Source organism: Camelus dromedarius, chromosome 5 (assembly GCF_036321535.1).
Source record: "Camelus dromedarius isolate mCamDro1 chromosome 5, mCamDro1.pat, whole genome shotgun sequence".
In the NCBI taxonomy this organism is placed as follows: Eukaryota; Metazoa; Chordata; class Mammalia; order Artiodactyla; family Camelidae; genus Camelus; species Camelus dromedarius.
Window position 1 is genome coordinate 14,594,948 of NC_087440.1, and position 277,556 is coordinate 14,872,503.

Below are 277,556 nucleotides of genomic sequence, written 5' to 3' on the forward strand. Positions count from 1 at the left end.
CATGAAAAAAATTGAGAATGGAAAAAAAAAGAGTTATTTACTATAAACAGACAGAGGGCAATACAGACCTCATGATGGCCATAAAATCCTCTCCATTTTGGCCAAATTGACAAATGCTAAGAAGCCCATTATGGTGGACAGCTGTTATGCAATTTCTTCTTTTGGCATGGATATCAGATATGAAGGAAACTGTCAGTCTCTTGTCTCATTCTTTCCAAATAGCCAGGTGTTTGGCATGGAGGAGACTCAGCCAGGGATAAGCACATAGGCTTCCTCTTCTAGCCTAGTTAAGCTTGGATGGATGAGGAGCTGAGAATGCCTCCCTCTTCTGCCTCTTTCCCATTCCAGTTTATTGTGAAATGTGTTCACCCTTCAAGCCAAGAAAACAATAGTAACTTCCTCATTGTATTAATCCCTTTAGGTAATCATTTCATTTAATTCTCAATACTATGAGGCTGGCATTATTTCCATTTTGCAGATAAATTCTGCCCTTCTATCCATTTGTCTTCCTTTGATACCTGCTTGGTAAAGTTTCTCAAACCTCCTCACACAAACCCCAACACATACGGTCAGTGTCTCAGGTTCTCTTATCAAAACTTGCTCCCCCAAATTTTCTCTTAAACTGCTAAGCTTATCTATTTAGGTTATAAAGCATAGGTAATACTCAAAATATGTTCCTTCCTGTCAACATAAATTTTTCGTATTCTAAGGATTTGCCTAAAAGAACTATATCTGCAACCAGGGCTTGTGGAAGGAGAGAAAGGAGAGGAGGTGCTGCCTACCAGATACCCCTAAAATGACAGCACCTACTTCACCCACACATGAAGCTGGTCCCACCTATACAGTGGTGTCTAGGTTGTAAGGGTTCTCCAATCAGAAAGTCTAGAGGAATGAGGCAGGTCAAAAAGGCCAGCTCTAAGCAGAGCTTGTGGGAGAAAAGGAGCATTGCTCACCTACAAGGCCTTCAAGTTCAAGGTTCATAAAACACAGTGCCAGCAAAACCAAAGTCATCCATGAGCTGGGCTGGGCTCACTAGCATCTCCCTTCCCAGTGGAAATGAACACCTTCCCTGGCCACCAACAATTCCCCTCTGGCAAGCTTACCACCTTCCCCAAACGCAGCCCGCTACTTTACTACTCTTAGTGCTCTAGAAACAACCAAAAACAGGCAAAGAGAAATCAACTGTCACTTTAGAGAAATCCCTGCCCATAATTATGCAGGTGAGGGTGATTTTTCCTTCTGTGTTCTCAAAGAGTAACCTGTCCACGCTCTCTTATCCAGAAAATTAAACTCCTGAGTTATCCCAAAGTCCATAATCTTCCCTGAATGCTATACTAACTAAAAGTGGGATTTGGTCCTTTGAGAAAACAAACATAAATACAGGTGTCTATAATTTTTCATTGGTGTATGTGTTAAAATTGGGGAATGGGGTGGCAGAAATTCAGGTGGCAGAACAGTGACAAATTTGTTCTCCTGTCTTTACTCTGATCAGCCACTCCACCATGAGAATGAGCCCAAAAACAATGACTTGGGACCAACCACCAGCCAAGGGTGGGTCAAACCAGTTATACCGATTTGTCTATATTATGGAGTCAAAAGGAATTGTTCAATATGTTTTCTCTAGTCCTTTATGTTTTACTCACCTCATGTCTGACAAACAGCCTGAACTCAATACATTTTTGGTGGATGAATGAGGGAAGAACCTTTGAGCCAATAAGGAACGCAAGTTCTATCAGAGTCAAAAGAATAATCGGTGTCATATGTACATACCCTAAAATGCGGCCTTTGCAGTCCACTAAATGCCACTGAACCAGCCTGAAACAGTGAACAATCTCTGGCTACACATTTAGAACAAGAGAATCATAGCCAAGCAGGAGGAGCTGGATACTTCTCTGTAATGGCCACTAGAAAAGGGGTTCCTGCTCATAAGGGATTTGCACTAGATGAACCTTAGGACCCCCTTCAGCCACTGAGATTCCACAAATCTATGAGTTGGTACCAGCTCCACAGCCAAGTGCTGAGCACTTGAACATTTTCTAAAGGAAGCCAAAAAGCTGATCTTGTGTAACACACAGTATTAAGGGGCTGTCTTACACAAGACCTTCTTAGCTTAATAATCAGTCCATATCACAAGGATCCCAAATATATGGTATTTTGTGCCTAAAGATCACATCTGAGGCCCCCTGGTTACCAGCAGAGGTAACTCTATGCATGCATGTAAGTCTAACTCGATTCCAAGTCAATCAAAAGAGCATATGGTGTCATATTTCAAAGCAATTATTATTGGTTATCCTTCTTAGATCTCATTCTATTCCCCTTGGTAGCCTGCCCTCCTACCTGTAGATCTTTTGTGGCTCCTTCCACAGGAATACTCTTTTTAGCCCTTTCCTTCTGCAGTGTCCCTCAGCCTGGCTCAGATCAGGGAAACCCTGCCCTGGCTGCTGGTCCCAGGCATGCTGTCCTCTCCCAGAAATTCTGTTGTGTGTTTGTTTGCTTTCGTCCTTCTCTTTCTTCATGCTCTGCAAACCCACCTCCCAGATTTCCCTCCTTCTTCCTGAACCTCTGTTCTCTCCTTCCTCTTTCTCTTACATCCCCAGTCACCTTCCTGAATTGCTCTCAGCAGAAATCACTGATTCATTGGTTTAATGGGCCTTTTATTTTCAGCTGGTAAACCTGAGGCACCCACCTATCTTTTACCACAACAATCTCTTGTGTAGCTGAGGTGTGGCTTTTCCTTCCTGAATCAGCTTCCCAAGAAGACCCTAACAAACTACCAAAAACTAGGAGGCTTAAAATATCAGAAATGTATTCCTTCATGGTTCTGAAGGCCAGAGTCTGACATCAGGGAATGGGCAGCGCTGCTCTCTCAGGAGTCTCCATAGGAAAATCTTTCCCACATCTCCAGTGTCTTCTTGGCCTCTTTAGCTTGTGGCCACATCACTCTAATCTCAGCCTCTGTAGTCATGCTGCCTCCTCCTCTGTGTCTGTCTCAAATTTCTCCCTCTGGCTTTCTCTCCTGAACACACTCATCATTGGATTGGGGCCAACCCAGGTAATCCAGAATGATCTCATATCAAGATCTTTAATCACATTACATCTTATTTTCCAAATAAAGTCCATTCACACGTTTCAGAGATTTGGATGTGGACATATTTGGGGCCCATCATTCAACCCACTGCACCCCCTGGGGCACAACTGCCAGTTCTCACTTTCTAGAGCACTGCTTCCTAAACTTGAATCTGAGTCAAAATGAACATCTGGGGATTTTCTTACTAAGTATGTGTGGGATCCTAACTCAATAGATGTGGGTGGAGCCTGAGATTCTGCATCTTTAACAGGCCCCCAGGTCCTCCTGATGAAGACCTAGGTGATCTAAGGAGAGCAAAGTATGTGGTGGTGAAGCCCACCGAGCAGCAGCAGTAGCACCTGGGAGCATAATAGATCGGGCACTTTCAGGACCAACTCGAATCTGTACTGTAACACACTCCCCAAGGACTTTGGTTGCATGTTAAATTCCAGAAGCACTGTTCAGATGAGGTTTTTACACTCCTACTTCACACCCAAGACCCCTATCGCCATACTCCGCACCTGCACTTGTAGTCTTCATCCCTGTTTGGTCAGGTATTCAGTTCCCTGTGTGGCTGTAATTTCCGTGGAACCCTGAGGATAAGGCTCTGGAAAGAAATGCACCCTGTTCTTCCTTGTACTCAGTTCTATTCCATAAAGAGACCACCTGAAACCCAAAGCCAGCAGCCACTTGCCCCAAGGTTGTGAATACCACGCTGTATAATTCCAAAGAGGCACAGCACTTCTGATGCTCACAGAAGCTACCATAGGGGATCTCACCCTGCTCAGTGAATGCACTACATAACCCTCCTGGGAATCCTGGACTTTCTTCCTGATACAGGGATCAGTTACATGCGCCTTCTCCACCCTTCTGATGCTCACAGCAAACTCTTAAAAGAAGTCAAACTGTGTATGTCCCTTTGTGCCTCTCAATGAATTAAGAAAAAGGATCCCGTACACAGACACACAAATCCTCTGTTTGGCATCTGCCATCATCACTTCCGTGATTCTTTTGTTTTTGATGCAATGGAAATGTTTACGCCAGTTATAAAATTCTGGTTTTTGAAGTGAAAAAAAAAGTGAATGAAGGGCTGCAAATGGCAAAATATCCTTTTTTATGGGTTAGTTGTATTCCATTACATATGTATGCTGCATCTTCTTTATCCATTCATCTATTGATGTGCTCTTAGGATGCTACCATATCTTGGCAGTTATAAATAATGTTGCTGCTAATAGTGGGGTGTATGTATCCTTTTGAATTAATTCGATTTTGTGGTTGGCTTTATTCCTTTGATAACTATGTAAGTTTAAAAAGCTAAAGCTCTAAATATTCTTAGAAACAATGAACAGTACATACATGTAAATTTTAAAAATATGTGCAATAAACTGTATATATGTATTTACACGCAATATATTGTATATGTACAGTCAAATTGTAACAATTCTACCTGATAAAACTGAAAACTGAAAAAAAAAAGAAATGCATAGGTGAGACAGGAGACAGGAAGGGGCTGGCCAGTAAGTTCCTCTACCTCCTCCCTACCAAGTTCTAACACTTGGCGGGGCATTGTCAAATGATTTTCCCACACACCTTGTTTTTATTCTTCCCTATGCCTGCATGGTGGGTATTACCATCTCCATCTTATAGATGAGGAAACTGAGGTTCAGGGAAGATGAGTACAGGCCAGTCAGAATAGCAGGACAAGCCTGATCCAGCTGAGTCTAGGATATGCAATTAATCCAGGGGACACCTACGCTTATGTAACAAACCCAGGTGCACGATCATTCCAGAGGAGAGGGGGTGCTCTCATCAGGAAGAAGGGGTGAGTGGGCCTATCCTCACTGAGATCACCTTCCTCTGGGATTAATTACCAGTGTGTGGGACTCTTTAAGCCTTGCAGATGTCTGATGAGGCGAGCTCTGAGCCAAGTGTGGGTGACCCGGCCCTGGGTCTTCACCCAGCCATTCGGTTTTAAAATGCTTATTTCTAAGTATATTCAAAGTATTGTTGTTGTGGGCTGTGTGACTGGAGACTGCAGATCTCTGGACCTCAATTCCCTCATACAGACATGGGTGAGAAAACGCCTTCCCTGCAAGGTTCTTCCATGACACACAGAATGCTTGGTAAACTACCACAGTGTGCAAAGATTTGTTATTACATCAGACTCCATCTCCAGTACCCAACAAATCCCCAAATAAACTGTTGGTTTCTGCTGCTTCTCTTTTTCTACATCCTGATTTTGGTCTCCCAGGGGCTGGGAGGCAAGCTGGCCTGAATGCCAACCAGTGCAGCCCAGTTTACTTTCTGAAGATTCCCATTCTCAGTTCCTGTGAGCCTGGAGACCTCATGCAAAGGTTCTGAGGCTGTTCTCAGGATCAGGAGGAACAGGTGACACCTGGTGCAGAACAAGTTGTCCAGCCCCAGGGGGATGCAGGTCAGCAGCTCAGAGACAGTGAATGGGGGTTGGGGAGGAGATTTGAGATGAGAACCTGAGGCCTGAGAAGGAAAGCTGATGAGGGGAAGTATTAAAGGACTTACAGGTGAAGTTTTGGACTGAAGGGCCATTGGAGTCATATGGTCTAATGCCTCATTTTGCAAATGGGGAAACAGATCCAGAGTGGGTACCTGATGCTTTGGTAGGTGGCCCTCCTGGGACTAAAACCCAAGTCTCCTGAATTTCACTCCAATGCTTTTCAAACAGGTCTTTCGTTCCTCCATGCTGCCTCCTCCCTATGTCATGTGATCACACAGACTAGATATGCCAGGACAGCAACCAATCTAGGCATTTCTTTTTGTCAGACACAGCTCCCAGTCTGAGGTTTGGGTAATACACCACCCTCTGGATCAGCAGAAGAGCCAAGCAGTGGGCCTAAGCCTCACTCACTCTCATTGGAGATGCTCTTGCTACAAGCTGGGAGGAAGCCCTGTTGTCCTCACATCTGCCAGTAGGGGACACATATGGAAGAGGTTTATCAGCTGTGCAGTCTGGCAGCTGCTAGCAGAGGGGAGGGCAGTCTGCCTTGGTTTCCAGCCAGGGATCAGCAGTAAAAAGCCAGTATGATTGGTTTTACAGTCTAGTAAAATGAAAATAGTTACAGATGCTCATTTGCTGTATCATTTCAGATTCCTTAGCGCTGAATGAAGCTGGCTGGCTCCAGACAGAGCACTTGAGTTTAAGTCATCACCAGACAGTAGATGAGCTGTGACCTTGGGGAAGTTATTCTGATACTTGGTTTCCACATCTGAAAATGAAGGGAATCATACAGCTGATCTGTGGGGTTGATGAGGGGCACAGATTAGAATTTGCTTGTCACATAGTATGTACTCAGTGTATTAGCCAGCAGTTGATAGTGATTTTACTTTATTAACGGATCCCGAAAGTATGTATTTATTGAGCACTTACTATGCATAAGGCACTGAGCCAGATGTTTAGGAGACAGAATAACGAATATGATAGTTCTTCATAAATGTCACCATTATTGTCTTTCATGTTTTATCTGTTTTTGTCTTTTATTATCTTAACAGCGGTTACTCTGTAGTCTCTGGTTTCTTTTGTCATCCTTGTAATGAGGAAGCTCAGCACCAAATCTCTTGGCTGCTCTTTTCTCCCTTATAGCCAGCAGATTTGTGTTCTTTTTGCTTGGTTCTCAGATTCTACTGATAGTCAGGGTTTACTAAGCCACTGGATGCGTCTTTGACCTGCCCTGCTCCTTTAGAGCTGTGGGCTGCTGCCTTACTGACAGGAAGCACTGGTCAGAGACTGGAGCACTTTGGGGAAAGGAGAGCTGCAGCACCCCCTCCAAAAAAAAAAAAACATATTCACAGGTAAAGAAGTGACTAGTGAGGCCTGAGGGGAAGGGGGAGGAAGCAGAGACAGCAACTCTCAAAATAGCTCTGAGAAGACAGGCTCTGTGCTCTGTGGGAGCAAGAGAAACAGGTTGAAATAAAAGCTCTGCCCAGGGCATCTCCCAGTGCAGGCAGAGAAGGAAAGAAGGGAGGAAGTGATGGACACAAGGAGCTGGTCACCACATGTGTTAAAATACAGCAGGGCTCAGCACACATGGAAGGGGCTGAGGGTGGGCTGGCGCACTTGACCTAAAGGAAGAAAAGGAACAGAAGAAGAATTGCTGACTGTGGCAACAGAGAAGCAGGCTGACCCAGCTGTTAAGAATGTCTTGGCCAAACAACTCACTACCTTTCTTGGAAAAACTAAGCAGACCCCACAAAAATCTGAGCCAAAAGGTATATGATGGAACCATAAACTGGAAACTACCAAAATGTCTAGCATTCATAGAATGGAAAATAAATGGTGTTTTCATACAGACAGCAGTGAGAATGAACAAAGTACAACTATATCCAATATGGATAATAAATCTCATGAATAGAATGTTCAAAGAAGCCAGACACCAAAGAATGAAGACTATATGGTTGCCTCTACATAAGGATCAGAGGCAGGTGCACTATGGTGTTAGCCATCAGGATGGTGGTACCCTTTGGGTAGTGACTAGCACAGGGCACAGACTGGTTTCTGGGGTGTCAGTCATGTTCTGTTTCTTGATCTGCTGCCATTATGCATAAATGTTCACTTTGTGAAAATTCATTGAGCTGTGCATTTTTCTACAAGTTTTACATTAGATTTCAATACAAGCAAAAACAACAACACAAGCAGACCTGGGGGGGGGGGCTTGGTGCAGTGGGTCCCAGGGAAAGCAGTGGTCCATGGGGCACCCACCTGAGGGCCAAACAGAAGTAGAAAGTGGCCAGGGAGTACAGGTGTGACCACCAACTCCATAGATGGCTTCTTAGGGTAGTCAGTCAACTCAATCACGTGAGACTTGGTCAGATTAGAGAAACTAAGCAGTGCCATGGCACCTTCATCTCCTGAGTGCTGTTGAGTGTGGGAGCAGAGCCAGATTGTCTGGGTTTGAATCCCAGCTCTACCACATGACCTGGCAGCATGACCCAGGGTCAGTGCCTTCAACTCCAGTTCCTCAGTTTCCACATCTGCAAAATAGGGTTGTGATAAGATTGACTACATTGAATTTGGATCCATGTCTGGCACAGAGTATAGCCAGTAAGGGTTTGGTTCTATCTGCGTCCTGGACATTTGAATCCTCACACCCATTGTAAGAGGTGGACTCACGAGTTAAGTGATTTCAATGAGGCCACATGCCTAGTAAATGCAGACTAGAGATCTGAACCCCAGACCTCCCAGTCCCTAAACCCACAATCGAAGGCTTCCCAACAGAGAGAAAAACTCTCTCCCAGAAACCAGGAAATAAAGATGACCCAAGGAAAAATCATTCAAATGGAAGGAAAAATGTAAGACTTTGGAATAAGCAAAGGAGATTATTGGATAGTCTTTCAAAGGGATGCTGGAGTCTTCTCAAATTATCCATTCTATGAAGGCTCCGTACCTTTCATTGCCTTTTTGAGTTATTTTACAACTCTGGAAATTGTAAATAAAGGATAGTGCTGCAGAGAATTCTTGTCTAAAGACAGGCAAATAAATTCTGGAAACCCCTCAAAAAATAATAAAGCAAGTTTCAAGTCCATATACAAAGTTACTTCAACATTGCCCTATAGAAACTTGTGGTTGTTTTGACTTCTCCTTTGACCAGTTACAACATCTTATTATTGCACTCAATCAGTGAGTTAGATAAAATTTTCCTTAAAAATTTTTGTTTTGTTTGTTTTTTCAGGGGGTGGTAATTAGGTTTATTTATACATTCATTTATGCATTCATTCAATCACTTATTCACTCATTTACTTATTTAAGTGGAAGTACTGAGGACTGAATCCAGAACCTCAGGCAAGCTAAGCACGCACTCTACCACTGAGCTATGCCCTCCCATTCTAGATAAATTCTTTGATATGTTTTCATCTTATGTTTGCATGCGAATCATGATTCACTTTTTTTTTTTTTAATCCTCTAACACACAGGAAGAGAACAGGTTCAGATTTGTGGCCCTGGGGTTTCCTAAAGAGGGTCTAGTCTTTGCTCTACTGAAAATCTGCCGGCAAGGGGCCAGGTGTTCCTCAGGCTGCAGGCGTGAGGCCAGAGCTCCAGGTTTGGCCTATGCTTTGCTTCCTGCCCAGGGTTGGCAAGAGAGCGAAGGCTGGCTGGACCTTGGAAGGAACTCTGGCCAGCCTGAAAGCAATTAACAGTGGGGGAGGGCAGGACTCTGCAAAGCCAGAGCTATGGGCACCCTCTCAGTCTGCCGTAGTGACTCAGAGGCCTGCAAAAGAGAAAGAAAAAATCTAAGCTGGAGACATAACACTAGATCTTGAAGGACTGGGGTTTAATTCCTTTCTCTGCCCATTTATCTGGATGAGTTTTAATTTCCCAAGTTTCACTTCTGCTTCTTTAAAATGTGGATAAGACCACGGTACCTACCTTTCTGGTTGGGACAGGGATGTGAAAATTAAGTAAGGTGATGTATGTTGAACTCTTAGCACCATCTCTGCCCTCAGGATGTGATAAATAGTAGCTATTTCACTGTTACCGTCAGTGGAAGACCCTGCAGATCCTCATGCAGGATGCAGTGAGGAAATGCTATGACTCTGAGTTTTTTGATCAATGGAGCATTATTTATTACTATTGTTCTCCCTGGACATAAAGGAGGCATTGTAATCTGCACTAGGTGAGATATAACCTAGTCTAAACAAGTCAGGTTCTCATTAATTTATAAAAGCAAAAGTAAATATTTCACAATTCTTAACCACATACACAAAGGTGAATTAAGGTATTCCTGTAAGAGGAAAAAGTAGCTCAGGGTGGTCACAATAATGGCTGGCATTTACTGAGCATTTGATCTCTGCCAGATATAATCCCGAGGGCTTAGCATTTCCACCTTTCTGACAACTTCATGAGTTGGGACGGGTTACCTCCTCTTTCTGCTGGGAAGTGACGTGAAGCTGGGATTTAAATCTGAGCTAAGATAACCAATCCCACAGTACACAGGGCACCCAGGGAGGGCCTGATCCTAGACCTAGGCTGTGAGGGTGTGTATATAGAATGGTGGGTCTGAAGTGTGAACAGGACCTCTAGGTGGTGCTGTTCAGCCAGAAGTTGAAAATATAGGACTGATGCTGAGAGGTCAGATAATTTAAGCATTCAACAAATATTTCTTGTGGATCTATTAAAAGGCTGAATGAAAGAGACAAAACTCCCTGTTCTCACAGACCTGAAATTCCAGTGGGGGCAGTCAGATGCTAAACATAGGTGAAATACACAGTAATGTTAGATAGAGATAAAATATTTTATAGAGTAAATCAAAGAAGGGAAAAACGATTTGGAGAACTAGGGAAGGAAGGTAATGCACATATACTTAGTGTGGTCAGAGAAGGTCTCATTCAGAGGGCATTTGTATAAAACCTGAAGTTAGGTGAGATAGTAAGCCATGCAACTATCTGGGGTGAAGAAAATTCTGGATGAAGGAAAGAGCAGTGCAAAGGCCCTGTGGTAAAAGGGTACTTGGCATATTTGAGAAACTACAGGAGGCCATCTGGCTGGACCAGAGTGCACAGAGGATAAGCATGTCAAAGTTCAAGTTGAAGAGTAGCAGGAGGTACAGATTAAGTAAAGCCTTTTATGCTCAGGGAAATGGGGGAGGTTGTGAGCAGACTAATTACAACCTGACATGTTTGAAAAAAACACTCTGGCTACTTCATGGATGATGAAATGTAGTGGGGCAGGGGAGAAGCAGGGAGATCACTCAGGAGCCAACTGCAGTAGTTCAGACAAAAAATGATTGGAACAGAGTGCTCACTGGAGATGGTGAGAGGTGGTCAGATTCTGACGCATTCTGAGGGTAAAGCCAGTGGGATCTGGGAGTCTTCAGAAACCTCTGAGACCATCTTTTAAGGACCTTCCAATGAGCCCCAATCTTAAAAACCTTTCTTGGAAAACCCTCTCTTGGTGTCTCCAGGATAATAGAACCCATCATCCTTGGAAAGAAACCTTCCTGGCCTTAGCCAAGTGTCAGGGCATGGTGTCAGCTTTTCCTTTCCCCTGTGGATTCTGGGCCCTTCTCTGAGATGTGGACAGCAGCAGATAACAAACAGTGCAAACCCCTCTAATTTCCCTCAGATTTCTCTCATGACTGACGCAAATGCCACCAGGAACGATGTTTCAGTTCCTACTGCTACACAGAAAACCACTCCAAAACTTAGTGACATAAAACAATATTATGCTCTTGGTTTCTGTGGATCAATAACAGGCAGCATAACATGGGGATGGCTTGTCTCTGTCCAACTGCGTCCAGAGCCTCAGATGGGAAAACTCAATGACTAGGGAGGCTGAATCATCTGGAGGTATCCTCACTCACATTCTGGCTGTTAGTGCTGGTTGATAGCTGGGACATCAGCTCGCTGTTGGCCAGAACATCTAAACAGGGCCTCTTCCAGCTGTGTGTCTGTGTGGTATGGTTTGGGCTTCCACATCCTGGTGGCAGGTTATAAGGGGCATGTACATTTGTACATTTGTACGTAAGACCTAGACCTGCAGCAGCCTACTTACAAGGAAGGGAGATACCCAAAAACAAGATCAGCACACTGAAGATGACAAAGCTGGGAGACAAAAAGAACCAAAACCACTGAACTTAACCTGGAGCTCTCTACCTCAAACTTTCTGTTCATGAAATAGAATAAAGTTTTTGTTTGTTTAAACCAGTTTGAACTAAGGTTTTCTGTTACTGCTGCTAAAGGCAGTGTCACTGATACAGGTCCCATAGTCTGCCACATCTCTGGCGGGCTGCGTACTCCTGGGGAGGAAGCAAGGCCTGGAGTCACCACCAATGACAACCGAGGTCCTGCTGTCAGCAACAGCTGCTTCTCACAGAGCAGCTGAGGCCCAGGGCCCTGTGGCCATTTCTACCATAGCCTTCAAGCCATAATGCTTGACACCTTCATCTGGAAAGGCAAGGAATCAATTATTTGCAATTATCAAGAAGGTACACTGGTGGGGAAAAGGAGCGTAGCTCTGATGTGGGGTAGCTTGATGGTGGTAAACAAAAAATACCATGAATGGGAAGAAACCCTTCAGATGTGGCTCTATCACTCCGACTCAGAGGGAGTTGCTTACCTTGAGCCATATGTGGGTTGAGAACACTGTCAGTGCCCCAGACACATTCCTCAGATCAGTTCTTTCCAGCCAACCTCAAATTGCCCGTCTCTGTATGCATGTGCCTGGGCCTTTTGTCCAGAATTATGGAAAAATCCTCAACTCACATGCAAGGAAGTTTCAGAAGTGTGGAAAATTAACAAGTCCAGGGAGTAGCCCTCAACCCAAGCTCCTTGAATTTGGTGTATCAATGCCCCAGCTCTCTCACCCTCAGTGGAAGCATTCTGAGGGATGTGCCTGACACGGTTTTCCAGAGCTCCCCTCAGGACTGAGCTCTGTTTGCCTGCTCTAATAGCCGAGCTATGAATGTACCCTTTGTTGACTGCTTTCCTTCCCTGTATCATTTTCCTACTGGGGTTTTTGGCCCCTCCCAAATCAGTTACTTGTGCTCAAATCTTGTCTCAGCACATGCTTCTGGGGGAGCCCAAACTAAGGCAGTGATCATAGTGGAGTGGTTGGGGAATGTAGGAAAGGAGGTGAACAGGGAAGTCCCCGAGGGATGAAATGACAATCTAGCTACACTCTTCTTTCTATTGGGAGTTTCTGTAGGCAACCAGGGCTTTTGAGAATTGTCAACTGGGAGGTGAGCCTCCTAATTTTTCAAGGCCCATGGTTGATCATGAGCGCCCAGGTGGTGAGACCTTCACTACAAAGAGGTGTCAGGACACTGTTCATGTGCTCTGACTGGATTCCACTCCCAGCAGCACCTTTGGGTGGTATTTCACTCTGACAATCCACTCATCCACTCGGCCCCCATCTTCCTGCAGCTGAGGGAACCTCTCAACAGTGATCAGCATTGAGAATGGATCTTCTTTTGTTCTTATCCATTCAGTGTGTTTATTTTCAAGACTGCATTTGCAGAAAGCATTTAAACAGCACCATTTAGAAGAAAACAAAAGTCACCAGATGGAAAAATAGAATAAAAAACATGCACATACACAAAATCCCATAAGCAATATAGGCAGGGCAGCAGGAGGAGTTGTTGTCCTGCTGCTGTGAATAATGCAGCTGTGTTGGAAAAGCTGCCTGCTCTTGACAGCCTAGAATTTTCAAAAGAGAACTGAACACAGGTCAACAGAATTCCATGCTGTAATTTACTTCTTGAGAAAGTCTGACAAACCTTCCTTCTTCTTCCCTCCAGTAAAGACAGAAGAACTGTTGCCAGGATGATCATACATATTAAACTATAAAGAACAGGCAAGTTTTTCTTGGAACAATGCCTTCCAGTTGACCCATATCTTATTTGGACAGACTTTCTTCTCAAAAGCCTAAGCACCATCCTTAGTCCCAGGGTGGCTGCAAAGCCAGACAGGAAAGCAAGAGAGATGGTAGCTGCTTCTGAGGCTGAGACAGACATGACCTCCTGTGCCTTCAAGAAATCAAAGGACCAAACTGCTGTCCCCCTCTCTCCCACCCCAACACAAAACAAAACACGATTTTGCCTCCAGAAGGGGTTGAAAAACTTCAGCAATATGCCAAAGGAGGCAGAATGGCCAACCTGCATTCACAAGTAGGCCCTGGTCATTGCTTCTTCCCTGTCTTTCTTTCTCCCAATGGCCAACAGGAGGAGAAGGATGGCAGTGGGAAAAGGTGCTCCAGTCTCGATGGTGTTCAGGGTCCCATAAGGAGGAGTCTTAACATTAATTTTCCCTAGACTGATCTTAACTGGACTCCCAGCCACCACTGACAACCATGCCAGATGTAAAGAGTCTAGGGCATTCTCCCATCTTCCCAGAAGAGAGAAACTAGTCACAGACAACATCACCAGACATTATGTAGTGTGGCAGCCCTGGCAGTGGGAGATTATTGGTCATGTAATCAGGCAGTCCCTGCCCCTGCCACTTATCAACTGTGTGACACTCAGTAATTTGTTTAACCTCCCTGACCCTCCATCTCTCCATCTGTAAATAGTGTCTCCTACCTCAGAGAGTTAACTCGACAAAAGAATATAAAATGTTAGTGCCTAACATCATAAGCACTCTATAAATGGTAACCCCTATTACTACTGTGGGAATATGGCTGTGGTTTATAACACTGTGAGCAAGTATGAACTAGTAACTGCTGTTTCCACAATTGTAATTTTTAGGTTTGCTAACATGATTATAACTGTGGATCTTAGAGAAATAATGACTATTAGAGAACCCAATTGGGATTTCACATTAAGAAATCAATCACATTAAGGCAAGAATGGCATTTTGGGCACCGGGTGGTTGGTAAGGACAGACGGAGAGTGTGTGGAAAGTTACCAGAGGGTCCAGCTGCCATCAGGAGGGCTTCCCAGGGGAAGAGCTCGTTCAGCCTGACAAGGATGCACAAGCCAGAGGAAAAGGCAGGCTCTGACAGACAGAACTCTATAAGCCCTAGAGCAGAACCCAAACACACAGGCTTCATTAACCACAAAGTCATGAGAAAGAGATTTCACAGAGATGGAGGCTCTCTAAGGAGAAGAGAGGTTAAAGACCACAGGCGAAGCTATCTGTTTCATAGGCGTGTCCTTGCCAGGCCTCCCTGAGCTCAGCCATGATGCAGGGTGCAGTGCCACCTGGGGACTGGAACCAAGCCCTCCTCCGCAACCCATGTTTCTAAAGCATTAATCTGAATCTTACTCAGTAATACCAAGCACTTTCCTTTCCACCATTTCAGACATATTGGATGGCAATGCATGGCTGGAAAATGCCAATAGTCCCTTAATGAGAAAACTCCAGAAACAAAGAGGGTGGATTCTTTGAATAAAGAAGTCAAATAGATTTTGGTGGGGCTATAGATGATGCATGAAGAGGTTCATAGTGGAATACCCTGGGGTGATACCCTGGTGTGATTTATACTAAACTGGCACAGAGTTCCTAAAGTTCTTAGAATTTCCTAAGTGATAAGAACAATAAAGGTGTAGATATTTATAATAAAACCTTTTCAACCACACCTGAGTTTATGTTAATAAGGTGCCTTTTGGATGGCACTTAAGGATGATGGCTGGTTGCCAGGAGAATCAGCCATATGATAAGGGGATTAGAACTTTCAGTCCCACTCCTGACTTTCAGGGAGGGGAGAGGTGGTTGAACATTGAGCTCAATCACCAGTGGCCAATGATTTAATCAATTATGCCTATGCAATGAAGCTTTCAAAAAACCCCAAAAGGATGGGGTTCAGAAAGCCTCCCTATTGGTGAACACATGGAGATTTGAGGAGAGTGGCAAACTCAGCATGGAAGCTCTGGGCCCTTCCTCATACCTTGCCCTATGCATCTCTTCCATCTGGCTATTCCTGAATTATATCCTTTTATAATAAACTGGTAATCTGATAAGTAAAGTGTTACTCTGATTTCTGTAAGACTCTCTAGCAAATAAATCAAACAGGATGTGGGATCATGAGAACCTCAGATCTATGGCTGGTTAGTCCAAATCACAGGTGACAACTTGGACTCACATTTGGCATCTGGAGGGCAAGGGACAGTCTTGTGGAACTGAGCCTTTAAGCTGTGGGATCCGATGTTATCTCCAGGTAGACAGTGTCAGAATTGAGTTAGAGTATAGGACACCCAGCTGGGGTCAAAGAATTGCTTGGTTTGAGGGGGAAAAAAACCCCACACATTGGAATTGGTGTCAGAATCCTACCTGAGGAAATTTTGCATAACACAGACATTGGAATTGGTGTCAGAATCCTACCTGAGGAAATTTTGCATAACACAGTGGCAATAACCTCCAAGTGACCTCCATAGAGTATCATATTGGGAGGAGGGGTGGAAAAAATTGACAAAGCTCCCCCATCTAAAGATATTCTGATGTACACCCCCAGGACCTGGAAAGCAATGAGAGAGAGACCTAGTCTACCAGAGAGAACTCCAAGAGAGGGGAAGGTGCCCCCATGAATGCCTTGAGGCCTGGAATCACATAATTCATTTATTTTAGTTAAATAAAAAATTTAAAAACATTAATTCTGTATTCATTTCTTCTAGAAATACAACTTTGTTTCTCTCCCACCCTAACACCCTTTCCTCCACTTCCCATGTACACAACACACAGAGCAAATTCCACATCTTAATAAAAAAAGCAGTGTTGGCCCCTGCCCAGAAGCCACTGCCCAACAAGAGCAAGGCTGCCTCACCAATCCATTAACCACATCATCATGACTGTATCATCATGGCCAGTTTTCAATCCATTTCACGAGTCTCTCCCTTTTTCTATGAGGCTATGGCACAATCAGGTCTGACCAGCAGATTTCCCTTACTGAAAGCACAAGAGAAAATCTTTAACAACAGCTCAGTATAAATCTATTATACTCTGGGGAAAAAAGACTATTGTAAAATCTACTTAACACATTTACTCCACTCCAGCCAAGCAAACCACATCCTTTAACAAACTGCTTGTTTTACCTCCTTGTTACTGCCACGGACTCCACCTGAAATGACCTTCCCAGTCCATGGACTTGCTCTCAAGCTGTAGGTCCCTTTCTTTTTTGGAGAATGAGGATAATGGTACCATCTCATGGATATGTCATGAGAATTAAGTGGGGTAACTTCTGGTCCCCAGGTTCTACAGTTTAGCAGCCAAGCCATGGAAGATTCTAGAAGGCAACCTCCTTGCCAACTCAGAACCAAACCATAGTCAGCCTAATAAACTTAGAGAGCTATATAAGTATACTAGATGCCAAGTCTGTAGCAGGGAACCTAAGGATGGGGCGGAAAGGCAGCAGGAGGGGACCCATGATGTCATAAACCCTAGACAAGGGGCGGGAGTGGTATGACAATAGAAAAGAAGCCTTCCTCACTTCCGGTCTACCTTCCTTCTTCAGTATTATACTGATTGGGGGGGGGGGGGGGGTTGGGGAGAGGTGGTGGCAATGTGCCAAGATAAAAAACTATGTTTCCAAGCCTATCCTTCAGTTAAGAATGGCTACATAACTAAATTCTGGCCAATGATATATAGGCATAAGTTATTGAATGAGACATTTGGGAAGGCTCCTTAAAAGAGCAAATGACTCAACTGGGAGGCCCTTTGGCATTTCCTCCTTCCTTCTTGCTAACTGGAACTCAGACATGATGATAGGAGCTGTAGAAGCCCTCTTGGGACCATGAGGCAACCCTGAGAATGAGAGTGCAGAGAGATATAAGATGTCTGGGATGATGATGTCCACCTACAGATTTATTTTATGTGAAGAAAAATAAAACCCCACATAAAATATAAAAATATCACTTGTTATTTCAGGCCTCTGTTACTATGATAGTGTGACAGCCAGCTTCCGAACTGGCTTCCAATGACCCTCACCTCTTGGTATCTGTGTTCTTGTCTAGTCCTTTCCCACAATGGATAGAGCTGATCTGTGTAACCAACAGGATATTGAGGAAATGATGGTGTGTAACCTCTGAGGCTAGGTTCTAAAAGACATGGTGGATTCTGCCTTGCTTTCTCTTGGATCACTCACTCTGGGGGAAGTCAACAGCTGTGTGTTGAGGACATTCAAACAGCCCTGTGGAGAAGGACATGTGGCAAAGAACTGAGCCCTCCCCCCAACAGCCAGCATCAACTTGCTAGCCATGTGAATGAACTCTTAGAAGCAGATTCGCTACCTCATCAAGCCTTCAGATGACTGAAGTCCCTATTGAACTCCTGACTGCAATCTCAACAGAGACCTCCAGCCAGAACCATCACGTAAGCTGTGCCTGAACTTCTGACCCACATAAACTGGGAGATAATAAATGTTTGCTCTTGTTTTAAGATATTAAATTTGTTACACAGTAATGGATAACTAATACATAAACACACTCAGTTCCTAACTGATAAAAAACCTAAGGGGTCAACTTGACATGACCACATCTGACACCTGAATAATCCAGGTTCTCCAGCCTGTCAAACTGCCATCCTCAGAGGCACCGCTTCCGTCCTCCTCCTGCCACCACTGCCTGAACATAAGTGAAACACTCAGCACCCTCTTATGGATTAGACACTGATTAATTGATAGCAGTCATCAAAGAAGCAAGTCTACTTTGTTCCACTTGAGGAGTGACGTCTGCTAGCTCTTCCTCCTCTCATCTTGCCCAGGTACAGGAGTTCTCACTTCCACAACACCTCACCCCTGGGTATCTACAGCCCCATTATCTATTATATAGTGGGTCCACCAGTATTCTGGGCCATGGAGAGTGGGCTACCAGTGTGAATAAGGAGCTGAGACAAGTTTGGGGGGACAGAGAGGAGTCCCACAGGCAACGATCTCTGGTGGGTCCTCCTCACTGGCCACCCTCAACTGACAACTAGACTTGCTCAGTAAAACTGGCTCCCTAAGGACTCCCAGAACAGAGAAACAGAGCTGGAAAAGACAAACTCCTCAGGCCTCTTCCTGGTGTTTCTACTCCACCTGTTCTCCCCAAAGCCACAGAAGTGATAGCCAATCTGAGGGGCTGGAAATGTGCTCACACAATGCTTGAGAAGTATTCTTACACTGAAAACCTTGAATGTGAGACCAGGATGTGCTGCTGCTTCTATTCTGATTCTATAAGGGACCCTGTCCCTTCAAAGGAGCTAACTTTTCTAATTGCCATTTGAACAGAGAAAGAAAGTTCTTAGGATGGAAGTGAAAAAAAATTACGAGTTCAGGATAGGGCGAGGGAGAACATCAATTAACATTCTGAACATAAACTGTGTATCAGGGTTCTCCAGAAAAATAGAACTAATGGGATGAAATTTATTGTAAGGAATTGGTTCACACAACTATGGAGGCTGAGAAGTCCCATGATCTGCCATCATCAAGCTGGAGACCCAGGAAATTCTAGTCTGAGTTTAAAGCCCTAAGAACCAGGAGCACAGAGGTCTAAGTCCCAGTTCAAGGGCAAGGCTGACATCTTAACTCATCAGTCAGACATAAGAGAATTTAACATTCCTTCACCTTTTTGTCCCTGAAGGGCCTCAAACAGATTAGATGATACCCATCCACTTTGGGGAGGGCACAATGCTTTACCCAGTCCACCAAAATCAAATGTTAATCTCTTCCTCAAACACCCTCATGGACAAACCCAGAAATAATGTTTAACCAGGTATCTGGGCATCCCATGACATATTCAAGTGGATGCATGAAATGAACTGTCACATAAATAAAAGCTTGCTAGGAAGCACATGCCACTTCCTGCCTCACACCCAATGATCTTGGGACAAGGACCTCTATACATACTTGCCATGCTCCTCTGCCCAAAATGGTCTTTTCTCAACTTCATCTCTTAACTCCTACTCACACTTTAAGACTCAATCTAAGCAACCTCTTGAGGTGTGTGGGGAGTAATTCTGGACACCTCCATAATACCCATGCTTCTACCCACTATATGCTGCTCCCATGACACTCTGTGCATCCACCTTCAGTCTCACATCACTGATTCTATATGTCTCTTTCTCCCCCATTACTCTGGGTGCTTCTTAGGACAGGAGCTTTGTCTAAGTCATTTCAGTATTCCCAGCACTTATCTAGATTCTAGAACAATGTCAAGTAAATATTGATGCTCAATAAATGTGTACTGGGTAAGAAAAATGACTGAATAAGTGAGTGAATGTTGTAATTTGTACTGCACAGTAGTACACTATCCTATCCACTTTTAGATCAATGTCTATTTTATTCTCTTAAGCTAAAAACACTGTCCTCAAGCAATATTGAGGGGCTGCTCCCTAGCCCTGTGATTTCCTACCCTTAAAGCTGGTCTTTAAACCACCACACTTAGGAGAAAGAATTTCACTTCATTTTTCTAACTCAAATAAATCTAGGTTCGATGACTCTTCAGAGTGATGAGAAATTCAATCTCAGTCATATTTGGGGGTACCAATTAATTTTTTAAATGCAAAAAATGTAATTTTCATATAAATATGTAAGGAACATGTGTAAAAAGATTTCCGTAATTCATCAACGAGGAAAGGCAAGATGAAAAAGCTGGTTCAAGGGAGAATACAATAAAATGAGACAGAGTCGGGGATAAAGGAAACAGGGAAATGAGACTGCTAAATTAGATACAGATTAGCCTTAACGCCCTACACAGCAACAAAACCATGACTCTTGAGGATACCTTTTCTACGAAACAGAAACATTTCTCAACCAGAAAAAAAGTTATCTAAGTTCTGTCAGATTTCTACAAAGCAAACATCTAATTTTATGGGCATTAGCAAAGCAACCATAATGAGTAAGCTCAACAAAGTTACCTTCCCATAGAGAAAGCAAGTGAACTCTATTCTGGACATAATTCTAATACAGAAGTTAAAATGAGAAGGAGTTAATAAGGTGAAGCTTGGGGAATCTATATACTTAAAACAAATGTGGAAGTGAGACTAAATTGGATTTAGACACAACGTATACATGCAGCAGGGGAGTGGTCCAGGCAACGGAATCAGGCAATGTGAATAAAGACAATAAAGAGACTGTAACAGGGATGCCAGTGCCAACATGTATGCAGAAAAATAGAAGAAACAAGAGACCTGGCTTTTTCAGATAGTGATCTGATGGAAAAACTAACCAATTATATTGAGCAAATACCCAGAATGTGCCTTGATACAATGTTAACTACGGGGTTTGCTGGGAGTCTAGGATGGGTGCCCACACTCTTTGCAAGAAGAACTATCTATATAAGAGAAAACTCTAAGCATGAAACAAAAGTAAGCTTTCCACACCTACCCCCTCACACTGCTCCTCCAAACCTAAACATCAGGGCCTGCAGCACAGACTCAGAGCCCCCTTATTTCCTGGGCCACAAGCAGTGGGGAGTCCAGAGGCCCTGCCTCTGGGGGGAAGCCTTCCCTGCATGTGCTTTCCTCACAGAAATGGCAAATGCAAGAGCTCTGAAAACCAAAAATGTGGTGAGAAAACTTGACCTGAACTGATGGGAACTGAATGGAACTGAACTGAGAGGCTTAAACAGCAGACATTTTCCACAGTTCTGGAGGCTGGGGAGCCGCAGATTCTGTTCCTGACCAGAGTCCTCTTCCTGGTTTGCAGACAGCTGCTTTCTCACTGTGCTGTCGTATGGTGGAGAGAGGAAGCTCCAGTATCTCTTCCTCTTCTTATAAGGGCACCAACCCCCATGGGGATTCCACACTCCTGACCTCACAGAAACCTAATTACCTCCCAAAGGCCCCAACTCCAAATACCATATAGGCTTCAACATATGAACTGTGGGGGGACACAAACATTCCGTCCATGAGAGCATCTGACACTAAAGGCTCTAATTAGGGGTTGTGATCCTATACCACACCCAGAGATGACCAACGTTAACATTTTGGTATCTAATCTGATTTTGATTTTTTAGAATTTCCCTGTCATTAGATATATAAGAAGATGTGTTCAATTTTCCCTATTAAAAATTCTGCAATTATTATTTCCTATGATACACTCCTAAAAATGAAAACAGAGTAAAGGGGCATGCATGTTTCAAGGCTCTTGAAGCATGTTGCCAAATGACTTTCCAGCATTGTCCACCAGTATTTAATAAAACCATCTCAGAAAAACTCACTCTGAGTCTTACCGCTGCAGCATTATTTTTTATTTAGAGAAAACCAGCACCCATGTGTGATAAAGTACTCAAGTAGTACAGGAATGTATACATTCTACTGCCAACTTTGAATCCTTTTTCCCTAAGGAAAGAAGGGAAGGAAGGGAAATTTAGGGAAGTCAACCATGTTCCACACATTTTCCTTAAATCCCTCCTCTGCTCTGCTGCTGCCTCCACTAACATTCTCCAATCCTGTGCCTTCTGAGGCCAGGTGAAGATAACGACTCTCATTATATTCCAAACTTGGCCTTCCCTTGCTGTTTAACTCCCAGACTTTGCTAAAATTTGCTATTCTAAGGCAGTTAAAAATTCCCTTTCTACCATCTATTTTCTTATTTTAACAAGATTTGACATCCCTGAGGCATCAGTCCTGGCTGAGAAACTAGAGAAAAGGAAAATTAAAATTTGTAAACCCCATTAGATCTCTGACTATCGACATGATGTGCTAAATATTCTTCAAACCACTTGGCCAGGGCCATGTTGAGAAGACACTTGCAGCAAGGCAATCTCCTCTGGCTTTAACAAGACTTTGCCCTTTAAAGTTTGACCCCAGGGAAGATATTCCATCTCTACTCTAGACAAGATCTCTTGGAGCTGGGGTACAGAGGAGACACAGATCTTGTACTGGTGCTCCAAGAGTACTGCATGATTGGAGGGAGGACCATGGCTGGGGGTACAGGTGTTCTGAATTGATCAGGACAAAAGCTGTCCACCATCACAACCACTGGTTATGCCTGCCAGGGTTCTCACCCTCTGGTAAACCTACCCTGCTGAACCCTCAGTTATGGTGGAGAGAAGGGGAAAATAAATAATCCCAAATGAATTCATTATAATCCTGCTAAGTAGATCACATCCATTCATTCTGGATGACACATTCCCCAATACCCACTCTGGGGTCACAGAAATGAATCTAACCCAAACACTTTCCAGGAAAGGACAAACACTGAGATAGGGTTCCTTTTAAAGCTCTGTCTTGTGAATCATAGTAGGCAATGTACAAAGCTATGTTCTGTGGCAAGAAAGCAGCTGCATGTGATGGAGCAGTTTCTGTAAGTCGCAGCCCTTGCAGGGAGAACACATCAGGCTCTGCAAATCTCCCTGGCTCCAGGGGAGGAAGCAAAAGAGGAGTGGACAGGAAGGGGCCTCAGGCACCCTGCCTCTGCTCCCTGTCCCAGCTCTTGATTCCTGGCTTCATTGTCTGGCAGCTAAGCTCCAGTGTCCCCATACTGTGCTGTCTCCAGGCCTGTCAGTCTTATCCACAATATCTCTATTTTTTCTCTCTCCACATCAAAACCCCAGGCCAGAGACTCTGCTCTACTCTGCCCAGACTTGTAGGTATGAGGCCTAAGTGTAACTGTGTTAAGATGCGTAAGAAATTGTTGTCAAATGAGAATTTGGCTACAAATTGATAGAAATGAAAAAACTTTTTAAAAATCAGTATGTTAGCAATGCAGTCTTACTTTGCACAGTCAAATCCCAACTGTAAGACAGATACATCCCTGAAAAATGTAGTACTTGAAAACATACTGCCAGACACATTGGTCTATGGAAAATTGAGAAATGGCACTGAAATTGTGGACCCAGGTGAAAGGCCTTGAAATATGGATAGAGGCTGCCTTGAAATGACTGAAATTCTCTGACTAGAGAAGCAGACAGGAGAAGGTGAAGATATTTTGTCACTGCATCCAGGAGTGAGGGTGGGCTCAGCGCACCTGAACATTCCAACCCAGATCCCGGCCATCCTGACGGAGATTCCTGAGTCCCAGGAATGCAACAGGGCCTCCTTCAGCCCCCTATCATGCAACTGTTTCTGCAACAAGTGTCGGTCGGAGACCCCTGTTCACAATGCCTTTCCCCACAGATGCTCAGCTGAAGCTGCGTCTCTCTCTAGGGAAAGCCAGTGGAGACATTCTGCCCCTTCCTGAAAGTTCTGGGGTCTACCACTCCCACCCTCAACTGAATTTAGACATTCCCTCTCCCTGGCTGGATCTGGCCCCAAGCCATTTCATGGTGCTGTTTGAAACAAAGAAACAAGATGCTTTTAGGGCCAAGGAACACATGGGGCTCACAAGGAGGCCTGGCAGTTCCTAATGGAATCAGCATGGGCCATGACACAGACTCCTTGGTTTTAATTCCTGATCTGCTACCAACTGTGAGACCTTAAGCAAGTTGCTTCACCTCTCTAAGGCCCCCATTTCTCCAACTATAAAGTGCAGATAATACCGTATGGAGATGTGGTGGCCATACTTAAAGTATGCACAAAGGAAAGTATTTTGAAAACACCCAGTACAATTATCAGTCTGGCAATATGTTGATGCTAGCCTTGAATAGTTTTCATCACTTCCTAAAAATAAAAAGACTGCTAAAAAATCTTCATGAGAATTCATTTTTCCACTTGTGTAATTTTCATAAAAACTCTGAAAGTGTTAGCATGTAAACAATGCCAGATACTCATTTTCTTTATAAATATCTATAATTGAAATCAGCTTTACAAAACAGAACAAACCCAAGTAAATTATATGCACATGTAATTACAAAATTTTTGTCTCATTAACAAAAGCTTATGTAAATCTGAATTAGGAATGTAAAGAGCATCCTTGAACTTTTTGATCCATTTCTTCAAGCTTAATTGCAAAAATCTTAAGAACTATACAACTACTCCCACTCCCTGAACTAAATCCAAAGTAGAGGGAGAGCAGAGAGTGAGCCAAAACCCAAGCCTTGGGGATGCCCATGATTTAAAAGTAGGAGAAGAATGCACAAAGTCATTGCCAATCAAAAAAAAATAAAAGTTAAAAATACTAGAATGACTAAAATTAAAAGGATTGAAAATACTAAAAGTAGACAAAGATGTGAAGCAACTAAAACTCTCATAAACTGCTGGTGGGAGTGTAAAATGGTCCAACTTTGGAAAGGTTATTTTCTTACACAGTCAAGCATGTACCTACTGCACTTTTGCACCTAAGTGTTTGCTCAAGAGAAATGAAAATGTACACCCACAAGAAGGATTGTATAAGAATATTTTCAGCAGTTTTATTCATAAGGATCAAAAACACGGCACAATCCAAATTTCTACCCCCAGGAAATGCGATACATGAACTGTGGTATAAGATGGATACTACTCAGCAATGAACAGGAATGAACTACTGATAGAAGATGGACGAATTTCATAGACATTATGCTGAGTGGAGAAGCCAGCCATAAAAGAGTAAACAATGTATGAATCTATTTATATGAAGTTCTACAAAAGGCAAAGCTATCTACAGTGAAAAAAAATCAGAAGAGTGGTTACTCCTGGGAGGATAGACTAAAGAAGGGCATGAGGGGACTTTCTGCAGTGATGGAAATGTTCTATGCCTCAATAGGAGTGTGTATATGTTCATTTGTCAAAAATATATCAAACTGTACACTTATGTGCATTTCACCCTATATAAATTTTGACTAAAAACTGACTGAAAACAAATGCTGAACTACAGATAGTAGACTGCTTTTCTCAGTGGCACAAGAGCAATTCTGAAAATAGTTTCTCTGTACCCTAGGTTTGAGCAAATGAGTAAATATATAAAGGAGACTAGGAGCTAGTTTTCTTACTATCAGGGAAAATAGTTACAAACATAGAAAGAGGGAAGATTAGAGAGCTCTCTGGCTATGGATTAGAATTGGAAGTAGGGTTTTTAATATATAGACATGCTTTTTAATATAAATAAATGTTTTTTAATAGATAAATATATTTTCTAGATCTGTCCACTAAGAGCACTCAGAGGCAATGAAACCCAACAGCAATGAGCAAACCTAGCACTTATGTCTTGATTTCTTTGGGGGGGGGGCAGTAACTAGGTTTGTTTGTTTATTTTTTAGTGGAGGTTTTGGGGATTGAACCCAGGACCTTGCACATGCTAAGCATGCTTTCTACCACTGAGCTATACCCTCTCCCTGTGTCTTGGTTTCTTAATACCATTCTTCACAAAAACAAATCAGGGCTCCTTGGAGAAAAGTCTTATATTCCAAGACTGAAGCTTTTCAAGCACAAGATGAGACTGGAACATCTTCTGTATAGAAACTAAGGAGGTGCTCAATGAGTAGTTGAGAAAATGACAAAGAATCAGCTCAAATGAACTTCCACTGGCCAAATATGGGACAATTTGAGCATTAATGATAATAATGCATTATATTCCACTGAATAAGAATCCATGAGATCACATTGTTAAGAACAGATACATGCATACATACATAAGTGGGGGTAAAGATGAAGCTCTTACTTTAAGAAAAATGCTAATTAATAAATATAGAAGGAATAATGGAATTAGAAAATCATCAATTAAAAAAAGAAAAAAAAAGAATATCATCAGTGGACATGAAGACTAGTTTGATGAGGGTGAAAGTCTGACGAGGAATCGAATATTTACATGGTCTCAAGTATTTCCCTATAAATTATTTACTACTTACCAAGAGGGAAGTGGTAACTTTATGGTAGAGAAATCTGGCAGACACCACCTGTTCCAGGTACTAGGGCTACATAAGAAATTATCCCAAACACAACCTCATTAAACAGCCATTAATTATGCTTGTGGATTCTGGGGTTTAGAAGTTTGGACAAGGAGCATCAGGGATGGCTTGTCTCTGCCCTATGATGTTGGGGATCTCAGCTGGAAAACTTAAAAGTCTAAAGGCTGGAATCATCTGAATCAGGCTTCTTTACTCACATACATCACATACTGTCACGAGGAGCCTCAGATCTTCCACATGTGGCTAGTTGGGCTCCCTTAAAGGATGGCGAATATCTGGGTTCACTACTGTAAAGTTATTACTTTACACTTTGTAATTAATATGTAGCTTATAGGGAGATACTTTGAAACTATATAAATGCTCTAGATCTCAATCATGCTTTTGTGCAATAATTTTAGCATCTACTGATGATTTTTGCTTACAGCAATTATTATTGTGATATTGTTGCACACTCTAACATGTCAACTTACTTTACGGACATCTACATTTCTTCAGGAAGTCCAAAATCCAAACAGAGTAATTCTTAAAAGCATAGACTCCATTTTCTTAGCTCACAAGCCTTCATCTTTGAAAGTCCCTTGTTTTTCTAGTTTAACAATCTTTGCTAACCCAATAGGTTAAAAAAATAAAATATCATAACTTTAACCACATTTCTGTTATTAAGGACTAAAATTGAATATATTTTCATGTTTGAATCATTTGTATTTCCTTTTTAAAAGTGTTCAATTTTATGATTTGTCCATTTCACATCTACTAACAGGAGTTTTTTTTATACTAAGAAATAATTACAGAATAAGGAAATATGTTTTGCTAGATAGCAGCATGTAAACCAATGAAGTCAGAACACTCCCTCACTCCATACACGAAAATAAATTCAAAATGGCTTAAAGACTTAAATATAAGACAAGTGATAAACCTCCTAGAAGAAAACATAAGCAAAACATTCTCTGACATAAATCTCAGCAATGTTCTCCTAGGGCAGTCTACCCAGGCAATAAAAATAAGAGCAAAAATAAACAAATGGGACCTAATTAAATTTATAAGCTTTTGCACAGAAAAGGAAACCATAAGCAAAACAAAATGACAACCTACAGAATGGAAGAAAATATTTGCAAATGATGCGACTGACAAAGGCTTAATTTCCAGAATATATAAACAGCTCATACAACATAATAACAAAAAAACCCAAACAACCCAATCCAAAAATGGGCAGAAGACCTAAACAAGCAATTCTCCAATTAAGACATACAAATGGCCATACATGGAAAAATGCTCAATATCAATAATTATCAGAGAAATGCATATCAAAACTATAATGAAGTATCACTTCACACCAGTCAGAATGGCCATCATTCAAAAGTCCATGAATGATAAATGCTGGAGAGTGTGTGGAGAAAAGGGAACCCTCCTACACTGCTGGTGAGAATGTACTTTGGTGCAGCCATTATGGAAAACACTATGGCGATTCCTCAAAAAACTAAAAATAGACCTACTATATGATCCAGCAATCCCACTTCTGGGTATATATCCAGAGGGAACTCTAATTTGAAAAGATACACACACCCAATGTTCATAGCAGCACTACATACAATAGCCAAAACATGGAAGCAACATAAATGTCCATCAACAGATAGCTAGATAAGAAGTTATGGTATATTTATACAATGGAATACTACTCAGCCATAAAAAAATAAAATAATGCCATTTACAACAGCATGGATGGACCTAGAGATCATCATTCTAAGTGAAGTAAGAGAAAGAAAAATACCATATGATATCACTCATATGTGGAATCTGAAAAAAAAAAAAAAAAGGACACTTTGAACTCATCTATAAAACAGAAACAGACTCTTAGACATAGTAAACAATCTATGGTTACTGGGGAAATGGGGTTGGAAGGGATAAATTTGGGGGTTTGAGATTTACAAATGTTAGCCACTATATATAAAAATAGATTTTTTAAAAAGTTTCTTCTGTATAGCACAGGGAACTATATTCAATATCTTATAATAACCTTTAATGAAAAAATATGAAAATATACATATGTATATGCATGACTGGACATTCTGCTATACACTAGAAATTGACACATTATAACTGACAGTACTTCAATTTTAAAAAAAGAAAGAAATATGTTTTGGAAGATAGCCCTTTATCAGTTACACAAGTTGCAATCATTTTCCCAATTTTGTGTTTGCCCCTTTGTCTTTTACTTTTGTTTGAGCATCCTTTTTTATGCACAATATTTTTTGTTGTTTCTATGTAGTAGAATTTACCAATTTGTGTGTGTATGTGTGTGTGAGAGATTTATTACAGGACCCTTTGATATTCTGGTGTTATTAGTCAAATTTCTCACATTTTCACATACTACTTATATTATTTCATTTTTTACATTTATATATTTGATCTGTCTGGAATTTTACTTGTTGTAGGAAGCGAGTTAGAGATCCAATTTCTTTCGATCTAACTGACTGAACACTATTATATGAATAATTTACCTTTTCCCTAATTGGATGCATCTTTTTATCATATACTAAATTCCCATATGTATTTGGCCTGACTTTCTAGTCTGTAATAATAATCTAGTTATGCATTTTTACTGTATTGTTTTTAATTATTACAGATTTATAATGTTTTAGTGTCTGGTATGACCAGTATCTCTCCTACTCTTTTTCTTTTCCAAAATTTTTCTCTCCAAAAATATGCTTATTTGTTTCTCATGTGACATTAGGTTCCATTTATATGCTTAAAAATATGATTTTTATCAGGTAAATAATACATTTCTGAATTAATTTAGGGAGATGACATCTTTTGATACTGAGTCTTCTCAAATAAATGGAAGCTCAAACATAGCAGAACTTTCCAATGTTTAAGACTTCTTTTGTATTCTCTTTTTAAAAAAAATCATTTATTGACTAATTCGTGTCAAGTACTGTGGCAGACAACTTCATACATTATTTATGTATCTATTTATTCAGAGGTACTTGGAATTGAACCTAGGACCAGGTGCATGTGAAGCACAGGCTCTACCACTGAGTCTATCTTCCCACTGCCTCATGTATCCTCCTTTTTTGTTGTGGCTTAATAAAGCATTTTAAATGTGTTTTTGATATAAATCTATTTATATGATTAAATTTATTTGGAGTATATTTTATCTGTTTTTCACTATTGCAAATGACTTCTTCTTTCTGATCATATATATATTCTGCTTGCTGCTTATATACAGTTAAATGTTTATACTCAAATAGTTAATAAGTTCTCTAAGCTTTTATTACTTAGTGGGAGGAAGAGGATTTTCTTTCTATTATCAATCACCAACTTTCAATGGTAGGAAATGAATCTAGGGTCTAGGGCCACACACCAAAAGCAGCTTCAAGCAGTTCTCTTTTTTTTCCCCCTCTTGATGGAATGAAATAAAACACTCAGTACACTGACTTTTGGAACAAATATATATAAATATATAAATACAAATATATAAATAAAATACTTTCTTTAAAAAAAAAAAAGCTGCTTCAGCTTGTCTTAACTATATTAGCTCCAGTTAATACAAGTGAAGAGACAGTGAGAATGAAAGTGAGACTGAAGGGTAAAATACAGAAGATTTTGCAGTGCTTGTCAAAAGTCATAACCACACATCCACTTAGGGTCTGGGCTCTGCAGTCACCACATTGCCCTTAAAAGGAAAAAAAATTGTATTTAATGCAGCTATGCGTAATCCCCAGACCTTTTCATAGTCTATATTCGAGGTTGCGAACTCACATGCCAAAGGGGGCCAGGAAGGTGACAGAAATGAGTGAAGCACAGTCCTGGGGATAATAAAATAGGGAAAAGTGGGGACTGGGGCAAACCGCCTACCTTGTGCCTCACTAAAGGAACAGCTGCCCCTCAGCACCAATCAGTGGCCTCTGTGTGATAAGATCCATTTTGCTAAGAAATAAAAGCAAAAAATAAACAAATAGGACTTAATCACACTTATAAGCTTCTGCACAGCAAAGAAAACCATCAATAAAACAAAAAGGGAACCTACAGATTCGAAGAAAATATTGGCCAACAATGCGACTGACAAGGGCTTAATTTCCAAAATATACAAACGGCTAATACAGCTCAGTATCAGAAAAACAAACAACCCAATCATAAGTTGGGCAGAAGACCTGAATAGACATTTCTCCATAGAAGACATACAGATGGCCAACAGGCACATGAAATATGCTCAACATTGCTAACTATTAGAGAAATGCAAATTAAAACTACAATGAGGATAATAAATGCTGGAGAGGGCTTGGAGAAAAGAGAATCCTCTTTCACTGTTGGTGGAAATATAAATTGGAACAACCACTATGGAGAACAGTATGGAGATACCTTAAAAAACTAAAAATAGAGTTAGCATATGATCCAGCAATCCCACGTCTGGGCATAATCCAGAAAAGACAAAAACTCTAATTCAAAAAGATACATGGTCCCCAATGTTCACAGCAGCGCTATTTACAATAGCCAAGGTATGGAAGTAACCTAAAGGTCCATATGTATATGTATGTATGTATGTATGTATGTATGTATGTATGTATGTATGTATGTATGTGTGTGTGTATACACACAGTGGAACATTTCTCAGTCATTAAAAAAAAGAATGAAATACTGCCATTTGCAGCAGCATGGATGGATCTAGAGATTATCACACTAAATGAAGTAAATCAGTCAGAGAAAGACAAATATTATATGATACCACTTATAGGGAAAATCTTTAAAATGATACAAATGAACATATTTACAAAACAATAACAGACTCAGACATAGAAAAGTGAATTTACAGTTATCAAAAGGGAAAGGGAGGGGATAAATTAGTTTAGGATTAACAGATACACATCACTATATATAAAACAGATAAACAAGGACTGACTGTATAGCGCAAGGAATTATATTCAATTATCTCCTAGTAACCTATAATGGAGAAGAATCTGAAAAAAGAATATATGTATGTGTGTGTGTATAAATGAATCACTTTGCTGTACACTTGAAAATAACACAGTATTATAAATCAACTATACTTTAGTAATAAAAAAGATCCATGTTGCTTCATCATCCAATTTTTAAGAGAGGCCAGAAATCCAGATTTAACGTATGAAGGTTCTTAGTTGTTAAATGCTAGCTCAAATTTTTAAATGAAAAAAGCCCTGTGCAGTCCAGAGACATAACCCAGGCCATCAGGCCAACCCTGTGAGCTCTTCCCTGATCTCACCCTGACTTCTGCACTTCCAGCTGAGTGGCGACCTCAGCAGTGAAGAGTACCCTGTGTGCTGCCATAGCACTCAGTACAGGCTACATGGAATCCAGCCCAGGCCATCTCTGCACTCCAGACCAAGTGTTACCGCCCGTTTGACAGGATGTCTCCTGTTTTGCACCAGAGATAGAAGTGGAAAAATAACTTCTGATATTTAACGTTCTCTAATTATGGCAATGACCAGCTCCAGGAAACTTCCAACTTCATAACCGCCTCTTCCCAATGAAACAGCTGTTCAGCCCATTTTCCTGGCAGACAGCACATGGGACTTCGTGTTGGCTTCTAAAAGAATGGCAGCTGAGGTCCATGTTCTAGACTCCAGAGGAGGGGTGGAGCAGGCCCTCCACACTGAAAATGTGTGGATTGTGCCACAATTGTCACACTTGTGAAAGAAACCCTCAAAACTAGCATGCTCTTTAAAATTAACTGAACAGTTTCTCTTTGAGAGCAGCATCTTTTTTAAAGAGATCTATTGATCTACAACATTGGTACACCGATTTGCAATTTTCAGAGTGTCTCCTGTCCTCTTCTTATCCAATCTTCAAACAACCTTATATTGGAAATGTTATGATAGTCCTCATTTTATGGGGGAGAAAGATGAAATCAGCAAACTTGCTGGCTCACCTGAGCTCCACAAAATCAGTACTTCTGTTCAAGAAGCTTAAACAGCCTACGCTGTCCACCTTCAAGTGCTTAATCAAGTAACCCCTACAACAAGGCTCTGTCTGTGTTTTGTGTGAAAATCTGTGTAGGAAGAAAGAGAAAAACAGTGCGGTTTCTTTCAAACCTCAGAAAAGGCAGAAATAAGTTTCACAAAATCCTAGAGCAGAAGCTGAGGCAGACAGACAGAACTCTGAAGGAGAGCCTGCTAGAATTCCTTGAGTGACATGTTTCTCAGGAAAAGTCAGGCAAGATAGTGCCTGATTAGAGAAAAACGGTCATTAAGTTTGTTTGTGTATCTATTTTGAATGGTTTTTCCACTCTTTATATATATCTTTGATAAAATTTCCACTGTTTTATATAATGAAGCTCTGTGTGGCTTTATACAAACAGGAATTTATTTTTATAGAGCTGGAATATACGAGGCTAATTTTGTAGTTTATCAGAAAGCATCCACTTTGCAGGGAGGCAAGTGAGTCTCTGTTGCCACCTAGTGAACATTTCTTAACAGAAAACAATAAGAGAAGGCGCCATGTGACAGCCACTGAGAGGCCAGAGCACTCGGGGCAGGCCAGCACCAAATTATGTGCCATTTCTGATCAGAAGCACATCATATTTGAAAGATCTTTAAAAATCCTGCAGTATCTGAAGTGAAGCACCACAAACAACAGGAGCTCTGACCTGATCTATGTGCTGTGCCCTCTTCTGCTCTCCAACGTGATTTCCACATTTTCTGTTAACCAGAGTGCTGCTTTGTTGACTTGAGTTGACTGTATGGACCATGTGAGCTGACCATACTCTTACGTCAAAACCTGACTTGATTCTTCTGGCTTCAAACCTGTCTTCACCTGGGACACGTGCCCTCCTTCTTCTCCAGCTACAACAGCCTGTCATCCAAGCCTATCATTTCAGCTTTCAAGACATTTTTAAATCAATCTTGCCTCTTACTGCCAAATCGCAATCCTGGCCTTTAGCCCTGAATTCTGGATTTGCTCATTTACTCAACACATTTTGACTGGGCACCGACTGCTGCTATATTCAGCCACCTCACTGGGCACGGGGTAGACAGATGAGGGCAGTACCCCCTGTGGACCAGGGAGAGGGTGTTATTTATAGAATGTTTCAGGTGAAACGGTGCAGATCAGGTCAAGAAGGGTGAGGAGTTTTCCTGCTGGACTTCCTGACATGAACTCCTTCTATTTTGATCCACCACGCCTTCTCTTTCAGCCTGCCTGCTCTCCTTCATTCCTGACTCACAAACTTTCAAAGCTCTGTCCTTCATCCATTCAGCTCATCTCCCAAGTCTGTACAGCTCTCTGCTCAGAGATACAGATGGGGTGACATCCAGTCCCCGGCCTTAGCTCAGCAGGAGGAAGACAGACCAGCAGACCCACAATTATGCAGACAGCTGCCTAAGGCAGGGATAACGGGTGTTCTGAGGGCCCAGAGAGGACAAGAGAAATTCTGTTCGGCAGTGGGAAGATCTGTCCTGGGGAGGTTTCCAAGAAAAGATGACATTCACTCTGGATGCTCAAAGGTGAATAGATACTTATCAGCTAGACATCAGGGAAGACTAGACAGAGAGCTCCCCAGACAGAGGGAGCTGCAGGAGGAAAGGCACAGAAGAATGAATGGAAGGTTCAGGACTCAGGGACAGCAGTCCCTCTGCACGGCTGGAGAGGAGGCACCCGCCTAGGGTGGCAATGATCCAGATTCTGACCGCATCATCGGATATGATGGCCATATGTTCCCTTTACCATGTGGACCTATCATCCCTGAGGATGTCTGAGGCAATAAGAACTAATAATAAGGTTTTAAATGAGTGAAATCCCATGCAGCCATGTCTGGCTCTCTTTCACATGCTGCTGCTCTGATATGGCTAGGTTTGGATGGGGATCAACAGTCCCTGTGAATCAGGCCCTGGGAATAAGGCTCCTATTCACAAGTGACAGTGTGGACTGAAGTTGTAGGACTGAGGCATCGATTACCCTAGCTGCAGGAGTGTTGGCATCTGATGGCTCAGATGAGTTTTCCTCTAGGACTTGTGCTCAGCTGAAGACAGCTGCCTCATCCAAAGTCATGACCCACTTCCATAGATGACCCACATCCAGTGATGGATGCAGGGAACAAAGCCTGGGCCCCTTACTTTGATACAGAACCACTCTAAGGGACCACTCCAGGCCTCCCATGGGATTGGCTGACCTTTGTCAACTCCCTCTTCCCAATCCTGCCTCCTTCACTCCACCATCCCTGTTCTTCCCCAAAACACTCCCCAATGCACATAAGTCTCTGTCTCAGAGTCTGCTTTCCAGAGAACCTGACCTACAGCAGATACCCTAGGCAGCCTGGTTCCCACCCAAACAAGACCTGATGGTATCAAGATAGTTTAAGAAAGACTGTCTCAAGCTGAAGGAAGTTGTTCAGCCTGGAAATCCCTAGAGGTAGTTACTGGCAGTGCTCACCCAAGCTCTGTGCTGGGAGAAGGAGACTTTTCAGGGTCTCACAAGCTCTGTTCCACCTGGAAGGACATTTCCTTCCTGGAGAGATGGATGTGTAGGGCTGCTGGAAACTGGTGCCCTTAAAGGAAACCCACATCCTGTAACTAAATCCTCTCTTCCCTTTCTCATCCTCATCAAGAGACACTGTGATTCTCATTTGCCTTTCTGTGCACCTCGTCTGTAGACAGAGAGTGCCTAAACAGGTGTTCATCTGGCAGTTACAATTTCTTATTTTCAATCAGCACATTGACATTCAGACTTGGAGTCTGTGTCTTGAAAACTCTGTCAGCCTGAGTGGACTGATCAGTGTTGAGACAGTGGGGAGGACCATTGTGCAAGCCCACAAGGCAGAGTCTAAACCTGGGTGATGGACAGTCCACTATGGCAATGCCCTTCTGGGGGGGTCTTTGGGTGGACAGACAGTCTGCTGCTTCTTATGATATCTCAGCCTAGACTTTGAAATGTCTATAAACTTAACTTGGAAGAAGCCTAAAAACAAGTTCTGCTTTCCCCAGTGTAGTCCCTTCTCAGATCCAAACTCACTAGAATGCAGACCTCTTTTCCCTCAGATGTCAGGGAAGATGACAGTCTGGGAAGTTGGAAGAGATTTTTCTTAAGCAAAGGAAACTAAAAGAATTGAGACTTTTAACCCTCAATATCTTTTCTCCTTAGAAGAAAGTAGCCTTCTAACAATCTCAATTATCACTCTGCCAAGGACAGCTCTCAAACCCACATCTCCAGTCCTTTCTGTCTCCCACCAGCCTATCAAGCAATTTCAACTTGGTACGCTCAATTTCACCTTAAATCTCAATATATCTATAATGGCATGAATCCTGTCCCGCTTCCACAATATGACACCTATTATGACACTTATTACTGCCTTTTCAATTCCCCTAGGCCTCCAGCCTCTAGAGCAAAAATCTCCTTCTCTCTCTCTGCCCTCACAATTGATTCTATTTACAACATCTATATAGTAGCCTATTATGTACCAGGCACTGGGGTTAGAAAGATGAAAATATGTGGGCTCTACTCTCAGGAGTCAGTGCTTATGCTAGTATCCCTATCTGGAGTTCCCATTTATCATTTTCCACTCAGTGAACTCCTATTCATCCTTCAATGCCCAGACAAATGTTACTTGTTTTGTGACACCTTTTCTAACTTCTTCCTCTGAGGCCTCAGCTTGGCACCTGTTGCCTTGAATCATGATTACTTGTTGTGGAAGAGGCCGATAATTGTCTCCAAGGGTCTCATAAGAGTAGATTCCCTAAATTTTAGCCCAAGAAGTGAACTTCCAGAACAAAGACATTTCACAGCCTCCCTTGCAGTTAGTTGTGGCCAAGTGACAAAATTCTATGCAATGTGATGTGAAAGAACATGAGGTAGACAACTTCCAGAGAGAAACTGTGAAAAGAAGGGTTATGGTCGTCTTTCCCACTACCTCCATCCTTCTGACTGGAGTCGAGTTATACTGTAAGCCCTCTTGGTGCTGGCAGATAAGGGTAACACCTGATGAAGCACAGCTACCACACCAAACCTGGAATGCCTACCTCCAGCATATCAGCTAACAGAGAAATAAACCATTTTATTTAAGCAACTCTTATTCCATGTCTCTGCAACAGGCAGCTAAATCTATTTCTTAAATAATATATTTGCCTACCTCTGACCCCTCCACCAAGGCTGTATAATTCTTGAAGGTATTACACACATATAATTGAAGTCTCCGAACAAGCGGTGAAAAGCATGAAGCAGAAGGAATATTTGAAGACATAATGGCTGAGAATTTTCCAAAACTGATGAAAAACCCCAATCCACAGATTTAAGATGATGTATGAATTATGTACATCTATACACAGAGTAAATACAAAGAAAGCCCCATCTGCCATGCCATAAAACTGCTGAAAACAAAGACAAAGAGAAAATCTTAAAAGCAGTTAGGAAAAAAGAGACATTTATTTTTCCCAGTGCTTGGCACACATCAGGCCCCTGAAGAATATTTGATGAATGAATGAATTATGGCTTGGGTGAGTGATTGATAGACTCAGGTCACCTTGCTGCCCAGCGTACTGTGGTAGAAACACTGGAATGGGCATCAGGAGACCAGAGCTCTAATTCCAGCTCTGCCTTAATCAGCACTATGAAACTAGACAACCACTTACTTCCTCCAGACCTGTTTCCTTGCTACACAATGAGAGAGCCAGATTGCTGCCCCTGATAAAAGCAGAGTAGCTTGTTGCAGACCGACCCTACCACTGAGAACATCTCAAAAAGCTAGACAAAATACAAAAGGCAAAACATGTTTAAAAGTGTTGGAGAGAAACCATGGCAACCAATCCTTGAGGAGACAGGATCTCCAAGAGAAGGGAATCAAGTGAAGTGAGTTCAACAATCTGCCAACACTTCTCCCCACAATATTCTTGCTGATTCATAAGTAGTTCAGGGTGAGTGAATAAAAACCCCAGCAGAAAGAATAACCTAAGAGTTTGGGAAGGTAACTTCTGCTCTCAGCAGCTGCACAGGGTTGAAGAAACAAAAACTGCAGTGTATCTAAACATTTCCCTTGCCCTGGAAGCTATAAAAGTTCTAACTTAAAGTAAAATCTAGTAAGTCATGGATGTGTGCTATCATCACTGAGGTAACCTCTAAACAAAGAGTAAAAGGATGTATAATTATAAGCTAGTAGAGGAGGAAATTCAACAATAAATACACTTCATTTATCTATAATCCATGGAGACAAAATATACATTTGTGGTTACCAGGGACAAGGGGAGTGGGAAATGGGGAGGAACTGCTTAGTGGACATGGGGTTTCCTCTTGGGGTGATGAGAATATTTTGGAACTAGATAGATGTGGTGGTTGCACAACACTGTGAATGTACTACATGCCACTGCATTGCTCATTTTTAAATTGTTAATTTTATGTTATATGAATTTCACTTCAATAAAAATTTTTAAATTTCAGTAAAAATTACAAAAATGTATAAAGTAGTTGATTTTCCAAAGGAAGGCAAAGGGGAAAAAGAGGGAAAGGAATATAGAACAGGTGAGACAAAAGAAAATTTAAAAAGTAAAATGATAAAATTTAACCCCAATGTATCAATAATCATATTAAATGTAAATAGTCCTAATATATCGATCAAAAGAGAGAAATTATCATAAAACTCAACTATACTGCTTATAAAAGATACTTCAAATATCAAGATAGAGGAAGGTGAAGTAAAGGAAGGAAAAAGATATATCACATAAGCAAAAACCTAAGGAAAACAGTGAAGCTGAACTAATACCAGATAACGCAGACTTTGAGGCAAAAATCATTACTAAAGATGAAGAGGAGCAACTCATAATGCTAAAAATTCAGTCCCCCAAGAGGCCATAGCAATTCTAAATTCAACTGTACCTTACAGCACAACTTGAAAAATACAAAGCAAAACTTGACAGAATTAAAGAGAAATATGTACTCCAGAAGTCATAATGGAAGATTTAACATGCCTCTCGGTAACTGATAGAACAAGCAGGGGGAAAAAAATGACAAAAATATCCAAGATTTGAACACCAAAATATACAAACTTGATCTAATTGACTCATAAAGACTGTTGTACCCAACAACTGCAGGATACACAAGTGTGCCAAAATTTTACATGTACAAAATTGATCATTCTTGGGAACATAAAGCAAGTCTCAACACAATTCAAAGGACTGAAACCCTACAGGGTACAATCTCTGATGATAGCAGAGTTAAGCTAGAATCAATAACAAAAAAGGTAACAAGAAAATCCCCAACTGTTTGGAAATTAAGCAACACACTTCTAAAATGAGGGGGTCAACAGAAATGCTCTCCAGGGTCCCTTCAAGGTCTGATGATTTCTGAGTCTGAGTGCCTCATTTGCTGAGTTTCCAGTTCACGCTGAGCAGTACAGCCCATGCAGATTTTCCTCATGTCTTCAGAGGCAAATGGGACTGTCAGCCTTTGCTTCCTTCTTTTGAAGAGACAGAGAAATTCCCTGGGCAGAGTGAGACAAGCTCCTATTTGCTCTCCTTCTCTCCCTCTGACTCTTGGGGTTCTGCAGGTGACACTTATGTTTCCTAATAACAATATTCTCAGCTTGAGGACATTCCAGATTCCCATGAGGCTCCAACAGTCCAATGACAGCAGCCACTCCATTTCCAAGGCTGCTCACAGGAGGGACAGCCACTCAGAAAGTGATGCCTGGTCTATGTACAGACTCCTCCGACAGAACCCAGGGAGACTAAGACACCAACAGTTTGAGGACATAATTCTGCTCTGAACTCTTAGGGCTGGACCACCTTGTTTGGGTTTCTGATGGTGGCTGAAAGTAAGTCATATAAAACTGCCATCCCTTAATTGGAGGAGCAAGTAAAGCCTAGTACAGACCAACTTCCAAACTGACACGAGCTCTCTTCAGTTACCCTGTCCAGCCTTGCCACGTGCTTATTCATTAGGAAAGACTGAACACTCCTGTACATTAAGATAAACATGACATAACATTTACCAGGTATCCAAACCCCATTCACTCAACATTCTTTTACGACGCTCCTACTACTACTGGTACTCTGCTAGACACTAGCGTTACAAATTCATAAGTAAGAGAATTAAGCTCTAAAGTGTTGGGGAAAGTATTTTCAGGAATATCCACAAGGACTATCCCCTGGATACGTCTGAAGTCCAGCATCTTCCTGAAGTCAGAGCATGGGCCATGGCCAATCCTGGAGCCGAGAGTGGTTCAGGTCTTACAGTTCCACAGTGAAAGCCAAGGAGTGGCCTTCCCCCCAACACCAATCGCAGCACCAGAGCTCCTGCAACCTAAATTACAGGATTCAGACATTTCTGGAGACTTCGTCAAAGTAGACATATGAATATGGGGCACATGAACTTAGTTACAATAGGCAAAGCCACTATTACCCAGTTTCGTGTCACAGCAGAGCTTCCTGGTCCCAGGGGTTGCACTGAGGCCTGGAGGGGACTCACATGTCATTCTCAGGCAGCACTGTACTTGCATTTTCACAAATGGACAAAAAGAACAGAAGACATACATGTTCCTGTGGGAGACTGAGGAGGAGGGCTGATGCTTAGAGTGATGGCTATAGGGACGAGTGTAAAGAGAGGGTGTAGCTGAGTCCAGATGGCCTGCCTAAGATAGGCAGTGAGCAACCACCAGCCCTCCCTGGAGGTCTGCTGGGCCTGCTCTGGGTTTCCCTGCAGGCAGTTGTGAGGTCTGGCGCACCTCACCCAGCTGCCCCTAATAGCTCTCTACCCTAACCTCTGCCCCTCTGGTGCACTTGTGGCTTTGTGCTCAGAGACAGCTGCCTGTGCAGATCACTGTCAGGCTGACATCCTCGGCTCTGGAGCTAGGCCACCAAGCAGACCCACAGCCCTGTGCCCAGATGAAGTGACTGGAAGCTAGCTGAGAGCAGGTCTCATGAGCATCACAGAATCAAAGTAGAAGAGGTCATTCAGCTAATCCCTTGTGGTTGAATGAGGAGGCGGGACAGAGGTATCCTGGCTCCCCAGACCTAGACTAAATCCTTCCTCCACTTCTTCCCTGTCCTCCACCTGACAGGTTCTTGTGGAGCTGTGAGAAAACACATACATGCACCCACACATGCACATATACACACACATGCACATAGGCACACCCATCAAGTGCAGAGCTGAGCCCTGTCCCCTGGCTGGCGATTCAGGGCGTTGCCCATGTGATAGTGTTCACTTCCTGTTTGGCTTCCCTGAGGCCTGGGATGGACAGCACATGCAATGGGGGCCAGAGAGGGGTCACAAACAGCCCCTCCTTCAGGGTAGGGCAAAGGCTCCCCAAGGGACTTGCAGCTGGTCCACACAGGTGGGGAAGGTGACCAGCTCCTTTCTAGTGCCATCCAATCCCAGTAGAATCCCTCAACACTATTTCACACCCTAACAAATGTGAGCCAAACTTGGCTTCTCGGTGACAAACACCACTCCCAGCATAAAGGGTGAGTAACAACATTCTAAAACAGAAAAAAAAGAAGATGGATATCCCCCTCTATGAGAAGAAATCCTTTGAGGAAGAGGGTATACCTCAGTGGTAGAATACATGCTTAGCATGCACAAGGTCCTGGTCAATTCCCAGTACCTCCATTTAAAAAAAAAAATAGAAATCCTTTGGGGACAGCCAAAGGAGAAAGAAATTAATATTTACTATGTACTTGCTATGCATTTTCACATACGATCTCAGCAACTAGGGAGGTGAGTAATGGTTTCCAGTTTTACAGAAAGGGAAACTGAGGCCCACAAATGCTAGTTATGCAATTTGCCCAAAGTCATAGCACTACTGAGGGGTGGGACTGGAATTCAAACTCGGGTCTCCTTAACGGGCAGGAAAAAAGGGCTTGAGGGCCAAGGTGGTGATTTGGGAAAGAAACAGTATGTGAAAAGGGCAGAGCTGCGTGGAAAAGTAAAATATGAGGCATTTGGGTTTATTTTTTAAAGCTTGAATTTCTAAAATAAAGGAATTTATATATGGGATATGTTACATTTCTGGTAAGCTTTCAAAAAAATAATAGATCCTTCCCCCTGTGAGTGAATTCACATCCAGTCTGAGCCCAAAGACTTGAGCCATGTGACCTTGGATGAGCCACTTAATTCTTTGGAAAGAGGCAGATTGGAGACAGCCCAAAAACGAGTTGGCAGAAGGAAGAAACTGAAGGCTGTCGATATGAATGACAAATGCTAGAAATGTGGATGTGCAAGGGTAGAGAGAAACAAGCAGACATCTGGTAGGGGGTTTGGGGGGGTGAGGGCTGATGGCAGTGGGCAAGCAGAGAGAGCATGGCTGAGCCCAGCCATCTGGGGGCCTACAGACAGGGGAGGGTGCTCGACCATAATCTCCAAGTTGTTAAGAGCTCATCTGATTCTGCCACTGCCTCAGTAGGGCCTAAGGCCTAGTGGGTATTCAATGATGAACTAGGAAAAGAAGCAAAGAAGAAATGGAATCTTATGCTCAAATGGAGAAGGTAGGATTCTAAGAGGCTCCTGAAAGGACAGTGCCTAGGGGCCCAGAACAGTGCTGACACAGAACAAAAGCACAATATCTATTTATCAAATGAATTAATAAATCAGGATATCTAGTTTATAAACCAACTCTGCTTCTTTGACAAACTAAAGAAATCAATTTACCCTCCCGGGATCTAAATTCCATCAAACTTAAACTGAAGAGCGTATACTGCTCAACCTCCAGCTCAGGTGCTCTATGACCCAAAGGTTAAGGGTCCCTCTCGCCAAAGCACAGTCTCTCACAGAGAGTGGGATCAGGGTTAACAGATCATGGAATCTATGGACACCAGCTCAGAGATCAAGAATTCTCTTTCAGGAAGAGGCGGTGAGTAACCTCTGGGCTGAAACATAGGAAATAGTACAGAAAATTTACCCAATCTCTCTCTTAGACACGCACGCATGAATGCATGCACACGCACATATACACACACCCACACTCCCTCTCATCTTCCCCATCACCCTTACTAGCCTAGCAAATGTTTTCAGCCTGATGTGTCAGCTCAGGAAAGTCTAATCCGTGACCCCCAACAACTCCTCAAAGACTCCTATATGTGTGGCCCTGTATTATTTCGAATATGAGATCCATCCCCATCTCTTCTCCTGCGTCCCATTCTTCATCCACGCTCTCATCAAGCCTCCCACAGTGCCTGGGGGCATGGTCACATGCTCCAGCCTCAAAGCTACTCTCCAGCACTGACTCCCCAGGCTGATTTGGGGCAGTCATTTAACCACTCTGATTCCAGTTCCTCATCTGTGAAATTAGGAAGTATTGCCTAACCACAGGCTTTTTGCAAAAATTAAATGAGAGTGAACATAAAGAACCCCGTGCACTGCAATAGGGGTATTGCAATAGGACAGAGATGGAGCTCAACTCCAAAATACAACAAGGACAAGTGGGAATTCACAGCCAATGAGCAGAGTGAGGGGACAGTGGATGGAAAATTACTAAGAGGAGACATCAATGGTAAGGGGACTCTTGCTAAACCAACTTAACAGGATTCTTACTAAAGGCAGGCCAGGGTGACCAGATACCAAAGATGGGAAATGAGAAATCTGATCATTTATCAAGGGTAACTGGGTATCAGGGATGGGGGATTTTCTCTAAACTGACTTAGCAGGATTCTTCCTAAAACCAGGCTTGGCAAGAACAGACATGGAAGCCCAGGGTCAAAGCCTAATTAAAAAGAGAGTTCAGAGGAGCCTAACAAGTCTTTGGTCAAGGAGAGAATCTTGGTAACCTGCCAGAATGGTCCAACTAACAATTATCTAGCCAGACACTGGGGTTTAGTGTTCTGAGTTCTCAAAATAACCCTGGAAGGAGGGTATAGAATCATCATCCCTGTTTACCAGTAAGAAAATAAGGACACCAAATGGTTAAGTATCAGCCCAAAGTCAGGCTGCTGGTCAGTGACAGAGCTGGAATTTGAACCCAGGAAGTCTGGCTCCAAAACCCATAGCCTTAACAACCAGATGATACAGCTTCTCATCTTGGTCATTCTTTGATGGATTTCATTTTCAATTACTCTCTCCACAAATTTGAGGCACAGAGACCCAAAGAGATAGGGCTGTCATGCCATCCTGCTTTACAATGGGCCATCCCTTTACATCCTTAATAGTTACCTTGGGGCCTAGAAAGATAAGCCATTGTAATGGACGCTCCATAATGTGATTTCACCAACAAAAACATTGGTACACAAAAGAAGAAACCAGAGCAGATTTCTGCATTAGTTTCTATTTTTGTTGCGTTCTGCTTTTGTTTGATAATAAGGGGGAGGAGACAGAGCTTGAGCACTCATCTGCAGCAAGAATTTTTTATTACCAGGGCCTGGAAAACAAAATGAGTTTTAATTTCTTCCAATTTTATTTTAACTTTGCCAGTGGACATCTGTGCTCATGGGCTTGGAAGCCATAATACACAGCTAACACTTTCCAATAATTTTCTTTTGTTAATTCCTCTGACAGTGCGAAGAAAAGGGCCTGAACATGGATTAAACATCACATGACAATACTTTCCCAAGTCCGTGTGGCAAACTGATACTTCTCTTTTTCTAACAAGATAATAGTAGGGGAGAAAATGATTTATCAGAATGCAAAAGCATCTGACTAGGCATCAGGGAAGTCAAGCTCTCATCCTGGCTGCTATCTGCTCTCTAGCTGTGTGACCTGGGGTGGGTGACTTCACTTCTCTGGATATCTGCTTCCACATAGGGAAGTGAGATGCTTATACTACCTGATCCGCAAGTCCCTCCCAACTCTGAAATTTCCTGCATCAGTGATTCAGTCTGGTGCTAGGAGAACTTCATTGTGTCAGCATTTTGGCTTTGGACCTCATTTGAGTTAACCTGGCTCGCTGGCTAACACAGAGGGAAAATCCACAATTAATTGTGTACATTTATGAGCATAAAAAAGGCACCATTTACCTCAGGGATCCCACATGACAGGTGACAGAAGGGAGGGCATCAGAATGAGCAAGTAAATAATAGGGAGCAATGGAAGAGTGGTGAACAGTATCTCTGAAGGTGGTAGCTGTGGAAATGCAGGCCCAGTGTGACCAGAGTCTGAATTTTCAAGAGAAGATAGAAGTCTAGATTTTTATGTAAGATTTCCCAATTTTTAAAATACTACTAAGGCCAAAGAAAACATATCCAGGGATCCCATTAGCAAATACTGGGCCATGTGCACTGAGTCTCCATACCCTTCTCTTTGCTCCCAGAGCACCCAGTGTAAACAGCGTTCATTCTGTTTACTCATCTGTCTCCTTGCTGGGCCCAGAACATCTTGAGGGTCCTGGACTGGTCCTGGACTCTATGTCAATCTTGAGTAGCACATTGGAACAGTCAACGGAATAAAGGAATCTTATTATTTACAACTAGAAATCTCACAAAAGACCACAGACTAGGTGGCTTAAACAAGAGAAATGTATTTCCTAACAGTTTTGGAGGCTGGAAAGTCTGAGATCAAGGTTCCAGCAGAATTCAGTTCCTAGTGAAGCCTCTCTTCCTGGTCTGAAGACGGCCACCTTCTTGCTGTGTCCTCACATGGCCTTTCCTTGGTGTATTAGCAAAGAGAGAAAGAGCTCTCTGGGGTCTCTTTTTTAAAAGGACACAAATTCTATCAGGTCAAGCCTCCTTGCCCTATGACCTCATTTAAATTTAGTTACTCCCTTGGAGACCTCATTTCCAAATACAGCCACATTGGCGGTTGGGGTTTCAACATATCAGTTTGGTGGGGACACATTCAGTCCATCACACTCACCTAATTACAGTCCACAAGAATTTACTGAAGGAAAGGAGGAGGGAAAGTACAGGAAACTGAGTCCAGAGGGTATGATGGGCAAGAAGAGATAGACACCCTCAGCCAGGCTTGCCTGGGCCTCTCACCTTTCCCAGTGGCCTGAACGTCCTCAAGCCAGGGCTACTACAGGAGAGAGCCCCCATACCTCGCCTTGCTGATGCCCCTCACCTCTCCACTACCCACTGAGCTGAGCAATGGGCCCCCCAGGACCATGGACATGAGCTTTCTCACAAGCTGATACACATATAAAACTGTCTGGTCCACCTCCAGCACCCACACATACTGTCTCCCTTCCTGACAACAAACCTACCATGGAGACATCATTATCCTCACTTTCATAATGAGAAAATTCAGGCCCAGGGAGCTGGAGGAACAGGTCCAAGGTCATGTGTCTAGAGTATGGCAAGGCCCAGATTCAAACCCCAGTCTGTGCTGCAACCAGGTCTTTGCCCCACCCCTGAGCACCACCACTTTCCTGCCACCCACCTCTCCACCAGCTGCCCTATCCCCAACCTACAACTTTCAGATATCAGAAGCCAGCACCTGAACCATAATCTGATGCTTACCAGGCAGGAGTCAATCCTCACACTCCTCAAACACCTCATGCCCCAGCTGATCATCATTTCCCCTCAGAGCTAGTCTCAGCATGCTGCAAGTAGGAAGTGACCCATGGTGGGTGGTTTCTGGAGTCCCAGCAGGGGCCCCTCATTCAGAATTGCTTTCTTAACACTCTGATTTCTGAGGCTTGAAATTCCATTTTTTGAGCTTCCCAAGTCAAACCCTGATGATGAGGCCTGGTTAATCATCAGAATCACTCAGGAAGCTTTTTATGTTTTATATCATGAAAAAGCTCATTGGTCTCCCCCTGTTTATATAATAAATGTTTATTGTAACATTTTGAACAATATATAAAGATACAAAGAAAACAAAAACTCACCTGAAACTCTACCCTGAGATAACCATTACTAACACATCAAAGACCAAAACTTCATGCATTTCCTTATTAATATATATAATATATACATATAAGTTTAATTAGGTCTTATCACACAAGCTATTTTTTATTGTTACTTCTTTAAATGTAGTTTTGCAGAGGGGAGGTTACCTTCTTACTCCACCTCTGTTCCCTGATACCCACAGTCCGTGGCCCGGGTCACCAATGTTAGCAACCTTTCTCTATGCTCATCAATCATATGTACATAAATACACAGGCATAGGTTGCTGATGATGATAATAATCATAACTTTAAAAGGGAGATATGGATTATCCTTTGATTTATCCTTTTTTAAAAATGAAATCATATACATTTCTCTGACTCTTGATTTTCTCATTTAATAATACCTCATGGGAGTACCTTAATCATCTTTTTTAAAACTTCAAAACATTCCAGAATATTGATAATCATAATGCATTGGAATATTCCCTTATTGTGGAAACTTTATGTCCTATTTTTGTCACTAAGCAATAAATATTCTAGGATATATCTACCCATACACCCTGCTTCTATTCTATGAAAGAATAATTCTATTCTCTGTAATGGAATTGTGAGGCTGAAATGATGTGTGCCTTTTAGTTTAATTGCTAATGCTAGATTTCTTTCCAAAATGTTGTAGCAATCTCTCTCTCTACCAACAATGCATAAGTGTATTCTCATCTGCTTCCTACCAGCAGTAGGTGTTATCACTCTAATTTGTGTCAACCTGATGGGTGGAAAGTGATAACCCATTGTTACTTTATTATTTTTTTGCATTTCCCTGTCTAGCAGAATGCTTGAGCATCTTTTTAATGTTCATTAGTCATTTGGGTTTGTGCTTTTATGAACAGTCTGTCCTTATCCTCTGCCCATTCTTAATTAGATTGTTTGCCTTTTTATTATCAATTTGTAAGATATTAACCCTTTGGAAGACAGGCTAACAGTTCACCTAACCTGTTTCTTCATCCTCGTAGGAGCAGCCAGACTATATGTCCCAGCCTTTCTAGTGCTTAGACATAACCACAGACTGAGTTCTAGTTGCTGAAGTGTGTTCTACTCCCAGGCCCAGCCTATAAAACCGCAACTTGTGAGTGTCCCTCCTAATTGTCCTTCCCCAGCAACCTTGGAAGCCACACGTTAACGATGGAGGTGCACAAAATGGAAAGAGCCTGGGTTCCTGAATCCCTGCTGGGAAGAGAGATCCCAAAGGGCCACCTGTCATGGACTTTGTATAAGCGAGAAACTCATTTCTATTGTGTTAAGCCATAGGGAGTGATGGGTTTACATGTATAGCAGTTACTGGTCCCTCAACTCATACACCTACCACCTGCCATATGTGTTACGACTATGTTCCCCAAACTATCATGTGTATCAACTTTGCTTGTAGTAAAATTTAAATTATAAAATGCCTGTATTTTCTTGTACTCCTTTATTTTATAGTTTCTAAATTTTCTGTCTAAAATGGTATCTTGGAAGCTTTCCAAAAATACAGATTCTAAAATCCATCCTAAAAAATTCCACTATAAGCAGACTGTAGTGGAGCCAGGAAATCTAAATATTTTTACAGCTCCCTGGGTAATTCTGTTACTATTCCAGGATTGAGAGGATTGCTTAGGCCGTTAAGGTGGCAGCCCCTACCAAAATGGAAGTAACTGGGAGTAATGACCTGCCTTATTATCCATTGATGCTTCTGAGAATAATTTACCTGTCTTCTAAAAGTAGATTCCTGGAGGCATTTGGAGAGAGCCTAAACTGAAGCTATGTGTTAACCCATCATTGCAGGAGGTCCTGAATTCAAATCCTGACACCTCTACTTGCTGTACACCCATGCGCAAGTGACACACCTTCTCTTGGCCTCCTTTCTCCTGCCCTACAAAAATGGGGGTGATTATAATTTCTACTTTGTGATATGAATACTGACTTAACTTTCAGAGGTAAGCCAAAGATAAAGAGATGCACATAAAAATATTCAACTCTAAACCTGGCACATGGGAGCAGGCCAAGAAATTGTTATTATTGATTCTAAGTTAGAGAGACACTAAATACAACCTTGCCTAATTTATAATTTTGCCCGTGGATAGTTCTACTGTATATCTTCTGAAAGAGCAATAAGCCCTTTCAGTTAAAGAAATACAAATTAGAAACTTCAGATATAGATAGATTGATAGATTAAATATTTAAAGAGCAATTAGCTTTACAAGCATAGAAATATTGCAGAAATTCTCTGTATCTCTCAAAGCTTGCTTAGTTCATGTGTATTGTATTAGTGTATCTGTGTACATGTGCATGTGAGGTATGGTGTATTGCAGGCATTGGGAGAGATGTTTAAAACATTAGGTTAAGCATAAGGACTGTGAGCTCTTAAGAAAAAAAATTGTTGTCAGAATGGCTGTGATCAAAAAGGCTACAAATAAATGTTGGAGAGGGTGTGGAGAAAAGGGAACCCTCACATGCTATTGGTGGGAATGTAAATTGGTACAGTCACTATGGAGAACAGTACAGAGGTTCATTAAAACTAACAAACAAGCAAACAAACAAAAACCAGAACTATCATATGATCTAGCAATTCTACTCCTGGGTATATATCCAGAAAAAAATGAAAACACTAATTTGAAAAGACGTGCATCTCAGTGTTCATAGTAGCACTATTTACAATAATAGCCCAGATGTGGAAATAACCCAAGTGCCCATCAACAGATAACTGGCTTAAGAAGATGTGGTGTATATATAATGGACTATAACTCAACCATAAAAAGGAATAAGATATTCCCATTTGCAGCAACATAGATGGACCTAGAGAAAATTATGCTTAGTGAAGTAAGTCAGACAGACAAAGACAAATACTATATGATATCACTCATATGTGGAATCTAAAAAATAATACAAATGAAAGCATATACAAAAGAGAAACAGACTCATAAACATGGAAATCAAATTTACAGTTACCAAAGAAAAGAGGGAGTGCAAGAGGAACAAATTTGGGGTATTGGATTAAGAGATACGATCTATTCTATACATAGAATAGATAAGCAACAAGGATTTACTGTATACCACAAAGAATTACCCAACATCTTGTAATAACCTATAATGGAATATAATCGGCAAAAAACCAAAAAAACACAGAATCACTATGTCATAACCTAAAACTAACACAATATTGTAAATCAACTATACTTCAATTTTTGTTAAAAAATGGATGCTGGGACAATGATTGATTCATAAATAACTGCTCAGGGGGGATTCCTAAGGCCCAGAAAAACAACTGCCAAAATTAATTTAGGGAACTCAAATTTATTGAGGGCCTACCCTGTGCTACGCTGTGTGCTAAGGGTGCTATGTACCATTTCATTCATCCCTTGAATAGGCCCATGAAATTGTACCTTACTATTCCCACCTACAAGAGAAGAAAACAGGTGCTCAGAGAGGTTAAATAAGTTGCCCACAGCTGTACAGCTCTTAAAGGGTGGAGTCAGGATGTGCTCAGGTACAAGGTTTCTCTTGGGGATGATGAAAATGTTCTAAAATTAGATCATGGTCTTCAGATAATACTACAAAGCTACAGTAATCAAAACAGCATGGTACTAGCATAAAAACAGACATATGGATCAATGGAACAGAAAAGACAGTCCAGAAATAAACCCACACATCTATGGTCAATTAATCTTTGACAAAAGAGGGAATAACATACAGTGGAGAAAAGACAGTCTCTTTGACAATGGTGTTGGGAAAGCTGGACAGCCGCATGTAACTCAATGAAGTTATAACACACCCTTATACCATACACAAAAATAAACTCAAAATGGCTTAAAGTCTTAAGCATAAAACAAGACATCATAAACCTCCTAAAAGAAAACATAGGCAAAACATTCTCTGATATAAATCTCAGCAATGTTCTTTTAGGGCAGTCTACCCGGGCAATAGGAATAAAAGCAAAAATAAACAAATGGGACCTAATTAAACTTACAAGCTTTTACACACCAAAGGAAACTATTCACAAAGCAAAAAAGAAAACCTACAGACTGGAAGAAAATATTTGCAAATGATATAACTGATGAGGGCTTAATATCCAGAATATACAAACAGATTATACAACTCAATAACAAAAAAATAAATAACCCAATCAAAAATGGGCAGAAGACCTAAACATTTATCCACTGAAGTCATAGCCAATAAGCACATGAAATAGGACAATGGTGAATAGGCACATGAAAAAATGCTCAGTATTGCTAATTATCAGAGAAATGCAATAATGGCCATCATTAAAAAATCCACAAACAATAAATGCTGGAGAGGGTGTGGAGAAAAGGGAACCCTCATACTCTGTTTGTGGGAATGAAGTTTGGTGCAGCCATTATGGAAAACTGTGCAGAGATTCCTTAAAAAACTAAAAATAGACTTACCATATGATTCAACAATCCTACTTCTGGCCATATATCCAGAGGGAACTCTAATTCAAAAAGATACATGTACCCCAATGTTCAGAGCAGCACTATTTATAACAGCCAAGATATGAAAGCAACCTAAAGGCTCATTAATAGATGAGTGGATAAAGAAGTTGTGGTATATATATATTCAATGGAATACTCGATGGAACCATTAAAAAAGAATAAAGTAACACCATTGGCAGCAACATGGATGGACCTGGAGATTGTCATACTAAATGAAGTAAGCCAGAAAGAAAAAGAAAAATACCATATAATATCGCTTATATGTGGTATCTAAAAAAAAAAAAAAGACACAAATGAACTTATTTACAAGATAGAAAAAGACTCACAGACATAGAAAACAAACTTATGGCTACCAGCGGGGGAAAGGGGTGGGGAGGGATAAACTGGGAGTTCAGTATTTGCAGATACTAAATAATATATAAAAAATACGTAAACAAGTTTATACTGTATAACACATGGAGCTATATTCAATACTTTGTAATAGCCTATAATGAAAAAGATTATGAAAAGGAATATATACGTACAACTGAATCACTGTGCTGTATACCAGAAATAAATACAATAGAGCTGTTTTTAAAAAAAAAAAGTGCACCAGGTCTATCACACTCCCAAGCCAAACTTGTGTAAAATATTTTCCAGTTTAATAAGTGCTTTCACCTGCATCATCTTGTTAATGTTCAACCTACCCCCCTTCCCACTCCCAACACCACAATGTAGATGTGGAAATCCCACAGGCTTACAGGGAGGGGAGGGGTGGATAAACAAAGCCAAAACTCTTGTATGGGCTCTCAAGCCAGATGGTCAGCAAAACCATAGGAGCCAGAGTGGGTATCAAGGTCAGGTATCAGAGTAAGAATGTGAGGGAGAATGGAGCAGCCAGGGCAGCTGGTGCCTTCCGAGGCTCACCAGAACTTCCACAAAAATATCTTCAGTCCACTTACAATGCTGGCTGGCTAGCCTTTATTTAAAACTCAAATCTTATCTCATGGATCCCACTAAAAGCCCTCAGCTGTTCACCTCTGCCTTAGGATTACACGCCAAGACTTGAATGCAAATCCAAATCCTTTAAGACCCAAAGTCACACAACACCCTCCTCTCTAGCCACACCAAAGACAGCATGGTCAGTCCCTGGGTGCCAGTGAGAGCTCAAGTCTTCATGCTTCTGCCCATATTACTCCGTGTCTGCCTGAAGGATCTCACTCAGCATCAGAGTCAATTTTAACTCTTCTCTGTGGGCCCCTCTGCCCTTCCTCCCCCACAGCCCACACCTTCCAGTTCTCTGCTTATATTTCCTTCATATCTTTGACAATTGAGCACACTCAGTTGTCACTATTTGTTTCTTGCCATCTTCCCCTCACTCCATAGTTTTATCACTACAGATCCATAAAGCCAGTTGCCCACTTACTCCACTTGGAAGGAGCACAAGGCATTGTTTTGGACTGAACTGTGTCCCCACAAAGAGGGGAAGTCCTAACCCCAGGTCCCTGTGAGTATGATCTTATTTGGAAATAGGGTCTTTGTAGATGTAATTAGTTAAGATGAGGTCATACTAATTAGAGTGGGCCAATCAATATGACTGATGTCCTTATAAAAAGAGAAGACACAGAGAGCCAGACACTCAGGGAGAATGCCATGTGATGATGAAGACAGAGATTGAAGTGAGGTTACATGCCAAGGAATACCAAATGTTACCAGAAACCACCAGAATCTAGGAAGAGGCAAAGAAGGACTTTCCCCTAGAGGCTTCAGAGGGAGCATGGCCCTGCCAACACCTTGATTTCAAACTTCTTGCCTCCAAAACCGTGAGAGAATATATTTCTATGGTTTTAAGCCACCCAGTTTGCAGTACTTTGTTACAACAGCTAACAAACTCATACCAAAATTTTAAATCCATCAAAGTGAAGGACAGCAGAATACGCCATCCAAAATATGCCACTCTGACATAAGGATTCATGAGCTGAAGGCAATTGAGGAGCAAATAAAAGTTTCTGCCCTCCATCTGTTTGCCTAAAAGCAGGACATAAATGGGTAAAGGTGTCCCCACACCCCTCTCTAACAGGAAGGACAGAAGTTAGTCACATGGGAAGGGATAAATTTCAGAGTTTGAGATTTGAAAATGTTAGCCACTATACATAAAAATAGATTAAAAAACAAATTTCTTCTGTATAGCACAGGGAACTATATTTGATATCTTATAATAATCCTTAATGAAAAAGAATATGAAAATGAATACATGTATACATATATGCATGACTGGGACATTGTGCTGTACACCAGAAATTGACACATGAAGTTAATCACCAGAGACAGCTCTAGACCATTATCAGCCCAGAGGAACACCAGAGGAGTCTACAAAGTTTACTAACTAGCCCTCATCTTGCATTAGTCCCCCATATATTTGCCTCCATAGGAAGGAAGATAGGCCAAAACAATATCCTTCTCTCACTTCAAAGAGACTTTCTAGGAGCTGCACAGGACACTTCCATTTATAGCTCATTGCCCAGAACTTAGTCATATGGTCACACCTAGATACAAGGGATAATGGAGAATGTATTTTTCACCCTGGTGAAAATGCAGCCAATTAAAAAGTAGAAGAGGAGAAGTGGCCTCTTCTTATACAATTATTCCAATAAATTAACGAAAATGAAATGATAGAATGTCACCATCTTACAACCTCCAACAAATTAATGGATCAAAGCATTGAACATCAATGACTGCTAACGTTAGAGAAAAAGAGTGAGAAGCAGACATTATGCGCCTCCTGATGAAAGAATACATAACACTTATAATCCAGTTAAACGATCAGTTATGAGTTTGATCAAACCTCTGATAATCGGCAAAATCAAGACTGAGAAACTCTACAGGTCAAATAAATCAGGTTCTTCAAAAGACAAACTGTAAAAAGAAAAAAAGGGATGGATAGAAATGTGCAGTTTAAAAGAGATTTAAGAGACAGATTAATTTTTTTAAGAGCAAAATTAAACCCTGGTATCTAAAGATGCACAATCGGGGTAATTAAACTGTAAAGCTATGCAAGTAAGTGATTACCATAAAAGCCATGACTGTACTTACTTTTGGAGAGATGGAGTTTGTCATTGGGACAGGGTACATGGAAGGGCTCCTGGGGTAGCTGACAGAATTCTGACTTTACCTGGGTGGTGGTTGGAAGGATGTTTGCCTTTTAACAATCCACTAACCCATAATTTGTTTTGTGTGGTCTTTATATTTGTGTTTTGCTTTACAATGAAAGGGTTAAAATGAGCAAAGGAAATGTTTTTCATCAAAAGGCACCGCAGCCTTCAATTAAGGATACTGGAAGAAAATTTAGAAAGGCAGGGAGATACCCACTATTATCAAAGAAATAACTGAATAAATCTTTCCTAAACTGAAGGTGCTCTCAACAAGGCAATGGAAAGGATCTATAGGCTGCTACACAAGAGTACTCCTTACAGAAAACAATTTCTATAAGACCTTTCCGCTAAGAAGTCTGAGCCCTTAATTCATTGCCAGGGAGTTGCTCAGGGCAACCTCAACTGGAGCCAGGAAAGACTCTGTTTCCTAATAGAGAGGAGGTGGCCGCCTGGCGCAGCCAGTCGCCCTGTGAGTCAGGGAACATGAGTTCCCAGTTTAGCTCAGCCACTGCCTCCCCGTGTGACCTTGGGTGAGTCACCCGAACTCAGTGTCTCTGCCAAGCAAATGGGGAGTGAGTGTGGCATGAGGTAATCTAGAAGCCCTTCAGTCTCTACCTTCATGTACTTTCATGATTCTAAAGCAGAACCTCAGCCCCTCTTGCTCCCTCGTCTTCAGAGAGGGCCTGCACTCTACGGCGTGTGCATCTACTTCTACTTTAACCTGAGCACTCAACCCCGACACCTCGTGGCCTTTCTCTCGCCTTATGAAACAGCCTACACTCTATGTAGTATGTCTCTCTAAATAAATCTACCTTTACTAAAAAAAAAAACAAAAACAAAAACTAATAAAAGGCAGGATCTCTCAGAGGGCGGTTTATCAACCACCTGCATTAGAATCACGGGTTATTGAAAAGGCGCCTTCCAGACCTAGTGAGTCAGACTCACTGGGGATGGGGCACTGGAATCCATTTTTTCCCCAGGACCACACATGTTTCTTATACATACTAGTTTGAGGGCCGCTGTTCTAAGATATTGCTTACATAGAAAGAGAGTGGAAAGGATTTCACATCTCTTAAATTCCTCCTATATGCCAAGCACCCCGCCGAGGGCATTTTGATTACAGGAATACATGAAGAGGGTGGTATCCGCGTCCTACAGCTGAGGAAAGGGGACCGGGTGACTTCCGGTCACACAGCTAGTAAGTGATGGGTCTGTCTGACTTGCACGGCTTCTTCACAAAACTTTGGGAAGGGAGGGAGGGAAATAAATTCAAACTGAGGTGTCCCAGGACTGGAAAGATCCTAGTTAAGTGGCCCTGTTAAGCTTTTGTCACCGGCAAAGCCCATTAACAATTCCCCGAAAATTAAAAACACAATCTGGGTAATACCATGAAGTCTAACCTTTTGTCGTCCTTTGTGCTTCCTCTAGCTTCGCTTGTGCATGGGGTACCGCGTGCAAGAGGTACTGTACCAGGCACTTCAAATGAGACTTCCTCACGGGAAATGACAGCAATAGCACCTCAGCTTGGCGTTCTGTGTGTAGAGACGCTGCTGACGCAGGAGACAGGGCAGCTGCAGCTCAAGATGGCGGCGGTGGCGGGCGTGTGAGGAGACGCTGCACGTGGCACCTCGCTGGGCTCCGCTCGGCGGGCCGTGTGCAGAAGCGCTGCACACGACACTGAAGCTCAAGACGGCGGCGACCACCCAGGGAGAACCCCGCGCTGCTGACAAGAACCGTTTAAAGCCGCCCTCTGGTAGAGAGCCTTTCTGGTGAATGTGTATCCCAGAGCGATAGCTCACATGTCTCTATTATTTGATCAAAGAATAAACTTATTTGCTTCCAAATCAAATTCAGTCTTGTTCTGTTGGTGTGAGGGACACATAGGGCAGGAAGACCCTTGTTGGGGACTGACTCGAAGGGGCCCTAACACTTTCAGCACAGGCACACACTATACAAAACTTTCTACCTTCAGTTTAATATTATAAAGGCGGCGGCGGGGGGGGGGGGGTGAGTAACAGGAAGGATGAGTAAAGAAAGGCGCAGTAAAGTCTCTCCTTTGAACGAAATGGAAGCTGACAGAAGATACGTAAACACTTGATGTTTGTGGTGCAGAAAAATAAGTAGCCAGAAAGATCTTAAAGTGACCTAACCATAGGGAACAAAACAGCCAGGAATAGCTTTTGGTTACTGCATATAAAGGAGGGATTTGTAATAAAATAATATTCTGGCATATTGATTTCTTTAAAAGTTGCTATAAAATATGATCTTTAAGTATAAGGATTATTTAATATATTTAAATGTCTTAATAAAGAAAAATTATTATACAAAAAAGGCTGAAGATGCTATGATGGAAAGATCTCAAGCAGACTTTGCCTTATAGGACAGATCATGTGTTTGAGTTCCCAATGCCTGGGGTCAGCATACCCAAGATTTAGAGAGAGAAGATGGTAACTTTTTTTTAAATTTTATTTTCCTTTTTTTCTTTCTTTTATTGTATCAACATGAGAAGATGGATGTTAGCTGAAACTACAGTGGTAGTCATTTCACAATATACACATGTAAATCAAACCATCATGCTGTACTCTTAAATTTATCAGAGATGTATGTCAATTATTTCTCAATAATTGGAAAATTAGTTTATTAAAACTTGGAAAATTGTTTTATTAAAAATGCAAAATTCCAAAAATAAGCAGAGATGATTTGGTCTTGCCATTTTTACTACTCCATTTTGATCCTGCTAATTTTTAAATTTTTTATTGAAGTATAGTTGATTTACAATGTTGTGTTAGTTTCTGGTGTACAGCAAAGTGATTCAGCTTATATATATATATATATATACACACACACATACATACACACACACACACACACACACACACACACACACATACTCTTTCATATTCTTTTCGATTATGGTTTATTACAGGATATAGTTCCCTGTGCTATACAGTAGGATCTTGTTTTTTATTAATTTTATATATAGTAGTTTGTATCTGCTAATCCCAAACTCAATTTATTCCTCATCCCCCATCCCCTTTGGTAACCATAAGTTTGTTTCCTATGTTTGTGAGTCTGTTTCTGTTTTGTATCATATTTTAGATTACATATATCGTATGATACTTGTCTTTTTCTGTTTGATTCATTTCACTTAGTATGAGAATCTCTAGATCCATCCATGTTGCTGCAAATGGCATTATTTCATTCTTTTTGTGGCTGAATAGTATTCCATTGTATGTAAACACCACATCTTCTTTATCCATTGATCTGTCGATGGATATTTAGGTTGCTTCCATGTCTTGGCTATTGTAAATGGTGCTGCCAGGAGCATTGGGGTGCATGTTAGATGATAACCTTCTTAAAGGTGAAATCTGCAAATATAACATGATCAAAGTCCTAGTCAATGACACAACCATGGGGAAAGGGAGTAGAAAGTGCTTTCAAATATTGGTTAAAATGTTCTAAAGTAAATCAAAGGGTGGAAGGGGATGCAGTGTAAGTAGCACCCAACTCTCTGGACAGGGAGAATTAGAGCTCAGAGAGCCTCTGGCTGCCAAAGTCAGGCAGTGGGAAGTGGTTTAGTCAAATGGGGCAGTCACTAAGATCATGGATCATGTGACGCCCATTAGTGTCAGCCACTGAGGTAGCACTGTGGGGGAGGCACTTCTGCTGTGAGAGGTCAGTCACACACAGGACAAGGTAGCTAACAAGAAGAGATGGTAAAGTAAGAACTACAGAGCAAGATGAGCCAAGGAGTGCTGTAGGTACACAGAGAAGTGAGATACCCTCTCAAGCCTAGGGCTTCCAGGGGAGCCAGTTTTCAAAAAGAGAGACTTGTAAGCCAGACTCCAAGTGAGGGAGAGGTGAGAAAAGGCACAGTGTGCACAGCACACAGCTTAGTTGGGGGACAGTGAGTCTGTCAACTTAGTTAGAGAGTAGCATTCCTACAAGGGATGTAAGGTCACAAAGGGCCAGATTAGGGATGGAGTAAGGGGCTTGAATGATAAGATTAAAGAGTTTATAAGTTATTTTGTAGGCAAAAGGGAGCTGCTGAAAGGTTAGGAATAACATAACCCTTACCAATCCCAGATCCATGTGTCCAACCTCTATATGGAGTTACTATAAAAAAAAAAAAATCACAGTCCAAACAGTAAAGGTTAACAACAAAAAGAATTCCAGTCTTTTACTCCCCTCTCTCCCATTCATAACTCCCAGAAACATTTCTTGAATACTGTTTCTGTTCCTTCTCTTCCTCCAAACACACTACTTTAGAGTTCCATTTTCTGGTCAAGGTTCTTCCCCTTTTCCTCCAACCTCTCTGCCCCAATCTTTCTATATCGTAAAAGTCTCGGAACACTTCTGACAGATGGAAATTCTCCTAAGCTTTGAGCTGGAGGCAGGGAGGCTGAGAATGAAACATAGGGAGCAAAAGTTGAGGCATAAAGACAGCATTCTCCTAATCAAGATGAAAGAAGGGAGTATTCAAGTCTACATATTATTATACCATCACTGTACGACGGGGTGAGGATGAAATATGGAGTTTTAGGAAAATGTCCACAATTACTGATCCGACCCTGAAATGTTATAGATACACATCATGGTCAGGTAGATAGAATATACACAGGTTTTTTTTTTTGTTTTTTGGGGGGTTTTTTTGATGTTTGGGAAGTCAGTGGATGGAAGGACTAATTCAATGAGAGGAGACTAAGCGTGGGAGAGAGTGGTGAGCTGATTGATTGTGTCACCGGAGCCGATCACGGAAGATGATGAGTGATCTGCAACACTGACAAAGAAAGCTAAATTTCTGCGATTTTTCTGAAGATTAATGAATCATGAGTCAACCATTTCCAAGTAAACATTTCAGACTGCATATCTAGGTCTTTTGGCAGTAATAAAAATGAAAGAGTTATTTATAGTTTCATTCAAAAAAAATTTTTTTTAGACATTGTTTCAGACTTACAGAAAAGTTGCAAGAGTAACTAGTTACTTTGTTAGAATATCCTCAGTTGGGTTTGTCTGGTATTTTGTCATCATTAGATTCAGAGTAATGCCTGTTTGGTAGGAATGCCGCAAAAGTGCTGCTGAGTTCTTCCAAATGTCTCGTATGAGGAGGCAGTGTGTCTTCATTTAAAAATAAAATATAACATATTATAAGGAGCGATTGTTCTGAGAATGATTCTGCAGAAACTATGTTTAACTATAAAAGTGAGAACAAACAGCTCCTAAAGGAACCATAGTAAGGAACAGCTGTGAACAACAGAGTTGTTTCCCAAGAAGACACCAGAGCCTGTGGCTGATTTCTTTCTGTCTTCAGAAATGTTTATGTGTGCCTAGTCCTGAGTGGGTGTAACCCCAGTTGGCCCTTAAAACATTTAAAACCATGTAATTTAAGGTTACATGGAAATGTTTATGATGTATCCATAAAATGGAATTCTGTGCAGTCATTAAAATGATGAAAAGGTAGGAATCATGTGAATAGACATAAAAAGATGTCCAGAATTGGTTTTTAAAAGTAGGGGGCAAAGCAGTAGGCACAATCCCATTTTTGTAACAAAACCACAAGAGAGAGAAATGGAGATGGGGAGAGAGAGAGAGACAAACCTGAAAAGATACATACCTAATGGTGGTTATTTCTGGAATGTGAGCTCATAAGCAAATTTCAATTTTCACTATCATCTGTCTATTATTTTTGAATAATTAGGAATTTTATAAATATTATTCATGGTCAACACAAGCAATAAAGATGCTTCCACTTTGGGAAAAAAAAAATCTGCTTGTAAAACAAGTGTTGGGAGCTTAGCGGTGTCTCTTCAGAAGCACCTCTCACACATCCCTTCTTCCTCTTGTGTCCTAACATATGCCCTCGCTGTCTACACCCCTGAAAAGAAAGAGAACTCCCTCCATTTTCCTGCCTTTCATCTTACAATTTCTCTGCATTACTCCCAACATTGCCCGCTGCTCTCGTCTCAGAGAACATGGCTTCCTTTTCCCTCTCCCAGGCCCCTTTCTCTGGTGTCTTCTGTCTCCTTCTTACTCCTGGCCTCCTTCCCAACAGAGAGGTTCAGAACTCTATCCCCTAAAATCCCCCCACCCCCTCCCATCCAGCCAAACCTCCCAGAGAGGTGTCCACCCTTTGCCAGCTATATTGCCTCTTTAAGCCTTGAAGTCAGTTCCCACTTCCCCACCCTATAACATTGTGCTCTTAAATGTAGATCAAATCCAATGGTGGCTTTTCTTTTCCTTTCCTAGAAGACTCCTCTGCAGCATTTAATACCTGCATTGGCCTTCTTGAAATGCATGTTTCCATGGCTTCTGGGACAGGCTGCAGCCCCAGCCCTTCTCCCTCCCCTCTGACTGCTCATTTCCAAGCCACACCAGATGCCACCCGGAGCCTTCTGCTCTGCTCTTTGACACATTTCCCCTAGATGATCTCACCTATGTCAGAGTGTCATCATCTTCCCTCCAAACCCCCAAGTTCTGTGTTTTATCTTTTCTGTCACATGAGATAGACAGTAGTGACATTTTCATTTCCACAGTCACCTACCTGCAAAGTCCAAGTAGTTCTACTAATGAAATGTCTTGTTATGAACTGAATGTTTGTGTCCCCCCAAAATTCGTACACTGAAGCCCTAACCTCCCACTGTGATGACATCGGAAGGTGAACCTTGGGGAGGTGATCAGATTTAGATGAGATCACTAGGGTGGAGCCCCCCTGATGAGATCAGTGTCCTTCTAGGAAGAGGAAGAGACACCAGAGCTCTCTCTCCGCTGTGTGAGGACACAGCAAGAAGGCGGCCATCTGCAAGCCAGAAAGAGAGTTCCCCAGAACACAGACCTGCCAGAATCTTGATCTTGGACTTCCCAGCCTCCCCAGCTGTGAAAAATAAATGCCTGTCATTTAAACTACCCAGCCTGCGGTATTTTGTTATGGCAGCTCGATCAGACTAAGACACGTGAAATCTCCAGTCCCTCTTCTCCCAGCCCCCTGCCACTGCCCTGGTTCAGGACCCTGTCCTTGTGACAAAACCCTCCTTCGTGAGTCACTCACCTTTACAAACCATCCCTCAAGCTGAGACCGGAATTCCCTTCCTGAAACACCAGTCAGACCACGTCATTTCTCTGCTCAAAACCAAGGTTCGGATTTCCCACTGGCCATTCCACAGGCACTTGTTCCATGGGATGCTAATAGCTGATAGGGCAAATAAAAAAGGGGGAGTGAGATGCCCAAATAGATCTGACTTATTGAGAAACACTAGGTTAAACAAAGTTCAGCAGGTTTCTTCACTTTAGAGCTCATCAGAGTCCTTCGTTTGTTAATGAAAACTTTGAATCTCCAAGAAAGAAGGTGTAAGTGCATTATTTCTCAAATTTACTTGATCCCAGAAGTCTTTTTTTTTTAACAGAACATTCATACTCAGGAAGGATCTTTGTAGAGGTGCCACAAGATAGAAGGAACCCCTAGTCACTGCTTGGCACTACCCAGGAGAGCAACCCTACCAGAAACACCAGTGATGGACTATTGGGCGGGTGAGAAATAAGTTTTTATTGTGTTCAGCCACTTAAACTTCAGAGTTGTTTGTTACAGTACTTAGCCTATGCTGTCTAGTGCAGAATGCATGCAGGTTTTTAAGTTATCTGCTAAACAATCATCTTTTTCAGCCTGAGAAATTTTTGTCACAAACAGTAATAGGCCACATGGATTGCAGCCTTATTAAGTGTCAGGTACTATAATAAGCACTTTACAAACATTACCTCATTTAATCCCTTGACCATCCAGTAGGGTAAATGCTCCTATTGCTCCATTTCACAGATGAGGAAACTAAAGCTTACAGAAGCTAATAGCTCAGAGGTAAGAGGGTCAAGATTTGAATCCAGGTCATTTGGCTTCTTGACCCTTGCTTTTAATCCTGCATCCTAAGCCCATGTTATAAGGTCAGAAAAACTGGATTTCAGGTTCAGTGTGTTAGTTACCCAGACCAACAGAGCATCTAGATGACTGACTGACTGCCAGTCTTTTTATTTAAACCAGTGGTTCTCAACCATGTGTCATTTTGCTTCCCCAGGGGACATTTGACAACATCTGGAGACATTTTGGGTTGTCACAACTGGGGAGGTGCTACTGGAATCTAACTGGTAGAGGCCAAGGATGCTACTAAAACAGCATATAATGCACAGGTCAGCCTCTCACAACAAAAGAACTATCTGGACTAAAATGTCATAGTGCCAAGGTTGAGAAAGGATGACCTAGACATCTCATATGCTTTACTGATTAAGCCCAAAATGTCCAGAATAAATCCACACTCGTGCTTGTAATAAGAAGTATGCTGGAAAACTTTCTGCCTTAATACCTAAAAGAGCAGGAAAGGCAGTAGCCAACAAATGCCTTTTGGTGCTCAATGGCCAAGACTCATTGTGGGAGGGAGTCCGGCCCAGAGAAGGCTGCCACAGATAAAGAATTTGGTTTTGCAAGACCCCAGGAAAAATATATATGGTGGCAGAATAGAAATTCTCTTGAAAGAATGCTGAACCTTTTTGGTTTCCTAGTAACGTGATTTTCCTGAGATCTCTCTTATACTTGAATTTGCAGCATCTCTACATCTATTTTAAATCAAGGCAACAAAAGAATTTTCTTTAATGACATAATAGAATTCAGAGCTTCGTGGAGAGGCAGGGAAACCTAAAAGACATCTGGCCCACCCCCTACCCACATCTCTGGGATGTGGGGCCTCTGTTTCAACATCATATGAGTTCAGGGAAGGGATGTCACCAGAATCCCATTCCATTTCCAGAATATTTTGTTAGAAGTTTCTCCCTCCCAGGCGCAGAAACCCGCTTCTCTGAACTCTCTGCTTCTTGTCTCTAATTCAATTCGTTGTCAGAGGTTGAGGGTTTGGGGGGAAGTTGGGTATAAAGAGGACAAGAGGGGATGGAAAGTGTCCTTCAGTGAAAGCTTACTGAGTCCCAGGTGCTGTGCTCTGGGCTTTACACACAGTATTTCTAATCCTCCAGCAATGTCTCAGAGCAACCTCAGGTTAATGACCATGCACACACACCCCTCCCCCCGCCTGTTGTCTCTGTTCCAGAAGAAACACCACGAGATCTATTTTCATATGGAAATACCGTTTTGGCACTCTGCTCATTTATTCATTCACTCATTTATTCAGCACATATTTACTGAGCACCTACTACGTGGCAAACCTGTGCCAGACATTAGGGATACAACTTTGGACAGGTTGGCCTTTCAGGACAGTGGGACTGCCACATACTGTCAGCAAGGGAAGCCCTCAATCTAAGTGTCAGCAAAAAATCCCTAAGCCAGCACCCTGTAGGTAGCCTATGACATGAGGGACCCATCCCAGAGAAAGTGATGTCTAACCAGGAGATTAAGCTGAGACAAAGAGGGCTTCCCCAGGTGATGGGGATGGAGAACATTACAGACAGATGGAGTAGCCTGTGTGAATACCATGAGTGCATGCAGGGCACTAAACATAGGTCCCTGTGGCTCCAATGAAGAACAAGGACTTGGGAGCAGTGAGAGTGATGCTGGAGAGGTAGGCCCAGACTGGGGTCCCTGTGGGTCATGAAAAGGATTTGGGTCTTTAGCTGAAGGGCAGCGAGGACTAGTAAGCTGAGGAACAACTGGATTGAATTCAGCTTCCAGAAACCCAGTCCTAAAGGCTGTGTGGAGAATGGACCAGAAGGAGCAGAGGGACCGGGAATCTGGATGGGAGGCCATGCAGTTGTCCTGCGCCTTACAGTGGGGACAGTGGGGTGGAGATTAAGAAAAGTACCTGTGAAGACAAATGAACTTATTTACAAAACAGAAACAGACAGACATAGAAAACAAATGGTTACCAGTTGGGGGAAGAGGGTGGGAAGGGATAAATTGGGAGTTTGAGATTTGCAGATACTAACTAACACATATAAAATAGATAAACAACCAGTTTATACTGTATAGCATAGGGAACTATATTCAATATCTTGTAACTTATGGTGAAAAAGAACATGAAAGTGAATATATGTATGTTCCTATATGACTGAAGCATTGTGCTATACACCAGAAATTGACACAACATTGTAAACTGACTATACTTCAATAAAAATATATTTTAATAAATAAATAAATATATAAAAAGAAAAGTAATTGTGGTGGTGAAGGGGTGGGGGTACTTTAGCCATTGCCCATAATCTCCATCAACTGACCTCCAAAAGTCACCCCAAGTAAACAGATACTCAAATTTAACCCAGGATGTTGGCCATGCACCTATAGCTGGAAACAAGCCCCCAGTCCCACCAGTAGATTATTCCTACTTACCCCTACATAATGAATTCCATCCAGCCTGGAGAAATGGGGATATTCAGGGTAGACTAGACTTGGTATTTGGACATGAGACACAGAGAGGGAGGAGCAGCAAGGGTGACTCTGATCTTCTGCTTGTGCAGCAGGAAGATGATGGAGTCTTTCTGGAAGCAGGAGAAGCATGTTCAGTGGGGGAGTGGACGATTCAGGGGGGCCAGCTGAACTGGGGCCATCAGTGGGTAATCTAAATGCAAGGAGAAGATTTTGGAGCCCCAGGAGAATCGGGGTGTGAGAGAAGACAGAGGACAAAGGGGTGAGCCTGACAGCAGAGTGAACTCCCCTTTGATCTCCACAAAATCTTAAGGGATGGCTGCAAAACTCATGAAACCCTTGCCATGATGGGCACCTGGTGGAAACTGGAGTGTGGCTGAGCTCTGCATCAGGATGGATGTGAGAGAAAATGGGGCACAGGAGCCAAAAGCTGAGGAGACCACAAGACTGTCACACCCAGGGCTTCATCAGGCTGCAGAAATAGGTAGCATGGCAAAGGGGGAATGTCTAGGGATGTCTAGAATGCAAAGTGAGGGAGCTCCCTAATGCACATCTGAGTTCTGGTCATCCAGGCCTTTGATACCAGAGTTAATTTGCAGAAAGAACTCCATTGCATTGCTCCATCACCCCCTCAAAAAAAGTTTGAAAACATCACCAAGGGGAATAAACACTTAGTGATGGAATTTTAGGTACAGGTTGTTGAGGCCACACTTGATGACAGAGGGGGATTCTGGGCACCTTCCAAATCACACTCCCCTCCAGAAGCTCACTCCTCCTTGTGCCCAAAGATGCCACCTGAAGAAATTATCTCCTCGAAGCACCCCTGGGGACGGCTGGACCCTCTCAGACTGGTCAGGAGCCTCACCAGCAATCCCTGAGGAAGTGGGGAGATCCGAACCACACAGCAACAGAAAACAAATTATACTGCGCCATCTCTAAAGGAACCGAGGGAACCTGTACAATTCTGTTTTTGCCATTACTCCTAGAAACAGGGTGTCTACTTTCCCTACGAGTTTTACATCTGGAGACAAACAAAAACAGACTTACAGAAAATCTCTCAAAGACCCATGTTAGATATATGTGGAAGTTTTCCAAAAAACAAAAACAAAAAAACAGTTTACTAAAGAATAATTTGCAGTTTGAATATTATATGAAAAAAATTTATATCATTTCAGACTCATCTTATTAACACTGTCTTTAACTTTTGCTTTATTTTTAAGCATATAGCTAAGCAAGAAGAAGCTCTTTTTTGTCAGCTAGTAGCTTTTTGGGGCACTTATCTTCCATGTACGCTGCTTCTCCCTCCAGTCCCCAGTCTATCTAATTGATGCTTTAAGACTAAGGTCTCATTTCTCTCTATATTCTAAGTAGACCCAAGACCAAACCTCACAGGTAATAGGTGCGTAATAAGTATCTGCCGATCTGAAGGGAATCACGGGGCAAGACAGCAATGTGGGCTTTTCCTCAGGAAAACAGGGGTCAGGGCAGCCATCTCAAGAGGTCCTCTCTTTGAGGTGCCTGTGACGGCAGAGACCAAGCCATAATTAGCTTTGTGTTCCCAAGTCTTGGTACCCCGAAGGCCAAAGTTTGATGTAAGAGGTCAGGTAGCAGGGCCAGGAAAAAGAACATTTACACATCAGAAGTACTACAAATGCAGGCTTTTTTCTCTTTGTGATCAGGGAACTCTGGGCCAGAGGAGCAGCAGCATTTTGGGCGCTGGCATAGCAGAGCTGTCACTGGTGAGGGACAGCAGGAGAGTTTCCAGGATCTCCATTCCTGGTGGGTGAACAATGTGGGCAAGATGCACAGATCAGCTCCTCCAGGCCTGGGTGGAGAGCATCCAGGACAGCAGAGCCAGCCCTGTTACAACTATCAATTCAAAACCTCTTTCTGAATACACTCAACTCTGATTGTTTTTCTGGGACGGGCCTTGGGGAAAGACAGATTTGGTTTCAACCAAAACTTTACCACTTACCAGCCGTGTGACCTTGGGCAAATGTTTTAGCCTTTCTGGGCCTCCATTTCCTCATCTGTAAAATGGGGATTAGATTTAGTAAAACCTGTCTCATTGGGAAATCTTGTCACATGTAAAGCACAATGCCTAGCACATACCAAGCACTTAATGAATTTCCCAAGGGCAGGAGATGCTTACTCAGGGTAGGACCTGGACAAAACTGTGAGGTGGAAGGTGTTTGTTCACAAGCCCTTTCATAGCTCTTTTCCCCTGCAGTGATTCCATGCAAACAGGCCAACCCCAGGAATAGGGTCGGAGGATTGGCTGGGAACATGGGGAGTGCCACAGAAGTTGGGACTCAGCAGGGCTGGGGCTGAGGAGAACTAACCTGCAAGGTGACCTCCTCCCACCCTGGTGTCAGGGGTGGGGATGAGGGGTGGCCAAGTGAGAGTGTTAGGGGCCATGGGGGGTGGGGGTGCTACTTGCAGAGGATGGTACTTGCTGATGCAGAGGGGAGGGGCAGTGTTAACAGCCCCAGGGGACCTGGCAGGCAGCTTCCAGGGCCTGGTTCAGGCAAGCTGGGGCTCTGGATAGAGCTCCCTGGCCCTCTGAGAGAGAGGCTGCAGCCTGGCAAGTGCTGTCTGCCAGGGTTTACTCCAAGCCTTCCAGGCACTCGGACAGGGAAGGAGGAGTGACTGCCTCCTGCCCACCACCTTCTCTGTTCTCCTCACCTACTGTTTCTACATGCCTCCCGGGGCCTCTAGGCCCCGGCACACCCTGTGCCCCAGCTGCTCCCTCTGCCTGGGATGCCTTTCCCCGTGTTCCTGGCTCACTGGCACACTCACTGCATACAGCTTGTCACCTCATTCAAGAGAACTTCGCTGTCTCCCCATGTGAAATATCACATACCTTCCCCCATCCCTTTCACTCTCTGGCTCCTTATTTTCTTCATAGCACTCATCACCATTGACCCAGGACACATTTACTGATGAACTTGTCTACCTCCTACACCACTATGTACACTGCACGAGGGCAGGGACCATGTTCACTCCAGCATCCCTGGGGTCAGCCAAATGTCTAGCATGTAGTTGCTCAATAAAAACTGGATGAATGAATGAGTGAATGAATAAATGAGGGAGTGAGTGAGTGAACTGCCAAACCCCATCTGCTGGTAGTGAAGGACACTAACATCTGAGCTGGCTCCAGAACTGACCAGGGCTGAGGACGCATGGCAAATGCAGGTCACACGTGCTAGTTGCTAGTGCACTGGGAGCGGGGAGGAGGGGCTGAGCACAGAGGAGGCAGCAGCTGAGCCTGGGGCTCCCGTGCACCTGCTGCAGGTATCCTTCCAGGGATGTTTTTATTAGGAGGCTCTCGTACACTGAACCCTTTTGGTTCAGTGGCCTGAATCTCTGACGGTGGGACTTTAGGCACCTTGGCCAGCAGGGCAGAAGGTGTCAAGCTGTTCGGCTTACCCAAATCACATCCCTTGAACCACATCATGCTTTCTCAGAAGGTCATTTATGCAGACAAGTCATTAGAGAAGTTTGAGGATTTAAGTCATAGTTTCAGTGGCATTACCCAGATAAACCACAGCAGGTGGCTAGGGCTTGGATGGAGTTCTTGCCCACAGGTCAGGGTTTCTTCTCTCTGGTGCTTGAAATCACCTCCTGGGAAAAGATGCAGCAGCAGGGTATCATTACCATGAATGATTCCTGATGTGAAACGCAAGGGTGTGCAGGCCCCACCCAGAAGCCCATGGGCATGACCCTTACCCCATCTCCTGGCTGAATCCATTGAGAGGAATCATTCCAATACCAAGAAGGCATTTCTCTAGTTTCCATCCATATGTGGGGAGAAATGGCAAATACCTCTCCGTGTAACAGTGCCCAGAAACAAGAGGGCTGCCACACTGGTGTGTGTGACAGAAACCTCACCCACGGCTGTGGCCAACATCGGAGAGGTCTTCCGGGGAGCCTCCTTGAAGAAGCAACAATATTTTCCTGAAGAGGGTGGAGCATGATGGTGATAATATGGAAGGGGAAAAAGAAAATAAAACACCCGTTCTGAAAGTGTGGGCTCAGAAAGCAGGGATTGTATAAGAGGCTGTCCCTTGCAGGCATGTCACTGCTTCCTCTCCTCCAGCAGCTGGGCCTCTCCTGCCTGCTGTACCCCAGGACACTGGAGCCCTCCTCTGCCACGACCACTTGCAACAAAACCCCATACCCATGAAAGAGATGCGTCTGCACTGGAACAGGATTTGATTTATGCCTGGAGAAGTATCCTAACTCATGTGGGCCTCCAAGTTGTCCTCAACCCCCACTGTAACTGGAAAGGGAATGGAGTTTGAACCCTAGCTCTCTCACATGGCTGTGTGTCTGGGACAAGCTTACTAACCTCTCTGAGCCTCATTTTTTTTTTCATTTTCAACATGAGATAACCTTACGTCCATGGGGCTATCATGATTAAATGTGATTAAATTACATTCGTAAAGGATCTAGAAAATGCCTGGGAGCTAGTGGGGGCTCAATAAATACACTTGCCTGTCTAAATGCCTCATTGTTTTGCTTAATAAATGATGCTATATTACTCTGTAGTGGATTAATATTTCTTTTAACTTCTGGTCTAGATGGCCCCTTTTGGCTCTTGTATTTTTGTTTTAGATAATGTAAGATGTTTGATTTTTTAGTTATAATGAAGCTATATGTTGGAACTAGCTCAGTCTAATAACGTAACACTTTCAAATACCAGAGTGATTTGAGGCACATTCATTCCCCCATTAATTCATTAATACCCCACCTTGTTCCAAAAGCATTGTTAGGGGGCTTACAAAAACAGATACAGCAGGATACAAAGAAATTAGATTAGGTATTACAGATTAGTCATGAAGTCAGTCCTGTACTTCCAAAGAAGCCAAAGCAAAAAGGGAAAACTGAGCAATAATAGTATTTGCAAGTGTTTGCAAGACACCACTTGTTTCCAGGAAACACCCTGCACTAAGCTCTAAGTGAACTCTGTCCCATCCTCAACAGTATCTCTGCAGAAGAGCTGCCTCTGATCCTGCCTGTTGGTACAAACGAGGACACCACACCTGAGGGCTGCTCAAGAAAGATCCAAACAAGGTGGGTTTTTATTGGTCTGGCTTGATCCGGGGGTGAGATTTTACTCACAAGAAACAATGAAATGTACATTTGTTCCAGTTACTATAGACGCATAACAAATTCCCCTAAAACTTAGTAACTTACAACTACAATTTTATTTTGCTTATAATTTTATGGGCCAGAAATTTGGACAGGGTACAACAGGGGTAGCTTGTTTCCATTCCACAATGTTGGGGACTCACCTAGGGGCAACTCAAAACCTGGAAAATGAAGGCATCTTCACTTACAAGTCTGGTGGTTGATCTGGTTATTGGCTGGGACAGGAGAGCTCACACACTGCCTCTTCACATGGCCAAGGCTTCCTCACTGCATGGAGTCCTCAAGGTAGTTGGAATTCTTACACAGCAACTCAGGGCTCTGAAGGGGAGAGTGCCAGAGAGCCAGACAGAAGCTGTATCTTTGCATACTTCTTGCTTAGCTTCAGAAGTATACAAAGTCCCTTTCACTGCATTCAGTTGGTTACCAGAAAGCCATAAGCCCACTCAAGCTGTGGGGAGAGGACAAAGACCCCACTTCTTCATAGGCGACCTGTTAAGGTCACATTGCTGATAAGCATGTGGATGGGAGATATTGTTGCTGCCATCTTAGGAAAATACAATCTGCTATAATATCCTTTATGGAATCACCCATAAATACTGTATCTGCAACCAAGCCTTTGATAAGGCTTTAGATCTACTAAAGTAGATCTAAAGGCCTTAAAGGGGTCTTTCTGATGCCAAACACCAAGTGAGGAAGTCTTGGCTTGGTCTAAATAGTATAGAGCAGGTTTGAGAGTCACAGTGACCATACACTAAATGGATTAACAGTTTTGGGTCCCCATGTGCTCAAGCCACATAACAAAATACCAGAAAATGGGTGTTTAAACAACAGAAATTTTATTTACTCACAGTTCAGGAGGCTGGAAGTCTGAGATCAAGGTGCCAGGATGGTCAGGTTCCAGTGAGAGTTCTCTAGGGTCGCAGATGGCCACCTTTTCACTGAGTGTTCACATGACCCCTTCTTTATGTGAGCACAGGGAGAAAAAGAGAGAAAGTTCTTTGGTGTTTCTTCCTACAAGGGCACTAATCCCATTATAAGGGCCCCACACCCATGACCTCACTAACCCTAATCACCTCCAGAAGAACTCGTCTCTAAATACCATCACATCAGAGGTTAGGGCTTCGGCACATGAATGGGGGCACAAACATTGAGTTTATAACACCATAGCTGCAGACATGCTAGCATTTAGTGGAAAATTATGTCAATTCCTGAATATTTTCAAATAACCAGAGTCTTTAATCAAGTAGACAAATCACCCACACATGTGAATTTTTCACTTTCTTTCCAATTTAGTCTTATAGTTAAAACTCAAACCAGAGACTATGACACAGATATAAATAGAGCATCATTATATATAATTTGGAAAGGATTTCACTGGTATACATCTGTAAGCAGTTCAGGAACACTTTCAAGCTGTGTTTACATGATATCAAACATCTGGATGAAAACTGAAAAAAATAATCAATTTGGATTGGAAACAAAACAGAAGTACAAATCTCAGTGCACTGGCCCTTGGAATACTGAACGCAGAGTGAATCCCCAAACCCCATGAATGAGACAATGGTGCACAAGAAAGGCCATTGAAATGGCCCAGGGGGGAATGGGGCTTCTGTGGGAAGGCAGATTTTTAAAAGAGAACTCCATTATGCAAACAGGGGATGGGAAGGGATGAAATCAAAGACTACGAAAAACATGAAGAATACAAATCTCAAAGAACCAAACTGCGGGAACCAGGAGCTCTGAAGCTTGAAAGCTATGATTTTAGTTCAACTGAAAACCCAATAAACCCTGGCTATCAGGGAAAGGGGCATCCGGGAAACTCAGGCATCTAGCGAGCCAATGAACTATTCCTTTCAGCATCACAACCTACTTTTACTATTTCAGGCAGAAACCTTTCTAAAGTGTTGTACTTACTTCCCCAGCCTCCAAGAGAGAATACACTATCCTCAGATCACCACTAGAGCCCTCAGTGTGGCATGCTCTTGTCCCAGCGGTCCCTGCTAAATGAACCCTGGACCCCAATACTTTAGTTTTTGCCTCTGCTTTTTCAAAGGTCTTCTATTTTCTCTTTCCATCATCTCTCGGCCATTTATATTTGCCACGTGATTTAGGGTAGCTTCCTGAGACATGGACCCTGAGAGGAGGATTTGAGAGCAAGTTGTTTATTTGGGAGGTGACTCCAGGAAGCTTCAGCAGGGGGCTGGGAGAGCAACAGGAAAGGGAAGGCAGCCCAGACAGGGGCGTTACTTACAGGTGAAAGTTACCCCAGTGGGCACCTGGGCCCTCTACAGGACTGTGCAGATCTGTGCCATACAAAGGGCGGAAGCCTAGGTTTTTGTTTCCAAATTCTGTCTACCATTCTTTGACGGTTGCTCCCATTAGGTCCCCTACCCTCCTAGAAGCCTGCAGGTGCTTGCAGTGGGGAGCCAGTAGGACAGAGGGGAAGTGAGTGCCCAGGGGATGTGGGTGAGGACAGAAGCTCCTCCACTCTGGCTCTGATGCTGCCTGGAGTGGCCACTCCCCACCACTTTTGTTCTCACACCTAACAGAATTTGGGGGTAAGGAAAGAAAACTAGACAATGAGTGAGAGCCTAAGGGACTCCCCTCTAAGTAAAAGACACCTTTTCTGATAGCTCAAGGGTCTTTACTTTCTGACTTCTCCTGGTCCTTGGTTATATTCTGGAAAGGTGCTGTAAGACAACTGATGGTTTTTAAAAAAAAAATTGGCCACTCAAAAATATCCAATCAAATTCACCTTGAAGCAAAGAGCCTACAAACGGCAGGTGGTACTAGGCAAATGTTCTAGAGATAAAAACTGCCTTGTTTGTGTCACCTCAAGTAATAGGAAATGGTCAGACCTCAGAGTCAGTGTCGAAGGTGGCGCGACCATCCCAAGAAGAACACGGGAGAGCAAGCTGGGAACCGAAGGCCAGACCCAAGTACACTGATTTACACAGTCTGTGAGGCAGAGCCAAAGGAGAAACCGTGGGTCAGTGAATCCACAGGGACCCAGGGCATGCTGGATGCCAGGTCACAAACAAGACTTGTGCCCTCCTTCACCTTATGAGGGGAAAGGGACTTGGTCAGGACAGGCTCAGGCATTAGCAAGGAAGTGGGGGGTATGTTCAAGGCATGCAGGATGGCAAGCTGAAGGTCCTCAGAATTGGCAACTGAAGAGGGCTGGGACAGACAGTCCTGACTTATTTAAAGTCACACATCAAGTTCACGAACAGCCAGGACAAAACTCCAGGTGTTTTCACTCCAACACGGCAGAAATTACCCAACATTTAGTGGTCCAGAGGCAAAGCCAAGAAAATGTCGGTTCCAGAAATACCAGGGCATGCTGGTCCAAAGTTCCCATGAGGGCAATTCTGGGGAGAAGTGCCTAAGGCCAAGCCAGAGAGTCAAAACATCCCCAGCCATCACAGCAAAGCATCCCAGCTGGCAGGAAGGAGACAGGCCTTATCCTGGGGATGGGGAGGAGGGAGCGGGATGCGAAGTGCCCAAACACCAAAGACAGAGCTGCAGCAAACAGAGAGCCAGAGAAATTAAGGCAGGAGGCATGGAAAGACTGAAATGGGGTGAACGTGGAACAAACACATCATTGCTTAGACTCTGGCTAGTTCTTTGTTTTGATACATACTCAAGGCTCTCCTGTGCGTAGGGAGCAGAGCGGGATGGTAAAGACGTAAGCTCTCAGATGAAAAAGAGTGATGGCTGAGGGACCTCAAGCTCTGGCTTGGGTAGAGGGGGATTTAGGCAAGGCTAGCAAAAGTGTTGTTCAGCAATCAAGACACAGGTGGAGAGCTGGGAGGAGGGAGACTGTGGATTTGTAAAGGAAAGGGTGAAATGAAGAGACTTGTGGACGAAATAGCATTAGAACTCAATAGGACTGTGGATGCCAAAGTAAAAGTAAGACAAAAATCACAGAACTAATTTAAAGACTACAAGTCTGGGGAACTGTTGACACCTTGGGTAACAATGGAGATTTTGGGAAAATGCAATTGTTTGGAACTGAGAGTCAGTGTTGTTCTGACCCCATCTCTACTCTGTATCCGGGAAAGGAGAGCAGGGTGGGGTTAGGATCCTGGTGTCCAAGGCTGCCCTCTTTCCTCTGGGCCACCTCCTATTCCTGTTAACTCCTGCAGCAGAACCTGCACTTGTTTTCTGAGACAGAAGCCCAATATTTGATCCTTGGCCTTATCAACTTCACCAAGAGAAAAAGTGTGAGTTACAGGAATGTGAAGGGTGAACTGAGTTCCTGGATTCTTGACAAGTATGTGACTTGACAAAATCCACACTGGAAGAAAGTAACACAAAATTTGGCAGGATAAAAGAGTATAATTAAGCCAACTGGAAATACGGTGTCAATGTGTCTGTTTGGGGATAGGATTAGTTCATTTGAACAAGGTCACTGTGACTCAAATATTGTACTGTAATGATGTTATCCTGAAAGACCCTCAATAAATCTAACCATTCATGCATGTCTAGATAACACAAATTTGGAAAGATCTAAAAACCAGCTAACATTGATACTGACAGCCAAAGGAAAAAGTTGACACTTTGGAAATCCCCATGGGATGAAACGTGTTAATGGTCTGAACTAAAATAAATGTTATGTTCTTGGCTATGGGAGGATTTCTCATCTATGCTATACTGTTTGAGGTGTTCAGATGATCATACCCACAATCAAAAGGCCAGGGAAGTAACCAGGACAGGCCCAGGAGTCCTGCCAAAAGATGACATGAATTTATATTTTTCCTCAGAGAATGATCAAAGGTTTTTGGCAACCAGAAATCAGATCCAGCGCTTGAAAGATTCCTCCCTTAGAAGTGCTGATGGCTTCAACTGGGCAGATTGGCTTTGAACACAAAAGGGAGGGACCAATTAAAGGACAATGCCAAGAGAAGACTTGGTGGGAAAGAAAATGTTGGCTAGAGAGGGGAGAAGAATAGAAAGTTTGAGAATCCAGAAAAGAAGGGGAAGGGGTAAGAGGGGAGGGAACCAAAGGAAGTTGTTCATGAGATAAAGAAATTTAAAAGAGGGGTTGGTAGAGTCCTGCTTTTGAGAATTCCATGCCAAGTAGAGATGGGCTACTAAAACACGGGTAACTAGGAGCTGCAAAGAGGGGAAAGATCAGCACTGGGGAAGAGATCTGGGAACTGAAGGCAGAAGCAGATTGAAAACTGGATGTAGTGAAGGAGAGTAATTGGCCCATAAAGGAGCACGGTGGTATGATGAGTGTCCTGAACTCAGTCCAGAGACCTGGGTTCCAGTCCCACTCCTGCCTCTAACATTGGGCAAACCACTCCATCTTTCTGAACCTGTTTCTTCATATCTAAAGTGATGGGGTTAGACTAGGTGACCTCAAACATTCCCTCCCTCTTCTACAGCCCTCGATTCAACACACATTATGAAATCAGAGACTTACATAAATGGAATCTTCCAGATTGGAACATGTATTTAGCTTTCTAAGTAGAAAATGCTTTGAAAGGAGGCAGAAAAGGTTCCACTCAACACTTGGCGAGCATTATTTGTTCTGTGAAATAATTAGCAAGTAAGCATTATTGAAATAGGCTGTCACATAATTATAAGATTTTTTTTTAAAAAGGATTTAGGAGACTCAATTTTCCCTCCCATAAATCAGAAGAATGACTAATATAAACCCTGGGTGGATGTTTAATAAAGATATATGCAGGAGGAGAGAGCTAACATCAAATGAAGAGTGCTGATCTAGGAGTCAGGAGACTTGAATTCTAGTCTCAACTCTGAAAATGTATAATTTTCAAAGGAGTAACACAGAGAACTGGCTATAGAGGTGATGGAAGAGCTGAGAAGCCAGAGGACAGTAAGAGAACCTAGATATTAGTAACAGCAGGAAGCCACTGCCACCTTGGGCTGGAGGAACAAAAGGGGGGCAGTGCTGTTACTGGAACCCAGAGGCTGTGGTCATCTGATGGAAGCTGAAACTACAGTGGGTCCACCTGGTGGGAGCTGGAGCCATGGAGGAGAGACACCCACTGTCAGAGGTGCTGAGAACTGAGGGGTAGAGGATTGGAGAGAATATCCCGGCTCTCCCTTGCCCTGCCCTCCAATCTTCTGCCAGTGCCTCACATTGTCTGGATCCAGCTGGAAAACAGATTACAGGATGGCAAACACAGCCTGCAAGGGTCAGCCCCTCCTCTATTCAGAGTAGAGAACGGGAAAGGGTGGATCTGATGACAAGCAGGCCAGGACCGGCCCTAGATCCAAGTTCTATTTTCTTATAACATCTACCTATTAGTACTGCATCAGCCTAGGGTCTAGGTCTTCACACATTTGAATACACCCATCCAGTCATGTCTTGTTTTCTTTCTTTCTCAGCCTGAAACTCAAATGTCATACAGAATGTTTTTCAAGCCTTCATTGTTCTGGTTCCCTTCCTCTGGAAGCATTCTGATTTGTCTCCTTAAAATGTGGCATCAGATGTTCACAAGACCCCTGGTGTCCATAGTACCAGCTCAAATACAGAGGACTATTCCTGCCCTTCTTGTAGCAAGGCAGCTGTTATCCCACTGTTGACTCGTGGAGTTTACAGACAATCAAGACCCATGTCCCTTTTCTATGTGATTCCAAGTCTTCCCTGACCACTCCTAGAAGGGCAACTATATATCTGATAAGCACAACCAAATTCATCCTCTAAAACACTGACTTAAAGGGCAAAAAAAAAAAAAAGAGTAGACTAGACCACAGCCCAGGACAGAGCTCTGTGCCACTCAACGGGAGGCCTCCCTCCAAGTTGATTCAGAACCATGAATCAAAGCTCACCAGGTAGTGCTGTTCAACCAGTTCTAGATTAATCTACCAGCAAGGGAATTACGCAAGACTTCATCAGATTCTTTACTTAAACCATAACATACAGTATCCACGGCAGTCAGTTCCCTTCACTTTGTACCTGAAGCACAGAGGGTGTTTAACTAATACTTGCTGCCTTAAAGTTGAATAAAATTATCCTGATTTATATACCTAATGACCCTTTAAAAAGTTAACATGGTCATTTTAATGGGACATGATAATGAACCTATGTTGGTTGCTGGTGATCATCGCTTTCTTCTTTGAATGTTTATAAACATGTCTGCTCCAGATTTTTGCTAGAGAACGGCAATCTGTTATTCCTGAATTCCACTCCTTTCTTACTTTTGAAAACTGGGGCAGTATTATCCCTATCCAATCTTTGGGCACTCTCTTATCTTCCTAAAACCTGTAGGGACTCTAGTTGCTGCTTAAGACTCGTGGGTCTTGACTTTCTCTTCTCCCCAGTGGGAATAAATTGCCCCTTTCCACATCACAGAGCTAAGGATCCAGGAAGATGGGAAGACAGAGAACACAACTAACACAGTCAACCAGGGTGCCCACAGAGGAGCCGTGGGTTGTTTAACAGCAGCTCCAATACAGCCCCGAAAGTGAATGCCACAGGTGGAACAAGACACCATATGCAATCGGGAAGACTCCCAGCGAGGCTGAACCTATGATCCTGGTCCAGCTGTGTAAAAGACTTACAGACAACCCCACAGGAAGCTGGGACAAACAAATATTGGGCCAGTAGAGTTTACTTCTCTCTCCCTCTTTGTCTTCTTCCTTCCTCTTTCTCAATTTCCCTCTCCCTCCAAATCAGTGCTTTAGAGACACTATTACTGCACTTGCTGCTCAGAAAGCTGTCCTGCAGACAGCTCATGAGCACAGAAGCTAAAAACCTGGGAGAACAGCCTGATATCCAAGTTTCCAGCCTCATCGACCTTTGCCTCCCACAGGGTGCCTGCACATGGATGGGCCTGTGCAGAAGACACAATGCCCACAAAGAAAATGTAGAAGGATGTCCATTCCTCTCCTCAACCTATAGGAACTCCCTCTGGGCTCAATCAATGCTTGATAAAGGCAAAAATGAACCCAACTAACCCACCCTCTGCCAAGAAGGATCATGCTCATTAAAATTCTTGATAAACTTCAAGTTTCAGGATATATAACAATTATTTTGTTAGCTATAATTTTCTGTCCTGTTTCTTTCTCCCAAGGACAAAGGAGGCTGCTGAAGGTTCACAGACACTGATTAAAGATGTATGCAAAGATGTGGACATGAGGATGTTCACTGATGCTGTCTATTTGAGCGGAAAATTGGAAACACCCTGTATGCCCAACAACAGGATTGTTTAAATACCTTATGGAACATCCATACAGTAGAATATTGTGCAGCTATTAAAAATCATATTGTCAGAGAGTAGATGGAATGATCACTATTGTTAAAAGAAAAAAGCAAGTTACAAAAGCAGAATGCTCTACACACAAAGAGGGAAATTTTTCAAAAGACATGTTAACAGTTATTGCAACTGGTGGAATTATGAATGGATTTTCAAATTTTCTTCTTTTTTGCTTTTAAGTGTTTTCCAATTTTTCTACAGTGATGCACATTGCTTTCAAAATAAGGTGGTAGAAGGGAATAAAACTTATTTTTGCTAGCCAGAAAAAAAAAATTTTAAAAAGCTCCCTCTCCCAAGGCTGTCTTCCAACATCTTGTTCTGCCAGATGGATATAAAGCCAGCTCAGACCCGACTGTCCAGCTTCCCTAGAGTCCCATGGAGGGCACCTTGGCTCTGGGCAGAAGCTTCCCTGGTGCCAGCATTTACCTTGAGACAAATTACTAAAAATTGGGCTGTCCTGGCCAAGATCTCATTCCAAAGTACTAAGGGCCACTTCAGCCCAGAGAAGCGAGGGTTCCAGAACCCTGTGGGTTTCTGAAGCAGAACAGCAACCCTGGCTTGTGAGAGGAACCTCCCTCCCTTCTCGAGGCTGCTTGCTGAAGGTTTGCAGACAGCTCCCTTTCCATCCCACAAAAGGAGACAGGCAGATGAGTCATAGCACTGGCTTGGCTTAAAGGAGTATTACTGTGTTAGCAGAAATGGATCTATTTTATTATCTGTTTCTTGACACCTTACAAATAGGTAAGGTATGCTTTTCCCACCAGACAGGCAAGTACCCTAAAAAGAGCCACCGATTTTGTTAGCTGAAGCTAAGAAATGACCCATAAGAGTTAGAAATTTTTGTGTCTAAAGAGTAGCCAGGCTGAAAAGATGTAGTGGAAACATTGAGGAAAGTGGTTTATAACTCTCAGACTCTAGATTCAAATCTGCAAAGTGATGCCATTTTTCTAAAAATACCCAGAGGGACTACAGAAGTCCTTTCCTCTTTTCTAAGAGCTTTCTCTTTCTTTTTTTCTTTTAAAGAAATATACTAGGGTTGGTCTATAAAGGAGATTCACCACCTCAGATTTCACTGTTTTTCTGGGGGTAATGGTTGAGGGATACTATTTTAAGGACTTCCTTCTCTTATACAGATTTTTTCCACCCTGGGAGGACAGATAAGGTATGTTCCACTAATGTTCCTCATTAAATACACATGCGTGCCAGCAGTCATTTCCCTTTGTCTTGCTATCCCATGACAACAGATTGCATATCATAGGAAATTGGAATGGAGATCTTATTTAGTTTGGATCTCTCTTTTCCATTGTTTAATTCCACATTCAATATTTCATTCTGTCTGCCTCCTTTTGCAGAAATATACTCTGACTGAATATAGGGACAGATAAATGAATAGATGTAGTTTATTAAAGACTCACCTCATAGACCTTTCAGCCTCCATAGACCAGCCCACTGCCCTCCAGAATTTCATCTTAGGGCTGAAATGTACTAGGTACTCAGCAAAGATCGAATGACTGATGGATATATCTCTGTTGTAGATGTGCACTCCCAGTACGTTGTCTACTTTTGTTACGTTCCAGTAGTGTTTGTACTGAGATGCATAGATGTCTCAGTGGTATTTCTGTCTTCAACCCAGACCACCTGTCCATCAAAACAAACAAAAACAAAAAAAGCTTCCACCAAGTGCCAGGAAAGGAGGTCTAAGGGAACAGAGAAAGTTTCACATTTCCTGTTGTTGAATCTAGGCAAAGCCCTTAGAGGAAGCTGGATGCCTTTTCAATCCAACATGCTCCGTTCTCTGACGCTATCATCATTGTTTTTCCTTCAGACTGCAAAGCTATGAAGCCAAACTTTATAAATGATCCCAGCTATTTGTTTTTTGAGTTTTATCCAAATGTTGCTGTTACTTTTTTCTCTTTGCTTAAAAATGTGATTTTAAAATATTTTGTGTTTCTAAACAGGATCCATTAGATCTCACTAGTGTTCTTTCCATTTATCAAACATCAGCTGGGTGCCAGGCATTGGGTGGTAGCTTCCACACTCACTGTTTTATTCACTCCCTTACAACCACCCCAAGGAGATGCCCGCACCTGAAGAAACTGAGGGAGGTTAAGCCATTTGCCTAAGATCACATTCCTAGTGTGGGATTCTTTTGACCCCCTCCATCGAAATCCATCCAGCTTTTACCAGCCAAAGTCTATCAGTTTGGCCATCCAGAAAACATTTTCTGAGAACACAAAGGAGAGCTGCATTTGCACTCTGTGAAGCCCATACCTTCACCAAAGGAGGTAGCCTCCAGGTAGCCAAGAGGCCAAACTCACATGTAACCTTAGTGGTCAGGAGTAGGTTCTGACTCAGAGAGCCCTGATTTCAGGTCCCAGTTCACCTATTTACTGGACCTGAGACCACAGGAAAGTTTCTACTCTGAGACTCAGTTTCCACATTTCGAAATGCAGATAACAATTTAGGTTAAATTCTATGAAACTGCCAACTTTCAACCGTTTTAGACCAAAAAAAAAATTTTTTTTTTCAAATGGTTGGACTTAAATTCTTCAATGGGTCGTTGTAGAGATTAAACGAGTGCAGACAGGAAACAATAAATGGCGCTTTTTAGTAGACTTTTCTCTTCCTGATTTCATTTTGCTCAAGTCAGTAAAGTGAGTTTGTGGTCTCTCCTCACATTTTATGTGTAGAGAAGTCGGCCTGAGGTTATGTGAATGCTGGAGCTGATTATTCAGGGAGAAAATAAGACTGCGTGGATAATCAAGAATTAAACAACAAAGGATCCCTCAGGCCTTACAGTTCCGTGTGTTTTCACCCTCGTTTAGTCTCTCAATTACTAAGTAAATTCACAAAAGCTTCCCTCTTTTTTTTCTTTTAGAAAGTGGAAGGAGGGGGATATTGAGGAAGTTTAGCACTGTGTTAAAGACAAAGAAAGTTTTAAAATCTGTTCTCGCACCTCGAGTCAGGCCTCTAAGTGGCCTGGCTCCCTGACTGGCAAGTAGGGCGGTCCCGCCTTGGACGCGAGCAGAGCTCCCAGTCCCGGGAACCGGCTCCAGGGCGGCTCGCCCAGCCGGCCGCGCCCACGGCCAGGCCGGGAGCAGCAGCACCGCGGTTAGCACTACCTGCCGTGCGCTGTTTACTTCCTCGCTTGCTAGGTGCCAGGCCCTGCTCTTGGCCCCGCACACGCATTATTTTATTTACTCCTCTCACAGCATCCCGGACAAAATGGAACTCTCATTTTCTCCATTCTCCAAGTGAGGAAACAGACACAGAGAAGTTGAGTCACTTGCCCAAGGTCTCCAAACTGTGGAGTCGGACTCGAGCCTCGGCAGCCCGAAGACTCCCACTCAGAACCTCTCCTTTCCTACTTGTGTAGAGGAGCTTTTTCACCTAAGAAGCCTGCAAATTTAGCCACCCCCAAGGGTAGGGGCTCGGCCTCTCCGACTCGCACGACCTCGCCGTTCTCCCCAAGTCCAGGGTTCCGGGCGTCCGACGCGGGGCGCGGGTGGACGAGCGGCGCCGCCCGGGGGTATTTAACCCCTGTGTTGGAGCCCACAGGGCGCCGGACGTTCCCGCTCCTCCCCGCTCGCGCCTCCCCGCCCTCCTCCCCGCGCTCTCCCGGCGCGCCCCACCCTCCGCCCCGCGCTCGCCTCGCGCGCAGGCACCGGCCAGCGGGCGCGGGGAGCCAAGAGCGGAGCGCAGGCGGCGCTCGCTTCTGCGGAGCGGACCCCTGGCCCCGGCCGCGGCGCCCTGCCCGGACCGAGTGCGACGCGGCAGCCAGAGCCAGCACGCCAGCCCCGAGCGCCCCGCGGACTGGCGGGCAGCTGTGGACGCCCGGCCGGCAGCCCACAGCATGGATTCGGATTCCGGCGAGCAGAGCGAGGGCGAACCCGGGACAGCCGCAGGTACTAGGGGCCACGGCAGCCCAGCCGGGAGGGCTGGGGCGGAGAGGAGGGGAGGCCAGAGCGGGAAATCGCGAGTATTTACCGGAGCTGCCAGGCGGGAGGCCGATCCCCAGCAGCCCCATCCCTTCCAGGCCGGGACTGGGATGGCTCCGTGCCGTGAGTTGCTTTAGGGCTTTCTCCCTATGCACTTGGGCGCAGGAGGGAGAGTAGGTGCATTTGCGGGTGGCTCTCCGCGCTGCCGGGCTCCGGCGGTGAGCTCCGGTCGCTGGGCTGGGGGGGGGGGCAGGGTTCGGGAAATCCGCGTCCTGTAGTTTGTTCCAGAGAATGTTGCAACACATCTGCCTTTTGAAATAACTTTCCAAGCGCCGGCCGGGTGCTCGAACCCCGGGCTCCAGGGACGCTGCGGAACAGGTGATCCGCTCCGAGGGCGTGACAGGAGACTCTGGGAAGGAAAGGCCCCGCGAGTGGGCGGGCAGAGTCAAACCACAGCTTGTGGCTGCGGTTCCCGAGGCTACTAGACGAGCCAGTGCAGAAGCGTTGGCCCATGGCTGCGCCGCACGCGCGGAGCAGGTCCCCGCCGAGGGTCTGGGAACACAGACGCGGGGGCACGCGGGGGACGGGCTTGGCCTTTAAGAGGCCCAGCCAGCTTTTGACAATCGATACTTATCGAAGAGATGGGTGGATGCTTACTTAGATTAAAACGAACGTCCTCCCCCGCCTCTCCCTGATACTGAGCAACAGGAGGAAGCCACCCACAGCCTTGGGTCGACTTACCGCTGGGCTCTGCCCACCTCCACCGGCCGGCTCCGCCCGCCGCCCACCTACACGGGCCCGAGACTCAGTCGCCCTCCCCCGTGCGCGTGGTTCCCTGCGGCCGCGTGGCCCTGCAAGCTAGCACTGGCCAACAGACCTGTGACCTGAGAGCAGGGACCCTCCTGGAACAGACTCAAAGTCCCCGAGTAGTCTCCACTCTACCCAGTGTCAGATCAGTGTCCTGAGGATGGGGACCAAATGACAGGAGGCACCATCAGCCCAGGAGTGGATGTTGGAAAGGTAGGCTCAGGAATCAGGCAGGACAGAGCCAGAAGCTGTGCCAAGAACCCTTCATCCTCACAGCACCTAGCCAGGTGGTTATTATCTCCATTTTATAGAGGTTCAGAAAGGCTCAATGGCTTAACCACGAATCACAGCCAGGGAGTAGTAGCCAAGGGCAGAGTGACTCCCTTTCTACTGCATCATACCCCTCAGCCTTTCACAGGGCGGCTGGCTATGTTCAATACCTTCAGCCAAGTGGGAAGGGATAAGGATGGTGGTAAAGAAAGGTGGCAACGCCAGGATGCCTGTGCGTAAGGATTTCTGTGTGTGTGCAAGGGCCACCTGCTTTGTGTAGGTATGTATGGTCATAATCAATAAACATGAGCCCTTTGCAAAGTTCTATGTTTCTGTGACTATAAAGCGCCAAGATTTTGTTTTACAGGTGGCTTGTGGATCTCTTCACATCATTTAAAAGTTCCAGTGGGTATTTTGTGTATATCTAAGTATATCTCCAGAGCTCAAAAGGAGGCAGGGGGAGCAGTACATTGACACTTACTCTCTCAAAATCCCGGGAACTAACATGCTCTCCCTGCACCCATCCTCAGATCTCTTACGCGGGTTGATGGAGAGGGGGAGGAGGATAAGGAGGCTTAGATGAAGAGGAGGGGAGGAGAAGAATGGAGGAGGGAGGAAACACTCTGAAAAGTTGATACTTGGATGAAAGGGAAGAGAAAGAGTTCTTAAGGGTCCCACAGCCTGCCCAGCAAGGAGTATTCCAGTGTGTGTTCATGTCAGTTTGTGGCAGAAGACCTTGCACAACTAACCACAAACGTGACCACTGAGGTCAGATGGGTGGGTCCAATGAAGAATCGGGCAGCCAGCTCTGTGAGCTGTCACCATTTGTTTGTGCCTTTCTGTTTTCTACAGCCATTTCTTCTTCTCTGTGCTTGAATCTCACAAACTGAATATTTATTTGAATGTCGCCAGCCATTCTGCTAAATGGCATTCAGACTCACTCATTATTTTCAGTGTTAAAGTATTCTTCGTAATAGAGCTTCAAAACTAGATGCTAATTCATCACCTTGCTGTGGCTGCATCCTATCAAATGAAAACTCTTGTTGCAGCCTCAGATACAGGTTAAATTATCCATAGGGCTTGACTGTTGTCCCTGTAAGGAACATGAGATTCATCTGTGGACCTGTATCTGTGCATGCTGGATGGGTTTGTAACTGAGAAGGACAGCAGGAAGCAGGAACTCTTGGAATATTCGTGTGTGTGTGTGCGTGTGTGTGTGTGTATGTGTGTATGTATGTGTGTGTACCTACCTCATGGGGAGCTGAGATGAAGAGCTGCTTCATCTCCTCCACGCCCTCCCCTTCCTGAACCTGTGGAAAATCCCTGCCATAAGACAGACCTTATTAAGATCCAGAACCTGGACTGTTGAATCAGAAAGACCTGGGTCTCAGTCTCTACATGATGGGCAAGTTACTTAACCTCTCTAAACCTCAGTGTCCCCCTCTGTAAAATGGTACCACAAGGGAGTGTGAGGATTAGATAAAATAAAGCATGAAAGGTGTTCTTCCTGGTAATCATTCAATAAATGGTAGCCGCTATTTTTATTATCACCTGATTGGATTACTTGTTGTAAGAATATTAGTAAATAATGTACCCCCGGTGCTTTGTAAAATGTGAATCACTAGTCACGTGTAAAACAGTTAGTGTTGTTGTCATTATTATCACATTAATGTAATTGCCTAAAGAGATTTGTTTTGAATTTTCTCCTTTTCACTCTCATTCTCTCTGGCATGTGAGTGTGTGTTTGCAGATGTGTTTGTTTGCTTGTTCATTTGGGGGAGGTTATTTTTAGGTTATTTCTTCTCATCCTTATCATCTTCTAGCTCAAGACATAAAGATGGGGACATTCAATACTCCTGCTTTCACTATCCTTTTTTTCCAGCTCTAGGGAAAGCTGCACAAACTAGAGAACCCCTTAGCCAGTCCCCCTGCTAACCTGGAGACTGGCCACTTTGTGCTACTTCTAATAGAAGAGCAGGTAGTCCCTCCACACACACTGGTGCACCTTTTCCCTTCAAGGTAACAAGGCACAGGAGGTACTCACCATTCTTCTCCATTTTTGCTCATCTCCTAGCCTTCCTGGTGAAAAATTAGCAGAGGAGCGAGGAAATCTCTGAGCACCACCTACTCTTCACCGTAGCCCTTTTAAGAGACTTTGCCAAAGATCTCCCCAGTAGCTGCTTCCCACCTCTCTCATCGAGCAACAGCCTGCATAGGAGGTGAAGGGAGGGGAGGTGGATGAGATTCGTCTTTGTCAGCATTTTCTGTTTTTCAGGAAGTTCAGGATGGTGCTTCTGTGTCATCCTGCTGCCCCTAGCTCTCCTCTGCTTTTCTGTCATTTTATGGTTCTTTCTATGATTAGGAAAGAGACAGGGTTTATGGAGCACTGGATTCTTTCCAGAGACCCAACTTGGCAGTCTCTCCTTTGACAAACCCACCATCCATCCCTCGGAAACCCCAGAGCTGGGTGTATTAACTCGGCGGTGATTGAGAGTCTTTTCTAAGAAGAAACAAGCGAGTAAACATTAGCAGCGTCAGCTTTTTCCCTTGCTGGCTTGTAAGACCGAGATGGTCTACCCAGCAGAAGGTAGACAAGCCCCTTCCACCCTCAGCTAGATAGTCCAGGGCAGTCAAGCTGATGGGACATCCTCGGGCTGGGTAGCTGCTGCAGAAAAGCACTTCCACACAATGGAGTCAAGATGTGGCGGGGAAACTTCAAGATAATAAAAGAAGTGAGAAAAGAGCAGGCCCCTGACTTTGCCCTTCCTGTCCTTCCCATCCCCTAGGTCCTAAGCTTGGTCCATGTGAACAGAGTGGCACGGAGTGAGTAGGATTCAATAGGTGGCCAAGAGGTGTTCCGGAAATCAGAAACCACTTGACGCCACAGATAAACAGGGAGGCCTCTGCAGAGGAGGGCTAGGGCGTACGAGGGAAATAAAGTTACATGAGTGTAGAGAGGGCCACTTACTAGGAAGTCTTAGTAACTCGGTCCTAATGGTGCTGAAGGAGCCCCCACTGAACTGACAGTACAGCAGTGACGTGACCGGCCGAGAGCTGGGTTTCCAGAAGCCCCATCTGACAGACACGATGTGCGGGCATGGCCTAGGCTTGGAGCCTCGGCTGCCAGGGTCTGGCCACAGAATCAGAAGGGGTGGTAGCACTCTGTGAGGCAGAAGAGGAAGGATGCAAATATCATTTCAGAGATACAAACAACGGACATTGGTGACAGATTGGACACAAGCAGTGAAAGGGGAGGGTGAGTGGAAGGAGGCTGGCTTGTGAGTTGGGCTGCGGGCAGGGGAAGGCAGGAGTCGGGCTTCCCCACCGCCCAGTGCTCCTCTCTTTCCGTCAGACACTTAGCAGTGATTGCTTGCTTTTGCTTAAAGGCGCTTCCCCCCCGTACACAATAAATCATGCTGGGGCATCGGTTCCAGGGGATCATGAGGTTCTAGTTTGTTGATTCTAATTATTAGGTTAATTGTGGAGGCCGCTCAGTACCTTTGTTGACTGACAGATTGACAATTGACGGACTGGCCTATGGAGGGCAGGGACTACCTGGGGATGACGTACTACTTGGTTATTCGTCATAGTTCCAGGTCTTTTTCTTGTTTCTGGACATTTTCAGGGGCCTCTGCCTCTTCCACACAGTGGGCTATAACTACTGTGAGGGTCAGGACCTTGTCTTGTGCTTTCATGTTCCCAAGATTTTATGGACATAATAAATGAATGGGCACCTTCAGAAGCCTCCTGAGAACTCTGCACTAAAAGACCAGACAGGCAGCCAGAAACCTGTCCTATAAAGTAGAACTGCCAAAGCTTTCCTTCAGTTTTTTGTTTTGCTTTGGTGTTTTAGGATTTCTTGCACTGTCTGGGACGCTATGTTGGGAAGTATGGGGAGTGCAAGGAGAGATGAGGACCCAGTCCATTCTGTCTTCAGGGCTTGGGATCGGATGGGGAGATAGGATGCATGTGCTGATGGCCACAGCTTAAGGCGATGCAGGAAGACTCTGACCCCCCGTCCTGGGATTATACCCTGGCCATGTTTCTGTACTTATGTTCTCTCTTGACGCCAGCGACTGTGCATTGTGTGCTTTACGGTTATTCTGCACGTGTCTCGTCTCTTGTATTGGCCTTAGGTCCCTAGGGCAAGGACAGGGTCTTTTTTCACCTGTGTCACCTCTCGCCAATACCATCCGTGTCCCCTAAACACAGTGGTAGGTTGATGGCTGGCTGGCTGGCTTGCTGGATGGATGTACAGATGATGTTGTAGGTTGGTTCCCCAGAAACGAGACTCTGAGATGGAGGTTAACATGCAGGGGGTTTATTTGGGGATACTCTTGGGATAAATACCTGGGGAAGAGAAGAGAAGGGGAGGGGAGGGACACTGAACTGGGCAGAGCAAGAAGCTGAGACCAACAACAGTCTCGAGCTCTGGAGCTGGAAAGCCCTTCAGAATTGAGTTGGGATGAGGGGCCAGGCCTTTATATCCCTTGACATAACAATCAGTCATTAGATGCAGGCCATCCCTGGATCTTGGGCGCAGCTGCTCCCTTCAGCTAAGGGGCAGCTTGCAAGTGCTTGGTCCTTCATTCCTGAAGGGGAACTTGGACAGCACATCACAGCATCCACCACGGGTGGCCTCCAAAGATCGTCAGGGATGTTTTGTGAGGGATGGCAGCCCTGTCTACTGGCAGAGTTCAGGGGATAGTTGTTGAGCTATAAACTTTATCTAGACCTCATTCGGGCAATTTAGATTGCCAGATGAAATGAGCCATTCTAGACCTCATAGCTCTACACGCAACTGTTCAGTCCATGCAGCCCAATAGATACTGGCTGATCATCTGTTTTGTGTTCAGTGCGTGCAGGGTGCTATGGTAGCAAACAGGAATGGAATTAGATGTGCCCCTGCCCTCCAGAGGCTTGCAGCCATGTTAGGGAGAGAAAACACCCACCTAAAGCAATCTGCCGGACTGGGTGTTATCAGCAATAAACAGTGTAGGATTTGGAGCAGGGGACATCGTGGTTTGGGGTTCTGGTGGGAGGGCTTCATGGAGGAGGTGGGCCTTGAAGAGAGCCTTGAAGGCATGAAGGATTTAGAGGGAGGAGAGAAAGAGCCAGGGAAACAGAGACGGTGGCAAGGACTGGAGCCTATGAGAAGCCTAGCTGGGCCCAGTGGGGCCCCCTGACTCAGACGACTAAAAGGAGAAGACATACTCAACACGTAAAATTGGGTGTTGTCGTGGCTGTGGCCAAAAATCATGTAAGTTTCTGGAGATGAAGAGAGAATGCGTATGAGTATGTAAATATAAAGCTCTGTTTCCTATGTTATTTTTCTCCTGAAAAATATGGCACCTGCTTTTTTATTTGTCAGCAAAACCAAATTATAGTCACACTTTCCATTAGCGCTTATCACTAACTGGTTCATTTTCCTCCAGAGTTACCACTGGCTCCCATTTGAATTCACATGTAAATCTCTGTAAAGACACTATATACACAAATTTTGTTTTGTTTTTCAGTCACTTGGCTTCCAACTCTTTCTGTAAAATGCCTGTGTAGGTGGGTGTTTGGCCTGTATTTTGTACAAGTGTAGAAATAAAGGAGAGGGAAGAAGAATTAAAAAAAAATAGTAAGTTTCCTGTGACAACCCAATCTAAAAAAAATACAAGGAGAATAAATACCCTTTCCCCCTTACATATATTAAGACATGCCCCCCAAGTGTATATGTTTTTATAGATCAGAGAGGTTCTTTTTAGGCAACTAACTTCATGGCACAAATTCTGAAATTGCTTTAGAACAATCTTCATGTTCATATTGGGTTTCCTAAAACATCATTGCTTGGGAATAAATTTGAGCCTGTTCATGGAAAATCTAGTGTGCAGACTATAGAAGTGGAAGGCTTGGCGGCACAGAAAGTGCTAGACACACCCTAATAGAAACCAGTATTTTGTAATTCAGTTCTCCAGGAAAAAAAAAAGGAGACACTTTGGTGGTGTCCAAATACTGGTTTAAACAGTTGAAAAACCACAGAAGCAGCCACAACTTCTAGATTGTCTTCTCAAAAGTAAAATATGCTTTCTGAGAAACCATTCTAGCCCTGAAAGGAGGCATTTTGGTCGCTTTATGGAGACTCCCAGCTGATATTTTTATAGCAGAGGCATCCAGTTTCATGTGCGGGAGGAAATTCTGTAAAGGGGTGTTCTGGTGAGCACATACATCCCACATTCCTGATTTGGGGCCTGGAGGTTATGCTGGGAAGGTAAACAGATTTTCAGTGAAGAATATGGGAGGGAAATGGTGGGGGCCATCTGCAGGCAAGGCCTCTGCAGCTGCATTTTCCTACCATGTTTGAGTCTGGTTCCTTAGCTTCCTTGGAATAACATTAAGAAAGTCAGGGAGAGAAGACTGGGGTTTGGGTTACAGGGTAGAAAAAGTAGGTTTAAGAAGTTGTGGCAAATATCAAAGAAGATGAGAAACTGTGAGGATGGTCTTTGCCAACCGGAGTCCAGCCCCAAAGGGCTAGTACTGAAGGTAAAATAATAGTGATGTTTTGAATATTCACGTATTTATTTTATATTAAGCACATACAATGTATTTGAGAGTGGGTTAACTGGTTATAGTATTTAAGCCTTATACAGGCCTTCTGAGCTAGGTACTATAAATAGCCCCATTTTATAGACCAGGAAACTGAGGCACAGAGAGATTAAGTAACTTGCTCAAGGATGTGCAGCTTGTCAGTGGATATGAAGTCGGTCTAACTCCAAATATGGTGTTCTTGTACCAGGTAAACTATGTTGTTAGATTGCAGATGCCACATAACTTCACAATCCCTCCCACAGGGCCCTGTGACCACTGGGTTCCTTCATTAGGCAACTTCTGTTCGATTAGGACATCACATCTCCAGAAGGCCCTGTTTTAAGCTGCAGGCATTGCCGGCATCAGCCCAGTGGGCAATCATGGGCTCCAGAACAGGGGCTGGTGAGCGGTGGTGGTTCAGGAGGGAAGATGAGGAGAGCAGCACAAAGCAGCTGCCAGGGAGAGAAGGTTCTGGAAGGACCCTACAGCCACGTGCATGTCCAGGGTCCTGGGAACCTGGTGAGTGATGAACGTGGCAAACACTGAGAGGAGAGAAAGGTTGAAAAGCAGACTTAAGAGATGTGCCAAAGACACATCTAACAGAGTACACTAACCTGGGTCCTAAGCTATTTTTTTCCACACCAGCATTTAGAATCATTTCAGATATAGAGTCCCCAGGTCATGGTGACCAGTAGGATTCGAAGATGAGAGAAAACTCAAAGACAAGACTGTAGCCCGGTGACGAGGACTTGAGATTCTGAGTTAGAAGACCTGGGTTTGAGTTTCTGTCTCTTACTTATCGCTTTCTCGTAACATTATTTTCCAACCAAAGGAATGCAAGTTCATGGAAGTATATGTGAAAACAATACAAAGAAGAAAGTTAGATTGAGCCCTAAGAGTAGATGTGCTTTTCCAAAGGAACGAGTGTAGTGCAAAAACAATCCAGAAAAGATGCAAGAGAACTTAATTGGGGAGGGAGGGGGCCTTATAGAGAAAAAGAGTCCCCCTTCTGAAATGTTTTCTTGGGGACACTAAAAACATTGGCTACACTGCCAGGCAGCGTCAGAACTAGAATCGAAGGCCAGATTCTCTGGCTCCTCTATCATTCCCCCCAAACATATGTAATTTTTAAAGAGGATCAGAGTTATTCTGGGTGTTGGGATATCGAAGGGACGCCTGCTCTGTTCCTTCCTACGCCTTCCACGGTGTTCTTCCCGCCCCATCCCCCCTTTTCCTCTCCTGAGCTTTCTCCCTCCTGGCACAGCTGCCCACAGGTAGACACCACAGGCCCACCCTGAGCCCTTCCCTTGTGCCTGGCCCTACATGGAGCCCTCAGAAGGTCTGTACGTTTTTTAATACCCAGAGGAATTTGGTAGGTTTTACAGATGCACAGTGACAACTGCAAAGGCTAATTTGAGTTAATAAATTCCAGCTTCAGGAATAGATTTGTTCGCGTCTAGTTCTCCAATTATGTTTTTAGTGTTTGTTTAGATAGATTTTTCATTTTTGTAAGGAAAAGGGGAAACTTGTTTATCTGTGTTAGCCTCTCTTACTCTTAGGATTTAATCCAGTGATTCAATCTCAGTCAAACGAAGCAAGCAGAGCAAAGTTAATACAGAGTCAACTTTGAGAGAGCCCAGAGCAGTACCTGACGGGAATTAAACCTGAATTTTCCTGATTGTTTTTTTCCTCTTAACTTCTCTGACTGTACATAATCCTGGCTTTCCCGCATCCCTCCTCAATTTCTCCCATGCATCCCTCATTAATATCTTTTTCCTACCTGTGTCTCCTAAGGCTGAGCTCTTGGCCTTTTCTTTTCTGACAATACACCTTCCTCTGGAAAAGACCACCTATTTTTACAGCATGAAGCTGAAGATTCCCAAAGCTGTGGTCTAACCCAGTCCCCTCTCCGAAGCAAGAATCCTGCCTTTCAAAGGACCTCATCTCCTCACTGTCCAGGAGACACCCCAACTCAGCACAGCCACACCTGTTACCTTTCCATCACTTTCTCTCAGCTCTTCTGGTGGCCTCAACAGCCACCAAGTACTGAAAGTTAAACAACTGTGAAGTCATAAGAACAATGAAATATCCTACACACACGATCGCATAGCAAAACCAGGACATGGATAAAGCAGGCGTTAGTCACAGCTTACAGATAAAGAAACAGATTCACAGAGATTAGATTACCCCACATTACAAAGTAAGTGGTAATTTTCACTATTTAACGATGCCCCCACCAAAAGGGGGGCAGAAACAAAAATAAATATCCATCCGAAACAAATATTTAATTAAATGTTCAATTGAATAGTTATTGAATGATTAAATACGTAATGACATTTCCACACAAAGGAATATTTACTCAGCTGTTAAGAAAAATTAATTTGAAAAACATAATGATATAGGTGTTTACATTATAATGTATGAAGAAAACTTGATAATCTATGGTCCCAATTTTGCTATATACATGTATATTTATTTATTATAAATACATACAGACACACACCCTATATACACGTACACCCTTTTTTAATATAAAGAAGGTGAGGAAACTCCCTTCTTCACATTCACACGCATAAACTTTTGTTAAAATGCTGGAACAGAATTAATCACTCTATATGATGAGTTTATAGGTAATAATTTACTTCCTTGTACTTTCCTTCCAAATTTTTCCTCAATGAGTATGTATCACTTTCCCGGGCTGTTATTTTAAAAACCACCACCAAATGAGATCCAGTGGCCCTGTCCTCTGCTCATCCTTCTACTTTCTTGCAGTTTTGTCCCAGGTTCCTCCACTTTCTTCCCTGAAGCTCGTTCTTCCCTCAAGCTCGTTCTTCCCTCTGTTCCCCGCGATCCTCTTCCCCACCGGACCAGACATGGGCTCCTGCTGACTCAATGGGGAGTCGGAGGAGCATGTTCCATGCTTCTCTCCTCAGTCCTCTTCCTGCTCACCCATTGCCCTGCCTTTGGCTTTGCCCTCCCTCTCGTGTCCACCCCATCACACCCTCCCCTCTGAGCCCACCCAGCCTGGGCCTCATGGGCTCTCATGCCAGGAAGAGGAAGTGTAAACAGTCGGGGCAGGTAATGAGCTGATCTATTTGAAGCCTACAGACAGGCCAAGGGCACCAGAGCCTCGTGGGCCAAACGGAGCTGCGGGGTGAGCTGGCTGACTCAGCTGCTGGGGCTCTGGACTGTGGCCTTGCTGTTGCTCGCTGACCAGCAGCGTGCGCAGCTGGCATCCCTGACCCTCACTCCCTCCTTGACCCCCATCCCAAACATGACTGACTTTCACTTTGCACTTGTTCACCTACACATTTTTGTGTCTTTATTACTTTTACAATTTTGAAAAAGAAGGGGGCATTTAAAATTATGTTATAAACAGGCTTGTTAGCTTTTAGGAGGTACTGGTCTGCCACCCCTATAATGGGTCTGCCTTTCCCAAAAAATCGTTATTGAAAAGTTGTATGACATTAAGTATTATATGTATCTGTTTCTAAAGGAATCAGACAGAAATGTATTGGAGATTTCTTGTGCATCTTGGAGCTGAAAAAGAGGTATCATGGCCCCAGTATTCTTTACTACCACCCTAGCTCTACCTTATTTTATTCCTGCCAGTCCGGATGCTGGCAGGAAATAGAAGTGCTCACCCTTCAGACTCACATTTATCAGAGTTTTTAATCCAGTTTTAAATTAGTCCCAACCACTCTTAATGACTGGTACTCCCCATCTGCCACGATTTTGTCTTTCTTGATCTACATTATGAAAACTGATTATTTTATCCCTTTTCAGGTATAAAAATATATGTATTATATTAACTACAAGTTTTCAACTTTCCAGAAAAGCTCCTCCTCCCACTGAAAAAAAGAAAAACACTCCAACTTTCTTAATTTTCAAGTGGAAAGCAGTATCAGTTTCCTTATTAAGCAGCCGTACCGCCTTAATAATGGCAACTGAGTGAATATAACTGCTATGATTTTTAAAGGAGAGATCAGAGAATATGAGAGGCAGAATGACTGAGATAGAAGTGAATTCTTAGAGAAAGCAGGTGTTTATGCCAAGAATGATGAACGGTACATCCCAAGACCAGTAGGTGTTAGTACACACCCAGGCATCAAGTCCCAAGAGCTGTCACCCTGGCTTTCTCTTCCCCCCAGGAGGTAAGTCAGTGATGGGCTGAGGCTCATGGGTTGAGTGAAGGAGTCTGGTTTTCTTTGTTTCATTTTTGTTAAAAAAAATAAATAAATAAACCTCTTCACATAAAAAGAGCTCTGCCAAATTGTTATACCCCAGTGACAGTGGCTGAGGTCTGAGCCAAGTCTGAAGAGGGATGACAGTAGGTGGTCATAAGGGCCTGAGACTGTCATACAGACCAGATGGAGGCTGGGCAAGGACTAAGAGCAGCTGGTCAGGTGGTCAGGGAGTCAGGTCATGTGGCAGGAAAGCCAGAGGGGCGAGGGGCTGAAGGCCAGGCCTGTTCTCTCCAGAGTCACTTGACCTACAGCGGGTCTGCAGGGACAGCTGGCCTAGTCTTCTTGGTCTCCCACCTGGAGAGTAACCCCTTTTAAAATGAGTCCAAAACTTTGAGAATAGCCAGCTTCCAGCAGGGGACCACTGACCTCTCACCTCTACCCGAGAAGCAAGTCCTGCTTCTGACCTCCCCTCCACCCTGTCTCCCTGGTCCCAGATCTCGGCCTCATCCTCGATGCTCCCCTTCCCTGCAGCCCCTCCCACCTGGTGCTCTCTCAGTTTCCTCTGCCTTGGGGCCCCCCACCCACCCACCTCAAGCCCTCCTGGGTGCTAGAGAGATGAAGGCAGTGGAAACTCCGAGACTTGTGGCTATGCCTGGAGACAAGTCATGAAGTGAAAGTTTCCAGAGAGAAAAACCAGACCCTTAACAATGAACTAGTTTTCTAAATAGCAACACCGAGGGCTCAACAACAGTGGTGCGATGTGTTTGAATTCTCAAGGTGGGTGATTTCTGATGTAGAGTTCTGAACCCAGTCACACCATCAGTCAAAGTGTGGGAGTGGACTAAAGTTATTGTAAGAGATTTCAAAAAAAATTGCCTCACCGTGTTCCCTGCTTTTGGAGCTGCTAGATTAGGAGGCCCCCAGGCCAAGTCTGGCAGCCACTTGTTTTTGTATGTCCCACAAGCTAAAAGCATTTTTGATGGTTACGTTGTGAATAGTTATATAGGTACCCTTTGCTACTTTGGCTCTTTATTCTCTGGATCTTTAAGGTCGTTTGCTGACACTGTGCTAGATTAGATGTTCCCTGAAATGGGGAGTATGTTAAAATAGAGGAAGCTGTGAGATCCAAGAAGCAGGAGATGGGCACAGAAGAGAAGGGATGAAGGAGGAAGGGAGACCTGGGATGACAGCCTGGAGCAAGCTTAGAAGGAAATGCACCTGGATTTGAGCCAGGGCACAGAGCGCTCCCAGAAAAATCTCCAAGAAAGACAACTGAAGTGGTAGATTAGTTGATATGTTTGAACCTATTGAGGAGAATTTTATACTCTGCTAAGAACTTTGTGAAAACAGTGTGGGAGATTCCTTAAAAAACTGGACTTCATTGTCAAGGTTATGGAAACCCAGTCAGTGTTCTTACTGGCAGAGCAGCATCATCAAAGCCAGCTCTGAGCCCAGGGCAGGAAATAGAATGAAAGCTAGGGTAGAGAGATGAATGAGGAAACAGACAATACTGCCGATGAGAAATGGTGGGAGTCGGTACTAAGATGGTGTCAATGAGACAGAGAGAGGTGGATACGTTGGAAGATATTAAGGAAGCTGAATTGACAGTCTGATGCCCCATTAGGTAAAGAGGTGAAGGAGAAAAAGAAGGCAAGGATGGCCCCCAGGTTCTTGTCTGGACACAGGGCAGTAGCAGGGCCACACAGTACAAGAGGAGAGGGGAGGTAGGAAATGAGGGAAGTTTTGAACACGTGGAGGTGAGAGGTCTGGCCAGCAGTCATATGTGGGGGTGGGCCTCAGGAGAGGCTCCTGGGCTGGGGGGCATATCAAGAAGGGATCAGCACCTGGGCAAGGGGTGACATCTCACACACAGGGAGAGTGTGTGGCAAGAGAGAAGGGGGCCCTGAGTAAGCTCAGGAGAACACCCAGACTTCGGGCTTGGACAGAGGGAAAGCAGCCCTGGAAGAGGCTGGGAAGGACCAAGAGGAGGGGATCAGGAAAGCAGAGATGGAGAGAGGCTCCCATGCTCCTAGAGGTCAGGTAAGCTGAGGATGAGGCGTGTCTCAGGGATGCCACTGGCATCCCCTGTCCCAGAAATCACAGGATAGTTGGCATATCTGGCCGCACCCACTAATGCCTGTAGAACCCTCTACTCCCATGCTGTGACCACAAAAACACCCTCCCATGTTTCCAAACACTCCTCAGTAACAATCAGAAGGTCACTTGGTGACTTGGTGAGAGCTATTGCCACTGAGTTTGGGGTGAAAGCAAGCAGAGACAGGACCACAGCTCCTCTGCCCTCCTGCAGCCATCCCTCCTCAAGCCTCTTCCTGGGCCCCCGAGCTCTCCTCTCCTCAGTCCCCATCCTCTCCCCCATGACCTCACTTCCTGGGCTGACCAGTCACTGTTGGGTTTTGAGGTTTAAATCTATTATTGAGTTCCTGTGTGCCAGTAGACACGGCAATCCAGGCCCTCCCTTTCCTGAAACTTGTGGTGAACAAACAGGTGACACCAGGGGGGACATCCTTGAACAGACTCCGTGTAGAGAGTCTGTTCTGGATAGAGGGAGGGCTCTGCGGAGGGAGGGCAGCAGGGGTGCTTAGATCTGGGGAGAAGATGCACCAAGCAAAACCTGGTGAGACTTGGGGAAAGGATGAGCCACTTTCTCTTGGAGGCAGAGAGGTGGGACGACAGGGATGCAAGGCCTGATGGGAAGAACTGGTCCTAGCTTTTGGATAGGACTCCCGTTTGCAGCTGCGTCAGCACAGGGCAGCCGGCTGGGGCTAGCTGTCTGCGGCTTGGTCTGTGGGAGCTGAGGTCAGCACAGGGAGAGGCCTTGGGGAGAGCCTGCTGACCGCTGCTCTGTGGCCAGCACAGGCTGACGTCTGACAGGAGTCGAGGGCCCCAGGAAATCGGGGGAGGGGGAGGAGGGGAAGGGGAAGGGACGCCACAGAAAAGGAAAGCTGGAAGCTCCAAGGTCCATGCCCCAGGTTTTCCGAAGGAGGGAAAGCAGGAGGTATTCCACTGCTAAAGCACTGACAGCTGCAGAGCTGGGAGAGAGCCTGGTGGATGGAGGGTTAGAGCTGGAAAGCTGAGTCCCTCTCACCAGCATCAGCTCACATCTCGTGTATTCCCGGTGCTCTTTTTTTTTAAGGATTTAAGAACTCCAGTTTCTAGTTCTGAAGATGTTATTATTAAATTGAGAATATAAAAGAAATTAGCAGAATCATTAGCCCAGCTCCCTCATATAATAGACGGAGAAACCAGGAAGGTGGAGACTTGGGCCCATGGCACACAGTGAGTGCCCTTGGGGGAGACTGGGCTCTCTCCTCTGCGCCCGCTGCAGGCTCAGTGTCTAGAGACAGGACCAGGGGTTGGCTCAGTGGTTTCCCCTGTATTGGGGTTTTCCCTGTATTTGGGGAGTAACTCCATTGCCACAGTCCTGACATCCTGACCCCTCCCAGACAGCCATCATCAGCATCTTAGAGTGACTGCACCCAGGGACTTGATTTGAAACCATGAAACTTTTCGGTGATACTGTCTTATATTACCATGAAGTGTAAATAACTTTATTTGGAGGCTTATACTGCCTTTGAGACAAGAATGGAGAATGTTTAATTTAGAAAGGAAGCCTCCAAGAAAGACACATTTATGAGTAAATTCCAGAAAGGCAAGTCTCCACAGCCACTCCCCCACTCACAGTGGTTCCATCGGAGTTAGGGGTCCCAGCAGAACTACAAGCCCAAGCTCAGTGGGCCTTGCCGGCCGGCAAGCTATCTGCCATCCCACCTCCCATCTGCAAACTACACCCCTCAACACCACCATTCCACTGGGCCAGATACCACCAGTGGATATCCAGAATGTGTCTTGACTCCCATCTCAGACCTCAAATCCATGGACAAAAAACCAGCTACTACAGAATACATGTAAGGGGTATTATAAATGATGTATCACAGAGGAAATGCCCCTTTCCTACTGTTTCACTCTCAGATTGACTGAAATCCAAAAATGTCATTGTACAAAATTCATAATTCACTAAAAAAAAATTAAGTAGAACATTGAGCAAGGCATAGTGCTGTCTGCCAAATCGTCTACAATCCAGAAATACCTTCTGGTTTCTTCTCCCTCATGTGTTCCGACCTCTCTAGTACAGCTAACCGTTTATCTTTTCTTTTAAGTTCACTAAACTGAAGGTTAACACATCAGTGTATTAATCTAATTACAGCACCTTCCCAGAGCCTCAGTTCTTTAGGCTTAAATACCCACTGTCTCAGGCCATATTTGGTTTATTTTTTTCCAAGACAGACTGGAGTTTGTTCCACTTTATTGCCTGCTTTTTTAACGTTGTAGCCTTTATATCTATCCAAAAATTGGAGAATTCCAAAGACATTTTTATTGCATCGGTCGATTTACTAATTTCACATATTACCAAGCTGGCATCCTCCCACAGCTCTGAATGCGGCCTCCTACTGGTGTCCTTGTTAGCAGTCTGGTGGCCTGGGCCTGGGTTTTTTGAGCGCCTGCCACAGTGAACGGTTTGGGAGCTGCCAGCAGAGAGGATCACCCAGAGAGACAGACGTGGCCTGTGCTATTCTGATCCCCAGTAGCTCCTGAGTATTAAAATAGCTTGTGAGCATGAAGGGACGTGAATGGGGAGGCTCTGGGGGTGGCAGGAGGGACGGGTGCTGCTGCCATGGAGAGAGGGTTCCTGCTGGAACTGAACACTGAGCATGGTGGGGTGGTGCATCTGACCCCCCCAGGTGTTGCTGCTACCTGTGGGGCACAGTCAGAGCCTGACTGGGCCAAGCAGGCAGGAGATGGACCTCATGCTGAATTCAGTACTTTTTTTTTAGTACATTTGGTTCAGGCTGCATGCACTTGTTGAAAGAGCACCTCATTCCAGTATGCATCCCAAACAGACAGAATGCAGGCCTCCGAGAATGAGCAGGGACAAGCTAGCCCATTCATTCAGTCATTCATTTAACAAGACATTTACTGGACTACTCCCACATGGGGACACCACCCTAGTTGTGAGGGTTCACGAGTCCCGGGAGCACCGGTCCTGTAAGAACTCAGCACAGCATGGGGAAAGGACTGTGCTGGAGTCGGGTGCGAGGGCCATCTTCCCTGGGAAGAAGGATGTGAGGGTTGGCCAGGGGCTCACAGTGGGAGGGGGCCGTCAGCTGGGACAGACAAGCTGTCACCGTGCCTCTTCCACCTGGGCAAGGGTCTGTTGGATTCACCTGTGGGCATGAGAGGCCCAGGGCTCCACCCTTAGGGACAGCCATCTGCATTGCTGGTACTGTCTGGCTCTCATCTGCCTGACTATCTTCAGCCAGTTGGGCTAGGGCACAGCCATCCTTGTGAAGGGGTGAGCCGTCCTTTGGCTTCTGATTTCAGCATGACCTCTGACTGATGCAGACAAGCAGGCAGGCCTCTGATGGGATGGTTGGGGTGGGGGTAGATGGAGTTAAGGGGTCTGTTTGTGGGGCTCCCCCTCGTTGTCACCTGCCACCTCCTGGCTCAGAAAGGAGCAGTAAGAGGGAATACTGCCGTGTGCCAAGAAACACCTTTGGACATGCTTTCCCCCTACATGTAGCCTGGTGCTGGGCAATTTGTTACTTTCCACAGACTCTTCATAGCAAAAACTGGGAACAGATTGAAGTCTATCAAGAGAGGACTGGGAGAGGAAATGGTAGCACATTCTGTCATCAAAAAATGATGATGTAATCCATTTACTGACATGGAAAGATATCCTCAGAGTGTTGAGTGAAAATGCAGATTAGAAAATACTGTTCAAAAAAAAAAAAAGAAAAGACTGTTCATTGGTCCCATGTTTGTGAATATTAAAGTGCATATGCCTGGGAGAATGTCTGGAAGAATATATACATTCTAACCAGGACGCAGAGTGGGATTCTGGGGGACTCATTTTCTGACTTCAACTTATCTGTACTTTCTGACTATTCTCAGTGCTCATGTATCAGTTTTTATAATAGAATTATCAAAGAAAGCAAATATGTTGAGAAATAGCTCCTCAGTGTCCCCTTTTGAAATAAAACAAGGAGAATAGTATTGAAAATTATACCAGTGGATAGTGTTTGTCTCTTTATTCCTGACAGTGATCTGCCATTCAGAGCGACTACCTACTTTGTGGATGCTCTAGGGAAAGAAAGAAAAATCTAAAGTGCTTAAAATAAGTTGTTAAATTAAAAATTGTTAGGTATGTGTTGTTTTAGGGGATGACTGCTCTTCTGCACCTGAATAAACATTAAAGACATTGATTCTCCACTCATCCCCACTCTCAAAATACACACTGGTCACAAGTGGCTTTATGGGTGTGTTTTACTAAACCTTCAAAAAACTGTTAATCCTTGTCTGACACATACAGTCTCAGAGGATAGAAAAAGAGAAAGCAACCCGATTCATTTTATGAGACTAGTTTACTGTCACATCAAAATCAGACAAGGACTATCCCAGGAAAAAGTTATAGACCAATCTCACCTTTGAGCATAGTTGCAAAATGTTGGATATGATGTTTACTAGCAGAATTCCTCAGTATATTAAATACATATGCATCATGACTAAGCAGGACTTATCCTGGGAATGCAATGAAGCCTTAAATCAAAAAATCTTTTAATATTTGGTTAAATTCACATATTAAGAGAGGTAAACCATATGATCATCTCAATAGGTACAAAGAAAGTGTTTGATAAAATTAGACACACATTTTTACCTTAAAGCAAACAAAGCCTTAGCAAAATAGGAACAGAAGAAAGATTCCTTAACTTGGTAAGTGGTATCCATCAAAAATCCACAACAGACATTATATGTGGTAGGGGGATTTTAGAAGCAACCCTATTAAAGTCAGGGACGAGACAGGGATAGCATCCGTTACTATTTCAAATACTGTACTGGAGTTTCCCACCAGTGCAATAAGGCAAGAAGAAGAAATGGGACGCAGAAGGAAACAATCATTTTGTGCAGGCAAGGCAGTTGTCCACATAAAAAAAAATCCAAGAGATGCTAAATAAAATAATTAGAACTAATAACAGAACTCAGGAAAATTTCTTAATTGGAGCTAAATCATACAGGAATCAGTGGGGTTCCTATACATCATTAATAACCATCTAGAAACGATAATAGAAAAAAAAATAACACTTACAGCAGCAACCAAAACCATACGGTAACTCAAAGTAAATCTAATGAAAGATATGCAGGAGCTTTACGGAGATGACGATAAAACATTATTGAGGGGGAGGTTATAGCTCAGTGGTAGAGTGCCTGCATAGCATGCACAAAGTCCGGGGCTCAATCCCCAGTACCTCCATAAATAAATAAATAAATAACCTGATATTTTAACTGAACTGAAGGACATAACTGAAGGACACAGAGGAATATCTCACTAAATGGAGAGATATATCATATTAAAGGATGGGAACTCACTATCATAAAGATACCAGTTTACCCTAGACTAATAGAGGGTGTTTGTGGCATTTAGGCAAATGATCTTAACATTCATTCAGAAGAGTAAAGGCAAGAATAGTCAAGACAATTTCTAAGAAGGATAAAAAAGGGGGAATGTCCCTATGGCTAATCAAGACTTATGAGTTATAGTAATTAAGACTGTGGTGTTGGTACTGAAGTAGACAAACTGATCAATAGAACAGGGTAAAAAAAACTCAGACACATGCAGTATGGAAACTTGATCAGATAAAGGTGGCCTAACAGATCAGTAGCATAAGGGTGAACTAGTAAATAAATTTAATTATGGGGAGAAAAATGTATTTCATACAATATCCACAAATAAATTCTGATGGGTTAAAGACCTAAATGTGAAAAGCAAAACCTTAAAACTTTTGGCAAATATATGAGATTCACTTATCACCTCATGGCAAGGAAGGATTTTTTTTTAACACAAAATACAAAAAACCACTAACCATAAAGGAAAAGATTGATAAATTTAACTACAGTAAAAATTTTAATTTCTATACAGCTAAAGACACCATAAATAAAGTTAAAAGGTAATGCCTCATACTGGGAAAAGATTGTTGCAGCTCATGTGATCAGCAGAGGATTAGAATATATAAAAACCCCTACAAATTAACAAGAAAAAGACATACAATCCAATTGGGGGGGAAAATGAGTATATGAATAAGTAATTCACAAGTGAGAAAAACCTGAATGCTCAATATACACAAAAATATATTGAATCTCAATAGCACTCAGGGAAATGCATATTAAATAAAACAAGATACCATTTTGTACTTAGCAAGTTGGCAAAAATTTATAGACTGGATTATCTGAAGTGTTGATGAGGAAGTGGATCCACAGGAACTAATATACCACTGCTGGGAGTGAAAATTAGTGCAATCTCAAAGTAATTGGCAGCCTGTGGTACAAGCTGGCAGTGGTGTTCTACATATAGAACCCGGGAGACACTTGTGTGTGTGCGAGACACGTCTGCGGACTTGTTTGCAGAAAGTGGGAAGAATGTAAATGTCTGTCAACAGGAAACACGGATATATAATATATTCATATAAGCAACCACGCTGCTAATTCAATAAATCTTGTAAGGACGATGTTAAATGAAGAGATGCAGAAGTGCAATATGACACCTTTTTCTGAAGTTAAAAACAGTCTGAACAATATAATGCTGATGCAAGCACACTCCTGAGGCAAATGTGTGAGAACAAGGATGAGACGAAGGCACATCAACTTCTGAAGTGCAGTTAGGTCTGAGGAAATGGAAGGGAAAGAGCGGGAGTTGAAAACAAAGAGGGCTTCACCCCACTCTGTCTCTGAGGACAGCATATTTAGATTTGTTCCATGTGGACAGTGACCACACAAGTAGTTTGTTATATTAGCTTCTGTTTTGTCTCTATATTTGAAATGCTTCGTGGTTTTTTAAAAAAAATTAACTCCTCTGAGGAAAAAAAAACTTGCTCTATCTCCATCTGAAAGTGGGCAGTAATTCAAAAAAGCATTTAAACTAATGGATGTTTATCATGTCGTGAATGGCAGTTTGGCATGGCAGGTTGAAGCACCCGGACTCCTGGGTCTGAGTCCTGCCTGGGTCTGAGTCCAGCTCTGCCACTCCCTAAACGGCAGCTTGAAGCAGGCTACTTTATCTCCCTTTGCCGTGGTTTCCTTGGATGTAAAATGCTGCTGCTGTTAATGATGGTGATGGTGGTGATATTAGTGCCTGCATATAGAGTTGTTGCAAAGAAAAAATGAGTTACTGTGCATAATTCACTACACACGTGGACTCTATTACTACTTTTTTGTTTGTTCGGTTTTTGGGGGGGGTAATTATTTATTTGTTTAATGGAGGTACTGGGAATTGAACCCAGGACCTCATGCATGCTAACCACATGCTGTACCACTGAGCTATACCCCTCCCCTTACTCTGTTATTATTACGCCTGAGGATGAGCTACCATTCAGAGACCCGAGTTGTTTGTTAGATGCAAGGGAGAGTGGGGGAAGGGGTGAATAAGCTTTGTTTAAAGAAATCATGTGAGTAGATGTTGTTTTTAGTGATAGTTGCTCCTCTACTGCAGTGAGACAAAAATCTCTCTCAGAACTCCAAAATTAACCTGTTGAGTTGGAGATGATTCACCCCCCACCAGTGACTTCACAAGTATCTGCTTCAGTTCGCTCTGGTAAGTAAAATGATCACTCATTCACTTTTCAGAGCTGGCTGTAAAATCAATAAGAAAAACAAAACCAACATGTAACTCTGTTGAAATATATAGAATTCCCTCTAAAAAAATGAAAGCTACATCTACCTTCAAGTTTTGATGAATATGTGGTATTGTTCTATCCATCATGAGACTGGCTTTTTTTTGTATTAAAAAATGATGAGATGTAAATCTCGTTGCTAGCTGGGGATTTTAATTGAGGCCAGTTTAATGTCTCAAGTAAGTGAGAAATCACAGTCATTGGGGAGCCAGAGACAATTTTCTGAAACAGATGCAGGAAGGCAAAGATTGCAGGCTTTGTCTAGAGTTGATTAGAATTTGGGCCCAAGTGCTGCTCTTACTAGACTCGTAGCTTTGAATGAATTCCTTAAATCTGCTGTGCCTCAATTTCCTCATCTATAAAATAGGACTCAGTCTTTCTCTTACGGAACTTTTGTGAGGATCAAATACATGGTATACACTACCTTGAGTATATAATCTGTGCTCAGGAGTTGACATTATCTCTGACATGATTGTTGAGTTATGAATTCCTCAGTGCTAATGGATGAGTGGATTGGAGGAGTCTAAGACAAGATGAGATAATGAGCTGGAAGGTCTCGCAGCTGACCCTGCCAACGTTTCTTTTAATTTTTAAAAATTTTATTTTTATTTATTTTTGGGGAGGAGAGGCAATTAGGTTTATTTACTTATTTATCTTTAATGGAGGTACTGGGAATTGAACCCAGGGCCTTGTGCATGCTAGGCACACACTCTACAATTGAGCTACACTCTCCCCCCCAGATGTTTCTTTACTTCACCTGAAACAATAAGTTATTTCAAGCTTAGTAATTTTTTTTGATCTGGTCTTCATCTTGAAGATCATCAAACGCTGCTTTTAAAGTGTAATTATTCACTGTGCGCTATTGCAACAATCTGAATCTGCTTTCCTGTAGGAGGCACCCTGTTTTGACTACCATTGCTTTTGATGCCCTTGCTTGGCACCCTAAAAAGTCCAACATAGCTAGGAAATTTCATCATGACTGGTCCCCCCAAAACACCCAAATCCTCATTCCTCGCTGTCGGATGAATGAATCTCTAGGGTTGAGCAGCTACCCAGGGCAAAACAAAACTCTGTCCCTGTTCCCAGGCCTGAGCCAAAAGCAGGACTTCGGGGGAAACAAGCCCGAGCTGGAGGCAGTATGACTGCCCACAAGAAGTGGGTGGCAGAGGCAGTGAAGACTGGCCAATGCCACACCCCATCCTCTGCATTTGGTTGTCTCAGACAATTCAGCCCTTGCTCCTTCCACCCTCCAACCCAATCCTACTGTACTCAGCTCGCCTCTCACTTCCTCCTCTCATTTAAAATAATTCATTCTCTTGGTGGGGAAGGAGGGGCAGTTTGGTGGTGGGCCTCAAGAGGGAGAGAGAATCACTTGGAGTGATACAGTGAGTAGAGACTATGCTTTAACCAGCTAAACAGGAATTTGTATTTTAAAGGAAGAACCTGTTTATCCCTCAGGACCTTTAACTGGCTAATTATTTAGGCAAAGATGGGTCTTTTCACTGTCTCTTGCTTGATGGATATGGACAGGGTTTGAATGGGGAAATGGGAAGCTCAGGGTAGGACACGTTGAGTTGGAGGTGTCTACTGTATAGGCTCACGTGACCATCTCCACCCAGATACCCCCCTGGGCCCGTTGAGCTCAGCGTGCTCAGGACTGAAGTCATCTTCCCCCCACACATGTTCCCAGATACCTATTTCAGTTGGTGGCACCTTACTGTCCTCCACCCCACCCATCCCCCAAGCTAGAGGAAGTACTCAGCGTCACCCCTGACTCATCCCTCTCCTGCAAAGTCACCAGGCTGTTCCTTATTGCCTCTATCACTCATAGGACAAGCTAAGATCAAAATCACAGTGCGTCTGTCTTGCTAATTGACATGGCTTCCGACTGCCTTGGCGACAATCCCAAGGCAAGTAAAAGTGTGTGAAATCTGTATTGCACATCATCTTATTAGAATTTTTGAAATGTCTACGGCCCATTTCTTGTCAGACATGATTAGATCATTACTTTTACCTTATAATTTGGCTGCAGAAAAGCTCTTACAACAAGGGGGCTAATCATCAGCTCTGCCATTTTCTTGCTATTCACTCGTGCTGGATGATTAGCGTATTGTCTTCAGGCCTCAGTTTGGTGTCTTGCAGGAATCTTTTGAAACCATTGGTCTATTTCATGAGGGTTAGTTTAGTTAGAACTAAGTAATATAATCAGTGAGTCTATTTAAGCAAGCACATATAAACATATGCCAAAATAAATCCGAACTGCTGAAAAGGAACAAATAAATGAGAGATACTCCCCCACCACCAGGGTGAGGGGGACCTTTCCCTCTTCCCTTGGAATGCCACAGGCCAGTGGGTCCCAAGGTCAGCCTGTATGTTAAAAATTAATAAAGCTTAGTCTATCTCATTAGAAAACAAGGAAACTGAAACAAAGGTTCTAATGTTTTCACTTTGCATATCCCCTCACGGTGCCGGGTAGAGGTTGCTGCCCTTAGTCTTGGTGACCCCCCCAGCTATGGGACCCACAAGCTGCTTGCTTCTTATTGCAGGTGGTGGAAATTTGGGGACCTCAGGTCTTCTCAGCAGCCAGGGTGAGCCCAGGGGGTATGTCCTCAAGGCAGGTGGCTCTCTTGGAGGGTCGGGAAGGGGCCAGACCTAAGAAGGCCTCAAGGATGTGCCGGATTAACCTGCAGTCAGAAAAGTATTTCCTAGCCCTCCCAGGTCATCTAAATTTTACGGTGATGCCTTTAAAAGTATCTCAAAATACCTTTCTTAAGCCTCACAAATGCCATTTCATTCAAGTATGAAAGGGATTAGACCTAACGCATTTTTCATGAGCTGGTAAGCTTTGATCATTTTCTTTGGCAGGAGGAGAGGATCAAGATTTTTGTTAGTCTCTAACTCAAAAGGCCCCACCAACCCTTAACAATTTCATTTCAATGTACCAGTGACATTTTTTCCTTACTATTCCGGCAGTATACAAACCATACTTTTATACAAGGGAAGGAAAATTTTTTCCTGTTTGACTCCACTGGAGATGCAACAACTCAATTAGTCTTTCTGAAAACTGTAAGAGTGTTAGGTTTGCATTTCAAAAACTACTTAAGGTTCCTCAATAGTTTTGTCCCCATAGCTGCACAGAGACCTAGAACTTCAGCAGAGGCAATGTCTTCTCTAGAAGGTGTTTTATCATTGCATGATTATCCCATCCTGCAGACCACCTCACCCCCCACAGCCAACCCCTTCCTTATCATTCACCCAGAGAACAGAAAAGGAAGCAGGAAGGGAGAGGGGAGGGTGTGAAGGATGGAGCATGAGGGTCATGACTGGTCCAATCAGCTTTTCTGAGTGCAAGTGCAGGTGAGCAGAAGGATGGGTGCTCATCATGAAAGTTCACATTCAAAACAGTTTTGTGAGGCTGCTCCATCTCCAGGAGGCTTGCTTGAACTTTTATTTCCAACAGTTAAGTGTAAGTGGTTGAGTGCCAGAAACTTGGACTACTGCAAATCACTCTCTGCTCAGATCTTACCCCTCCCCGTGCCCTGGGGACCCTCCTCCCACCTTCCTTGTGCTCTGGGCCTCCTACTTTGACAGATGATGGTGCTTATTAAGCACCACAGATTGTTTCTCTCAGGTTACCATCTCCACCCCTAACGTCTACTTAACATTTTTAGCTAACAGCCTTCCTTGCCATTTATCCTAAGCTGTTTACAGAAGGGAAGTGATACTGTGATAATTTTATAACTTTGACCCAGCTATCCATACTCGTATACAAGTTTTCCACACACTCTTTAACTGGAGGTAGAGAAGTTACCAAGTCCTGAGAATAAGGAGAGAAGAGCTGAGTCTGGCCCCAGTCCCTCTCCACCACAACACATCCTGGGTTGATGCTCCTAGCTCTTCTCTGGGCAGAAGCTGACAGCTGACAGCTGACAGCTCGTCATCTTTCATAGCCATCCTTTGTTTCTCCCAGAATGTATTACCTTGCTTTTCCCATGCAGAAGCTCATCTGCCTCTTTTCTGCCCACTCACCCTTGGCTTGGTAAGATCTTCCTGCTGGTTTTCACAACCAACTTGGCATTTCACCAACTGGGAGAGCTTAGTGTTTTCTAGAAACGTGGAAACATCACCTGTGCTATGGCTGAACATCATTATCGGAGGATCAGCTCGGACAGGCCCCAGTACTTTTCCACGCAGTGAAGGGCCCACTTAAATTAGCTCTCGCTTTCTTTTTCCAAACAAATTCTCTCCCACTATCACGCCATTTTCCCAACATAGTCCTGGTACTTCTTTTGTTGTAAATGTTCCAAGGGTGATTATTCTCAGAGCACTGACTTCATAATCCTTTCACTTGAGCTCCTATATCAATCTTGGTTTAAGGAAGCCCCTGCTTTTTTCTACAACGATGAACTTGCAGCTTCCTCGGTGCTAGTCAGGTGAGCTGAGTAATAACAGCTGCATAGTCACATTTTTTTTCCATTCTCGGAGAGTCTCAGGTACTGTAAACAATCCATTACTTTTCATGACGGGGGAATGGGAACTTTTGTTCAAACATGGTTAAGAGAATCCTTGCTTACTAAAGAGCCTTCTTAAGGCTTGTACATGGGGAAAAGAGAACAGTTTTTGCCACAACCTCTCCGAGATCTCTTGGTGTTTCTCCCAAACATGTGCACACTAGCTAGGCTTGTTTCCCCAGATATCCCCAGTGCACTCCTGACCTTGCCTTCCAAAGCTCACACTTTCCCTCTCAGCCTGCAGTGTTCCTCCCTGGTGAGTCATCAACATGGTCCCTCTGCAGAAGGAGGAGACAGAAGGATGGATGGAAGGAAACAGGCCCAAGATTTCCATGTGCAAAAAGTCTGCTTCACCCAGGTCTCTCTCAGGGCACACACTCTCCCTTAAATCCTGCATGCATGTTGGAAAGAGCAGTGTCTCCCCAACCCTCCGCCACAGATCCCTGGGCCTTGTCAGAGCTGACCAGATGTGTCTTGATATTACTTCTCTTCATCCTGTCCCAGCACTTCCCATAATGTATACCATAGGATGTTGCAGGGAACATATATTTGTATGTATATATAAACATGTGAGAACATATTTTCTAAGGTCCAGTAAGTTGGAGAAGTGGTAGGCTGAACAAAACCACACAGGTATCTTTATAGCAGGACTACTCAAAGCCTTTTATAAGCTACCTGGTATGGCACATCATCAAAGGCCAGCCACAGTATATAGTCATCTACAAACTCATTTAACTGACCACAAAACCTTCTCGCCTGGAGCGCCTGATAAGACTACTGTTCTATAAAATACACGCTGGGGCATGCCTTGATCAGTGGGTCCTACATTCAGCGTGTCAGCGTGGAGCTTGTGATTACTGCCCCGACTTCTAAAGATTTTAATACTGACAGACAGGGGGTAGAGTGAGGGCATTTACTTGTTGGTTGTTTTTCCTTAAAGCTTCCCTTATAATTTCAGTGATCCGTAATTCCCCTGCTCTAGCCTCTTAAACGTTAAGGCTTCAGAGATCCAATACCTGTGACCCTCCTGAGCCCTCCCCATGGGAAGCTTGTACCACAAGTCCCTTTGTAGGTAAATAACACGTTCTTTTACAAGAGAGATGGATGGAAATCTATGAGGGAAACCACCCAAGGCCTTTGTGATTTGGGGAAAATTACTGGCCTGTTTCCATGCCTTTAGAAACCGCTTCCTAGCATTGTAGCCAGCCCCACCTAGCCACATACAAGTCCACCTTCGGAGCCCACAGAGCTTCCCCTAGCTGTTTGCACTCATGCCAATTTGGGCTGTTTCACTTGTTTAAGTATTTTGTTTCATTTGTCTGTATCTTGCCTCCCTGCAGGATCATATTCAGAGTAGGACCCATTTAAATATTCAGGGGAGGGAGCAGGATTTCCCCCAAAGCACTGCCTGCAGAGTTGAACAAATAGTAAATGCTCAATAATTACAGAGAAAACCAAGAGAAAAAAAGAAACCTTGGCCCAAAAGGGACAAAAAAAAGTGGGGGGAGGGGTTAAGATTGACTCTAGAATTAAAAAACAAGCAGAGAGGAGTGGTAAGCATAGCAACAAGAGTGTACAGCTCACCCTTCTGAGAGGGTACAACCTTCAATATTAGGGATGTAGCATCTTCCTCCTTCTGAAGTTTTCCTTTGGTACTCCCTCCTCCCTCCCTTTTTTTAGGTCAATGATATATGCATCACTTGTGGCTCGGGAATAGGATGACCAACTGTCCCAACTTGCTTGGACTTTTCCAATTTTAGCCCTGAAAGTCAGCCATACAGGAAACCCCTCAATCCTGGCAAATCAGGGCAGCTGGTCACTCTACTCAGAAGACAGAGTTCCCTGATGGGATAAAATTGGGAAATGCTTTACCACACTCTACTCACCTGGACTGGTTTCCTATAGCTGCTGTAACGAATTACCACCAACTCAGTGATTTGATTTAAGATAACTCAAATTTATCATCTCACGGCTCTAGAGACCAGAAATCCTAAATGGGTTTTACAGGGCTAAAAATCAGTGTGTCGGCAGGGCTGCACTTTTTCTGGAGGCTCTAGGGGAGAATGTTTGTTCCCTTGCCTTTTCCAGCTGCTAGGAGCCACCCACATTCCTTGGCTGATGGTTCCCTCCTTCATCTCTGAAGCCAGAGATTACAACCCTCCAACCCTCTGCTTCCATCATCACATCCCCTTTTCTGACTCTCACTCTCTCCCTGTCTCACTTATGAAGACCCTTGTGATTACATCGGACTCACTGGCTAATCCAGGGTAATTTCTCCATCCCCCAATCCTTAACTTAATCTTATCTGCAAAGTTTCTTTTACCAGGTAAGGTAACCCATGCACAGGTTCCAGGACTAGGATGTGGTCATCATGGCGGGGGTGGAAGGGGTCATTATTCTGCCTACCACACCCACTGCTCTCTGAGAGCTGATAAAACACTGAGTACTGAAGAAATATTTTTAAAGTCTCACAGGCAATGAATCTTTCTAATGTTTAACCCAGTGTTTTCCAAACTTATTTGATCAGGAAACTCTTAATTCCCACCCCCTGCAAAGAATACCACTTAACATTTCATAGAATGCTGCTGCTCTCACCAAAGAGCAGAACTCAAACTGGTGTGTGCACCATGGAGAGTCCAGAGACTTTCCACACGATAAGCAGAGGAGGAGAGTTTTGAGGGAATCGATTTATAGATCCAGTTCCTCTTACTCGCTCCAATATGCTTTTCTAAGCTCATCTTCCTGAGAAACAACCTGATGCCAAAGCGTGGTGGACCTCCCTTCTTTGCACTGTTTCAGTCATGGGCTTCCCACTCATAAAGAATCTTACTGGAACAAACACATTACCCTGGGATGCAAAACCTCCTGCTCAAACAAAGGGATGACGTGAAGCTCTGGGTGTTGGTGATGCCTCTTTTAATCAAAGCACCAATACCCACCCCTACCCATCTCATTTAGAGTTGCATTGCCAATAAAACTTTACCTTTTGTGCTTAGTAAGTTTCATCAAAAGTTTAATACTTTGTATTGTACTCAAAATAATTAGAATGATAACTCTCTCCAGAAGAAGTTTTTAGGGATTGGAGCTTTTGGTCACTGGAATCTTCTTTTAATTTAAATTTCAACTTGTATGGATCCTTTGGTTATAGAGAATTATGATGGATTGATCAAATAAAACATTTTCAAGCATAAAAACATATTTGAAGTTGAAGTTCTCTGGATGTCATAGAATAGAGATACAATTTCGAAGAGAAAAAAGAATAGTGTAACAGTTTTAATTTAGAAGAGCTTGCACCTGTCATTTTAAAATGGACAATAATGGATGTTATATCACTGTGGAATGTAGGGTACACAGAACACTTTTGAAAGAATAATTTATCAGGTTAATTTAAAAATATTAATATTTACAATATCTAGAAATTTTATCTACTTAGAAATTATAACTATTTAACCATAAAGTGAAAAATAATTGCTGTGAAGTTTAAAATTGTGCAAAGAGAAGATAATAACTACTATATATTAAATAGATAAACAAGTTTCTTCTGTAAAACACAGGGAACTATATTCAATATCTTATAGTAACCTATAATGAAAAGGAATATATGTATGTGTACGTATGACTGAAACATTATGTTCTACACCAGAAATTGTCACAACGTCGTAAACTGACCATACTTCAATAAATTAAAAGAAAATTTTTTTAAATAAAATTGTGCAAGGAGATAGCTTTCCAGAATTCTTATGGGGAGATAAGAGCAGCGTGTGATGACCACTGCTCTGGAGAAGACTGGTGGTGAAAAGAGCGGGGTTTGGAACCAGGCTAGCAGGGAAGCCTCGGTAAAAACACCAGCTTCACCCAGCTCGCAGGGTTAAAGCCATGAAGTGCCTCACACAGAGCTAGGGCTCCCTCATTCCACGACAGCTGCTGTGGGCCCCCCAGTGCACCGGGCTCGGGACGTCCGGTGAGGCTTGGACACAAGTAGGTCCATTGCTTCTGTGTAAATGCATTTCTAGAGAGTCTCTCAGAATACCTTCTCCTCAGGCAATTTTTGGGAACTGTATCTACAAAGAAATGACTCATTTTTTGATATTCCAGAACAAATCATCTAGATTCTATTGTTCCTGTCAGAACAGTCACCTGACAAGGCATACACTTACTGTGCTGATAGGACCATTACTCAAAAGTCACTAAGTTTCTACTGTGGAAGAAGCACAGTCCTTTGAACATCCTTAATGCTGGTAAATATTTGTTTTGGAGGACACATTTGATGTTTTTAGAACAAAGGTTATTCACACAAAGGTCTGGTGACCATGGTAGATGATCAGACTGGGCAGGAATATCATTTGTCTGGAACTCGGGAAGGGCATAAATCAGGGTAAAGAAGAATCACTAGTTACCGTTTATTCCCATCACACTGAGGCTGAAGGGAGAACCACGGTTCTCCATGTTGCCGAGGGCACTGGTGAGGCAGCATTTCTTACAAGAGTACGTGTGACTTTTCTCCCAAGTCTCTGGCTCTTACTGTGTAAATTGATGTGCACACAGGTAAAGCAACCACAGCACAACTGTCTTCTGGCAATAGTGACTATAAGACACATCCCAATTTCCAAGATCTCAAATATGAAAATAAAATACACCTTAGACTCAATGGAATATAGATTCTGAGACTCAGTCAAAAACACGACTGTGATCAACCACCCAGGTCTGTCCTGGAAACAGGGTTGGCGTTGGTGCTGCATCCTTCTCATTAAGCAATCAATTCTTCCCATAAATTTGCAAAACTGTATGATTTCCAGTGCAATAATCATTGTAAGGCATTCTCTGAGTGTGAATAGAGTCAAGAAGGCTTTTTGCGTGAAGTAGGTCTAAAAAAGTGGGATTTAGTTTGGACATGAGGCGACCACATCCAGAGAGGAGAGAGCACAATTTAAAAGGTTTAAGAGGAAAAAATGTTTAAAAAAATAAAAGGTTCAAGAGGGTAAACAGGTATGTCATGTGGAGAGGACAGTTGGGTAACCAGGCTGGGGTGAGATTCATTAAGGAGTTGAAGGGGTATGAGGCATGAATTTTTGCTGTAAGAACATGAGGTAGTGTGTTTCACTTATAGAAACATTAAAGAGGTTCTCATATTTCTATAACTTTTATTTTTCTTATTATAGGTCCTGATGTTTTTAGTTCAAAGAACTTTGCCCTTCAAGCCCAGAAGAAGATTCTGAGCAAAATAGCCAGCAAAACTGTGGCCAACATGCTGATTGATGACACCAGCAGTGAGATCTTTGATGAGCTCTACAAAGTCACCAGAGAGCACACCCACAGCAAGAAGGAAGCCCACAAGATCATGAAAGACTTAATCAAGGTGGCGATCAAAATTGGGATCCTCTACCGGAACAACCAGTTCAGTCAAGAGGAGGTTGTTATTGTGGAGAAGTTCAGGAAGAAGCTCAACCAGACCGCCATGACCATTGTCAGCTTCTATGAGGTGGAGTACACCTTCGATAGGAACGTGCTCTCCACACTCCTACATGAGTGCAAGGAGCTGGTGCATGAACTGGTACAGCGACACCTGACGCCAAGGACCCACGGGCGCATCAACCACGTCTTCAACCACTTTGCCGATGTGGAGTTCCTCTCCACCCTTTATAGTCTGGATGGAGACTGTAGGCCCAACCTCAAGAGGATTTGTGAAGGAATCAATAAACTGCTAGATGAGAAAGTCCTCTGAACAGCCTTCTTTCCTTCGGGGCTTGGCTGTACTCAAGTTACAGCACCCAGCGTGTTCCCGGTGAGAATCAGGAAAAGAAGAAACCCTTATTGAAGATACCCATGTTCTATCCTGTTCACCCCTCTGAGGTTGATGCTGGATTGAGCGCAGGTGTGTTTATCTCCTGAACTCTCAATGAGGTCTGTACTTAAAATCCCCCTTGTTTGCAAGTCTAAAGGATACGCCATCTATTTTAAGCAGAAAAGCTGCCCTGCTCATCAAGGTGAGCCCAGTTCCTCTTGTGGAGAGGAAGGAGCCCTGGACCAGGAGTCAGGGGACATGGATTTGGTTCCCAGCTCCACCAGTTACAACTCCATCCTCTGGATCCTGGAACCATCTTGCCCGCCTGCCTACCTCCTCACAGGAGGACTGACTGAGATTATGTATGTTCACACTTTTAAAACTCCAGTGTAAATATGACAGGCATCAACCTGGATCTAGACTATTAAGCAGCAGAGAAAAGAACAATAGTTTCTAATGGGCTGGGTTTGCAATCTGTCTCTAGATGTGCTCTTTCAAACAAAATAAAAATGAATCCAAAGGTGTGAAAAAGTATACCTGCAAATTGGAAAAATGTTTTTCAAGACTTGTGTTTTTTAAAAGGTCTCAGGTTTATAGTCCTGCAGAGGGAAATTTTCCAGGGGGTGGGAGAGTGGAGAGAGGGTTTCCCACCTGTCATGCAGAAGCAGAGAACTGTGCTCCCTCTGTCCCTGCAGGACCGGCCTTCCCCCATCTGAGGGGCACCATCCTTGAGACGTGGCGACGGTTTATTCCAGGGCGCACAGGAGAGTCGGGCAGAATGAACCCCTATCCATCTTTCTTGGTCTTTCAGTCATTTTGTGCTGTTTTCTCTGGTTTGTTAATAAATTGAAAGTACCCTTCAAACAAGATGTTTTGAAGTTGTCTCAAAAATCAAATTCCTGGGAGTGAGATACAGTGATAAGAATAATGGGATTGAAAGGAAGAAGAGAACAAAGAGCGAGTGTTGCACTTAGACCCTAAGGGGGAATAGCCCCACAGGGAGTGTGAACGGGGAGGGGCCTGTGCCCCTGGCCAGAGGGGAGCTAGTTCATGGACACGTGACCCCCTCCTCGGAATGTCTCAAAGCCTTGCTTTCACACAATGTATTCAATATGCCTTCTAATGTTGTCTGGGGGCCACCACCTTAAGAGACTTGCCTTTCCTGCATTACCTCCTGTCCCGCTATGCTTGTCCTACATCTGATGGTAAAGTGAAAATACCACGTTAGCTCAGCTCCATCATTCATCCCACCCCATGGTCTCCCTCTAGCAGGAGCACTGAGAGATGGTTTGTGGGATGGTGTGAAATGACGCTCACTAAACCTACTGTGGCCTTTCAACCCCAGCTGGCTCCCATGTCAACATCAGTGCAAACCAACCAGTTAAGTTCTTTAGCCACCAGCACTCAAAATTAGTTCATTGGAAGGATGTCCAGTGGGAAATAGGGAAGAGTTAAGTCAGCCCCTGTCTCCATGTTTGACAAACATGGCCTCGCCCCTCCTCGCAGACCCCAGGACTGAACAGTGATGCCCTGTGTACATCTGGGCTGGGGAAGTTGCTGGTCATTTGGGCAGTGCCGGTGGGAGGTGCAGGCGGCACCTTCCTTCCCACCTGCCCGCTATGCAGCAAGCAGCCCAGCAGTAGCTGCATTTTTACATACAGAGTCCTCAGTGCCTGCCTTGGTGTACTCATCTGATTGAGGACTGCTTTCTAGTATGAAGAATGGTTCTAGAAACAGGTCCCTTTTTTTTTTTTTTTTTACTAAGTAGGTGGACCTATCCAGAGAACTCAGCCCCAAAAGGAAGCAGGGAAGAAGGTGGGATCCCCAGCCAAAGAGGACCGTGGGTTCTCCCCTCTCTGCAGGCACATAGCACAAACCACAGTGACAGCAGAGGGGGGCTGAGCAGGTTCCTCTGAAGGATCGGGGTCCTCGTTGTTCTCATCAGACAAGGATCAGCACTTCCACCAGCAGTTCTCAGCAAGTGCAGCACTGTGCCGACCGCAAGTTCTACAGCCTCAGGCGTCCCCAGTGAATCTCATTATTGGTTTGTCCTGAGGATTCTAACTACGTCACATAGTGCCCCTGAAAAGTGGTTTTGGTTGGAAAAAATGTGACAGAGGCCAACAGATGCTTTTAAAAACATGACTCTGTAGATGTACATTTGTGCTCAGAACTCTGTGCTAAATTTTCAGTAGCAAGAACCCACAAAAGCAAAATTAGGATATCTACACTTAGGGGGCACCCTAAAGAAAACTGATTTCAAAAGAAGCAACAGTACAGAAACTCTCACTTGATCAGGCCCCCCACACACTTTAGAGAGCAATGCCTGGCTCAGCAAGTCAAGGGCAGAGACAGGACTCAGCCTTTATTTAAGGGTGGGAGGTGGCAGGAGAAGTTTCATCTGGAAAAACCATCCCTGTTCAACCATCCCTGAGCACTCAGCTCTGTCCCCGGGAGAGGACACCAGGCACTTGTGCCAAAGTCCCTACTCCGCCCTGGTCGTGTCCGTTCTTCGTGTATCTGAACCCTGCAGAAACACATTCCCGGCCGCTGTGCCTGCCATGTGTCTGCATCACTCTTCCTCCCTGTGTTTGCATCTGTGAGTCTTGACACCCTCAGCATCTCCAGGTCTCTGCTCAGTGATAAACCAAAATGGAAAGACTTCTCCATCTGTGCTTCTCCTCCAAACTCCCATCTCCCCCATCTGCACATTTTTCAGAAGCAAATCAGTACATTCACTGGCTGCTCCAGTGAACTTCTTGTATACATTATATTAAAAACAGAAAGGAGCTCAAATCAAGCCTACATGCCCTCTGCCCCAGTATCTTTGAGGGCTTTTTTTGTTTGTTTTAAATTCAGCATGGTCCCAGGTGTCAAGAGTAAAACCAAAAACCAAAACAATTTCCACTGGAAAATTCTGGATCAGCTAACTCTGGCTGCAAAGACACTGCATTAGCAGGAACTGTCCAGTAATGGACTGGGATGTTGACAGAGTCATGAATCAGATGGCCTTGAAAGAGAGGATTGTGAAGGAACTCCCAACTCAGAACTATATGGTCAGTGTGTTTCCTTTGTTTTGCCTGACCCTGCTATGGGGGCCACAGCCCAAACCAGGCCACCTGCTGCTGTTTCCTTAGAGGGAGGTCTTCCTTGATAGGGGAAAGACTCTTCCTCTGTGCCTCAAAATGGCATCTAGAAATCCCTGAAAGTTCTGGGGGGCAGGGGTGAGCTGGAGGGGGTCAAAGTCCATGAATTCTAAAAGGAATTTTTAGATTTTTGTTTCATTCTAACAAGTTAAAAAAAAAATCAAAATCAACATCAGCACCTTCTGAGTCATGTAGGGATGACTACCTTATAGCCAGGTGATGCAATCTGGCTTCAGGGTCTGGTATCTTTGTGTTTACAGTGTTGTTCATGCTAATTGATCAACTCAAGTGAAAGAAAAGAATTTAATTCTTTTCTGGGTCTGCAGGCATAGCTTGGGCATCCACGAGTTCTCAATTTTGAGAAATGCTACCACAACATACGAAAGTACAGGCTTGCAGAGAATGAATGTCACCCTAACCTTGAAGGGGCTCATTCATTTGTGGGGGCTCAAAGGCTGAGGGGTGAACCTGTGTCTGGGGGACATATAGGCCTTCTGCAGAAAAAGGCAAGATCCTACATGCCCTGCCTGCCCTTTGAAAATTGGCCAGGAAGAGCTACCATCTATAATCAAAGAACTGACCAACTTGTCCTGGCAATTCTAATAAAAAATCTCAAAGGCACAAGAAAGGCCATCACTGGACACACCAGGCACTGTTCCTCCTGAGAAAGGAAGTGTGGAGAAACCTTTCAAAGCCTCCTTGTGAAGAAGAGATGTCACCTGTACCTGCTGACACTCTCCTAGATCCAGCTGCACCTGCTGGTGTGCAGAGGCCCAGGTGTCAGGCACGGGGTCCCAGGATCCCAAGAGCTTATTCCTTGGCTCAACTTAAGGCTTGTGACACTGAGAACTCCTCCCAGTCCCAGAAGAAGGAGGGATCAGCAAGAGCAAGCTCTCTCTCACACTCCATACCCCACCCCCAGCAGTGGTATATTCTCATCACATTGGTATAGTGATACAGTCATATATATATATACCTCAGTGCCACTACTAACCTATGCTTTCCCTACCTTGTCCTTTCTTTGCTGAACTGGGGCAGGTCTCCACAGAGGAGGGGGTCCTGGCTGCACACCCAGGCAGCCAGAGCTTGGGCAGCCAGGGCCCCCTAGGCTGCGGTACAGAGCTCCTTCTTGCTGACTCTAAGGCCCTTCTGGATCAGCTCCTGGGACAAAGGAGTCTGGGGTTTGGCTTGATCTCAAGGAGGGGCTGGGTGGGAGCCAGAGCTTGGCACAGAGCAGGCACTGAGGCTAGCAGGGAAGCCGCAATTAGCCTATGTTATAGAGGAGACAGCACTCTTCCAGCCTCTGTCACTTGTAAAGGAAGAGCTTGTGGGCTGGTCCCTGGGGAGTAACTGGGCCCCCTTCCACCTCTCAGAGCAGCAGCTTCCCTGCCGAGAGGGTCATACTTCTCCATGATGGGATGGGGCTGCCCTTGCTGTGTGTTTCAGAAACATTTACAACTTGATTTTAGAAACACATTGTTGAGTTTGGATTTGGGGAGAAAGGGGAGATGGGTATTTTGGGTTTGTTTTCTTTTCAGCTTTCACAGGCAGCACAAAGTATGGAACATGGAACAACCCATGAGTCAGGAGGTTTAGTCTCAGCTTGTCCATTACCTGGCGATTTCCTTACACTTCACCTCTCTGGGCCTCAGTTTCCTCAACTGCAAAAGCAGACAGTTTTACAAGGTATCTAAGAATCCTTTCAGTTCCATAGTTCCATGTCCTGAGCATCACAGGAGGGCAGAAGCTCTGGGCATTTCTGCATCATAAGTTTCTTAGAAGGGAAGCTATCCATTATTAAAACAAAGCAATACTTATAAATAGACTGAGAAATGACACCTCAATGATCTCCTTCAAGATTTTTTTTAACATTTAATAAAAGCTAGCATTTATTGTAGTCCTGCTAACAAGGTAAGAGTGCCAACACAATATGAATAAATGCTTCAGAATAACATCCCAGAGAAACACCATCTGCCAACATGAACTGTAATGCCCTCTCAACATCTCACGCCAAGTGATCGCTTCTAGTCGGAGACACTCTGGAGCAGAGTGTGTTTGTATTGCTCTTTCTCATTTTAGTTATCGTTTCTAGTTGGAGACACTTTGGAGCAGAGTAATATTATCTCCTTTTAGCATGATCCAACCCAGCTGTTTTCTTCACTTTGTTTTAGAATGAATCTCATCTGCATCATCTAATACGAGGTTCATATACTAATCAAAACCAATGATACAGCCTTCTATCCGCATATTTACTTGCTCATAAAGCCACACCAGAATCCGAGATCTATTTTGCAAGTATCTGAAGATGAGGTTGATAGGCTGCACCATCACCTTCTGCACTTTCTGGCCCTGGCCACGGTACGCCATGGTGGAAGCTCACAAAGACCGCTCTCCTTCAAGATTTTTGAATGTAGAAAGTTAAAAAAAAAAATCCTTTTTAAAATCACATAAAAAAAAAACCCTAAATATAAATTTAACTAAAAAGGTGAAAGACCCATACACTGAAAACTATAAAACACTGATAAAGGAAAGTGAAGATGATTCAAAGAAATGGAAAGACATCCCATGCTCTTGTACTGGAAGAATTAATATTGTTTCAAACGGCTATACTACCCAAAGCAATCTACAGATTTAATGCAATCCCTATCAAATCACCCATGACATTTTTCACAGAACTAGAATAAATAATCCTAAAATTTATATAGAACCACCAAAGGCCAAGAAATGCCAAAGCAATCCTGAGGAAAAAGAACAAAGCTGAAGGCATAACCCTTCCAGACTTAAGACAATACTACAAAGCTACAGAAATCAAAACAGCATGGTACTGGCACAAAAACAGACATATAGATTAATGGAACACAACAGAAACCCACAGACTTATGGTCAATTAATCTATGACAAAAGAGGCAAGAATATACAATGGAGAAAAAACAGTCTCTTTGGCAAGTGGTATTGGGAAAGCTGGACAGCCATATGTAAATCAATGAAGTCAGGACACTCCCTCACACCATACACAAAAATAAACTCCAAATGTTTTGAAGACTTAAATATAAAACATGACACCATAAAACTCCTAGAAAAGAACATAGGCAAAACATTCTCTGATATAAATAGTAGCAATATTTTCTTAGGTCAGTCCCTTAAGGCAAAAGAAATAAAAGCAAAAATAAACAAATAGGACATAATCAAGCTTAGAGGTTTTTGCAAAGCAAAGAAAGCCATCAATAAAACAAAAAGACAACCTATGCAATAGGAGAAAATATTTGCAAATGATGCAACTGACAAAGGATTAATATTCAAAATATACAAATGACTCATACAACTCAATATCAAAAAAACAAACAACCCAACCAAAAAGTAGGAAGAAGACCTAAACAGACATTTTTCCAAAGAATACATAGAGATGGCCAACAGGCACATGAAGAGATGCTCAGCATTGTTAATTATTAGAGAACTGCAAGTCAAATGATGTATCACCTCATCACCTCACACCTATCAGAATGGCCATCATTAAAAAGCCTACAAATAATAAATACTGGAGAGGGTGTGGAGAAAAGGGAACCTTCCTACACTGCTGGTAGGGATATATTATACACACACACACATACACATGTATACGCATACACACAATGGAATATTATTCAGTCATAAAAAAAGAATGAAATATTTGCAAATACTCCAATTGCAGCAACATGGATGGACCTAGAGAATATTATAATTAGTGAAGTAAGCCAAAGACAAATGCTATATGATATCACTTATATGTGGAATCTTAAAAAAAATACAAATGAATCGATATACAAAACAGAAACAGACTCACAGACATAGAAAACAAACTTAGGGTTACCAAGAGGGAGAGGGAAGGAGGGGAAAATTAGGAGTATGGGATTAACAGAGACAAGTTCCTATACATAAAATAGATAAGCAATAAGGATTTGCTGTATAATACAGAACAGGGAATTATTCATTCAATATCTTGTAATAACCTATAATGGAATATAATCTGAAAAAAAACAGAATCACTTTGCTGTAACACCTGAAACTAACACAATGTTGTAAATCAACTATACATATATTTAAAAAAAAAGATTTTTGAGTATAGATCTAAGTTCATGATTTCAGAAGGGAAAAGCCAGAAAATGCAAGGTAAAACCCATAAAGACCAGTGAACTGTGCAATGTATGCCCTGATAGTCTGCCAGTCACCAGCTTAGCAGGGGCCCACTGGGATCCAACGTTAGGACTGACTTTCTACTGAGACATACATTACAAATTGAAATGTGTCCACCTCCAGTAATGTATCTTTGTAGAGATTACAAGGTAACAAGCAAAGTCACTTTTATAATTGCCCATGTATTTACTGTCATTGAGATCTTTATGTCTTCGTACAGCTTCAACTTACTGCCTGGTGTCTTTTCATTTCACTGTGCATTGAGCACTCACTCCCTTGAGCATTTCTTGAAGGACAGGTCTAGTAAGGAGCTCCCTCGGCTTTTGTTTTTCTGGGAATGTCTTAATTTCTCCCTCAATTTTGAAGGACAGTTTTGTTGGATATAGGATTCTTGGCTGATGACTTCTTTCTTGAAAATTGGACATTTGAATCTAATAATGTGGTAATTCTGGAAATCAGATTCTCCCCCTTCTCAAGGTTTGCTGGGTTTTGTTATTGTTTTTTGTTGTTGTTTTATTGTCATAGGCTGTCTCTGTGCCAAGGATCAACCTGAGGTGTAAACCCAAGGTCTTCTCAGATCTTTTCTGAGCCTGCACTTTTCCCTGGGCACGCACAGTCACTTTCTAATTTTCCCTATATAGGCAGTTGCTTTTGAGTGCCCTCCTCTTTGAAATCTGGCTCCCAAAAAGGAAAATGGAGAAATATGAAGAGGGGAGGGTGCTGGCTCTTAAAATCCCATAGAAGTCACATCGGCTGGAAGGTGAGGCACTTGCAGCAATGGTGGGAGGTGTGACAATAATGATCACCTGCACCTCTGTGATCAGAAGCAGCAATCAGTGATCAGGACAGAGATTCCTGATATTTGGAAGAAACGGTCCTTTTGGCCCAGCTTGGTTCCTGCAAGCTGTGTGTAAGATGCTCCAGGAACATGTGCACCACTGCACATGGGGATAGGGAATGGGTAGCTGATACTGTGCTAAGAGCTGAAATTGACCAAAATTAACCATCCAGGTCTTCCCCTGGAAGTTTTAAGCCTTATTCAACAAACTCCAGAGTTCCAAAATAGCTACATAAGACAAATTATGCCAGTGCAATTGTAGTTCTAGGTGGGGAGACTGACTTCCTGTTGCTTCTTACTCCATCATCTTCCCAGAATCCTTCTTGGTACATCTACGCTTGGGTTCCTGCCTACTCACTCCATGCCCTCTCACATCTATATATGTATGCTCCAGTTTTCCTGCTCCACCCCCTACTTGGGTGTTCAGCCCATTGAAGAGGTCACAAATTCTGTTCAACAAGGGTCATCAGCCACATGTTAGGACTCAAATCAGTCCAGGAGAACCAGGGACCCACCTCTTTAAATCTTTCAACCCCTCCCCTCACCTTCTTGCAATCATGTATCCTTCCACATTTTTGCCTAATTTTCTACCAATGTGATCAAAATCCCAAGAAAAAGAGAGGGATCTTCATGCTCTGTGTATGTGTACACACGTGTGGATGCACAAGAATCTCCTTTTCTAATTCCCAAAACTACAGCCAGTTTTTTTTTCCCTTTTTTTTTTTAAGTTAAATTCTGTTGACAAATTTCCCCTAAGCTCTCTGGGTTAACTGCAAACAATAGGATTGCCTGAAAGATTCTTGGCAAAACTTATCATCTCCAAGAACTTGAACAAGGAAAACCAGCCCAGGAGCACATATGCTCGATGCCTCTGGGCCTGGAGCAGGTCCTCCCAACAGCACCAGTGGAGATAAGAAGTGGTGACATTCCCCTCTCGCCTCTCCTCTTGCTGCCTCTCACCCTGTTGGTTTATTTGTGGACTCATAAACACCAGGCTGATGGGAGGGGAGACTGTAGGCCTCTTACTCTGCAGAGAAGTGCAGCCTGACTGGGCTGCTGAACTGGGCCTTTGTAAGGAACGGGTTCCCCCCGGCTCTCCTCCCCCACCTTGTGAAAGCCCAGGGAGTAGAGGCCCACAGGGCAGCGGGTAACCCTCACAGTCGCAGCCGGCCAGCTCCTTGCTTGCCTGTGAGTTCCCAGAGGAAATGCAAACAAATCAGACCACATTGGCTGCTGGCCAATGAATCTTTGAACTTCTTCAATAAAAAGTCTTTAAAACTTTGATTCTGACCCAAATCTTTTGCTCCAACATAAAAACTGCTGGGCCGCAAGTCTCTATGTTGAGGGAAACAGTGTGTCTGTGGCATTTGAATAAGGATGTTTATCCCAGAAATGATTCCTTGAGTTCCACCAGGTTCTGTAATAAGCTCACTGTGCCTCACCTTCAGCTTTCAAAACTTTCTGAGTATCTGGTGTGTTTACCTGCAGCCCTCAGAACAGCTGCTGGGTGAATTTACTTGCAGATGTTCCTACCTTTGTCTTATTTCTTTGTAAGCCCCCAATTGTGCTTTGTAAGAGGACCCAGAGGTTGCTGAGTTTCCACTGAAACCAGGACAAGGGAGAACAAACTCTCAAGTGGGAGGCATTTAAAAGGTGTTGATCACTGGCATTCACTATGCAGTGTGATCCTGCAGCTACCACATTACAAAAAGTAAAAAATAAAAATAAATCTAAGAAATTGGTGAAATATAAGGTGTAGGCTTTTTTTTTTCTTTTAGACTAAATGGTACATTAGGGTTTTTGTCTTTTTTTTCATTCCCTCTTTGTTGCTGCTACTTCCAAAGTAATGATTATACAGAAGATAACCTGCTCTCCAAAGCCACATCTCCCATCCTAATAAACAGAAGTCTCAGAAAAAGGAAGAACCAAGTTTTCTAGACCTAGGCATTCCTGCTGGTCCCAAATCAGTATCCTCATCACCTTCACTTCCACATCTTCCTGGAAATAATATCAGAGTTCACTGTAAACCTTTGAGAGGAAGTCAGTTGCCAGCAAATCACTAAGCAGTGGGTTTTAGTCCACCCTATCACCAATTTACCTATATACCATGGACATTCAAACAGCAGCTGAACCCTCCCATGTGTCTTCTGGGCACTGGTCTTGAACCTCCTCAACCTGAAACCTGCCAGCTTCAAACCTGCAGCACATCTGGGAATCAAAGCCATCAGGAAAGTTCCCCCAGAGAGTCTCAAACAGCTGGAAAAGTAACTGTGAGCAGGAGAGGATTCTAAACTCAAGGAAAGAAGAGAAAACCACAGATCAGACCCTAGGCATATTTTTTCTCAGAAAACTGGAGTGAGCAATGATTGTTAACTCATTTGTATATTTGTTCCCTTAATTAACACTTCACGAGTCAGCCACAAACCGTTTTTTCACCAGAATGACTTTCAGTGACAATAAATGGGAACCAACTCCATTTCAGAATTAATTTCCTTTAATGGCACAGTTCCAGACATGTCACAGGGCACTGAGTGTTGTAAAGTAACATTTTTTGGTTACTTTCAAAGTGCTGGTTTAAATTTACATGTACATAAATGTCCTGAGTCTAGTATATTAGGTCACCGTCAAATCATTTATAAAGATGAACACCATTAACTAGAGGGAAAAAAGAAGTTCTAAAGATGCCTGCTCCTTGCATTCCCTATTTAGGCATCCTTTCTCTCCTTGTAGCCTGGTGGCTGTACACATCACCCCAGCCCCCACAACACACACACACACAAAGATTTACTTTAGCCACTCATGAAACAATTTCATTCTATCATAATATTTGTGGATTAAATGTGATACTTGACCTCATTTGTTCTGTTTTATCTTGTTACCATTATATTCATATATTTACATGGAAACTTCTAAAATTGGCCAGAACTCTGTAGGAGCAGACAAATTTGGACAGAAAATGAAATAACACATTCATAGATATTTATGATGCCACTCTCTAAAGCACTATGAAGTCAACTCCTCATATGAAGATAATATTGCTAATGCTGGTTATTTACGGCAAGTCACAAATGAAGGTGTTAGATGACTGTTTTGGGTAATGGCTGCTTTGGGGGCTTTGGAAGACTCCCTCACTGCGGGTCACTTTGTTGGACCTTCCTCTGGGGAATTTCTGGATGACTATTTAAGAGGAGGTTGATCCTGGAGGGAGGCAGCCAAGGCTGCATATAAAGGGGTGTGTGTGGAGGTGTGTGCCCAGGTGGAGTGGTGTATGTTGTTCTCAGGTTGTAGCAGGCTGTATCACGGGCTGCCTTGAGGCAGTTGAGGATTCACTAAGCTGCATGTCTGCTTATGCTTCTTTCCTCACCCTTTGCTTCCTCTGCTTCTCTCCTTGTTCTAGTTCTTCCTACAAGGACAAAAACCTGACTGCTTTGGAGTTCAAACACAATTACCTGCCCAGTCATTTCTCCATCTGTTCATCACTGCCCTCTTCCTGGCTATTAACCCAAATTCCTCCGCCATGCCACAATTTCACCCCTAGAGAATAGGACTTAGCTATTCTGTTATCGGCAGGCCTTGCCTGGAAGCCCACTTCAGAAAAACTAGTAACAAAAAACTTTCTGCTGTTTTCAATCCATGGTCTCTCTGAGCCCACCTTGTTTCATTTTTGGCCTCTCAAATTCTGGTCAGTTTGAGAAAATGATAATCTCTCAGCAGAAAGGATCAACTTAATGTAAGTATTACATACTTGGTGAGATTTTAGGAGTTCCTCGGAAAAGCCTAAAATTCTAACATTTGGATTCTTTCTTTTGAGTAAAGCATCATATTACCACACATTTCTTTGCAAAGTTCAAATATTCCTGGGAAGTATACACAACTGAATGTCAAATAGCTAGCTGTTTTCTTGAAAAACAATATAATGGGATACTGACATGGTAAGTTTTGATAGCAGATAGAAGATAGGGTGTACAAAATACAGAAAACCCAGTAAGAGATGGCTCAATATTCCAAAGTAGATCACTGTAATGGAAATGAAGTGGGCAACATTAAGCACCTATTGATTATGACAAAAAGAAAATAGGGGAGAGCTCTCAATCAATCAAGGTTTGACCAAGAAAACAGAAAGCACACCAGACATTTTGAACAGAGAGAATCTGGGAAGGGAGTTGATTACAAAGTTGATAAATGCTGAGAAGTCTAACAGGGTACATTAATGCATCCCAGTGATCAGCAATAACCATGCACACAAGCTGCTATCAATCCCTAGGGCTGGAGGAGCCACAAAAGGAGGCAACGTTACTAACTCTCAGGATCCAGGGTGTCCAGTTTGAATGAAAATTTGAAGTAGGTTTTAGGCATGTTCCCACCTCCATTTCTATGTAACCCCCTTTTTTAGGACTGGAGGGTGAATATCTATTCATAGATTACTTAAAGGTACTTCTGTACCCCCGTGGAACTCAGTCTAGATCCCATTAGGCATCAAAGAAATCTTGAGTTTTTCTAGATCTTGAATAAACATAAAGGAGAGAAATGAATTGAATCAATCCTCGCCCCTGCCCTTCCCTACCCCAGCCGGCTCCGTACCCCAGTCTGTCAGAGGTAGGGAGACCATATATCCTTGGCTTGCTAAGGACAATGTCAATATATACTTATCCTGGCATCCCATCTTTTTAGCATACATCCTGGGATGGTCATCTTTTAACAAAGTATCAGTAAGAGTACAAACTATAAAACTCTTAGAAGGAAATAGAGGTGAAAATCTGCATGACTTTAGATTAGGCAATGATTTCTTAGATATGACACCAAATGTACAAGCCAGTGAACAAAAATAGATAATCTGGATTCATCAAAATTAAAAACTTCTGAGCTGTCAAAGGAGACTGTTAAGAAAGTGAAAAGACAACCCACAGAATGGGGAAAATATCTGAAAATCATCTGAGAAGGGTCTTATGTCCATAATATATAAAGAACTCATAACCAAACAATAAGACAAGAAATAACCTAATTTTAAAACAGGCGAAAGGTTAATAGTCATTTCTCCAGAAAAGCTGTGATGTTAAGCACATGAAGATGCTCAAGATCATTAGAATTAGGGAAATGCAAATCAAAATCACAAGGAGATGTCAATTCACCCACTAGGAGAGATATAATAAAAATAATAGACAATAACAAGTGTTGATGAGGTTGTGGAGAAATGTGAGCTGCCATACATTGCTGTTGGGAATGTAAAATGCTGCAGCCACCATGGGAAACCATGTGGCAGTTCCTGAGAAAGTTCAACATAGAGTTACCATATAACTCAGCAATTATACTCCTGGATGTATACCCAGTAGACCTGAAAACATGCATTCATGCAAAAACTTATACACAAATGTTCATAATAGCCAAAAAGTGGAAACAATCCAAATGTCCACCAACTGGAGAGGATAAACAAAACGTACTATATCCATACAATGGAATACTATCTGGCCATAAAAAATAATGAATTATCGTTAAATGCTACAACATGGATGAACGTTTTGCTAAGTGAAAGTAGCCAGACGCAAAAGGCCACATGTGGTGTGATTCCATTTTTATAATATGTACAGGATAGGCAAATTCACAGAGATAAAATAACATTAGTAGTTGCTACAGGCTGGGGAGAAGGGGACATTGGTACTAACTGTTAATAGGCACAGGTTTTCCTTCTGGGTTGACAAAAATTAGATAGTGGTAATGATTATACAACATAGTTAATACACTAAAAAACACTGAACTGTACATTTTTAAATGATGGATTTTACACTATGTAAATTATGTATCAATAAAAATGCTAAAATTTAACAAATATATATGGCCTTCAGAGAGTGATATCAAGAATTTCAAATGTATTAACTACAAAATGCAACTTTGAAGAAAATTATGAGCAATTTTGAGAAAAAAATTAATAAGATATATATTTCAATGCATTCTTCAGAAAAACATCTGTGACATGTTCTGGAACAGAAATGGCTATGAAATGGAAATATGTTCCAAGAAAAATAATTCTGCTTACATTATTTTTTAAATGATTGGTTAATCAATTTAAGACATTAACTTTTGCTTTGATGTACACAGATTTGTGTTATTTTTTTCCCCAAAATTTGTTGGAAATAGCTTTTTATTAATCTATGAATATAATAAAACCAATTTCTTCATCAATGAATATTTCAAAAATTATATAATTTAAATTATATTTAAAGCTCTTATTCACTTTCAAAAGTGTCTTAGTTTCCACCATAAATTATACAGTCCTGCTTAGAAAGAAATAATCCGGAGTAATAGGTAATGGTTCCTCTGTACCTGAGGAACCAGGAGACTGCACACTCTTAGTGAGGAGAAGGTCTCCTCCGAACACCTTGTGCAGTTCATGAAGTTACCCATTTCCCTACCCGCACTACACTCTGTCATGTGGATAGTTCCCCCAAACTGAGAACTCCCTAAGGGCAAGGACCCGTTCTCATTCCCCAAGATCTAGCACATGACTGACCTATAAAAGGTGCTTAAACGATGAAAGGAAAGAAATAAGGGAAGAAGGAAGGGAAGGAGGGAAGACTACACCCACTTTCTCTATTCCTGCAGCCCCAATCCTCTGGGGGTCGTGAACTCCTCTAGTCTCTTGTGTGGGGTCTAGGAAGAACCATGAGACACCTGGCGTGACAACTGGCTCTTGCCCCCTCTCCTCTCTAGGCTCCTGGGACTGGCAGCAGCACCCCTCTCCTCAGCCTGACAGTAAAGCCTCACGTCCAGTCTCAGACAGACCCCCTTGCCCCAGATAGAGACGTGCATCCCTGACCTCCAATGCAGCCCTAGGCTTGCTCCCAGCACTCTAGACATGAGCTGTGGTCTGATGATTCTATATTATGCCCTGTTAAGAGCAGTCAGGGCACACTGGCTGAGAAATTTAATATTCAGAGCATCTCAAGTTGATGTGGCTGAAATAATTATTTCATTAAATAATTATATATGTACCTGTGTGTGTATGTATCTGTGGATGTATGCTGGAGTAATCTGCTTCTCTCTCAATTTTGGTGATAACTGTTCTAATACAAAACAAGACCAAAAAAATACCAGTGAATAATCAATCGTCAACAATTAGTTTGTTAAAAATAGTCTTCCTCTGGCTTCACAATTACCTGCTTCAATTAAATAAAATAATCACAGCATTATATAATCTCCTGACCCAACTGCCAAACTGAGCTAAAATAAAAAGAAATCATTGTAATTTCTCAATTTCCTTTAGACTAGCTGGACTTCCGTCATTCAGAATGGCTTCAAATCTGGAAGTAACCAAGAAAAGAAAAAGCAAAATATGTCTCTCCCCAGTAGAAAAAGAAGAACCCTCCTGGTGACAGGCTTGTCAATCTACACACAGAAGTTATGGCACCCTCTCATTGGCAGAACTCCCAAAGGGCCAGCTGTTCCTCACCAAAGGCAAGAGGTGTGGAAGAGAAAAAGGAAAAAGGAAATAAGAAAACAGACAGAGGATATTCAAGGACGATCATGAAGTCCCAGTCTAAGTTCTAACTCTGCTTCTAGATTTCCGTGTGACCTTAGGCAAGTCACTTAAGCTCTCTGAGCCTCAGTTTCCTCATCAATAAAATACGAAAATAGTATCTGTCTTCAGGGGTTTGGGGAAATAAAGCCCATAATCGTATTTGGAACAAGCTTCTGATGTAGTGGCACTTAATAAATGTTTCCCTGCTGTTGTGATGACAAATCACTTCTCCTTGGAGGCCTTTTGGATTTAATTAGGGGTAGAGAGTCATTATAGATAGTAGATAAATTATATAGAGAGGTAAGGCTGAGAGGTGTTTGCAGAATACAAATTGGGAACCGCCTAATGTGAGGGAGGTTGATATCTTAAACCAGCTATGTACTCTTTAAGACAGAGGACAAATGAGTTTCATTTTTAGTGTCAATTCAGGCTAACTAGTAGTGGGTGCCTGACGTGCTATGGTAGAAGGAATTCTGAAGCTGAGTCCTGAATCCAGCGGCAGGAGGGATGTAATAGACTGAGACGTCTGCCCTGGCATCAGAAGAGGAAGTGGTAGCATGTACCATTCCTGATCTTCTGTGCACAAAGGACAAATCTGCAATGACTCTGGTAGCCATCTTGACAAGAGAAACTCAGACAAGTAATAGCATTTCTTAAACCAAGAGATATTTTTGTTGAGAATCACTCAATTGAAAAAAAAAAAAAAACCTAACAAAAATGCCAGCACCGGTAAGATCTATGGTATTACAGGGACAACTCTTCAGGGATATCCTACTTTACTGACTTATGCCTTTGAAACTGGAAAAGAGGCTGGGAAGGGATACTCTGTTGGACAGCCCAGGAGCTAGCAAACATTTTCAACATTTTTAAGTTTCATGTCCTTGGAAGGAAACTTTAAGAAACAATCACTCTCTCCCTCACCCCCCCCAAAAAACTTACCATTCATGTTGAAAAACCACAGCATTCTCCCACAAAGAATATTCCCAAATACCACTGCCAATACTGGGGAGAGTTCAGCTCAGACTGGCCTACCAAGGAGTTTTTAGCCTGGAGCTGCTCCAGCAAAGGCCTCTGCTTGTGCCCTCCTGGCCTGTCTGGCTTGCTGACCCAAGTCTTCAGAGGCTTCATTCTGATGGGAAGATTTAAGAAGTTCTCTTCTACTTCACTCTGCCTTCTTAATCAACACTTAGCTGCCACAATATGGGGCTCTTCCTTTTGATGCTAAGTGCACTGCCTAATTGTAGGTTTATGATCTTGAATAACCCAGCCAAACCTAAAACATACAGAGGAGGGTTCTTTGTCTGCAGAGTGACACATGCCTCTTCCTTCCAAATGCTATGCTGAAATTGATCAAGTGCCTTAGGAATTCCAAATAGGGCAGGAATGTGTCCTTCATAAAATCAAAAACTGGTTAGGGCACTACCTTTTGGCCAAGAGTAACAAGGGTTTGATTTTACCCTTCTGCCTTAAACAACCAGGAAACTAGAGAAATTACATGAAATCATGATTTTTTTCAGACATCGAAAAACAACCAGCACAAGACTCTAATTTCCCTGAGAGAAGGGAAACAAAAGCAAGGCAAGCCCTGTGACTGTCCCACCCTACTACCTAGAAGCAGTTTCCAAAGCACAGGATAGGGAGGAAAAATTCTAAGAGCTCCAGGGAGGCCAGGATAGCTAGATTTGGGGATGAAAAAGTTCACGTTTCCACCAGCCAGAGTGCCCTCATGATACAGAGGTAGAATCCTCAGAAGACTGTTGCCTCAGGGGGGATAAATTAACCCTTAAGACTGCTCTGGACCTTAAAGGCAGGTCTTGAAAAGATCAGTCTGGTTCCAAGTAACTTAACCATGCACCAGAACAAACTCCAACACTACGTAAAAGAATCCAGTAAAATTCAGCACCAGCAAGCTTTAATTCACAATGTCTGGCACCTAGTAAAACAATTACCAGGCATGCAAAAATGCAGAAAAGTATGACCAATTACAGGACAAAATACAATCAGTAGAAACAGACACAGGCCCCATGTGTAACTGTTTGCACTCTGGACTCTGAAACAAACACAGAAATGAGAGAGATGCCGGAATTATCCAAAAAAAGACATTACAACAGCTATTAAAAATATATACTTCACCTTAGCTCTTAATTCTCTTCCTTTGGTTTGTTTTAAATCTCTTCACCTATGCCTATCTTTCTAACTGATCCTTTACTTCTATTCATCTAGAATGAGTACAGCTACTGTTTTATTGCATTTTACCTCTTCCAACTGCAGAGAAAAGCCACTGAAGTCACACTTAATTTGAATTCAAAAATACAAGTGAACAAGGTCATAAACCTTGATAAAATTTAGTTTCCACTTTGGAAAAAGGGAGAAATAAATATCTATCTCAAACATTGCTGGAAGGCTGAAAAGAAAAAGAAGTATTTCTTACTAGAGTGTTTCTTATGTAGTTTTCACTTTGGCATGGATTTATGTGACACTTATTATTTACAATGAGGGAATGCAGGTTCAAGTAGACTGATTATAGTTGTGGAGTTGGGATAAAGCCTAGATCTTTGATCTAATTTCTTTGCTATTATATCACCATGATGATATATCTCAAGTGATAACATTTTTTGGCAAAATTGACTTACAGAAATATTTGAATGTACAGAAAACCCCACAAAAATCCTATTTGCCCTAAATCCATGTGTTCAGAGACTATATATAAAACACTTTGATACATATATTCTTGGAAAATCCTTTGTATACTTTAAAAAAATACAACTCTATGAAATAAAATTAAAATATTCCATATTTTAAGAAAGCAGAAGAAAACGTGAACAGAAAGAATATGAAGATACAAAAAAGGCCCAAATGAAACCGCTAGAGATGAATACTACATATGAAATTGAAAACCACATTAATTCCAGTTTAGAAAAGGTAAGTTAGAAATGGGAAGGAGACAAAGGCAAGGATGAATAGATAACAAACTCTTCCAGAAGTTGAGGAAAATTCTTTCTTTTAAGAAGACATAATTTCAGAATTGCCATTAAAGTTTAAGGATAATGGATTTAATATTAGGATTAGCAGCAAGGAAGGAACAGAATAACCGCTGATTGTTTTTTCTAGATTTGATCGTTGTAGGTCTGTAAATTGAGATCTTGGCTGAACATTAGTTCCAAGGCAGCACTGTCCAATAGAAATATAATGCAGTTATATCTGTAAGTTTAAATTTTCTAGTAACCAAATTAAAAATAAAAAGAAATTGCTGAAATCAATTTTAATAATGTATTTTCATCTAACATATTCAAAATATTTTAATTTCAATATTGTTAATATAAAATTTTAATATTTTACATCTTTGGTACTAAATCTTTAAAATCCAATGTTTATTTTATACTCAGAATACATCTCAGCTCTGACTAGTCACGTTGCAAGGGCTCAGTTACCACGTGTGGGTAGTGGCTAACATACTGGACAACACTAGTCTAAGCAGCTGCATCAGTCAGAGTAATGCTTGCTAGGTGTCATAACCCCCAAATCCCCGTGGCTTAACCACAACCCAAGACTTATTTTCAATTCAGCTTACAGTCAAAGGAGGTTGATAGGGAAAAGAACTCTGCCTCGTTCAGGGACTCAAGGTGTCTTTTAGCCAGTGGGTCTGCTGTCTCTTTTCTGGAGACTTTCGCTGGATTCTCTTTATCCACCCACCTAATGAGCAGGGAGTCAGGCCATGCCACAGAAGGAGCAGCAGCTATCGGCACACTCCCCTCATGGCAAGTCACTGTCATCCAAGAGCCCAACCAAACACATGCGCATTTAAGACCTCTGCTCATACTAGGTTTGCTAACATCCCACTGGCCATACCAACAAGAATGGAAGGAGAAAAGGAATGAGATGTGCTGGACAAAGAACTATCGTAACCTGTGGATGGTTCAACTTGAAAAGTCTTTGGAAAAGCGAGAAGTCAAAGCTGAGCAACTGATGGGTTTCCTGCTCCACAGATAGTGGTAGTGATGCTGCTTCCATATTCTCCAAGGAAGACATAGCATAGATGAATAATAAACAAAAATACAGCATGAAAACATCGATCATTATAGAAAACGGCTCAAACTTCATTACTGGAGGTCTCTTAATGACCTGCAACTTTTAGAAAACATTTTTTAAACTGTAAAATAAAACACAGATACAAGAAAACATGCTATACAAATGGATAACTTAATAAATTATTAATAAGGCGGAATCTGTTGTAATACAACACATGTTAAGAAATAGTACTTTGCCAACCACACAAGAAGCCCCTCAGTGTACCCAATTCCAATCACAATTTCCCCTGCCCCATAGTAACACTGCCCTGCACTTGTTACAATCACTTCCTTGCATTTCTTTCAGTTTTAATACTCAACTGTGCATCCCTAGACACTATAATGTTGTCTTGCCCATTTTTAAGAAACTTGGTATGTCTCTTTTAATCTGAAGACTTCATTCCATCTTTCTTTTCCTTATTTGTTGAAAGGCCTCTAGGGTTTTCCACAGTCTGGATTTTGCTGACTGCAAACTTGTGATGCAGTTTAACTTACTGCTCTCTCCTCTATATTTTGAGTTGCAAGCTGACAAGCAGATCCAGGGACTTAAATAAACTCAGATTATTCTATCACTTTGGTTAAGACCATAGGTGATCTGTATTCTTTCAGCAGGAGACACAAAACATCTGGTTGCCTTTCTTTGTGGTATTAGCAATCACTGGTGTTCAATACCCAGATCCATTAATTCACTGAAGATTGCAAAGGGTAGATATTCTAATTCTGTCATTTGTTTTTTCACTTATTAGCAGGAATAGTTTATTAAGAGATGCTTCTCTTCATCTACTATTTGGTTACTCAATGGTTTAATCTCTTTATTTGCTAGTTTTCAAGACAATGAATTCATTCCCTGCAATCCTCCAATGGTAAGCATTACGGACTCAAGGACTTAAGCATATTTGGATTTCAATGCATACCTGTATTGAAGCTCAGATTATCTCATTTTTGGCCAGTGGGAGCCTTTTCACGTTAGCTACTGTGCCCTTTGTTATGACTTTAGTGGTTTTTGATAGATTCTTTGCTACCTGGTATAAAAGATATTTCAGGTTCATCTTGTAGAATTTCTGCCCCAGACTGGAATCAATCATTTCTCCAAGGAGCCTTAGTTTCTATCTTTTTTTAAAAATTATTTATTTTTTAAATTGAAGTATAGTCAGTTTACAACGTTGTGTCAATTTCTGGTGTACAGCATGTTTCAGTCATACATATACATACGTATACTCCTTTTCATATTCTTTTCCATTATAGGTTACTGCAAGATATGTAGTATAGCTCCCTATGCTATACCGCAGAAACTTGTTGTTTATATATAGTAATTAGAATCTGCAACTCTCGAACTCCCAATTTATCCCTTCCTACCTCCTTTCCCCACTGGTAACCGTAAGTTTGTTTTCTATGTCTGTGAGTCTGTTTCTGTTTTGTAAATAAATTCATGTCTTTTTTTTTTTTTTTTTTTAGATTCCACTTATGAGTGATATCATATGGTATTTTTCTTTCTCTTTCTGGCTTACTTCACCTAGAATGATGATCAGGTCCATCCATGTTGCTGCAAATGGCATTATTTTATTCTTTTTTATGGATGGGTAATATTTCATTGTATAAATATACCACAACTTCTTTATCCAGTCATCTCTCAATGGACATTTAAGTTGTTCCCATGTCTTGGCTATTGTAAATAGTGCTGCTATGAACATCGGGGTGCGTGTATCTTTTCAAGTTAGAGTTCCCTCCGGATATATGCCCATGAGTGGGATTGCTGGATCATAGGTTAAGTCTACTTTTAGTTTTTTGAGGAATCTCCATACTGTTTTCTATAATGGCTGCACCAGACTACATTCCCAACAACAGTGTAGGAGGGTTCCTTTTTCTCCATACCCTCTGCAGCATTTACTGTTTGTGAACCTTTTAAATGATGGCCATTCTGACTGGCGTGAGGTGATACCTCACTGTAGTTTTGATTTGTGTCTCTCTAATAATTAATGATACTGAGCAAATCTTTTCATGTGTTTTTTGGCCATTTGTATGTCTTTTTTGGAGAGATGTTTATTCAGGTCTTCTGCTAATTTTTGGATTGGGTTTCTTTGGTTATTAAGTTGTATGAGCTGTTTATATATTCTGGAAATTAAGCCCTTTTAGTGGGAAAGTGTTACATTTCAGGACCATAATCTGGGCAGTAGGGGTGCCGTATGTGTGTGTGTGTGTATCCTCAACACAAAATGAGAACTACAGAATTTGCTCACCCTCTTCTGTATTATGTATGTATTTATCTTCCTCTACTCTGAGGATTCTGGTCTCAAGGATACAGATTATGATAAAATTAAAGTATCCCATAATTACACATTTGTTTTACCCTACATTGCTCAAAGAGTCTCAGCTAATACTACAACTACTGATATAATTACAAAAGTATTAAATTTTGCATGTTTTTTCTGTCCCCTCCTTTTTCAGTTGTACTATATCTGCAATGTCAGTGCACATAGCCATTACATACTGTACCTTCTCCCTTTTAATCCTCACTTACCTCTAGTTCTACAAACAACCAAATACTTAATGCTTACAACCAGTCCTTGTGAGTCTTATTCTCTGGTAAACTTCTCAGGAAGAGTTCATAGGAACACTATTCCTTGACTATTTACATGGTGATAGCAGTTTGTGCTCTTTATACTTGAGGATCAGTTTTACTGAGCGTAAAATCCTTGGTTCATATCTTCTTCTTGAATATCTAAAATACATTATCCTATTTTCTTCTGGTATAAAGTATGTGTCAGAAAGTCCGATAATAATCTAACTTCTCTTCCTTATGAGTCACTTGCTACTTTTTCTTAGATGGCCAAAGAATTTTTTCTGTTTTAAAAACAGTTTAGTAATCTTACTAGAATGTCTTGTCTTGGTGTTTGTTGGTTGAGTCTCAGGTACACAGTGTACTCCCTCCAGTTTCAAATCATTTTTTTAATTGTACTTTCCAGAATGTTCCCTTGAATTATGACATTTGGTATTTGTTTTGGCCCTGTGCTTTGGATTTCTTCTTCAGGAACTCCTATAATCCATATGTTGGACCTTTTTTTTGGCCTATCTTCAATATTTGGCACTTTGTCTTGAATATTTACTACTATTTCATTTACTTTTAAAATATCTCCATTTTCACCCTCTACTTCTTCAAAGGCATTATTTTTTGTGTTTATTCATGTTTGTTTCTTCTAGTTTAGTTTTCAGTTCTGAAATTTTTTGAAAATTTCTATTTCTTCCCTAAGTTCTGTCACTTCATTTCTGAGTTTATATAGCTCTAATTTATGTTGTTATTTCACATCTTAAATCATTTTCCTAATTTCATTTAGCTTGTTTTGAAACAGTAGATTAACGGTTTTGATCTATTTTGAGAGCATGTTATACTAGTGTGCTTTTCTGTAGGAATATTATTCCACTTCTTAATCTCAATAGCTCTCCCTGTCTCTTTCTCTCATAAGTTTATATGGAATTTGACTATGGTATTCTTCTGATGTTTATATTTCTATAAAATTATTTTCCTAAATACTTAGGAGGCATGGTTGAGAAGAGCTTTTTTAATTTCACAAAGCTCTCTTTTTTCCATTTTTTCTACAATGTTAAAAAATATAGCAACTCGCTTTGTGATGTTTTCTGGCTGTTCTAAATTTCCTCAATTTTAACTGGACTCTCTCCTTCCTTCAACCTTACTGCCTCCTCCTATTTTTTCACTTTTTTTCCTTAATGACATTAATCAACTGATACAAGAAACCGATAGATCATGACTACATGAACCACTATGTGTATTCTCTCATTTCATGGTAATCCTATAAGGTAGGTATTATCATCATCATTATACAGATGAAAAACTGGAGCACAGAGTATTTAAGTAATCTGTCTAAAGGCACAAATTAGCAATTAGTGGAGCAAGGAATTAAAACTTGACAATCTGATTTCAATCTGCAAGTTACCTAATGATTTCTACAGTACTTTACCACTCAGACTTGATGAGTCCTCATCTCTCAAATTCTACCATGCTATCATTTTAAGAGCAAGACTGTTGCTTTTAGTGTGTATTGCTTTGAGGTTGGGTTATGAAATGCAGAATAAGCAGTCCGGGCAATACTAAAAGAGGGGAAGTTGGAGAGACAGCCAGGCTTAGAATCAATCATTGTTCAACTTAACTATCAGTAACTTAAAAAAACAAAGCTCTTCAAGAACCACCAGCTAGTGTCTCTCATTGGCACCATGAAGGGATTCCAGAGAAAATCTGGTGACCACAGGAAAGCAACTGGGTCCCAAATGGTCTTGTTTGACTCTTGGTGCTTTTCTTTATTTTTTTTTTTAAAGCTGAGTTACCACTTCCATGAGGTACTAGAGTAGACAAATTCACAGAAATAGAAAGCAGCAGAAAGGGGGTTGCCAGGGGCTAGGAGGAGAGATGGGGAATTAGTGTTTAATAGGCACAGAATTGCAGTTTTGCAAGATGAAGAGTTCTGGAGATCTGTATGAAAACATAAACATGCTTAATGCTACTGAATTGTACACTTAAAAGTGGTTAAGATGGTAAAGTTTTATTATGTATATTTTCCCACAATTAAAAAAAAGAGAGGAAAAAAAATGAGTCTGACAACAGAGCCTATGTATCCTGCTCAATTTTCATAACTCACCAGTTTCTCCTCTGTATGTTGCCCTATTCTGCAAGGGAGCCATGACCAGTTGCTTTCAAGAATTCATACCCACTAGATTGCTTCAGATCTTACTGTGCCCTACACTTACTCCCTGTGAATTGTGCAAAATCCCTTCCAGTTTCAGATGCTAATCTCAAACTGATCTACTGTGCTTTCCAGACCCCTATTGGCTAGTCTGGAGTTGTCCTGTTCTCAGGTCTAGTATACAATTGCTTCCTTTTGCTTTCTCCTGCAGAGTTCCAAGTAATATGTATATATTTTGGCTGTGGTGACTTGTCCCGACCTGCTTGTATGTTGGGACTCATAGGGATAACTTGTCACTTAAGTTTTGTTGTAAAATTTTTATGTGGATTTTGGTTTTGCTATCTAGTTTCTCTGCCCATTTTTATGTGGAGATTTAGGAAAATTCAAACACGAAGTTGCTACTGCCATAGGACCTACAACTTTTTATATACTCACACAGGATTCCTCCCCTGTACCTACCAAATCTTCCCAAATAATGCCATTACCTACCACCCAAACACTCAATAACTAATTACTTTTAATCAATCTCCACTGCAGGAGGGAATGTGGAGAAAACACAACCAAAAACAATCCCACTGAGAGTGGGGTGAGGTAGCATCTAAAACAGTGGTTCTCAAACTTGGTTCCATGCTGTTAATTACCTGTGGAGTTTAAAAATTACTAAGGCCTGGATTCAACCCCTCAGAAATTCTGACTATGGCCTAGGCTAAGGGATTTTAAAAATGTTCCCTGGTCTAACAGACACCATGGTGACTACAGTTAATAATAGCATTTTCTGTATTTGTGTTCCACACACACACACACAAAAGTAATTGTGAAGTGATGGAAGTATTAATTAACTTGATTGTGGTAATCATTTCACAATGGATATTATATCATGCCACACAACTTGAAAAAAACCACATTGTATAACCTAAATATATACAATCTTTATCTGTCAATTGATGCGGGGTTTTTCCATACCACCAAGCAATTTTCCAGTTCTGGGCAGACAAATGCTGGCTGTCCTACAAATTAATTCTGACACCATCAACCTGGAGATAGCATCAAATCTTACAAGTTAAAGGTTCAGTCCCACTTCAGATGCCAGTGGCAAGTCCAGATTGTCACCTGTGCTTCTGACCCACTGATTATAATTGGAGGGTCCCATGACCCACTTCTCAGGTTTAATTAATTTGCCAGATTGGCTCACAGAATTCAGAAAAACCTTTACTTATGCTTACCAACTTATTATAAAGAACATTATAAAGGATACAGATGAAAAATCAGATGAAGAGGTGCATTGCTGAGGAACAGAAGGGTGCCAAGCACAGGAACATCTGTCTCTGTCAACTAGGGTCTGTCACCCTCTCAGAATGTGGATGCATTCACCAACACAAAAGTTCAGTAAATCCCTTTGTTGAAGAGTTTTTACAGTTTAATCTCTAGCCCTCAAACCCTCCCCTTCCCTGAGGTCAGTGGGTAGGGCTGAAAGTTCTAACTCTCTAACTACTTGGTCTCTCAGGGGATCAGCCCCTTTCTGAGGCTCTGTCGGGGCCTTACTCTAAAGTTACCTCATTAGCATTAACTCAAGTGTGCTCAAAAAGGCTCCTTATGAATAACAAAAGATACTCCTATCACTTCGGTAGGTGAAGATTGGTACAATATTTGGGTTCAAGTAATTTCACCTTTCCTTTAGCTCACAAAAACTCTTCTATTTAATCCCATCAACCATTAATCAGTCAACTAAGATGAAAACATTAAATTCCTATCCCTTGATACATATCATCGAGGACCAGCTTGTTCCAGTCACTGGTTTTGCCCTTACTGTCATTAAATTATGTGGTAGCAAATCAGACCAAATGCCTCTCCCTGAGAATATTTATGCCTTGTCTCTGTTCCTACTTGTCACGTAATTTAAGGGGTGGAGAATATGTGCAATTAAACAGTTTTCTAATTATTTTTCTCTCAATGAAATACAAATAATCTATAGGCCCTAGACTCTATCCACTTGGCACACGTCCTGCCAGACCCCATCAGGGAAAATCATTCTGAGATCAGCCATTTACTCACACTGGCAATTTAATGTTTTAAGGAAGGAAAAGTACTCATCCACTTAGGAAAATAGTTTAAAACAACTCAAAGAAATTGATCCCATCCCTTGGAAGGAAGCCCACAATCTAGCTGCAACCACTGACAAGGATCCACTATTTTTTCAGCATTACAGGTGTTCCAGTAAACTCACGTGTTTGACATCATCTGTACTTGCCCCACACCCAGGCCCATCTTCTCTATATTCAGTTCATAAGCATTAATTCCTCATGGTACTCTGGGACTCATTTTGGGGGGTCTCCTCTTATCTTAGACCCATATACCTACCATAGTTTCCCATGTGATGCAAATGAAACATATTTCCTTTTACTCCTTTTCCTGTGTTTTATCCCAGAGGGCCTGTTTTTCACCACTTTCCTGAAGCTATTGGCTTTATTAATGTCAATATAGTTGTCTCTCTTATTATCATTATTTTCTACCTCCAGTGCCCCAAAGATACTAATTTAGCTGGTAAGTCTGCCTTATCATATTCATTAGCTCCCTGTCTTTAATTACACTGATCAATTGTCTACTGCTTTCTGTCCTAGAACAAGTCCTTCTAGACCAATAAGACTTTATGGACATCTGTCATATTACAGAAAAGTCCCCCTTCTCCAAGTCATAATTTCTATCTGTAATGACATTGCACTGGCAGAGAGACCTCTAAAATGGCATGGCAAGTTCTCATGGGACTTAGCCTTAGGTTGGTAAGGGTCTCATCAAGCAGTCATATTTCCTCTCCCCCACGTGGTACAAACTGGCACAACCATAAAAACCTAGCCATAAAAAGCTCATAGTCTTTCGTTATGTATGCACATGAACAAGTAACTTTCATACAATCACTAACCCCGATCTATTTGGCCGAAGGCCACCCCTCCCTTCAAGAGCCTCCTTTTTAATTACTGCAGTGAGTGTGGTACATTAAACTTATTTTACCTTCAATGCCCCAAAGATGAGGCTTCAAATCTCAGAACTTCTTTCCTGCTATACATTATAGGCAACAAGAGGAATAAATCAAGTGAGATTTAAACACCATTTCTGGCCTAGCTTTATGTTTTAGGATACATGATGCAGAGATGGCCAGGAGACTCAGAGTCTTTGGACACTAAATCTCCATCTGACTTACCATGTTTCTTGCATCTTGAGGAAAGGCAATATAGAAACAAAACACTGCTCTGAATGCTCTGGTCAGGCTAGGACGAAAGCAGGGGATATGACAGGCACCTGAGGATCGATCCATGCTCTAACCTGTCGGAAGCCCACAAAGTTTTCTCTGAACATCATACAGAAACAGCAGTATCTTGACTTTTAACTAATTAAACTAGATTCTTTGGGGTAAAAAATTAGTAAATTACTCTTTTCATCCCATTCCAATTGCTTTTGCTCTTTTAAGCTAATGCTTATCAAATTACTGAATAGTATTACTTATTATTCAGCTATTTGGCTAATAAAGAATGTATAGACCAAAAAGCAGCATACATCACTTTGTATTTATTTTATGTTTAAGTGAATTTTTTCAAATTACAGAATTCAGCTCCAAAATAAGTTAATTAATGCCTATTAAGTTGTTATTCACTTGTATTTTTCCATCCTAAAATTTTAACACAGCAAAACACCTTAAGACATGAAGATAGGTTCAATGCACTTTCAGTGGCTCACAATCATAAGACAAAGACCACGTTTACCCATTAAAAAAAGACAAATAGCTCAATTATCTTTAAATATTAGTGACAGGAAGAAAAATAAAGGAAAAAATAAAATACTGCATTTTCACCATAACTGTTTTGGTAGATGACAGAATATTTTTTAAAATAATGCTTCTCTGCAGAGCATATACTGTGCTTGGCATGCTTGGCACATTAGCACTTGGTAACTGCTCAGCTTCCATTTGCAGTTTTGTCAGAAGGACCCTTACTCAGGGCCCACAGTCCCCTGAGACTAATCTGCCTGATCCTACAGGGACTATGCCAGTGGAAGTCTGATTGTTCTTCCTCCATCTGCTCTTAAGACTTTCGTGTCTTCCCTTTATTGTCCCTCTGATTCAAACTTGTTGCGACCTGCATTCTCAGCAAAGATGTCTGGCACAGAATTCACACAGCTGAGTATCCTCCTCCCACAGCTCTTACCCGAGATACTGTCCCTTTACTTGACTAAATGATGACTATAAAATAAAGAGATGATCTACCCACAAAAATCTTTCTTCTCATTTCATAGTCGTATCTTCCACAATGCAAAAAAGGTTGGTGATGCCTGATCTAGAACTCAGAACATTGAATTAGTTCAGGCAGAACATATACTGCTTTCAAGTTCTTTAAAATCTGCTCTTTCCTATTATTATTTGTTTTTAAAACTATTAAAAATATATAAATGTAAACATTCTACTAAACATTTCAATAGAAATTCTGTTACTCTACTTTTTAATTAGTGGGTTCAGAAAGAACAAAAGTGACACCATGTTTCCTTTGGCAGAAGCAAAATCATGCTCCCAGCCCTAACCTACCACGTTTCTACCATTACACAGCACTGTAGGCCACCCATGAACACCTGTGTTTCAAAGCACAGTAGCTCATTGTAATCTCTCTCAGTCAGCTGTCCATCTGCCTGCTGGACCCCTTACTTCCACTGTGCCACACCTGAACCAGCCTCAATGACCATGCAAATCACAGAAATAAGGACACAAAAAACTGAAGCATCTCTTTTACCACATGGCACATTCCTCTGCCAAGTGAGAGGGCACTTCCCATCTCTTTGTCAGAATAAAGAATCAGGTGGGGTGGGGGGTGGGGGTGCTACTGACAGAGGTAGGAATAAAGAGAAAGCTGATGAGTCTAGCCACCAGTGTCCACCACACCCCAGAGAAAGCACATTCCCTTCAGCATGACACTGCTGGGAGCTTCAGATCAATCTGAACTTCTATTCAAAAGGAGAAACCTATGCAGGAAATTTCTAGTCACTTTTCATTGCTCTTGTAGCAAGGTTTTACTGCATGTTTTTAAAAAGCATGAAATTAATAAGGTGTTATTTTTTTAAATGAATAACTTAAAAATAATTTTAAAAACATTGCTTTTATTTTTAGGGAAAAACATGCTAAACACAAATGACTGATGAAATCTATCAGCTTTGGGGAATCACCTTAGCATCTTTATCAGCTATGATTAAAGAGATAACCTAAAACGAGAATTCCACACCTGGATGATGAATAGTACCAATTAACCAGCGTATTAACTGCAATGACTTAAAATTATATTACCTGAATAGTCTCCATGGTGAAGTGTCAAAAAAAGTGAAATAATAAATATTTTCCACAGCACCATAAAGTTTTATAAAACACTATTTTAGTTTTTAACATTAATGTACAATCTCAAGAATCTGGTCTATCAATCATACTAAGCTTAACTTTTTACCGATAATAGTTCTAACAGAGGCCATGAAATGATATATTTTATTGAAGAACCTGTATGGTATACTTAGACAGTTACTCTTTTTTTGTATCAATTGAGTACTAGTGGATTCAAAGGCCAGGAAAGATGGTTTTGCCATTTATACTCCAATTACAAATTTTAATTTGCCAAAAAATACCTAAGTGGTGACTAAGATACTTACCATAACTAAAAAGTCCTTTTATATCTGTTTACTTTAGTACTGTGTGCTCTTACAGGTTTTGTTTCTATATGATAATATTTTGTAAATGGCTCTGAGTTTTTAAAACAAGAATACAGTGGTTCACTTAGAATTCTAAAAATAAACACAAATGGAGAACAAATTTTGTAACCAAATTATCTGCAATTATTTGTAACAAGTTACAACAAAAACTATATCACAGATTGGATCCTCCCAATAACCAACATGCTCATAGCTCTCCTGAACTGTCAGTGTGTGCTGTGCCAATTTAGTTCAACACTGATCTAAACAAAACATAATTCAAAGTAATCACTTGCCTACCAGAGAATACACACTGCATTCCAAAGCCAAATATGAATTAGGTTTGGGATTATCAGTTCCATGTCTCCCCTCCATTAATGCAGAGAACTGAGACTTGGCTTTACTAAAAATCAGCTAGCACTACAGTAAATTTGCTATAAAATTATTTGTAACAAAATAAATATTTTCAGTCCCTCTATACTAAGTGATATAGAAATCATTAGCAGTTTGTAACATTAGCTTAGGTCACTTTTTGGGGACCCAAACATACTGTACAATCCTGAGTAGAAGGTTAGGGAGATAGCTTCTTGGGGATCTTTCTTGATCAGGAACCATAAAGAAAATACATAAAACCACAACTTGTAATAATCCCCATTTTCATTAGAAGTACCGTGAGTTCTTTTTACTTTGGTAAATAAGTTTATCTATGTAAACCATTTATTTTGATGGAGTAAAACATAAGCAGAGCTTCTGCTAGGATCCCTCCATCACCTTTTGACACTGATAAAGTAAATAGTCAGGAAGAGTAGAGCAGGAGGATCTGAACCACAGGGCTAGTATGTCACCGTGAACTCGGAAATGCAGCAAGCAGGGGATGGTTGGGAGAAGCTGACAAGCCAATAGCCCTTCATTGCCTACAACAAAACAGAGTTAAAAGTTCTTTAATACAAAAGGACTTCAATAGACATTTCTCCAAAGATCTACAACTGGCCAATAAGCACATGAAAAAGATATTCAACATCACTGATCATTAATACAAGTCAAATACAAGAAATACAAGTCAAAACCACAAAGAGATACTCCTTCACACCCATTAGGATGGCAATTATTAAAATAAATAAATAAGTGTTGGTGAAGATGTGAAGGAACGGGAACCCTGTGCATTACTAGTAGAAATATGAATAATGTGGTTGCTGTGGAAAACAGTATCACAGTTTTTCAAAAATTGAATACAGAATTACCATATGATTCAGCAATTCTACTGGGAATATAATCAAAAGAAAGAAAGCAGGGACTCATATATTTGTACACCCATGTTCGAAGCAGCATTTCCATAATAGCCAAAAGCTGGGAGCAACCCAAGTATACAACAGCAGATAAATGGGTAAACAAAATGTTCATACAATGGAACAGTATTCGGGCTTAAAAAGGAAGGACATTTTGGCATATGCTATAACATGGATGAACCTTAAAGACATTATAAGTGAAATAAGCCAATCACAAAGGACAAATATTGTATGATTCCACCTAGATGAGGTACCTAGAGTAGTCAGATTCTATAGAGACAGAAAATAGAATGGTGGTTGTTAGGGGCTGTATACAGAGGGGCAATGGGGAGCTAGTGTTTAATGGGTACAGAGTATTAGTTAGGGAAGAGGAAAAAGTTCTGGGGATGATACTGGTGATGGTTGCACAAGATGAATGTACTTAATGCCACAAACCTGTGCACTTAAAAATGCTTAAAATGGTAAATTTTGTTATGTATACTTTACCATACACAAAAATTCTTTAATAAATTTTACCATACATAAAAATTCTTTAATAAATTCTTAAATAACAGTCATCTGAAAGATACTCATAACAGGAAATACAGCTCTAAGAAACCTGATACTTGTTAAGAGCTGATCTGTGTTCTGACTATGTGAAAGCCCCTATAAATACAAGATTCATTGCCTTTTCAGAGCTCTACGAACCTATAATGTCAACAACATGAAGTCTTAGTTCCTGCTGCAGGGTCTTCAGGGTAGAAGGCAGAGCAGCTTGAGATTCTGACATTTTTAAATTTTGCTTCACATCATTTGCGAAGGATAACCAGAGTTTGCCAAAGTCTTCAGTTGAGATTTTTAATGGTCTGAAAATAATTTTTTAAATTAGATTTATGTCCAAAAGAATGAAATAATTCTAAGCAAACAAATAGATTTCAAATGACTCATGGAAATAAAAAAGCCATTACAATTCTGGATCCCACAAAAGTTGTTTTTACACCAAATGTGATTAGAATGCTTACCATCTTCCTCCAATCTTAAAGAAAATACTGAAAGCAAAGATGTTATTAAAGAACAAAAGTCTTTTCAATAAATTATCCTTTTTTCTGATATTATTAGTCATTTCAGTAAGACTTTTACCAAGTAATTCATGAATCATTCAAATATAAAACTTTTCTTTCATGTATCCTTTAGACTTGGGGAAAATGAGATACTCTATCAAAGTTATATACAAGAGTATGAATACAAAGACCCAGCACCTTAAGCAAAATGGGCCAGGAAAAAGGATTTTAACAAATATATTTTTTAAATGGTTCAAGAGACTAAAGATCAAATAGTAGTGGGTATCTCCGGTGGAATTATAGGAAACTTTTCTATTCTACTTAAATTTTTCTAGAAGCATTTCAATTTGTATAAGTACGTACTGATTTTATAATTAAGAAAATTTTTTTTCAGGTACAGAGGATTTTACTAATACATACAGAAGAACTGTTTGGGTCACATATACTGTGCTTCTTCATGTTACTAATGATCACCATGGGACATACCTTTATAGTCATAGACTGTAAGCTTTCTGAAGGCTGGATTCTGTCTTTTCAGCACCATGGACATAATTAAATACTCTATGACTAACTGATAAACATGTTCTTGCTAAAAGACTTTAAAGAATGGGCAAACATTATGGTAGTGTAACACAAGTAAACATGTGAAGCTTTAAAAAAAAATTTATAGATATTCATGGGTATTCTGCATCCTTGGTTCAGAGAGGACTCATTTTAAAAATGTTTGAATACAGTAGTACAATATATTCATAATACTAAAGGAGAGTAGAGGAATTAAAAGGCTGGTTTCAATTATTTGGGTAACACTACATAGCGTCTAGTGTTACTAAATATACTAAACAGTTACTGTATGTCCAATAAAAGTTCAATAACTTTGTTGAATAGTTTTCTTGAAGATCTCTAAGGCTTAATTAATGAACAGATTTTATGAAAGAATTGATCAAGTGAAATAAAAATGAGAGAAACTTTAAAAAGCTTTAAAAAAAATCTTTGAGATTTCAGTTTAAACATTACTTTAATATTACTTTCCCTCAGAAGTTTTCCAAGATCAATAACCAACCTGAATCTAAATCAGGTCTCATATTATAATCGTTGATTATACATTTACCTTTTCTTTACAGCACAATTCACAATTATATATGCATTTATATGACTGTTTGATGACTCCTCCCTAGACTGAACACTCCCTAATGGAAGGGACTGTGTCTGGTTTTGAGTTGTTATAGTCCCAAGCATCTAGCATGGTGCTCTGTCCTGAGAAAAGGGCTAATAAGTATTTCCTGAATGAATGGATAACTTGAATTAACATTCCAGAAAATATTTACCTAATGAAATCTAACAGTGATAAATTTACTGAAAATTCCAGCTGAACAGAATGTGTATCCATCATTTGATAACTTATAAAACCAGAAAGATTCCCTTCTGTAAAAGGTTTTTCCATCTGCACACTATATTGAAAGTTTTGGGTACTTTCTGCTTCTATTACAGGCAAGCAGCATTCAAGTTGCTCAGTGATCTGTAAATAAAAATAATATAAGTATTGAAGCAGGGATCAATACATACTATCATATGAATACCAATTTTCTATTTAATTGAAGTGGTAAAACAGCATACTATTGTGAGATGTTAATAATGAACCACATTATGAAGATAACTGACAATTTCACTTGAGAAAAATTCACAAATACAGATAATCAAGAAATAATAGAACATAGGACAAAATTATGTAGTAAATGGCACTACAATGTAAACATCTATATAATTTAACAACAAAAAAAACCCATTAAATTCTAGTCTTATGGTTCTCAACACTAGCTAGCAACAGATTTTTAAAAAAAGGAAGAGTTTTTTTTAAATTCAGGTGTCTTCCCTTCTCATTCTCCACCCTTACTCAAGCTCTGGTAGTAAAGCTCAGGCAACTGAATTTGGGTTTGTTTTGTGTTTTTAAGTTCCACGGGTGGTTCTAATGCACATCTGGAGGCACGAATTTCTGCCCAGGTCAGGCCCAGGTAATATCCCACTCAATACATTCTAGCTCATAGGAAAAGCTGGGTCAGTTTTGTGGAATACTGATTACTGGTTAAATCTCATTATAACTCCACCAAGGACATTCACACAACAATGCAATTAGCATATTTCCAGATATCACAATGGCAGTATCTTGGAGCTAGGGAAGAAACAGAATTGATGCCTGAGCAGTCAGTAAAGTACATAGGTTCACACTATTAATATCTTCATTTTAAATGTGAGGAAACTGAGGTACAAAGTATTTATAAAACTTGACCATGTAACACAGCTAATGAGCTGCAGAAGCAAGATTCAAAGTCAAGAGTCTACATTCTTAACTACTGTGCTCCACTGAAGCTCACTTTATATTTAAGGGCTTCCCCAAAACAATCTTTACTATGTTTTGTTGTCTCTTTTGAATAATACATCCCTACTTAAAATAATTTTAAAAACTCTCACACCTTTTACTTTTTTTTGCTAAAGAAGAAAGAAAAGATGTGGGAGAAATTTATAAGCAACCAGAACAGACAACAGTAGAAACACTAATAAGAATTGCTGTTCATTTAAGGCAGAAATAATGAACCACTCATTGTCTTACCTTGAAATATTCTACAGGAGCAATTTCTAAGTTAGCATTTTTCAGTTCCAAACCACTCTTATTCGAAAGTGACCAGACCATCAACAAACAATCATCTTTCCAAATTTTGTAGGAAGACACTGATATGGTTTCATTATTACAGACTTCTGTAGGATCTGAATGCATGTGTTCAGTGGTTTCTTCCAACAAAGAAGAAGTTAAAGAGATTTCACTGGCAACCGAGGCTGCAGTGGATTGAGGAGGGTGAAAAACTTCCATGTTATCAGCAAACAAAGAGGGTGCAGACAGTCTGCAATTTGAGAGTTTCTCAACCAAGGGCAGTTCTGAGAGTGACTCAGAATCCAAAAGTTCTGAATTAAGAGAAATTTTCTTTAATTCTTTATCTCCTCTATCCTGAAAATTATCCAAATAATAATCTTCTTCATAAGCCATATTTGATGAAGAACTAAAGGAAGAACATGTCATATTATGAGTACTGGTTGTTTCCCCACTTTTCGTTTCCTTGACTTTTGATTTTCTTCTGAACTTGTGAGAGACAGTATCTACTTTTCCTAGCTGCAAAAATAAAGTATAATATAAAAAGAAATCATTCAAAGTCATGAGTTTTAAACATTTTCTGTAATTTCAAATGAGCAATTTACTAACTTGCTAAGGTTCTATCTATAAAGCATAGATTAACAAAGAATCAGAGATGAATAAAATGTTAAGTCCTAAAATTCTGACAGTTACATAACTTTGAACTATTAGCTAAAACATTTCTCACTAAAAACACATAAAACCAGAAAAAGAAATAAGGTCAAAAAGTTGATCATGAACAAGTCTAAAAACTTGTTAGACTTCAGAATACCAGAATATAGTACACAAAATGAGTGAGAAAGCTAGCCATTTCTTGAGTTTCCAGATGTCCTAAAGAAGCTAAGATACTCTCAAATATAGGTATGGCTCAAACTTTGGTTCAGTAATCTATAATAATCATGTTTTCACAACCTGTGAGTCAATAAACAGAGAATAAAAACTGATTTTACTTCAAGAATCAACTGGTAGTGGCCAACTAGAAGACACAGCAGGAAAGAATTCTGTAAGTGACTAGTGATGTTTGCTACTGACTCAGGAGGTGGAAACAGTTTATTTGTCATCCTTAAGCTAAACCTCTCAAGGAAATATCTGCAAATCTATGTAAGAAGAGTAATGGCCCAAGTGCCCCCTTGCCTCATAGTTCTCTCTGGAATCTATGCAGCAGACTGGCACTACTTTAAGTCCATCCTTCTGCGGCCTTTCACACTGTGTGGCCACCCCTCACATGATTCTAGTTAACTAGGATTCTAGTTTCCTTTTCATACCCTCTCATCCCCTCAAGTTCCAACATCTCTTCCAACTCTCAGAGATAAGTCTATCTTCTACCTTTCAATTCAGAAGTCATCAAACAAGAACATTGTATTAACATAAAAATGAAACCAAGCTGGGGAGGGTAGGGGGAATGGAGGACTTCCATTTCCAGTAGAGGGGCTGCTGGATACTGTTCCTCAGGTCGTTGATGCCCTGGGGTTTTTTGTTTGTTTTTTGTTTTATCTTTTCTTTCTGTGTTTCAGTTTGGATAATTTCTATTACTTTGTCTTCAAGTGTAATGATCTTTTCTTCTGTACTGTCTAATCGGCTGTTACAAGCAACACAAGTCAGAAGACAATGGAGTGACATCTTTGTTAAATTAAAGAAAAGAAACAGTCTACCTCAAATTCATGACTGATAGAAAATATTTTTTAAAATGAAGGTGAAATAAAAAGCAAAGATGGGAAAAAACATTGACCCTTACAGTGAACTATGTAAAAACAATTAATTCAAAGTGGAGCATAGACCTAAAAATAAAAGCTAGTTACAAGGAAATACTCAATACAGTCTTGATCTATGGAACTAAGGACTTTAAACATTAGAAAAATAAGAAGGGACTAGGATTGCTAGAGAAGAACAGCCATTCAAAAGGAGTTATGATACAGAGGGACTATAGCCAGTGCCAATCCTGCCTGCTTTGCCCTAGTGACAGAGGAAAAGTTAGGGTTGAGGGGTAAGAGGATACATGCTAATTTTACATAATTAATTGCTTCCCCTCCTTTCTACATGATGCCATCTGAGTTATAACACAGTTCCTGACAGAGTTCAGGGCCGCACAAAACAGGGAAATACACTCCTTTTTAAAAAAAAAACAAAAACCTATTCTATTGATAGCTCAGGGGAAAAGAAAAGTGTTAAGGGGTAATCCAAAAAGGATTTAACCTAATTTAAATAGAAAAACATCCTAAATACATTTTTTATTTCAAGCCCACAAGAAAAAAGTCTGGTAACTAACTTGTCACTCTGAATGTTCTCCTGGGAAACTCCAACTGAAAGCTATGCACTTTGTACAAAAGGCAAGAAACTGTCAACACCAGCAATGAGGTACACAAATCAGGGCTCCATAAGCCTGGGTGCACTATGACCTTGAGGCACTCTGACCACTGAGAACTTGCCCTATCAGTGCCACATCATTCACTGGGACCCTCCCCAGAGCCTGCTGGGACAGCTCAAAGACCCAAGATCAGTTACTTTGCTGCTAAACTGCAAATGCTGACTGAGACGTTACTTAAGGTATATTACTTAGTAACACTTTCAGGCTGAATTCATTTTTTCTTAGAAAGGAATATCAAGTCTGACAGAAATGGGGTCTGGAAAAGAGAGAGATACAGGCAAAAAGTGTAGCCTAGAGTCTATCCTAGTGTAGACAGACGGAAGGAAAATTTCACCAAGGAGAAGAAGGATGAAAGAACTGGCATGACTTAAAAGTGAAGAAAACGTAGCTCTCATCACAAGTTTTCACAAGGTAGGTTCACCTGCCCACCAAACAGAAAATTACACATGGAATTCTCAGATACTCAAAAATAGCACATGTCCTTCACTCCAATTTCTCATTCTTTTACTAAGACAATAATCTACCAGCATAAAAAGTTTTAGAAATCATCATCATCATAATGCCTGAATATAATTTTCATTTTTGTATAATTCCTTTCAATCTCAATACACTTTTATTTTCTTAAAAGTTATAAACAAGGTATAAGTAAAACTTCATATTCTGCTTTTTTGCTTAAAATGTATAAGTATTTTTCAATTTTACAATGCAGTATTTATCATCTTAATGATGAAAATATTTAGAGCTAATATGATTTATGTACCCACTCCCCTTGTTAGACATCTGATTCCTATTTTTCACTATTAAAAAGAACATTTTAAGAAGTATTTTTCCTATAGACATACCAATATTGTTGAACTACTATTACTGACAATATTTACATCAAGACCCTTTTCCATTGAGACCTGTCCTCTCTATCCATGGGGGTGAGAATACCTGTGGTCATGTTTGTAACTTAATTTGAACACTGATCCTTGCCCTTACTGACTAAAGGGAACAGCTAATTCAAGCCAAATAAACTAGATTTTTCTCTTTCTATATAAAAGGTATGTCACTGGTGACTCTGGAGGTGGGGAAGTCATTCCCACCATGTGTATAGATAACAGCCAAGAGCTTTTATAGAGCCAGTTTTTGTGTACAAAACAGGGGACACAGATTCTCATAACTACTTACCAAATTGACTGTACTTTCTGATCCTAGCCCAACAAATAATGATGATGCCAGCAGCTGCTTTTCTTTCTCCTCTTTAGATTGGGTAGGGACTTGAGACTGATCTTTTTTTGTCATAGTTTGATCTACATTTTCCATTATCATAGTTTCTTGAGGAACAGGTGGTGCTTCAGTTTCATCACCAGTTTTGCTTCCCTTCTTGGGAAGATAGCCCTCTTTCCCCCACAATTTCTTTATACCTTCCAGCTTTAAGCTATTTGTCCTAAGGAGATAGATAATGAAATCAAGTCAATTTAAATAATTGCTAAATAGTTACCTTCTTAAGGCATTTTTTCCTTAAAATTTACTAATTTGATCCATTGTTTAAAGGTAATTGAGGCATTTAAAAAAATACATCACTGCCATGATCTTTTAGAAACAGCTTTCAGAAAAATACCATATGATATCATTTACATGTAGAATCCAAAAAATGACACAAATGAACTTATTTACAAAAAAGAAGCAGAATCACAGACATAGAAAACAAATTTATGGTTACCAGGAGGTAAAGAACAGGGGGGAGGGATAAATTGGGAGTTCGAGACTTACAGACACTATTATATACAAAATAGATAAACAACAAGTTTCTACTGTATAGCACAGGGAACTCTATTCAATATCTTGTAGTAACCTATAATGAAAAAGAATATGAAAAGGAATATATGTATATACACGTATGATTGAAACATTATGCTGTACACCAGAAATTGACACAATACTGTAAACCTCAATAAAAAAATAGACAAAAAGTAAATAAAATAAAACAAAATTCTTGTGGGTAGCATTACCAGTTAAGAGAAAAAAAGGCTTCATTTCAAACTTGTATTATTTTTCTAAGTATGTTTTCTTTTAGGAAAGCAGCAAATACTGAAAAAGATGAAAGTACCCATTGCATTCATATTTTTAATAACTTACTTTGACTTAAAGAATTAATACTGGCACTGAGTTAATAAAGTATCACACTGTATTGAAAAAAAAAAAGAAATAGCTTTCATATTCTATATGCCACAAGTAAAACCTAGATCTCAAGAGTATTTCAGTTATAGCCAACCTCCCCCAATCCTTCAGCCAAAGTATTTAACGCAACAGAACTCTAGACTTAGTTAAAAATTTAGATCATTTAATTTTCATGTAACTGCTTGAATAAGTTGTCTAAAAATAGAACTACTGTAAATCAGTTCCTTTCACCCATTGACTCATCAAAAATATATTTAATTCTGATGGGTTAAAGATCAGAAATGACTCAAGATTCATAGCTCTAATCACTGAGTGATGGAATTAACCCTTTATATATTCACTGCATAAAATCCTATTAAGAGCAAAAAAAAAAAAAAATCATTCAAATGTACTATGTGTAAACTTACACTTAAGCCAAAAGGTTTCTTTAATGTAAGCACTAGCTACATTTTTTGACTATTATAAATGTACATTTATAAAAATGAAATAAGGTTTGATCTATAAAAGAAAATAGTAATACTTTGGAAAAAGCCTGAAGGTCACAAGTTATTTTACACCTGAGTTAAAGAAGTATAAAATAGTGACTGGAATTTGGACTCACCTACTGTTGTCCCAAAAGCTGTAAGTGTGAATGTGGAGTGACTAAGACAGTCCTAAGAGCAGGCTGAAACAGCCAAAGACTGCCTCTATTGTTTTCATATAACAACTATGCGTCCTTGACACTGATTCATTTAAGCACCCCTATCAAGACTCAAAACTACATTTTTAAAATTTTTACAGCAAGAGAGACAAATCATGAAATGAATCTAAAAGAAAGACTCAGAAATATTTGTACTGATTATTATTCCATTTTAATTTGTCAGAATCATGATCAGTGTGATTTTCTTTAGTATGCCAGAAACAAAAATATGTCATTATACTTCATATTGAGTGAAGAACTAATGCTATTAAGCACTAATTGGCTAAAAGAAAATCTAATAATAAAGAACGCCCTACAAGAAATTAGTCCATTCCTCCTCAATCAATTTTACTGCTGAATGTTCCCCTAGAAATATCTTCATTTCTCCCTTTCTTTCAAGTACCAAAAGAGTTTTCAAAAAAGTTTTTAAAAAGAGAACAAAAACTGTAAGTTATCTATCAAACCCCTTAGAAGAAAACTGGTTGATCTTATGTAAGCAGACAAAAAAAGTGGTCATGGGAACCAGTAAAATGACCCCCAGCATCTCTAAGATGCTCAACAGCAACTCAAAGGGATTCATGAATGCCCACAGCAGGATTATAGTGTTTCTGTAACCCTGTTTACCAAAATACATTCTTTCTTTTAAAAAACAGAAAAACAAAAGCAACTCCCACGTTTTACTAATAAATGATTCAAACATTAGGTTAACAACAACAAAAATATAGGCATGGTGGACACTGGGATGCTCCATTCAGATCCCCTTTCAGTGAAGGACTTCTTGCCCCAGCTGCTGGATCCTTTTAGGGATTTGCCTCAGCTGCAGAGAGTCACCTTACCAGAGATCATGCCCCTTTCCAGGGCAGCCCACATCCAGTGGTTGATGAATAGACATTTAGAATCCTGGCTACTCATTTTAGCCTAACTCAGGACAGCTCTGATGGGCTGGGGTTGGCAGACACTGTTGCTGGAAGTGTATCGCATCTTCTGCCCAAATCCTCTCCTTTCCCGTTCCTTCCAGTTGTTGATGCCAAGGGCACTCCTTAGTGTTCTGCACGCTAAATTCCATCTCAGAATGCTCTTCCCAGGGAATTCAGCCCACAATAACAGGCAAAACAGGAAAGGGGGGGGGGGGAAGGAGCCTAAAAGGAGCCTGAAACTATTAAATTTTTCTGGCTTACAATCATTGCATCTGAGCCTATTATCAATATAAATTTTCTTTGTCATGAATTACACATAGAAAGTCAAAGAAGCAGGAAAATATATAAGAGGGCAGCATAAAACTATTTTAAACACAAAATATGCTTTTTATGATATGAAACATAATATAAAAGAATTTTTTAAACATGAGTCATCTTTGCCTGGATTTTGACAATAATAATATAATTTATGGTTTTATACGGTATACCTTTGTATTATGTTTAATCAGACCATTCAAACACATATGCAAATTATGGCTAAGCAACCTTCAAAAGATTAGGGATATACTTAGCTCTAGTAATTCCCATTTGAGGTACGGTGCTGCCCTGTATTAGGGCTTAAGGTAAGAAATTCTAAATTAGGCTTGCTACACTTTATTCTTAGGTTACCAGAGAACACAGAAAAATAATCATCTCATCTCTAAAGCGGATTCACCTTGTCAATTACCATATAGGTTACTAATCTGTGAGCTGCGGTCCTCTTTGGAAAGAAATTTTAAATTGATCCCTCACAATAATATAGCATATATAGAATTCCTCAAGCTTTGCCAGATGTCATTTTTCTGAGGGTAGTACATGTACACACACAGGATTTACAAGGCCCTGTCATGTTCTCCGGATCCTAGTTCAATACTACAAAAGCAGATGCTGTCATCTGTTGTGCAGGTAAAAGGGATGTTTCTCCCTTGGAGAGTTTCTGTCTCTCTTTCCCTTGCCCCTCTGTTCCCTGTTTGAGGCACTTAATTGCTACCACCACAACCATCACATGAACACAAACCATATCTGCTCCCCTTGTTTGGAATACCAAAATTAAAAGTCTGGGGGGAAAAAAAGGGTGCCAACAGAGCAGTTAAAAAAACTCTTTCCTGATAAGAGAACTGAACTTATGCCATTTCATTCAGCATATCATTCTACACTCCTCATTATGTGTCATTCTTCTGATAAATACTTCTTATAACCATCTCACTGGAAGACTGACAAATGCAAAGATGACATAAAATAAGGTGACTGACTCCTTAATGAACATGAGAACTCAATGTTCAAATGTCATCTTTCAAAGTTGTCACCTATGAAGCTTTACCACATGTATTCCAAAAATGCTGCCATTACTCAAACATTTTTGAACTCTTTTAGAAGCTCCTTTACAAGAAAGCCATTTTCTTACTTTATGTCATATCAGTACAGTGACCAAAGATATCCAAATTGACCACTAAAATTTAATGAAAAATCAAAATTTCAATAAAATTTTGTGTGGTAAACTCAGCTTCTGAATAATGGTAACAATGACAATTATTAATTATGGCAGCTACTATTTATTAATCACTTATTATACACTGGGTTGTATGAGACACTTTACATATATTATCTCATTTTATTAACTTAATCACATTTTCAGTAATTTATTAGTATTTCCAAAATCAAAATGTACCTAAAAAGGAGGAAGATTTGGCTCCACATTAAGATGTTTAGACAAATATATCACCAATTTTCAGGGTGGCTGGAAAGCTCTGAAAGAATTTTGAGCAAAGTATACAGCTTCCTAAAGTGAAGTCAGTCACCTCATTTTATGTTCATCTCTGTATGTGTCAATCTTCCAATGAGATAGTTGCAAGAAGTAGATTATGAGGAATGCAGAATGATATGCTGAATTCACCTGGGTATATAAGTTGATATGCTTCTTTAAAGTGTATGTGTGTGTGTGTGTGTGTAAGCAAGATATACAGTGATAATACACATCATTACTAGGTATAAAGCTAGTACACATCCTATTCTGTCTTGGAAGTAAGTAAGCTCTCTTAAAGTACAAGGACAGACTGTACACTATCAACACCTTGAGAGCGACAAATAGAAACAACTGAAACAACAGTCCATGCAGAATTAGCTTTCAGGAATCCTTCAACATCTAAAGACATTTAAACACTCCCATGTTCTCAATTTTAATAAGAAGGGAACTTACTCTTTTAGCCCTGTCTCGGTACTATTTCCAGACACATCTGAACCAAGAGAAATGCCAGCAGGAGACTGTCGTCCAGTGAAGCCAGATGAAGAAAAGGAGAGTCCATATGGTTCAAAATTGAGAACTGGAATTTTAAAACAATAACAGAGGCTCATATTTAAAACAAAGCAAAAGTTATGAAAAAAATTGTCAAAGTACCATTCACTACTGAAATAAAATAATTGAAGACTATAACCCAGTGATAATTTTTTAATTAGAAGGGACTTTGGAGATGATATAATCAAATACTTATAGTAATAATAATAAAGTACCTATGATTTATTGAATATCTACTACAGTCTCCATACAATTAGCTGATCAGAGGCAAACAGTCCTTTATTTTTATCTTTTTACCTCCCTTAAAAGGGAAAAAAGAATTTAATTAAGAAAGACAATTGGTAAACTAGGTCTACTGAAAAGTTGGTGTTATTATGCAAAAATTAATGAGCTCTGAATGAAGAGATGACCGTGTTTTGTTTAACAAAATGCTCTTAGGTACATTCCTGTACCAAATGGACTGATGCCCTCAATGTGAAATCTCCCTTACAAAGAACAAGGTTTACCCAGGTTCAGATTCCTTTGAGTCTATATACCCAAATGAATTCAATTAGAGCCATGAAAATTTCTACTGCTACTGCAGATAGATACCTATTGTAGACAGGTAGAGCAGATGCCAAAGTCCACTCTCCTTTCTAAGTAACAGAACCCTTGATTCTTAGCTAGGTACATGGCTATCCAGAAAAGAGATGTCATTTCCAGACTCCTTTGCCATGTGACTGAATTCTGACCAATAAAATTATATACATATTTTGTGCACAACTTCTGGAAGGAATCCTCTTGGAAGAAAAAAACCTCCTCTCTCCCTTCCTCTTTTATATTCATGAAGCTATCATCAATCCTAGGCTGCCTACTTCTGGGTTTCTTTAATAGGAAAGAGCAATAACCTTGTATAAGGCCCCACTTTGCTTACCTGTTTTCTAATATGCTATTTAGCTAAACTTAATCATAACTGGCACATTATCTTTTTGGACTATCTGGATTGTAATACAAGGGACCTTCTTAAATCGTAAAAAAATATTAGAAAATAAAATGTGACCTTCCACAATTATTATCTTCATTTTATAAATGAAGAAACTGTGGCAAAGAGTTTGCCATGAACTCACCCAAGATTACAAAGACAGAAATGAAAGAGCCAGATAAGAAATCAGATACTCTGGTCCTAGAGCTACACTCTCAATCACAATATCATACTGTCTCCTCCAAAGGAAACAGCACCTAATCCAAAGAATACTAAATAAATTACCTTGTTTGTTAGCTAAATTAATGATATAGAAATGATTGTTCAGTAGGAAAAAAATGGGCTAACTAATAATCAGGAGAACTAGTTCTTGATGTAGGTTGGGTGTTAACAAGATATATGAACTAGAACTTAATTTCTTTTCTGTAAAGTGAAGGGATTGGACTAGATCAGCAGTTTCTAATTGCTGATTTGATAACCAGGATCAAACTGACTTCACAGAATCTCTCAACTATCTTTTTTTTTAAACTGAAGCATAGTTGATTTAAAATATTGTGCTAATTTCTGTTGTACAGCAAAGAGATTCAGGTATACATATACATGTACATATACATATTCTTTTCCAGACTCTTTTCCACTATAGGATATTACAAGATATTGAATACAGTTCCCTGTGCTATACAGTAGAACCTTGTTTATCTAACTTACATATAGTAGTATGTATCTGTTAATCCTAAACTCCTAATTTATCCCTCCCCCAGCTTTTCCCTCTGGTAACCATAAGTCTCTTTTCTATGTCTGTGAGTCTCTTTCCATTTTGTAAGTTCATTTGTATCATTTTTTCAGATTACACATAAGTGGTATCAAATGACATTTGTCTTTTCCTGTTTGACTTACTTCACTTGATATGGTAATAATCTCTAGGTCCATCCATGTTGCTGTGAATGGTATTATCTCATTCTTTTTTATACGTAAGCCAAGCTTTCAGACATTTAGATACAGAAGGTATAGGAGTAGAGCTCAAAAATCTGTATCATTTTTTTAAAGCTCTCTTTGTGATTCTGACTCATAATCATGTTTGGAAACCACTTGTCTAAATCTTTCTAAGGTCCTTCGCAGCTAGAATATCCTCTCACTTAAAGCTTTCCAATCATCTGGTTTAACCTTCTATCCCATATTGGCCTCTTTTAAGTAGCATATGTGACAGTCAGTCATCCAGCCTCTGCATTAACACTTCCAGTAACAGTGAAGAGCTCAAGAAATGTTTCAAGAGTTTAAGCCAAAGAGTAAGTAAATACGAAAAGTTTAAGTAAAGAGCAGAAAGAATTCAAAATTTGAGATCGAGAGTTTGAGAACAGAGGAAAAGAAGACCAGACATGGAAGGGGACAGTATCTAGAAAATAGTCAAAATTCTGATCCTGAGACAAAGCAATTAAAGATTGTCATCTAATAAAGGTCTGGAAAGGCTCAATATTGAGAATGAAATTCAAACCACATTATTTTCATGTTTCAGTGAAAATTTCCCAAGATCTTTACAGAGGTGAAGGAGGGTCAAAAATTGGGGAAGTTAACTAGATGTACAAGACCTCATGTGCAACTAGGAAGCAAGGAGAGAATAATGGTATGCAGATAGAATCAGGAGAAGGAAGAAGGTAGCTGAATTGCAACTTAATGGATATGCAGAAGTTAACCAGATGAAGAATGAGAGCAAAGGACAATTTATCCAGAAGAGAAAGCATGAGCTAGAGGCAGAGAGAGTCCTTTGGGATTTGCGAGTTATTGAAGGTAATCCAAGTGAAAGAGAAAAATATAAACTATCCTGGGCATAAGTGAGTAATTCAAAACCCGTTTGTAACCTTCACAACTTTAGAGGCCTTGATTATATGCACACTCCTTTTTTATCTTACCTTGTATTGCAATTCTTTTATACTTTGATCACTTGGCTATACTTCTCTGACCATCCCCAGCTGTTATTATTTTATTTTTTGAGACTCTAACAATCTCTACTTCATGTGGTTTTCTAAAAGCCATTGTTCCACAGACAAAAGATTATACTGCCATTTCCCCTCACTATCTCTGGTTTTTGGTAACACTGGGGCTACAATATATTCAAATAATGTTTTAATAGAATAATCCACACTGGTTCCAAAATGCTTTTCTTGGGTAGGAACTGGTAATAAAATTTTGTTCCCTACTATCCCACCTATTTTTGCCAATTCTTACTATATTACAATATTTTCCTTAAGTTTATTCTTATGGACTTGGTATTTTTCTACCTAAGAGAGCAAAGTACTGTATCATTCACAAAGTGACATTTAACTACTATTCTCTGCAAATGATTTATAAAAACTTCAAATAATATTAGTATCAGAACCAGCTGATACTTAAAGGATTCCAGAATTAATAACTTTTTAGGCAGAAAATACCTATTTTCCCCTACTCTTTATTTTCTGTCTTATGGCCATCCAAATATGAGACACATAACTTTATAACTTATTCCTCAAGTATTTATTAAATACTCACTATGCCCTGTCTTGCAACTGATTTCTATTTCCATGATATAAGTCTAAACTCATAAAATTTCAATTTTACTTTAGAGAACTTTTGAAAAAAAGATTTGGGAGGAGAGAGGAAGAGATTAATTTGACAGTTTAACCCCACTTATAATGATTCCATGGGAAGAAAATGTACTTGGCAAAGGAATGGATTAGACTGAGGAGTTTCAGGGTTATTATATTTGCATCAGCCACTTAACTTATTTTAAGGGAGAAGACAGGCAGTGCCAGGAATCAGGCTCCTTGTCCTACCTCCCCGTCCCTACCCTTCCCTTGAATTGCAGTAACAATGGCAACTGATGGCCCCCAGATATTTGAAAATAAGAAAATTAGGCAACTGGACCATGTCTCCCCTTCTGGAACTCCAGATTTTTACTCCATACCCTAGATATCAAGGCTTCTATACGCACTATAGGCAGAGGTTCAGCAATTGTAATTCAAACTTTACTCCCCACCCCCTCCTCATAGTCTATCAATATGTGAGGAGTTCAACAAGTAGGAAACTGATTACTTTTTGAAAGAAAACTGAATTTTCTAGGCCACTAGGTATCACTGTGCTAAATAATACGTCAAAAACCTTAAAAGAGCAAATACTTCTGCAAAAAAGATAAAATCAAGCCTATAGTTATTGTTTATACTTTTTGGTTTCATTTTAGGATCAACCATTTAGTTGTACTCAAATGCCTACGACAGAGCCTGGAAAATAATAAGTACTCAACAAAATCATTAAATAATAAATAGGAAAAAAAAGACCTTTCAACACTGAACTTTTCAGTATTAACATTCTGAATTCCTATATAGATAATATTCAATATCTAATGGTCTCCCCTTATTCACATATATATGCCCATTCACCATCCAAATATCTCAATGATTTCCTCTTTACTAAAATCATGACAGAAGTCTTTCCCTGACAGGCTACACTTCTTAACTGTAAAGATATTCTTTCCTATCTTAGCTGTTCCTAAACTCACTGATCAGGTATTCTGTTGGAGGAAGCATTCTAACACGCTTAAGCTATACAAGATTGCTCAGAATGAAAATGAAACTCTCTAGTCAACAGTAACCAGTTTGTTCCTCAAACTTTTCTGTAGATATGCTCGCATTAGTATCTGTCTAACATAGTGACCAACATGATAATTCTACCCTAAAGTCCTTTTAAAACTCTGGGATGGCTGCCGTATCTTAGGCACCTATGTACATGGAATCTATGACTTTGGGAATACCTCTCCAGGCTAACTTTTTTTTTCCTGTGTACCCCAAAAAAGATCAGGGTAAACAAGTAACAAGCAGATTTAAAGAGAGATAATATAAGTAAATATCCTCAGTTATTTACTTACATGACTATAATAGCAAGTGCATAAAAAATGATTTTTTTCATTTATATATTTTTTATTCAAGTTTTTAAAAATTAACACACACTTCTTCAACAGATTTTTTTTTTCTTTAAAGGAATGGATTTTGAAAAGAAAAAATATGGGGCAGACAGGTATGGACTAGAAAATAAATACAAATATAAGCTGTTTTGGTAATTGCTTTATCACCACAACAAATTAGTACAGAGAATGCCCTATACAACACAAACTGTTCAAAGATTGAGGTGTTTTCTTAGGCAAGGCTGAAGATTTCAGTCTCTGGTATTTGGAATTTAGGCTGCAGTCCTCATTTCTTGATGGACCACTGGGTGTGTGGCACAGTCACTACAATATAGCTCATTACAAACCCATGAAAAATTACCTTTTTCCTGAGAAAGCTTTTCCTCTTGCCGTTGGTGGTGAGGTTTATAAGGTGCTGCCCCCTGACTTAGTTCTTCAGCCACAAAACCATCCAGAAAAGATAACGAAGAATCCACCTATATTAATGTAAAGCAAACATTAGGAATTAAAAAAACTTACCCTAAACAGTAGGCTGTACATTCACATAAGTAATTTCAGCCCGTATTTCCTAAAAACAATTTTTAAGTGAAAAACAAAACTTCAATTCTAGAAGTGCTACTAAACTCTCTAGCTTTCTGAAACATCTATAATCAAATCACTCAGCTAAGAATCTAACAGTATAAGTCATTCGCACTTATTATTAACCTCACTGCATTGCAGAATACCTTTTTGAGCATCCAGCATGTTAAGGCATCATGTTAGGTACTATGATTGAGACAAAGGAAGATACAGGTCCTGCCTTCATGAGATTTGTAATCTACTAGAGAAGACACATACACTATGAGCTATAGTATCTGTATTAGTTTCCTCCTGCTAGGGGCTAAAAACAAAGTGTTGGCAAATGCTAGCTCCTTCCAGAGGCTCCAGAGGAGAATAAGATCCTTATCTCTTCCAGCTCCTAGAGGTTGCCAGCATTCCTCAGCTTGTGTCCACACCACTTCAGTCACTGCTACTATTGTTACTTTGCCTTCTCCTCTCTGACCCCTTGCCTCACTTTCATAAGGACCCTCGTGATTGTATCATGCCCACCCAGATAATCCAGGATAATCTCCCCATTATAAACCCTTAACTTAATCACATCTACAAAGTTCCCTTTACCATATAAAGTAACATATGCTCAGGTTCCAGGGATTAAGGTGTGAATCTTGGGGAGGTCCATTATTCAGCTTCCTACAGTACCTTTAACTATCCTATTCCCTTCTACCTAAAAACATTTTTCATAAATCTGTGAAAAATTACTTAATTTCAACAAATACATGAATAAAAAAGGTACAAGAGAATGATTAATAAAAAGAAATAAGAGATGAAGAAAGAGTAAGGGGGAAAAGAGAAAAGAAAAAGTGAGGAGAAAAAGAAAAATGAGATTCACAAGAGGATATAGCAGTGATGACTTGACAAACCACAGATTTGCTTTTCTTGGTTTAGCCAAGGGTATGCAAGCAGCTCAGATCATTGAGAACAGCAGATAATTCTCAAACATTTAACTGGCATATTACACTCTGAATTCGGAAAGGTTTCATTTCCATAAGATTCTTAAGAGCTAAAGCTATGTCATCATTATCTTCTATTGGAAGAAAGGAAAGTATAGTTACTTCCTAGTTTAATACTATGTATAGTACATTTATTCATATAGTCTCTGGAATACCTACCAAATGTCAAAGCAAGGCCTCTAGCCTTCAGGAGCTAATGAAAAAAATTAATGAACAAAGGTTCAAAATTAATACAAGCCATGAACATTTCAGTCAGAATTAGTGGACATCCTCTCTTCTTTCTTAACTGTATTACATCGAACATAAAAATTTGAACAAATCTGACTTTCTTTTATAAGTTGTCAGATTTATACCAACATGAAGGAGAGACTGGTACAAATTCAGAGGTGAGCAGTAACTGAGCACTTTGGGTTAAAAGGGGCAGTGGCTGAAAGTAGGTGGGAGAAGGGAAGGTGGGCGATCAGGTTCCAAAGCGGTAAAGATTTTGATAGTAGATGGACAAAATAAAATGGAGAACTGTTTTTTTTCCCCTACAGTCTCAAACAAAAAAGAGTAATAATAAAATGGCATATTCAAGAAGTTCAAAGGGAATAAAAATTAAAAATTCTCAAATTACTATATACTAAAAGAGACTGTCAGAGAATATAAATCCCTTCACTGCATTTCTCCAGAAAAAATTAGTTATCCTGACTATTTAGAATCACTACTGAATGGAGCTCTCAAATTCTCTCTCATACTAATGTGAGAAAAACTCCAACATTCATCTTAAGTGCTACAAAACTACATTCTGATATATTCCAGATACAACACAAATGCAAGAATTTTTCTGTTTAAAGATAATGGAATTTTTAAAAAGATGGAACACAAATGTCTCACCACCATATCTTCACAACTCTTATCAACTGGAAGCAAGCTCTTCATAAATTCCACATTCTCATTTAGATGTTTTAATTCAAACGCATGCTGTCTCAAACAAGTATCCAAAGATGTGGTAAATTCCTGGATTAATCTCTCAACTATATTAGAAGAGTGTGCTTGCGGTGTCAATTTGGTCACAGCAGCAATTAACCAGGCTTTTGTTTCTGAAGAAATGGAGTCACTCATAAGTAACCTGTAGAGCTTGGTTATAACTTCCTCTGGTGTTTCCTTACCTAAGAGGTAGGCATACTCCCCTAACACCTACGAGTAAAACAAAGAGATATGTATATATACACAAATATCAAGTTATACAGCATCCATATTCAGAAATCTACACAAAACCTACTGCTGGAGTAAATATAATCTAGATTAAACATATTCTCATGGTGAAGAAATTATTTAAGATACAATTGTACATTTTAGGACCAAAATTACACCAAGAATTGGAACTAAACACAAAAAGGTTTTCCACATCTTTATCGTTAACAATATATTGAAGCAGCATACCTTTACAAGTTAGCTTTCTTTTGAACTTCCAGGTTTAGATGTTGGTTTTTACAAGCACTTTCACATTCTGTTATTATTTTCCAATAAGCATTTAAGCAAGCGGTTCTCACATGCTAATATGCGTAAGAGCAACCTGAGGTGTTTCATAAAAATAGATTTCTAGGCTCTGCCCCCAGATAATCTGATTTAGTATGTCTGTGGTGGGGATCTACAAATATACATTCTGAACAAGCATCAGCTGATTCTGATGCAGATGATCCACAGAAGAAACTCTGAGGAACACTGATCTGTTATGTATTCTTTCCTACATCTAACTTACTCAAGTGATACATAACCCCATTGGTCTAAGAATCATTAATAAACTTAACAGTTTTAATTTATGGAGTATGAGATCTTTCCTAAATGGTATTTATAAAGCATTTTCATATCTTTAGTGTAATATTTGGACCAGCAAGAAAAAAACAGGGAGGTAAGGTGATAGGCAAGAGGAGATCTATAGTTAGTAACAAGAAGAGGGAAAAAAAAGAAATAGGAAAATAGGACTACATAAGTTCAGTCCTCAAATAATTAGGTAATTTTTTGAGTGGTTTAATAAAAGATGGGAGATAGCTTTAGAAGAGCAGGTAACCTAAAACTCAGTTCAAAAATCAATGGACTTAAGCTTTTGAAAAGATAGAGTAGATGCATTTCCCCCCTAATCTTCCTGCTAAGTATACTGAAAAACACTTGATATTATACATACAACACACATAAAAAGACTTTGAAAGGTAGAGAAAAGAAGGCAGATCACAAAGGACCATGGTACCTAAGGAACAATACAGTGGCTTATCTGTTGCCTCATATACCCTTATCTGTTGCCTCATATACCCTAGCTTAACTGTTGCCTTATATACTCTAGATGCTGGAGAGCCAGCATCTAGAAACACCAATAGGCACAGACAAAAAAGTCCCAAGAAAAGTCTGCCCTCCAGCCAAAGAGCCACGAAGACAGAAACTTTTAGACAAAAATCTTTCTACCCCAGTCAAGCACCCCACAGAAAAAACTAGTCCCTCCCACAGCAGCAAAAGTGAAATGGAGAGGAGAGCCAAGACTTTCACCCCTCCAGGCTGTTAGAGGCACTCCAACTTCCCAACATGGGTGATTACAGAGAGAGCGAGTGGAAGCCAGGACTTTCATCCTCATCAGGCTGTAAAAAAGGCCCACTCCTCTGCAGTGTCTGTGAAGACCACATAGGAAGCCTGTACTTCACCTCCACCTAAGTATAAAGAGGTAGCCCTCCCCCTCTCTGCTGGGGTGATGTAAGGGGAAGCCTAATAGAAAGTAAGGTGGCTCAGATAATGAGGCCACCCCTTCAGTATCAGTGGTGGCCACACAGTTACGGATCTCTACACGCTGTTTCAATACCATCACCAAAAGAATTTAATCGACATTTATAGAACACATATCTCAACAATAAGCAGAATACCCATTCTTTTCAGGCACTCACAGAACATGTAACAAGACAGACTATATCTTAGGCCATAAAATAAACCTCAACAAACTTAAAGAACTGAAATTATAGAGTATTTTCTCTATTGACAATGGAAACCATCTAGAAATCTGCAACAGGAAAAATAACAGGAAATTTTCGAAACACTTAAAAAAATGAAACAACATCATTCTACACAATCTTTCCAGAAAATAGAAGCGGAAAGACCACTCTCAACTCATTTTATGAAGCCAGTATTATCCTGATACCAAAACCAAACAGATAGAGTAGGAAAAAATTTGAAAACTACAGACCAATACACTTCATGAACAGAGATGCAAAAATTTTTTAACATGGTCTCAAGAAACCTACAAAAAAATTTCTAGATTAATAAGTGAGTTCAGCAAGATTGCAGGGTACAAGATCAAAATGTAGGAATTAACCCATGCACTTATGGTCCATTAATCTACAACAAAGGAGACAAGAATACACAATGGAGAAAAGCTAGTCTCTTCAGTAAGTGGTGTTGGAAAACTAGACAGCTAAATATAAAACAATGAGATTAGAATATTTCCTCACACTATATATAAAAATGAACTCAAAATGGATTAAAAACCTAAATGTAAGACCTGAAACCATAAAATTCCTAGAAGAAAATAAAGGCAGAACACTTCGACATAAATCATAGCAGTATTTTTTTTGGATCTGTCTCCTAAGGCAAAAGAAGTAAAAGCAAAAATAAGCAAATGGGACATAATCAAACTTAAAAGCTTTTGTACAGCAAAGGAAGTCATCAACAAAATGAAAAGACAACCTATGGAATAGGAAAAAATATTTGTAAATGATGTGACCACCAAGGGGTCCAAAATTTACAAATAACTCATACAACTCAATATCAAAAAAACAAATAACCCAATCAAAAAATAGGCAGAAGACCTAAACAGACATTTTTCCAAAGAAGATATACAGAAGGCCAACAAGGACATGAAAAGATGCTGAACATCGGTAATTATTAGAGAAATGCAAATCAAAACAGCAATGAGATTATCACCTCATACCTGTGAGAATGACTATTATAAAAAACCTCTACAAGTAATAAATGCTGGCAAGAATATCAGAAAAAGCAAACTGATTTTGCCAACAACCACATGTAAGTTTGGAAGCAGATTCTTTACTAGTCAAGCTTCAGATGAAAGAGCAGCCCCAAGTGACACCTTAATTACAACCCTGAAAGACCCTAAGCAGAGAACCCAGCTAAGCCATGCCTGGACTCCTCACCCACAGAAACTGTGAGATAACACAAGTATGTTGTTTTAAGCACTAATTTTGTGGTAACATTACTATGCAACATAGAAAACTAACATAACACAGATACATGAGTATTCACATATTCAAATATAGATTCACATAGAAAACACAACAGATGTATTGCAGAAACAGACAGACATGCAAATAAGTACCCATATATAAAAGACCAGCCAAGTGAGATGGCAGTGAGAATGAATAGACAATTAAATAGTTAAGTGACAGAAGGTGGCCACTGGGGAAGAAAACTGACAGCTGAAAGAGTTAGCTGAGTAGAACTGAATGATTTCTGAAGAAATAATGCTGTTAGCATTTGGTTTTATAAAAAATAATGTTATAAACATTTACAATTTAATGTACTCTGCTCACCCAGCTCATAACTTGAAGAAACCTCTGTGGATAGAACACATTTTCCACATCTAGTAAAGTGAGATAAGACTGAACTGCATAAAGCCTTAATTGTTGATTTTCTGTTTCATCATCAAAACCTACAAAGAAATTGAGACATATTTTAATTTCCTCTAAATTCTCTAAGGACTCTGTAATAAAAGCACTTAATTTTAAAATCTTTACATTGCAGAACACAATAGTTTACTAACCTTCTGCTAACAGTCTGAGAAAGTTATTGGGAATATCAGGATGCATTACATCTCCTCCCACTGAAAACACAGCATTCATTGTCTGAATAAACCACGCATTATCAGGAGCATATGTGTCCACAGTGTTAAGAACAAGTACACTTCCAAATGCCACTTACTAAAATTATCCTTTCTGTAACAACCTTTAAAAAAAAAACCCTCAAAACAAACAAACAAAAAACACTTCAATTTATCCTAGTTCAGCATTTATACCTTTAACCTCTATCAATAAACTGTTTTGGACTCCAGCTTAATGTAAAATAGGTGCTCAGTAAAAGTTCATTTAATAACCCTAATAAACCAAGTTCATGTTGCTTTATTTAGCATACTATCTTGCACGTAATAGGTATCCAATAAACAAAAGTGAAATAATTTAAAGAAATGTTTCAGCTAACTATGGACAAATACATAAAGGAAAATGATATATACTTCAGGGAGGCTAAACGTTGTGGCACATCTATCTGAACAAGTTGTTTATTCTCTTTTCTAATTTGGTCCTCTTAAGTTCTAAAGTTCTATCACTCTGCTGGCCAGAACTATAGCACTGGCAGGACAAAACTATACTTAGGCAATTTCCAAGATAATTTGATCAACATTATTCATTCATTCAATCTCAGATTTAAACAGCAGACATCTTAAAAAGAATGGAATATCCTTGTGATCTGTAAAGTTCCTCTGACTCAAGGAAAGTCACATGTGAATAGAGTTCCCAACTACTTTATTGTGACAATTTCCAGTTTAAACAATAAAGGATAAATGTTAGCATCCTGATCCTCTGTGCCCCACTTATCTCCCCAAAACAGTATGAACTTTTACTCAGAAAAGAAACTGAGTAGGAAGTAAAGTCAAAGACAAGAAGGGACTGAAAGACGGATCACACAGAGATTCTGGTATCTTCCTGCTGATAATACCAATGGAATGAAAAGAACCAGGAAAAAAGTCATCCCCTAAGAAGTCTACACAAATTCAATTTTCTTTTTTTGACAACAAGAAAGGCCTCAATATCAGGAATGGAAGTTATTGCTGTGTCTCTGAACTCAACCTGCTAGTAACCATGTCTATAAAATCATTATGTAACTAAAGGTATTGAATGACTTGTGGTCCAAACAAAGGATATTTCTCAGCCAGCTCAGCTATTTTGCCAACCAAATTGACAATAATATATTCTTCTTTGCTTTGATGTAAATATTCAAGCATCTTCTGGACAATCACTGTTATATTCTGTGCATTAGTAATTCTGTAAAGAAGTTCCAGAGTCTATTCAAGAAACAGAAATAAAAACAGTATTATGACACTATGCATGACAACACCAATAAATACAGTAATATATAGGCTTATAACGGTTCATTCTTTTACTTTTTTGTAACTCAACTGTCAGTTAATAGGCGCTCAAGAAATGCACATTTCAACCGGAATAGAAGTTAAGAAAGGTAAAACTATTGTCCAAAAAAAAGTCCCAATTATGATTAATTCCAAAGTCTAAAAGCATTCTATTGATGTAATTATGATTTGACATCTCTACATTAAAGGCCATGTGAAGACTAAAAAATTAAAAGGTTTATGTTTTCTAAAAACATAACAGCTTCTTAAATCTACATTACTTATCCCTGTGTGCTGTACATGTGCATATACATACACACACTCACACATATATATAAAAATCCTGCCTTGCAAACTGCTTTTTCCACACTACCCAAATGACAAAAAACAGCACTTGCATGGGTTTGTCTGCTAAGGGCAAATGGTCTTTAATGTATGGACAAAGCTCAAGTGTTTCAAAGCCCAGCAGGGCCTATATTCAGAATCTCAGATTTCAAAGAAGTTTTATAGCTACTTTCTCAGGGCTGAGGAATATATCTCTTGGTGCCTCAAGCAAGACAAAGAAAGACCAGTACCAGAATAAGCCCCCATTTGGCTGGCTTTCTAAGGCCCTACATTAAAGTTCTAAAAATATCATAGTTCCCAGAAATCAGTATGAGACAAGGACAATAATGAGAAAGTATCATTTACTGGCATTTCAGGATCAACAGTACAAACTGCAAGAAAATTTCTACATATCATACTTGTCAAATGCATTCAAAATATTTTTAGGGTTCTTTCTAATTTTTCAATCCTAACACCCAGGACTTCAAGTACAAAGGATAACAGATTTTGAATTTTTTTTAAAACTGTTCCAGTTAATCCTTAACACCATTTAAAATCTATAAATACACAGGTCCCTCCATCAGTAGTTTTCAACTTTTGAAGATGCTTCAGACATGCTTCCTGTAGACTCTAAACTGTATGTTCTGTATTTTTAGATAATCTATACTAAATTTACTTCCTACTCTAAGACCATGAAATTTAACATTCCCAGGACTAAATGGGCTATAAGGATTTGCATGGCTAGAGGTCTTTTCTGTTAGCTCCTTCTTGCCTTTTTTTTCCTTGAAGAAAAAGAAAGGTAATAAAATAAGGTAAAGGGGACTCACAGCCCCAAACAACAGGTCACTCCAATACCCAAGGACCAAAGTTCTTGCCATATAATTGCTGATAGAGGTTAGTGAGAGTGGCATTGAGGAGACGGTACTGAAGTGCCTTCTTGGGGTACCTCTGATAGCACCTTCTCCAAAGAATTCAAACTACTCTTCTCACTGCAGGTAATGCACCAAACAGGTCAGACTTGATAAATTTAAAAGTTGTCTAATTTCCCTTTGACTCTCATTTTAAAATGAGAGCCCAGTAATTAAATATAGCAATAAGAAAACTGTACCTAAGTCAACACTGTTCAATTTAGTAGTTAACCACACAAAGAAAATGCATGCTCTATATCTGTTCAAAGTGGAAGAGCCATGTAATTATTTGTTACTGTCCCATGGTACCTTGTCATTTTCCACAATGTCTACACATAACAATTAGTACATTTGTAAACTTCCTGGATTCAGTCAAGGCAGGTAACAGTTTTCAGAAGACAATAAATATGAATGTAAAACATATATATATACATGCATATACATGTAGATATATATATTTATAAATACGTACTTTGTTTTAAAACTAGTACCTTTTAAAATTCAAAACTCATCTTATCTTTTAAAAATTACAACTGTTTAATGCAATACAGTGTTCTCTCAACTTTTAATTCATTGCTTTTAAGTAATTTAGGTGTTTAGTAGATTCTTTTTATTATTTTTAAAATCAAAAATAAAAGTATCCACTCTTGTTAACTAGATCCCATATACCATTTTAAATGAAGAGATTTCTCTACATGAGAATTAATAGATATATATACATAGACACTCAAGCAGATACTGAAGCAATTTTGTCTAAGGAAAAAGTTGGAAAAAAAAAAGTAAATTATACACCTTTCTTTCCAATAAGTTCAAATAATTTTAGGGATATCTTTGTTAATTCTTTCAACATTCCTACATATTTAATAGGAGATGTATTACCCATTTTATAGATGTCAAAGAAAATAACAAAAATTTTTTAATCATCACAAATTACATCTTAAAATTGTACTAATATGAAGATCTGGGAATGGAATTCAGATCTTCTACTGATACAGTTCTTGGACCAAAAAGATATTAATGAATCCTATACAGGTAACTGGACCTAACTCCTCCAACTTGTAACTTAAAACCATTCTTGTGGATACTGACACAAATACTTTTTAGAGAAGTTCCATAAACTTTAGTAGAAAGAACAAAATGCACTCGAAAGTTAAAATACATGACATATACATATACACATACACACACATACACACTGCCTACTTTACTCTCTCTCCATAATACCAACAAAAAGTTTAAAAACTATAACACTTGATGTACACTACTCATGATGCCAGTTTACCTCTCTTTTAATAATGGGATCAGGATGGTCTAAGCATTCAATTATTGTCATCTGGTGTTGAAGAGCCAGAGTAGGATCCTGTTGGATAACATAGGTAAGAGCCTTCAGTCCTAGAAACAAAGATTACATTATGGAAAGTGACTTAAAACAAATAGCTAGCAAATTTCAAAAAGCTCTCTTTGTAATTTCCATCAAAAGGACCAACCATCTTACCTAAATATTTGAGATTTATTTTAGGTGACAAAACAAATTTTCCAATGCACTTGGCAGCCTTCTCAAGTAATTCTGATTTAGGATAAATAGAATAAACTGTATGCACACATTCAAACAGAATAGCTAGAGAAATAAAATATAAAAATATCAGGGATCTTATTAAGGCATAATAAAAGAACATATTTGTATAGAACTCATAACAAAACAAACTAATCAAAAGGTCAGTTTTAGTCAAAAATCTTATTTACGGAAATTTTTCAAAGACATAAAATTTACTATTTTCAGGCTTACACAGTTATTAGGATTACATCACCACAGTACAACTTAAAAAGAGTTATATATATATTAAAGGATAAGAATGACATATTCATTCATGCAACAAGTATTTTCTGAACCCTCCTATGAACCAGACATTGTTCTACTAGTATGGATACAGCAGTGACAAAAACCTCTGCCCCCAAGGAACTCACATTCTAATGGACACAAAGTAATGTATTCATTGTTCCTATGTAAATAGGTATTTCCAATACTCCTTGAATTCTTCAAAATAATTTATTCCCAGACAGTTTTACCACTTATACACAGAAACCGTATATGGAATTTATTTCAAAGTGGTTTATTTTAATATAATCATTTTAGTGTGCTCTAGCATTTATTTCAAAATAGAGTCACTACTCAAATAGGTCACTTTTTAAAAATTAACCTTCAAGGATACAGAAGATCTACTGAACATCCTGATAGTGTTCAAATTTGATTTTCTAATATTGTCAAAGATCTGATAACTATAATAGAGGATCAAAGTAGACACAAAAAAAATTTTAAACTCTCTTAAAGAGCATGAGTCAAAGAGCTGGAGCTTTGCCATCATAAAGAACAATCACTGAGGCACCTTCACATCCTGTGGAATCACAGTATGAGAAGTGAGACAGAATCAGCAGACTTAAAGACAGTTCTACTACAAGTTGAAGCATATCATATCTTTGATAGAATCACTCCTGCTCCATTTCTAAAAGCTTAAAACATTTTCTTCCTATACAAGATATAAGGTAGATCCTGAATATTCAACTAGCTATGATTTTACACTGCTAAGGTGCCTATCAATTGATACACACATAAGTTTTGAGTCAAAAACTTTACAAAAACAAACACCTCCTAAAGGAGAGGAAAAAAATCAGAAATAAACATTTTAAAGAAATAAACCTCTCTTTAAAAAGGGAACTTACTTTGATTAAAGGAAAATCTACATAGTAAGTCAAATGAACCTAAAAAGATACTTTATATATTCAGATGTTATGCTGTAAAATGTCTTTACTCTGTGCTATGAAAAAGCTGACTTAATGACTTAATGAACTAAATAAAGAGAGCCTTTAGGCAACTGACTAATCAACTCAGCCAGGAGCAGAAAAACTACCAATAAATCCAGCCCTGAGCCTATTTCTATGAACTAAGAATGATTTTACATTTTTTGAGATGTAAGTGATATATAACGTTATTAGCTTTAGGTGTACAATTACATTTTTAAATGTTGTTTTTAAAAAAAAGGCAAATGTATGACAGAAACCTATATAATCTACACAAAGCCTAAAATATTTACTATCTGGTCCCCTTTTCAGAAAAAGTATGCCAAACCTTGAAGCTATGTGAAAGTCCTAAGTAAGATTAAAAATGATGATGCTTCATTTTCTATCATAACTGACATATTTTTCCTTTATGGATTTCTGCTATTCAGAGCTCTCCTGCTATCAAAATGTTTTACTAACAAAAGCTTCTCATTATCCACCTAAAATTTAAACTTTTATATTTAGATGCTCATAAGATTTCTAAAACCTAGTTTAATATTCAAAAAATGCATTTATTAGTCAACAGGCATAAATAAGCTGAAAATGAACTTAATAGGATTTTATTACTTTTAAATAATTTAGAGGCCAAGTCCCTTTATTCTCCATCTCTGCAAAAATCTGAGTATAAGTCCATAAATGAAAAAGCAGTCACTCTGCTGTCTTTTCACTGCAGTGGTTAAAAGAAAAGCACCTCTAAGGATTTCTAAATGAAAAAACGCAACAGGGAGCTTTGTTTACTCCTCCGGTGCAACCCAAGTCCTAACAAAAACACCATCAAGTAAAAATTACCAAATTAAAAATTAGTAATGTCCTAACATTTGTGACACTGTGACTTTATCATAGATATCTGGGGTTGGATTACGCACAAAATTTGAAGAACTTCTACTGGCACCTTATCCTTCAGACCAGACTTCAGTTTTAAGTGAGTTATCTACCGTTACCACTCTGGCAAGGAGATGGGGGTACCGCCCAGTGAGGGTAGTAGTCCAGATTCTCCACTCTGCCTCCTTAGAGAGGGAGGGAATCCTGGTTCCTTCTGGGTGGGGGATGGGAGTATCTCGCTTGGTAGAGAGGGAGGGGCACCCCATTACTGCTCCCTATGTGGTCTCTACTGAGATTAATGGGGTTGGCCCCAATATGTGTGACCAGTGGTAAAAGCCTTGACTCTTTTAATAAGCTGCTTCTAACACCACTTCAGTAAAGATGGGAGGGGTACCTCATTATCCCCTACTCCTGGATAATGCGAAATCCAGCCTTCCCACATCTCCACTAACAGAAGGGCCCCCCTTAAAACCTGGCAGAGATGAAACTGCAGCTCCCCTCTTGGGCTTCTCCACCACCAGCCCCATAGGAGGGTTGGGGCACCTCATTATATCTGGTGAGGGTGGAAACCTTGACTCTCTACTCAGTCTTTGCTGCTGTGGGTGGTCCATAGCTTTTCCTGTGTGGTGCTTGATTGCCATAGAGGGGCTACTGTCTAAAAGTTTTCTATCTTGCTAGTCTGCCCTTCTTTTCTTAGCCCTTTGACTGGAAAGCAGACTTTTTTTGGTGCATTTTTATCTGTGCCTGTTGGCATTTCCAGACTGCTGGCTCTCCAGTACCCAGTCTGGGGTATATGAGGCAAAAAGAAAACCCAGGGTACTCACCTTGCTGTCATTCCTTGCATGCCAAGGTCGTTCCTTACAAGACAAGGTTCCTAACTACTCTACCTTCTTCATCCACCTTTCAGAGTCTTGTGTACTTAGTGGGAAAAACAAGGAAAATACTTCTATCTTCTTTTGATGGTTCTATCCCTTGAACTTCATTTTATATAATTCTTCCAATTCACTACATAGTTGACTAAGGTCATTCTCATCTTATCTTTACCCTGCCCAAAACTATTCCATACCTCTGTATTTATACAGTATGAAGTCCAAACTCACTTGGCTGCTATGAGAGGACCTCCACAATATGGCCTTTCCACTGCTCCCACTACAAATCGTCCAATGAGGGTGGTGAGTCACTGTTCTCTGAAACTGTTCTAAACATTCTCCATTCTACACAATCTTTCATGTTCCCTCTGCTTAGAACTCCCTTCAGTCTCCCTTCTGGCTATTTTAATCCTACCTACCTTTCAGAGTCCTATTATATCAAAAAATCCTTCTGTGCCCTGAAGGCCACAGAGATCTTTACCACCTCTGGACTCCTGTAATATTTATTCCCTGCACCTCCCCTTCACATTCTGCCTTATACTGGCATTATGACCGCATAAATAATCTTTTCCATTATACTGTAAATTCCTTGAAGGCAAAGATTACATTTTCACTTCTTCAAATCACTTTATACAATGCCTGGCACATAGCAGATACTCAATAAATGCCCCTGATGTGATTTATTTCTTGATTTGGCACTAAGGTAATTTATAAGAATGGAACTTCCACAAAAATATGGTTTAGAAAGTATTAAAGCTGAAACCTAATAATGTAACTGATAAAAGTAAAATAACTTTCTCTTCTTTTAATTCAATTAAAACATATTACTCACTGATTAATCCAGTGCCAGATACTGGGACATTCTCATCAATAAGACAGACACAGTCCCTGCCCTTATGAAGTTTATAATTTAAAATACACATTCTTAAGCAATCAAATATTTATATCAAGGTTACAAGAGAATATTCTACCATTCATAAAGGCAATGTAAGCTATAAACTGTATCAATACAAATATGGGGAAAATGCAGAACAATGCAAAGATGAATAAAGGAAATACACAAAACAACAGAAACTAAGTTTCTGTGGCAAGGTGAAACACTGGACTGACAGCCTACAAAGAAATAAATTGTTGGTGTTGGTCCCAGCAATCTTAATAAAAGGATGTCCTAATGGAGAACATGAAAAAAAACTTCCTCAGGTATACAGTATTCTCTAAATCGAAAGGAATAGGTAACAGTGGTTATCTCCAGGAAGGGGAACTTGGTGGTGAGTGATAAGGGTCAAAAGGACACTTACTGTTCACTGTATACCCTTTTGTACCTTTTGAATTTTGAACCATGTGCATATATTACCTATTCAAAAAAATAAAAAAATTAAAGCTGAAATGTCAATTACCAAAAAAAAAATCTCTACAAGAAAAAAAGCATATTCTTAACTGATTTTAAGCAGAATTCCTTGAGAGCCTTTCAAACCCTACCCTAGACCATGATTATATCTCAAGCGAAACTTTCTAACTTAACTTTAGCTATCTGCAAAGATTCTGACACTTCTCTGGACCTTCCTACAGCTCCTAGACAAACCACCTGACTCAGTAAGGGTCATCCTTATCTCTGGTCCCTTATTCTTTCTATTACATAGTAGGATCCTAGATAATATCAATGGTTCATTACACTATACATTCGTAAGGGCAGGGCCTGTGTCTACCTTATTCTTCCTTTAATCTTCCACACTTAGCATGGAGGAATATGTAAGTCAATCAACTCTTCCCTCAATCTGTAGCTAGTTTACAAATCAAGTTTTTGTTTTGTAGGCATTCAATAAATATTGATTGGACAAATGAATAAACCCATCTTATTGCCTTAACTACCATTTATACATGCAAAACAAAATATGTATCTATCCTTCAAAATTTCCTATCCCAATTCACTACCATGTGCATTATTTTTCCTGTACTAGTCTTATGCATGCAATCTTTTCTTCTTATTCCTACTGCATTTTTGTCAAGCACTTTTATTACAGTAAACTAGTTCAATGTTTGCCCTCTAGTTTACCCTAAACTTCTACAACAACTGTTCTTAAAGATCCAGAGTTTACCACTGTCTGGAAGAAAAAGTAACGCTCTTCATCCCCTCCTTCATGGTATTTTACTAGGTTAATAAATGACTTCTCATTTGAGTTATATCTTTCAATGCCTCTTCTACTGCTCTTCCCCATAGCATGCAAAATTCAAAGTGCTTTACTTCTATCTTTTAAATATCTCCAAATATGTCAATTTCTTCAATGAGTGTTCTCAGACCGATCAATAAAGAACAGTTCCTCCCTCTGGCTATTAAGACTAAAGGTTTCTTTTTTGGTTACTTTTCTTATTTCTCCTACCTTTTCCCCAACATCTTACTCTTGTCTCCTATCACTAAATTACTTTTTAAAATTGTATTTAACGTAAACAGCTATTGTCTCCTCACAAAACAATGTTATTATTCCATATCCTTATCTATATTATACTCAGCCTTCAGTTGTCTTCTCAAATATCACTTTTTCAGAAAAGCCTCCCTTGTTCTTCCCTCATCTAAGACTAGCTGCTATGCTCTGCACAGTAACTTGTAATTCTTCTCTGTAATGTTTATAGTACCTGCCCCTATCCATCTATCTAGGCTGTGAGCTCAGTGATAACACTGTTTTCTTCACAGTTGTATTCCAAGCATTTTGCACAGGGCCTGATAAATAACAAAAACTTAAGAAATATTTGACTAGTTGACTGATTGGTTTAAGAACTGTCTGCAGTATGGAATAGATCTACTGGGTTATCTTCACAGTCAATTAGATGCTTGATGAATATTTTCAATAAAGAGAAAATTTTTCTTTAAAATAAAGTCTTAAAATAAAAAGAGAGACAATTATAATAATAAATTTAGGTCAACATTTGAAACAATGCTGTAATTTCAAATTATTTCTATTAGTTATTCAATGCTTCCAGTGAAAAATAATAACCCAGAAACCCCCTTAAAAATTAACATTTAAAATTCTATTGGAATTTACAGTATTCTAACACAGATTTAGCTTTAATAATGAAAACACTATTAGTCATTAGAACAGCATTTACATATGTTACCTACCATATGTGACATTGTGATTTAACTCAGCTCTTCGTAAGGATTCATCAAGAACATCATACATTAGTTCACTTGTCCTGTTTAAAAGATATTTTATTTGCAGCAGAATTATAGTATTATAACCCAATAAAACATAGTTTTTCAAACTTCTCTCTCTTTAAAACTGAGGATCTACAGAAAAGAAGTGAAAGAAATTCATTTTATGAAGTTATGGGAATTTCACTTCTTAAAGATTCCATTCACTCTTTTTCATGAGTGTTATAATTTCCTGCTTAATCAAAGCTGACTAGTCAATGAAAAGAAGTCAATCAACTCTTTCCTTAACCTGTACCTAATTTACAAATCAGGTTTTTCTTTGGTTGAACATACTATCTTTTATATTTTCTTTGTAGTGAATTATTTGTTTCAAGTTACTACAGTAATACTTCATATATCCAGATTATTCCAGACAGTATATTATCTATATTTTAAATACTGATTTTAAAAAGTATTCAAATACTAGTCTTTCTTTGAGCAGCACCAGGTTCTTCAGAGAGAAAATTTTAACTTTCATTTAAATATAAAGAAATTATATTCTGTGGAACTAACAGATTTGTACCATCCTCAAGTAACTGATTATAGTTACAGTAACTAGGGTGAAGTACATACTGTACAAACATGCAGTACTTTATACAGCCCTAGCACTGTGCCTGCAAGCCTCTTCTCCAAAGAAAAGTCTTCTCCAAGAGGCCAATGTGAAACTATGGCTTCTCAGCTGATACTTTTGTATGGTTTATAAACTAAAAAAGCACTAATAGAAAAAAAACCATCATCAACATAGAATATAGACAATAGTGCCCTGCAGAGAAACTATACTGTAAAACAAACAGAACTACCAAAATAATTTGAGGCTATACAAATTACATATCATGTATGTTACATCTTTCTCAGAAAATTTTTTTCCCAAATATACAGCTGTAAAATTCAATTTGAAGTGCATGTACTTTTATTCCATCTTAACTGAAGTATAAATACCCAGGGAGAATCCAGAACCATATTCTAAAATTCCTCATTTTACTACGTAAGCATTTCTTCCACAGACAACAACCATATAACAGACATTACAAATCCCTCCCCACCAAATCTGGTAATACTACACCTAGATTACAGTCTAGTTTCTCAATTTTAAAAGCCAATGTCTGGCATCCATAATTAACCACATGAAATGTGGAAACATTTGCAGACATGGTTGAGTTAAATGTTAATAACCTAAGAAGACATAAAACACAGGAAAATATTCAAACAACAGATATAAAAGACCATAAGTATAAGAGAATTTCCAGTAAATTACTTCTTTCAATAAAAGGCATTAGAATCCTATAATAAAAGAACTTAACATTTTCACTTTGCCACATTGATCTAAGCATGTCTTAAGAAATCTATGTTAAGAAAACATCTCGTTAGAGTTGGGACAACAAAGGATAAAATATTTTAAAGTTCCATAACATTATAAAAGAGTTCCACTCTTTATTCATTTAATTAAGCCTAATTTCTATTCAGCTGAGCTCCCTAAACTCTATTCAACATACTGATCTTTGAAGTTTCCACATTCACCCATGAAAAAGGAAGGAAGGTAATGAGTTAATGAATTTAGTAAATTCACTAAATGCCTCCAAAGTTATTTCCTGACAACAAATGATGGCATTAAATCTTTTTAGACCAGTGAGGTCTGGATGCATTACTATGAAATTTGTGATTTTAAAACAAAATTCCAGCAAAATCCATCTAGAGCTCCACAATAAGACAAACATTTCTAATATGCGAGTCTGCTCCATCACCTCCAGGTTTTCACCCTAGGTTTCAATCAAAGTTGAGATTCATCAGCAGAAAAAAGTAAAACAGCAATACCAAGAGTGATACAACCCAGTTAGTGCTCAACAGGAGCTCACTGAAGACGCATGCTGACATGACTCTGAGGAGGCTTTATTACCAGGAGCAATAGTCTAGAGGACAATCTTTTGATAAAGCAAGGCTAAAGAATTAGCATGTAAATGCATCCTACTGCATAAAACAGAACCGCATCTCTGAAGTCAGAACCTGACTGCAAATATCTTCTCAAGACAGAAACACAGCAGGGACTCAAGCCACGCTATCAAAGGGAGTAAAATCTAGTTGGACTTGCTCTCTAACAGTTCAGAAAAAAACAATTTTAATTAAAAAGAATATGTGTGCACATATGCACATACAGAGAGAGAAAGAATGATAAAGATAAATAATTGATGAATCTAGGTAAAGGGAGCTCCTTGTACTACTCCTGAAACTTTTAAGTTTGAAAAACTATGGCAAAATTAAAAGTTAGAAAAAATACATACATATGTTCATGTATAACTGAAAAATTGTGCTCTACACTGGAATTTGACATAACATTGTAAAATGACTATAACTCAATAAAAAAAGTTTATATTAAAAAATACATACAATTGGAAAGACACTCAAAGAGTTTAATAAAATTATTGCCTAAAAGAGTAATTCAGGCAAATGAGCTGCTCCAACTAGAGCAACAGGGTCAGCAAACTATAGTGAGCATGCCTAACTTGGCCAGATGTCTGTTTTCATATGGCTTCAGACTAAGAATTGTCTTTGCATTTTTAAATGGTTGGGGGAAAAAAATCAAAAGAATGGGGGGCGGGTAATAGCTCAGTGGCAGAGCACATGCTCAGCATGCACGAGGTCCTCGGTTCAATCACCAGTACTTCTACTAAAAAATAAAATAGATAAATAAATTTAAAAATGAAAAGAAAAAATATCAAAATAGAATTTCATGACACAAAGATTATATGAAATTCAAATTTTAATGTCTATAAAAAGGTTTTTTGGAACACAGCTGTGCTCATTTATATACTGTTTATGGCTGCTTTTGAGCTATATCCGACAGCAGAGTTGAAAGGCTGTCATAGCTTAAAATAGTTATTACCTGTCTACAGAAAACGTTTCCTAATCTCCAAACTAGAATGATTAAGAAAGTTTCGAAGAAGATAAGGAACTTCAAAGTACCTTTCCCTAGGAGTAGGATTTAGATAAGCAGAGACACAGGATTATCCCAGCAACCTGAATTTACAGACTACTTACAGTGGTTTAAGTATCACTATTAAGCCAATGAAGCAATGGGAAAATCTGGTTTATCATGAAACCTCTAGATGACTAAAACTTAAAACTCAAATTTACTTAGAATAGTTTACCTTTGATCATCTTTCCCTAGAAGTCCTAGTATCCTCAACAGCTGAATCTGTAACCACGGTGCTGGTACGCTGTGGTAATTGAAATCTACCGGAAGCTTTCCTCCAACTACTTGCTTCAAAATTGTTACAAAACTCCCAGTCAAGTCTTTATATGCAGATGAATTCTCCTACATCCAAAAACAAAACAAAATAAAATAAAAACAAAAAACTTTCTGTTAATAATACTGTCTTAAAAATAAAAGAGACCTAGTTGAAATGCCATATGTAATCTAACTGAATACATGCTCACTTAGAAGATTAATGTTCACAGTTAATGAAACAGTCCTCTAATTTGCATAATTTCTTCCATGATGAAACTCCTCTGGCTACCAGATCTGAAGCTGAGTCATCCCCAAAAAACTCCCACCACTCTCTTACTTGTCCCCACACACAGTTTAATCACATTTCAAATGTTCTATAATTACATCTTAGAAACTTTAATAGCTAGTATCAGCAATTAAAGCAAAAACTGAAAAGAACTGGCATACTGAAAAAAAGAAGTAATACCTCTGCTTCTGATGAAAATCAAGGCCTGTTTACCATCTCTAAACTTTGTTTGCAAAAGGCTTATCATGTAATTGAACTAAAGACGTCCTAGGTGGAAGAGCACAGCCTACAATAACATCCAAAATCCCAAAAATCAGTAAGGCTGCTTATTAAAATTTAATTAACCCTACAATATTTGAAGATATTTGTGATTCTGAATGAGTGTGCCTTGATTCCCTGACTAATCTCTTAGACCGGAGAAATTTTTTTTCATCTTTTTTTTTTAACTGAAGTATAGTTGTTACACAGTATTATATTAGTTTCAGGTGTACAACATAGTGATTTGACATTTATATACATTACAAATTGATCACCACTATAAGTAACTGTAAGTAACCATCTGTCTGGACTGGGGAAATTAAATACACATTCCTCAAAATGAATGTTAGATTCTTCATTGTAATTTTTATTATGTATCAAGGACAAATTTTTGGAAGAGAAGTAATAGCTCTTTCAAAGTTTAATAAATGTTAGAGGAAAATTAAGATTTAATATCTATTTATACCCCACTATTTTGGAACACACAATGCATAAAAGAGAAGATAATCTTCAGTTCTTTAATTTTAAATTGGTATCAAAAGCATATTTCATTTCATTATGAGGCATGACGAAATCTCTCACAAATATATACTTTCAGACACAAAGGATTTCAGGCAATACACAGGGGCTGAATTAGTATAAGCCCATATCATCATTTAGAAAAATGTTTTACTGTACCATTCAACCCTCCTTCCTCCTCTAACACAGAGTCAATGTATGGAGTTAACACTGCAGTCTATGCCTTGTACATCCTCCATCAATTCTCCTCATTTCTATAAGCTATTATATACCTCCCATGAAGTTGTATAAAGGGAGTCACTGCTCGAAAAACCACAAATCTGCAAATTTCAACCACCTTCTAGAGCTACCATTTTTCCATATTTCTTTAGTAACACGAAAATATTTCAGGCGTTAAAAAACAGACTAAATCTATAACATGTCTACTACTCATGCTATCAACAATGTGCAAAACTTACTATTAAAATGTCAATAATAAAATTTTAAAATGTTAATTAAACATTTTACTGAAAAAATTTGGTAAGTTGAGTATTCTTTTAATTCCACAATTGTATTTTTCTAATGGTACCTACTCAGTACCTGCTCAAAGTTCCAACTTACCTTTATCATCTTAAGGTATATGTGCAAGGAAGCAGCCATGACCCCAACATCTCTGTCACAAAGTGCTTTCCGAAACTTAATATGGATATGCTGCACTTGATTAGGAGCGATGACGTGGAATTTATATAACGCCAGGACAGCTTTTCTTCGTATAATCTCCCTAAAGATAAAAAATAAAAACTAAATAAACCATCTGAACTGTCAGGCATTCAATTTGAGAAGACTATGGACCAGATGATTTCAAAATACAAGCTACTACCTTAATCTAAAAAGAAAAAAAGAATTATACATTTACTATTAATTCTTTATTCTAATTCATCAAACTATAAAAAGTGGTTATCTCAAGGGGGTAAGACCTCAAGAGACTTTAACTGCCCATGTTATATATTTTTCTAGTTATAAAATTTTTTGGTAATAAGCATATTACTTTCGAAACCAGTACAAACAGAAACATTCCTTAATTCCCTAATTCCACTTTTGAAAGCCGTTATCTCTAGAAATTGGGGAAAGAATCCACAGTAAGTTTAAATTTGTAAAAGGTCATTTTGACTGGTAATATTAAACAGTCTTTTTATTAAATTAAAAGTCTCCTTAACATTCTAGCTTTTCATATTTCTTTATATCATGGGCAAACATACTCCAAATACTTTAGGGGGCAGGGGAGTATAGGGGGGACTTACATTAAAAGATGTTACTCCTCTCCTTGCCCAGCTCATGTTTCAAAAACCTCATTACAATGAAGAGGAAAGTATACACAAGTCTTGCACTTCATTTGTAACAGATAATGTCTAGCACACAAGAAGCAAAAATAAACAGTTGCTATCCTACGAACATAATGCAGTTTCCAAGGAAGTAAATTCCTTGTTTTTCTCTCTCATGCCTATTTCTGCGCACCTCATATTGGCAGACCATGCTGCCAGTTCACAATAGCAGCAGTGAAGTATTTACTTTTAGGGTTGCTTAATAAGTATTTCTGTTACCTAAAATCATGGAATCTCAAAAATGAGATTATTCAATGCAATCCTGGGTGTTCTACTCAAGAATACCTTTCATAAGATTCTTAACAAATGGTCATCCAGCTTCTGCATAAACAAGCAACCCATCATCTTCCCAGGGAAACTATGTCATGATGGAAAATTCTTTTCACATAGAAAGAAAAGCAGATTAACAACACATTTGCCATTAGTGTTAATACTGTAAATGTAAACTACATCCCAATGTACTGCTGCTGGGTGTTAACCAATATGAGTGCTGGGAGAGAGTAGGTAAAAGTGAGGTGAAGAAAATGAATACAAACTCTGAACATGCTCAGGAATCCCGAGGCCTGGCCCTAAGTGCTGGCACTAACACAAGATATCAAAAGACCTGGCCTGCAGAAATATAGCTAGGGATTCAAAAGTTAGGTCTAATCCCTGTCTCACATCTTGTGATATCCACTGGCCCACCTGGAGCTCTGTCCCACCTTCTTTAGCTCTTTACTCCATAGCATGGAGTTACGCACGGCCATAATGGCAAGAGCAGGGTTTCAAAAAGTCTAAACTCTAACTAGCAGAAGACAGGAGAGGCCAAGATTTGAGATTAGAGAATATGGGAAACAATAAGCAAAAATTCAATTCTCAGAAGGATTTCACACAAAGAGTAAATATGACTAAGAAACAGTGGTGGCATGGAAAATTTTCATAAAAATATGCTCTGCTATGATCAGATCAACCTGCAATTATCTAAGCAAAGCTAACCTTTCATTTCCAGTAACTAATTGTCCATACCTGTCATTTGTTCTATTTGACATAAATAAAACATTGTAACAAGCTTGAAAAACCTATGAAGTTATTCTACAATTCTTAGTAAAAGTTACCATTTTAGCTGAAAAATGTATGGTCCAAGATTTCTTAAAGAATACAAACCATAAGACATTTTATAATCTCAGACACTAAAAATACTGACTTAAAGAAGTATACAAAATAAAGAAGTATTATGAGTAACAAAAAAAAAAATCTTTCTCAAAAACGTACATTTAACTAAAACACGACAATCACAGAGGAAAAATGGCAAGTGATTGTAAACTTATTCCTAGCTTTCAAGGTTATGAAGTTAAGACACTTGGTCAAAAACAAAATAATTCCAAGTGTGATGAAAAAGTAATCAAGTTGATAAGGAGAGAGTTAAGAAATTTTACAAGAGAAGACTAGCAAGATACAAGTTAAGGGTTATTTATCGGCTATACAATAGACTTTGAATGCTTTAATTTTGATCTAAGAGCATTCCAAATACATAGAAGTTCTGTATTCATAGCATATGACCCATTTCCAGTGGTTTTTCATTACTTCACTTTATCTTCAAAACAACTTTGTGAAAACTAAGGGGCATTAACCAACCTCATCTAGCCAAGGGGAAAACAGGACCACTGAAAGCCAAAAATTCCTGATACTAAGCCTCACTGTCTCTGGGTTTAACTTTAGAAAGCTGCCTAACATTTTTCTAAACCCACATGAAAAATAAAGGATGATGATACTGGGGATTTTCGCATTATATCAGGCAGTCAAAGAATGTCCTCTATCCTGGTAGTATTAAGTTAAAGTTATAATAAATTTCTGATTATAAATTTTTCTTTTGAAATACATAGTGTAGACACCTAACCAAAAATAATTTACTTACTTAGAATGTTGAAGTTTATCTTCTATTAATGGAAGAACAGCTGGAATCATTTCTCGAGGGAAAATCTGGCTGACGATAGTAAGTGCCATGCATACTTCTACCAGGTTTGTGCTCTGCAAGTCCTGACAGAATTATTAAGCAAAGAAAACATTCAGTGCAAATTCTAAACTAGGGATAGTGAGCTCAACATTGCAATGGTCCTACATATTTAATAGTTTTCTACTGACTATTTATAATTAATTTGTACATTCAGGCTCACCTCATACTTTACAGGAATGTCCCTGGTCCATTTGCCTTAATAGAGTCAACAGATAAATACAGCCCAAAAGCAACCGATCCAAAGGAAACGGTATTTCTATTCTGACACTGACCAAAGTAGTTTCCTTTATTATAGCCTTTAAAACTTTTCTAAACTAACAAAAAATGAATTTTCCTTGTTAATAATATAAGTCAAAGTTTAAAAGGAAGTAATTCTCATGCATACAATAAAATGCATGCACTCATATATACTTATACATGCAGTTTATAAACAATTCTAATATAAACTGAAAAAGTATTTTTGAAAGTTTGGAAAAATGTATGCTACTAGTAACCTTAACAGAGTATATGACTTAAAATTCAGAAAGTATTACACACACACACACACACACACACACACACACACACACACACACAAGCATATGAAAAAACTGACACAAGATAAACATGAAAAAGCTCAACAATTCAATTGTACCTCAGTACCAATTTTGTTTAAAATTTAACAGGAAAAGATATTGTGAATGTGAATTAACTTGTTTATTTATTATCTGTACATTTCAATTACCTAATTATACTGTTTGCCTTTAAAATGATTCCTAGAATTTAAAAGACTTTAATTATTCAGGTTATATCCCTTTAGAACAGATCCTAGAGAAAAAAACAGCAGCATGGAAAGTGAATCTAACTAAAAGTCTGGATATCTGAGTTATAACTCTTAATTCTGCCTTTTTTAAAATGAAACAATAATAACAGTAGCAGTAGCAACTACTACTCTCTGTAGTGTTTCATTTAACCCTCACAACTTGGCTAAGTTCTATTATTTATCCTAATCTTACAGATGAAGAAACTGATCCAAATAAAAGATCTTTCTAAGCCCATTCTGTAAGCCTACCTTTTTGCAAAAATACCTAATTCAATTTGATTGAAGAGAAATGTCAGATGCCTGAAGGGATAATTTAAGATGTCATATTAGCCAATATATAATACATACCTTTACAACTGTATTCACAAGGAGAAGCAACAGCTCATGATTTTCATGTAGAAATAAAGAAACAGCTAAATAACCTATAAAATTTGAGAGGAAAAGTCTCATTATTACCTCCCCAAAATTAGCTTTTCCCAAGAAGTTAAGACAATAATATACTCCAAAATTTAAGTGCCAAAAATACCAGTTACAGATAAATATAAAAACACAGAGCAAAACATAAAGTTCAAAAATTTTAGTAAATTAGATTTCAGGTATTCTTCATCCTGAAAATATGTATTTCACAGGATATACCTGAAGTGGAAAAGAAGCTAGGTGACATTTGAAATATCTGCCTTCTGTTTTCTGTGTAAATCTCTATGCAATCAATCAAAATTCTCTGTCTTGCAGCAAAACAATTATTAAAAACTAATAGCTACTGTAGTTAATAAACAGAGTTACTAGTGGGGAGGGTAGAGCTCAATGGTTAGAGTACATGCTTAGCATGCTCGAGGTCCTGGGTTCAATCCCCAGTATCTCCATTAAAATAACTAACTAAATAAATAAACCTAATTACCCTCCCAAAAAAACCACAAAAACAAACAAACAAAAAAAATCAATGAGTTACTAGCTATTTGTATTATTGAATGAGCTACCTAACACCAATCCATATGATGTAAATCATGTATTAGGCAATAAACAATTCTTATTTTCTCAATTTAAAGATACACTATTGAATAAATAATAATTGTTGAGGAAAGAAACACTGTCTACCACATTAAATGTACTCACTGACTTTAGCACTTTAATTTTAATATCAAAACATTAAAAAGTATAACTTAAAATTGAGGAAGTACATTAATACAGTGACAAATACCATGTACATGTAATACAGATGCCCCCTGTCATTTTTCTGTCACCCCTCATATTGATAATATTTGTTAGACAGGTCTTATGGGTCAAATATGTTGCAAGTCTCACCTCACTTAATCCTCACAACAGCTCTATGAGGTAGGTATTATTATTATTATCCCCAATATAATAATGAGGCCCGAAAGGGGTAGCTGCCTGAGGTCTATGGCTACTCCACCAATCCAGGCAGTAGGAGCTAGTTCATGTTCTTAACCTCTATGAGGGGACCTCTACGCTGTAATACTGTCTGTCTACACAGTGTATGTTGAGACCCTATTCCCTGACTCCCATTCTCATTGTTTTTCATTCTTCTCAATTCTACCAGCCCTTTTATTAGAGATTCTAAATGTTAACTATCCCCATCATTACCTAACATCCATAATTTCTGTGTCTGTTGGGGAAGATAGGAAAACTGCCAGAAACATCCTATTCTCATAACCAAGAAATAGCAGCATGACCCCCTGAAACATCTTCATGGAATGTGAGAAGAGCAGAGCTATTATGCCCACCATCACTAGAGAGAAAAAAAGAACAAACTAAGGCCAAGAAAGAGAAGAGAAACACCCTAGAGAACATTTAAAGCAGGAATTAGGTGTTAACAGATTGCTGAGAACAGATTACATCTGTTCAGCTAAGATATCACTCACATTCAAGTCACCAATACCAAGATACAAGAAGATCAACAAACTAATCCAAGGGCCATCTCAATGAAACTTCAATTCTATCTGTTACAAAGAATATCCTGTTTTGACAATCAGGGAAACTTTTGACACTAGGGAAACAGGGGAAAAGATATTCTGTGACTCAAAAAAAGAAAAAGGTTATTTTAAAAACAAAGAATAACAATTATGAATACAGAGTACATTTGATATGACTAAGAGTGAGATATTGGATAAGAATACATGCTTTGACTCATAGAAACTGGTTTGTAGTCTAGCTCCACCATTTAGTAGCTCTATGACCTTAGACAAGTGACCTGACCTTTCTGAGCCTCAGTTTTCTCCTCTGTAAAATGAAATACCATCTCTCAAGATTAAAGTACCTAACATAATGCCTGACTTAATGAATACTGAAATGTATTTACTTAACAATATTCATGTACAAAATAAGAAGGCATTATCCATCAAAGAAAGTACCAAAGCTAGCCTTAGGAATCTCAGGAGAGTAGGTGAAGCCATAGTACCAGACTAAAGATAAAAGGTTTAAAAAAAAACTTCCACTAGTTTGCACACATGAAGAATATCTGATACACAGAGATATACCTCTCTCTACGTGGCAATAAAGTATCTTCCTAAGGAAGGTCAGGAATCTTAATAAAAATGACTCAGCTACTATAACTATGAAAAACACATGTACAAGGTCATTCACTGCAACATTATTTATGAGAGCAAAAAGTAAAAACAACCCATATGCCCAGAAATAGGGACCTGGCTGAAAATACCATGGTATACCCAACCACCCAATGAAAACTGTACAGAAATATAAAGATGTCAAAACAAGGTGTAGAATAATCTCTATCACACACTCTGTTTTGCATAAGAAAGAGGATATGAGTGCACACCCATGCATTTGCTTGTCTTTTCAAAAAGAAACAGTGGAAAGATTAATCAGAAACTAATCAAGACAGGTATCCATGGGGGTAGGGGCAAACCTGGTAGAGGGGCTAGAGATGAAAGTAAGACTTCTCTGATTGTACCTTTCTACCAGGTCTTAACTTCTGAACCATGTAACACATGTAATTTTTACATACTTTAAAAATGAAGTTTAAATGAAAATGAAAAATTACATTAAAGTCGAAGAAGCACAATATAGCAACAGTTGCACAAAGTACTATCAATTGTTTTCAAAATTTCCCACATTAGGGATCTTAGAATTAGTTTGGAAAAAGACGTGAAAAGATAACAGATGGTAGGATCCAAATGAGTGATGACAGAAGAGTTAAAACTTGGTTTGGAATACGGAAAGGGAGAGACGGGATGCCACGGGACATTCCACTTGGAAGGAAGAATACAACAAATAAAAGATACAGGGGTGGAGGGTATAGCTCAGTGGTACAGTATGTGCCTAGCATGCATGAGGTCCTGGGTTCAATCCCCAGTACTTCCATTAAATAAATAAACCTAATTACCTACCCCCCCCAAAAAATGGGGGGTGGGAAGGGAAAGACTGGGATTTCAAAATTGTAGATACTGACAGGCATATGCAGAATAGATAAACAAGATTATACTGTATAGCACAGGGAAATATATACAAGATATTGTGGTGGCTCACAGTGAAAAAAATGTGACCATAAATATATGTATGTTCATGTATAACTAAAAAATTGTGCTCTACACTGGAATTTGACACAATATTGTAAAATGACTATAATTCAATTAAAAAGAAGTTAAAAAAATAAAAGATAGAAGAGTATTTTGGGTGGAGTGAAGCTCAACAAGTGGAATACTGTGCACAAAAAGTCTCAAAATCTTTACCAAGACATCTCCCAACCCCACCAACATCTAACAGCACAGGTCATTGTAACTTAAGAGGAATGCTGGTTCCTAACATGACACTATGAACTTCTTAGAATAAATAACATGTTCTACTCCTATTATTCTAAACTGCTTCCTTCTTAAACTTTCTGATATAAAGCTGAAACTATGAACACAAGATTTAAGTCCTTGAAAGAATTTTTTTCCTAATAGCCCTGAAGGTTGATTATAAAATTTTAAAAAATACCTTTAATCTTCATAGCTAACATCTGTGAAACTGAGAACAGTATATTTTAAATTACTCAAGTCAATTTCAGTTTTATTCTATTAAAAAAAAACATTTCTGATTATTAAACTGATGAGACTAGACAGACTTTAAAATCAGCTTTATTGGGGTATAATTACAAATAAGAAAATCACCCTTTTAAGTGTATAGTTCAATAAGTTTTAACAAATATATAAAGTCATCTAACCACCATCACAAGAACAAGTAACTTTCCATCTTCTCCAAAATGCTATGAATCAGGAAAACTGATTTCACTTATAGACAGTGAGTTTTTGAAGTGTTATCTTATAAAGCTTTGGAATTTACAAGGCAGTGTTCTGAAAACATACTACATATCTACATCATTCATTTTATGTAAGAGCCAGAACTTTAAGGACAACATTAAGTATAAAAGTCTTAAATACATACATACCTACTCTTTTTTCTAAAAGGTTCCCTTGTTGTGCCAACTTAATTGCATGTATATAGCCAAAGGAAGCATCATATCCAAGCATTTCACAATAAATAAGTCTCACCATACATTCCTTCATCATTTTCTGAAAAGCAAAATATCCAGTAACTGTACAAATAATTAGAATGCTTTAATTTTTTTATTATGTTGTAATCATTTATCAGGGGAATCCTGACACTGAAGAGATATCATATATATCATAAATTAATCACCCAAAGTCAGATTTTATAAATAAAAGCTACTCCCAAATTTAACTAACAATAATACTCATTTTAGTAAAATTATTTCAATATTTTGTTAGTGGCAACTGTAGAAAATAAATCAACTGTAGCTATCTTTAATTCTAGGCTTCCCTCATGTAAAATTTAGTTATAATGTGAGACACGTGGTCCTCACAAAATTTCATCCATGGTAATCTGACCTGGCTTTTAGGATGTAGCACATCATTTTAATATATTTTGTCAAATGAAAACATCTATAGAACTTCGACAAGTTGGCAATAATTTCTGTAACAAAAATATTTTTCACGTTTAAAGATCAAACTGCACCTGGAGTTTCTTCAGAATTATTATGCTGTATATAATAGGCAATAGTTTGTTTTATAAGCATTCAACAACTCTCCCAATTATTATGATTTCATTAATAGTATAGCCATTCCAATATTTAATTTAACTAGTTCTTTCAATATTTACAATTCAAGCTAATAAGTTGCTTTAGGAGAGTCTATAAAATTGCTTTATTCATATGAAAATCTTACATTCTCAATATTTATACAACTTATAATTAAAAATAAAAAATACAAGTGTTTCTAAATCAGAAAAGTTGACTATTTTTATATTTAAAAATTAGTTAATATATTACAAAGTTACTTAATCACAAAATGCTTAGGAAATGCTAAAATAAAACATTTTAAATTAAGGATAACATTTAATATTTGATAAATGTGTGTGTATATATATATATATACATACATGTAAAAATGAAGTAACTTTAAAAAGAAACCATAATAAAATCTTAAGGGAATAAGATTTAATTCAGGTCACTTGTAATAAAAGTTAATTCATTAGCTCACTGATTAAAACTACTACATACTGAAAAAATAAGCTTAAAAGATACCGGAAGCCCCTCTTCAAAGGCTTCTGCATCAGTGAGGAGTGAAAGTGTTCATTTAAGCCATTAAGTATTAACCCTGATTTTGTAATATTTTATCTCTTAGTTTTTTAAAAGTCATTATGAACTTTAAGTAAAATTCTATTGCATACATTATTATTCTCTTATTTTTGGAGAAAAAAGTGTATTTCCCCAATGCAGGAATTCTTTTGCAATTGCTCTAACAAATTGTCATCCAGCCTCTACCTGACCAACTTACAGCCTGTTCTGTAAAATATGCTCAGAGTTGGATGGCCATAATTATTATAAAATCTTCCTTCAAACTCTGGCTCCCTAACTTCTACCTACTTATCTTAGTTCTGCCAACACCAGGTTAATGCATGGTAGCAAGAAAAACTTTATTTACTAATACTAATTACAGAAAATTGAAATCAAGCCAAATAAAAAGAGAGAAACCACTTCTACTTAACATTTCTATCAAGTATCACAACACAATGATTTTATGCATACACACAAAACCATATACATATCTTTACACACACACACACACACACACATATATATATACAGATCTATCATACTGACTATGTTTTGAGTTTCATTTGTCCACACATTATCATGACCATAAAAGGAAGTATATACATTCTCTCAGACTTTACAAGTGTTATTCACAGACATGATCATGTTCTTATGCAAAATAAACACCCCGATATTTTTATTGGGAGAACATTCCACAGCAACTTACACAGAGAGGCACTCACTAAATATTTGCTGAATAAATGTTGTTTGGAAAAATCTCATTATCTGAAACTACAGGAAAATTAAAAGAAAAAAAAATGGCCTTAATCTAACTATAGAGGGACAGTTCCACAGTGGCCACTGCTTAAATAGTTGCTAAATGCTGTTTGAAAATCAAATTATATGGAACTAAGTTTTTTAAAAATTAAATCTTGATTTAGCTGTTGTGCAATATACCCAGTTTTACAGCCAGAAAATCATTTTCTCCACCTTGTCAGCCAGCCTATACTCCAAGATACATAACAATAAAATGAAAGATCTACAATATATCAATTCAGGTCTGAAAATACTATTTTAAATGATTTATCCTAAGCTTCTTCCACTGCACAACATTAAAACAATAAGATGGGCACTTGGGTCCCATAGTATTGCCACATTTATGTAACTATCATCATGTTGGCACTGAACTGACATCAGTCAAGCACGGCCTCGTTTACTGCAGCCAGTCAATAAAAGGCTAAAGTTAATTTGTCTCACTTGTTACCATCCATAACTGATTTTGACTGTGATAAATTATATTTAAACAACTGACCAATTAATGCCACTACTGAATCCATAGTGGACCAGATTTCAAATTCAAAATGTGCTGGCACAGACTACACAAACTTACCAGAGTTGTAGTAGGAGCAGAAACAGTTGCTTTCAGATTATTCAGTTCCTGCTGGATTAATTTCTCTTCCTCCTGAAAAAGTGAAAATATTTAAATGCATGAATAACTGTCTTTTTAAACTGTTAACCGTATTTCTCAAAGGGAAAAATATAGTATTTTCAATAAAAAAAGAAATTATTTTAAAGGAGAGTTATAAAAACTATGCACTTACGAGGTGCCTAAAGATCATGTCTCCAACCCTCAGAATCATTCCTGGAAAGAATAAATATTTCCAGGATAGCCCACCATTCCTCTTTTCTTCACTTAGTTACTGTCCCCTAAGGACAGCTTAGCAGAAAATATGTTTGGCTTTTTCTTTTTTTAAGTTAATGGTGGAGAGAAAGCAGAAAAGAAATTCTTAATGTAGTGGCCCAGGATAAGGTTCTCACACCTTCTCCTTCTTCATGGAATAGAGAAACAGGGTAAGAGAGCAGAAACAGAAACCTTTTCCCCTTAAATTATATTCTTCTCCCCTAACCTTTTCTCCTTATTCCTCACACCCTTTCCCTCACTTCCCATCTCTCTCTCTCTTACATACACAATAAATTCACCAATATGGTCACTTCCACTATCTGCATTGCATTTCACCTCCTTAAGCACTTGAAAATTGGCCCCAAATTTGGCCAGTATAATGCTATCTTTAAATCACACACTGAATTATGTCCATTAGTGTCCATTAGTAGCTAACCAAGAACTACCAGTGAAGTACTGCCACATTTAGATATCTTATATACAGTTTCAAACTGCAATTTAAAACCAAAAATAAACTATTTCATTCAGCACCTCATAAAAATTAAATGACAAAAAGACAAACAATATTAAATCCACAAATTATGACTTCTGATGTGAAGCAGACCCTCTCTAGTACAGCATCATCTTATTTCAGTTTAAAAAGAACATTTTAAACCCTCAGAGCACTGTGAAGGAAAAACCTCCTCCTTTTGTCTTTTTTTCCCTCCTGAGACATATTTCATTGTGTATTTCTTATACTTGTCTTAAATCCATTATGACTGACCAATTCTTTGGCAAAAGGAAATGTGTTTTACTCTAGTCCCTCAGTGTCTAACACAAAGCCTCTTCGATAAATATCTTTCGAACAAATTATACATACCACATGATCTTTAAGATACAAAATTCTTGAAACTTTGAATCATTATCTTACATCACCTGTACAACTACCAAATGTCTGTGGGAACTTAATAACTTCCATTATAATTTCTTGTTTCAAAGCCCATCTGAGGCAGAGACTTACTCAGCAAGTATTACATTTGGGGAGAATTACGCTTTTTCTTTGTCCAACCCGTTAGTCTTATCTAAGAACCTCAAGCTCCCCAAACGTATTTAACAACAGGTACAGACGGCAGGGTCTGTTCTGGTGTGTGACATCTAGCAGTTGATAGAGCTGGGAGAAAGAACCTCAGTGGGAAAGAAACTTTTTAGAACAATAATGTTGTCATTTCCATGGCACTTGGTATTTTTACACGGTTGATGTGTCATCTAATCCTCGAAGCAACCTATTAAATACATATTGGTACTTTTCCACCTCAACGTTCAAGAAGCACAGGGAGACTCAAAGATTAAAGAGATCTGGGCCAGGTAATAATGAGTCAGTGTCAGGGCCAACCGTGGAAACCTGACCTCCCAGTTGTCAGTCCGGGCTAGAAAGTGATACTTCCGGACAGACACCAGGACCGACAGGCACACACGCGGTCTCTGAACCCCGTCGGAGGGTCGATCCCGGAGGCTAGTCGCGGGACCCGGGCCTCCCAGCGCGGGAGGCGCTCCTGACCTTCCGGCCCGACGGGCACCTACGTGCTTGGAGGTGAGCGCGGTGATGCCGCGGACGAGACCGCCCAGCCGTGAGGAGAAGGACGCCTTGGCAGCCCCGGGCCCGCCAGTTGACTGGTTCTGCAGGAAGAGTCCCGGCAGTGCCGTCAGCGTCTTCTCCACAATGTCGCTCATCGCCGCCGCCGCCACCGCCCGCGCGCCGGTCGCCGCTCGGCCTCATGCCCAGCCCCTGCCCCGCCGCCCGCCCGGCCACCGTAAGCACTTCCTGTTTGTTTGAAGAAGAAATCTTTATTCGCGCCCCGCACGGACAAGCACAGTGTCTTTCTCGAGAGACGCCGCGGGGGGGCGCGAGAGTCCGCGAGAGAAAGGCCACCCGCCGCGCCTGCGCGGATGTTGACCGCCTGTGGAGCCGTAGGAGGGCGGGACACTCCCGGTTTCGCCGGCAACCCGGGCAACCCGTGCGTCTCTGGGCGTTCTTGAGGTAGCCACTCCCGCCCCACTTCTTTACACTGCGTCCGCCAAGGTCTCCTTTTCCCATTTAGCCGTCTCTGCGCTGCCCGAGACCGCCCCGGGAGGTGCACATTCCTAGGCTCCTTTCGGCCACCGCTCACTGTGGAACCGACGGCCATCAGCCCACCTCCCACCACCACACGCCGAGGGGCGGGAGCCGTGCGGGGCCCTGCGCCGTGTGCCGCCCCGGCCTAGGCGGTGCTGGGGGCCCCGGTGGTGTTGAATGGCAGCGCGGCTGTCTTGCAGATTCATCCTGCCGGGTTCAGCGCCCGCCGCGTTCTGGGGCTCGTGGCCACTGTCCCGTCCCATGCACCCCTCCTTTCCTGGGATTTGAGGAGGCAAGCCAAGACCGGGAAGTGGACGGGTGGCCACCTCCCGCCTCCCGCCTGCTCCTGCTCTGCAGGTCGCTGTTTAAATGTCACTTTCCTGGCCCTGCCGACGAGGATAGGTCTCCTCGTCCTACCCGCTTACAACGCTCTGTTCTTTCCCATTTTAGAACCGATCACAGTTGCCACTACGTAAATACTTCTCTTTCTAGAGAGAGGATATCTTAATCATTGCTATTTCCCCAGCTTCTGCCTAGAACAGAATCTGGTACAGTGGTTTTGAGAATGCAGTCTGGTGACTTCTGAGGGTCTTTAAGACCCTAACAGGGCGTCTAGGAAGTCAAGCTATATTCCTAATACTATTTAAATGTTATTTGCTGTTTTCACCCTCATCCTTTCCAGAATGCACAGAAAAGTTTTCAAGAGGGTAGATGATTGGCCGGTGGAGTGTTTGCTTGAGTACTGCTCTTGTGTTTTATAGACTCAGAATTTCTAAGGTCTAGGGTATAAATATGTGCGTTTTCAGAATTAACTCAGTTTGTCCTCAGGGATTCTAGTGTGTTCTTACAAACTATCTTCGTGATGAAATAAAAATTCATATTTTAAGGCAAGGAACATTTAAACATAAACTTTTCCTCTGCCGGTTTGCGCTTCCTCCCTCCTCTTTTGTGTGCACTGTGCATCTGCGTTATTCATTAATCTAACCTCCCCAATGGCAGAAATACCTGCTCAATTCTTCTGGCTCCAGCCATGTAACTTCTTAGAAGATAACATTCCTTTCTCAATCCTGTAAGGAGGTACAGTGACCTACTGTTCACCTTGTACATGCAGACGTCTTAGGTGAACTCTATGTACAATGGCAGTAGAGCATTTCCCTGAAAGATAGCAGCTAATGCAGAACAGACTGGTCAGATGACCTGGGGAGATACTGGGCCACACCTATGGAAGTTCTTAGCTTGCATACTTACTTATGACCTTATTAATGTACTAGTAGGTATATTACTTCTATTTGGCCTGTTTTCAAGATTGTTTCTTGCATTACCAAATGTGTGACTGAGCCTCAGATGAAATTAATGATGATAAGGGGACTTGAAACAGTTGATCCAATATATAGTTCTATAAGATCAACGATTCTAATAATGTAAGTCTAGATATGGGAAGGAGCGACAAGAGGGAATCATCATATGTTCTTGGGCCATAACAGACAATAAGATAGGCAGTCCAGAGGCCTTTGGTTACTGTTAACAGGGCCCAGTCTGGTAATAGTACCTTGAGTGGCCTATCAGTGAAATCCTCGCCTGCCCTGGGAATGAGCATTCCTAGCACCATGAGACAAATTGGTCACGAAATGCCTCCCAAACCTCAGTCAAAAGTAAGACCAAAAGAGAAGAGATTGTAAAATAGAGGATGTTGACCACCATCCAGTTCTACAAAAATCAAGTCATTAGTTACTGCAGTCACTGACCTACAATACACCCTGAAAGGAATTCAGGGCAAAGATCAGGTTGAGACACTTTGTGCTCTGGAAAACTGACAGAACTGGCCCCCAGGTAGTTAGATAATTTCAGGAGAAATTTTTATGAACTCAGTTTCTTGCATCTTCTTATACTTAGAAAAGCACTGAAACCATTAATTTACATATCTATTCCTCTGCTAAGATGTGTGCTGGATTGCACTTACCCCTTCACCAAAATCACATATACACTGACCTTCCCCTATACCTCTTCAGAACAGCTCTTAGTGTTCTCTGAGAGACTGTCTCCCAGGTTATAATCCTCAGGTTGTCTCAAATAAAATTTTCCATTTCTTTCTAAGAAAGAATTTTGTCAACATTCATTTGTATCTAATCTCTGTAACCTGATTAATCATCCAATAAATCGTTTTTTGAAATCTCCAAATTTTCCTTGTACCTATGCAGAAACACAAGAAAAAATTCAGTTTTTTACTTGTTTTGCAAGCATTTTTTTTACTTCATTGAAAACTTTTCCAAATAGTTAAATCTTATCTAAAACTGTTATTCTCCTAGAATTTAATATTTTACAGTAAAAATAAAATTTTACTTGTAATTTTTTTAAATTTTAGATTCTTTCATTGGCTCACAAAAGAGAGATTAGAAGACTTGCTTTCTCAACTTCCCACAGCTAAGGATGCTGAAAAAGATGATATTGACATGAATAGCAGAGGATTCTCTAACACAGGTAAGGGGAAGAATCTGGGTAGAACTGTAAATGAGAAAGGAAAGCATGACAAAACCATCTTTCTTCTCCATTGCTTTAGAGATGTTAATAATTTACCTTATGTTGTCTTATTCTTCAGAACATTTCTAATACTATTATGGTGCCAGTTAGATTTAGGCATCATTTTGAGACCAATCGTTCAGAGTTTAAAGAAAAGGGAATTGAATATTTTAAACATGATAACCACTTTAAAAGCCAAAGCTTTTTTTTTGTTGTCACTTCTCAAACTAGAAATGAAAAACCCACTGAAGCATCTTACAGGTTAAAGTATTGTATTGCACTGGCTGGAGAAGGGCATAAAATAGCTAAGAGACTAAAAAAGTCTGTTCGTTCCTGGGTGAATGCCTGCAAGATGAAAAATCAGTTGAAGAAATCAGAGCAATGCTGTTTTCCAAAGAGGCAGTAATTCACCAACTTAGGAATTTAGTTGCAAACATAAAGACTAAGTTAACATCCTATCCACAAGATTATACTGCCTTTAAGATGGACAAAAATTATATAATTATAGATGCAGCTAGACTTTTTTCTTTGCTTATATCTATCCAGTGTCAGCACCAACTAATTCCTGAAGATCTTTTATATAAATGCTTGGCAATAAACTAAAGTGGCACTGAAATAAAACATTCTACAATTTTTTTTTAAGTCTCATAGTTTATCCTGGAACAACTGTGCTGATATTTGCACTAATGGTATAAAAATCAACGCTGGACTACACTGCCGGCACCTTGGCACAAATCAAGGCAGATGCTCCCAAGTGTTCTCTTCACCACCAAACACTCATTTTTTTTTAAAAATGCCTGTTCCACAAAGAATAACTTTAATTAAGCAGTAAGAATTTTTAATTTTATTAAAAATTGACCCTTGAGTACATTTATTTCTTTTAAATATTGTGTGTGACAAAATGGAAAGTACACATGAGGCAGTTCTGATGCACAACCAGGATCTCTCAGGGAAAAGCACTGGTGCAGTTGTTTGACTTGAAAGCTGAACCAGACACTTCTTCATGGAATACAATTTTAACTGATTAACAAACAATGGTTTTCTTGAAAATGAACAATGAGTCTGTCACTTCAAGGGAAAAACCTGACAATATTCATTACCACTGAGAAAGTTCAAGCTTTCAAGTGAAAATCAGAATTTTGAAAAATGTGTATCTGCCACCAGAAGTTTGATAATTTCCTGATAAGTAAGAACTGTTCTGATAAGATCAGTGGTGACATTAATGAATGTTATTTTTTGATATTGTATAATTAAATGTGTCAAAATTCCGAAGATCGATATAACTCAATGAAACAATATTTTCCAAATGATCAATGCATGATGTTATAAAATTATGCATGAAGATCTATTCAAAGTGCATATGGACCAATGATGTTAATATAACCCAACATGAAAAGGTCACTGATATGTTTTCAAATCCCACATTGCAACAAACCTTTAAGAAACTACTGCTTTTAGAGTTTGGGTGGATATTGTATCAAAGAAGAATAACCACAATTATTTGAAAAAGCTATTAAAATACTCTTTGCTCCCAAACTATATATCTGTATGAGACTGGGTTTTCTTCATAAATTTCAAACAACATAACAATCAGTGGAAAGCTTATAATGTCTCCCAAGGCTATGGACATGTCCTATTGTTTGGAATTTGTGGATGTTACCTTATATGTAAAATTTGTGCAGATGTGATTAAATTAAGGATCTTGAGATAAAGAGATTGTCCTGGATTATCCCAGTGGGCCCTAAATACCCTCATAAATGTCCTTATAAAAGAGAAAAAGAGGGAGATAAGCCACCACACACAAAAGAGGAGAAATTGATATAAAGATAGAGGCAAAGATTTGAAGGATATAGTCACAAATTAAGGAATGCCGGCAGCCACCTGAAGGAATGAATTTTCCTCTAGAGCTTCCAGAGGGAGTGCTTCCCTGCGCAAGCCTTGATCTCAGTTGAACCTCTGGCCTCCATAACTATAACATTTCTGTTGTTTGGAGCCACCAAGTTTGTGGTAATTTGGTACAGCAGCCCCAGGAAACTAATATAAACCCCAAAGCCACAGATTAAATGCAGAACCAGGCATGAGAATCCAGTCATCTCAGATTAAGCCTGATGTCAGGGGATTTACAAAATTGTAAGGCAATGCTACTCCTCTCTTTTTTTTGTTTTGAATCTATAGCTGTTTTTTAATTTTTTAAATACTGTTAACGTAATAGATTTATTGTTGCTATTTTAAAATCAATTAATAGCTTAAGTGTTTCTCAGTTTTACTTTCTAATTCAGCAAATATCTATAGATATAACTCATATAAACAAAAGCTTTGGGGGATTCTCAATATTCTTTAAGCATGTAGAGAGGTCTCGAAACCAAAACATTTGAAAACTGATTATCTAGTACATAGGAGGTGCTCAGTTATTTGTTGAAGTAATCATTACATTTATCATTCAGTCACAACAATCGATGTATGAGTATAGGCCAGTGAAGAGCAAGAGTTTAGGGGTAAGGTGAACAGTTCAAGAGAAGTAGACAGAGAAGTTCTTAGAAAGCAGATAAATTTAGAAAAAAAGACAAACTTATCTCCAACTGACCAGATTATGAAGGAGACATTATTGGAACAACACCCAGAACTTCCTATCCTGTTACGTAGTCACAAAGATCATTGAATACCGACCAATTCCTACAATTTCCTCCTCTAGCTTCCACCTACCAAAGCTAAAAGTTAACAATAGAGCTAAGAAACAAATGTCAAAGACCAGAAGTGAAATTCCTGGTAGGAAAAACTACTGAATTATATAGCAGGACCTGCTAAGACTTAGAACTATAAGATGTGAGAACTGGAAGAAAATTTGAAGGTCGTCTACACACCCAGTCACCTAATTTTGTAGAAAAGCATTCTGATACTTTGATTGTAGAAGCCACTTGACCAAGGTCACACAACCCAAGGGACAGAACAGAAATTACAGCCCTGAATCTAGACTGTGAGCCTGGAGCATTTCCCCTGTACTTTCATGTTATTGACAGTGATGAGATTGCCTGTGGCTTCCTGTTCAGAAACTCTGGCTCCAAGTCCTGCCCTAAAATGAAGGGGATATGCCTGTTCTCTTTTAAGCTTATAATTTTAGACTGTCCATTTTTTTCTGTAAATGTGGTCTCTTCTTTCTCCTTTTCCCATCTCCACCTCTGTCCCAGGTAATTTCACTCAGAATTACATACTATCACAGGGACTGAACCTATTAAATTAAATACTCCGGAACTAGATTTCCTCTGCCTTTTCTCCCAGTCAGGGAGGAAGGTGTCTCTTATTGAGCTGAAAATAGGGCAGAGAGGTGACTCTGTACATTTTAAGAAGATGCAGTGGTCCTAGGACAGCAGGGGGCAAACTAGTTTATTCCCTACAAGAACGTCAGCAGCCCCACCACAAACTTTCCGAGCAGGGCTGTGGCATTTGAAAATATATACAGATGTGCAAAGAGTGGTAAATATTTGTCTTCAATGCATTTCTTCAGCTTCCTTTTTAAAAACTTATTTTGAATAGATGTTAAATTTACTTTATTCAAAATTCAAAATATACAAAAAGTTTACCAAAAAAAGTCTTCCTCCCTTCCCATCCCCCAGCCACCCCCTCCCCCTCCCTGGAAGCAATTGCTACAATCTATTTCTTCAGAAGTATTTTACACATAAACATGAGGTTTCAGAATATGAGTGTATATTCATGTATGACTGAAAAATTGTGCTGTACACCAGAAATTGACACAACATTGTAAACTGACTATAAACAAACAAACAAACAAACATTAGCTTTCACTTTGAAAGCCTTAGATTCCACCCCCGTGACCCCAGAGCATTCAGCCCACTTCTTTTCAGGATTTATCTCCAGGGATTCATTTCTTCATCTAACATTTTTCTGAAAAGTTTTGTCCTCAATTGATGGGATTGTTGAAAACAGACCACAGCTGTTCATGCTCTCTTACTCCAAGGATGCCATGCTGTCCTGGGAATGTGTGTGGGAACCACCTGAAAGAGGAGTTTCAGAACACACACATCCATGGCCCCGGTTCTCACCCTCTATCCTTGGCCAGACTTTCACCTAGGCTCCAAGTCATCTGCCCTATTCCCAATCCCCTCAACTTCTAAACTCCATTTAGCTTTCTTCATCCCCTTGCTCTTTGCATTTAACATTTGTCAATGTTTTACCTGCAAAGCTTTCGTCAGCTCTCACCAATAATTCTGATATCCCACTCTAGCTAAATTGCCTCCGTTTACCCCTAGTGACATGCTTAGTACACCTTTATTGCTCCATTTCCCCTGCCACCATCTTGCTTTAGTACCTCATCTCTGTCCTGGTTTATTATACAAATCTTCTAATTAGTCACCCACCACCAACAATTTCTTTTCCTTTCAGCTGGGCCTTCAGAGAGAGCTTTCTGTTTCAGAAGTATGATCATATTATTCTCAGTTCAAAATAGCCTGATGGTTAAAATGCAGACTCCTTACTGGGGGATCTAGACCTTGGTGACTTTCCCATTGCCCACCTCTCCAGCTTCTTCTCCTACTAGGCTTTGGTTAGCGTTTCTTGTTTTAGCGATACCGATCTGTTGATAGTTCCCTGAACATGTGAGACTTTTAACTCTTCATGTTTTTGCTCACACTGACCTGGAAAATATTCTTTTACTTTTTACTTAACTGGAAAATTGTTACTTATTCCTTTAAAGCAAAATTCAGGTATGACTTCCTCTTTGACACTTTCCCTGACCCATGTTTGTAATTTAACTAACTTTACAACCTCTACTAAAATTGAATAGAGATGGTCCATTTTTATGTCTCTCTCCCCTGTTAGAACTGAACCCTCAGGGATAGGAGCATGTTTTTCTTATTCTCAGTTCTAGAACAGAATCTATATTTATTGTCATGGAAAGATATTCAAGGTACATTGATATAAGTGAAGAAAACAGATTACGAAAGATATGTGTGTTTGGCTTGAGTCCATCTTCACCAAAATAGTGTCTCACACTTATCACAGTTTGTAAATATAAAATTATTTGCCTGATTTATTTAATGTCTTTCTCCTGCACTAGGCTGAATGCTCCTTGAAGGCAGGGATCAGGTGCTTATCACCATTTGCCCAGTGACTGGCACAGTGCCTGGCATTTAATAAGCCCTCTTTTTACGTTTTTTTTCTTGTTGTTGTTGTTTTTGTTGTTCTTTGTTTTCTGTTTTTTTTTTTTTAAGACTCTGATAGGAGGGAGGGATGTGCATAGAAAAATATCTGGAAGCATGAATACCCAAGTGGTAAAGGTGATTGCCTAAGATGGTGGAGTTTTTCTTTATTCTTTTTAATATTTGTTGAATTTCTAAACATAGTATATTAAGTTTATAATCATAAGGAAAATTTAAACTGTTTTATGAAGGAAGCAAGGAACTTGGAACTCAGAGACCTATCCAGGCCCCAATCCTACTTTCTCTGTCAGTGTGGCTGATAAGAGTTTGCCTTAGATATGGGATCTGTGGGAACTGAGTGTAAGGAATTAAAACAACCAAGGGAGGAATTATGGAGAGAAAGAGCTGCTAGGAGAGCATCTGGTTATTTGTTCCCCAGCACTGGCTATAATTTGTAGGATTATAAAGAAATACTCATTGATGACCATCTTCACTATAACCAATCCCTATATTTGTCCTAAAGTCTGAACAGTTTATTAATCCTAGTATTTATCAAACTGTTTCTTAAACTGTTAATATTCATTGTACAAGGTATTCTGTGGCTAAATTAGTTGGAAAATGCTGCATCCTTATATTCTACTCACAACCCTATTCTTAGAGATGTGCAATGCATCTTGGCTTATTCATGACATGGTGAAGTCCTCTAATGAAGAACCCTATTTAATTTTATTTAACTCAACATTGCCCAAACATTTATAAAATATGAAACAAATTTTTATCAGTCAACAATTTAGTATCTTATAGAAGACTGCTTGGCAAGTTTTACCTAACATAAAAATGGATTTCTGGGCAGGACTTCTCACATGATGAAGAAAGGACATCAGCATATCCTTTCTATGGAAAACAAGAATAAAGCAGAATTATCAAAAACATCCATTTCAGTGCTCTAGAAATCAATCAAATGCACACGGCAAGTTGAGAAGTCTTAAAAACTACAATTTATGAAAAGCTACACATCAGGTAAGAATAGAGGGAGTCTGTGGTGTTCCTCCCTGGGGTTGCTTCTCCAGACCCAGCCCCTGCCAGCTTGGTGGTACCATAATCTACCAGGTTGGAGCTAGTCATGAAAACCAACAGCTTCACTGCTGGAGAGGACTCAATTTATCATGTAAAGGGGAAAACAATTCAATTAACAGCTGACTTCTCATCAGGAACAATGGCAGCTAGAAGGCAGTGTGGCAAGATAGTCAAAGAGCTGAAAAATCAAGAATTATATTTACAGATTATGATACGTTAAGATGCATATTGTACTCCTAGAGCAACTACTTAGAGAATAACTCCAAAAATATAGTAAAACATTAACACAGGAATTAAAATAGAATATAAAAATATTTATCAACTGTAACAAAAGACAATAAAAGAGGAACAGGAAAAAATGTGGTATATAGAGAATAAATAGCAAAATGGCAGGCATGAATTCAATCATATTCATAATTTTATTAAATCTGAATGAGCTACTTCCTCATTCTGTAAATGTGGTATATTGCATTGATTGATTTTTTTTTATGTTGAATCATCCTTATATTCCAAAAATAAATCCCATTTGGTCATGGTGTATAGTCCTTGAATATACTATTGAATTCTGTTTGCTAGAATTTTGTTGAAGATGTTTATATCAATGTTCATAAGGGATATTGGCATGAACTTTTTTTTCTTGTAATATCTTTGTCTGACATTGGTATCAGGGTAATACTAGCTTCATAAAATGAATCTGGAAGTGTTCCCTCCTCTTCAACTTGTTGGAGGAATTTAAAGATGATTGATATTCATTGTTCTTTAAATGTTCAGTAGATTCACCAGTGAAACCATCTGGTCCTGTGCTTTTCTTTGTTGAGAGGTTTTTGATTACTGATTCAATTCCTTTACTGATTATGGGTCTACTCAGATTTTCTACTTCTTCATGATTCAGTCTTGGTAGGTTGTGTGTTACTAGGAATTTATCCATTTCTTCTGAGTTATCCAAATTGTTGGTTCAGCTATTCATAGTATTCTCTTATAATTCTTTTCATTTCTGTGGCATCAGCTATAATATCCCCTCTTTCATTTCTGAATTTAGTTATTTGGTGTTTCTTTTTTTTTCTTGGTCAATCCAGCTAAAGGTTTGTCAAGTTGGTTGATCTTTTTGAAGACTGGATTTTGATTTCATTGATTTTTCTGTTGTTTTTCTATTCTCCAGGAAATCTTTATTATTTCCTTCCTTCCATTAGCTTTGGGTTTAGATTTCTCTTCTTTTTCTAGTCTTTTAATGTGTACAGTTATGTTATTGATTTGAAATTCTTTTTCTTTTTTAATGCATATGTTTACAGTTATAAATTTCCCTCTTAGCACTATTTTGCTGCATCCCATAAGTCTAGGTATGTTGTGTTCTCTTTGTCACTCATCTCAAGGTATTTTTTAATCTCCCTTGTGATTTCTTCTTTGACCTATTGGTTAAGAGTATGTTGTTTAATTTCCATGTATTTCCAGTTTTCCTTTTATTATTGATTTCTACTTTCACTCCACTGTGGTCAGAAAAGATAATTCACACGTATGTATGCCTTTTTAATGTATTAAGATTTGTGTTGTAGCCTAAAATATACTCTATCCTAGAGGCCATTGCAGTTGAGAAGAATGTGTATTCTGCTGTTGTTGGGCACAGTGTTCTGTACATGTCTGTTAGTTCTAATTGGTGTATAGTGTTGTTCAAGGCCCATATTTCATTATAAATCTTCTGTGTAGTTTTTATCCGCTACTGAAAGTGGATATTGAAGTCTCCATCTATTATTGTAGCATTGTAGTTCTCTTTTCAATTTTGTCAATTTTTGTTTCTGTTAAGAGGTAGGAGATATAAATGAATGGATAGATACTTTATGTTCATGAATTGGAGAGAATCAAGATTGTTAAGACTGCAGTTCTCCCCAACTGATCCATAGATTCAATGCAAAACTGCAGCAGTCTTTCTGGCACAAACAGAAAAGCTCTTCCTAAATTTTATATAGAATATCTAAAGCAATTTTGAAAACGAAGAACAAAGCTAGATGACTTACAATAGCAAGTTTTAAGTCAAGACAGTATGATATTGGTGTAAAGATAGACATATACATTAATGGAATAATATTGAGAGTCAGGAATAAATTCTTACATTTGTGGTCAATTGATTTTCAATGAAGTAGCGAAGGCAGTTCAATAGAGAACGGACAGTCTTTTCAGCAAATGATGCTGGAACAATTTGATATCTATACGCAAAAAAAAAAAAGTTAGACCTTTGTCTTACACGGTACACAAAAATTAACACAAAAAAAGATCTTACACCTCAATGTAAAAGTAAACCTATAAAAGTTTTAGAGGAAAGCATAAGATAAAATCTTCATGACCTTAGGCTCGGCATAGTTCTTAAATATAACATCAAAAGCACCATCCACAAAATAAAAATTTGATAAATTGGTCCTCATCAAACTGAAAACTTTTCTGCTTCAAAAGTTAATCTTAATAAGTTGAAAAGACAAGATACAGACTGAGAGAAAATATTACAAGTTGTATATCTGATAAAGCGTTTATATCCAAAACATACAGAGAACCCTTGTAACTTCTTGATAAGGTTAACAATCCAATTTTAAAATAGGGGAAATGCTCATATAACCAAAGATGATATGTGAATGGCTGACAGGCACTTGAAAAGATGCTCAACACTCTTGGTCTTTAGGTAAATGCAAATTAAAACCGCAATAAGATAACATTACATACCTACCAGGGTTGTAATCAAAAGGGCGGACAATACCAAGTGTTGGACAGGATGTGGGAAAATCTTCATATATTGCTGGTAGAAAAGTAAACTTGATGAGCCACATTGTAAAATAGCTGGATAGTTTTTTAAAAAGCTAAACAAATTTCCCAGGAATTCTACTACTAGGTATCTACCCGAGGGAAATGAAAGTATATGTTCACACAAAAATTTGTACATAAATGTTCATAGCAGCATTATTCATAATAGCTAAAATCTGGAAACAACCCAAATGTCCATCAACTGATGATGGATAAGCAAGATGTAGCATATCCCTACAATGGACTATTCTTCAGTCATATGAAGGAATGAAGCACATGCTACAACATGGATGAACCTCGAAAACATTATGCTGAGTAAAAGAAGACAGTTACAAAACACTACTTATCGTATGATTCCATTTATATATGATCAGGAAAGGCAAATATGTAGAGACAGAAATCAGATCATTAGTTGCCTGAAATTGGAGGTGAAATTGAGGATTGACTGCAGATACTCCTGAGGGAACTTTATGGGGTTTTGGAAATGTTCTAAATCTAGAACATTGATTGCACAGCACTATAAATTTACTAAAAAATCATTGTACGCTTATAATGGGTGAATTTTATGGTATGTAAGTTATATCCCAATAAAACTGTAAAATATTTAAATAAATTTTAGAAATTCTTATTCATTACTGATTGACCGTTTGTACAGGATCTTTCTGGGACTTGGTGACCAGAGATGCATGAAAAACAGAAAGAAAGAATTTGTTTAGAAAAATGAATATATTAAGGAGGATCTATAGGGGTGACCAGAGAAAAATTTCAAGAGAGAAGCCTTAGGAACTGCCAGAAGTTGGTCAGGAAACTCTTCACACTGAGAGGCAAGGCCTGAAAAAGGAGACATGCTGCATAGAGTTCTGCTAACTGCAATAGTGGGGATTTAAGTGACTTTAAAGAACACAGTTCCACCCTCATGCCCAAGGGGGCACCAGAGGAGCAAGTCCCAGTGTGACTGCAGCCATTCCGGGCTGAGGGAAGGCGTTCTCCTGGATTCTTTCAAAACCCACCTAGGTTCTTCAGAGATCAATTTCCTTTTATTTTCTTTCTTGGGAGGAAGGGAGAATTTGCCTGAAGGTGGCTTTCCTTTTAAGTCTGAAAATGGGACAGGAAGAGCCAGCTGAGGCCCTGTGACTCTGCAGGGGAGAGGCAGCTGTTACAGCCAAAAGAAACTGCCCAAAGAGGAGCTTTTTCAGAATGACAGACGCTATTTTCTTCCTCTCCCTCTGTGACTCAGATTCACATTTCACACAGACCTTTGCCTGTGTTTTCTTTCCTCTGCCTTGACCACTAGCCAGTAGACTGTGTCCACAGTGTTTTCCCACTCCTGCTCCCCAGTCTGAATCAGCCTGGTTAAAACTTAAGCTGGAAAACAGCTATGTTTACCAGGTAAATTCCTCTACAACAAATACCTTTGCAATGAAAATCTCTATTTAACCAAGAGTCCTCTGCAACACAGCTTATGTTTAACTTAATTCAAGCCATTGTCAATGAAACAAAATTCTAATCCATACCACGTATTCGGACAGTCCGGTGGAACCTACTTGTAAAAAGATTTGACCTGTAATACTTTCTTTTCCCCAAGGAGCTTGAGAAATAAGTAGAGGCAAAAACAGAGCCCCTTCATACTTGAAAAATATTTTCCCACAGACACTTGTTTTAAAAATCCAGTTCCCAGGAAATCTTTGTAAGGACTTTTCCCAATAGTCTTCCGGATCCTGGACAAGAAAGAAAGAAAGATAGACAAGAAAGCAAGAATCTTCTCAGAAGGAAAGCATGGGAACTTTCTCAGTCTTCAAGCAGGCCCTGATCCAGAGCACTGTAGAAAATGATCAAGGGGTCAGAAATAAATCAAGGTAAAAGAAACAAGTAGCATTCCAAAGAGGTGATAGTACCATTGAGGCATGAGGCTATCCTAATATACTAATGAGGGTCAAGTCTTTAAAAATACAGTACCTACATCATATGAAAGAATTAATTACATCCAGCATTCTTACTGCTAAGAGCAAGATGTTCCTTAAAGGGCATTATGGCTGGGGGAAGTCATTATCTCCCTCTCCCAGCTCCATAAAATAGAAACTCCACTTCTTCTTCAAAGTTGTGAAGGGCATTTGGCTTCCTGCTATTCCCTTCTCCTGCATCCCCAAGGAAGGAGGGACTCAGCTGACTAGGGCACCAGGGAAGGAACCAAGCATGCCTGGCCCCTTCTGCATCTTCTCCTGGGACTTGCCTGCCCACCGGAACAGTGCCTCCAGCCCTGAGCCCCACACACATGCACCCACCCCTGCCTCCCCAGAAGGGCTAGGAGGCAAGCATTGAGAAGTCTAGTTGTAAGCCCTGACCTGTAGGGCTCTTCCACTTTGACTCCACCCCTGTCAAAGCTAACACTTTTATCTCCATGTGTCTGATTGCTGTGTCTATTGCTCAAGAGGTTCTGAACACAGGGCGAATAAGAGCAGTGGTTTATTGACCTATTCAAAGCCTCCAAATTAAGATTTTAAGTAGTCCTGCCACTGAAGAGTTTAAAAAACAGTGAATAACCCAAAGAAATGACTTTATCACTTCAAGGTGATTCTGATACATAAACGGTTTGAGAACCACTGCTGTAACTAACTACTCCTTTTTCTCTGCTCAGAGCTACTAACTCTGGGACACTGTCCAATCCCTTGTTGCTTCCCCCAAACCCTGTTTACCTTTGTAAGTAGTCCCTTTACTATACTCTCCTCAAATGACTCATATTGAGTCTGCCATCGTTTCCCGCAGGACCCTAACACCATCTACAAGGGGCTTCTTGGGATCCAAAAGTAAGACAACCAGCTGCTTTGTACTCCACCTGTGAAAAGGACAGGCCTGCTGACCAAGGTGGAAGAAAAAACCTGCAGTGGGACAGCCAACTAAGGCCATCTAGTTACACACCATCCCAAAATCCTTTAGGCAAAAGCTTGTAGTGGGTCTCTGTGTTTCCGGAAATGTCTCTGGTAAACTAAAAGTGATGTAATATCCTGTGAGACATATGACTAAAATCTGAGGTTTCTGTGTGGGCTTGGGCTGTAATGCTGGTTTCTACCAAGGACTTTAGTCTGAAGAGGGGAAATGCTAAAATAAGTCACTGCTTGCAAAAGGAAGCTGCTGGTGTTTCTTTCTTTGGCTAAGGCCAAAGGTATAGTGGGCTAAATTCATACCATTTATTTTTCATCCAGTATGAAAGTTGTATGGGCCAAGACACAACACTTGAGCAGCTATAGAGAAAAAACAAGTTCAAAGGGCCAGTCTGACTAGAATGTATAATGCCTCAGACAAAGAGAGACTGTTTCTAGGTGTTTGTTTCCTCAGGTCTCTTGTCACAAGGACTCTCCTTGTTTCCAGGGCATAAGTTCAAGGCGGAAATACTCAACAGAGGTCAGGAAGGGAGCCTTGAGTAAAACTGGGAAGCCTCACTTCAGCAAGTCATTTCCTTTGGAAACGTAAAGGTTAATAAGCCTGGAGTCAGAATAAGAAAGAGGCTTTGGGAAAATTTAGCCGAAAGTGCTAAACTAATTCAGGTTTTTCTCTCCTTTGTGGATTGAATCTATTGCTTTTCCTACAAATGAAGAAACTGGTTTTCAAAGTAGCCTCTCTTTCTTGTGCCTTATGATTTATTAATTTGGCCAATAGTATCTGGACCCTGAAAAATGGTGAGGCAGGCCAAGCTTGTCTTCAAATTTTGTTTTTAATCCACTTTTTAAAAATAATTCCCCAGTGTCTGCCCCTTCCCCAACTCCTTTCCCTTTTCCCTCACCCCAGAGACCCACGATATCCTCAGGCTGTAACCTTGGTATGTTCACAGCCCACCACTTGAACAACTTTCCCAGGTTTTCCCCTTTGAACTTTTCCAGAGCACGCTCAGAATTTAAAGGAACAGGGTCCTATCCCCCAGGGCCTAATGCTGATGGCGGTTATCTAATTACCCCTGGGCTATGGCTGGCCTCGTAACCCTCTTGCCTAAGGCAGCCCGCTGGAGTGGACTGATCTCAGGGACAGAAGGCCTTGCCACTTAGTAGCTGTGTGATCTTGGGAGAGTTACAAAGAATCTTAGGTTCTTGGGATTAAGAGGGACCAATGTTTGAATACATAATCTAACACTTTACACAGGTGTTACACACTTTCTATTTAATTTTCTACTGAAAATAACTTCTATCACTTATTGAGAATCTCCGATGGGCCAAGGCCTGAGCTAAGCATTTTGTATACATTATCACTAATCCTGAAAATAGCCCAGCGAGGTAGTTAGTCCTAGCCCCATATTACATATGAAACCAAGACTCGATAGAGTGACATAGTCCAAGTAAGTGGCAAAGTCCGGATTCATACCCATTGCAGCTGGCCCGGAAGTCAGTGCTCATTCCACTTGATGGCATGATCTCCTGAGAGATACCATTCTAACCCTACAACTGAAGCATGCTTTATAATGAGCTGAATTTGTCTTCCTCTACCTCCTTCCCACCACCACCTCCAAGTTCTGCCCCTCTGGGTATAGCAAACAAAGTCGTCTTCGTCTTCCACATGCCACTCCTTCAGATATTTGAAGACTACAAACTACTTTTACCATCCTGAAATATTCAGCCTTTCCTCCTGTGAAAGTCTGAAATCCGTCACTCTCCTACTGATGCCTCTTCAGTCTGTCTGTGTCCCATAAATCAACAACAAAAACCCGAAGCTTAATATATGTACAGAAACTGCACAGATTACATGTATACAGTGCAATTAATTTTTACAAAGTCACTCCTTGAGAAACAGAAGCATTACCAGAACCCTAGAAGCCCATGCTGTCTCATCTCTGCCTCCCTCAGAAGTGACCACCATCCTGACTTTTAATACATGGCACACAGTCTGCATCCTTTTGTGTCTGCCTTCATTTGCTCAACATTGTAAGAGTTTCATGTCACATTGTGTGGCGCTATAGTTGATTCATTCTCATTTCTTTCTCTGCACTTTTTTTAAAATTGTGGTAAAATATACATGACATAAAATTTACCACTGTAACCATTTTGAAGTGTACGGATCAGTGGTATTAAGTATATCCACAATGTCGTGCCACAATCATCATGACCACCCGTCTCCAGAACTTTTTCATCTCCTCAAACTGAAGCTCTGTGTTCGTTAAACAACTCTTCATCTGCCCCTCCTCCAGCCCCTGGCAACCACCACTCTATGTTCTGTCTCATTGAATATGACTACTCGGGGTAGCTCATATAAGTGAATCATACATTATTTGTCCTCTTGTGGCTGGTTTATTTCACTTAGCATAATATCCTCAAGGTTCATCCATGTTGTACAATGTGTCAATTTCCTTCCATTTTAAAGCAAAATAATACTCCGTTACAAAGATATACCATATTCTTTTAAATTCTGTGTGCTTTTTTAATGTGTGCTGCCTTATATGGAACCCAGTGTCTCCAGTGGATCTGTCAGGAGGTCCTTTGCACAGCTCCACCGCTGCACTCCCACACTTTTTTCTTGCCTCCAAGTCCAGCTCCCTTCTAGACAGAGTGCTCCTTGGGCCTTATCCATCCATCCTTCCCCAGCACCTTGCTCCAAGTAGAATTCAGTGAACAGTTTCTGTTAACAAGTGGATGAAAGTGTAACAGCCCTGTGAAGTCCCTCCTCTTTACCTCTCTGAGCCTCTTCGCTGACCTATTCCAAGGGTTTGACAACAAACACAGAAGTAATTTTTTAAAACCGCGTTTATGTGTTTCAGTTTATGTAATTTCAGTTTATCCCCTTGGTAATCCTGCTAGGTAATGTGAGAATTTAAGGGTAGGGTCTATGAGAGATACTTCTGGACAAGGAAACAGGCTTGCAAGATGGATCATTAAGGAGGTTTTTGTTAGGGAGAGGTTTATCAAGCTAATTTGTCTCATTCAACATCAGAATTGGTAAACTTCTGCCCCACCCCTTCTCCACCCCCACCCTAGGGCTGTAGGGGAGCTGCAGTTCCCAATCCAGTCACTAGGTGGCCACTTAACTGCACCCAGAGGGAACAGATGAGGAAAACAACTCTGGCCCCAGAGCCAGGATGGCCCCAAAGTGGCAATAAACCAAATTAGTCTTTTTCTAGGAGACTTTACGTATATAAAATGATTAGGAGGCCCTGAGTAATGTGCTGTCACTGGCATTAGACTTAAAATGTTACTCTCCCTGTTCCTGAATAAGTTGAAATACAACATTTTATCCTCAATCTTGTGACTTCTGGTTCTTAGTCTTTCCTCTCTTCCTTCTCCCTCATCCAATTTATGAGAGAGGCACGAAGCCAAATTTTGATGGGCTCATGCTTAGAACACACTGACTTAAAATGTCTCAAGGGACAGTAAGTTTACAGGCAGATCAGTAGCCCTCTGTGACTCTTAAAGGAGACCGAGCTTACTGTCTTATGAAAGAGAACACTCTCACACATACTCTGAGAACATCTGGAAACTTCTGTTTCAAATCAAATCAAGATCCTCCCAAATAAATATTCTCTTCTGGACAATTGCTGCTAATAAAGTGGTGTGTGTCACTCCAGATACTCTTTTCCTTAGTACATACTAGCATATGTTTCTTCTTTATAGAAACTAGCACTTTCAAGTAATCTTTAAAATTTTATTATACAAAGGACTATTGATTAAACCATGACATCTAACTGTTAGCTTCACTCCGCATTCTCCTCAAGCATTCATGGGTTTTGGTAAAGCTGCGTTCGATTATTTCTTATTTTATCTTTTATAAATAATTAGCATTAATTTATTTTGGCCTCCTTCTGAATCCTTGAGTTGATTGGCATTTCTGCTACAAAGGTATTTTTTGCCAATTCCCAGCAACTTTCTCTTATCCTTTTGAATTGCAAATTTGATGACTGAACCTAGGTTATCTTTTTAGGTTTATAACTTTTGAAACATCTTTTGCTCTATTTTATTCTTACTGCTTCCTTAGTTTCAAGCACTGCTAATGTTAGGTGGGATTAGCACACGTTGCTGTTCTTCATTCTGTTATCTTCATGAACGTTCTGGGACCCTCCAGTTCTATTCGTTAACATTTGTAATGCCCCAATGGATTAAAAGCAGACAGAAAATCAGAGACTAAATAAGTAGCTGTTTGGGGAGACCACAGAGCCAACTTCAACCTACACATTAGTGTTGTATAAGGATAAAAAAAAATAATGACTGTGAAAGCCCTCTGAAAAATAAAAAGTATACCATGCACATGTAACATTTGGCTTGACTTCAAGAGGAAACCAAGAACTGCTGAAAATAATGGCTGCTTAGGATTTACCAAATGCCTGGGGTCAAATATCTGCGGAAAGAGTTTGGAGACACATAACTAGCATCATTTCTTAAGCTAGTTGAATACTCTACCTTGTTTACTTAAAAGTGTTCTGGCTAGTGTTGTGACTTAACACATTTTAGTAACAGAGCAGTGGAAGGATGCATATTTTTAACAGTAACCTAGAGATTCCAACACTTATCAAGGGGCATAAATCAGCATGAAGTCTTAAAAATGGCTGGTCTGACAAGAAGGAGCCAGTGTAATGTGGCTTTTCTATTAGCTTGGCTATAAAGTTGGCTATTAACTTAGCACTTAATTGGATCCTCCTACCATGGACTCATAAAAGCATTCAGTCCTTCAGGCTAGAGAACATGTTGTGCTTGCTCAGTGGTGTTTAAGGTACTTTAAATGTCTGGTTATAATTGAGAAATGACTAAACATGACTTTATTATATCGGACATTTGGAGGTAGTAGGCATGGTGTCTGCCTGTACGGAATTGTGTCTGAATGACTGCTCTACCATTTACAGACTACATAACTTTTGTCATGTATTTTAGCCTTCATAAGCCTTAGCTTCGTCATCTGTATGATAAGGGTAACAGTATCTGTCCTTCTTTCTTCATAGAATTAAAAGTGTTAAGTTAGACCATGCACAGAAAAGAGCTTTGGAGACCTAAGCACTATACAGAAACCCTCATGTTTTACCAGGGAGCAAACTGAGGCCCAGAGAAGCTAAAGGATTTGCTGAAGGTCCTTTAGTGGCAGAGTTGGATTTAGAATACAGATCTCCAAGGCCTCTTTTTTTGTAGTATATCTATCAGCACTGTTTTTTTTGACATTTTCTATAAACTAAGGTCTCTATCCATGACTCATTTACATACAGTTTACTACCCAACTATAAAAGGCCATTAAAATTTAACTTAAACTTCATTAGAAGCTAAATTTAATTACCGTGTATGTGTAGATGTATTACTGAACTTCCAATTAAAACTATAGCTAGGCTAGTCCCTGAAGAAAAACATTTTTTGTTTTTATTTTGCATGTCAGTGTTTGGCTAAAACTTCTGTTTTTATAAGAGAGTCACATGAGATAATCTAAACCCTAAATCTAATTACAAGGAGGAATCTGTAAAACAAATTCAAACCTTGTATGAAAGCCAAAACTTTCCTTGTACTTTTATAGTCTTCGTAAAATAACTTTTTCACCTTCATCCTAACATATATATTTTAAACCTGCAATTTTACCATTAGCATAAAAAGGACCAGTTGTGTTGTGGCCTCAGCAATAGCTTATTCTAATATTATTTTTGTCTCAATAGATTCATTTATCAATAATGTGTTTGTGAAAACACATTTTATCTGCAGGTGCTTTTTTAAATTATTTTAAATAAGGCTATTCTGGGTTTCCCCTTATACTTAAAATTTATGATGGATTTGGACTAAAGAATGCCTAAAATTTACTTACAACTCTAAGCTCCTGTGATCTAAAATTTAGAATTATAGCAGGAAACTAGATCAATATTTATTTTTCCAACTATCGTCATGTGGAAGTTTGGGGCTAGTTTCTTCTCCACTGAAAAAAATACATAGGGGCATGTCCAACCTTGGCACCTTATTAGGGAATATCTCTCAAATTCTCTGTGAGTTTGTAGTAGTTTAATTTTATAGTGTTCTATGATGGAAAGCACATGGAATTTATATCTAAAATTTGGGTTCATGGCTTGGCTGATGTTGAGCAAGATGTTAAGCCTCTCTAGATCTCAGTTTTCTAATCTTTTAAATGGAGTTGTTTCAATAGGATACCCAGAATTTATAAGATTTTTTAAGTGAAGGGAGGGTTGACAGCTGACCGAAAACCTAGAAAAGCCATTGTTTCAAAGCTAGAGAATTTTTCAGTTTAGAAAGAGGTAAAAATTTGACTAGTTGTCACCCTTTGTTTTGGTGAAATGACCCAACTAGGCCCTTTACAGAAAGCAGAACTCTAGTTCCCTGGGTCGTGGAGAGTACTTTGAGAAAACCTAAACACAGACGCTCCCAGTGGAGAACTGGGCTGGGTATTCTCATTGGTGACACAGTTGTTAGCTTCCAAGCCTATGCTTTCTTTCTGCCTGCTTTGTCGCTTTTGAGGTGGAGGCAATGTCTCTTTTCTTTTCATATGAATCTAAATGGTTCAGGGCAGCCCTGTTGCTTGTGCTTGAGGAAACCTGTACTCGCCAGAGAACTTGCTATTCAGAAATCTGAAACTAAGGCCCTGGAGGTGGCAGGGTGTTTATGTCTGGAAAGTGAGGGCAAGGAAACTTACCTAAGAATGTGGTTTTGTGCATTAAATGAGCTACTGCATGTAAGGCTCCTAATGCATAACAGGTAGTCAATTAATAGTAGCTATTATGAAAATGCCTGATATTGTTTTTCAAGTCCTACCATGGTCTCTTCCTCTGGCAGACATTAGGGGAGGTGACAGAAAGCAGGAGAATACTATACAGGTGCTGACCTGTATGGTCCCACCCTACCCCTGGGACGTTTGCCTACAATCCTTGGGCAGAGCTCTGGGTGGCATTTGGGCAGGGTTCACAGCAGTGAGAACCAAAAGCAGTCTGTACACCAAGCATCCTCCTACAGCTGGCCCAAGGAGACATGTGACCTGCAGTTCAGCAGAAATGTAGGCAGGGGTCATATGCTTGGTCCCTAGTTTAGGGACTGAGGCTTGCATTCACTTATTGAAGCTTTAAACAGAAGAGACACAGCAACACAAGGCAAAGGGACACTGCTGCCAGGGAGCACACCCAGGACGGTGCTATCTTGATGCTCTCTGATTGTTTTAGCCTCCCGTAAATATTCTGCCCTTTAAGTAAATGACAGCTAGACTGTGAGCATGAATTCAATGCTAAGCACCATCTTCCAAGGGTTTAATAGATAGAAGTTGTGGGGGAAGTAGGGTAATAGGAGCACAAGGAGAACAATGAAACATGGAAGTTTCCTCTGATTTTTCATATAAGGAGATAGTAAGCAAGGTGACCCACAGAGCAAAAAGGGGCAGCTGCCTGGGGAAGTGGGCAATGCAATGGAATAGGCGAGCAATACGGAGAGAGGGCCACTGGATGCCTGTGACTACAAATTTAAATTGAGTCCAGTTAGCATGGTTATGTGTTTTTCCCTAATACCTGTATGTATATGTTTTTATTGAAGTATAGTTAGTTTATAATGTTGTATCAATTACTGGTGTACAGCACAATGCTTCAGTCATACATGAACATACATATATTCATTTTCATATTCTTTTTCACCATGTTACTAAAAGATATTGAATATAGGTCCTTGTGCCATCACAGTATAAACTTGTTGTTTATCTATTTTATATGTATTAGTATCTGCAAATCTCGAACTGCCAATTTATCCCTTCCCACCCCCTTTCCTCTCTGGTAACCAGAAGTTTGTTTTCTATGTCTGTGAGTCTGTTTCTGTTTTGTAAATAAGATCATTTGTCTTTTTTTTAGATTCCACGTATAAGTGATATCATGTGGTATTTTTCTTTCTCTTTCTGGCTTACTTCACTTAGAATGACATTTTCCAGGTTCAACCATGTTGCTGCAAATGGCATTATTTTATTCTTTTTTTTATGGCTGAGTAGTATTCTGTTGTATAAATATACCACCTCTTCTTTATCCAGTCATCTGTCGATGGACATTTAGGCTGTTTCCATGTCTTGCCTACTGTAAATAGTGCTGCTAGGAGCATTGTCTCCCCATCACTTTTAAGAGTGAAATAGGAAGAGCTGGTTTTCATTAGAGTTAGGAGTTTGCCAGGCAAGTACTATGAAAGGAGAGAGGGGCAAAGAAACTGAGGGTGTATACAAGGACTGTCAATGGAATTTGGGTAAGGAGGGAAGTAAGGACACAATGAGGGGATGGGGGATGAAAAAGGTCAGGGTCAATGGAGTCTAGGTCCTGGTAGGCTTGAGGAAATTCTTTAAGGAAATCTTGGCATTACAAATCTTTTTCTTTTTTTAAGATGTTAAAACATCTTAAAAGAGTGGGATGTTTCCATGTTGTCTTCCCAGTTTACCTTCTTTGTTCCCTTTTTCTTTTACTTCTTTCCGTAGTTTAAATAGTAAGTTCAAGAGGTGTTGCTTTTCTAAGAAAGAGACATTTTTCCTAGTGTAGATTCTTGTACTTCTGGCAAAGAAGGAGTTAAATGCTGTTATTTGGAAGTCCTTTAACATTATCCAGATTTGGCTTAGAGATAGGATTATGCTGATGTCCTTTATTTTTCTCTTATTTTACAAAGTGCTCTTTTATCTCAGACATTCTGGTGCTTTATTGGAATTTTCTAAGTAATGCTGCCTATCACAGAACAATTTTGGGGAAGAGCTGCAACCCGACCCTTAAATGGGGGCAGGATTCTAGCAAGTTAGATGCCTCCTGGCCAGATCTTCTGCTCAGGTTCTGAACAGGAACACACTTCTTCAGGATGGCAGCAGGAGATTGGATGACGGAGGCCTTTTATCATTTTGTTGCACTGGTCTTTCACCAACCTGAAAACTATCTTAAAATGATTGCTTTCCAAAGGCAATGACACAGCAGTCTGTTTTCTGGAGACCTTACACTCAGTAAGTTCCTTGCTCAGAATGTTTGCCCTGGTGATTCCAGAGGTGCTTTAAGGTAGAACAAGTGGTTCACAAAGGCACAGAAAGGATGGAGAATAATTGAACCTACAAGATTCTGCAGTCATGAAAAGTGAAAATGACCCACTGATATGTCCATCATCCCTGCCTTGTTGGAAGGGACCCTGCATGGTCTCTATGTCTGTCTTTCTGCATCTATATGGGGCTGCAGTGGAAGCTGTTCCAGAAAAAGAGCTTTCTGTCCACCTGGAAATTAGATCAAATGTTCTGTCAGTGCTTGAGAAATTTAAGTTGATCATGTATTTACCTTGAAGCAGGTTTTCTCTTCCACACCTTTACTCGTTCTTTTATTGATCTATTAAGGGATATTTCCAATTTGGAAGGTAATTCACTCCCTGTTGCTATAACAAACAGGCCTAATTTTTAAATTATCTTGTTACCCCAAGAAAAATTATTCATGACAATCTAAGGTTTAAGTCTTCACATTTTGGTTTTTTGAATTTGTGAAAAGCACAGCCTTTTGTAAGCTGGCTTGAATTCTCCCTGAGTTCACTGGTTAACTAATCTTATTGTGGTAATCACTTCACAATATATAGTTGTAGCAAAGCATCATGTATACACCTTAAACATATACAATATTATATGTCAATTATGTCTCAGTAAAGCTGGGGGTAAAACTATGAAAGGCGGGCATTCAGTTTGAAAAAAAGAACAGCAATGTCAAGAGTATGAGGAAACAATCCACAGACTGGGAGAAAAATATTTGCAAAAGACACATCTGAGAAAGGACTGTTATCCAAAATAAATAAAGAACATTTAAAACTCAACAACAAAAAAATGAACAATCAAAAATTTAAATTTTTAAGAAGAAATACAGATGACAAGAAAGCATATGAAAACATGCTAAACATGATGTGACATTAGGGAATTGCAAATTGAAACAACGAGATAGCACAACACACCTGTTAGAATGGGCAAAATCCAAAACGCTGACAAGGATATGGAGCAATAAGACCTCTCAGTCACTGCTGATGGAAATGCAAAAGGGTATAGGCATTGTAGAAGACCGTTTGGCAGTTTTTTTAGAAAACCAAACATAGTCCTACTACATGATCCAGCAATCACACTCCTTGATATTTACCCAAAGGAGTTAAAAACATGTCCACACAAAAACCTATACACACATATTTATAGCAGCTTTATTCATAACTGCCAAAAATTGGAAGCAAGCAAGATGTTCTTCAGGAGGTGAATGGATACATAAACTGCAGTACATCTACACAATGGCATACTATTCAGTGCTAAAAAGAAATGCGCTATCAAGCCATGGAAAGACATGGATAAACTTAAGTGCATATTACAAAGTGGAAGAAGCCAATCTGAAAAGGCTACATACTGTATAATTCAAACTATATGATATTCTAGAAAAAGCAAAACTATGGAGACAGTAAAAGGATCAGTGGTTGCAGGAGTTAGGGAGGAGGGAGAGGTGAATAGGCAGAGCACAAACGAGTTTTAGAACAATGAAACTATTGTGTATGATATTACAGTGGGGGAATACATATGCCAAAACCTATAGAGTGTACAACAGTGAGAGTGCACCCTAAAGTAAACTATGGTCTTTGGGTGATAATGAAGTTATGGTTCATAGACTGTAACAAGTAATACCACATGGTGTAGGATGTCAGTAGTAGGGGAGAGAGATTGTGGGTGTGTGGGGGCAGCGGGTATATGGAGACTCTCTGTACTTTCCACTATAAATCTAATGTACTCTTAAAAATTGAAAATTATTATTTAATTTAAAAAAAAAAAAACCAGAAAGGAAAAAAAAAAGAAAATACCTATAAGAGAATGGCATCTGAAAGATAATAAGACTTCTTGTAAAAACAGTAGATTTCAGAAGACAGTGGATTAATATTTTCAAAGTGCTGAGGAAAAATAATTGTAAAGTTATAAATCTATTTGTACCCTTAAGTAATAATGAAGTCAAAATAAAGACTTCTTCAGACATCTAAAGACTAAAGCAATTATTGCCTAGATTTTCATTGATAGAACTACTAAACTTTCTTATTTGGGAAAAATAAAATAAAAAACATGAAAAAGCTCCCGTTGGCCAAATAATAAAAATATTTGGGGGAAAAATGAGCATCAAATAGAATATTGACTGTATTCAATTAAAACACACAATCTATAAAAATCCCTAAGTTTATAATTTTACAGAATCAGAAAGCAAACAAGACAAAGGAAGCACACAACATTTGCATACACTGGTCACCACTGAAACCTAGGTATAAATGCTTATTTTGAAAATTGGCAATTAAAAATAGTTGAGGATTTATCCTGCCTTTCCTGAATGAGCTATGCCTCAGGATAACCAAATAGCTGATGAGAGATATTTCTTTACAAGAGAACTTCAGTTAATAAATATAAAGCCAAAATAGAAAACCTCCAGTTTTCAACCTAACCAAATAGTTGATACAGGCAAAGTTCGTCAATGGATGAAAACACTAAATAGAAGGTTGATAGAGAACTTTGCAATGAAGCGATCAGACTGTCACCATGTGAACCTACCGATCAATCTTACTATCACTAATAATGATGCAATCAGACATGCTGGACACCCTGATTTGATACAATATGAAGTTCAGTATATGGCACTAACTCTGAAGTATTTTGATCAAAAATATTCAGCCTAACTTTGCCTCTCTCAACCTAGCTTCCAATGACAGGAATAAGGGATAGAGAAATAAGTTAGATGATCCTATGAGGGAGCAGATAAATTCAGAATATGGGACATTGTGCAAGACAACTCATCTCATTTATTCTGTAAGTCAATGTCATAGGAAAAAAGGGAGAACTATACTAAATATTTCATTTTTCTCAACCAGAGATGATTTTGTCCTCAGGGGGACATTTAACAATGTCTGGAAAAAAAAAAAGGAAAAACAATGTCTGGAGACATTTTTGATTGTCACAATGTAAGAGGTGCTAATGGATTCTAGGGTTGAGGCCAAGGATGCTGCTGTACATCTTACAATGCACAGGGCAACCTCCCCACCCCCCAACAAGACTTATCTGGTCCAAAATGTCAAAAGTGCCACTGCTGAAAAACCCTGTACTAAAGGAGATTGAAAAAACGCAATATAATTTAGTGTGTGGGTCTTATTTGGAACCTGTTTTAAACAAGCCAAAGCCACAAAAAAAAACCATTTTTGAAACAGGGAAATTTGAATATAGACAGGATGTTAGATGATCCTGAAGAATTATTTTTGGGTATGATACTGGTCTTGTATATGGTATGTAATAAAAATGCCTACAAGTTTTAGAGATGCATACCATAGTATGTAGGGATAACATGGTATGATGTCTAGGATTGTCTTTAAGATATTTCAGCCAAAAAAAAAAAAAGATAGATTACATAACTATGAATTTTGGTAATGACTTTGTGAGAGGTCCCTATATATTTGTGTATATTTGATAAGATTTTTTCATTTAAACACAGAGAATATTCTTCAGAAAGAATATTTTTCAGAAATATTCTTAGCAAAAAAACAATGATTATTATTCATGACAGAATCCTTCTGGACTGTAAGGACCAAAAGGATTCTAATTCAGACCAGAGTGAGGGTGGTAAGTAGCCAGTGTCTGTACAGATCCTCAGCATGATGAACTGCACGGTGGCCAGACACTTTGATGCACAATTCAGTGAGGGTAAACAAGGCCTCCACACTCACCAAAAGATACTCTATCTGAAAAAAATGTATTATAGTGAGTTCATTCTAATTCAGAAGCTATGGTTATCCATATCTGCTGGGGAAAAAACAAGATTTTTCTCACTTTATTTTTGTAGTAGAGGCTTCTGAGAAATTTGAATACTCCAAAAAATTTAAATATCGGGAAAAACCATTGAGCCAACAAAGAAGGAACCTTCTATGTGCCTCTCGTTTCTTTGTATTTTCAGAGACTGTCATTTTTTACATCTCTATTTGATAACTGTACCTCTCAGAATATTCGGAACAGATAATTTTCTATTTGTGACTTCCTTTAGCTTGTTATCACGCAAGGTCCAGACACCTAATGTGACCTCATTAGTGTGGATGCAGTGATGGGTGTGTTTCTCATGATTGGTGGTGACATCGGTGGAAAGTCAAAGCCACACTTGCACTGGCCAAATAGAATCCTCTGTCTGCTGGAAAGCTGCTGTGGAAAAAAATCATTCACTTGTATTGCAGAACACAAGTGGGGACCACAGTATGAGTGATTTTTCACTTACGTAGTGGGTCGGATAATGGCCCCCAAAAGGAGATCTCTAAGTTCTAATACTGGTACCTGTGAGTGCAGCTGCTGGAGGACGGAGGGAATGAAAAGAACCCACTGAACTGAGAAGGTATCTTGAGAACAAAAAATGAGGCAGACAGCTCCATGTAATCAGTGGGTCAGTTACTCGCAGGGTGGGATCCGGTGGACAACAACCTGAAGCATTTGCATCTGCACTTTGCACCACCAAGAGGCCATTGGGACACTTTTATAGTTAACCTAAGGTATGAGGGTGCATGCCTGGAAACAGGAAGTGCATTCCTGAGTCAAGATGACTGAATGGATAACTAGGCAGCGGGAACTGTCAGTGAAAGTCTTCATTATTGTTTGGGAACTAACAGAGCATAGGGGCTACCTGGTAATAATGATTATTAAACAGTATCTAATAACTCAAAGCCCTTGACAACAGGGAAGTGACTTATTGCACAGGACAGTTTTGGGTAGGGTCAGCAGAAGCACAGGAGGAGCTGCATGGATCCAAGATGGCATCAGTTATGCTCACAGCCATACAGCAACCTTATTTGGTAATAGGGTCTTTGCAGATGTGATTAAGTTAAGAATCTTGGGTCAGATTATCTGGGATTTGGGGTGGGCCCTAAATACAATGGCTGTGCCCTTACAAGAGAAAAGAGAAGGAGGTTTGAGACACAAGAGAAACACGAGGGGAAAGCCATGCGAAGATGGAGGCAGAGGTTGGAGTTACGCAGCTACAGGCCAAGGAATCCCAAGGATTAGTAGCCACAGCCAGAAGATAGCAGCAGGGCATGGAATGAATTCTCCCTCAGAGCCTCTGGGAGGAACCAACCCAGCCGACGCCTTGACTTTGGACTTCCTGCCCCCCAAACTGTGGGAGAATAAGTTTCTGTTGTTTTAAGCTACCCAGTTTGTGGTAGTTAATTAAGAAACTAATACAACTGGTGTGGGGCATATTCTCACAGAAATACCCTGATGAATTAGAACAAATGACTATTAAGTTCTTAGATAGTTCTTAAATAGCCTCCATTTGGTCATTCATTCACTCATTTTCTCATTCATTCATTCACTCACTTTTTCATTCATTCATTCATCAAATAAATATCTGTTATGTACTTGGCTCTAAAATATGACTGGAACTTTGTAGATTCTTTGACACATTCTTATCTAGGGTAAATCTGGTTACTGCTAACTCTGTAGGTGTGAGAAAGTTTTACTGTAGATATTTTGTACTTCAAAAGAGCTGTTATCATCTAGATTCTTCATAAGTTACCGTTGCATTCTGCCTAAGAGTTGGCTAACAAATGGCAATAACAAGAAGTAAAATGGAATTTTTCTGTTTTCTCAGAATTTTATCTAAGGCCATAAAGTTGAAGACAAAAAGCAAATACTCCCACATTGGGAGGAAGGGTGCAAGATGTATCTTTGCAGGATTTACAAAAAGATATAACCCTTATCCACACATAATCTAAATATGAGAAAAGAGGTTGTTAGAAAGGAAGTCACTGAAAGTAGTTTATAGAAGCAAAGGATGTGGAGGTTTTCTTCTTGAGAACATTTTTTACAGCTGTGCTAAGTGCACATAGCACAACTACAGGGGGCACCAGTCACCCCACAGTCATTGGAGATTTGTCTAGTATTATACCAATTTTCCAGCAGATGGCAATAAAGTATCTTGAGGACTAAGGTACTATTCCTAATTCATACGAGATCCTAAGTGTTAGGAAAGGCACTACTCCTTTTCCTTCTTCTCCCCTGCACCCTCCCCCAAGCCAAGTATGTACACTTCCAAGAGATCTTCACAAATGTTAGGATTGCCTGCAACAGGAGAGACCAACAACTTACTGTCTGAATGAATGCTGGCTGAGTTACAGGACCTCTTGGGACTGCACCAGGCTGTTTAACTATCAGAGCAGAGCGTGGGAGCCCTAGAAGAGACTGATGAGTGTCCCAGGGTCTTAGGCCTGATGTCTGTTCTGTATCTGAGGAGGTCTGAAGGCAGGAGACTGGCTAGAACTCCCATCACAGCAAGACAAGGGGAGAGAAGTCAGAACTGGTTAAACTGCACTTCTACCGCTTGGCTTGGCAAGAATACACGAATTCGCTGGGCCAAATGGACACCCTGGCTATAGATTGTAAAGCATGAACTATCTGAAAGAACCTTGTCTGAGAGACATGATCACTGAGTGATAGCCCCCACCCCACCAAAAAGAGAAGATGTACAGCAAGAGGACAGAAAAGGAGAGGGGAAATCACCAAAGGTCACTGAGAGAACCTTTGGCACAGAAATTTGTATGGCGGTCCACCATAGGTTTGCAAAGAACCCATAAGAGTGCCCCACAGATATTTGGCCACCTGCTATTACAGAGGGCATTTCACAGCCAAGAGAAACTATAAGTAGCACCAGCCTTTGCCCATTTGCCTGTCATCCATCCCTCCCTTCCTGTCCTGGAGGAGCCAGAAACTACAAAAGAGCAGGAGCAAGAAAAGTTAAAAAGAAACCATGTCCCACCTCCCCTTCCTAGTGTGGGTTCCCAAGCCACCAATGAAACCTAGGGAGTTACTTCTCACTATACACCCTTTGTTCTGTCTGAAGAGAATCTAGATTTTTGTTTGTTAGTCTCCTCTCCCCTATGCAACTCAGGTGCATTAGGGGAAGCTAAACATCCTACTAACAACAGCCCACTCTCCACCATCCCAGGACTAGTTCTTATACTCTGAAAGCTATAAAATGTTGTTAAAATAAATTTTAAAAGATCTAAGTGAATGCAAAGACATCTCATGTTCATGGATAGAAGACTTAATATTAATAGTAAGCAGTTCTCCTCAAATTGCTCTACAGATGCAACGCAATCCATATCAAAATCAGAGCTGGGTTTTTTGCAGAAACTGACAAGCGGATCACAAATTTCATATAGAAATGTAAGGACCCAGAATCACCAAAACAATCTTAAAAAAGAACAAAGTTGGGGGACTCACATTCTGATTTCAAAACTTACTACAAAATTATAGTAATAAGATAGTGTGGTATTGTTATAAGAACAGACATGTAGATTAATAAAATAGAATTGAAAACCTAGAAATAAACCCCCACATTTACAGTGAATTGCTTTTCTATACAATTACAAGACACTTCAATGAAGAAAGAATAGTCTCTTCAACAAATGATGTCAGGACAAGTGGATATCCATGTGCAAAGAATGAAATTTGACCCCTTACACCATATACAAAAATTAGCTGAAGATGGATCATAGACAAAATTACAAGAGCTAACATTATAAAACTCTTAGAAGAAAGCAAAGGAATAAATCTTCATGACCTCAGATTTGACAAGGGTTTCTTAGATATGATGCCAAAGCACGTATGGCCAAAGAAATAGGTAAATTGGATTTCTTTGAGATTAAAAACCTTTGTGTTTCAAAGGATATCATCAAGAAAGTGAAAAGACAACCCATAAAATATAGGAGAAAATATTTGCAAATGATGTATATGATAAGGAATGTGTATCTAAAATGTATAAAGAACTCTTACAACTCAATAAAAAGAAAGCCCCCCAATTTTAAAATGAGCAAAATTGGATATAAACAGACATTTCTCCAAAGAAGACATACAAGTGGTCAATAAACCCATGAAAAAATGCTAAACATCATTAGCCATCAGGGAAATGCAAATCAAAACCACAGCGAAATACCACTTTATAGCCACTAGGATGACTATAATAAAAAAAGATAGATGACAATTATTAACAAGGATGCAGAGAAATTAGCACCCTTATATATTGCTGCTAGAAATATGAAATGGTGCAGGCACGTTGGAAAACAGTCTAGAAGTTCCACAAAAGGTTAAGATTAGTTATCACATGACCCAACAATTCTACTCCTAGGTATATACTCAAGAGAAAAGAAAAATGTCACCACACAAAAACTCACATCCAGATGTTTATAGCATCATTATACCTAATAGCCAAAAAACAGAAACAACCCAAATGCCCATTAACTGATGAACAGATAAATAAAACATGGTATATCCATACATTGGAATACTATTCAGTAATAAAAAGGAATGAAGTACTGATGTATGCTACAACATGGATGAACTTTGAAAATATGCTCTGTGAAGGAAGCCATTCACAAAAACTCACATATTGTATAATTCCATTTATATGAAATGTCCAGAATAGACAAATCCATAGGGATAGAAAGTAGATTAGTGATTATCTAGGACAGGGGGCTTGGGGGAACAGGGACTGCTAATGAGGAGTGTTTTTGGGGGTGACTCTAAAACTGACAATGGTGATGGTTGCACAACTCTTAAAAATATACTATTAAGAGCTACTCAATTGTTCACTTTAAATAGGTAAATTACATGTTAATTATATCTCCTTAAAGCTGCCATATATATATAAATAAATGTATATATATAAATATACATATTTAATTATTCGGCTTATCCCCAGAGATTGCAATTTAATTGGATTGGGGCATCAGGATATTCTAAAACTTCTTTGGTGATCCAAATGTGTGGCAAAGCTTTAGAACTACTGATCTGAGCTAATCGTGGTTAATTTTCCAGGTATTGGTTTAGACACGGGCATACATGCAATTCTGGCCAATGAGATGTAAGAAGTTTGTTTGGGGTTTCTGGGCAGCTTTCTACGAGCATTATAGGAAAAGAAACCTCTTCTACTTTTGAACAGTTTATGTCTAGAATTGCAGCAGCTGTCTTGCAACCATGAAAGGAGTTAGTCCAAGGACAAAGCTGACACACTGAGGATGGCAAAGAAGAAATATGTAAAAGAACCTGGGACTTTAATTCTTTAATTGAACTGTTGAATTAAGCAACCCTTAATTCACCTGAATTCTGAAACTCATAATGTAAGATAAATTTCCTTATGTTTCCAATCTTTTTGAGTTGGGTTTTCTGTTGCTTGCAGACCAAATATCCTCACATACTCAGGAACATTTAAAGGAAAAGTGAAGAAATGAAAGAGAATTGGAAGGACTGGACAGAGAGGCAGGGAGAAAACCAGAAGAGTGTAGTATCATAAAAGCCAAATACAAAGAATAGTTTAAGAAGGGAGGAATAGTCAACAGTGTAAAATGTTTCAAAGCAGTTAAGATGAGGTTGACAGTACTGTGAAATCCCATTCACTTGGCTTCTATCCAGCTGCAGAAGTACATTGGCGTAGTTGACCTCTGCATCCGGACCTACACCATCCAATACAGTATCTAGAAGCCATAAGTGTCTCTTTAAGTTTAAATTAATTAGAATTAAATAAAATTTAAAATTTACATTCTCAGTAACATTAACCAGACTTCAGTTGCTCAACAGCCATAGTATTGGGCAGATATAAAACATTTCCATCATCACAGAAAATTTTCTTAGCATTGATCTAAACAGTTTGGAGCCTCTGACTCTTAGCTGTTTTGAATCCCAAGGTCAAGTTTATTGTTTGTTCTATTCGCCTTTCTCTCCCTAAAGCCTAATCTTTGGAGACAACTACTATTCTATCCACTTTATTTTTAAAAGATAAACATAATTATAGTTATTCATTCTTTCTGTGCTGGATAGTTTTTATTTGTCCTTCTTAGATACCTTTCACTTTTTTTCACCCTGCTCTGTACCCCAGGAGGCAGATCAACAGCTTCCTTGCTTCCAGTTTCTGGTTGGATTTGACCAATGGGAAGCACCTGCAGGAAGTCAGAGGGGGATGGGAGAGAAACATCAGGGTACTTATGCCCTGGTCCACTCCCTGAAGGATTGTTGAGTGTCAGATATGTCCCTCCATTTAGGTCTCAGCCTCAGTCAAGTGGCCCTCCTCCTATATATCTCTCTATCCCTAGGATCTATCTCCAGATCCTCTCACTCACCACTTTAAGCCTTCAAATGGTACAAGGAGCCCTGCTGTTACCAGTCCTAGGGTACTACACTCTCTGCTGTGATTTAAAAGGACATGCCCACACCTTTTAAAATAGTCCTTTTATGAAAAAAAAAACTCTCCTCCAATTATTATAATATGAGTACACAATGGGACCCTAACAGACTTTCTTATATTCATTATTTATCCGAGAAGATGGGCCTATAATTAGGGTGACCGATCCTCTCCGTTTGCCCAGGATTGAGTACTTTCTCAATACAAGGGAATTTCGGTGCTAAAATCAGGACAGTACCAATAAAACTGAGATGGTTAAGTACCCTACATGTAAGTACTTATCTTTTAATGTGATATTTATCCACACGCTAGTCTCTAAAAATTCCTGGATACAAATAATTATCTCTTTTTAATTAAACTACTTGTTTAATTTTTGCTCCTCTCTACCTATCCTAATTTCATCTAGAGAGTTGTTGGTTTCTGTTGGGTTTTTCCTTAGAAAAAGGAAATTCCTTAGAATCTACTTAGATTCAGTGCCTTTGCTCCTTGTTTTGTGCCTTCAGACCCCAGTGATATCTCCTTTCCAGTTTGGGAAGAAGTCATACACAATAACTGTTTGGAGATACAAACCATGTAACATTTTAAGATGTTTCCTTAAGTCTGTGATGTTTAAGGAAGTAAAATCTAGGTTATTTTCTTGCTACCACCCTTCTTGGGATCAGTGAGTGGCCATTCATCAAGAGTGGTCAGTGTCAAAGAAAAGTTCCTCGGTTATTTCTGGTATAGATAAAGAGAATACAAAACTTGCTTTAAGGGTTACTGTAAGTATACAGTGACTTAAGCCCCCTCAACCTGTACCGTCTAGGCTATTGGCTCTTAGTCAAAAGATAAATATCCTCCAAATGGATGCCATGTTTTCTAGGGACTATTCTGAGGTTCTGGATTTGACCCCAGGGTCTAAGACCCCAGAACTATAAGCAGGAGCTGAACCAGGATGCATTACTGCTTTAACCCTGAAAGTGAACATGGGGTTAAATAGGAATCGTGGAGGCCCTGAGAATGATAAGTGCCCCCTTTCCTGGAAAGCTTGCACAACCTCCCTGACTTTTTCTGACCCAAATGTCTATTGTCTACTCAAAAGATCAAGTCACACTATTTTATGGAATTTCCCTTAGGAAGAAAATCTTGACTTTCCACTCTGTGATACTGTCTTTTTATTTTATTATTTTTTTCATATTCCCAAAATAGAGGCTTTTTGTTCCTGTCTTTTCTGTTTGCTGACTGCTGAAACTTCTCCTATCTATCAAGCCAGTTGATCAACTAATATCTATGTATGTGGTTCTATGCTGGAAGGCTGTCTGAAAACTCAGGGCATTGAAAACCCTTCTGATGGGGCAGACTTGCAGGGAAGAGGGAAAAAGTTTCTTCCCAGAAACTTAGTAAAGTTTAACTTCACTCACAATTCAGTCTGCCCTCCCAATCCATAGTTCTTAACCCTGATTGCATGTTAGAATCACCTGAAAAGTTTCCCACTTCCAGACAATTGAGTCCAGACTATCTGGGATTTGAGGTTCCCAGGGAGGTTATTTTTTAAACTCCTCCAAGTGATTCCAATGTGCAGACATGGTTAATAATCCCAGGCTTACCTATAAGAATATTAAGTGCATATACATACTGTGACTGTCACTACTGCGTAAACAGAAATTATTATTAACCTAAGAAACACATGGAGAGAGTTTTGTTCTCTTTGTCTCCCATCATATAAAAAAAACTACCCAAACCAACACTGCTCAGCATGACACCAACTGGCTGACACAGCACATTCCTGACAACCATATCCCAAGGTCCCTGTGAAGCATTACACAAGTTTTTTCAGTTAGTCCTATTCTCTTCCCACATGCGGGCACAGGAGCAGCTGTCTACATTGTAATAAGCTATGAACTTAAGAGATAGAAGATGTGGATTTTAACCTCACTCTGCCCCTAACTAGTTGTGAGGTATGAGACAAGTCATTTAATATTTCTGAGATTTTATAAAATGGGATGATTAAACTGTCTGGGCTATCTACTTCACAGACTTGTATGAAGACCAAAAGAAATGTCAAAGCAATCATAAACTATAAATTGCCATGTCAAGATAACAATGTGACTGCGTACTTAAGAGCCCCTGGGACAGAGCCCTTCCTCCCCTTATTTTTTCTGGGTAGCTCCCTATGAAGTTTTCCTTTAGTCTCAGGAGAGAACAAGTAGAAACAGAGGTGGAGAAAGAGGCATGTATACAAGGGTGCATTTTTGCAGTGTTTACAGAGGAATACCATGTACTCACTGCAAAAAAGATAGCTCTATATGACACACATGCAATAATGTTAATGATACATTGTTAGATGAAGAAGGTGCAGCACAGTATGCAGGGTATGATCTCATCTAAAAATTATATAAGAATATGTTAGTGCACGAAAAACATCTAGAAGGATACATTCCAATCTGTTAACACCAGGATTGATTGGGGAGACTTTGTTTTCCCTTTATATATTTCTGTAATATTTGAATAGTTTTATGATAAGCATGTATCAATTCCATAATTTTAAACACATACTAAAATGCAAATCAAGGGGAAAAAGAGGTGGTCAGAGTATTATAGCTTAAGGTTAGTAAAGAGTCAGAGACAATGTAATTGCCTTAAAATTGTTCTAATGCCTGCACCCAGACAAAGCATGCTCCAAGGTGAGGAACAGTCAAAAATGTGCAGTTCTCACAGTCTATCATCAACAATCTTAAGAATTCACAAAGGAGGTAAGAGGTGGCAGAAGGCTGAAAACAGTCAAGGGTTCTGATTTGTAAAGAGAAGGAAAGAATAGCTTCTGGAAATTGCACGCCACAAAGCTTAGAACTGGTCAGTGAAAGTCTAGAATGAATTATTAAACAGTTAGTTTCTGAACATTTAAAAAAGCATGTGGCCATGATCAGCAGCCTACATGGATGGGTTCACTAAGAACAAGCCATGACAATATAATCTGTTTTTGGTAGGGTAGCTAGATTAGTAGCTCAGGGTAATATCAGAGACTTAGTGTATCTTAATTTCAGCAAAGTTTTTCACAAAGTCTCTCACAATATGATTTTGGAAAAATATGATATGCAAATTATTAAGTGATTCATAGCTAGTTAAATATGTCCATATATCTGGACATATGTATCCAATAGGGCGCTGGTCTTTAGCTCTATTCTCTTTCATATTTTTATCAACAACCTAGATAGAGACATTGAAGGCAGCCCTACCATGTTCTCAGATGACACAAAGATGGAAGGACTATAGCCTTTAGCGTAAAGTGCTGAATCTATATTCAAGACATTCTTAGTTTGGAATGTCAAGCTGATATGAGAGAAGGAATTAACAGATTATAGGATAAGAAACTGCAGTTCCACATAAGAGAGGCTTCTTAACTACAGTAGTCCAACAATGGGTTAGGCAATAGATTCTCAGTCAAAAAAAATTTGGGAAGGGATAGGAGATTGGTCCATCAAATGTTCCTGAAAATGAAAAATTATTTTATTCCAACTAGAAAGGTAATAACATAACTAATGGATTTTAAAGATAATGGAAGACAATGTAGAGCATGGTATTTGTTTTCATAAAGAAAAATCCTGAGCAGAACCTTGAAGAATCAGTAAATGGATATAGATGTATGACAGTAGGTCATTTTAAGATGTCATAAAACATGGAAGCAAGACTAACGTGGCATTTTCCAGAGTCAGGAAGTAGAAGTGATTGACCTGGCTATGGTTTTGGTGAGTAAGGGAAGATAGACTGGGGTCAGGTCATGGAGGATCTGAAGCCAGGGAAAGTTTATTCTTTGTACAACAGAGAAAGGATCAGTCAGGTTCTGCCTGCAAGCATCAGAAACTAACTCTGGCAAGTTTAAGAGAGGAGTTTATTGGAAAGATATTGGGAGTTCCCAGAATCAATGGGAAGCCTGGAAAACCAGGTTTGGAAACATTAGAAAGCAAGGTGGCCTCCAAGGGCTAAAAAGCAGAAAACAGAAGAGTGATCTTAAAGCAGGTCAGAGCACCATGCTAGTGTGCATGAATACCCAACCATGTTTGATCTCTTCACATTGCTAACAATTTAAATAGAGTGAGGGGTAGACTGTTCCAAAGCCCTAGCTCGGGTCACATGCCTTTCTCATAGCTGAAGAAGTTAGGTATTGGATTAACAGTTTTTCCAAACTATATTCAGTGGGAAGAGATAATTCCTCAAAGAGAGCTGAGGTATGAAAGAGAAATAAATGCTGAGCAGCCAAAAGACAATGAAGCTTATTATTGGCACCATTGGAGGTTTTGAACAAGGTAACAATGTGATGAAAATAGTTTTATAGGAAGATCTGGCAATTTGCAAATGGACTAGAAGGATGAAAATCAAAAGATGGTGGGTGGAAGGTGAATAGATGGAGTACAGAGGATTTTTAAAGCAGTGAAAATACTCTTTATGATACTATAATGATGAATAGATGTCATTATGCTTTCATCCACACCTATAAAATGTACACCACCAAGAGTGAATCCTAATGTAAACTATGGACTTTGGGTGATTATGATGTGTCGTTATAGGTTCATCAATTGTAAAAAAAAAAATACCACTCTGGTAGGGGATGTTGATAATGGAGGAGGCTACATATATGTGGAAGCAGAGAGTAAATGGGAAATCTCTGTACCTTCCTCTCAATTTTGCTGTGAACCTAAATCTGCTCTTAAAAAATAGTCTTTTTTTTTCTTTAATCTAATGGTAGCTGGTGAGTTATCCAGGTCTAGATGGCAATGATAATAAGATAGGAGTAATGTTCAAAGTAACAACAGTAAGTCTTGATAACTGCCTAGATATTAAGGAAAAGGAGAAGAGAGAATCAAAGGTGACTATAAATATTCCTCTTATGAATGATAGAATGATGGTGGTAGAAGTAAGAAATCTTAGAAAGAGCAGTTGTAGGTTGGAGGTGAAGATGATGCTCACAGTATTGAGTTTAGCTGATGGTGAAATTGTGCAGTAGGACATGAGAAGTCTAGGTAGTTCAAAAGGATTTGGTTGGAGGTACAGATGTAGGAGGATTTGGCATAGAGAAGACAATTGAAGTCAGGTGTGGCTGAGAGAGCAGACATTGTGAAAACTCTCTTCCAAATTGTAAGAAAAAAAAGAGAACCCCCCCCCCCGCCCCCAAGGAATCAGGTCGAAGAGGTTTTGGGAAATTAGAATGAGAACTTCTATATAGTGAAATTTTTACCAAAAGCAGTATACTGTTTTTCCATTTTTATTCCTGATCCCAGTTTTTCCCTCTACCCCAGACATCCACTCTAATTTTATGTCCTTAAATATGTACATATTCCTGTAAAATATGTGGAGTTTTGTGGAATTGTGTGTTTGAATGTAAATGAGTGGCATTATGCTGTAGAAGTCATTGTGTTTCTTTTTTCCTCTCACCACATCTTGCTACTATAAGCACAAGAAAGGCAAAATTCCTCTTTAGAAATGGCAATAGTTCACGTATCCATCAGCAGATCATGGGTGTTCTGATTTCTACACACTAACTACCTATAGTTAGTAATATCTAATTTTTGCCAATTTGATGGATATAAAGTTTTATCTCATTGATTGAAGTAAATTTTTTCCTAATAAATTTGAATATCTCTTAACAGTTCGTATTTCTCCTTCAGTAAACTGCTTGATTGCATCCTTTTCTCATTTTTCCCATTGTTTCCTTTTGTTAATTTTTAAGAATATTATTTATTAATATCTAGAGCTATGCAGTCTATTATAGTAGCCACTAGCCACTGACTGTTAACTGTTAAGCTTTTAAGTATGTGAAATATGGCTAGTCCTAATTGACATGTACTGCAAGTGTAAAATACACACCAAATTTCAAAGACTCATACAAAAACAATGTAAAATATGTCATTAATAATTTTTGTATTGATTAGATGTTGAAATGATAGTATTTTAGATATATTGTGTTAAATAAAATATATTGTTAAAATTATTTTTACGTGTTCATTTTTACTTTTCATAATGTGGCTACTAGAAAAAGTAAAATTACATAAGTGACTGACATTTGTGGCTCGTATTGTATTACTATTGGACATGCTGTTCTAGATACTGATTCTTAGCTGGTTTTAGTCATTGAAAATATCTTCTCTCACTGTGTCCTCCAACTTAAGTTTGTTTATAGTGTCTTTCATAAAATTCGTCCATTTTCACCAGGCTACCACATTATACAGCTCTGGGAGAGGCATTTACATCAAGAACTATGTAAGCAGTCCCCCTGGAGTTACAGAGTGAATAACACATGCAGCCATGCACAGCCCTGATTTTTTACCTTGTGGATTGCACTTGGTGTATCTTGTTTAAGTCCTTCCTCATAGCTAGATCACAATGATATTTTCCTGGTATTTTTATTACTAAAAAAAAAAAGAATAACAGGATGGTGGTGTATCATAAAGAAGCCATAAAGAGAGAGCAGTTTATAATGCCAAAGAAAAATGCAGATTTTAGCCAAAAAGGATGACGACAAAGGAAATCATTTATGTTAGATTTTATGATTTTGACAGCAATTTTATCTTTCTAATTATGTTTTGGATAGGTAAATGTTAAAATTTGCATTCCAAAGAGCATGTTAACAGATGGTGGGGAAGGCAAGCCACAAGCATGCTGGCTACCAGGCTGATTCTAGTTTTTGGTCTAAATATCTGCTGAAGTTGATTCTCACAATAGGTAGGTAACCTTGATATGGATCATAAAGAACCAGCAGTAATTGCAAAAATTATAAGATAATGTTTGGATTTATATTTATATCATTCTGAAACATTATTTTTGCCACATCACTTGCTTACTCTGGAAAGTCAAACAGTTTCCATTCCCTATCAGATCAAATCCAACTGCTCAAGTCTGTCAGTAGAGACACCAATAAACGGGCCTCATTCTGTTTCCCACTTCTCATCTCCCCAGCAGATTGTATATTCCACGTAGATAGGTACCATGTCTCACACTCATACCTCCTCATCAGCATCCTGGGAGATGTCATGGTTAAACAGTGCAGCACCAGGCAAATACAACATTATGTTTCTTAAGTCAACTAAAATTTACCAAGTTATTTGAGTAAATGCTCTATGAAATGGCTAAAATTCATTTAAGTAACTGTTTTCACCTTGAAGTAACTCACCTGACCTTGTGCAAAGAAAAATACTAATGGCAGAGCAAGTAGAAAATAACATGTTCAAAATGAGATATCAAATGATAAGGTATTTAAAAGTTGAGGTCAACCTCAGAACTGCTAATATGCCCATTACAACCACAGAAATATAGGTTTAGAGTAATAAGTATTGTAGTCTTCTTCAAACCCTTTAATTCAAGAAAGAAGTTGAAAGGTTACAAAAGTCAAAGGTAATGAGAATAGACTCACCTCCGACCAAGTTTTGGATGCTTAAAGATTGAGGTCATGTATTCTTGATTAATACTGGGAATTTCATCTCATTTTAAGTATTAACACTTACTGGAATTTGTAACAGTTGAGTCCAGTTTAAAAGCTGACCCTTCTTTTTACTCAGCCCCCAGCTATAGGCCTAATTATGACTGTGTGAATGTGTAATTTTCATTTTTAAGAGTTTGTTATAGTTGTGGTACAAGTCTGGGCATTATGTTAAGAAAGCCAAATGTTTTTGATCCATCTGATGACAGTTATAACTTCAGTGTCTGCTGGAAAAATTTGCAGAAGCAAGAATTTGTCTCTCAACATTGTATTTGACATTGAATAGAAATGTATTTCCCAAGGCAAAATTGAAAGTTATGTATTTTTTAAAATTCACCTCTGATTTTTTCTGAAGTTCACTGCTTTTCCAGGTCCACTCCTCCTTCTAGATTCATTCTCCTTGCTAAAGTACATTCTTTGGTAGCTCTTCCATCAAGTATCTATGGATAATAAACTCTCTTAGTATTTGTATATCTGAAAAAATCTTTTGCCCTTCTTCAATGATAATTAATCATGGTATAGATTTTTACTTTGACAATTATAAAAAATGAAATTATATAGTCACACAATCATAATGAAGCCTCAGCACATTCAAGATATTATTCTACTGTTTTCTGGCATTTATTTTTGCTGATGAGAAATCTGATTATTTTTTCTCTCTAGTCAATCTCCTATTATTTCAGGAGACTTTTTCATTTTTCACTGATATTCCCCCATTTCACTAACAAGTATCTGGGTGTTCATTTGTTTTTTAAATTTAACTCAAATATAAATGTGATGTAAAATTTCTATTTTTTGTCTGAGAGTTTTTCTTCATCTAGAATTATATGGTGTTTCATGAGTACCAAGGTAATGGAAGCCTCCCTATTGGATAGTTTCACTTTTACTTATGCCTTATCCCTATGGGTTTTGCACATTTTTATATCTGTTTCTTAGATTTGGATGGTCCCAATTTGGGGTAACTCCCACTCAGAGTAGTCCCTGAGGTCTCCAGCACTTGGATGTCATCCTGTTCTCACTCATGGTGAGTCGGCTCACACTTGCAACAACTCTAGGCCCTTAGACTTTCCTGGTCCTCATTCGTGGACAGTGTAATAATTTCACAGCTCCCTGCAGGTGCAGGGCCTGCAGCTTCAGCTTCCATGACTAGAGTTGCCCAACACAAAGGCATAGGTCAGTTTGGTTCTTCCTATGGGCAGCAAGGCATCAAGTCCTTCTCCCTGTTATGTCTATAGGTTTCTGGATAATTTTTTTTTTCCTTTGAGCTTGGGTATAACTTCTTAAATTATTTTTTAAATCTAGCATTTCTGTATGTTGAATGGGGTAAAAATGATGGTCTACTCAGTTCACCATCTTGGCTGAACCCCTCCACATTATTACCTCTTTTACTTTGGTACAGATGATCTTGAGAAACCAGAGAGTAGATCCAAAACCAGATATTAACTGGTACTTTCTGTCTGTTTGCCTTTCCATGCTGAGAGTTCTTAGTCATCAAAACCATCAAAATAAAATTGGAAGAGTTCTCCTTTATTCTGAGTAAGCAACTTCAGGACCACAGTGAAATCTGAAGATGTCCTATTAAATGTGACTGCTGTATGATAATAGAAGCATACAAAAGATTAGTTTGGCAATTATAGATGAGTTCAAGTGGAAAATCGATCGGAGTACCCCAAAGTTTCTGAGATCAGTCATTTCATTTTGACTATTCCTGTTAGTTAAGATCAAAAGAAAAGACAATAAAAGCCAACTCTCATATCAAAATTAATGCAATGAATAGTGGCCTTTTGCTGAAGCAGTGATGAGATCATGTCTAGTCCAAGCAGAAGCCTGTCAATCTCATATTGTGGTCTTTGTTTAATCAGGTCTTTGTTTTCAAGTGCATACACACTAGAATTCAATCTAAGATTTACATATTGCTGACTCAAATGTAATCAGCTTGCAGTTTTTAAAATTGTGTCTGCTGGTCTCTAGGGCATGTGGACTTTGGGATCTGCACAAAGTCCATAAAAAGTTTCTCAACAATATTTGATATAAATCAAAGAAATACAAGCTAAGAAATCTTTGAGGTACAATTGTATCCTATAAAATTAGCACACACACAAAAAATCAACACCTGAGACTGTAATGAAGTCTATGTTCAAATCTTGCTGATAAATTTCTTCAATACTTTTGGAAAGTAATAAAGCAACACAGGTAGCAAAAATCCTAAGGTTTATTTCTTGAAAGCATTAATACCACTTCTGGGATTTTTATACTATGGAAATAATTCAACAGAAGATCAAAATTATATGCATGAAGCTATTTATATATAATAGTGAAAAACCAGAAATAGTTATGTTATACTCTTTTAAGCTTCAAGCCATGTTAGGTAGTGGTGATTTATTGAGAGATAATAGCATGGCTTATAGGAATGACCCAGTTCCAGAACTGGAAAGTCTTAAAGTATAAGACAATGAGTTGTATTGTCATCATCAAACAATATTAACCTCTCAATCTCAACTCTAATACTCTGTTTTTAAGGAGACTTGTACGCTCTAACTCTGCATCTACTATTCCTACTACTACCTTCTCTTATGTCTCAAGTTCAGATTCCCTCAAAAAGAGTATCTGATTGTTTTGGACATTTGCTATGCACTATTGGGAGGTCTTTGTTCAGCAGAGCTTTTATAAAAGACTACATCATAGATCTCTGCCCAGGATCCAATGTCCACATCTCTGGTCCAGTTAGTAGTAACGAGGGTAGCAAGGTCGTATAATATGTTTTTCTTCTTTAATCTTGAGGTCAAATTATTTTTGCAACCTGAAAGACAAAACAAAAATTTTCTTAATGAACGTTACTAATACACTTAATACAAGTTGCCCTTAATTGTCCATTTTTTAAATAAAAACATGACAGTACTGGTACTGGCACAAAAACAGACACATAGATCAATGGAACAGAATAGAAAACCCAGAAATAAACACAAGCACTCACGGTCAATTAATCTATGACAAAGGAGGCAAGAATATACAATGGAGAAAAGACAGTCTCTTCAATAAGTGGTGCTGGGAAAACTGGACAGCTACATGTAAGAGAATGAAATTAGAACATTCTCTAACACCACATACAAAAATAAACTCAAAATGGATTAAAGACCTAAATGTAAGACTGGATACCATAAAACTCCTAGAGAAAAACATATGCAGAACACTCTTTGACATAAATTAAAAGATTTTGCACAGCAAAGGAAACCATCAACAAAATGAAAAGACAACCTACAAAATGGGAGAAAATATTTGCGAATGATATGGCCAACAAGGAGTTAATATACAAACTATATAAACAACTCATACAACTCAGTATCTAAAAAACAAACAACCTGATTTAAAAATGGTCAGAACAACGATAGACATTGTTCCAAAGAAGACATACAGATATATAACAGGCACATGAAAAGATGTGCCTAATCACTAATCATCAGGGAAATGCACAGGAAAACCACAATGAAATATCGCCTCACACCTGTCAGAATGGCTAGCGTCAAAAAGACCATAAATGTCAGTGAGGATGTGAAGAGAAGGGAACCCTCATACACTGTTGGGAATGTAAAATGGTGCAGACACTGTGGAAAACAGTATGTTGATTTCTCAAAAACACAAAAATTGAACTACCATATGACCCAGAAGTTCCATTCCTGAGTATTTATATATACATAGACACTAATTCAAAAAGATAGATACACCTCGATGTTCATAGCAGTATTATTTACAATTGCCCAAGATATGGAAGCAACTTAAGTGTCCATTAACAGATGAATGGTTAAAGAAGATGTGATATAAATATGTGTAATGGAATGCTACTCAGCCATAAAAAGACTGAAATTTTGCCATTTGCAGCAACGTGGATGGACTTGGAGGGCATTATGCTAAGTCAGTCAGACAGAGAAAGACATATACTATATAATATCACTTATATGTGGAATCTAAAAAATACAACAAACTAGTGAATATAACACAAAAAGAAGACTCACAGATACAGAAAACAAACTAATGGTTACCAGTGGGGAAAGTGAAAGGGGGAGGGGCAATATAGTAATAGGGAAGTAACAGGTACAAACTGTTAGGTATAAAATAAGCTACAAGAATATATTGTACAACACAGGGAATATAGCCAGTATTTTATAATAACTATAAATGGAGTATATAACCTTTTTAAAAAAACATGACCATACTTTGTTTAGCATGATTCATATTTGCAGAGAGACTTCTGAAATTAGGGAAGGTCATAGACCAGTAGAGAAAGACTTCATTATGTTACAATTACTGAGATTCTATAATAAGAAAATATAAAGTATTCATTTCTCATTTCATAGGTGTTAATCAATCTATTCCTGATATAAATCCTCAAACTGCAGCTACAGGAAGATAAAAATTTGTCAGATAGGAAGAAAGGATGCCAAGAGAGATTTACTCATACTGTATCAAAACAAAACATGTCTAGAAAAGAGTTGGCCGTGTTAAGCATTAGTAAGATGAAAGAAAATACATAGCAGCTATGCAAATATACTCAACAAAGAAAACAGGAACAAGGAAGGGAACATGACACACCAAATGCAGTCTGGAAAACATACACAAAGAATGGAAAAAATGTACAAAATCTTTGTGCTGGTGTGTTTATGATAAATTAAGAACTTATAAAATGATAGAACAACAAAATGAGATTTGTAGAAGAAAGATCACAGAATTTAGGAAACAAGACTGTTAGGATCCAAGGTGGGAAGGTATAGCTCAGTGGTAGAGTGCATGCCTAGCATGCACAATGTCCTGGGTTCAATCTCCAGTATCTTCATTAAATAAATAAATCTAATTACTTCCCTCCTCCAAAAAATTTCAAAAAAAAACTGCTAAGTTCCAATCAGGAGCCAGAAATCATACTAGCTATTTTAGTCAAGGAGTTAAAGAATTATTAACGAAGTATTGAAGAATCGAAAAGGAAAAAAGAGAACACTAAGATTATAGATAGATTAGATAATAGATACAGATATATTTCAAGAAGCAGCTTCCACCCTTGTGGCTGGGAAACAAAGGGAAGAAGATGGAATAATGAAAACTTGGAAGCTTTCAGGAGGGGCCCCAAGGAACTGAGTACCGGACTTCTGAGAAGGGAGTGTTGCTTAGCTGGTGCTGGGATCTCTTAGCTCAGAAGAGGGGCCCAATAGAACTGGGACCCAGACCTCAAGGAAGCAGTGCTGACCAGCCGATGCCCAGGTCCTTAAGGGGCTGCAGTGAGGCTGGTTCTGCAAGTGTTAAACAAACTGTGGCTGTAAATTGGACTTTGTGCTTCTCCTGGAGCAAAGTGACACAGCCTGGGTGAAGGAGTGATGCTGGGGTGCCACTGAAAAGAGCAGGAAACCAACAGGAGGAAATCCTTTCTCCCTCCTCCAACCTTTAAGTCTCTCTCTGACACTGTCTATTAGAAGCACCTAACAGGGGGAAACTGGCTTAGTAGAAGTGTTTTGCATGGTCCCAGCTCCAGCATCATGGAGGTGAGAGACATTTACTAACTGGTGTCAGGGCTGAAACAGTATCATTACAGAATTAATAAATAAATTTGGAACAGCAAGAAACAGATCTAAGGACAAGGTTTATTTTGCTCACCACTCTGTACCAAGTGCCTACCATAGTGTCTGACCCATAGCAGGCACCCAATAAATGTGAAATAATAAATGAATAAATGAACGAATGCTCCCTGCTACCAAGGATCCAACTAACATGAATTTTGTTAAGGCACAATTGATTCTAACACTAAATTGCTTGAACTGCTTTTCTACTGTTTGAGAATGGTTTCTCCTATCATGTTGATGGACATTATAGCCAGCAGAATAGCCAGCAGTTATAGCGTGACTCTGAATAGCCAAAACAGACCATATCAGAAACCTCTTCTAAACTCATAACCCAAAATTGTCTGTGAACATAAACAGTTGTGTCAGATGTGGGTTAAGTAATACTTACTGATAAATAATTCTGAATCTGCAAACTTCTGGGACTGACTTCATTGCTATTGGATCAAAATTCATGCCTGCACATAGAGGATGGTAATTGAACATTCTAACACAAATTAGGGGTTTGGAAGAAATGTACTCTTTAATTGTACACCTTATCTATTTTGTGGTCACTTAAATATAACCCACTAACTATAGAGTTCTTAGTCTACTTAGACATGCAATTTAAAATTCATTATCCAGCAGTATAATTCGCAAAGACTATATAAAGACTAGTTATGCAATAGTGACATCAGAAATACAGTCATAGTTTAGGATAGGTCATTCAGTCTTCTCTTAGCCTGTATAACCATGTTTTGCTTTTTGGAAGATCCTTAAGAAAAGATGTTTTTGGTAAATGCTGTCTGAAATGAAATGGCTTAATTCTTTTACTTTGCAGAAAATCAGGTCTTATCAAATCACCTACAGAGTGGTTAAAAACTTAAACCTGGTGGTAGACAGACCTGCATTGTAATCTGGGTTCAGATACTTAGCAGCTGTGTGACCTCAGGCATGTTGCTTACTCTCTTTAAATCTCAGTTTACCTATCAGTAAAACAGAGGTACTAGTACCTTTACCCAGTGGATTAAGTAAGAATTAAATTAAGTTACGGGTAAAAAGCAATTACCCCAGTGCTGGACCCATACTAAGCATCTGATCAATATTAGCTACTATTTCCGACTCCATTGCACTATTGAGCAGTTCTAATTATAAGTAAGAGATAGGAAGAAATCAAAGGCCTTGCTGTTATTGATTTTCCTCTCTTAGGAAATGCAGAGACTGACAACACTAAGAATTGTAGAAACGGAAAAGGCACTCTTCTGTCTGTCCTCCTTCTAGTAGCCAGAGAAGAGGTTTAGGCCAAGTATCATGTCTCTTGTAGCCCCGTTTCATCAATTCTAAAATGAACATTTATCTCACACTATAACACTTACGCAATTTGGATATATCTTACATTACTTAACTGGCAAGTTTTTTTCTTTCTTAATGCTAAATAAAATAACGGCAAATCTTACACTTCATAGCATCTAGATTCAATAAAATAGAGTAATTGAGCTTTCTACTGAAACCTACGAGTAGCACCCAAATAATCCTCCAAAATACACCCTTTATCATTGTGTTTGTCACAGCATCTTATGATCTGTCTCTCCAGCCCTAACATGCTTGTCATCTGACACAAAGACGTCACTTAGATTGATTGAATCACTGCATGCTTGGGCTTGATCTGACCTTATTTACCTCTCTTACTATGAATCTCTGAAAAAGTGTAGCCAAAGGGATTCTATTTCTCTTTTCTCGGAATCCAACCATTCTTTAATTACATAGCGTTTTGGTGTTGCTCATACTTGTTTCATGCATGTGAATTGCATCTACCCAACTATAGGGTAAGCATCTTAAGATAAGGACTGTCTGAGTCAGATTAATGTTCTGCCTTCTCAGCAGGGCTGGAGACATGGCAGATACTTAGTGATCAATTGCCTAAAGGGTTTTTTGTTTTTTGTTTTTAACACAATACAAGAATATGTTCCCACCAATCTGACTCCCCTAGAATTTTGAGTAGTGGATTTTTAAAAATTCCTTTGGCTGCTCCAACAATTCAAATTACTTAGAATTTTTTCCTCCACCACTCCACCACTACTAGTTGTTAATGGACCATTTGTCTGTCATTCAGAAGAGTCAAACATACAGTGAAAAATTACAAAGTACAGAATAGATGGTCATTGGCATAGTTGATTCTATAGGTGTACCACTCACAGTGCCCCTGGTCTTTTTTTTTTAAGTGGAGGTACTGGGGATTGAACCCAGAACCTCACTGAGCTATACTCCAACCCACCTCCCCACCTCCCTATCCTCCACCCCCAGATTATTTTTGATCAGTTATGGGGTCTGTCTCCTAACTGCTGTTTGCTTTGCTTCCAAAGAACCTCCTTTGTCAGCATTTGCAGAAATTCGGAATTGCCCTGGGGGAACCATAGCCATTGATTGATCCCATCGGACGCGTGGAATGTAAAAGCCCAGCTCCTTTGCCTCTAGGCAGGATAAGCCCTGAGGTATAATTTATGTTCCAGAGCTTCTTACAGGATTAGGCCAAGTCCAGGACTTCATAAAATGGCACCATACTTAGCTCCTTTCCCCCATCCCTACCCTACTTCCTCTACTCCCTCTTTAAGGGTGTCAGTGAGACAATTAGGAACCTGATTTGATACTGAGTTTTTGCATAAAGCTAGTGGGAAAAAAAGTTTTCTCTTCCATGATATAATAGTTTACAGTATAGTAAATCCTTGTTTCCTCACCCTAGGTGTATATTCTTGAAACTCACAATGAGCAATATACAACCATCAACAAAACCAGACCTGGGGAGTGTTTCTGCCCTGCCCCTTAGGGAAACACATTCTTCCCTGAGCAAGATGATAGGAATAAGGAAACAAGAGGACAGCAAACAATAAGCATTGACCAAACAGCATTTCACAATCAGTTCTATTTTCTTTACAAGTGATGTTGATTTAATTTTATTTTTGACAGTCTCTGGCTTTTTTGCTGAACTTCTCAGTGGCTTTTGTTGGTAGTCCATATTTTGATACAATGCTACAAGATCACATAATAGAAATGCATCCTCTAATAGGCTCCAGTTCCTCTCTCATTGCATCCTTTGCAATACAGTAGTCTTCCCTTATCCATGGTTTCAGTTACCTGTGGTTAACTGCAGTTGGAAAATATTAAATGAAAAATTCTAGAAATAATTCAAAATTTTTAAATTGGGCACTATTCTGAGTAGTGTGACAAACTGTGGTTCATGTGTTTATTTCTTAAATAGTTTTAGCACCTTTAGCACTGTCTGCTATCCCCAGACTACTAAGTACTTTGCCTGCCAGGTTTCCTCAATTCCTTACTGTCATAAGTCCTCCTCCCATTTTTCTGATGGAGCGCCTATCTATTACAAATCCAGAGTTTCTTGGGCCCTGAATGTGAAACCAATTCTGTTTCAGAGACCACAGCCTTAAGGTTCTAGATCCTTCTCCATTCTATATGTGACTTTTCTGCCCTTCATAGTACAGTTCTGTTCATGGGTCATGCCCACGTTTAACATAGTACCTGCCTTCTCTCCCATCCTAGATGCAATCCCAGAGTTAGAAACTCCCTTACCATTATCCTGTGCAGGTTTCTGCACAGGAGATACTCATTGATCTCTGGGCCAGAAAATGATGCTCCTACTGTCCTCCTTTAGGACAGTTTATTTAAGGAACAGTTACATGAAGAGTGAGCCCATCTAAAAGCAACCTTCTTTCTTGGCAGCTGAGAACAGAAGGGTACTGTTTTAAAGCCTTCTTTAAGGCTCCTTATAACTCAGTGTTTCTCAGCTTCTGCCATCTGTAGAGAATGCACCTGTTCTCAGAAGACTAAAAAACCATATGGTCTCCACCCTATTGTTGGACTATAGTTACAGTCACTGCTAGAAATTTATTAGTCTGAGTTTGACCTTCTTCTGTGTGTTCACTAGCTTAGTGACTTAGCTACAATGAAACTTTACTAGTATCCAATCTCTGACCTCCTAACCTGTACACTAGAGGCTCCTTGCAAGCAAGAACTATGCCTTTTGGTTCTACATCCCCAGCCCTTAGTACCCTGCCTTGTATGTAGTATTGTCCTGTGAAATCCCTCCTAGAGACAGATTCTGTCAAGAACTGTAAAGGGTCTGAGTTTCACCCCACTTGCCAGTTAACAAGTTAACCTGTCACAGTATCATGGATGCTGGTAGAAGATATGAGACTCCTGGAGCAGAGACAAAAATAGTTTATTATTCATAGCAGTAGCAGAGCTATGAATGCAGCGAGAGCATCTGCCTTGTAAAGTCAGTTCCCTAAGACCTAGTTTCCACAGGGTAACGTGAATAGGGCCAGTTAACACCTGTACATGAAGAACTCTGAGATTAGGGAACTGGAATCTTTGTTTTTCCTTGCAGAATTTTTATGGTCTTATTTAACACAAATAATACTTGCATATGAGCTGTCTATTCATTTTCTTCACTGTGCAGCCTGGCATTGGGGTTGGTGACTCATGGCCATCTGGGCTGCTTGGAAATGTGAGCCATCTCAGCACAGTAACATTTGTTGCACATAAGCAGCATTTCCTGCTTTTCCATGCTGTAGACCAGAAACCTCTAGAAGCCACTAAGGCAGCATATGCTTTGTTTTCTTGTTGCTGCCATGACAATATTGGGCATCCAGATCTGGCCCTTGAATAGTCTCTGTATCTTGTTGGCAATGCCTCTGGATTTCTGCCCATTACGCTTAATTTTTACATACCAGTCTGACTGGTGCTGAATGAACTTTTTGGTCTTCTTTTTGATGATCTTTGGCTTCATGAGGTATCTAGGAGCAGTCATGATGCTGGGCTGGAGATGGCTGGCACCTCCCCTGAATCTTTCATAATGAGCAATCAACATGCCTGCCCCTTACCCCAGAGGGACAAACTATTGCCATCAAACATCCTTAAAAATGTAGTCTGGAACAAGGTGCAGTCAGTGCCTCATTTGCAAGACATACAGAAATGTGAGTGGCCCATGGAGAGATGTCTCAACAGATGGCTTAAGTGAGGCAGAGAAGGCAGCAGCCTGAAGTTTACTTGCCCTTGTCCACCCCAACCTCAGAAGCCTTCAAGAACAAGCAGTTTTTTAAGTGTTTCACAGCACCCTGCTCCTCCAGTTTCTACTTGTTTGGTGGTCCAATACTCCCTGCCTTGAATGCCCTTTCCTTGCTTCTCTTACTGTGTAAATATTATTTATCCTTCCAGATCAGAATCAAATTCCAACTCTCCCTAAAACATTCCCTGACCAGCCCAACTCACAGTGATTTCTTCTCCAGTATTATACAGTGATTATTATCTATATCAATCATATTGACACTTGGGAAATAACAGTAATAACATCAACAACCTCTGACATTTGTGTATCACTTTACTTTTTACAAAGTATCTTTACACAAATGATTCCCTTTAAACCTCATAGAAATCTGTGAGACATGGAAAGGAAAATGTTATTTTCAAGTTATAGATGAGGAAAAGCAGAAATTCAGAAATGCGCCCAAGGTCACCTAGTTAATAAACAGGTCATCAGATTTAGCAGTAGTTCCTGGGCTCACAATGGCTGCACTATGCCGCTTCTTGTTACTGTTTAAACTCCCAAATGGATTTATGTCATGTAGTGTTAAGTCTCAGAGAGACTTGATAGTTTCCCTCTGGTCAAAGATTAGGGGAGGAAATTAGAGTTACAGCAGAGTCTAGTGGTTAAGAGTCCTGAGTGGAGAGATTTCTTGGGTTCACCAATATGCAGGTTGCCTCTCCTTCCAGAACATGGAACTAAACCACATTCCCCAGGTTCCCTTGCATCCCAGATTACCATGACTAAGTTCTAGCCAATGGTATGTGTACAGAAGTGATGTCACTACTTCTAGGTCTGACCATGAAGCATCCTACTCGGTCTTCCATTCTCTCTTTCCATTACTCCAGGCTGGTTAATGATAGGGACATCTTGAAGCTTCAACATGCTTAAGCCAAAAGATGAAAGGAGCCTGTGTACATGTGTCACTGCTTAGAGGTTAGCTACCCAAAAGAACTACCTGATAAGGGCCATCCACTCTGCACTTTGCCCCAGCAAAAAACAAATTGTATTATGTTACATTGCTATGATTTTGAGATTGCTAAACCATTTACTCTACCCTAATACACTTGAGATTAAAATCCAGTGCTGCAGTCTACCAGTCTAATGTGACATTCTGTGTGGCACTTAGCCTCTGTTTACCCACTTTTTTATATTTACCCATTTTTTGAACTCGTTTTTTTAATTGACGTATAGGTAATTTATAATCCTGTGTAAGTTTCAGGTGTACAGCAGAGTGATTCCGTTATTATAAATATTTATATACATAAGAAAATATTCTTTTTCAAATTATTCTCCATTATAGGTTATTATAAGATATTAAATATAGTTCCCTGTGCTATATGGTCCTTGTTGTTTATCTATTTTATATAGTAGTGTGTATATGTTTACCCCAAACTCCTAATTTAACCCTCCCCTCTATTTACCCATTTTTAAAATGAAAAATAATAACAATATCTATCTCACAGGATGCTTGTGAGGATTAAATGAGATAACATATGGAAAGGACTTAGCACAGTGTCTGGCACATAGTATAAATTCTGTGTAATCAGTAAGTATTAACTATTCGTGTTACTATTCTAACACATTCTCTGCTGGTTCCAAACAGATTGAAATTCTATTTTTCCAACTTGTGTTGGAGGAGAAAAGAGAGTGCTTTCTCTTACTGTGATTACCTTATGATAATGAGAATAAGAATGGCTCAGGGTTAGTCAGGGTTAGAATCAGTCTGCACACAGACCTTGTTTTCTGGGTGCTCTGCCAATCCATTCTTTCCTGCCCCTAGGGGTATAAAACTGGGAGGAAAAACACAAAAGTTATAAAGCTATTTCCATTGCAAAAAAAAAATTATATGAAATTCTCTGAATATCATATTGGTAATATGTATTTCTAAATAAAGGTCACATTTGACAATGCTTAGTCTTAATGTTCATAATGAATTCATGAGTTGTGTGGTTGGGTCATTTGGAACCACACAACTAGAACTTTCAAGTAAAAAAATTATATTTGGGTGATAATGATGTGTCAATATAGTTCTATCAATTATAACAAATGTATGACTCAGGTGAGGGATATTGATAATAGGAGAGGCTATGCATGCATGTGTGGAGGCAGGGCTATATGGGAACTCTCTGTACTTCCCACTCAATTTTGTGGTGAACATAAAACTGTTCTAAAAAATAAAGTCTATTAAAAATTCTATTCACCATCACTGAGTTGAATTTATTATTGTAAATGCTTTCTCTAATGGGATAATTATGTTATTAAAAAGAAATTAAGAGAGTTTTGGCTTGAAATGATTGGTACAGAGTATTTCCAGGACATTTTTTTCCCCTCTAGTTGGTGAAGTACATACAGATGGAGCCACCTCTCTGACTCTTGGGAAGCCGATGACAGGACAGGCCTGTCATGGCCTATTTCATGTTTTGACTTGTTAATGTGTCCAGCCCACCCACAGTGATTCAGGGAATTAAAAATGGATCCCAAGGATATGCATCAAGAACATATCTTGCATGCACAGATTGGGAAAATAAAGAGTGTTTCTTTAAAAATTTTGCTTGATGGCCCAGGTTTGAATATATGCAATAGGATAAAGAACACTCTTCATTCACTCTCTTGTCAGTGATCCTGCTGCTTGTTCTCCCCTTGCCTACTGAACAGGAAAACCTGGAAAAAGCTATTGGCTCTGAAATCAGTCAGCCTGGATTCAAATTCTAGCTTAATGCCTTGGCCAGGCTATTTAACCTCTCAGATATTTGCTTTCCTTACCTGTAACACAGGGATATAATAGCGCTGACCAACAGTGAATGCATAGGAATCATTTTGTTGCTTTGCTAAAACAAGATTAAGAACCAAGTTTTGATAAGTATTTGGGATAAAGAAAGCATAACAATATAAAAACTCCTGAGAGGTTTAATACAAATAATCCATTTATTAATCTCCTCAACCTCTCAGTAACCCCATTACCCTTCTAATACTAAAACTTACAGACACAGTTTCAGAATATGAAATATTTTAGCAAAATATACTAATGTACCATATTATTAAGGAACTATAATCTTGAGATTGCTTGCATTTTTCCAGTTGTTTATCATTAAACAGCTTATTGAGAGATTTATAAACAAATGAAGATTTGAAAAATCATTTCTATTTTCATTTTAAAACTGATTTATCACAGAGTCATATCATAAGAAAAACTTTCAAAGAAATTATATAAACTCCTGAAATTATAATTTAATGTACTTTTATCTGGTCCAAATACCAAGAGGTTTGGTCCAGTCCAGGTTAATCTGTGCTCCACAGAGCATAGTTGGTTCAATTCTGGACCTAAGGAAGGTTTGATCTGGAAGTTTGGTTTTCTCTACTAGCTCAGAGAGATTCAAAACCAGCGGTTCCCTAAATGCAACCTGTTCTTTCACTCCTCATGCTTTTGCACACATTGTTCACAATCCCTGAAAGGTCCTATCACCTTAACCATCAATCCAACTCCTTTTTATATTACAGGATCCAACCCGAATATCTCCGTAACTCTAATAAAAGAGCTCATGGCATATAGAGGAAAGAATATGGGTTTCAGAATTTGCTAGGTTCAAAAGTGAGTTCCAGCTCTTATAATAAGCTAAGCAACTTAGGAGAGTTATTTAACCTTACTCTGCTCTGGTTTCCTCAGTGACAAAGTCCAAGAAATAACTCCATTGGCTATTTGTGAGATTAATAACAAAGGAGATAGGAATTGCTTAGTGCAATATTTGGCACATAGGAAAAATACTAGCTGTATTATTAATTCTAGGCCTCCACCTACCCAGCTTAATTCAGGTGTATTTTCCTCTGGGTTCCCATGTCACCTCTATGATAACACTTACTGTCTTCCATTAGTTTTTTTTTTTTTTTTTTTTTTTTTGCATCCATGTCTATATCCCCCATTAACTTATGAGTAACTAGAAGTCAGTGGCATTATCTGATTTTGTTTGCAGTTCTATTCTCAGCATCTAGGACACTGTTTGGCAGTAAGTGTCCCACTAATATTTGTTAAATAAACTCTTCTTGATGTGCTCAGCACAGTCAATCCTCGATAAACTTTTTTCATTGATTAGATCAAGAGTAATGAATAAATCAATTAATGAGTAAATGATTATCATTTGCCTTTCCCTATGAGTAAACTAACTTTTTTTTTTTTAAAGGGAAACTCTTTTAACCTACTTGCGACAAACCTCATCTCTTTCTGCTGCTGCCTCTGCTTCTTTCTCTCATGGCAAATTGGCTACCTATGTATCAATATTATGCCCTCTTCCTTAACATACTTCTGGAAAATATTTATCAGTCCCTTTGCAACTAGGAAGACCTTTGTGACTAATTCTCAGCAATGGAAAGTAAGCAGAAATGATGTACCTACCTCCAAGCCTAGCTTGTAAAATGCCTGCCTTTCCTCCCTCATCCTGTGTCCCTTGCAGAGGAACCAGTGGAGGATGCCAAGGCCTGAGAAGATGCTGGAGCCATTAAATGGAAAGCACTTGGAGCTTGAGTGCCTGAATGACTGTGTGGGGTAAACTTCTACTTACTTTATTTACTTCATCCCAACCAATCAAATGGGACTGTGACATTAATAAGAAATAATTATTGTGGTTAGCTACTGGGGCATTGGATTATTAATTACATTCAAAGCCTTATATTCATTCATCCAGGGCTGGGATTAAAAAGCATTTAGGTGACTTGGTACACCCCAGTCATCACTCTCAATCTGCAAATTGCTTGAAAGGAAGAGGTCCTTTTGTTAGTGCCAACCAGTGGCTCCTCTGTTTTCCACTACTTCCTCCCTGACACAGACCTAGCATGGGACTTGGTCAGTGCTGTAACAGGAGAACTAGGGAGTTGCAGTTCCTTATGTCCATGAGGTGCCCTGTTCTGGTAATGATCTGCTTCCTGAGCCCAAGTTCCAGTACTGTGTATAAAGCTTAGCCCTCCTTTTGGAGTGTTTAGCTCCTAAGAATGAGACCTTGCTTCGTTTTTGCTGGATTCTGCCCTAGCGCTATAACCCCCAGTCCAGAGGCTGTTACAATGTAATTAACCATGGTGAGAGTGGTACATCAGCTTTCTGTCTGTTTGGAGTCTTCAGTCTCGCCCACCCGCTTCATACCCTGCCTCTCGCAATGCCTGGTGCCCTAATTGGCAGAGCAAGTATTTGCTTCAACTGTGTCTATTTCTCCTGCAGTTCACTGAGGCTCCTTTGCCCGGCTGAGCTGTCCTAGCCTTAACTTTCAACTGGGCCCACATGCTACCTTTCACCACCTGGGATGGGTGGGTCTGGAGCAAAGTATCCTCCTGACATTCCTCTCCAGCCTAGGGTAAGCAGCGTGCCTCACAGGGGATTTCTGAGACAGCACAGTTTAGAAATCATGAGCTTATTTTGTTTTTTCATTGGCATTTAGTTTTTCAGTGAATGCTTTTTATTGTGATAAATGTATTTTAATTGTAGAGTATTGCAAGTAGGTTAATGGTTTTAGGGCTTTATATTTTTATGAGCTGTGGATACAGCATATTTAGTGCATGACTGGTATGCACACCTTACTTTCATTCGCTGACCTATATCTTGTCTGTCCAGCTAAATAGACCAAGTTATTTCTAAATAATGACTTTTATTATTGAGCTTATGGAAGTTAAAAAATAAAATCAAACCTGCTACATGTAGGTACAAGTTGCCAATAGTCAATTCTCAGAAAGCAACTACTAGAAGTAGTCTGTCCTATATTCCTGGCAGCAATAATGACAATAAAAGCCTTGCCCCCACGGATTCCTGGAAACACCCAGTTTCTATCCTGGAAGTACAGAGAATTGCATTTTGACTCAAACTTTACTATCTATACTAAGGATGTTTGCAGAATCCAGTAAGATAGCTAGCATTGAGTGTTAAATATGTGCCAGACATTGTGCAGCACATTTTACATATTCCTTTACTCATTGCAGCATTTTTAAAAGGTAGGTACTATTATTATCACTCCTACTTTAAAGATAAAGAAACTGAGGTTTGTTTGTTTGTTTTTGAGTAAAAGTAGATTTGTTTAGAGCAATGTACACTCCATGGACAGAGTGCAGGCCATCTTGGAATGTGAGGAAGCAAGAAAGGCCACAAGGCATGGGGGTGGGGGGTGGGGGGATAAAGTAGAAGTAGATATACACTCCATAGACAGAATATGGGGCCATCTCAGAAGGCAAGAGAGAGCAAGCGGCCATGAGGCACAGTGTTGCTAGTTTTTATGTGCTAACAAATGAGAAGATTATTCCAACTACTCTGGGAAGGGGTGGGGATTCCTAGGAATTGGGCCACTGCCCTCTCTTTGACCTTTCATGGTTAGCTTCAGAACTGTCATGGTGCCTGTGGGTGTGTCATTCACCATGCTAACACATTACAATGTGTATAATGTATTTCAAGGTCCACTAGAGGTTGAATCTCCCACCATCTTGGGCCTCCAGGTCTATGGGGAGTTGACTTTTCCACCATCTTGGTGCTGTGTCATTCCTTTAATGGCTGTGTCCTGCCCTCTTCCCTCCAGTCTCATTTCCCCCTCAGGGATTTTACTCCCATAATCTTATGGGGGTACAGAGGGGTGGCAGTCCATCTTCTCAAGATGATACAGGAAAAAGTGGGAAGGTGAGAGAGGATGGCTGTGTCTCAGGTCTCAGTCCCAGGACACACCCTGCCAAGCGAGGGTACTTGGCTTTGCACAGGAAAGAATTCAAGAGTGAGACATAGCTGAGTAAAAGTAGATTTATTTAGAGAGATGTACATGGGGCAGGCGTTGTGTTGGTTAAGGTAAAGGAAGATACACACTCCATAGATAGGGTGTAGGCTGTCTTGGAAGGCAAGAGACAGCACAAAACTGAGGTTTAGATGCTTTAGGTAACTTGGCCAATGGCACAGTGTGTCAATTAGAAATTCAGCTGCAAGAAATGAAAACTTATGAGCAGTGAAAACAAACTTATGGTTACCAGGTGGGGAGAGGGAGTGGGGTTGGGATAAATTGGGAATTCAAGATTTGCAGATACTAACTACCACATAGAAAATAGATAAACAACAAGCTTCTGCTATACAACACAGGGAGCTATATTCAATACCTTGTAATAGCCTAAAAAGAAAAAGGATATGAAAGGAATATATATATGTATACATATATATGTGTGTGTGTGTGTGTATATATATACACATTATATATGTATATATATACACACAAATGAATCACTATGCTGTACATCAGAACTTAACACATTGTAAACCAATAAAAAAAATACTAAAAAATAAAAGTATGAGGAGTGGCTAATTCCAGTGCCTCTCAAATTTTAATGTGCGTAAGAATCATCTAGGATCTTGTTAAACTGTAGGCTCTAATTCAGTAGGTTGGGAATTGGGGGTAGTAGGTGAGATTCTGAATTTTCAGTAGGCAACCAAGTGATACCAATGCTGGTTTGCAGACAGTACTTTGAGTAGCAAGTGTTTACCACCGGAACACCTATTGTTTACTTAATGAAAGGTTTGGAGATAGGCAGTTCCAGGATTGATTCAGTGGCTCTACAATGTCCTTCAGGACAGGGGTGAAGAAGTCATCATCGCTAGATTATTTCCTTTTGCAGTCCTGAGAATAAATCCTTTTTACTGTAAATATGCGTTCCCTTCTCAGGCGAGCAATAGCCCAGCCACTCTCAAGTGATTACCCCTAATCCTCTCCAGGTGGAGCCAATCCAGGAGCGAGACTCTGATGTACCATTAGAAGCTGACTTTTTAATCTTAGGCTATTTCCTTATGGTCATAAGATGGACCTGTCTGCTCTTAAGTGTCACATCTGGCAATGGCTAGAAACACAATTCATCCCCCTGAGACTAGTCACATTGCCAGCTCAAAAAAAGAGAGAAAAAAAAAAGTCTAGCAAGGAAGACATGGAAGTGGGTAGGAATGGAAGAGGGGAAAGTGGAGGGAAGGCATTTAACATGTCTGCCATAGCTAAGAAATAGTATAGCCAAGCTTCAAACCTATCTGTGTCCAAAGCTATACTACCTCCCACTGTTGAATTAACTGTAGCTGGTATGACTAAGGGTCATCTCAGAAGGCAAGTCTGCAATGTGATTATTCTAAACATGCTCAACTCTGATGACTTATAAAATGGCAGCCTGAAGAATGAATGTGCTATAAGAAAGGGAATTGATCTGGAGCCTAGAGGTAAATAGCCAAATAAGCACAAGTGAGCTGCAGTGATTCTGCTGAGCAGAGAACTCTTCTATGGGGCAGAGATTGTCCAGCTGGGTTAGATGTTCACATTTAAAAAAGCCCTTAAAATGATTTCTCTTGACTCCATGCTTACCAGGAAAATGTCTGGTTCTTCATTTGATCTGCCAAGTAATTAGAAACCAGGAAGGGAGAGAGGGCTCCCTGGTGAGTCTACACAAGTTACTATTTCTCTGAGAGTATATAGTTCCCACTGGAAATAAACACTTGCACTTGGGTAGAGAGAAGAGCTCAGGGGCATACACATGTCCAGATTGAAATTTATTATGCAATAAAAATGGAACCACAAATCACTGTGAAAGGAACGATTTATTTAGGAGATGTTGGGAAAATTGGCTCCCCATTTGGGAGAAAATTTTTAGACAAAATTTCACAAAGACAATGAGATAATCAAGTTTACATCAATTAGACTGGTCTCTCAGGGAACACGTAAGAAGGTATTCAGCAGAGCATTGTTAATAGTACAGGGGAGTTGAAGGTAACTTGAGTGGCCATCACTGAAAGAGTGAATAGGTTGGATACAACGGATTAGATGTATTATGTAGAGACAAGAATAGATCTTTAAAACATAACACTTAATGACACAAGATATAGAGTGCAATATTATTTATGTAAGCTAGAAATACAAGCATAAAAATAATACACAGTTTGCATAACACAAGTAAAAAGATATGTGTTAAATACATTAAATTACCTATAGGGATAGACAAATGAGAGTAGAGTATGATGATCAAAACGAATAGATGGATGAATGGATGGGTGGATAGATAGATAAATAGGACAGAGGGTTCTCAGTGGGACCAATAATAATAACATGCCAGTAACTAAAGAATGTCATTAAATGAACCTTCTGCACCTGAGATTCAAATAAATAAATTAGCATGTAAAGGCAAGCATAAAAACAGACATAATTATCTGTATACATACACATATAGGTACAAATTATTAAAAGTTAGAAATGAACACATGAAGATTCTTGTTTGCTCATTACCTTTCTTGTGATTTCTTGTAGTTGTCCTGACAAAAATGAGTCTCAGGGCCTGTGCTGAGTCAGAAACCAAGCCTGAAGACCCACCTGAGTAATCCACCTTCTGAGTCCATAACCAGCACATCCCTCCAACTACCACCGTAAGACTAGAGATTCTAATTATTAAAGATGAATATCATCTTTCTGTCTAGTTAGAATTCATCCTTTCTTTCCTTCAGATAGAAAGTTCATTTTATTTCTGCTCATCTACTGTTTCTTTGTCTAATTAAGTTCTCCAGTTAATGCAATGAGTTAGACTGTTAATATCTTCTCATTTGCACTGATAGCTTTCATATTGTCCCTGCTGTTACTACCATGGATAATTTTCTTGGCCGATGTAGATTTTTCTGGTGTGAAGGTAGATATCCCTTTTTTGTGTTTTAGAAATAACTTACTGATACTATTTGAGGGATAACATTCAAGGTGAAGACACTATAAATAGAAAACGAGCTCACTGAATTATAAACTGGCATTTGGAATGGAAAAAAAAAAGAAGCATGTCCTTAAGTGGAAGAGAACGTTTACACAAGAGGCCAACTGTTGTTTTAAATTAACTTTGATGCTAGAGTTTAACCCTTTGCTCCCAAGGACATTAAATAGGTTAATTTCTAACCAGTTGGAATCCAAGGGTTACAGGGGCAAAATTATGAAAATTCTTAGGTCATGCTTGAATTTGGAAATTCTGTAGTCTAAAGTGCTTAGCAAAGTGTCAAGACAAATCCTATTTGGCCTGGCTTTTTATAAAAATACATGGTAAAATGTATAATGAAATTTTCAAGAAAAACAGCTGCACAAGCAAAGAGAACTGTTAAACTATCTCCTTGATATAAAAACCCAAATGAATATACATATACTTTCATAATAACCAACAAAGAACTTATAACAGCTAAAAATGTAAGTGCCTACATGATGTGTTTTTATAGCTCCAGTCCAGCTCTAAAGTAACATTATGACTTTGTGGCTTTATGCTTTCTTCGTCTTAAAATGCCATTTATATGCATGCAGGTGTAGCTCATGCTAGTGACTGGAATTCCAGTTTGCCTCTAGGCCAGTCTAGCTGGGAATGAATTTTGCAGATGCCAGATACTCTAGGGTCTTATTTCAGATAAGATGTAAGGCCAAAAGGCAAGATCACAACAAGGTCTAATTGTCTGCCCTCCAGACAAAAATATGTAAATAAAGTCACTGCAGTTTAATAAATAGAAAGTGGAATCAATCCAACCAAAATGCCAATATAAGGAAATAATTCAATAAAGGGAGTTCTCAAAAGAAGCATGTTTTCCTAGACAAACAGAAAGGAAAATATTTGAAATCAGGATTACTAAATTGTTAAGGAGTAGCCTTGAAAAGATGTGCTCCTTTAGGATTTTATTTAGGGATCAAGACATATTACATTATTTAACCACTTGCTAAAAAAGATAACCCTCCACATGTTGTCATTTGTTTCCTGGTGCTTTCCAGTTTGAGAATGAAATCTGAAAAAGGGAAAGGTGTAGAGATTATTAGAGGCAACCAGCTCAAGGAGATAACTTTGAGAAGATTCTGCCTTGCACTTACTCTCCAGGCATTAGGCAGAGAAAGGGCTATAAATAAGATGACTATTTAATTTATCATCCAAATATTTTGAGAGTGAAAGGGAACACTGTTAATAAATATGCAAGAGTAACAGGTATAAATCAGGATTGTCCCAAGTATACTGAATTAGTTCCTCTAATTGTAAACATGATGTTATTTCAGAGGGAGTGGATAGCTGATATCTGAAATTCCACAATCAGAGCTGTATTTCTTTCTCTTAAACCAATAAGGGGATTGACTCAGTTTCCATAAAATTACTCAGGGAAGAAGTAATTTATATTTCAACATGAATAAACCTTTCAGATTGTTCCCAGAGGGTAAGTTCAGAGGGAGAGGAAAAGCCAGTCTGTCAAATTCTGTGCTGTGTTTGGCTGAGGGAAGAGGGAAAGAACATGACAAGAGGGAAGCTGGAGAGGTCTGAGGATGGCCCTGATCCTAAGAATCAGCCTCAACACAAAGAAATATCCACAAGGAACCACAGGGGCCAGCGAAATGTCATTGGCCCAAAGGATCTGTGCTCACCTAGCCCTAGGGGACACATCTCTAGCAGAATATAAAGAATAAGCTACCAGGTATGAATCATCTCACTCCAAATAAACCAGCTTACAAGCTCACAGGATAAATGCCATTTTTATCAAGTTCCGAGACTGCTTTCCCTTCATCATATAGGGCCAGCTAGGGAAAAGTCCCTGGTCAGACCACCAAGTTTTGATGGTTCCACACCCCATTCAGGAAGCAATGGAGAAGTAGGGGTTGAAGAACCCTGACTTAATCCTACCAACCATCCTATCTTACGGAAAAGTTTAAGGAATTGTTTTCTATTTCTTGACTCTGAGCAATTTACATCTTAGATTTAATCACTATTTAATATGAATCCTTAGTATTGAAAACAACCACAAAACAAATAAATGAATAAAGTCTCTAGGCTGTAATTTGGGCCATTTTTGACCAGTAATTAGCATCCACCTCATTCTTGCTTTTCACAACAACAGGTTATACGAGCCAGGTAATAGCTACTGACCACTCAGTTTTTATGAATATATAAATGAACTGGAGGATGTCTCTGGAGAAGATTACAGGTTTTATGTAAAGCTGCTTTCAAAAATAAGGTCCCAAAATAGAAACTTACAATCTGAGCAGAAATCAAATGGCTCCAGGATGCCTGTATCAAGTTGTCCTTGCCAAAATGTCTGCTTGTGTAAATACACCATTCATAAATCACTGGAGAGATCAAAGAGGAAATTTAAAAAATACCTGAAGAAAAGTGAGAATGGAGACACAACAATCCAAGATCTATGGGATGTAGCAAAAGCTATTCCAAGAGGGAAGTTTATAGCAGTACAAGCCTATCTCAGGAAACAAAAGAATCTTAAATAAAAAAATCTAATGTCACACCTAAAGGATCTATAAAAGGAAAACAAACAAAACCCAAACTAGTAGAAGGAAAAATGTAATAAAGATCAGAGCAGAAATAAATGAAGTAAAGACTTAAAAAATAGAAAAGATCAATGAAACTAATAGCTGGTTCTTTGAAAAGATAAACAAAATTGATAAGCCTTTAGTTAGATTCATCAAGAAAAAAAGAGAGAGGCCCAAATCAATAAAATTAGAAAGGAAAGAGGAGAAGAAATACATAGAATACCATACCAAATACCATAGAAATACAAAGGATCATAAGAGATTAGTATGAACAATTGTATGCAAATAAAATGCAAAGCCTAGAAAAAAATGGATAAATTCCGAGAAATGTACAATCTCCCAAGCCTGAATCAGAAAGGAATAGAAAATATGAAGAGAAAGATTACCAGTAAAAAAATTGGATTAATAGTTTTTTAAAAACTCCCAGTAAACAAGTCCAAGACCAGAAAGCTATCCAGGTGAATTCTACCAAATATTTAAAGAGTTAACACCTATCCTCTTCATTTTTGGAAATCCTATTCCAAAAAATTGAAGAAGGAACACTTCCAAACTCATTCTACAGGACCAGCATTACCCTGATACCAAAACTAGACAAAGACACTATAAAAAAGAAAATTAGAGGCCAGTATCACTGATGAACATAGATGTAAAAATCCTCAACAAAATCTTAGCAAACCAAATTCAATAGTACATTAAAAGTTCATACACCATGATTAAGTGGGATATATTCCAGGGAATTAAGGATGGTTCAATATTCACAAATCAATCCATGTGACACATGGCATTAACAAATTAAAGAATAAAAATCTTATAATCGTCTCAATAAATACAGAAAAGGCTTTTGACAAAATTCAACATCAATTTATGATAAAAACCCTCAACAAAGTGAGTATAGATACAACATACCTCAACATAAAAAAAGGTAACATATGACAAACCCATAGCCAATATCATACTCAGTGGTGAAAAGCTGAAAGCATTTTCTCTAAAATCAGGAACAAGACAATGATTCCCACTGTTGCCACTTTATTCAGCATAGTATTAGAAGTCCTAGCCACACCAATCATACAAGAAAAAGAAAAAAGGGGAATCCAAATTGGAAAGGAATAAATAAAACTATCATTGTTTGCAGATGACATACTATATATTGAAAATCACAAAGATGCCACCAAAAAGCTATTAGAAATAAATCAATTTAGTAAACTTGCAGGATGAAAAAATTAATATACAGAAATCTGTTGCATTTCTATACACTAACAACAGACTATCAGAAAAGAGAAATTAAGAAAACAATCCCATCTACAATTGCATCAAAAAGAATAAAATACCTGGGTCCAAAACTAACCAAGGTGGTAAAAGACTTGTACTTGGAAAATTATAAGACATTGAGAAAAGAAATTGAAGACTACGCAAACAAATGGAAAGGTATACCATGCTCATGGAATGAAAGAATTAACATTTTTTAAATAACCATACTACCCAAGACAATCTACAAATTCAGTGCAATTCCTATCAAAATAGCAGTGTCATTTTTCACAGAACTAGAAAAATAATTCTAAAATTTGTATGGAAACACAAAAGACTCTGAATAGCCAAAACAATCTTGAGAAAGAAGGACAAAGCTGGAGGTATCATGCACCCTGATTTCAAACTATATCACAAAGCTACAGTAATTAAAACAGTATTGTACTGGCACAAAAACAGACACATAGATCAATTAAACAGAATAGAGAGCCCAGAAATAACCCCACACACATAAGGTCAATTAATCTATGACAAAGAAAGAAAACATAGGCAGTACACTCTTTCGCATCAGTCTTAGCATGTCTTAGCCTGTCTTAGCATGGTTTGGACATGTCTCCTCAGGCAAGAGAAACAACAGTAAAAATAAATAGGACTACACCAAACTAAAAAAGCTTTTGCCCAATGAAGGAAACTATCAATAAAGTGAAAAGGCAGTCTACTGAATGCGAATAGATATTTACAAACAATGTATCTGATGAATGGTTAATATCCAAAAAAATACAAAAAACTCATACAACTCAACATCAAAAAAGCAAACAACACAATTAAAAAATGGGCAGAGGACGTGAATAGACATTTTTCCAAAGAAGACATACAGATGGCCAACAGACACGTGAAAAATGTTCAACATCACAAATTATCATGGAAATGCAAATCAAAATCACAGTGAGATATCATCTCACACTTGTTAGACTGGTTATCATCAAAAAGACAAGAAATAAATGTGGGCAAGAATGTGGGAAAAAGTGAACCCACTGTTTGTGGGATTGTAAATTGGTGTAGCCACTGTGGAAAACAGTATGGAATTTCCTCAAAATATTAAAAATAAAACTGCCACATGTTCCAGCAATTTCACTTTTGGGTATTTACTCAGAAACACTAATTCAAAAAGGTATATGCACTCCAGTATTCACTTTGCAGTGTTATATACAATAGCCAAGATATGGATGCAACCTAAGTGTCCAACAATAGATGAATGGACAAAGAAATTGTGGTATGTACATAGGTATGTAAACACACATACACACACACTGGAATATTATTCAACCATAAAAGGATATTATGCTAAATGAAATAAGTCAGACAGAGAAAGACAAATACTACATTGATTTCACTTTGATTTCACTTACATGTGGAATCTAAAAAACAAAACAAAATGAAAACAGATTCATAGACACAGAGAACAAATGGGTGATTGCCAGTGGGAGGGGATAGGGGTAGGGAAAATAGGTGAAAGGGATTAAGAGGTACAAACCTCCAGTTATATAGTAAGTCACAGGCAGGTAAGTCACAGGGATGTAATATGTAGCATAAGGAAAAAAGTCAATAATACTGTAATAACTTTGTATGTGGACAGATAGTTACTAGACTTATCATGATAATCATTTCAAAATATATGCAAATGTCAAATCATTATGTAGAACACCTGAAACTAACATAACACTGTACATCAACTATATTTCAATTTAAAAAGAAGTGCCATCCATAAGAACCAGGGCCCAGCCTAAAGCTAAACCCAGCAAGGTTACTGCCTAGAGCAGCCCTGTCAAACAGAAGCTTCTGCAATGATGGGCATGTTTTGTATCTGTGCTGTCTGTCCTGTATAGTAGCTATTAGCCACGTGTGGCTGTTGAAGACTTGAAATTTGGCCACTGCAAATAAGGAAATAAATTATTAGTTTTACTTTATTTTAAATAATTTAAATTAATTCTAGGTAACAAATTAATGTATTTAATTAATAATTTACATTTAAATTACTTTAAATTTAAACAGCCATCTGTGGCTAGTGGTTACCAGGACAAGTCTAGAGGTTAAACCAACTGAAAGAAAGCAATTTGGAGATCACTTTTGAATTCAGCAGGGAATGTAACAAGTTAACATTTGATAACTTATATTTTAAGTCTGTAAAAAAAACTGCAATGGCTTCTATTAATTTCTTTCAAGTCTTCACAATGGCCTTGTAGACCCTTCATGGTCTGGCCTTCTACCCTTCTCTGGCTTCTTCCATTACCTCTAAGATCTGAGCTCCTATTATACTCTACCCCTTCCTCACTTAGCTCCAGCTTTAGTGGCCCCCTTGCAGCATTCCTGTTTCAGGGCATTTGAACTTACACTTCTCTCTAGACCACTCTTCTCTTAGCTGTATGCATGGCTTGTTCCCTCCTCTCCTTCAAATTAATGCTGATATATTATGTTCTTATGAGGACTTTCTTGACCATTTTATTTAGAATTGCATTGCCCACCACCACCCATACTTCTTATCTCTTTCTGCAACTTTTTCTCTTTAGTTTTTATCCCCTTCTGATATACTTCTAAAATAATTTGCTTATTTTGTCTATCTCCCCAATTAAAATGCGAGTTCCACGAGGGCAAGGATTTTCATTTGTTTGTTCACTTGTATATAGTCAGTGGTGTGCTCATAAATGTTTAACCACCAGCTATTTGGGGGGAAAATGCCCTGACTTGTAGCATTTGCCAATTTCTGTGGTATAAATACTCCTACTATGATCAATTTCAGCTTACTAACAAGAATTTACCCAACATGGATCTGGGAAGATATATGCACAATCAAATTGCAATTCAAGTGAGCTCCAGCACAACACTATCTACACCTCAGTTCCTAAAACACTTGGAATTTCTCAAATAGCATTCTCCATACTTTGCCCATGATAAGAATCTTCTGGGGCTCTTAAAACCAGACTAAAACCTAGGCAATCCCCTCCTCTGGGGACTCTGATTAAGAGGAACTGGATGGGGGCTGGGAACTTACTATTTTTTAAATGAAGTATAGTTGATTTACAATATTGTGTTAGTTTCAGGTGTAAAACATAGTAATTGAGCACTTTTGCAGATTATACTCCAATATAGATTATTACAAGATAAGAGGTGTAATTCCCTGTGCTATAATAGTGTATCCTGTTGCTTATTTATTGTATATATAATGGTTTATATGTATTAATCCCATACCCCCAATTTGTCCTTCCCCTGCTCCCTCTCCCCTTTGGTAACCACAAGTTTGTTTTCTATATGTGTAAATCTATTTCTATTTTGCATATACATTCATTGTATCATTTTTTTAGGTTCCACGTGTAAGTGATATCATATAGTATATGTCTTTCTCTGACTGACTTATTTCACTAAGCATAATATTCTCTAGGTACATCCATGCTGCTGCAAATAGCAGAATTTCATCCATTTTTGTGGCTCAGTAATATTTCATTGTGTGTGTGTATATATATATATATATATATATATATATAATATTCCATTATATATATGTGTATATGTATCTTAATCAAATCATCTGTTGATAGGTACTTGGGTTACTTCCATGTCTTGGCTATTGTTAATAGTGCTGCTGTGAACATTGCAGTGCATGTTATCTTTTTGAATTTGTGTTTTTGTTTTTTCTGGATATATATACCAAGGAGTGGAATTCCTAGATCATATGGTAGTTCTATATTTAATTTTTAAAGGAACCTTCAAACCATTTTCCATGGTGATTGTACCAATTTACATTGGGGATTTATATTTTTAACTAATACTCTATGTGCTTCTCATCATCAAGGTAGTCCGTCCACATGCACATTCCAACTGGGGTTATTTCTACCAAACCTGAAGACCAGACTTGGGCTGAAGAATTTGGAGAAACCAGCTTATTATCCAAGCAAAGGTAGAGAGACTCAGGTGGGAAAACTCCTGATAACCCTTTAACACATCTCTTTTTGGCTCTTTTCCCAGAGAACATGGGAGACATGAGAGCACTAAAGACATACTTTGAATCTGGCCCCAGTTCTCTAAACCAACAAATATAATATAGCATTGAAACAGCAGGATATGAACAAGGCTGTACTTCAAGAATGATGTTTAAAAAGAAACATATTTTCCTTTTGAAAATCTGCATACTTGATTTCTGTATTCATTAAAACTGAGGAGAAATTCCAAAAAAAAACAGATTATGTTCTGTTTCTATGAAAGTTTACTAGGTCTTAAAATGATGAGTGTCTGTCACTGTATTAATTATTTCTGAGACTGTAAAAAACACATGTATTCAGCCAAACCTGTGCCCACTCTGCAATGAGCACCAGGGATGGAGTACCAAGAGAATGACACGGCCTCTGCCCACAGACTCTTGGGGACACATTCCAGTAAACAGGCAATAAAGAAGGATAACCTAATTAGTAGTTAAGAGTGAAGTGGTTGTCTTCTAGAGAAAGGGGCATCCAAACTGAGGCCCAGTGGAGGGGTGGGTGTTAATTAGGTTAAGACATAGGTTGTGGGAAACAGGTGTTCCAGGAAGAGAGAACAGAATGTTCAAATGCCAGGAGATAAGCGAGAAATGGGTGGATTCTACAACAGAATGTTCAGTATGACTGGAACTTTGGTGAGATCTGGGAAATGACAAGACCCGAGACTGGAGGAATGAGTTCAGGCCAGGTCACAAGGGCTTTGTAAAAGCAAGTTTTTCATTGTTTCCAAGATGTGGTCTTCCTTTTTGTATTAACCAAACGTAGAGAACTACTGAAATACTCATAAGCAAAGAATGAATAATAAATTGTAGCACCTTTATAAAATGGAATGCTATACAGAAGTTAAAATGAACTACAACTATATGCAACAATATGGATGAACTTCACAAACATGATGGTGAGAGAAAAATAAGACACAAAGGAGTACAAATAGTACGATTTTAATTATTTGAAGTATGAGAAGAGACAGAACAAAATATGTGGTGACAGAAGTCAGAAAGCAATTCCAACAGGTACATGAAAAAGTGTACAACATCACTAATCATCAGGGAAATTCAGATCAAAACTGCAACAAGATATCACCTTACACTTGTTAGCATGACTATTACCAAAAAACCCAAAGGATCACAACTGTTGGCAAGGCTGTGGAGAAAAGCGAATCCTTGTCCGCCGCTAGTGGCAATGTAAATTGGTACAGCCATTATGGAAAATAGAATGGAGGTTCTTCAAAAAATTAAAAATTGAACTACCATATGAGCTAGCAATCCCACTTATGGGTGTATATCTGAAGGAAATGAAATCAGGATCTTGAAGAGATATCTGCACTCCTATGTCCATTGCAGTGCTATTCACAATTGCCAAGACATGAAACAACCTAAGTATCCATCAACAGATGAATAAATAAAGAAAATATAGCATATATATAAACAATAATATCCAATCATAAAAAAAGGAGGAAATCTTACCATTTGTGATAACATGGGTGAATATTGAAGGCATTATGCTAACTGAAGTAAGTCAGGCAGAGAAAGACAAATATTGTATGATCTAACATATATATGGAATCTAAAAAAGCTGAACTCAGAGTAGATTGGTGGTTCCCAGAGTCTGGAGGATGGGGGAAATGGGAAGATGTTTGTCAAAGGGTACAAACATTCAGTTATAAAATGAATAAGTTCTAGAAATCTAATATGCAGCATGGTGACTATAGTTGACAATACTGTATTATATACTTGAAAGTCACTAAGAGAAGTCTTAAATGTTCTCACCACACATACACACACACACTCAAAAAAAAAAAAACCAAGGTAACTATGTAAGGTAATGTATATGTTAATTAACCTTACACTTGTTCTTATTTCACAATATATACAAATATCAAGCCATCGCACTGTACACCTTCACAGTAAACAATGTATATGTCAATTATATCTCAATAACACTGGGGGAAAAAAGACAAGTCAGAAAGTAGTTAGTGAATGCTAGAAGGAAACACAAGAGAGATTTCTGAGGAGTTAGTAATGCTGTTTCTTGATTAGGTGCTGGATATACACAGATGTATGGGACTGAAGTGTATGCTTATAATATGTGCACTTTCCTGTATGTATATTATACTTGATGAAAAAATTAATTTAAAGATTCATTGTGCTATTTTATCTTCATAAATTGTAAAATACTTCTCTCACTCTCCCTTATTTCCTGTGCTCCACTCTTTAGTTATTGAATTTTAAACTCATGGCCTTAAGTCCGTATCTCATGACAATGGGTCACCACCCTTAATACACTTTCAGTTAAGTTGATTTTCTCATCTCAGCTGATCCAAGTGGCTGGAAATGACCGGCTGCAATTGCTGACTGGGTTGCACACTAATGCCTAAACAGGGCTGTCAATATCACATGGCTGTATCATTGAGATCTCTGGCATGTACACCTGACACAGAATGCCACGTGTAGGTTAATGAAAAACAAGGAAAGGTGTGGGGAAAGCTCAATACTGTCAAAGCTTGTTAATGAGAAAATATAATTATACCCTTCACATTTTCAGCAAATAACTCATGGGAGTCAGCCTACACATTGTTATGAATGTAATAGCATTCTTGCCAAGCCAGAGAATTGATAAAACACTGACTTAAGATGTTAATTTCTTTTTGTGAATTTGTGTATCCTCCGGCTGGCAGTGGGGTGGGCACTGATTCATGACCAAAAATATCCTTTATTCATCTTAATATCCCTTATTCATCTTGCACATAATAGAGGCTCAGTATAGTTTTGTTGTTGAATTGCACTACAAGTAAAAAAAAAAATTCCTAAGTCTGTTTTCCTCTGAGAAGTTAATAGTACATTGAATCATAGCAAAATAGAGCCAGAAAGGTCATGTGGAAAGTACCCTGTTGTATAATGAATGGCACTTTAGAGGCTTGAAAGTATTGTTGTGCATGAAAAAGCATCTGATTACATTTACTTGCTGTGGGTGATAGGTTATAAATCTGGAGGTGCCTATAAATAAGCAGCTTTGGTTTTTAGAAGCCCAGAGTAGTCTTCACATGCCAATAGATAATACTGTAGTGCCCAAGCAAGAACACCATGTCAATAAATTCATCCAGAACCAGAGGGAGATTTTAGTAACATGTAAGTCAATCTGCTACGCCTGGAAAGCTTGGAAATGGCTAGGCTTTGCCTTTCCCAGAAACATCTAAGATCAACCACTGCTCCTTACAGCTACAGTGATTTGTACAGACAGTAGCATCTCTTGTTATGCCTCAACACCAAGAAAAATATAACTCTACTTTACAAAACAATAGGTTATCTCTTTTAGAAATCTTATTGTAAAACCATTCATACAAATGAATATATATAACTATATATATACCTTTAAGATTATCTTATGTATGTATCAGTTATCTTTTCATTTTTAGTGTGACAATATGTCCTTGAAGGAAGAAAAGACCAAGCTATTATCAGGGAGTCACTTGGTAAATTTAAACTCTTCAGGGGGTGGGTAATAGCTCAAGGGTAGAGTGCATGCTTAGCATGCCTGAGGTTCCCAGTACCTCCATTTAAAGAAAAAAAGGAATTAAAAAATGTTTAACTGTTCAGAAAGTTGCATAACTTAAAAAAATATTTCTGGGGTTTAATAAATCTTATGGCCAAAATGAATCATTGTAATATTGAATCTGCAACTTAAGTTTCTTCCTCCTTGTTACCAGTCAGTGAGGAGATGCTCAGATTCTCTAGGCAAATCAAAATCCAAACAACTGATTTTGTTTGAAAAATTTGATCTGGCTATTCCTCAAAAGACTAGATTTGTTTAGCTTTAGACACTACTTCAGAAGTAATTTAGTTGAACCCCAAAATATTCAAAACCACAATACAGGCTTCTTAATTATTGGCAGATTTTCTTAATTTAGGAAACATTTGTTGAGTATCTACAACTATATATATGGGAATCCACTCGGCAAATTCCTGGTGCTTCCTACTCTGCCATCTTTTCAGAATCCTATCTGGCTGGGTTTTAATTCCTGCTCCATATCGTGCTGGGAGATTTCATATGCGTAATTTGATGTCTAAATTTCCTCATCTGCAAAATGGGAGCAATAATTTACCTCATAAAATTACTTCAGATGAATTTAATTAGATAATGCATACAAAGCACCTAACACAGAAGTAAATGTGAGTTTTAAAATGATAATAGAAATAGTTTATATGACATTATTATTAAACCTTGTATGGCTTCACATTCAAGAAGTTCCCTTGCTAAGAGCTTACAAAGATTTCTGAAGCGAAGATGACCAGAGCCTGAATTTTGGTCTGTCACCTTAGGTCACATACTCCCCTACAACTGTGAGCTTCATGAATTCTTTCTTGGAATATTTCCATCTATTGAATACTTCTCTTCTTCATGTCTTGAGATTCAAGTTAATATTTAAATTCACCTTTCAGGTAGGAAGTATGTACTATGTTTCACTTACTGACAAAATTCCAACTGGGAGACAGCTCTGTCAAGAACAGTAATAAATATATATTGAAAAGGTAAAGAGAAGATCTAGTGATGACACCATAGCTGATAGTTTCCCTCTGCTCCTAATCACCTCCAGTGGCCCAGGAAGCATTCAAATCACATGTTCTGCTCAAGGACAAATGCTTCATAAATAGGTATTAGAGGAGGAAAGTATTTAACCAAAACAATGTAGTCACTACAGAAAAATAATACCAGGCAATTTTAAGCAGCTTTTAATTTGTGGACAAGATAATTGCTGAGGCTGAAGTGGTAACATTGATTATTCATATTAAAAGAGTGATAAACACAAAAATAAACTCAAAATGGATTAACAACTTAAACATAAGACCTGAAATTATAAAACTCTTAGAAGAAAACATAGGGGAAACAAGTGCTTCACATCATTGGGTTTGGTAATGATTTCATAGATACGACACCAAAAGCACAGGCAACAAAAACAAATAAGCGAGACTACATCAAAATAAAAAATTTCTGCACAGTAAAGGAAACAACAAGGTGAAAGGCAGCCTATGGAATGGGAGAAAATATTTACAAAGTATATATCTGATAAAGGGTTAATTTCCAAAAATGTATAAAGAACTTTTATAACTCTGTAGTAAAAGAAGCTAAGTTAGAAACAGGCAAAGAATTTCTACAAAGAAGACATACAAGTGGCCAAGAGGTATATGAAAAGATTCTCAACATCATTAATCACCAGGGAGATACAAATCAAAATCACAATGATGTATCACTTTACATCTGTTAGGTTGGCCATTATCAAAAAAAAAAAACCCCAAAAGGTAAGTGTGGAGAAATTGGAACAATGGTACACTGTTAGTGGGAAAGTAAAATGGTGCAACCACTATGAAAAACCATACTGTTCCTCAAAAAGTTAAAAATGGAACCACCATATGAATCAGCAGTCCCACTTCTGGATATATATCTCAAAGAACTGAAATTAGGATCTCAAAGAGATACCTACATTCTCATATTTGCTGCAGCACTATTCACAATAGCCAAGACAGAAGCAACTCAGATGTCCTTCAGTGAATAAATGGATCAAAAAGTGTGATACACACACAGACAATGAAATACTATTTAGACTTAAAAGGGAAAGAAATCCTGCCATTTGCAAAAACATGGATGAACTTGGAGAACATTATAGTAGGTGAAATAAGTTAGATTCAGAAAGGCAAATACTACCTGATTTCACTTACATGTGAAGCCAAGTAGTCTCTCTGGTTATCAAAGGGAAAAAGGGTAGGGGAGGAGTTTGGGATTTGCAAATACAAACTAGTATATATAAAATAAATAAACAACAAGGTTCTACTGTATAGCACAGAGAAGTATATTCAATATCTTTAAATGACCAATAATGAGAAAGAATATGAAAAATAATATATATAAATGTATAACTGAGTCACTATGCTGTACACCAGAAACTAATACAACATTGTAAATCAACTATACGTCAATTAAAAAACAGAAGCAGAAAATAGAATATTGATTGGCAGGGACTGGGGGAAAGGGGAGATGGGGTGAGGTTGGTCAAAGGATACAAAATTTCATTTACACAAGATGAATTATTTCTTGAGATTTACCCTACAGTATGATGACTACAGTTAACAGTACTGTATTGTATACTTGAAATTTGCCAAGAGGGTAGATCTCAAATGAAATTTTCTCACTACATACACACAAAAGAAAATGCTAACTGTGGAGGTGATGGATATATTAATTAGCTTGATTGTAGGTTTATCACAATGTATACATATCAAAGCACCAAGTTGTACACCTTAAACATATACAATGCTTATATGTCAATTATACCCTAATAGAGCTGTTAAAAACAAAAAAGATGGTTTCCTATAAGTTGTGTTTAGAGATAGATATCAACAGACATAGCCAACCCCAACAATGAAAACACTAAATGAAAACTGGTGGGACACTTTTTTCCACTTTTAGAAAAGAAAGAAGGAATGAGGTATGGCCCAAAGTCTTCTTGACTGGAAACTCCTAGAAATTCTTTGAGTTTGCTAGTAATAAGGAGTTGATTTCTCTATACTAGTAGTTCCCAGCTCTGGCTGCACAGCAGAATCACCTAGGAAGGTTTTAAAATATACCAATGTTTGGCTCTTCCCCAGACTAAATAAATCAGAATTTCTTGGTGATGAGATTTGGACATAGGATCTTTTTGGTATCATTTATTGGTTTTTTTAGGCAGCTTTTTTGAGGTATAACTGGCCACAGTAAACTGTACACATTTTAAGTGCAATAAGTTTTGATGTACGTATACATTTGTGAATCTATCACCACAATCAATAACAAATATTTCTATCATCTCCCAAAATTTATTTTTTTTCCAAAATTTCTTTGTACACTCTTATATCCCATCCCTCCATCCACATCCTCCCTCGGGAACAACAAATCTGCTTTTGGTGACTACTGGTAAGATCATATTTTCCAGAATTTTACATAAATTGAATCATACACTACATACTCTTTTTTGGTCTAGCTTTTTACTGAGATTAATGGTTTTGAGATTCATTTACATTTTTTGTGCACAAAGGATTCATTCCTCTTTATTGCTAAGTAGTATTCTTCATGTGTATATATCACATTTTGTTTATTAATTCACCTACTGGTGCATATATGGATTGTTTACTGTTTTGGACTATTACAAATAGAGTAGCTTAGACAACCATGGACAATTTTTACATGGACATTTCTTGGGTAAATTCCTAGGTAGGAATAAAATGACTGAATCGTACAATATGTATATGTTTAACTTTATAAGAAACTATCAGTTTTCCAAAGTCATTGTATTATTTTACATTCCCACCAGCAGTGTATGAGAGTTCTGTTTCCTCCATATCATTGTCAACACCTGGTATGGTCAGTCTTTTTATTTCAGCCATTCTAGTAGGTATCTGATGTTTTTAATTTGCATTTCTCTAATGACTAAGGATGTTGAATATCTTTTCATGTGCATATTTACATATATATGCATATGTAAGTGTGTGTGTATATATATATATATATATATATATATATATATATATATACTTTTCTCTCTGGTAAATTGTCTGTTTAAATATTTTCTTCATTTTTAATTGGGTTTTTGTCTTATTATAAAGTTATTAAGAGTTTCTTATATATCCTAGATACAAGACCTTTGTTGATACAAGTTTTGCTAATATTTTCCCCCAGTCTGTGACTAGCCTTTACTTCTCTTACATTATATTTCAATGATCAGAAATTTTTCATTTTGATGTAGTCCAATTTATCAATTTTTACTCTTTTATAGTTTCTGGGTTTTTTGTTTTACCTAAGAAATCTTTGCCTAACAAAATGTTAGAAGAAAACAAAGAGAAAAATATTTTTCCTATGTTTTCTCTTGGAAATTTTTTGGTTTTAGCCCTTGCATTTCGGCCTATGCTCTATTTCAAGTTAAATTTAGAATATGTCATGAAGTAAGAACTGGGTTTCATTTTGAGGGGAGTTTCATTTTGGGGGGCATGGATACCCAACTGTTTCAACACCAGTTATTTGTTGAAAAGATTATTCTTTCCCCATTGAATTGCCTTGGCACGTTTGTCAAAAATCAATTGGCTATATGTGTGTAGGTCTAATTATGGATTCTCTATTCTGTTTCATTGATATATATATATATGCCATTACCACACTGAGTTGCTGTAGATTTCAGAAAGTCTGAGTTCAGGTATTTAAGTCCTCAAGTTTGATTCTTTTTTTTCCCCTCAAAATTATTTAGGCTACTCTAGCTCTTTTATATTTCCCTATAAATTTGTAATTGGTAGCCTAGTTTCAACAATAATAAAAAAAAAACTGGTTGTGATTTTGATTGAAATTGCATTATTTCTAAAGATCAATTTAGAAAGAACTGACATCTTAACAGTATTGACTTTCCCAATTCATGAGGATAGTATATTTCTTTATTTATTTAGGTCCCTCTTTAATACTTCACAGCAACGTTTGTAGTTTTTGATGTTTCAGTCTTGCATATCTTTTGCCAATTTTATCTCTAAGTATTTGATATTTTTTGACGTTATAGTAAATGGTATTTTCTATTTTGATACCCAAATGTTGCTAACATTAAGAAATATAGTTGATTTTATAAAAAAATTTTATTTAGGTATAGTTGATGTACAATACTATATAAGTCACAGGTATACAATGTAGTGATTCTCAATTTTTAAAGGTTACACTCCATTTATAGTTATTATAAAATACTGGCTATATTCCCCATGTTGTACAATATATCCTTGTCACTTATTTTATACCTAATAGTTTGTACCTCTTAGTTCCCTACCAGTATATTGCCCCTCCCTCCTTCCCTTTCTCCACTGGTAACCATTAGTTTGTTCTCTATATCTGTGAGTCTTTTTTTTTTTTTTTTAATATTCACTAGTTTGTTGTATTTTTTAGTTTCCACATATAACTGATATTATACAGTATTTGTCTTTCTCTGTCTGGTTTATTTCATTTAGCATAATGCCCTCCAAGTTCATCCATGTTGCTGCAAATGGCAAACTTTCATTCTTCTTTTTAATGGCTAACTAGTATTCCATTGTCATATTATACCACAGCTTCTTTATCCATTTATCTGCTGATGGACACTTAGGTTGCTTCCATATCTTGGCAATTGTAAATAATGCTGCTATGAACATTGAGGTGTGTGTATCTTTTTGAATTAGTGTTTTTGCTTTTTTTTCGGGTATATACTCAGGAGTGGAATTCCTGGGTCATATCATAGTTCTATTTTTTAGCTTTCTGAGAAACCTCCATACTGTTGTCCACAGCGGCTGTGCCAATTTACATACCTACCAACAGTGTACGGGGTTCCCTTTTCTCCACATCCTCACCAACATTAGTTGTTTGTATTCTTTTTGTTGATAGCCATTCTGATAGATGTGAGGTGGTATTTCATTGTGGTTCTGATTTACATTTACCTGATGATTAGTGATTTTGAGCATCTTTTTGTGTGCCTGTTGACCATCTGCATTTCCTCTTTGGAAAAATGTCTATCCAGTTCTTCTGCCTATTTTTAATTGGGCTGTTTGGGTTTTTTGATGTTAATAAATACAGGGTTTTTTTTTTTAATTTTTATTGACCTTGTAGTGTTGATATGGTGAGTTACATGATTAATTTACAAACATTGGATCAATCTTGCATTTTTTGGATGACTCTTAATTAGAATTGATATATCACTTTTATATTTTTCTGGATTCAATTTAGTAAAATTGTGTTACAGATTTTTGCATCTATGTTCATTAGGGATATTGCTCTACAGTTTTCTTTCAATATCTGTCTGGTTTTGGTATCAGGGTATGCTGGATTCAAAATATGAGTTGGGAAGTATTACCCCCTCTTCAAGTTTTTGAAAGTGTTTTATAGAACTTGTATTATTTCTTCCTTAAAGGTTGGCAGAATTCACCCTTGAAGCCACGTGGGCCTGGAGTTTTCTTTGTGGCGAGGCTTTTGATGACAAATTCTATTTGTAAATAGATAATCTATCACTAATATCTATTTCTTTTGGATAGTTTGTCTTTCAAGGAAGTTCTCCATTACACTTAAGTCATCAACTTTACTGGCATAAAGTTGTTCATAATATTTATTTGTTATCCTTTTAATGTCTTAAGGATCTTTAGTAATATCTCCTCTATTGTTCCTGATACTGGTAATTTATATCTTCTTTCTTTTTCCTGTAATCAGTTTGACGAGAGTTTTCCCAACTCTATAAATCTTTTTAAAAAACAGTTTTTTAGTTTCACTGTTTCTTCTGTTGTTTTTGTTTCCTGTTTTGTTGATTTCTGCTCAACTGTTCTCGTTTCCTTTCTTCTGCTCACCTTTGGATTTAATTTGCTCTTCTTTTCTAGTTTCTTAAGACAGAAGCTTAGGTCATTGATTTTAAATGTTCATACCTTTCTATTAAAAGTGCTGTGCATTTCTTTGAAGCACCCCACAACTTTTGATATGTCATGTTTGCATTTTCTTTTAACTCAGAATATTTTCTTAATTCTCTGTAATTTCTTCTTTGGTCCATGGGTAATTTAGAAAAGTATGTTTAATTTTGAATTATTTGAAGATCTTCAAGGTATCTTTCTGTCATTAATTTCTAATTTAATTCTGTTGTGGGCAAAGAACATGCTTGGTATGATTTGGAAACTTTAAATTTATTGAGATATGTTTCATGGCCAAATGGTTTATTTTGATCAAGACCCCATGGACATTTGAAAATCATGTGTATCACCCAGTTGTTAGGTGGAGTGTTCTATAAATGTCAGTTAGGTCAAATTGGTGGATAATGTTGAATAAGTCTTCTGTATCCTTACTGATTTTCTGCCTACTTGTTCTTTCAATTATTGACAGAGAAGTGCTGAAATCTTTAGCTATAATTATGCATTTGTCTATCTTTTCCTTTCCGTTTGATTAGTGCTGGAGCTTAGGGTTTCCTTTTCATTTTAACTTCGCAGCTGAATCAAATGTGCAGCCAGAGTTAAGGAACCACTAGTTCTCAAACTTAAGTAGGCATCAGAATTGCTTAGGGGGCTTATTAAAATGCAGATTGCTGGGTCCTGCTCCCAGAGTTTCTGATTGAGTAAGTCTGGAGCAATTTGCATTTCTCATAGTTCTCATGTGTTGTTGATGTTGCTGGTCCAGAGGCCACACTTTAAAAATCACTGATTAAACCAAAGTTTCTCAACCTTAGTTGCATGTTAGAATCACCTGAGGAGCTTTGAAAATTATAACGCAGACTACATTCAGACCAGTTAAATTAGGATTGGCACAAGGGAAGAGGAATTAGTGGGACCCAGGCATCGGTATCCTTTAAAGCTCTCCTATGTGATACTAATGGTCCAGACTGAGAATCACTGCTCTAAAGTTATGATCCAGATTGCCCAAGAAAGTCTTTGGGGCTCATTACCAACACTTCATCCATTTCCCCTGAGTAAAAAAACACTGCAAAGTACCAGTAAGCAACAGGTTGTGTGAATGATCTAGTGTACTGGGGTAGGAACCTCTTCCTCTGCTGTCACCTAGCACATTCCTATTTTGTAAAATGGAGCCAATAGTTCCTGCCCATATCCTAGAATGTAGAAGGGTTCTGACAACCAATAACATTCCTTTATCATTGGGAAAAAATTCCATTAACTAAATATATTTAGAAATCAAAATAATATTAAATCTAATGATACTTATTTTCCATAATTGAGTTTTATACATAGTTTATTTAGAGAGAAAAATTGACTAAAAATTATCCAATTACCCTTTATCCTATCTAATACTTCCAGGGGAATTCATATGTAACAGAGGTATACTCCAAATATCCTTTAACAGTTGTGCCAAGAGTTAAGTCATTAAACAATAATCTTTTAATCTTCCATTAACCTTCCCATTTTCCTTCACTTCATCCTGCACAGGGACTTTGACCAAAGAGAAACAAATTCTGATGGAAGAATTACGACAAACAGTGCCGGCACTGGAATACAGCAGTAACCCAGCCTTCTTTCTTTCTTCTCCTTTCCCTCCTTTTTTTTTTTTTTTTAAATTTTCAGAGTAATTTTACCCAAGTTATAAATCATGTAATTTAAAAAATAATCATATGAGACAGGCAAAACAGGTATTACTGTTCATATTTTTCAGCTGAGAAAACTAAAGCAGGCACAAACTAAAGATTGCACAAGG

General features: G+C 39.5%; 2 protein-coding genes and 1 pseudogene across 3 annotated transcripts; 1 reads left to right on the top strand and 2 right to left on the bottom strand.

Moving 5' to 3' along the window:
• Positions 1-56,189: 56,189 nt before the first annotated feature.
• Positions 56,190-195,708, bottom strand: AP4E1 (adaptor related protein complex 4 subunit epsilon 1). The gene is made up of 30 exons (XM_064485605.1): positions 195,477-195,708; positions 193,626-193,697; positions 191,069-191,192; positions 187,012-187,085; positions 185,763-185,884; positions 183,108-183,267; positions 181,365-181,531; positions 178,150-178,223; positions 172,004-172,126; positions 171,791-171,900; positions 169,074-169,213; positions 167,918-168,030; positions 167,688-167,806; positions 163,996-164,298; positions 161,931-162,045; positions 156,582-156,705; positions 151,757-152,015; positions 148,147-148,701; positions 146,867-147,057; positions 145,189-145,346; positions 143,177-144,129; positions 140,700-140,821; positions 78,683-78,905; positions 69,882-69,993; positions 69,222-69,351; positions 67,609-67,836; positions 67,415-67,503; positions 60,577-60,717; positions 57,609-57,647; positions 56,190-56,899 (listed from the first exon to the last, which is right to left on the bottom strand). The coding sequence occupies exons 1-21, from the start codon at positions 195,624-195,626 to the stop codon at positions 143,969-143,971; spliced, it is 3,414 nt and encodes a 1,137-aa protein (XP_064341675.1). The 5' UTR covers positions 195,627-195,708; the 3' UTR covers positions 56,190-56,899; positions 57,609-57,647; positions 60,577-60,717; positions 67,415-67,503; positions 67,609-67,836; positions 69,222-69,351; positions 69,882-69,993; positions 78,683-78,905; positions 140,700-140,821; positions 143,177-143,968.
• On the top strand, positions 80,996-113,609 carry TNFAIP8L3 (TNF alpha induced protein 8 like 3). Of its 2 annotated transcripts, XM_031453067.2 has the most exons (3): positions 81,043-81,172; positions 102,602-102,703; positions 112,453-113,609. In XM_031453067.2, the coding sequence occupies exons 2-3, from the start codon at positions 102,652-102,654 to the stop codon at positions 113,013-113,015; spliced, it is 615 nt and encodes a 204-aa protein (XP_031308927.1). In that variant the 5' UTR covers positions 81,043-81,172; positions 102,602-102,651; the 3' UTR covers positions 113,016-113,609. The 2 variants fall into 2 exon arrangements, with proteins under 2 accessions (XP_064341674.1, XP_031308927.1); XM_064485604.1 differs by lacking the exon at positions 102,602-102,703 and having other exon boundaries at positions 80,996-81,172.
• On the bottom strand, positions 118,024-118,608 carry LOC116153329 (small nuclear ribonucleoprotein E-like; annotated as a pseudogene).
• Positions 195,709-277,556: the final 81,848 nt, after the last annotated feature.

Excerpts from the sequence above, each read along its gene's own strand:
- TNFAIP8L3 (XM_064485604.1), top strand. The coding sequence starts at position 81,121 with ATGGATTCGGATTCCGGCGAGCAGAGCGAGGGCGAACCCGGGACAGCC. Across the intron at positions 81,173-112,452 it reads CGAACCCGGGACAGCCGCAG|GTCCTGATGTTTTTAGTTCA; the intron begins GTACTAGGGGCC and ends TTCTTATTATAG.
- AP4E1 (XM_064485605.1), bottom strand. The coding sequence starts at position 195,626 with ATGAGCGACATTGTGGAGAAGACGCTGACGGCACTGCCGGGACTCTTC. Across the intron at positions 172,127-178,149 it reads AAATCACAATGTCACATATG|CTATTCTGTTTGAATGTGTG; the intron begins GTAGGTAACATA and ends TTATTTCTCTAG. Across the intron at positions 169,214-171,790 it reads ATCCCATTATTAAAAGAGAG|ACTCTGGAACTTCTTTACAG; the intron begins GTAAACTGGCAT and ends TTTCTTGAATAG.